At 38.8% G+C, this 243,793-nt stretch overlaps 1 protein-coding gene across 3 annotated transcripts; it reads right to left on the bottom strand.

The window, feature by feature from the left end:
* Window positions 1-528: 528 nt before the first annotated feature.
* On the bottom strand, window positions 529-181,771 carry OTOGL (otogelin like). 3 transcript variants are annotated; one of them, XM_088836670.1, is made up of 58 exons: window positions 181,684-181,771; window positions 180,407-180,446; window positions 179,421-179,469; window positions 174,825-174,891; window positions 173,074-173,172; window positions 169,358-169,512; window positions 163,549-163,670; window positions 159,395-159,600; window positions 152,814-152,941; window positions 152,346-152,452; window positions 144,583-144,689; window positions 143,718-143,843; window positions 142,129-142,237; window positions 141,002-141,048; window positions 140,387-140,532; window positions 139,169-139,292; window positions 135,307-135,484; window positions 131,332-131,456; window positions 127,893-128,102; window positions 122,697-122,862; window positions 121,841-121,915; window positions 117,300-117,352; window positions 114,862-115,024; window positions 103,373-103,480; window positions 102,490-102,628; window positions 86,614-86,748; window positions 81,261-81,410; window positions 80,212-80,331; window positions 72,584-72,700; window positions 71,578-71,734; window positions 70,899-70,925; window positions 64,604-64,771; window positions 62,597-62,875; window positions 60,490-60,607; window positions 54,445-54,524; window positions 54,087-54,128; window positions 49,814-49,887; window positions 46,174-46,351; window positions 45,805-45,947; window positions 45,530-45,553; window positions 45,346-45,438; window positions 39,343-39,532; window positions 36,568-36,782; window positions 29,982-30,123; window positions 27,393-27,578; window positions 25,777-25,989; window positions 25,198-25,302; window positions 24,484-24,591; window positions 23,013-23,114; window positions 21,788-21,892; window positions 21,662-21,702; window positions 15,556-15,619; window positions 14,168-14,346; window positions 13,497-13,601; window positions 11,127-11,246; window positions 9,710-9,755; window positions 1,604-1,683; window positions 529-729 (listed from the first exon to the last, which is right to left on the bottom strand). In XM_088836670.1, exons 1-58 carry the CDS (start codon window positions 181,760-181,762, stop codon window positions 529-531), a joined length of 7,035 nt encoding a protein of 2,344 aa, XP_088692796.1. In that variant the 5' UTR covers window positions 181,763-181,771. The 3 variants fall into 3 exon arrangements, with proteins under 3 accessions (XP_088692796.1, XP_055251130.2, XP_088692794.1); XM_055395155.2 differs by having other exon boundaries at window positions 54,060-54,128; window positions 181,684-181,762; XM_088836668.1 differs by lacking the exon at window positions 86,614-86,748 and having other exon boundaries at window positions 54,060-54,128; window positions 181,684-181,762.
* Between the last annotated feature and the right edge of the window lie 62,022 nt (window positions 181,772-243,793).

Below are 243,793 nucleotides of genomic sequence, written 5' to 3'. Positions count from 1 at the left end.
CAATTATATCCTTAATATCCACTCAGAATTTAAATAATCTAAAATCCTATTGTTCTATGATCTGCCTCTAAGCACACCGCTCTTTATGACTATCCAAATTAAAATTGTCCCTATTAGCTGATTACATTTGCCAGAATAAACACTAGCAATAAAAGAGTATCTTAATTTTAATATCTATGGCAGACTTTTAAAAAACAAATAAAATTTGAGTGAAACTGAAAGAGTCCTGCAAAACAACTTTCTAATAGAAGAGAATATAATTTCATGTTGCAGTTATATACATAACAAAATTTCAGCTGAACACCTTAAGTTCATTTGATTCTGTAAAATAGACTATATCAATAAACCTAATTTTTCTTGGAAATTGTATAAATTTTTCAGCAAGTGTTAAACTGCCATATCCAATAGTCTGAAAAATACATATTATTATTAAACAGTATAAATCTGCCAGGTGTCTTAAAAAGAGCTGATAAAAGTTAACTCCATTTGACCTTATGATGTTGCACAGAGTCCTTGGAATCCAAGAGTTTAATTCCACTGGCATGTGCAGTCTATAGGTTCCTGGAGAGTGTGCAGGACTTCAGTGCCATTGCCCGAGCAATAGAGTGGCACAGTCAGATTGCGCACCCCGTTTTCACGACAACACTTACAGAATCTTAGGTGGCTCTCAATATTGATGTTATATATGGTAGCTGACGGGCATTTTCCATCACAAGATGCAACATTTATCTGTAAGGAGAGACAATAGGAAAAATGTCTTAAAACTTTTAAAACAGTGATATTGATTCCACTACGGTAGAGTCCCTTGGACTGCAAGGAGATCCAACCAGTCCATCCTAAGGGAAATCAGTCCTGAATATTCATTGGAAGGACTGATGCTGAAGCTGAAACTCCACCTGATGCAAAGAGTTGACTCATTGGAAAAGACCCTGATGCTGGGAGGGATTGGGGGTGGGAGGAGAAGGGGACGACAGAGGATGAGATGGCTGGATGGCATCACCGATTCGATGGACATGTGTTTGAGTAAGCTCCAGGAGTTGGTGATGGACAGGGAGGCCTGGCGTACTGCGGGCCATGGGGTTGCAAAGAGTTGGACACAACTGAGTGACTGAACTGAACTGAAGTTAGCAGCATATTGCTTGTCCAAGATGGCAATCTGACATAACTCAAAGTATGAAATGTGCACCCATAACTAGACAGATCTATGGAATGTATTCATCACAATCTAATGATTCTATTTAAGTTGTATTATACCACAACTAAGTAGACTACAGAATCAGATAGGTCTTATAAAAGTGGGCAAACTTAGACATAAGACTATTTTTGCTAATTAAAATTGCATACTTAAGACAATATGTGGTCAAGTATATATTAGATTTCCATCTCTCTGGGTTGAAATTATCATTCAGAACAGTTGATTATTTATGCCAAGAATAAATTCACACTTCTTCACAAACAGAATATTTCAATATTAGAATGTAGGAATAATCTCAAAGTTAAATATTTTAAGTGTTGGCACTTTGTTTGCTTACCAGTGCTGACACACATATACTTCTGGAAAGACACAGACCCTTTACATAATAAATTATATTTATCCACTTACAGAGCTTTGACTTATACAGTCCTGTTTCCTTATAATTGACTTAATAATCACTTTCTGGCATATTCTTTCTTCTCGTTTGCCTGATAAAATATAGAACGTATTTATTCATCCAAAGGTTCATGTCAAATTGTTTCTTAATTTAATTAAACGTATGAATATATTTATAATTGAAAACATATATTTATATGAAATATATTTCTATAACGAGATAGTTGAAATTTTACTCTTATGTAGTTTATGTTCAATATTTATTTTCAATTTCTAAATAGATTTTCTCACATACTTTCTAGCTTTATATTTATCTCTTTACCTTATTGTTTTAGAATAATTATTACAATCATAAATCAAACATATTCCACACATGGAGTAATGCTAACATCAATCTGTGTGTGCAGTGTATATTTTAATATTATATATAAAAAACCAACTATGTTATATATAGGTAAATATACAGGTACATAATTAAGGCATACATACATATATAAATCTCTTTTAAAATATAAAGTGATAGATTTAAGATCACTTTATCTTAATGGATATTAATGTAAAATTATGCATAAGTATAACTCAATTGTTACCAACCATGTTGAAATGTATGGATGACTCATACTTGATTTTATGGCTCTGAAATGATGTCACAATTTCTAATGAAAATGCCTTGCATTAAGTAATAATATATTATTATGCCTCTGTGTGCGTGATGGATTATCACTTGATAATACCCCCAATAATATATATTTAAAGCTGTATGATAGTGATGTAATCCCTGAATCAAGATGCAAAACAACCAAGGTTCTCATCTCACCCTGTTACTATCAAGAATTTGCTTTGTCACTTTAGGAAAGCCTTTAATCCATTCGGCTGAGTTTCCTTATTTGCAAAAGACTGGAGTTAGAGCTCCAAGCTTCAAATGAGTTTAGTCACAAAATCTTTATTTAAAATAAATGCTTGTATGAAATCCCAAGATGTGACGTATACAAAAGTTAAGCTACTCTGGTTGAAGTATAAATGGGTAGCAAGATTGCCTGAAATTAAGCTGTTCTTGTCATCCACGACCTTCAGTTGCTGTATTCAAAGGTTATGTCTGTTCTCTTCCTACTTGACTTCTCAGCAACATTTGTGTCAATCTATTAGTCTTTCCTCCTGGATACACTTTCTGTACTTGGCTCCAAGAGCACACTCTGGTTTTCCCCCAATCTCGCTATGTCTCCTCCTGTCTCCTATTTTTCCTTTTCATGCTGTTCATGGGGTTCTCAAGGCAAGAAAGATGAAGTAGTTTGCCATTCTTTTCTCCAGTGGACCATGTTTTGTCAGAGCTCTCCACCATGACCTGTTCATCTTCGGTGGCCCTACATGGCATGGTTCATAGTTGCATTGAGTTAGACAAGGCTGTGGTACATGTGATCAGTTAGTTAGTTTTCTATGACTGTGATTTTCATTCTGTCTGCCCTCTGATGGATGAGGATAAGAGGCTTGCGGAAGCTTCCTGATGGGAGGGGCTGTGGGGAAAACTAGGTCTTGCTCTGGTGGGCAAAGGCTATGCTCAATAAATCTTTAATCCAATTTTCTGCTGATGGGGTAATGGCAGTAATGGTGATTTCCTTCAAAAGCACTTATGCCAGCATGCTGCTGCTCCTAAGACTGCTGTAGTCAGTACCCTTGACCCTGCGGCAGGCCACTGTCAACCCACACCTCTGCTGGAGACTCCCAGGCACTCACAGGCAGGTCTGGCTCAGCCTCTCGTGAGTACACTGGTCCTTTGTCTTGGGTCCTACTGTGCACCATGGTTTGTTTGTGCCTTCCAAGAGTCTGTTTCCCTGGAGGTTCTCAGTCCTTTTGCCAGATCCTCAGGTTGGGAAATCTGTTGTGGGCACTACAACTTTTGCAACAGCGTGAGAACTTTTTTGGTAGGATTGTTCTCCAGTTTATGGGTCGTCTGCTCAGCAGCTCTATCATGGCACTAATGGCAACTGTCTCCAAGAGGGCTTTTGCCACAGGCAGTGTCTCCCAGGTCTGTTGAAACCAGAGCCCCCGTCCCTACAGCAGGCCATTGCTGAGCTGTGTCTCTGCGGGAGACACTCAAAGGCAGGTCAGGCTCAGGCTCTTGTGGGGATCACTGCTTCTTTCCCTCGGTCCTGGTGCACACAAGGAACTTCCTAAATGACCAGTGCAAAGAAATAGAGGAAAACAATAGAATGGGAAAGACTGGAGATCTCTTCAAGATAATCAGGGGTAGCAAGGGAGCATTTCAGGAAAAGGTGGGCACAGTAAAGGACACAAGCAATATGGACCTAACAGAAGCAGGAGATATTAAGAGGTGGCAAGAGGAGCTATACAAAAAAAGATCTTCACGACCCAGATAACCACAATGGTGTGATCACTCACCTAGAGCCAGACATCCTGGAATGCAAAGTTAAGTGTGCTTTAGGAAGCATCACTATGAACTAAGCTAGTGGAGGTGATGGAATGCCAGTTGATCTATTTCAAATCCTAAAAGATGATGCTGTGAAAGTGCTGCACTCAATGTGCCAGCAAATTTGGAAAACTCAGCAGTGGTCACAGGACTGGAACAGGTCAGTTTTCATTTCAGTCCCAAAGAAGGGCAATGCCAAAAAATGTTCAAACTACTGCACAATTGCACCCATTTCACATGCTAGCAAAGTTCTCCATGCCAGGCTTCAAGAGTATTGAACCGAGAACTTCCAGATGTACAAGCTGGATTTACAACAGACAGAGGAACCAGAGATCAAGTTGCCAACATCTGTTGGATCATCGAAAAAACAAGAGAATTCCAGAAAAACACATACTTCTGCATCATTGACTATGCTAAAGCCTTTGACTCTGTGGATAACAAAATTGGAAAATTCTTCAAGAAGTAGGAATACCAGATAACCTTACCTACCTGCTGCGAAACCTGTATGCAGGTCAGGAAGCACCAGCTAGACGCTAATATGAAACAATGGATGGTTCCAAATTGGGAAAGGAGTACATCAAGGCTGTATATTGATTGCCACCCTGTTTATTTAACTTACATCTGAGTACATCATGTGAAATGCCAGACTGGATGAAGCACAGACTGAAATCCAGATTGCTGGGAGAAATATCAAAATAACCTCAGATATGCAGATGACACCACCCTTATGGGAGAAAGCAAAGAGGAAAGAAAGAGCCTCATGATGAAGGTGAAAGAGGAGAATGAAAAAGCTGGCCTAAAATTCAACATTCAGAAAACTACGATCATGCCATCTGGTTCCGTCACTTCATGGCAAACAGATGGGGAAATAAGGGAAACCGTGTCAGACTTTATATTCTTGTGCTCCAAAATTACTGCAGATGGTGACTGTAGCCATGAAATTAAAACATGCTTGCTTTTTGGAAGAAAAGCTATGACAAACCTATACAGCATATTAAAAAGCAGAGACACTGCTGACAAATGGTGGTCTAGTCAAGGCTATGGTTTTTCCAGTAGTCATGTATGGATGTGAGAGTTGGACCATAGAGAAGGGCAAGCACCAAAGAATTGATGCTTTTGAACTGTGGTGTTAGAGAAAACTCTTGAGAGTCCCTTGGACAGCAAGAAGAGCAAACCAGTCCATCCTAAAGGAAATCAGTCCTGAATATTCATTGGAAGGACTGATGCTGGAGCTGAAGCTCCAAAACTTTGGCCACCTGATGTGAAGAGCCACCTCATTAGAAAAGACCCTAATGCTAGGAAAGATTGCAGGCAGGAGGAGAAGGGGATGGAAGTGGATGAGATGTATGTGGGATGGCATCACTGACTCAATGGACAAGCGTTTGAGCAAGCTCCAGGGGATGGTGAAGGACAGGGAAATCCAGCGTTCTGCAGTCCATGGGATTTCAAAGGGTCCAATATGACTGAGCAACTGAACAATAACAGTCTCTTAACACTTGGTCGTTCTCATTCGTGGACCTCCCAACTACAGCATGGCCTGAGACTCAGTGTTGGTGACAGAGGGCAAGCTGTTTCGTGTCTTATGATGTTTTCAAGCATTGGTTACTTCATTAACACTTTTATTGTCATACAAGTTTTAAAAGAAAGACGAGTCAAGAAAGAAACATTTTTAACTGACTGTGGCTCAGATCATGAACTCCTTATTGCGAAGTTCAGACTTAAATTGAAGAAAGTAGGGAAAACCACTAGACCATTCAGATATGACCTCAATCAAATTCCTTATGATTATACAGTGGAAGTGAGAAATAGATTTAAGGGACTAGATCTGATTGATAGAGTGCCTGATGAACTCTGGATGGAGGTTCGTGACATTGTACAGGAGACAGGGACCAAGACCATCCCCATGGAAAAGAAATGCAAAAGAGCGAAATGGCTGTCTGAGGAGGCCTTACAAATAGCTGTGAAAAGAAGAGAGGCGAAAAGCAAAGGAGAAAAGGAAAGATATAAGCATCTGAATGCAGAGTTCCAAAGAATAGCAAGGAGAGATAAGAAAGCCTTCCTCAGTGATCAATGCAAAGAAATAGAGGAAAACAACAGAATAGGAAAAACAAGAGCGCTCTTCAAGAAAATTAGAGATTCCAAGGGAACATTTCATGCAAAGATGGGCTCGATAAAGGACAGAAATGGTATGGACCTAACAGAAGCAGAAGATATTAAAAAGAGGTGGCAGGAATACACAGAAGAACTGTACAAAAAAGATCTTCACGACCAAGATAGTCACGATAACGTGATCACTGACCTAGAGCCAGACATCTTGGAATGTGAAGTCAAGTGGGCCTTAGAAAGCATCACTACGAACAAAGCTAGTGGAGGTGATGGAATTCCAGTTGAGCTATTTCAAGTCTTGAAAGATGATGCTGTGAAAGTGCTGCACTCAATATGCCAGCAGATTTGGAAAACTCAGCAGTGGCCACAGACTGGAAGAGGTCAGTCTTCATTCCAATCCCAAAGAAAGGCAATGCCAAAGAATGCTCAAACTACCGCACAATTGCACTCATCTCACACGCTAGTAAAGTCATGCTCAAAATTCTACAAGCCAGGCTTCAGCAGTATATAAACCGTGAACTCCCAGATGTTCAAGCAGGTTTTAGAAAAGGCAGAGGCACCAGAGATCAAATTGCCAACATCCGCTGGATCATGGAGAAAGCAAGAGAGTTTCAGAAAAACATCTATTTCTGCTTTATTGACTATGCCAAAGCCTTTGACTGTGTGGATCACAATAAACTGTGGAACATTCTGAAAGAGATGGGAATCCCAGACCACCTGACCTGCCTCTTGAGAAACCTGTATGCAGGTCAGGAAGCAACTGTTAGAACTGGACATGGAACAACAGACTGGTTCCAAATAGGAAAAGGTGTACGTCAAGGTTGTATATTGTCACCTTGCTTATTTAACTTATATGCAGAGTACATCATGAGGAACGCTGGGCTGGAAGAAGCACAAGCTGGAATCAAGATTGCCGGGAGAAATATCAATAACCTCAGATATGCAGATGACACTACCCTTATGGCAGAAAGTGAAGAGGAACTCAAAAGCCTCTTGATGAAAGTGAAAGAGGAGAGTGAAAATGTTGGCTTGAAGCTCAACATTCAGAAAACAAAGATCATGGCATCTGGTCCCATCACTTCATGGGAAATAGATGGAAAAACAGTGGAAACAGTGTCAGACTTTATTTTTTTGGGCTCCAAAATCACTACAGATGCTGATTGCAGCCATGAAATTAAAAGACACTTGCTCCTTGGAAGGAAAGTTATGACCAACCTTGATAGTATATTAAAAAGCAGAGACATTACTTTGCCAACCAAGGTCCGTCTAGTCAAGGCAATGGTTTTTCCCGTGGTCATGTATGGATGTGAGAGTTGGACTGTGAAGAAGGCTGACCGCCGAAGAATCGATGCTTTTGAACTGTGGTGTTGGAGAAGACTCTTGAGAGTCCCTTATACTGCAAGGAGATCCAACCAGTCCATTCTGGAGGAGATCAATCCTGGATGTTCATTGGAGGGACTGATACTAAAGCTGAAACTGCAATACTTTGGCCACCTCATGCGACGAGTTGACTCACTGGAAAAGACTCTGATGCCGGGAAAAGTTGGGGGCGGGAGGAGAAGGGGACGACGGAGAATGAGATGGCTGGATGGCATCACGGACTCTGTGGACATGAGTTTGAGTGAACTCCGGGAGTTGGTGATGGACAGGGAGGCCTGGCGTGCTGTGATTCATGGGGTCGCGGAGAGTCGGACACGACTGAGCGACTGAACTGAACTGAACTGAACTGAACAAGTCCTTATCCTCTTCTATCACTTTAACCCCTGTGCTATGACTGCACTTGGCCACTTCCTCCACTTTGAACACTCTTCACTCTTCCCGGCTGGCTCCCAAGGATATTCAGTCTCTGCTCAAGTGACACCTCATCAGCGAGGCACTCTCTAATCACCCACTTAAATGAACTACCCAATTCCCTTCCCTCTCCATCCCCTGTATTCTGCACTGTTGTTCTTTATACCATTCGCCAGTACCTGACGTAATGGTGTATGTTTACTAGTTACCGTTTCCTCCCCGTCTTGATAACATGCACTATGCAGGCAGAGGTTGTTTCATCCTCTATCATCGTCCCAGTACCTAAAAGCATGTCTGCTACATGAGAGGCACTCAACAAACATTTGTTTATGTTCATTCATTCACTAAATGAAACTGAGACATCCTAGTTGACTGAATTTGTTTGTGCCAAGAGCCATTTTCTATTCATTCCTCAGTGTCTTTATAATTGTAACACATGTTGTTTAGCATAGTACCTGTGATAATAGCCAATGTCTGCAGTCTTTCTGATAAAGCCTGGTCACCCAAAAGCAAAGACTACAGACAGGGGTTCTCCAATGCCAAAGCAGAAACTGCTTCACAGGTTCTTACACATCAGATTAGAGAAAACGAGGCAGCTTGTTACTATTCTGCAACTTCAAGGAGCTGGGCCAAACTGAACAATCCTGTGGCCAGGCACTGGAGAGACTTAAGTCTGTCACTGATTACGACTGTAATCTACTCTTCTGAACCTTCATGTCCTCAACTGTAAGGGAAATCAGACCTATTTCCCACATACTCCCAGAACTGTGGTGAAGACCGGTTGCAGTGTTATCTGCAATGGGCTTAATAGAGTGTTGGCGTGTGGCTGACAATCAATAGTAGTAATATGGTCAGTCAAACAGATACTCCCTGTCTGCCCTCAGATAACATAAATGCACTCACTTCTCTAATAATAAACATGGGGTTATGGAATTCTTGTGACTAAGAATCTAATGCTACACAATGGCATTATTAACCTGAATCGTGTTGAAGTCTTTTTCCCAAAAGCTTCTCTAAACAATATTAAAATTACTGTTTATGCCAAATTTTCTAACACTTCTATTTTTATCTTGACACAAACTCATGAGTAATTGAAAAATAAATTCATCAGCATACAAATAAAAATTGCACAAATACTGCTCTATTCTATTTCATCTGTAACATGATCTTTAATGTCTTTATCATCTTTTATCACTTTCATCCCTGTGCTATGACTGCACTGTGCCATTTCCTCTACTCTGAACACTCTTCAAAGGGTGTTAGAGAGCACTGTGAAATAAACCCTATAATTCAAATAAATATGAATGTATGTATAAATATGTTTATGCATATTATTTAAATATAACTCACTAAATTGGTATTTCTCAAATGTATTAATTATACAGAACCATAGATTTGTTCAAATAGGTTTGGAAAATATCATACTCTCATACTTATTTGAGTCTCATAACAATTTTGTATAGTTTAGAGCACATTTGACCATAGAGTACTTTTTAAACTTAAACCCTACTGAAATTCTGTGCAATACCTTTTGAGAAATTCAGCAAGAAAGACATTTCTAATGTTTAAATTAAATTTAGATTAAAATTTACCTAAATTAAAAACTGTATTTATGCTCCAGAAGATAAAGACTAAATTACAAAATAATCAATCACTTGCTATAAAAACATTTAAATAATATACATTTAAAAATACATTTCCCTCATTGCAACGTAAGAAGTGAATCTTATGAGAAAAATCATAACCATAACAATTAAAACTAATCAAATTAATGTATATAATTTGTCTTCACTTACAGATCCTGCAACAGCCTTCATTATAAAGCTTCACAATCCCTTCATTCTAGGATGAGAGAAGGAATAGTGTTATAACTCAATGTTTGTTCATTTCCCCCTAGATTAGAAATAGAAAACTAACTTATCAATGTATTTACTAAATATCACAAAGACTGTTATAGAAAAAGGATTGAAACAACTATATCTAATAACAATTTTTATTTTTAAAATTAAGAGCAGATATTTTAAAATTGTTATTTCTTCATAAGTAATATGAAAAAGAGTGCAAAAAATTAAATTACTTAAAATAACACATTTAAAATGCAAAACAGATTTTCTTACCAAGTCGAGAGGTACTCTAAACAGAGATCATTGTGTTTTTTAGCGTTTTTGAAATAAAATACTTTTTGAGACTAGACTGAGTTCCTGAATCTAACTGAATGTTAAAATGATATCTCTTTTTCTCTAATATTTTATTATTTTAAACAAATCTATTTCTGACATTCTACATCTGAATGTCTCTTTCCAAAGGCTAAATTAAGAAAATTTCATTGATTATCTTTTGGAATTCTTACCATAATTGCCTGATTGCTTTTAGTAACTTGCTAATTATAATTCAAATAAAAGAATAATTTATTCTATAAAAATGGATTTGTGAAATAAGATGATGCCTAAGATTCTTTAAAGAGCTAAAATTCTATTACCTTGGTACATATCGTATTTTGTTATTCAGCCAGCTAATCATCATCACTAAAAGGGCACATGTTGGAAAAAAAATCAGTGAAATCATGCTATCTCTTTACAATGAAAGAAAAATATTGCTTCACACAACAGAATAAAGTTTACTCTTCTTTAGGGATTATTATTTCCTAAATCAGGGTACAAAGAATCTTTTTAAAAAGCTATATGACTTTCAAAAATCTACTGTCACAGCGGGCTCTTCTCTGGGAGAATAAGGAGTTGGAAGGGCAAAACTGAAGGATCAGCTATGCTCCAGCATAAACCGAGCTTCACAGTGGCCCGTGCTCAGAGAGACTAGAACAAAGTTCACTTGGGCCAGCATGCATTGAAAAGCAAATGACATCCAAAGTCTGCTCTGGGTTTAAGAAAGAGAAACTTGACCAAGTTCAGATCAATTAGTTTGTTAATCCATATTGAAAGAGAGGCTAAACCAGCTAATCAAAAGATTTTTCAATAATCCTTTGGTCTGCATATTAAAAACCCAGAGATAGTATCATGTCCATTCAGGGAGAGTCAAAATTATTTAGAGTGCCATATACAGCTCAGACTGCCAAACAGGAAATATAATCAAGCTTTTATGTATATATGAACATAAAACATTTACCAAAATAAAAAAAAAACCTTGGAAAACATATTAACATGCATTTTTAAAATTATATTTAATGCTAAATTTTCTTGGCTATAACAAAGTACAGACCATTTTGCATTCAGTCTCATTAAAAGGTGGACAGACCATACTGTAGTTAAGAATCATTGCCCCTTCGTCAGTCTTAACACATTCAAATGTTGTACAATTATAGTGCCAGGTGCTCCCCTCCTAAAAATAAAAGAGAAAGATTCTGTTTGCTTATTAAAATCTGCCATATTTCATACATAGAATGTTTCCTATCTTATTGAATCAAAAGTCAGGTCGAGATTTAGAGAGCTTCTTGTGACATAAAATGTCTGTCTGGAACTGTACCTAAACTTATCTAAAGTGATTAAAAATACATGTATGTGGCAAGTGGATGGTTGGGTTTGGTTTCATGCTAGAACTGAGACGTAAATGTGGTACAAAACAATAGAGAGGAAAGGAGCCACTCAGCATCTTTTTCTGCTACAAAATTAATTATCTAATTTGGCCAAGTGTCAAAGGTCTTGCTCTAATATTCCCTCACTAATTATAAAACAACAAATCATATTAGTTAGTATGACTCCTCACTTAAGGCTTGTTTGTTTTTTCTTCTACTCCCTTATCAACAAAAAATTTAAAAGTCTTTGTATGATAGTGATTATTCACCTATAGTTCTAGTTTTCTATACCTTCTGGTTATTTTAAAATGTATCCCTATTCTTTAACAAATTTTTAAGATAGTAACTCTTTATTTCACTCCTGATTTCAGAATTCCTATTTACAAATAAAATCAGCTGAAACTAATTATAATATAACTATTAGGCTGTAATTGTTAATCTATATATTTTTTATAACCCAAATTTTAAAATGTTAATCAAACTCTGACTTGAAGATTCCTTGTGGACAAGCAAAAATTCTGACAAGCTTCCTTTTCTGTAGATTCTATTTTAATTCATAAATGTCTTCAGGTCCTCTATGGACCTCAGCTGGAAAAGATCTACAAGTCCAGCTCTAAAAGACGATAAAACACTCTAAATCAAATATTAATTCTAATATTCAATTCAAATAGTATGTTCTAATTTATATGGAATCCAAAATTAGTTGTTCCATAGGAATTAGATTTCTAGATAGATAAACCTTATCTTTGAAAGAGCCAAGAGTTATTATAACAATCTTGATGAATAGTTGCCTATATTACTTGCATTCACTATAAATATTCTAAACATAATTTAATCTTTTATTTAAATATCAGGGTTATCACTGTGAATACTGATTATATACACCAATAGTTCCTGGATTATTGACACCTATAGAGTTTATGTTGCTCTTTACTAAAATTCCCACATAAATATATATTTTCAAGTAACCTCTGATTCATATTTTTTCACTGATACCTGTCTCCTCATCATTTTTATAAGCTTGCTTTTCCAAGATTCCCTCTTTAAAAAATATAATATGAAGCAGAAATATTGCTATGATTAAACAGATAAATATTGCTATGATTAAACAGATGAATAATATCAACATTATTTAAATCAATAACACTATTTTCACATAACTATAAAACAAATGGACAACATGCATATGTTATAAAATAAGATAATTGCTAACTTTTCTTACTTAGTAAAATGCACAGGATTGGAGAAATCTATTTTTCTTTTGGGTATATAGCTAATTCCATGTAATTAAGAATACCATAAATAAGACCTCCATATAAACTATTAATGGAAAAAACTTAAGAGTAGCAATAATAAATTGGAACTATCCTCAGGTAATGCAAATTATAATCAGAATTTGTGACCCTCCTAAATCTGATGACATCACTAATAACTGTACTAAAATTACATTGTGCCCTTCTTCTGTTCTAAAAATGAGAAAGAGTAGGTAAGTCTGCAAACCTCCACAGAGTTATTATGAGATAATGGAAGAATTCTGAATAATTATTATATTGTGGAAAGATGTGATACAGCATTCATTACTCTTGAAATCTTCTTTAAAAAATTTTCAAATATCTTAAATCTTTTCTTATATTTACCTACTGAAATCTTCAATACCTGAAATAATAAAGTACTAACATCTTGAGTTTCAGACTTTTGTTAAAATGCTTCATTTCAAATGAGTGAATAAAATACCACTCTTTTCCTTTGTTCTAATTACTAGAAATCAACATTTCTCAAAGCTCATTCCTAACATTTGGGGAAAAGTAAGGATCTCTGATCAAATAGGTTTGAGAAACCAGTTAAATATGCTCCTTCGCAAAAGGAATCATGGACTTTAAACGGTTAACTATGTCTTGTGTGTTGCAAGTGTGCTTTACCTGGGTGTGCTTATTGTATGTAGAGTACTGTGCGTGTGAGAGGGAGATTTTTCAAATTTATGTGAACAACTTATTCAGAAAATAGCACAGAGAGCCACCCTCCAGAGAAATACATTTTAGGGAAGAAGTAATTCATACCTCATATATAACTGTTGTTCCATTTGCCATTTGAAATTTGCAGGATACATTTTTGCAGGTACCACAACAATCATAATCACTTGGAGATGGCGTATATACCTGGTGCTGTGCATAGTAATAATAATTTGAATTAGCCAACAACAGTACTGATATTTTTAATGGATTAGCTCTGACAGTGCCTCCCAATATAACATATACTCTCAGGGGGAGGGTCAAGAGGAACAGGGCATATGCACACGGTGGCTGATTCACGTTGATGTGTGGCAGAAACCAACACATCATTGTAAAGTGATTATCCTCCAATGAAAAATAAACTTAAAAATTATGCTCTCTTAGAATATCTGTAAGCATTTCTAAGGTTGAATTTGAGGCAATCAAATAACTTTATATAGCTGTATTAGAGGTGAAGTAGTTGTTAACAGCCAGGATTCATCAAGCAGATGTAAACAGCTCAGGTCAAACAAGCTGTATAGAAAATAAGACTCCCGAAATCCAAGGTTATACACAGGAAAAGGATACTGTATTATATAGATACATTACAAATTAATAATTATTAAAGCACTATTCAAGTGTATATTTTAAAATTATAGAGTATTTACTTGTTCAAATTCTACAGCTGCCATTTTAAGATTAATTGACTTGTACCAGAATGACTTAGAAAAAATACTTACAATATCACATTCTTTTGAACAATTCACCATTGTAAAGTTCAAAGTGTGGAAGCCTGTATGGTTATCTTTTTCTTCAAGACACTCTACCATGTAACAAAAATCCCCTTCCAAATACTTTATCATAGATTGGCCAGGATTCAATACTGATATTTCTTGAAATACACACACATCATCCTTTTCTAAGAAAAGATTAAAAAGTCAACAAAAAGTACAATATTCAGGTTTTTTTATTAATCAACCAATAGAACTTTTATTTAAGACTATGTTTTTATTGTGATTTACAATTTTTTAAAAACCAAGAAAGATCTTTAACTTTATATATTGTTAATAGTTCGAGTTCCCTTAATAATGAATGTGACATTTATTCCTTAACATACAGTAAGAAATTATATATAAACTCAACTACTGTTTACTGTTTGAACTTTGTCTAAAACCTATAATATATAGCAGGTTCTAGAATTTTAACTTAAAGTAATCATCAAGCTACTTGCTGTCCCCTTTTCTGGAAACATAACATGACAATTTGAGGGAATGGATATAAATGAAGGCAAAATATAAATGATAACAGTAGGCCTCTTCATGAAGGTATTGTGTAACATTTCATATTTGTTATTTTGAGAGAAAAATTTTCAATTTTATTGTGCTGCAAAATATATAATTATATAAGTCATCTTTTACAATGAAGGTAGCTGATACACTGTGCTGTCACATCTTTGAAAGTAGCTTTAGGTAAGCTAGTATAGTAATGTAGAACTCAGCTCAGAAACTCTTTGTGCCTTGCCAATGCTGGATTTAACTCTTCTCTCATATAAAAATACCAGAGTTTCAAGATATTGAACAACTGTTTTATTTTTTATTAACCTACTTAATATGAAGATTTGTTATTTAATAGAAAATCAACCTTATGCCATACAATGTTAACATCAATAATAATAAAAGAGTGAACAAAAATCTCTCACTTTTAGATAATATCTATTTTTAAATTAAATTATATACACAAAAAAGAACCCTGGCGTCAACTTCAAACTCTGTGAAGCCTCTGAAAAAAGAATCATTTTTATGCCTTGTTATGAAGTTTCTGAGCGACTTCACTTATGAAGTTTCTCAGAACATTTAGGAATATTACACAAGAGGAAATTTAAAAATAAAAAGTACACTTTTTATACTCAAAAACTGGCAAATGGCTTAAAATGTGTAATATGTCTCAAAAATAATTTTTAATTTTTAAAGGTAAAAATTTAATTTTTATTTTTAAAATGGAAATTAATTTAATGTTTAAAATGAAAATTAATTTTAATTCTTAAACAGTAAATTAATTTAATTTTTAATAGTTAATAACATATACAAATAATATTATTATCATTTAAAAGTTTCAAAGATATAGTTACCACATAGATACTGTACACATCCACAATCACTCTGAAAGTTGTAGTCTATTGCAGTAAATTCTCCCTATTAGAAAAATATTATTATTATATGATTTACCAACCTAGTTTATTGTATTACCATTGAAAAAAATACGCAATATAACATCTAATAAGTATCTTACCCCACAACCACATAGCAACTCATAGTAAATATTTGATAGGGAACAAGCTTTGATTAACCCAGCAGTCATTTAATTAGTAGCCTAAGGAAAAAACTCACAATGAGCAACATGATCATAGACCACACAGTCTGTCTAAATTTTAATTTTCTTATCTATTAAATGAGTGAAGATGGATAAGATGATCTTTATGGATTGCCCTAACTTTATACCGTTTGACTCCGAGCTTCTAGTGGGCAATTCAAGATAAAGAGAATGCTTGCTAATCCTAGAAACTTCTCTTGAGGAAAATGTTCTTGATCTGCTCTATAGAGGTGGTCGAGAACTCTGATGAATGCACAGAGCAATGCTGCAATGGCATATAAAACAAGGGCAGAAGAGTGAACGATCAATAACACAGGCTCAGGAACAATACCGCCTTTCTGCCCATCTTGCTCCGCTACTTACTAGCTGTGTGATCTAGGGCAGGTTACTTAACCAGTCTGCTCCTCACCTTCCTCAGTTACAAAATGCCTCTTAGAACTGTTGAAAGAAACAAATGGGTCAATATATATAAGGGCTTCAAATAAGCTGATGTACAGAAAGTGCTATAATCTTTCTCTCTCTCTCGCTCTGCTCTGCTCTGCTCTCTGGTCAGCTGTGTGTGACTCTTTGCAACCCCATGGACTATAGCCCGCCAGGCTCCTCTGTCCATGACATTGTCCAGGCAAGATAGTAAGTAAGTTGCTGTAACAACCAATGCTTAAACTTTTCTTTACTAGGAAAATTGTATTGGTTCTTCTCAAGTAGGACTCAGGCCTAAAGTTTCAAGAATTGTATTTTAAACATCAACTTTTCCTGGGTATCTTTAATTTTCATATGACAGTAATAAACACTAATTTGATTACAAAATTATTACAAAATATAATTCAGATAAATTCATAGTAATATATAAAAGGCACTTCCTCCATAATTAGTAATATTCTACTTTTTATAATGCTTTATGGGTTGCAAAGTAATTTCATAAACATTAATACATTTGATGCTTTATGACATTTAGTCATTATACAATTCCAGTGGGACTGGACATAAAATATTAGAAATATAGAGTTAAAAATAGTAATAAATCAAACTCTCCCAGTGCATAAACTATTCCAAAAGATTAGATAAGGAAGTAGGCTCTCATTAACTCTTTTAAGTCACTTACCTGTTTTTCAATAGTTAGAGCCACGATGCCCACAGTGTCCTCTCAAGCTTAGGCTTAAATCTTCTCATCTTCCTTCCTAACTTGTTTCTTCTGAGATCTTACTAATGGATTTAGTTACACTTTTATTCTCATAAGTACCCAATGTCAATCCGAGGAAATAGCTCCTTGATTGTTCTACCCATACTTAATATTAATCAAATATGATGGTATTTTTTTTTATTCTTAAGCAAGCATCCCTCCCCTTTACAGTCAGTAGCAAAATCACCTCAAGATGTTTCTACTTTTTAGCTATTACGAATAGTGCTGCTATGAACATTCAGGCTTTGCGGGGACGTATGTTTTCATTACTCATGGATATATACCTAACCAGAGATCAAGTTGCCAACATCCGCTGGATCATGGAGAAAGCAAGAGAGTTTCAGAAAAACATCTATTTCTGCTTCATTGACTATGCCAAAGCCTTTGACTGTGTGGATCACAATAAACTGTGGAACATTCTGAAAGAGATGGGAATACCAGACCATCTGACCTGCCTCTTGAGAAACCTGTATGCAGGTCAGGAAGCAACAGTTAGAACTGGACATGGAACAACAGACTGGTTCCAAATAGGAAAAGGTGTACGTCAAGGTTGTATATTTTCACCCTGCTTGTTTAACTTATAGGCAGAGTACATCATGAGGAACGCTGGGCTAGAAGAAGCACAAGCTGGAATCAAGATTGCCGGGAGAAATATCAATAACCTCAGATATGCAGATGACACCACCCTCATGGCAGAAAGTGAAGAGGAACTCAAAAGCCTCTTGATGAAAGTGAAAGAGGAGAGTGAAAAGTTTGGCTTAAAGCTCAACATTCAGAAAACGAAGATCATGGCATCTGGTCCCATCACTTCATGGGAAATAGATGGAAAAACAGTGGAAACAGTGTCAGACTTTATTTTGGGGGGCTCCAAAATCACTGCAGATGCTGATTGCAGCCATGAAATTAAAAGACGCTTACTCCTTGGAAGGAAAGTTATGACCAACCTAGATAGCATATTAAAAAGCAGGGGCATCACTTTGCCAACCAAGGTCCGTCTAGTCAAGGCTATGGTTTTTCCCGTGGTCATGTATGGATGTGAGAGTTGGACTGTGAAGAAAGCTGAGCGCTGAAGAATTGATGCTTTTGAACTGTGGTGCTGGAGAAGACTCTTGGAGTCCCTTGGACTGCAAGGAGATCCAACCAGTCCATTCTACAGGAGATCAATCCTGGGTGTTCATTGGAAGGACTGATGCTAAAGCTGAAACTCCAATACTTTGGCCACCTCATGCGACGAGTTGACTCACTGGAAAAGACTCTGATGCTGGGAGGGATTGCGGGTGGGAGGAGAAGGGGACGACAGAGAATGAGATGGCTGGATGGCATCACCGACTAGATGGACATGAGTTTGAGTGAACTCCAGGAGTTGGTGATGGACAGGCAGGCCTGGCGTTCTGTGATTCATGGGGTCGCAAAGAGTCGGACACGACTGAGCGACTGAACTGAACTGAACTGAACTGATGTTGACTATATATTTAACCTTTTGAGTAATTACCAGGCTGTCTTCCATAGCAGCTAGTTTTGTATTCCCACAGCAGAGCATGAGGGTTCCAATTTCTCCACATCCTTGCGAACATGTATTAATACCTGTCATTTCAGTGAGTGTGAAGTGATCTCTCACTGTAGTTCGGATTTGCATTTTAAAAAGTGAAAGGGTTAGTGACTCAGTCAAGTCTGACTCTTTGCGACTCAATGGACTGAACTGCAAGCCTCCTCTGTCCAAGGAATTCTCCAGGCAAGAATACTGGAGTGGGTAGCCACCCCCTTCTCCAAGGGATCTTTCTGACTCAGGTATCAAATTCGGTCCACATTACAGGCAGATTCTTTACCATCTGAGTTACTAACTAATAGCTAATGATGTTAAGGAACTCTTCAAGTGCTATTGTCCACTGTATATTTTATTTGGACAAATGTCTGGTTACAGCCATAAAATGGAATATTATTTAAGAGTAAAAAAGAAAATGAAGTACTGATACATGCTACAACACAGATGTATCTTGACAACCTTATGCTAAGTGAAAGGAATCACAAAAGACCACATCTTATAAGATTTCATATACATGAAATATTAAGAATAAGAAAATCTATAGAGATAGTATACTGTGATTTCCTAGATTGAGGGAGTTTTGAGAGACACAAGTAACTCCTAAGAGGTACAGAGTTTCTTAGGGCAGAGGATCAATTTTCTAAAATTGATTATGCGGATGGTTGCACAATCTGTAAGCAAAATAAAAACCATTTAATTTCACACTCCAAATGGCTGAATTGTATGGTACGTGAATTACATTTCAATAAAGCTGTTACTAAAAAAATATATTATTAAATATTTGTTTCAGTGTCTAAGACAATGTACTTTTTGAAAAAACACTGTGGACTGTAGCCTGCCAGGCTCCTTTGTCCATGGGATTCTCTAGGCGAGAATACTGGAGTGGGTTGCCATTTCCTTCTCCAGGGGATCTTCCCGACCCAGGAGTTGAACAGGGGTCTCCTGAATTGAAGGCAGATTCTTTATTGGCTGAGCTATGAGGGAAGCCCAAACATGTCTTCTTTGATAAGGCCAAAAATATATTATCTTTCTCAAGTCTTAGAGGCATTTCATAGAGGTAAATATTTAAAGGGAAAAAAAAAGACTTGCAAAGTGTCATATCCAATGGTTATCCATATACTAAGTGTCCATCAAAAATAGTTAAAAAGTGATACCAGAGTTATCATTATTGTTAAGTTAAATTTTTGTAATTCCTAGAAGATTTGCATGTTCATAGATAACTCCTAAGAAGGTACAGACAGCTAGTTACCTATTTATACCTCCTCCTCCTCTGAAACAAATGCATTGTTAGTACACTTTCTTAAAGAATCACTGGGAACACTTTCAATACTGAGATAATATATGTTTAATATTGTGTTTCATTTTAGACCAGTGAACTTGTGTAGATATAAGACTGGTAGATTCAGACACCAATGGAAAAAATAACATTGTGTGATCACTTACCAAGAACCAGACATCCTGGAATGTGAAGTCAGATGGGCCTTAGGAAGCATCACTATGAACAAAGCTAGTGGAGGCGATGGAATTCCAGCTGAGCTATTTCAAATCCTGAAAGATGATTCTGGGAAAGTGCTGCACTCAATATGCCAGCAAATTTGGAAAACTCAGCAGTGGCCAAAGGATTGGAAAAGGTCAGTCTTCATTCCAATCCCAAAGAAAGGCAATGCCAAAGAATGCTCAAACTACCACACAACTGCATTCACCTCACATGCTAGCAAAGTAATGCTCAAAATTCACCACACTAGGCTTCAACAGTACAAGAACTGTGAACTTCCAGATATTCAAGCTGGATTTAGAAAAGGCAGAGGAACCAGAGATCAAATTGTCAACATCTGTTGGATCATCAAAAAAGCAAGGGAGTTCCAGAAAAACATCTGCTTTTGTTTTACTGACTACGCCAAAGCCTTTGATTGTGTGGTTCACAACAAACTGGAAAATTTTTAAAGAGATGGGAATACCAGACCACCTTACCTGCCTCCTGAGAAATCTGTATGCAGGTCAAGAAGCAACAGTTAGAATTAGACATGGAACAACAGATTGGTTCCAAATAGGAAAAGAGTACATCAAGGCTGTATATTGTCACCCTGCTTATTTAACTTATATGCAGAGTACATCATGAGAAACGCTGGGCTGGAAGAAGCACAAGCTGGAATCAAGATTGCTGGGAGAAATATCAATAACCTCAGATATGCCGATGACACCACATTTACGGCAGAAAGTGAAGAGGAACTTAAGAGCCTCTTGATGAAAGTGAAAGAGGAGAGTGAAAAAGTTGGCTTAAAGCTCAACATTCAGAAAACTAAGATCATGGCATCTGGTCTCATCACTTTGTGGCAAATAGATGGGGAATCAAGGAAAAGAGTAGCAGACTTTATTCTGGGGGGCTCCAAAGTCACTGCAGATGCTGACTGCAGCCATGAAATTAAAAGACGCTTGCACCTTAGAAGTGTAATGACCAAGCTAGACAGCATAGTAAGAAGCAGAGACATTACTTAGCCAACAAATGTCCATCTAGTCAGAGCTATGGTTTTTCCAGTAGTCATGTATGGATGTGAGAGTTGGACTATAAAGAAAGCTTAGTTCTGAAGAATTGATGCTCTTGAACTGTGGTGTTGGAGAAGACTCTTGAGAGTCCCTTGGACTGCAAGGAGATCCCACCAGTCCATTCTAAAGGAAGTCGATCCTGGGTGTTCATTGGAAAGACTGATGCTGAAGCTGAAACCCCAATACTTTGGCTACCTGATGCGAAGAGCTGACTCAGTGGAAAAGATCCTGATCCTGGGAAAGATTGAAGGTGGGAGAGAAGGGGAAGATGGATGATGAGACTGTTGGATGGCATCACTGACTCGGACATGAGTTTGAGTAAGCTCCGGGAGTTGGTAATGGACAGGGAAGCCTGGCATGCTGTAGTCCATGGGGTGGCAAAGAGTCGGACACAACTGAGCGACTAAACTGAACTGAACTTCCTATCTCTAGCAAAATATAAAATGTTGACTGCTCCGTATATCAAAGCAGATTTCTTTTAATTTACTTAAAGAGAATAATTCCATTTACTCTGAGAAGAAATCACAAATGAAAGAAATAAAGGAAAAAAAATTGATTTATATTATATTAAAATTTGGTCAAAATATGTGCTCTTACCACTTCACAAGTTGGCATAACAAGATTTTCACAGCTACATTCTAAAAGGCAAAAATCAACATATTTATATTGATCATAACATACTAATACAATGTAATAAGATTTTAAAATATAAGAATTAATTACCACAATGCCATGTTGGACAACATTGACCAGATACATTTTCTTTCACAAGATTCATATCTTCTGCACAGTTGAATAGAGGCAGAGGACAAAGATTTGGCTCACACACTAAATTAAAAAAAATAACATGGGTAAAGATTAACTTCATTTAAATGCCAGTTTTCACTAGCTATCATTCACTGCCATTACTGATGTACTGGAATCTCCCCAGAGCTGCCCGCCCACTACCCAATTGCAATGTGTCGGTAAGGACAGAACAAAGCACTCACAAGCAGGTACAATAACAGTAGTACAGTTAGGACATGCTCCTTTGGTCAAGAGCCCTGAGAAAGGCAGCAGGGCAGGAAGAGAACGGAAGTGAAAGGGTATGGAATCACTGGAAATCTAGAAAGCCTAGGATGAGGAGAAACGTCATAGCTAATCTGTTTTGGGGAGGTAACAGAACTGTCCAAGAAGCACTCTATATTTAATATGCTAGAAATCAACTAAGGCCTGATATAACCGTACGACTAACAATCCTGTGTGTTCATTGGAAGGACTGATGCTAAAGCTGAAACTGCAATACTTTGGCCACCTCATGCGACGAGTTGACTCACTGGAAAAGACTCTGATGCTGGGAAAGGTTGGGGGCGGGAGGAGAAGGGGACAACGGAGAATGAGATGGCTGGATGGCATCACAGACTCTGTGGACATGAGTCTGAGTGAACTCCGGGAGTTGGTAGAGGTCTGGCATGCTGTGATTCATGGGGTCGTGGAGAGTTGGACACGACTGAGCGACTGAACTGAACTGAACTGAACTGAACATGCACTGGCCTGAGCCTTCCCTGCTGATCCCGTGGTTAAAAGTCTGCCTGACAATGCAGGGGACATGGGTTTGATGCCTGGTCTGAGAAGACCCCATATGCCCTTGGGCAACGAAGCCTGAGCGTCACAACTACTGAGCCACACTCGAGAGCCCATGCGCCACAACTAATGCAGCCTGCATGCCTACAGTCCATGCTCTGTAACAGGAGAAGCCACCCCAGTGGGAAGCCTGAGCACGGCAGTGAGGAGCGGCCCTTGCTCGCCACAACCAGAGACAGCCCGCAGGCAGCAGTGAAGACCAAGTGCAGCCAAGACTAAATAAGTAAAACAAAAACTAGCTTTAAAACATTTAAAAAAAAGAGGCACTGGACTTCTTAAATGCCAAACATATCTACATATTTTTAATTAATTAAACTATATTTACCACAGTAATAGTGAGGACAACAGAAGTGTGTAGTATTAAGATCCACAGTGAGGAATTCTCCATCAGGACACAGTGGAATAGGTTCAGTGCAAGGTTTGCACACTAAAGATGAAACAAAAAGGCAAAGTCATGGTTGAGCTAAAAACAAACGTTATAAGTTCAAATCACTGTACACATATAAAATCAAAATAAAATACATTATATAAAACAAAACAGGAAACAAGGAAAATAAGGATTTAAAAAACGGATCTCCTTATTTGGTCATACAAACAATACTATCTGAATGTATTATTTTATACTTTCCCAAGCACGGTGATATAAAAGAACCATCTTACCAGAAGTATAGGACATTGAGATTTCAGGAGTAATTTGTTGTTACTAGGATCAAAATACCATTGATTTACTTATGCTTTCTTAATTCACTACTCTTGATTACTCCAATTTATGGATGAACAATATAGTAGGCACATGTTCTTCTGAACTCAGGATCCTTCTTCCAACTTTGATAATAACTCTCAATGAATTTGAGGAAATGCCCCACCCACACAGCCTTGGAGTGACTCTTAATAAAGGTGCCTCACTCTTATCAGTCTTTGTGTAGGAAAAACCCACTTTAGATGAGTCAGAATATCTTTCTATAGCATCTGAGTCATAGAGGCACATCAAGAACGGAAATAAATGGATGTGACTGACTCGATCATTAGTGACTGCCGCCTAGAGAAGCTGGTTTCTCTCCTTCCCAGGGTTTGGCTGTTCTGCTTCATCTCAATCCCACAAAATCTTGATCCCCCAATTCTCCCAATAATTGGTTGTGTGTAGGCTATGCAGAATCCATCAGTTGTTGCCATTGCAGTAAAAGGAACTTAAATTATACACAAAGAAGTGCTGTGATCTATATGGGTTCATCTGAAACCTACATTCATCACCAGTCTTTGATATGATAATGCCCCAACTGAATGGAAAAGAGAGAACTGTTTATTTTTTTAAGTCCAGTTCATCAGACAGAATATACAGCACCAAATATAGTCATTTTCTAGACACCTTTCATTTCTCTTTCGAGATCACTGTGCTTACACATCCCGTACATATCCTATACAGTAGATGAAGTTCTAGAGTTACTCTGCATAGTAGAGTCCTTTATTTACTTAGTTCTTCAAGAAAGTCAGAACTAAATTTTTTCTCTAAAAAGAACTATGTGCTAGCTTTAGTCTTTAATTGATTATATTATGTTTGATTAGGTTTTCACTTACATAGTCTCTGTCAATAGAGAAAAGTAGTACTAATTGTAATAATTGTCAATAATCATTTAAAATGCTATATCTTTTTTTTTCTACCACTGTAATTTAGTTGAATTTTATGAGTATGCTGGCAGAATATCGGTTACCATGAGTTTCATGAAATTCACACCAAATAAGAGATTTTCCTTTGACCTTTCCTCTTCTTCCAAGAAATGATCTCACAAAACACTTACCACAGAGAGGAGAAAAGCAGCAAGTTTCTTCCTCTTGAACCTGAATCATGAATTGATCTTCTCTGCATTCTGGTATTGAAATTTGGGGGCATTTGAATGGGTCACATTCTGCAAAAACACAAAGATATTTGGAAATTTATATAGAGTAAGATGAATAAATGAAATAGTGTGGTTCATTTCTCTTTGAATTTAGTAATAATTAGTTCATTTAAAAAATCTTAATCTTAGAAGAAATATATAGGCAATAGCAGGTTATTAATATAAAAAGTATTTTACATAAAAATATATGTAAGTAGACATTTAAAATATATATATACTTTATCTTAATCATATATACATGATTAATCATCTATATACATACATATATATATACTATTATAAAATATATATATTCAGAAATATATAGGAAATAGCAGATTTTTTATATTTAAAACATACAAATGTATACAGTTAAAATACATATTTCTACTAAAATTAAGATCTTTAAAATGAACTAATTATATATACATATAATCTATATAATAAATATAATTAAAGTTCATATATATACATATTTACAAAGAAGTCATAGGTTTAAAAAAAAACTACCTTTAGCAAAAAAACAGTTCTGCAAACAATCTGTTTGATAAATGTTTTTTGTAGACACAAAAATGAAAACCTAATCCACTCCTCTGAGTGAAAAATGAATCTCACTTTTCCTAGTTCATTACTCACCACATTGGTACTGTGGACAGCAAGAAATGGGGCTATGGCCAACAACCAGTTTTTGACTATGTGTACATGTTGGAATGGCAGTTTCACACAAAGCCATGTCACATCCTGGAAATAATCAGAAATATAAAAAAAATTGTGTACACAACTAAAATCTTGAGATTCTAACTTAGAGCAGGAAAAAGATTCTCATTTTGCATGTTTTTGCACTGCAATTAAACCCATTCAGCTAGCAGAATGGTCATATGTGAAAAGGCAGCAGATTTAAGGTTACTGATTATTGTCTTTGACCCTTGGTTATCGTAAGTCAAAGACTCCCAGACCCTTTATCTTGTCATGTATTTCAGAATGTTATTAACTTACAATAGCTAGAGTTTTGCATGTCTGTTTACAAAATCAACAAAACTATAATGAGGTAAAAGTTGCTTTGAGAAAGTGTAAGTGACATTTATGGCAATAGTTACTTTAACTCTGTACATTTTTTTTTAACACCAAGCATCATACATGTCCTGTTTTTTCTCAAAGAATATCAACATATTTTGTGACATTAATAGACTGTAAGGCTTCAGCCTGCATACATACTGCAAACTTCCTTTGAACAGCAGGTCCACCTATCAACGAAGTCCAGGATGACTTCAGCTTCTCGTTCACAAATTGGCGAGGGTTGTTCATCGCAGTCAGGTTCTATAGGAATAATGCTTCCATTCGCGAAACATTTGTACAGGGCACATTCGTCAATGCCCCCATTCCAAACTTCACCAGCAGTTCGAGGCTGGTCTTCACTATCAGTGCAAGCTTAAAAAGACAGTCAATGTTATATCACTTAGAACTTGGGCATGAAAATAAATCAAGCTGTGATGTTTTGATTTCAGACTGTGACTTGGTCCAGGGGCACAGATAACCTATCATGTTATCTACCTTTTCGCAGCTTCTTCTTTTTGTTTATCAACTACTAGCTTACATTTTTCTTTAATGAACTTTTTGTAGTCCATGGAAAATATTTTTCCCTTCTACAACTATCTGTAAATTTGCATGGCCTCTTCTATAAATAAGATGACCTGTTAATTATTTTGTATTCATTTTAAGTCTTGCTAGTACAATTTATTTAGCATAACAAACTCAGTAACATAAATTTAAATTAGTTTTAAAATATTAACTATAAAAACTGAGTAGAATTAGAAAACAAGGTAGTCTCTACCTCACATTAACATGTTTGTCATAGCAAAGTTCAAAAGATTCCAGCTTTAAAATCTAAATGTGAAAAGTAGGCAGTTAAGCAAATATTGTTTAATGACTCTGTTCGTTTTATTATGAACATTTTACTTAATGACAAATATAGCCCTCTAGTAGTTCTTTAAGGATAATAAAGATAAATGAAGTGACCACCATATTCCAAGCTTCCAATGGACTTTTCTTTATTTACTACCAAACCAATCTCTCAGGTCCCTAAAAACAAATATAAGCATGCCTGTGTATTCTCAAATTCTTCCACAAATATTTCCTCAATGGCAAATACAAACTTGTTTCTGAAACTATATATGCATTTTGCTTCTACTTGCCTTTCCCTTTAATTATTATCTTTACTTTTGACCATAACAACGATCCTTGTGATAGATAAAAAGTGCTGTATGGCAATTTTCTCAGTTTTGCACTTTTTCAAATCTACAACCACCATGGAGACTGTGTCTCAAAATGGGTTGAAAATGAAAGCAGAACTACTCGATGTTTTCTCCCACATACTAACGCTTTCTGAAACTTTCTGAGTGCTTATTTTTCTCTAGGCACTGTTGCAAAATTCTATTTTTTTGTGTGTATCCTCACACTAACCTTGTGGTATAAGTCCTATTACTTTCCACATGTTGCAGATGCACAATTTCAGGCTCATGTAAAGCAGAATCATTAATACATGAAATAACTGGAATTTCAATTCAGTCCACATACTATTCTCTTCATTCTTAATTTGTCATATTCTTTTCCAGTTAATATAGGCATAAGTAGAAATAAAACATATTACCACTGAAGCCCCCAATTTTGGCAACTTTGATTGAAATCATATTACAATCGAACAACATACTTGTTTCCTTTCCAACACTTACGTGAACTTTGATCAATCCTTCAGCACATTTCTCCAAGATTTAAAAAAGTCTTATTTGTTTATTTCCTGGGTCCCCAAGGTGTTGATTTACTTTTCTGCTTACCACATTCTTTCTCTGGAATACATTGAGTTGAATCTGGCCTGTGAAGAATGGTTCCATTTTTGCACACACAGTCTTCTCTTAAATTCAAACATGAAGAATGTCCATAGAACCATCTGTTCAGACATGTTCTTGCTTCACAAGGTCGCACACAGGGTTGATATTCCTTCCCTTCTGGACAAGTCAGAGCTGTGAATAATCGAGGACAGAATTTGCTAATGATAAAAGTGACCTACTTGAATTCTGGAAAGGGGAAGAAATGTCAGTTTTCTCTCTGAAAGTAAATTGTTGCACACTTACAGCCTCTTCCAAATCCATTTTCAGTATTATGTAACCATAATTAGAAACAAAACAATCAATGAGTATTTTTGAGCATCTTCCAGGTGTCCAGCTAGTATTATGGTACAGTAGGGAAAGTTCATCTGATTTATATCAAATAAATACTACTAATAGGCAGCCCAAGTTTGGTTGGCATAAATGTAGAGTCAACTATTATGAAGTTACTGCTCTGTGCAATGGGAGGAGATCCAACAGTCCACTCAGAATAAGCACAGAAATATGTTTTAACTATGCAACGCAACCAAGTCCTAAAAAAGAAAACTGCTGCATGTTTAGACTTAATCCTTCACTGTCAAAAGAAACTACTGTTGCTGAGCAGTTTCTAAATGATGTCTCAGAGAATTCATATTGCTTTCACATGATCTTAAAAAGTCATACTCATAGAAAAATAAACATGCAGATGGCGGGGGTGTAAACCGGTAAGATATTAACAGAGAAAAATTTCACAATCTAGTGATATTGAAATTGTTATATGTTCCCAATGAATCAAGCAACCCACTCTTGAATAGTGACTGCCTCTGGGGGAAAATACCCTGATCCTGGGGAAAATCGAAGGCAGGAGGAGAAGGGGAAAACAGAGGACAAGATGGATAGCATCGCCGACTGGATGGACATGAGTTTGAGCAAGCTCCTGGAGCTGGTGATGGGCAGGGAAGCCTGGCGTGCTGCAGGGCATGGGGTCACAAAGAGTCGGACACGACTGAGGGACTGAACAGGAACCGCTGGGCCTGTGGGGAGAGGAGAGGACTGGAGACAGCACACCAGGAGCTGCTTTCTTTCTGAAGTGGAATCGTGTAACTAGAGGCTCCAATATATCCTTTTTCTATGTATTTTATTGTATTTGGGTAGGGGAGAGATGAAACTGTTTCACTGTTGAGTATGATGCTGGCTGTAGTTTTGTCAAATATGGTTTTATTATGTTGAGCTATGTTCCCTCTGCACCCAGCTTGTTGAGAGAGTTTTATCATCAGTGGATGTTGAATTTTGTCAAAAACTTTTTCTAAAAAACTATTGAGGTGATTTTTACTCTTCAGTTGGGTAATGTGGCTTATCACAATGACTGATTGCAGATACTGAACTATCACTGCATCCCTAGGGTAAATCCCTTCATCAGAATGCATGATTGTTTCAATGTTTTGCTGAATTCAGTTTGCTACTGTTTTGTCGAGGACTTTTGTATCTATGTTCATCAGAGATAATGACCTGTAATTTTCTTTTCTTTGGTATCTTTTTCTGGCTTTTGTTATCACGGCACACTTCTCTCTGGTCTTTAGAGCTATATGCTCTAGGAGTGCCCCCTACATAGCCTATATGCATTCTTCAGCTGTGGCAGCGCCAACTATTGTGGGTGCCCTGGTAGGCCAGGCCTGGTTCTTGGCCAGGAGGCTGCAATGCCACAGTGTCTGGGGGACACTGGAGGCTGGGGCAGGCTTTCTGCATGGCTGTCCACAGATCCTGAAAGACTTGAGGCTGGGTCTGGCACACAGGAGGGCAGATAAGCTTCTGGAACTTACAGACGAGGGGAGGATTCCAAAACAGTCTTTTGCCAGTGCCAGAAGCAGCTCCCAAAATGGATGCTGTCAGCATCTCCACCCCCAGGGGAGTCCTACGTGCCTCCTGCCTCTCCTGGAGGCTCTCCAAGATCAGCACGTCGTTCCTCCCCAAGGTCCTTTCAAACTACTCCCTCTGCTCTGGGACTGGGAGCACAGGCAATTTTGTGCATTTCCTTTAAGGGCAGAGTCCCTGTTTCCTATAGCTCTCCAGCTTTCTCAAGCATCAGCCCTGCTGGTTTTCAGAGCCAGAAGTTCTGGGGCCTCGTCTTCCTGGTGCAGAGCTTCTGGGCTGGGGGGCCAGTGTGGGCCCTGACTGCGCTGCATCTCTGCCTCTCCCACCCATTCTGGTGTTGCTCCTTCCTTGTCTCTTTATCTGTGAAGTACCTTTTCTGCCAGTCTTCAGCTCAGTTTCACAGATAGTTCATCTGTAAGTAATTGTCATTTTGGTATGTCTGTTGGAGGAGGGGAATTCAGGGTCTTGCTACTCCACCTTCTTGACCCTCCCCCTTACTTTAAATTCACACCAGGATAAAAACAGAAGTTGCTTAAGCGGGAGCAATGACCTCTAACTATAGGTTACATTGACATTCATTTTATTCTTACAAAATTATTTTGTGATGAAAATAAAAAGAAAGATGTGAACGCAAAAAAACTGAAATGTTGGATTGTTGGAAAATACAGTTTGCAGTGTACTACTTACAGCAGTAATCAGGTGTTCTCCATGGAATACAGATGTCAAACTTGTTGCATACAGCCACATATGCAGAAAGGGCATCACATTCATAGTTCCAAAAATAGGTATAATTGATCCACATCTTTTCACAAAAGTCTTGTGGTGAAACCTAGAGACACATTGTGCCCTGGAATAAGTTATGTTATTTTATGTATCTGATGACCTAAATCAGACCCCTTATGATTATACAGTGGAAGTGACAAATAGATTCAAGGGATTATATCTGATAGACAGAGTGCCTGAAGAACTATGGACAGAGGTTCATGACACTGTACATGAGGTAGTGATCAAGACCATCCCCAAGAAAAAGAAATGCAAAAAGCAAAATGGTATACTGAGGAGGCCTACAAATAGCTCAGAAAAGAAAAGAAGCTAAAGGCAAAACAGAAAAGGAAAGATATACCCATTTGAATGCAGAATTCCAAAGAATAGCAAAGAGAGATAAGAACACCTTCTTCAGTGATCAATGCAAAGAAATAGAGGAAAAATGGGAAATAAAATAAAATGGGAAAGACTAGAGATCTCTTCAAGAAAATCAGAGATACCAAGGGAAAATTTCTTGCAAAGATGGGCTCGATAAAGGACAGAAATGGTATGGACCTAAAGAAGCAGAAGATATTAAAAAGAGGTGGCAAGAACATACAGAACTATACAAAAAAGACCTTCATGACCCAGGTAATCACAATAGTGTGATCACTCACTTAGATTCAGACATCCTGGAATGCAAAGTCAAATGGGCCTTAGGGAGCATCACTACGAACAAAGCTAGTGGAGGTGATGGAATTCCAGTTGAACTATTTCAGATCCTAAAAGATGATGCTGTGAAAGTGTTGCACTCAAAATGCCAACAAATTTGGAAAACTCAGCACTGGCCATAGGACTGGAAAAGGGCAGTCTTCATTCCAATCACAAAGAAAGGCAACACCAAAGAATGTTCAAACTACCACACAATTGCACTCATCTCACACACTAGCCAACGCTCAAAATTCTCCAAGCCAGGTTTCAACAGTACGAAAACCATGAACTTCCAGATGTTCAAGCTGGATTTAGAAAAGGCAGAAGAATCAGAGATCAAATTGCCAACATCTGTTGGATCATTGAAAAAGCAAGAAATTTCCAGAAAAGCATCTACTTCTGCTTTATGACTATGCCAAAACCTTTAACTGTGTTGATCAAAACAAACTGTGGAAAATTCTGAAAGAGATAGGGATACCAGACCACCTTACCTGTATCCTGAGAAATCTTTGTGGAGGTCAAGAAGCAACAGTTAGATCTACACATGCAACAGCAGACTTGTTCCAAATTGGGAAAGGAGTACGTCAAGGCTGTATACTGTCACCCTGCTTATTCAACTTATATGCAGGGTACATCATGAGAAATGCTGGGCTGGAAGAAGCACAAGCTGGAATCAAGATTTCTGGGAGAAATATCAATAGCCTCAGATATGCAGATGACACCACCCTTAGGGTAGAAAGTGAAGAAGAACTAAAGAGCCTCTTGATGAAAATGAAGGAGGAGAGTGAAAAAGTTGGCTTAAAACTCAACATTCAGAAAACTAAGATCATGGCATCTGGTCCCATCATCTCCTGGCAAATAGATGGGGAGACAATGGAAAAAGGAGAGAGTTTATTTTTGGGGGCTCCAAAATCACTGCAGATGGTGACTGCAGCCATGAAATTAAAAGACACCTGCTACTTGGAAGAAAAGCTATGACCAACCTAGAGAACATATTAAAAAGCAGAGACAGTACTTTACCAACAAAGGTCAGTCTAGTCAAAGCATTGGTTTTTCCAGTAGTCATGTATGGATATGAGAGTTGGACTATAAAGAAAGCTGAGTGCTGAATAATTGATGCTTTTTTAGGGTGGTGTTGGAGAAGACTCTTGAGAGTCCCTTGGACTGCAAGGAGATCCAACCAGTCCATCCTATAGGAAATCAGTCCTGAATATTCATTGGAAGGACTGATGTTGAAGCTGAAACTCTAAAACTTTCGCCACCTGATGAGAAGAACTGACTCATTGGAAAAGACCCTGATGCTGGGAAAGATTGAAGGAGGGAGGCAAAGGGGATAACAGAGTCTGAGACTGTTGCATGGCATCACTGACATGATGCACATGAGTTTGAGTAGGCTCTGGGAGTTGGTGATGGACAGGAAAGCCTTGCGTGCTGCCATCCATGGGGTTGCAAAGAGTCAGACATGACTGAGTGACTGAACTGAACTGAACTGAGGGCCCTAAACTAGATTGATTTTTGATTCTCCAAGACTAAAACTATTTGGAGAATCAAAAGGTAGTAGCAAGTCAATATTCATAACAGTTACTTTTTGACCTTAGTTCTTTAAAGTTTCATAATATTAGATGTCACCTCTGAATTGATAATTGTTTAAACACACAGTTTAGATAAGATAAATGTCTGTGCATGCTAAATTGCTTCGTCATGTCTGACTCTTTGAGACCCCCATGGACCTTAACCTGCCAGGCTCTTCTCTCCATGGGATTCTCCAGGAAAGGATACTGGACTGGGTTGCCATGCCCTTCTCCAGGGGATCTTCCTGACCCAGTGATCAAACCTGTGTCTCTTACATCTCCTGCACTGGCAAGTGGGTTCTTTACCATTAGTGCCACCTGGGAAACCCCAAATATTGTCTGTGCTAATCTACATAAACCTATTTTACAAAGATGGAAAAGAAATAGAATATGTGGTCCTAGCAAAAATCTATTTCTGATATTACATTTTGGATTATACTCCTCTTTTTTATATACTGAATAAGACTTTTATCCATTATAGATAAAATTAAAAGCTCCAACAGCTTTCTTCCCTGGTGGCTCACACAGTAGAGAATCGGCCTGCAATGCAAGAGACCCGAGTTCAATCCCTCTGTTGGGAAGATTCCCTGGAGAGAGGATTGGCTACCCACTCCTATATTCTTGCCTGGAGAAATCCATGGACAGAGGAGCAGGGCAGGCTGCAATTCATGGTGTCTCAAAAAGTTGGATGCAACTGAGTGACTGACACTCTAACATTTTTCACAGTTTTCTTAGATGGCATTGCTCATTAAATGAGATTATAAAAGCTTTTCCAAAAATTGTGGACTAATATTGAACATTGGTCAAATAATTTGCATAATTTATCACGCCTCAACTTAATTAGGAACTAATTTTTTTCTACAGATTATGTTTCATTTTGATCTAGAGATAGCTGAAATCTAAATAATTTAACTTGTAGCAATATTTACTCCATTATTTTCTACTCATTTATTCAGCAAGCTTACTGAGCATCTACATTCAGATGCTCTATTTGGACAGGGCAAAGTATCTGGTAAAAATATTTTATATTTTTCACATCCCACTATTTCTTCTCCAAAGTCCATATCTATAAAAACTAAGACATTACCTCCTTTTTAGTCTCAACTATTGAATCTTCTCAGTTTCCAGCCATTTCGTTTTGCATGCAATACTTGCTTTGATCATCAAGAGGATCAAAGCACTGCTTGCCAAAGCCAGGGAGCACTGCTACTGTAAACCCTCCTCCACCTCCCAGAGGCTGTTTCTTGACCCTCCTTCGGCTTTGACAGCACCACACTCTGGTGCCTTTCCGTCTGTTCATTGTTGTCTCCTCTTCCTGCCTTATTCTGAATGTGTCTAGACCCCTTCTTCCATGCAGTGTGGGGGATGCGAGTTCGATCCCTCGGTCAGGAAGATCCCCTGGAGGAAGGAATGGCAACCCACTCCAGTTCTTGCCTGGAGAATCCCATGGATAGAGGCTCCTGGCGGGCTACAGTCCATGGGGTCGCAAAGAGTCAGACACGCTGAGCGGCTTAGCACTTTCCTCCATAGCCCTGTCTTCTCACTACAAATGCTCTTCCTGGGCGCATCCATTTCCCCAGTTTCTACCACCAACTTGGGCATTTACATCTTCACCTCAGTTTCTTCATAAGTTAAATAGAATTAATTAAAAATGTACTACTACTTAAGACTGCTGTGAGCTAACATATGGGAAGGGTTCAGAGCAGACCCTGGCACATCATACATGAGTTATTTTTAGAAACTCCCTATACTAATAACTCCCCAGATCTGATCTCTGGATTCAACTAGTCTCTTCTGAGATCTAGAATAGCTTCCTTTTTTTTTTTTTTCTGGGTATTTTAGCCTAAAGTCCCACATGACTTAATTTGCCCAGTATGAAAAAGTTGGACTTCCCTGGTGGCTCAGATGGTAAAGCGTCTGTCTACAATGCAGGAGACCCAGGTTCGAGCCCTGGGTTGGAAGATCCCCTGGAGAAGGAAATGGCAATCCACTCCAGTACTATTGTCTGGAAAACCCCATGGGCAGAGGAGCTTGGTAGGCTACAGTCTATGGGGTCGCAAAGAGTCGGACACGACTGAGTGACTTCACTTCTCTACTAAACCCACAAAAACCGATTCTCCTGTATCCTCCATTCACCCATTCAGTTATGCATCCTTCCACAATTTACGGGCACCTAAACTATGCATATGGAGAAGGCAATGGCAAGCCACTCCAGTACTCTTGCCTAGAAAATCCCATGGGTGGAGGAGCCTGGTAGGCTGCAGTCCGTGGGGTCGCTAGGGGTCGGATGCGGCTGAGCGACTTCACTTTCACTTTTCACTTTCCACTTTTACACATTGGAGAAGGAAATGGCAACCCACTCCAGTGTTCTTGCCTGGAGAATCCCAGGGACGGGGGAGCCTGGTGGGCTTCCATCTATGGGGTCACACAGAGTCGGACACGACTGAAGTGACTTAGCAGCAGCAGCAGCAGCAAACTATGCATAAGTAATATAAAGGAGACCGAAACAGACCTGTTCTTGTGGTTCTCATAGTTAAAGCCTACATATAGAACCAAGAGCAGTCGCCATGCTTAAAGACATCAGAGGACGGCAGTGTTCCAGCTTAGGACACTGCAGACACAAAAGCCCATGTGCAGGAAATCTTGAAATAGTGCAACAATTGAAAGGAGACTGAAATGCCAGGACCTTAGACAGCAGAAAAGTGTAGCACAAGAGGAAGCTGGAAAAGAAGGCAAGCCAAAGCACAAAGGAAATTATAAGCCCTGACAAGAAGTTAAGAATGTATTCTAAGAGTACGTGAAAGACCCCGAAGGATTTTAGGCAGAGAAATAATCCAATCGTGTTTCCATTTTCAAAAGATCATCTGCTTACTATGTGGACATTTGCAAACAAGGATTAATATTAGAAGTAGGAAAACTAAATAAACAGTAGCCCTTCTTTTGCCGCCAAATTCACTGGGACGCTCTGAAGGGAAAGCTGGGACTATCACAGATTAAATGGTATCCTGTGTTGCTTCACTACGCCTTGAATAGTCAAGCTGAAAAGTCTCCTGATTTAATAATCAATCTTATAAGTTCCCAGTTAAAAAGGCAATTTTTGAAAGTTGTTAAGCTTCAAAAAGATAGGTTACAAAGGCAATGAAATGAGTTTAAAATTATTTGCATTTTTTCCATTTTTATACGCATGCACTTTAAAACATAAACATTTAAAATGCATTTGCCTGCAAATCTCTGAGTGAAACTGAAGCCCCAGAAAGATACACCATTTTATCCCATGACTTCACATCCTTTGTCTTTTCCCTCAGGAAACGCAGGACAGGCTGAGATCTACGGCGTCCCCGCTCAGTGGAGGAGCATGGAAGATCCTGCAGAGTGAAGTCCTTCTGCTTTGACAGTTCACTTGCGCTCCTTCCCAGGCTCCTCCCTGTAGTCTTGCATTAAGCTATTTCTGTGTTTTCCTAAGACAGTCATTTCTAGCAACCCAGCTCCTGTCATACTGTTTTCTTCGCCTCGGTCTCCCTTCCTTCCTCTTCTCTCCTGGCAAACATCCTTCCAAATAATTCAGATGTCTGAAACTCTGGGAAGTCTTCTAATGTGGGCTCCTATTCATCTCCACAGTGTATACTGTGACGAATCTGTTCACGGACTTGCCTTCCTTCTAGACTTTTTGAGAGCAAGGAGAGGGTGTTACTCATCTTTGTAACACAGGAGTTTAACACAGTGCCTAGCAGGTGCTTGATACTCACAAACTTTTCATTTAATGATTCATGAAATGCTGTATTTGCCTGTCCTTTGTCTCTAACAATGGATCATTTTTTTAAACAATACAGGTTGTTTAAATATCTACTAGTCACCTAAAGTCAGGAAGTTAGAGACTAATAAAGAACAATTAAATTGAATATGTGGCAGATTCTAAGTATACACCTGAGAGCAGACTAAAGCCTCACTGTCTTGGGTTTTATACTGGGTTATCTAGTGGCATCCATCTCTTTCCTCCATAGGAATTTATTCATAGGACAAAGTTTTATTTTTGTTGAAAGCTGGAGATACAGATCATTAAAATACATGGGGGAAAAGACAGTTATTCTTCCTGTTCTGTAAGTCAATAAACAGTAAATGATTTTGAATTCCCCTGGGGATAAACTATTCTTAGTGGAAGAGCATCATGGCAAGAACAAGAATTTATTGGCTTTTACTCTCAACATATCTAACACAACAGTTTTGATTTATGGTTGCTTTCAACTTACTGTATCATGGCATGGGATGAAAACTCTTCTATTTAATAACTCAATGCAGGGACTGCAGTCGTGTTCAGTACAGTTTCTAACAGGCCTTCTTGTTGTTACTTTAAATGATTTCTCAGTTTCCCAGCTCTCAATAAACAATTCTATGTCTTCCATATTTGTAATGATTGTGCCATTTTGCATCCTTAGATCATCATCTGGATCTTCATTGCAATTTCCTAAAAAGATGTGTGACATTTAGAAGAAAATTCTCTTCACTTTAACCTAACATAGCCAGCAGAAATAAATCAACTCAATAACTGCTTAAAAGTGAATAAATAATTTACTGAATCAAGTACCAAATTTATGTCCTTTGACTCTAATGTTGATGGATTTTTTAAAAAATTATACATGGGTTAAATAGTGTAGAGCTTTCTTCACCAGGTAAGAAAGAAACCATGATCCTAGAAGTCAAGATTTGTGAAAAGATCATAGGAGAAGAAGGAGAAGATTGATTCTGTCTCAGTGCTCTTTCACTATTACCACTATGTCCTGATTTAAGAAGTAGCTCTTAAATCTGACAAGGTATTCCCCAGACTAGCGGGCATAACTTACTTTTTATCTAGTCAAGTGCAAAGCCAAGGGAAGTAGAGAGAAATGAACCTAGATCCTGATCATACCTTACCTGAATTCCACTCTACTCTAAGATATAATTTTTTCTTAATTCCTAAGACTCCTAGCTATAAAAGATATGAGTTGAACATTTTTTTCAAGTATCAAAAAATCTTAATCCTCAAGCAGTTATATCAAGATCAATAAGGGTTTCTGCTGCCATAGTTGCCCCACACCTGTAAATATACAGGAGACTGAATATGGTGAAAAATAAATAAATAAATAACCAAGCCAAACAAACAAAAATAAAAATACCTCAAGTTAAGCCAACTATACTGTAAAATAGCTATTTTTAAAGTCTAAACTCTCCTAGGGAAAGGTAATTATTAGTAAAAATATGTTTTCATTGCACCTGCAACCACCACTCCTGCAGACTTCACATTTCTTTGTAGAACAAATTGTCAATAGAGACCTCCCATTCTGGTGTCCATGCTCAATTTGGGTCACTACAACTCTACCAGCCAGCACCCTGCTTCTCTTTAAACAAACCACCGCTCTCCCACTGTACAAATTTAGAAGGTGATCTCTGTTAGCAGAAAGGTGACCCAGCCCCTTCTCTCTAGTGATTGGTTAAGAATCCAGTTAGCATAGTGTCTCCATAAAAGCACGAGCTGACAGTAAAAGAAGAAAACAAACATGAAAATCAAACAGAAGTCATAGCACACAGAAGTGATAAATCAGAAAAAATATGAATTCCCAATGTCTCTGAGTTATTATTCAGTAATGTCTATTGAATTTTTTTGTACATATAATACAATGCATACCCAATAACTATTTCCACAGTGATAACTTAAGTCACCAGAGAAGGTTGTGCTATGCTTAGTATGCTCTAAGCAGGCAAGGAAATTATCAACCATTTTAGCCAAACTTTTCACTAAAGCCTTTACATTTTTTAAGAAGAAATTTGGGTATTTTATGCAGTTTGTTGACAGCAAGGACCTGGTCTATTTCTTTTGAGCTGTCAGCATGAAGCATAAGGTCAGATACTCAGAAACTCATCCATAAACTTTTACTCAATTAATATTTAGTGAGCTTAAAATAGGTATATTTGTGCTAAGCTAATATTCATTGACTGTATTAAACACTGTCTTCAGAGTTTTACATTAACTTTCACATTCAATTCTAACAACAATCTTAAAGGTAGATTTTACTATTCCCATCTGAAAGACAAGGAAACTGATGTTCACTTAAACATCTGTAAAAGGGATATAGCCTAGCAGACACCAGTCAGAATTTTTTTTTTTTATGTACCTAGAGATATTTCTGGAGAAAGCAATGGCGACCCACTCCAGTACTCTTGCCTGGAAAATCCCATGGATGGAGGAGCCTGGAAGGCTGCCGTCTATGGGGTAGCACAGAGTCGGAAGACTGACGTGACTTAGCAGCAGCAGCAGAGATATTTCTAATTTGTTTCCTTTGGCTTGTAACTATGTATCTATATAACATATTGTAATGTGAAACCTAAGTGTAAAGGTACATCTAGGCTTTACACTTTATAACAAAACTGGGACTAATATCCAGAACATTGTGTTCCCTGAATATACCTTTGCTGCTGCTGCTAAGTCACTTCAGTCGTGTCCGACTCTGTGTGTCCCCATAGACGGCAGCCCACCAGGCTCCCCCGTCCCTTGGATTCTCCAGGCAAGAACACTGGAGTGGGTTGCCATTTCCTTCTCCGGAATATACCTTTAAAGATGACTTAACTAAGCTTTCTTTGATTTCAAACTTTAAAAATAAGAAACAAAGTTAAGTTTTTAATCATTCTGCACCTCATTTTTATCACTTATAAATTAACACTGTTGCCTACTTATTCGGGCCACTGCTAGAATCCAATGAGTTATAGTTTGTAAAATAATGCCTGACACTTCCTCAATGCTTAATAAAGATGAGATAGTAGGAATGCAAACAGTATTGTAGCAATAGTCTAAAACCCCCAAGTTGAACTGTATTATCTTGCTTCTTTCTTTCCATTTATAGAAAGATATTGTTTCCTTTGATATTCACATGAGGTACTGAAAGTTAGTAACATCTCTTCAGTCCAAACAAAGCAGGGAAGGAGGGGCCAAAGCTGTGTAATGTGAACAGAAAAAAAAAAGAGGAAACAGATATTTGAAAAGCAGTGCTCACCACAAAGTCCTTCTGTGTAGGATGACAAGTTAAATTGAGAGCCAAAATGAATGTCCACGATCCCTGTAAGATGAGTCCACTTTATGATCAGTCCAGCTGGAGTGGTAATCACATACATTGAACCAGAATCCTCTATGGACAGATCTTGATTTGAAAAGGGCAAAGGCACAACAGCAGAATCCACTTCTACCTAAAATTACATAATGCATTTACAACTGTTAGAACAATGCTTATGTTTTAACACACACCCTGCTTCTGTCACAGTTTCTCAAAACTCCTAAATTCTCTTATTGTTATTTCGTGTCTTGTTATATTCAATATCTGGGGGCTTCCCAGGTGGCTCGGTGGTAAAGAATCTGCCTGCCAATGCAGGGGATGTGGCAGGATCCTCGGGTTCAATCCCTGGGTCAAGAAGATGCCATGGAGAAGGAAATGGTAACCCACTTCAGTATTCTTGGCTGGAAAACACCAGAAACAGAGGATCTCGGCAGGCGACAGTCCATGGGGTCACAAAAGAGTCAGATACTACTCAGTGACTAAACAAAAACATTGCCCTTTGCTTTCTACAAAACCAAACCTTCTTCTAAGTTATATTCTAATTTGTTTCCCTCAATATATGTTGATTACACTATTACTTCCTAATATAAATTTAAGATAAAGTTTTTTTATCAGGAGGTTTTCTTTAATCTGGGTTCTCTCTTTGATCTAAATCAGTGTTTGTTTACTTATAATGCTCATAATAACCATCTGTGAGGCTTGGTAAAGATTAGGATTTTCAGAAATTCTACTTTCAAGGTTTCAGCTATTCTAGATTTTATATTTTTAACATGCTTTCTTTGTAATACTAATATAAGCAATCTAAGGATTTTACTTTGAAAACAGTGCTTTATAAAACAGTGATGACAATGAACCATGAGCTATATAACTACCAGTAAAATTCTCAAAGTTATACCTGACTAACCATCCGATTTCTAATCTTTAAATCTTCCTCACACTGCCACCCTCAAGCTGAAACATCCTTTGCTTGCTCAATTTCTACTCACTCTTTAAGATTTATCTCAGGTATCACCTTCTCCAAAAATATCTATGTGACCCTCCTGTACACGACATTTAAATGAGGCTTATCTCTGTTTCCATGATATCTTGGTCATGACTCTATCATTTTAGCTCCTGCTGCCTTTAATTGGCAGAAAATCACATGTATGCACCCCACGCACAACTGCAAGTTACTTGAGATCAGGACCTGTTTCATTTTATTACATTAACTCACTAAATGATTTTTTAAGTTAGTAAGTTTTCAACTGAATAAATGACCAATCATCAGTTCAGCTGAAGCCAAAGATAAGCCCTTCCACCCAAATGCTCGCAACCACAGTACTGACCAGGTTTAAGCTTATTTTCTACCCACTATATACACCAACCTTATTAAAGTCAAAGATATATATAGATATTCTAGCATCCAAAAAAGCCATGCATTCAATTTTAAGGTTCAGTTCAGTCACTCAGTAATGTCTGACTCTTTGCAACCCCATAGACTGCAGCACACCAGGCTTCCCTGTCCATCACCAACTCCCAGAGCTTGCTCAAACTCATGGCCATCGAGTCAGTGATGCCGTCTAACCATCTCATCCTCTGTCGTCCCCAGCATCTTTCTTGATGTCTGTCTTTCCCAGCATCAGGGTTTTTCCAATGAGTCAGTTTTTCGCATCAGGTGGCCAAAGTATTGGAGTTTCAGCATCAGTCCTTCAATGAATATTCAGGAATGATTTCCTTTAGGATTGACTGGTTTGATCTTGCATTCCAAGAGACTCTCAAGAGTCCTCCAACACCACCATTCAAAAACATGAATTTTTGATGTTCAGCTTTCTTTATAGTCCAACTCTCGCATACATACATCTTGACTATTGGAAAAATCACAGTTTTGACTAGATGGACCTTTGTTGGCAAACTAATGTCTCTGCTTTTTAAAATGCCATCTAGGTTGGTCAGAGCTTTTCTTCCAAGAAACAAGCATCTTTTAATTTCAAGGCTGCAGCCACCAACTGCAGTGATTTTGGAGACCCAAAAAATAAAGTCTCTCATCGTTTCCATTGTCTCCCTATCTATTTGCCATGAGGTGATGGGACCAGATGCCATGATCTGCCATGAGGTGATGGGACCAGATGCTATGATCTTAATCTTCTGACTGTTGAGCTTTAAGCCAACTTTTTCACTCTCCTCCTTCACTTTCATCAAGAGGCTCTTTAGCTCTTCTTCGCTTTCTGCCATAAGGGTGGTGTCATCTGTGTATCTGAGGTTATTGATATTTCTCCCAGCAATCTTGATTCCAGCTTGTGCTTCATCCAGCCTGGCATTTCTCATGATGTATCCTTCATATAAGTTAAATAAGCAGGGTGACAATATACAACCTTGATGTACTCCCTTCCCAAATTGAAATAAGTCCGTTGTTCCATGTCCAGTTCTAACTGTTGCTTCCTGACCTGCACAAAGATTTCTCAGGAGACAGGTAAGGTGGTCTGGTATTCCCAACTCTAAGAATTTTCCACAATTTGTTGTGATCCACACAGTTGAAGGCTTTGGCATAGTCAATAAATCAGAAATAGATGTTTTTCTGGAACTCTCTTGCTTTCTTCATGATCCAGCGGATGTTGGCAATTTGATCTCTGGTTCCTCTGCCTTTTCTAAAATCAGCTTGAACATCTGGAAGTTCACGGTTCACATATTGCTGAATCCTGGCTTGGAGAATTTTGAGCATGACTTTACTAGCGTGTGAGATGAGTGCAATTGTCCGGTAGTTTGAGCATTCTTTGGCATTGCCTTTCTTTGGGATTGGAATGAAGACTGACCTTTTCCAGTCCTGTGGCCACTGCTGAGTTTTCCAAATTTCCTGGCATATTGAGTACAACACTTTTACAGCAATCTTTTAGGATCTGAAATAGTTCAACTGGAATTTCATCAGCTCCATTAGTTTTGTTCGTAGTGATGCTTCCTAAGGCCCACTTGACTTCTCATTCCAGGATGTCTGGCTCTAAGTGAGTGATCACACCATCTTGGTTATCTGGGTCATGAAAATCTTTTTTGCATAGTTCTTCTGTGTTCTTGCCACCTCTTCTTAATATCTCCTGCTTCTGTTAGGTCCATATTGTTTCTGTCCTTTATTGAGCCCATCTTTGCATGAAATCCCTTGGTATCTCTAATTTTCTTGAAGAGATCTCTAGTCTTTCCCATTCTATTGTTTTCCTCTATTTTTTTGCTTTGGTCCCTGAGGAAGGTTTTCTTATCTCTCCTTGCTATTCTTTGGAACTCTGCATTCAAATCTGTATATCTTTCATTTTCTCCTTTGCCTTTCGCTTCTCTTCTTTTCTCAGCTCTCTGTAAGGCCCCCTGAGATAACCATTTTGCCTTTTTGCATTTCTTTATCTTGGGGATGGTCTTGATCACTTCCTGCTGTACAATGTCAGGAACCTCCGTCCACAGTTCTTCAGACACTCTGTCTATTGGATCTAATCCCTTGAATCTATTTGTCACTTCCACTGTATAATCATAAGAGATTTATTTAGGTCATACCTGAATTGTGTCATGGTTTTCCGTACTTTCTTCAATTTTCGTCTGAATTTTGCAATAAAGCGTTCATGATCTGAGCCACAGTCAGCTCTCCGTCTTGTTTTTGCTGACTGTATAGAGTTTCTCCATTTTTGGTTGCAAAGAACAAAATCAATCTGATTTCAGTATTGACCATCTGGTGGTGTCCATGTGATGTCCAACACATGTCTCTTGTGTTGTTGCTAGAGGGTGTTTGCTATGACCAGCGCATTTTTTGACAAAACTCTGTTAGCCTTTGCCCTGCTTCATTTTGTACTCCAAGACGAGACTTGCTTGTTACTGCAGATACTTCTTGACTTCCTACTTTTGCATTCCAGTCCCCTATAGTGAAAAGGACATCTTTTTTGGGTGTTAGATCTAGAAGATCTTGTAGGTCTTCATAGAACTTTTCAACTTCATCTTTTTTAGCATTACTGATTGGGGCATAGACTTGGATTACTATGATATCAAATGGTTTGCCTTGGAAACGAACCAAGATAATTCTGTCATTTTTGAGATTGCACACATGTTCTGCATTTTGGACTCTTCATTGACCATGATGGTACTCCATTTCTTCTAAGGGATTCCTGCCCACAGTAGTAGGTATAATGGTCATCTGAGTTAAATTCACCCATTCCTGTCCATCTTAGTTCACTGATTCCTAGAATGTCGATGTTCACTGTTGCCATCTCCTGTTTGACCACTTCCAATTTACCTTGGTTCATGGACCTAACATTCCAGGTTCCTACGCAAGATTGTTCTTTACAGTATCGGACTTTACTTTCATCACTAGTCAAGTCTACAACTGGGGGTTGTTTTTGCTTTGGCTCCGCCTCTTCATTCTTTCCAGAGTATTTCTCTACTCCTCCAGTAGCATATTCAGCCCCTACTGACCTGGGGAGTTCATCTTTTAGTGTCCGATCTTTTTGCCTTTTCATGGGGTTCTCAAGGCAATAATACTGAAGTGGTTTGCCATTCCCTTCCCCAGTGGACCACATTTTGTCAGAACTCTGTCCATCTTGGGTGGCCCTACGCAGCATGACTCATAGTTTCATTGAGGTAGACAAGGCTGTGGTCCATGTGATCAGATTGGTTGGTTTTCTGTGACTGTGGTTTTCATACTGTCTGCCCTTTGATGGAGAGGGATAAGAGGTTTATGGACGCTTCTTGATGGGAGAGACTGACTGGAAACTGGGTCTTGTTCTGATGGGCGGGGCCATGCTCAGTAAATCTTTAATCCAATTTTCTGTGTTCCCTCCCTGTTGTTTGACCTGAGACCAAACTATGGTGGAGGTACTGATGATGATGACAACCTCCTTCCAAAGGTCCCATGCTCACACTGCTGACCTCGGTGCCCCTGACCCTGCCGCAGGCCACCGCCGACCCACGCCTCTGCCGGAGACTCCTGGACACTCATAGGCAAGTCTGGGTCAGTCTCCTCTGGGGTCACTGCTCCTAAACTTTCTGACATCTTACTGTATATAGACTTGCTTTAACACTGTTTCCAGTTCAGAATCTATGGCCTGTGCTAACAGAATTATTTCCAAAAAACACATAACATCGCAGCCATTTTGAGCTAAATCTTTATATATTACTTTCTTTTATTTTTGAGAGCACCGTGTGTTTCTGAGGGCTTCCCAGGTGGTGCCGGTGGTAAAGAATCCGCCTGCCAGTGCAGGAGATTGGAAAATGGTACCCTATTCCAATATTCTTTCCTGGAGAATCCCATGGGCAGAGTAGCCTGGTGGGCTACAGTCCAAGGGTTGCAGCCATGACTGAGCACTCACTGCACTATGTATCTGAGGGAATCATCCAGCTTTCAACACTCCTGTTGGGTAAGCAGAATTCCGTGGGATAAAGGTTTTCCCTGTAAAATCAAGAGGCTCCTTTCCAACTTTTTAATGATGCATTGCTCTTCTCCCATTTATTTCGATCAATTTAAATATTCCTTCATTGTTTTCTTGCTTTAGCTGTCAATTAACGGTATCGATATTTCAGAACGACTCTTTCCGTTTGTTCTCTCAGCGGCCTTCATTCTGGTGCTCTTGGCTGCCTGCTGCTCTTTGCAACCTTACGATCCCCTCTATCACCTCATTTCCACTTTGTCTAATTTGAAACAATAACATTAACTCTAACACTAGGAAGCTTGGCAACTCACATTACCGAGAGAGCTTTAGAATGTTTAACATGGCCATTTCAGTTAACCTCACAAAGGGAGAAACATTTGCAACAGTTGGCAGGTTATGGTAGGAGACATATAAGATTATGAAACACATTTTTATACTGTCCGTAAAAAGAATGATTAGACATTGTAGCAATGAAAATCCACTGACATGCTTAATTCTGCTCTTCTGGGAAATTACTTACATAATTTCTCAGTTTCATCTAAGGTGAAGATATATTTTAACTTTGTGTTCCTACCTTTCTTGCTACCCGATTGACAAGGACTTTATGTAGAGATGTGGTCAAATTTAACTTCTTAAAACAAAGTCCAGAGACTCTTCCAGAGGAAGCCTTCATTGAAAAAAAATTGAAACTTTATGGAGTTAAGCATAATTTTAGGAATAAAGAGAAGTAATTTACTAAACATTTTCCAAATACTTACTAGCTTTTTAAATGAGTTTCCATTCTGGAAAAATAAAAAGGTATAAAGAAAAAACACTTTAAAAAAATACACTACTTGAGTTTCAAAAACATTATTTGGATTAATATTCTATGCCTTTAAATATATTCACTTGAAATATATTCATGTTTTAAGTACCAGAAGATAAATCTCAGTGAACTCTTGAGTACCTTCTTATTGTGGGAATACCCAATGCTGCGACATACTTCACCTGCTAGATTTGTGAATAAATGACACAAGAATAAATTATGACTTACCTGATTCATGGAACATTTTTCAATATGAGCAACTATAACTTCCTCAGGAATTCTTACTAAGATATAAGAAGCCATACTATATAATGCTGCATTATTTCCATCAAAAGTAATAATGCTGAGTTCTGACAACATGGAACACCGACCTAAAAAGTGATAGAGAGTAGATTTAGTTTATTAACTAATTATTTGTATTACAGTAATAACTTCTCCTTTAAAAACATTTTCAAATTGGTTTTATTCTGTTTGACAAAAAGTAACTCTGAAAGTTATTGGAAACCAAAATCATAAGTCAAATGAACTTTGACTTGATGAAGTGATAGCTTCAAAAAAATAACAATCTCCTCCTGATTTAAAATTGATAAAACTCACACGGACATTCCCACTCAGGGCAGCAGATATCACTGTTCACTTGAACAGGTCTTCCCCGGAAACCACAGTCAGGCATTTCCAAGTCCTTTGGGCAATTAAGAGACCAGTTATACAACTTCCATTCCATGTTAAGGCATATATATTGGCTACAATTATAAACAGGATCAAATTGTTGAGGCTGTTAATAAAAAAGAAAATTAATGCATTTTTTCCATTTTCAACTCATGTTTTAATTTTTAAATTTCCCATTCACATTGACTATAGTATACACTTCCTAAATATAAAATATTTTGAAAGATGAACAATGAAAATTTCACAGTGGCTTTTGTTGAGGTATCCTCTCTATATCAATACTCAGCAGTATGATTCATTTAATTTTACCTTAATATTGATTTTATATCAGAACGGCCCACATACCCAACTTCTGAGAAAACTGAAGTCTTGCCCCAAATTTTCTAGATTAGTGTTCTGCAAGCAGACTTAAAACAGTGGCAGATGACCTTTCATATTATGTTTTATACAGCTAGTATGATTAAGACTTCTGTTAATGTCAGTTTAAAAAATTACAACTTAATATTATTCAAATATTTCATTAAAAATCAAATGTGATATCAGTTGGGCAGTATATGGACAGAATCATTAATTTTTTTTTTTTACTTATAGCTTATAGACTTCTAGATAAAGATGCAGATTTTTCAAAGTTTATAAATTATATTCTATATAAATTATAGTCATAAATGTAGCGATGATAAATATCATACCACTTATTATGCTCCAGACATTGTTCTAATTAGTCCATTTTATTTCCACAAAAACACCCTCTGAAGTAGGTATTAAAATTTTTCTCTATTTCATAGATAGAAAATCAGGTTTAAGGTCAAACTATATTCCCTGAGTTTCACAGCTAGTAGAGAGTGAATCAGAACTTAAATTCAGGCATTGTTTCTTTGAAAAATCCGTGCTGTTGACCACTACTTCACACTGTCTCTCCGGGGATGGAGGAAGAAAGATTAACACCTCCTTAGCACCCATTACATGTCATGCACTAATAGAGCAGTTCTTTTCATTTAAGCTCCCTGAATTTTGTAGATAGGTTTCTATCATTCCAATGCTATACGTGATAAAATAAAAAGGTAAATCATTTTCTAAATAGTAAAATTATTAAGTGAGGACTTCTCAATTTAAAAGCTAAAGGTAAGCAAATAGTCAAATTCAATCTTGCAAAGTTGTCTGTGTATGATTTGTATCAATTCCTAGATACTGATCTTCCTTTCCATTTAACCAAGAAAATGAAAGCAGTTAGAAGAAAACTAAAGCCCCTAAACAATGTCTAAACTACCCAAAGCATCCACACCTTCCACTCTAGTAAAGAATCTTTAAGCTCAGAGTTGATCTACTGGCATATTTAGTACAGCTTATCACTCCTCGTTTCTTACTATTTTCCTTTCCTTGGCTGCCACGTCACCTGCCCCTTCCTCCGTTTCTCATGCTTCAGTGGTTACTATCCTTCTTAGGTCTGTCACTGTTTCTCAATCTGTTGAAATTGTAGTGGTCCCTCTCTCTTCCACGACGACACTCAATCCCTTTGAGACCTCGTCTAATACCACAATATTAAATAACATTTATCCACTGAGAAATATGAAAATTTCAACTTAACTGGATCTCTGCACTAAACTTCACTCGTGTTCACCAAATCTGTATATACATATTAATAGCCTTTTGATGTCTTCTTAACCTTTACATGGAGAAACTGAACTCTTGGCTATATCCACCCTAGGCCTTCACTTTCCACAATTTCTCCATTCTGATTAATATCAACTTTATCCTTCAGTTGTTCAAGGCAAAACTCTTAGAAACCTGAATGCCTCTTTTTCATTTGAGTGTGTACATGCATGTTAAGTCACTTCAGTTTTGTCCGACTCTTTGTGACCCTGTGGACTATAACCTGCCAGGTTCCTCTGTCCTTGAGATTCTCCAGGCAAGAAAACTGGCGTGGGTTGCCATGCCCCCCTCCAGGGAATCTTCCCAACCCAGAGATCAAACCCGTGTCTCTTATGTCTCCTTCACTGGCACGTCGGTTCTTAACCACTGGTCCCCCCTGGAAAGCCCCTTTTCATTCACACCCTATATCTAATTCTTCAGCAATTTCCACAGCCTCTATCTTCAGAATAGATCCAGAATCCAGGCATTTCTCACCATTTTATTCACTGCTATCACCATCAATCTCTTGTCTAAATTCCTGCAATAGCCTTTTATAACGTTCTACTGTCTCTTTACATCCTATTCTCACCACAGAAGCTGAAATGATCCTGAAACAAATCAGATCATATAATTCCTCTGCTCAAAAATCTCCCTTTGCTCTTCCTAAGTCACTTAGAATGAAAGCCCCAGTCTTTACAATCATCCACAAGGCCTTACAGAATCTATTTCCTACTATTTTACTCTGTACTGACTGCATGACCTCCTTGCTATTCTTTCATTGTTTTAAGATGTTAGGTACATTCTCAGCTCAGGGCCTTTGCACTTGCTGACCCCTCTGCCTGGATTGCTTTGCGTGGTTCACTCTCTCAACTTCTTTAGACATTGTTTTTCTTTAAAGTAACAGTTACTCTATTAATGAGGATCAGTGAAAATCATTTCATTGAAAATAGGTTTATTTTTCTCCTGAGCACCAATCTCTAATGTTTTATATAACTTGGCAAATTAATTTTGCTTATTGGCTATTTCAGAATCCAATAAAATGTAAACTCTGTAAAAGCAGTAATTTACCTGAATAGCTCCTAGCCAGCAATAGTGCTGAATAAATATTAGTTGGATAAATAATTGGTTGACCAGAACAAGTGGCATATTTGGAATAAGGAGATAATTTCTCAAGTCTCAGCCAAGACAATTACTAGCTCTGGGATTCAATGACCTTATCTTCTTTTGCTTACTCGTGTATCTTCGTCATTTTGCACAGTACCCCAGTGGTTCAGCAGGTAAAGAATTTGCCTGCCATGCAGGAGACACAGGAGATGTGGGTCTGAGCTCTGGGTCAGGATGATCCCTTGGAGGAGAAAATGGTAACCCACTCCAGTATTCTTAAGGCCTGGATAATCCCATGGACAGAGGAGCCTGGTGGGCTACAGTTCAAAGGGTTGCACAGAGTCGGACACGACTGAACATGTGCACAGATCAACAGATGGCATATAAATATTTTTGAATGCCTAATTTACACAGAAACCCAAAATATACCCTTTATTATTATAAAAATTATCATCATTAAAGAATTATTAAGAATCACATTTAATTATTATCAAATTAATAATTATCTAATTAATAAATCAATAAATAAGAGTATTAAATTAACACATGTAATTATTATTACACCTATTTATCACAGAATTATTGTCATTAAGGAATCATCTTTAAGACTTCATTTGCATTTCATTTTATTTTTCTTAGTGTAACCAGAATCTAATTAAGAAATATCTGACATTTAAGGAAATACAATTGTTAAAATGTAAGGCATAGTTAATTTAACAAAGAAAGACTTGAGAGCACACCAAGAGAATTTTAATAGCATTTGGATAGTGATAGCGAAACATTAATAGACACTATCAGGAAATGACAGATAGCTGAGCATATTACTCAGCCATACCTCACATTCCAAACCTGCCGTCGTTGTTAGCATGCCAATTGCAGTGAAGTCTGATGGAGTGATCATTTCCGGACCTGAAGGAAATAAAGAGGTCCCAACATTAGTGATGGCAAGCCACTCCAGTACTATTGCCTAGAAAATCCCATGGATGGAGGAGCCTGGTAGGCTGCAGTCCGTGGGGTCGCTAAGCACGACTGAGCGACTTCACTTTCACTTTTCACTTTCACACATTGGAGAAGGAAATGGCAACCCACTCCAGTGTTCTTGCCTGGAGAATCCCAGGGACGGGGGAGCCTGGTGGGCTTCCGTCTATGGGGTCACACAGAGTCGGACACGACTGAAGTGACTTAGCAGCAGCAGCAACATTAGTGAAGTGATATTGATCATGTATAAAATTAATTTGTGACAGATACCATGATCAGAAATTTTATATAGATTATTTCACTTAATTCTAACAAGAAGCCTGTGAAGTAGATAATATGATTGTCATTTTACAGATAAGGAGACTAAGCTGTAGAGAAGTAAGCTGGTAAGTGTCAAAGGCAGAATTTGAACTTGGGAATTCTGATTCCAGAGTACTGGCTTTGAGGCACCATTCTATAAACACCTTCACTGCCTTGTTGGTGTCAACACATTTGTTTGAACTGGTAGAAATATCAACAGTATCATTAAAGACTGCTCAGGAGTTAAAAATATTGTTGAATTCTTAAAATACATAGCGAGGTTGATTCATTTCCCGGTGAATCTCTAGAATGTTTTCCTTGCAAGCAGAATAGATGATGCTATGGACTAATCAAGACCCCAGTTGAGGATGTGGTAAAGAAGGTATCCATGGAAAGAGAAAATATGATTGGTAAACATTCAGAAAATGAAGATCATGGCATCCGGTCCCAACACTTCTGGGCATCAATTCTTCCACACTCAGCCTTCTTAATAGCCCAACTCTCACATCCATACATGACTACTGGAAAAACAATAGCCTTGACTATTTGAATCTTTCTTGGCAAAGTAATGTCTCTGCTTTTTAATATGCTGTCTAGGTTGGTCATAGCTTTTCTTCCAAGGAGCAGTTCAGTTCAGTTGCTCAGTCGTGTCAGACTCTTCGACCCCATGGACTGCTGAATGCCAGGCTTCCCTGTCCATCACCAACTTCCAAAGCTATCTTTTAACTTCATGGCTGCAGTCACCATCCTGGAGAAGGAAATGGCAATCCACTCCAGAATTATTGCCTGGAAAATTCCATGGACAGAGGAGCCTGACGGGCTACAATCCATGGGATTGCAAAGAGTTGGACACGATTGAACACACACACAGTCACCATCTGCAGTGATTTTGGAGCCCAAGAAAATAAAGTCTGTCACTGCTTCCATTGTTTCTCCATCTATTTGCCTTGAAGTGATGGGACCAGATGCCATGATCCTTGTTCTTTCAATGGTGAGTTTTAAGCCATCTATTTCACTCTCCTCTTTCACCTTCATCAAGAGGCTCTTTAGCTCCTCTTTGCTTTCTGCCATAAGGGTGGTGTCATCCAAATATCTGAGGTTATTTATATTCTCACAGCAGTCTCGATTCCAGTTTGCGCTTCATCCAGTCAGGTATTTCTCATGATGTACTCTGCACATAAGTTAAATAAGCAGGGTGACAGTATACAGCTTTGATGAACTCCTTGTGCCAAAATGAATGGCTGAAATTTTGTCTAGCTGTAATTGCAGTATCCATTGTTGATACTATCTAAAATGACCATATTTGTTTCCTGTGGCTGCTGTAAACAAATTATTACAAGTTCAATGGTTTAAAACATTACCAAATTATTATTTTGTAGTTCTGGAAGTCAGAAGTCCTAAAATCAAGGTATCAACAATGGCTGTATCCCTTCTAGAGTCTCTATGGAAGAATTTGTTTCCTTGCTTTTCCAACTATGGATTGCATGAATATATTGATGCATCATGGCCCCTTCCTCCATCTTCAAAACCACAGAATAATATTTTCAAATCTAAGTCTCTCTCTCTTCTTCCCCCTCTCCCTTTGTCCTTCCCTGCTAATTTTAACTTCTCACATGCATTATCTCCTCTAACTCTGACCATCCTCCTTCTCTTTTATAAGGATCTTTGTGATTACACTGGGCTCACATGGATAATTCAGGAAAACTTCCCCATCTCAAAATTCTTAACTTCATCACATCTTCAGCATGCAAGGTCCCATTTTCACAAATTCTGGAGATGACGACATAGACATCTTTGGGGGGCCATTATTCAGCCTACCACAATGACATCAGAGAAAACTTTATTTTAAATAAATTTTATAAATAACTTATTTTATATATTCTAACAACTTATTATAATAAAGTAGAATAAAAACTTCTATTGCTTGATCCTAAGCTGGGCTCACGGTTTATTAGATGTTGCAGCTTCTAAAGAATATGACATTTTTACAGACTAAAATGGGATTGTAGTTCTTGCTTCTTCTGTCTGCCCTCTGATGGATAAAAATAAAAGAGGCTTATGCAAGCTTCCTGATGGGAGGAACTGGCTGTGGGAAAACTGGGTTTTCCTCTGGTGGGTAGGGCCATGCTCAGTAAATCTTTAATCCAATTTTCTACTGATGTGTGAGGCCCCTGAGTTGCTTGGCCCGAGACAGCGCAGTCCTGGAGTCCGCAGTCTCTATGGTAGGGCTAACAGCAGCCTCATCCAAGAGGATCTATGCCAACATCTACCTCCGTTTCACTGACTATGCTAAAGCTTTTGACTCTGTGGATCACAACAAACTGGAAAATTCTTAAAGACATGGGAATAAGAGACCACCCTACCTGCCTCCCGAGAAACCTGTATGCAGGTCAAGGAGCAATAGTTAGAAATGATGGGCTTCCCAGGTGGTGCTAGTGGTAAAGAACCCGCCCACCAGTGCAGGAGACATAAGAGATGAGGGTTTAGTCCCTGGGTCGGGAAGATCCCCTGGAGGAGAAAATGGCAACTCACTCCAGTGTTCTTCCCTGGATAATCCCATGGACAGGAGTCTAGTGGGCTGTAGCCCATAGGGTCATAAAGAGTCAAACACAACTGAAGCAATTTAGCATGCATGGAACAACCCACTGGTTCACAGCTGAGAAAGGAGTACATCAAGCCTGTATACTGTCACCCTGCTATTTTAACTTGTATGCAGAGCACATCATGAGGAACGCTGGGGTGAATGAATCATAAGCTGGAATCAAGATTGCCAGGAAAAAAATCAACAACCTTAGATGTGCAGATGATACTACTTTAATGGAGGAAAGTGAGGGGGAACAAAAGAACCTCCTGATGAAGGTGAAAAAGGAGAGTGAAAAAGCTGGCCTAAAACTCAACATTCAAAAAATGAAGATCATGGCATCTGGTCCCATCACTTCATGGCAAATAGATGGGGAAACAGTGGGAAATTGGCAGATTTTATTTTCCTGGGCTCCAAAATCACTGCAGATGGTGCCTGCAGCCATAAAATTAAAAGATACTTGCTCCTTGGAAGAAAAGCTATAACAAACCTAGAGAGCATACTCAAAAGCAGAGCTAACACTTTGCTGACAAGGTCCATTTAGTCAAAGCTATGGTTTTTCCAGTAGTCATGGATGGACCTGAGAGTTGGAACACGCAGAAGGCTAAGCACCAAAAAATTGATGCTTTTGAAATGCGGTATTGGCGAAGACCCTTGAGAGTCCCTTGGAGATCAAACCAGTCCATCCTAAAGGAAATCAACCCTGAATATTCATTGGAAGGATTGATGCTGAAGCTGAAGCTCCAATATTTTGGCCACCTGATGCCAAGAACTCACTCACTGAAAAAGACCCTGATGCTGGGCAAGACTAAAGGCAGGAGAAGGGTACAAGAGAGATCCAGATGGTCGGATGGCATCATCGACTCAAGAGGTGAGTTTGAGCAAACTCCGGGAGACAGTGAAGGACAGGGAAACCTGGTGTGCTGCAGTCCATGGGTCACAAAGAGCTGGACACTACTGAGAAGCTGAACAACAACAAATTCTAGGCAAAAATGCGAGGGGCATTCTCATTATCTATACTAACTGAAATGGGACAGAGACAGACCAGATGCAGAAACCATTCTGAAAATGTGGCTCGTTGATCCAGTAAACAGTTACTTAATGAAACAAAAGTGACTGCTGGGTTCTCCAGTGGGTTGGGTATAACTAACACCAGCAGCTGTTTAAGTGTCCCAAGATCTAAATTGCAGAATGCTAAGTTTAATGTCTAAAATTACAATACTTATAAACAGGGGTAGGGATGGCTTACCTGGTGAAATTAATGCTGGTTCTGTGGGAATCAGAGGTATGCCTACAAAGAAACAAAGATACTCTTCTTTAATCTGTTTTGCTTAAAGTGAGGTCCAGACAGTTCAAATAAGAATATTCATATAAGGAAAATGTTTTGGGAGAGAGGATACAAGAGCAATGTTAGAAGAAATATTTGCATGGCTTTAAAAGTAACTCAGAACCAAAAACAAAAAACCACTTTGAAAAAGATAATGAAGGGGAATCTTATGAAGATTTATGGTTTGTCTAAAATGTCTGTTTTTATAGTAACTTGCCACTGTATAAATATATTCAAGTATTTTACACTTCAGAATAAGTTAAGTAAGATTCATACTTACAGTCTTCTGGATAAACACATTTGAGAGTGACTTCATCAAGGATCATATGTTTAGGGCAGTAGGGCAAGCATCCTTCAATCCTTCAGGTGAAAAATATTAAAGACAAAAATTAATATAACAATATATAGCATTTAATACATGCAATTAAAATATAGTTTTCCTAAAACTCTTCCATTCTCCTGTCAAACACTAAGGACTGCCCTGTTTGCTATTATTCCATCATACCTCAGTGTAGAAACCACAAGTTAGTGGATGATAACAAAATAGTCATGATTCAGGCAGAGTTTGAACATAGAACATTCAAAACATCCACTTAAATGTGGCACACACCAAGGCCACATTCTATAAATTACTGGAAATGCAGAAGAATCCTTTACTGTGAGTTTACTCTATATTCATCATCCTGTTATTTTCCTACACTCCCTCACATATAAGAAGATGGAGACACTATTTGAATATTCACAAGGATGTTGGTAGAACAAAATCAGAATGTTCAGTGGCTGTCTCTGCCCATTATTAAGCCCCAAAGTCATTGGAAAGTAATTAGAAATCTCTGGGAGGCAGACATAGAGTTGGGACATCGTTGATCTTCTTGGAGGACAGGGAGGGGGAATGGCAGAGGCTACAGTTCTCTCAAGAGCCTCAGGGCCAGTGTCTGAAATAGCAGCAGTGCTCAGAGAGGGGATGGTTGTATATGAGCCTAAGGAGACTGAATTTCAAGCTCCAAAACATCTGGGCTTTTATGTGGCACATTGCGCTTTCAAGAATTCCAAATTTCAAGAAGAATGGATTTGGGAATCATGAGCCCAAAACAGATCAGACCATCCTGAATGTTTCTGCTCTAAGGGAATGAAGCCAAGATGATGACAGAGGCTACATCTTCCTTTTCGTTCAGTTGGATCTCAGATCCAATTTATTTTGATTCAAAAGAAATATACCCTTCAAGTACAGCCAGCTCTTAGACTCACACATACAAGAGAGAATTAACGTACATACGGTTTTTAAAAGTCTTGCTTGTCTGCCTCTCAAATACACCAGCAGGCTACAATACTATTTTTAATATTTTACTTAATTAAATAAATTTTTTTGGCTATGCAGCATATGGAATCTTAGCTACTTGACCAGAGATTGAACCAGCACACTCTGCATTGAAAGTGGAATTTTAACCACTGGACAGCCAGAAAAGTCTATCAGTACTGTAAAATATTTCCAACTGCCTTAACTGTAAAGTAAAAGTTTGGACCCAAAATATTCACAACCCCTTTCCAGCTCAGTGTGGATATGAACTAACTTGATACTATGGCCACTTGTTGCCACCAGAGGGCACTTGTTTGTGGAAGGAAATTGAACCCAAGAAAAGCTGCTGCTGCTGCTGCTAAGTCACTTCAGTCGTGTCCGACTCTGTGTGACCCCATAGACGGCAGCCCACCAGGCTCCCCTGTCCCTGGGATTCTCCAGGCAAGAACACTGGAGTGGGTTGCCATTTCCTTCTCCAATGTGTGAAAGTGAAAAGTGAAAGTGAAGTCACTCGGTCATGTCTGACTCGTAGCGAAGCTAGCTTCTCTTTTAACAGGAGACTGCGTGGTCGCCTCTTGGATACTTTCTTCACAAATTTTTTTAAGAAACGTTAACAGCTCAGCTTATAAGACCAATTATTTATTTCATAAAATGAACTTATATAAAAAACTTTAACCAGTATATAACATTCCTATCCTACTCTAAACTTTGTCAAGCGCATAAGAAAAAGTTACTAAATTACTGAAAATATCAGGAACAGTTGGCTATCCTCAAATTAAATAAACACCACTTTTTTATGCAACTCAATTATTTTGCAATTGCTTTATGCAAGTCAAAACCACAGCTATTCTTTTAAAAATATCTTCCAAAACCCAGTAACTTGTTCCTTTAAAATGACTTCATGGTTACACACAGCAGGGTTCCCTTTACTTTGTCATACAACTGGTAATTTAGTTGACTTTTGACTGATAAATATGCCTCAGATGCAGATCAGTTCTTATAATAGGTATATTATGTAATAGGAATAACTCTACTTACATATGGGCTCTATGGTATGTTAGCTGGCATCTTTTCTTATGAAAGTTCTCATTTCCACTAGATATTTTTATTTTCAACACTTGCTATGTGCCAGAAACGGAAATCCTCAAGAACCAGCGTGGTGGTTCTGTTCGGGACTTGGAGGAGGTGTGCAGGGCAATTTTGACATGCCAACCCAGTACCTGAGTTTCCTCTCAGGACTGCAAGGACCAGGAGAAGCCATAGTGAGATGCCTCAGCCAGGAAAAGGGGAGCAGTAGAAAGGAAACAGTGATGAAGATAGAGATGAGAATTGGCTTGGCAGGGGTGAAGTTTCATCCTGAGTCTCTTCTCCGCGCTCTAATCATACCAAAACAGAAACTCCGGGGGATCTATACACCAAACAGTGGAAGCACTGAAGATCTGGGTTCAACCACCCTGGAGACTGTGTATGCCACAAGAAACAAGCTAGCATAATGCCACTTCAAATATAGCTCCATTTCCTTCCCAGTTCCAGGGCAGCTCTTGTCCGCCTCTCTTTCTCCCCAGCATGCCCTCCTCCCTATGAAGGCCCTGTTATTTCCCCGCCTCCTGTCTCCAGAGGAGACAGGAAATAGGTTTGTGAATATGAAGGGTCCAAGTGAGTGGTGAAGGCTTCTTTACAAAAAGAACTGGTTGTTTTCATTTTTAAGAAAATAAAAGTAACCTAGACAGCATATTAAAAAGCAGAGACATTACTTTGTCAACAAAAGTCCGTCTAGTCAAGGCTATGGTTTTTCCAGTGGTCGTGTATGGGTGTGAGAGTTGGACAATAAAGAAAGCTGAGCGCCAAAGAATTGATGCTTTTGAACTGTGGTGTTGGAGAAGACTCTTGAGAGTCCCTTGGACTGTAAGGAGATCCAACCAGTCCATTCTAAAGGAGATCAATCCTGAGTGTTCATTGGAAGGACTGATGTTGAAGCTGAAACTCCAATACTTTGGCCACCTGATGGGAAGAGCTGACTCATTTGAAAAGACCCTGATGCTGGGAAAGATTGAAGGCAGGAGAAGAAGGGGATGACCGAGGATGAGATGGCTGGGTGGCATCACCGACTCAATGGACATGAGTTTGAGTGAACTCTGGGAGTTGGTGACGGACAGGGAGGCCTGGTGTGATGCAGTCCATGGCATCGCAAAGAGTCGGACACGACTGAGTGACTAAAATGAACTGAACTGAACTGAATGATCATTTCCTTCCCTCTGTTCCCATAGCACATGTCGCCCGACAGGATGTCATTGTTCAAACTCTGGCTCAGCTGCCTGAAAGCTGTGTGGTCTGAGGCAAGCTGCTTAACTTCCCTGTGCCTTTGTTTGTTTTCTCTTCTGACTATGGGAACAATGAGATTACCTATTTTATAGCACTTAGCACAGTGAGTGTCATGTTATATATCAGTACTTCAATGTGCTGGGCTTGTGGCATTTATTTCTCTAGGCCTCTTTCCCCTATACTGTCAGTTATCTGCTAGTGTTCCTGTCTTCTTCCTAAAGACTTTGAGCTCTTTGAAATAGGAACTGCATCTTACTTATTCATATGCTAGAACCTTCTGTAGTACCAGTATTTGTTGTAGAGCAGAAGCTCATAAATGACTAATGGAATATGATTCATTTAAAAATATTCCCTCCTACTACTGTTGCATTTCTCTGTTCTCCTTTACAACAAAAAACTGCTTTAAAAAAAAAAAAATGCTGATACACTGTCAATCTCTGTTTTGTCTCTTCCTATTCTCCAGATTCGGAGAAGGCAATGGCAAGCCACTCCAGTATTCTTGCCTAGAAAATTCCATGGATGGAGGAGCCTGGTAGGCTGCAGTCCGTGGGGTCGCTAAGAGTCGGACACGACTGAGCAACTTCACTTTCACTTTTCACTTTCATGCATTGGAGAAGGAAATGGCAACCCACTCCAGTGTTCTTGCCTGGAGAATCCCAGGGATGGGGGAGCCTGGTGGGCTGCCGTCTATGGGATCACACAGGGTCGGACACGACTGAAGTGACTTAGCAGCAGCAGCAGCATTCTCCAAATTACCAAATCCATACAATAATTTTCAGTCTCAAATTTAAAATCCTCGAAAACAAATTCCTGACTTTTCCTCTAAACTGCTCCTCCTAATATCTTCCTTATCTCAGTAACTGGCAACTCAGTCCTTCCATTAAATTGAATCATTTGAGTTTGTTGCTATTTGACGAGATTTGACCACAAAAATGGCAATTGCATATGATTCTGAAATCAATGAAATGCTGAGACCTGACCTGGAGTCCTTACCTCCTCTTTCTCTCATGGGCATGCATGCGTGCTCAGTCACTTCAGTTGTGTCCGACTCTTCACAACCCTATATACTGTAGCCCACCAGGCTGCTCTGTCCATGGGGATTCTCCACGCAAGAATACTGGAGTGCACTTCCATGCCCTCCTCCAGGGGATCTTCCCAACCCAGGGATTGAACCCACGTCTCCTGTACTGCAGTTGGATTCTTAACTACTGAGCAAGTGAGGAAGCCTCTTTCTCTCATATTTGATATTAAATCTATCAGCATCCCTATGGCCTTAGATTCAAAATGCAGGCAGAATCTGTTCATTTCCCCCATAACCTCCAGGGCTACCCACCTAGTGAAATTCCCTTCATGTCTTGTCTGTGTCACTGCCCAGTTCTGCCCTTGTTCTTCCCTCCCCAAAAGTCAGTGCAATAGCCAGTGTAAACTTGTGAAAGGACCAATTCCACTCCTCTGCCCCGAAATACACCAGGACATTACTCAGAGAAAAAGACAAAGTCCTCACGACAGGCTGCTGCTGCTGCTAACTAGCTTCAGTCGTGTCCGACTCTGTGTGATCCAATAGATGGCAGCCCACCAGGCTCCCCCATCCCTGGGATTCTCCAGGCAAGAACACTGGAGTGGGATGCCATTTCCTTCTCCAATGTGTGAAAGTGAAAAGTGAAAGTGAAGTCGCTCAGTCATGTCCAACTAGTAGCGACCCCATGGACTGCAGCCTACCAGGCTCCTCTGTCCATGCGATTTTCTAGGCAAGACTACTGGAGTGGCTTGCCATTGCCTTCTCCGCATGACAGGCTACAAGGCTCTATGTAATTGGTCAGTCACTTTTTCTGGTTTGTTCTCCTATGTCTCTCAGTTTTGTTCACTTTGCCCCAATTCACTAGCCTCCATGCTCATCCTCAAACACACCAGACATATTCCCACCCTGGACCTTTATAATTTTCTCGGGTTGAAAGGCTTTTTCCCCAGACATCCACATTGCTAGTTCCCTCACTTCTTCACATCTCTTACTAGATATTACCTTGTCAACCTGTTCTTCCCTGACCACCCTATATTAATAAGCAAACACGCATACCTCTCTTATGCTCCCACTTCCCTTCCTTTATTTTTGTCCATTATGCTGCTGCTAAGTCACTTCAGTCGTGTCCGACTCTGTGCAACCCCGTAGACGGCAGCCCACCAGGCTCCCCCATCCCTGGGATTCTCCAGACAAGAACACTGGAGTGGGTTACCATTTCCTTCTCCAATGCGTGAAAGTGAAAAGTGAAAGTGAGGTCGCTCAGTCGTGTCCCACTGAGTGACCCCATGGACTGCAGCCCACCAGGCTCCTCCATCCATGGGATTTTCTAGGCAAGAGTACTGGAGTGGCTTGCCATTGCCTTCTCCGTTTGTCCATTATAAATCCATCTAAACAACAGATCATATTATATATTTACATTTTAATTTTTATTCTTTGCCTCAGTGCAGCAAAATGTTTAAGCTAAAGAAAGGTAAATACTTTGTTCAATACCGTATCCCAGCAGCTACAAGAATTGCTGGCATAGAGCAGACTCTCAGTAACTACTGCTTGAATAAAACGAAACAAATTCATGAATGAGTAACTAGAATAAATTATTCTTGAGAATTTTTTTAATCTAAAAAAATAATCACTGGGAACAGAATCTGCTAAAGCTAGAATCTGTTCATTAATGGTTAAACATGACTTACGGTGGAAGAAATTTACACGCGAGAGCTTCAGGGTCACTGCACGTTTTAAAACAGGGAGTAGCACAAGGTTCGTATTTCCATTCACACATCCTCCTGTAGGGCACTGCTGCCTGGATTTCTTGGGAAAAAATGAAGTTTAGGTTGTGTATATTTTTAACGGGCAGCTTGGAGTGTAGTGATTTATAATAGTAAACCCTTTAGCTTTTGAACTTTTTTTATTATAATGCTGTGGAAAAGACAGGGTGGCAGAGGTGGGGCGGGAGGAGGAAACAGAGTAACTGCTTGGTGATCAAGGCATTTCATGCTCAAGTTGAACATCAAAATGTTAGTTCTTCTTCCAAATATTTAAAAAAGGAAGAGAAAGGAGACTAAGGACAATTCTAAATCATCTTCCTTTATTTATGTTTTGCTGGTGTTCACTTATCTATTATCATGATAATAGCACACACTTGTTTGGAATTTAAGTTTTTGCAAAATAGCTTTTGTCCATTCTATTTTATCCTTGCAACAACCCTGTTAAGTGAATATTATCTCCATTTTATAAATGAGGAAATTGAGGCTAACAGGAGCCAAGTGACATGCCAAATTCAATTAGGAAAATGGCAAGACCAAAGACATATTGCCTGACATGAAGCTGAGGGAGAACACTCCATCTTTGTTCTTCCCGCAGAATTTAACTCATTGCCTTGCATGTGGTAAGTATTATCTAATGACATAAATGAATGAATTGATTTTAATAATACATGCTCATAGTTACAAAAACTTTCCTTAATGGAAGCTTTTTCTCCTGCAAACTCAGCCAATACTTTCCCCTTCCCCTGTCACAGAGCAGCCCTTCTGCAGCAATCCAAGATTATCTCTGAAGAAGAGAGCTCTGTAAGGCAGAAAGTTCAGGAAACAGGTTATGTTACTTGGCTTAAGATATGGAATTAAATTCCAAGGTATGAGAAGGAAAATGAGGCTTTCTGGAAGGCACTTATGCATCTCAATATTAAAGTAATAGTTAAACCTGGGTTACTAGAATCATGGGTCATAAAAGAGGATTGGTTCCAAGACTAGAATAAACCCAGAGTGTCTCCTAAGTTCGGGAAGCCCACAAAGATGAGTTTCTGAAATTCGGATGATGCCATTGACTGCAGTTGTCCAAAGTTCAGGTAGGGCCACTGGGTCTGGTTATGAGGGAGTGGATTTGTGTAATGGAGGGGAAATAGAGGCTCGCAAAATTCAACTTTTAATTAAACTCAGGTAAAACTATTACACTTACCCTACAGAATATTGTATACACATGCCAGTGACTCTTTCTCATGAGACCAGGAACCCCATTCAATAAGAATAAATTTGAAGCTCAGTTTGAACTTTCTAACATCCAAAGAGATTTATAGAAATTTAACCACAACCAAAAAAAAGCAAACGATTAGCTTTCTTACAATGACTTAGAAAAGTTGGTTAGAATGAAAAAATTTGGGAGACCCAAGGCAAATATTGAGCTCTTAGGTTTTGAAAATAAAGCATGACTTTTAAAACTGGGTGAGGCAGTGAGGATTCCTCTCTGAAATTTAGAAAATTCAATAACTATAGAACTGCAAGGATCTCTAGAAATAAGACGGGGATTCTGCTGAACCAGAAAAATCTAGAGGTCAGTAGAACTGGACTCCGAAGTATTCAAAGAACACATTCAAAGTATTCATATATTCAAAGAAATAAACATACTGTCTTTGTCATTAAGAATCAGACTAAGTGAAAAGTTGCCTTCTATGAAAGAAAAAGAAGATGCAAAACTCTACAAGAAGAAGACATGGGTAAGCTCTATTTCCAAAGTCCAGATAGCACTGAAAGTAAAAATTGAGGCAATCATAAAAAATAATGTTATTTAAGGCTATTCTAACAATTTACTACATTAACTTATGTAGCAAAATAACCCTATAAACTAGGTATTATTTCTTCCGTTAGACAGATGTGTAAACTTAAGAATAAGGAGGTTAAGAAACTCACTAAGGTCATACAACTAATTATACACATTAAAATAATTTTTAAGTTAAAAATCTAATATATTTTCTGTCACTCCTTAAATTATCTACTTAATATATGGACATCTCAGGACACATACCTTCCACACTGAAGCTACTTAAATGTTTAAATTCTTCAGAATCATCATATTTTGATGCTTTGGCACTAGAATCTGTCAATATGATGAAAAAGCCTTTCTTGCTGTATAACTCAAAAGCGCTGTAACCAGGAATCCAGAGGTCCTGATGGTGAAAAAATGTAGCTCTCCGATGAAAGGCTGAATTCGCTTCCCACAGTTTCAAACTAAGAGTGTTGTCATCATGGACACAGAGAAAGTAGTTGGGCCTTTCGGCAGATTCCAAGGAAACAAGTGCCAATGCTGGAAAACAGAACAGTCTGGTTGACAACTCCCTGGGTTCTCTGGAGAAGGCAGATCATCAGCACTGGCATTGTAAAGTTCATGCATAAAGTTGACAAAAACAGAACTGTACAATTGTCATGAATAGTTAAAGATTTTAGGAATGAATTACAGATCTCTAAAGGAAAAAAATATTTTAATGCAATGCATAAGAGTGACAGCTCCAAAAATCAGTCTTTCATAAGTTCTGGTTTTTTTTAATAATTGATCATGTTCACGGAAGAATAAAAAAAAAAAAGAAATGTCAACCTGGGACCTCAGAATGTACAACTCCATACAAATAGTTGAATAATTAGTTGGACATACATTTGCACTTGCAAGCTTTAACATTTTCAAATATACAAAATCTACAAATGGCTAAATTGGATGATAGAAAAGAAAAAGAAATAGAGCAACAGGTCAATTTAGACATGTCACTTAATTTCAATATGATTAAATTCTTAATGAGTAAATGTTCTTTCAAGTCATTTTACTGCATTAAGAAATGACTATTTGTTCAACCTTATTGTCTATTTCCCTAGAGATGATCAAAAAGTTAATGAACAACCACAAAGCATTTGAGCAGTGTCATGCTTTTTTGTTATGTGATTTAAAAGTTTCCCTTATATTTGTAAAACCCATGGTATAAGTTTCTTAATTGAGCTCTTAGATTTAATTTCTTAGGCATTAATTTCTTTAGGTCTTACTTAATTTGACCTAAGGATTTTTCTATTAAAAACATTGATTATTTTAAATTATACAATAAAGAGCTCTCTCAAGTCCAATAAATGATTCAAAAAGCATTCATTGTGTCCTAAAATTTACAAACCCTTCTATTGAGCACTGGAATATGAAAAGAAGAATTTAAAAATTATAAAAGAAAAAATATATAACTAACACATAAATGAGAACTTAGACTGTGATAGATGTTTTCACAATTAAAAAAACTAAAGGGGCTCTTTTTATAAGAATAAAGCAATTTATTTTAACTGGAAAATCAGGAGAGTTCTCTTAATTAGTATAAGGTCAGATTCATTCATTCAGTAAATATTTTCTATGTTTATAGAACACACCATGCATGGTTCTAAGCAGGGTTAGAATAGTAACAATGTACCCGGAACATTATGCATCAGAAAGGGACACAAATCATCACTTAGAATAGATGCCAAGTGGATACAAGCAGTATAAATCTACAGGGGCAAGCCAGTAAATGTGTACCCACATACCAAGACAGACAAGGCCACATAAGGATAGCAGTCTGTCTCATTGACTGTCTAGACTTTGATTTATGCTCTTAATTTAACTTCCTTGATATTAAATTATGACTTTTTCTTTAATCTGGCATTAAAATCTTTCACATGTTAATTATCAGCATACTATTTTAAAAATAGTCAAAAGTTTCAAATTAAATTCTGTGACCAACAGAATGAAAATTGAAGCCGTGCTTTACCAAGGACCAAAAACCCAACCAAATAATTGCAATTCTAATTGCATCTATATATATGCCAATAGATACACAAAGAAATGATTTTATACATAAAAGAGAGAGCTGGTTCATGTGCCAGTGTCTTATTTTATTTCAATTTGTTTAGAGCACCTAGAAAGATGTCATAAATATATTAAATTCCCCAATTAATATTTACTGCATGAATAAATGAAAAGAGTCAATGGTAAACTACATCCTTATTTTCAGTTGCAAATTCTACTTACATGATGCCTTCTCTTTGAAAAGGCCTGGAGTGATCATAAAATTAAAAAATAAACTGCCATGAATACTACTTCTTGGCAGAGAGAAAATGTTTCCACTGGTCATATTGGCTCCCAGAATAAGGCCAGTCTGCCCATAACTTGCCAGCATATATGGTCCTTCTCCAAGCCCTAGTCAAATGCAAATGAGAGAATTATAAATTTGTGTAGGATTTTTACATTTCAAGCTGTCATTTCAATGGAATAAATTTTAATAACGAAAGTACTCTAAAATCATTGAGCATTTAAACATTTATCATTAACAAAATAACTGAACTCTTTTCAACAAGACCATATCGGGGCTTCCCTCGCTGCTCGGTGGTAAACTGTCTGCCAATGCAGAAGACTCGAGTTCAATCCCTAGTCCGGGAAGCTCCTACGTGACCCAGAGTGACCAAGTCCACGTGCCACAACTATCGAACCTGTGCTCTGGAGCCCTGAAACCACAATTACTGAGTTCACGTAGCACAGCTGCTGAAGCCCGTGACCCCTAGAGCCCGTGCCACCACGACGAGAAGCCCACACACTGCACTCAAGAGTCACCCCCACTCTCCACCAGAGAATAGCCAGCACAGCAACCAAGACCCAGCAGATCCGAAAATAAATGAGTGAATACAATTATTAAAAAGGAAACATTGTATTGATCTGGAATATATACATATGCATTTAGAGTGTATAATTTATTTCTTTTGATGTGGACCATTTTTTAAAGTTTTTATTGAATTTGTTACAATATTGCTTCTGTTGTTTTTATGTTTTGGTTTTTTGGCCATGAAGCATGTGGGGTCTTAGCTTCCTACCAGGGATTGAACCCACACCCCCTGCATTGAACAGCAAAATCTTAACCATTAGATCACCAGGGAAGTCCCTAGAATATGTAATTTAGAATATACATATATATATATACACACACATGAATGTGTGTGTATATGTATATATACACGAATACTTAGCAGTGATGAATAGGTTGACTTAAGATTTCTAGACCTCAAATTTTCTCACCTCTATGAAGATGTTTGTCTAGGTAACCTTTCGCTTTGATATTTTAAGATTCTACTGTCCATAAACTTTAGTTCTATCAAATGGAAAGTATTTTGTTAGTCTTCTAAAAATCATTTCTCCTTAGTAGGTTCATTGCATTAAAACAGAATCACAGATATGATATATAGTATTTTACTGTTTGGGGAATTATTAAATTTCATCAGTGAGGTATGTCTATAGAGAAGAAAATAAGATGATGCTGAACAGAGACGTCAGTGTCACTTTACTTATGTTATCATTTCTATGCACTTAAATCATTTCATATAATGTGGAAAATACTGTAGTAAAAAAAAAACTAGTTAGTATGGAACTAAACCTAAAACTCAAAGTAATATTTCTAAGAACTTCATCTTATAAAGAAAAGTATATAATTTATTTTAAAAGCTCACTGATATTCCAAATAAACTTATGCATTGTTTTATGACAATAAGGTCAGTTTACCTTCAACCCAATCTTTATGATGTTTAATGTTTTAAAATAAGTGAAGTACTATAAAACTCTGATGTTTCTTCTGAATTATTAAAATTAAATTACATAATTATTAGCAGTGTACTTTTTACAGTTATATTTAGATATTTATGTTGTAAGTTATATAAAATTCTAATATAGGTGTGGTAGGTGATTTCATAAAAGATCATCTGGTTGCCCTCAGCGAATTTCATTTTTCCTCTTTTCTCCACTTCTTATCTCAAGGACAGTTTTCCTTTCCCAGCCTATTCTTAAGATGGAGGGGTAAAAAATCAAAGAAATCAACCACCTGGGTTTTTCCCCTTTCAGGACCAAGACCAGACATAAGAGAAAGGGAGAATATAGTTGAATTAGAGGGTTTAAAAGTCTCCCAAACAGGAAGGAGAGCAAGACCCAAAATTTCCATCACAAGGGCCAGGAGAAGGGGTTATAGAACAAGTTATTCTCAAGCACTGTCCCATCCACTGACTCATCAACGAGACACTTCAACTTTGAGGAGCTGGAGACACTTCTAAGCCATGATGAAAAAGCTTTAGTAGGGACCCAGACATGGTTGGGCTTAGATGGTGAAAAATCCACCTACAGTGTGGGAGACCTGGGTTCAATCCCTGGGTTGTGACGATCCCCTGGAAAAAGAAACAGCTACCCACTACAGAATTCTTGCCTGGAGAATTCAATGGACAGAGGAGCCTGACAGGTTACAGTCCATGGGGTTGCAACAGGCAGACACTACTGAGTGACTTTCACTTTCAGACACCTTGAGTACACGTGGAGATTTGAAAATCTTTGTTCTCACACCAAGATGGAACTGATCACATACAGTGAAGACTTTATGAGCTGTTACAAATGTATACCCTGCACAGTTTCTCTGGGAGCTAATATCTATAACATCCAAAGAGAGCTACATCATCATCTCCACCACCTACAAGTTCATCTTCTAGGAAAGACAGAAGTAACCTAGATTTTTAAGAAGAATATATACATAAACTTATAAATACAAAGATTTGTGTAACTATGTAAATAATTTACAAATGGGGACATAAATGTGTAAATTATGAAATACAATTCAAAATGAAGAAGACATATACAAACACAGCTTGTGAGCTCCAAGCACTCTCAGGCACAGATGGCCAAGAGGAGAATAGGAGAAAGGAGACAGACCATTAAACAAAATATTCTCTCCCCTACAAGACAAGTGCCTTCCTACAGCAATGTGAAGAGACAATTGTGATCTGAGAAATCCATTTGTATAAAAATTGAAAGTTTCTGAATCGACTCCAAGTTGATGGATATCTTGCATGTGAATTGTTTTCCTGCATTTTCACTAGCAATTGAGAGCAAAAGTCATTGACTTTATCATTAATCTTCTGTAGGGAGAATTATAATTTCTGTATACTTAAAGCAATCATTTCCTGTATTGATTATTTAAACAGTATTGAGTATATCCGAACCCCCTCCAGTGTTCTTGCCTGGAGAATCCCAGGGACGGGGGAGCCTGGTGGGCTGCTGTCTCTGGGGTCGCACAGAGTCGGACACAACTGAAGCGACTTAGCAGCAGCAGCAGCAACAAGTATATCCGATCTAATAAAATCACTCTGAACTTAAAAACTTATGTAACAATTTTTAGCAAAATATAGCAACAGAACCTTTATATTTTTAGCAAATTCCATAAAAATGAACATTAAAATATTATAGAAAGTCATTGTATAAAGGGTTATAAACTCATCTCAGCAGCAACCTCTGAAGTTTCCTACTTTTAAAAACATTTCCTCCTACAGAATCACAGTCTTTTATCTCTGTATTTGCTTTGAATAATTTAAGTATTTTAATAACACAGTGTCCAGAGAAAACACTAGCTATGGCTGGGCAAAGACTAGGTAATTTTATAATAGTGGTGAAATTGAGATGAAACAAATTAAGGATAACCATTTTAAATGATTTACTTTTATTAGTATCAACAATTTCCACAACTCTTCATTCCCTTTCAATTATCTACCTTAGGCATCACAGTACTTTCATAATCTCTTAGTCTCCTTGGCAGGTTGACTCTATCCCCTATTACTTTGATCACAGGAAACAGAATCTCTGTCACTCATGAAAGCAAAATGTCCCTTGCTCACCCTCTGAATACTACCAATACAGCGTTAACAAATGAAACTAGAAGAACTGGTTTGAAGAATCTTGTAACACATTAGAAGAAAGAAATGCAGCAGATTTATTGACAAAAAGCAGTACATCCGAAGGAGCAAGAGGTAGAAATTCAATATTCATAGACAATTCTGCTTCTGTTTCCAAGAGACTGCAGAAGGAACACCAGAAAGTGCAAAGGCACAGATGGAGATTTTTTATGGCCGAACTGTATGAGGCAGGAATTCCTAAGTGAGGGAGTAACTGGCGCATTTTCTCATATTATGGTCTGCACGTTGTGTTAGAGCATATGATAATGATGTGCTGTGGTCATCCCTAGACTAGGACATGCTAACCACTACCAGACAGTGCAGCACAGAGATCAAGCTCAATGGTTGGGACTTAGATTGTTCATAAATCCATTCACCACATTTTGGCTGTATGACTTGGACCAAGTTATCTCATTCATCTGTGCTCAATTTCTCCCTTTGTAAAGTGTTAACAATGATAGTAATATAATGTTATGCTTTTCAGGCATATTTTGAAGCTTAAATTATATGACAAAGATGTCATTAATGCAACAAAAACTATTGTTATTATTAGGTATTTGTTGTTGTTGCTGTTCAGTCACTAAGTCGTGTCTGACTTTTTGTGACCCCATGGATTACAGCACAGCAGGCTCCTCTGACTAAAACATCCATTTTCTTTTTGATTTATCATCTCTGTTTTACTAAAATTTTCAGATTTTCTTTGTACTTTTATAGTTGACAGATTTCTCCCTGGCTCAGTCACCAAAAACACTTTGGATTGGTGGTCTGGGTTTTTTCTGTAATGGGTCAGCTCTCCTATAACTGCAAATCTAACCTAATCATCATGGGTTTTTGCCCAGTTACTAATAAAACGGACACCTCCCTGGATCATCATTTTTTTGTCTGAATTAGGTGTCAGTGACTAGGCCTTCCTCATCAAACAGGTTTGACAAAAAGCAGCATCGGCTCTGCTAATGTCTGGCATTTTCAAAGAGGATATAATTCTGTCTCTTACATCTATGCCTTGGCTTTAGGCAGCACCTCCTCTTAGACTCACTGACTCCATGGAAAAGACCCTGATGCTGGGAAAATTGAAGGCAGGAGGAGAAGGGGACGACAGAGGATGAGATGGTTGGATGACATCACCGACTCGATGGACATGAGTTTGAGTAAGCTCCAGGAGTTGGTGACGGGCAGGGAAGCCTGGTGTGCTGCAGTCCATGGGGTCGCAAAGAGTCAGACACGACTGAGCGACTAAACTGAACTGACTCCTCTTAGACTTCCGGTTGCAAATTTGAATGCTTGGGGGACTAGGATACTTTCATTATTACCAAATCAGTAAGTTCTCATTCTGATAATATATAAATAATTATTTTCTGTAAACTGATGGCTAAACAAATTTCTGTATTATTATTTCTTTTTTTAATTTCCACAGCATAATAGAGTTCAAACAATGTCCATTTTTATTCATAATGGTAAGAGGTATGTATATCCTTCATCCTTTTTACAAAAAAATTAGCTAACTTTACTCATTCCTTCATGTTATTCTGGGACTAAGAGCTTCCTAGGTGCTGAGAACTTAGTTACAACACTCTATTATTTTTCAAGGGAATAAATTTTAACACAAATACTTAGAAGTTTAGATACATTTTAGAAGGCAATGGCTTTCATTGAGTCATACAGTTGACACAAACAACATGATTTCAACGTGCAAGTCCACTTCTAAGCAGATTTGTTTCAATAGGAAATATATAGCACTGTGGGGCTCCCTGGTGGCTCAATGGTAAGAATCTGCCTGCCAATGTAGGAGACGTGGATTTGATTCCTGGGTTGGGAATACCCTCTAGAGAAGGAAATGGCAACCCACGCCAACATTCTTGCCTGAGAAATTCCATGGACAGAGGAGCCTGGTGGGCTACAGTCTACAGGGTCACAAAAGAGTCGAACACAATTTAAGTAATGAACAACAATACAATCCATGGTAGGTTGAATCTAAGAATATAGAACTGCAAATATGAAGGTGACCAATTGCTGAGGTGAAGAAAGCTGATCACCGAAGAATTGATGCTTTTGAACTGTGGTGCTGGAGAAGACTCTTGAGAGTCCCTTGGACTGCAAGGAGATCCAACCAGTCCATTCTAAAGGAGATCAGTCGTGGGTGTTCATTGGAAGGACTGATGCTAAAGCTGAAACTCCAATACTTTGGCCACCTCATGCGATGAGTTGACTCACTGGAAAAGAGTCTGATGCTAGGAGGGATTGGGGGCGGGAGGAGACGGGGACGACAGAGAATGAGATGGCTGGGTGGCATCACCGACTCAATGGACATGAGTTTGAGTGAACTCCGGGAGTTGGGGATGGACAGGGAGGCCTTGTGTGCTGTGATTCATGGGGTCGCAAAGAGTCGGACACGACTGAGCGACTGAACTGAACTGAACTGAACTGAACTGAAGTGCCCTCAACCTCCGCCTTGTTCAAGGATTAATTGTACACCAAATTATGAACTATTTATACTTTGTTCCCAGAAAAGTTGTTCAAAAACTGTGAATCCAAAGATACATTTAATAAAATAGTATCCTGATATTCTCACATACCTTCATTGTAGTATTCACAATCAAGTGCTAAAAGGATAAAAGAAGAAATGTTAAACTAAATAAGAATCTGACCACTTATCTTGAATATGTGCAAAATATGATTACCAATAACCAGGTAAAAGAACTCAGAATGACATCATTATTTGGGAATTTTCTCTGAGCTAAGAGGATTCTTTAAGAGTACTGTATAATAATTTATTAAATTTCCTAAGATTATAGGTAGGCAAATATATTAGCCAGTCTATAGTCCACTGAAAGTGTTAAAATCATAAGCTATTTATCAGATGATGTACTATCTATAGGAGTAAATGAAAAGTTTAAATTCAAATCTGAATACAAATTTAAAATGATGTTTTTAAAACAATGTTTCTTATCACTAGAACAGTGGAATTTCATAGCCATAAGAGAGTTATAAACAATTTCTCCAAGGATGGTACATAATTTATAGTTCAAATGTTACAGTGATAACTCAAACACAGAACAGAAAAACTTACTTCAAAATTTCTTTTATAAATCCTTTAGCTATACTACAATTTATATATCTCGTCAAAAGAATATAAAATTTACTCATCTTAAATTTGATTTCCCTGAGTTCCATGGCATCATTTTTAAGATAGGACAACATGAATCTCCTCATAAGCTTCCCACCTGATGATGAGGTTCCAATTAGGGTACTCACAACAAAGAGTAGATGATCTCCAGTGAACAGAAACCCCTTCCTGACAACACTTGTATGCATATGCTGCTACGCTTGTGCATAAACATTCACAATCCCCACCAAGATTACAGTTACACGTGTCTTCATGACAATTTTTAGCAAAAGAAGTGACATCAATCTGAAATGAAGTAAAAGATAAATTAATTTCAAAATGTACTAACTACAGTTGATTAAACTTCAGCCTTCTAAAAGAAAACTAACTGGTAGATTTTCAAAATCTGCTATAATCAGCTTAACACTGCCACCTAGAGAGTTCTAAATATCTCAAACCTCTATTTGCCCAAACGAAAAAAGAATTTATTAGGCAAATGTAAGATCAAAGAACTAGCAAAACAGGGAACAGGACTGACAAATACAATTTCAGTGTCTTCAATACAACAGATTCACATTTTGTAAAGCTCATTGTTTCATTATTGGCATATTCGCATGGCATTAAAAGAACGTTCTGCTTTCAAACATACTTTGTTTTTAATAATATCTAAAACTACTTTTCAAACTTCTACTGGGGCCTAAAATTGTTATGTTGAAAAGACATTTAGAAAGTTAATTTCTAAATAAATTACATTCTATCTTGGGATGTGCTTCTAAAACTATTTTAAATGTGCCACTAATAATCATTTTACTTTGGGTTAAGGAGAAGAATGCCATTTGGTGGTGTTCTCTGAAGAAAACTAAGCATTTATAGCTTTGATAATGGACATAAAAATGTTTCATAAACTGAAAAAGACCATTAACAAATATTATGTACAAATGTACTCTGTTAATAAGATGGCATGAGGAAGAATGTAAATCACCTAATGTGCCAGTTCTACAGAAAAACAAATTCCCGAATCAGTCTTCCTAATAAGGGTTAGGTAGAATACCTAAAAAACCAATGGGAAGCTAAAGTATTTGTCCAGTTAATCTCAACATTATAGACACTGCAGTACTTGTTTAAGTTGGAAAGTTTAATAAAGTACTCACGTACCACATTGCGACAAGAAGCAAAAACATCACTGTACAAAATGGAGCATTCTTTCTTGGCATAAGGAAATTTGTTTTGATGTGCCTCACAGGGTTTAAATGATTCAATCGGGGTTTCGCACTGTGGGAAAAGTTAAGCGAGAAAAGAAAGTTTTTAACGAGGAAATTTCTGAAGCTGAAACCAGAGTAACCTAATCTGACTTCAACCACTACAATCATATCTAATATATTCTCATTCTTTTAGACAGACTTTACCGAAAGCACCTGTGCTCAGCCAGCTCATGTTAATAGCATATGTTATTTTTGAAAGTAACTAAATTTACTATTAAAACCATGACAATATTAAAAAGTGAAGTTAAATGATTTTTAAACTGTCAACTGTAGTGTTATATGACTAAAAATTTTTCAAAATCAAATTATTCTTTTTCCTTTAATTTTCATGTCTTTCATTTCTATCACAAGCCATCCTCTGAGGGGTCACATATACTCAAGCAGCTACAGCTTGCCTCCCAGATACTCAGCGATTTGGTCTCCACCTCTTCTATTCCACCTCCCTCAAACTGGCAAAGGTGATCACTGATCTCCTCATTACCAAGTACAAAGGCAACTTCTCGGTCTTCGCCTCCTCTGATCTCTCCCCGTCTCTGCCTCTGCCTCTTACATGGCTCACGTGTTTCTGGTGGCAACATTTTCCGGTGGGTTTCCTCCCGATTCATTCGCTGCTATTCCCCATCCTCATTCCACTTCCCTTCTCTGCAAGGCTTGACCTTCAAGTCTCTATTTTTTCATTCAATACACTTCTCATGCCTTCAGCAGACTCTGCAACCCCATGGACTATACAGTCCATAGAATTCTCCAGACCAGAATACTGGAGTGGGTAGCCTTTCCCTTTTCCAGGGGATCTTCCCAACCCAGGGATTGAACCCAGGTCTCCTGCATTGTGGGTGGATTCTTTACCAGCTGAGCCACAAGGGAAGCCCCCTGTATATAATAGTAACTGCCAAATCCCAGATCTCTTTTCTGAAATCTCCAAACTTGGATATTTCCATATTTCCATTCCAGATCTCTTTTCTGAAATCTCATTTCCACATAAAATCTCTGTCACTTCTTTCTCAACATATCCTGACCTGTACTTTTCTTTACACCACTGTCTTGCCCCCACTGCTCCCTACCACCAACTTTCCTCTTTGCCCTGTCTTTTGGAAGAGCACCAGTGTCTAACCAGTAATCCAGGAAGACAGGAGACTTGAATTCTTCAAATCAATCCTTTATTTTGCAATTATTTCAACAGAGTCTGATGTTTCAGATGTCTCTCAAATTTGGACAGTTTTCTAAATCTTCAAAATGTAACATTTCTTAGTTGAATTATAAGTGCCTAGCTAGTTAAGAGCCTTTGAGTCTAGATCCTAGCACACGAATATTGCAGCCCTATATTTTGCATTCCAGCCATTCCCTACTTCAGACCATTTACCACAGCCATAATGAACTGCATAAAATTCCTGTAAGGTACCATACTCAGATTATGAACTCCCTATTGCCAAATTCAGACTTAAATTGAAGAAAGTAGGGAAAACCACTAGGCCATTCAGGTATGACCTAAATCAAACCCCTTACGAATATACACGGAAAGTGACAAATAGATTCAGGTGATTAGACCTGATAGACAGAATGCCTGAAAAACTATGGACATTGGTTTGTAACACTACATAGGAGGCAGTGATCAAAACCATCCCCAAGAAAAAGAAATTCAAAGGGGAAAATGTTTGTCTGAGAAAGCCTTACAACTAGCAGAGAAGAGAAGAGAAGCTAAAGGCAAAGGAGAAAAGGAAAGACATACCCATCTGACTGCAGAGTTCCAAAGAATAGCAAGGAGAGATAAGAAAGCCTTCCTAAGTGATCCATGCAAAGAAATAGAGTAAACAATAGAATGGGAAAGCCTAGAGATCTCTTCAAGAAAATTAGAGATACCAAGAGAACATTTCATGAAAAGATGGGCTCAATAAAGGACAGAAACATTATGAACCTAACAGAAGCAGAAGGTATTCAGAAGAGGTGGCAAGAATACACAAAAGAACTGTACAAAAAAAAGATCTTCATGACCCAGATAACCAATGATGTGACCACTCACCTAGAGTCAGACATCCTGGAATGTGAAGTCAAGTGGGTCTTAGAAAGCATCACTATGAACAAAGCTAGTGGAGGTGATGGAATTCCAGCTGAGCTATTTCAAATCCTGAAAGATGATGCTGGGAAAGTGCTGCACTCAATATGCCAGCAAATTTGGAAAACTCAGCAGTGGCCACAGGACTGGAAAAGGTCAGTTTTCATTCCAATCCCAATGAAGGACAATGCCAAAGAATGTTCAAACTACCACACAATTGCACTCATTATATATGCTAGCAAGTAATGTTCAAAATTCTCCAAGTTAGGCTTCAATAGTACATGAACCAAGAACTTCCAGATGTTCAAACTGGATTTAGAAAAGGCAGAGGAATGAGAGATCAAATTGCCAACATCCGTTGGATCATAGAGAAAGCAAGAGAGTTCCAGAAAAGCATCTACTTCTGCTTCATTGACTACCCTAAAGCCTTTGCCTGTGTGGATCACAACAAACTGGAAAACTCTTAAAGAGAAGGGGATACCAGACCACCTTCCATGCCTCCTGGGAAATCTGTATGCAGAACAAAAAGAAACAGAACCAGACAAGGAACAATGAACTGTTTCAAAATTGGGAAAGTAGTATGTCAAGACTATGTTGTTACCCTGTTTATTTAACTTTAATGCAGAGTTCAGCATATGAAATGCCAGGCTAGGTGACTCACAAGCTGGAATCAAGATTATGGGGAGAAATATCAATAACCTCAGATATGCAAATGATACCATCCTTATGGATGAAAGCAAAGAGGAACTAAACAGCCTCTTGATGAAGGTGAAAGAGAAGCATGAAAAAGCTAGCTTAAAACTCAACACTCAAAAAACGAAGATCATGGCATCCGGTCCCATCACTTCATGGCATATAGACAGGGAAACAATGGAAACAGTGACAGATTTTATTTTCTTCGGCTCCAAAATCACTGCAGATGGTGACTGCAGCCATGGAATTAAGGTGCTTGCTCCTTGGAAGAAAAGCTATGACAAACCTAGACAGCAAAGAACAGACATTACTTTGCCAACAAAAATGTCTGTCTAGTCAAAGCTATGGTTTTTCCAGTAGTCATGTATGGATGTGAGAATTGGACCATTAAGAAGGCTAAGTGCTGAAGAATTGATGCTTTTGAACTGTGGTATTGGGGAAGACTCTTGAAAGCCCCTTGGACTGCAAGAAGATCAAACCAGTGAATCCTAAAGGAAATCAGTCCTGAATAGTCATTGGAAGGACTGATGCTGAAGCTGAAGCTCCAATACTTTGGTCACCTGATATGAAGAACTGACTCTTCAGAAAAGACCCTGATGCTGTGAAAGACTGAAAGCAGAAGGAGAAGGGGATGACAGAGGACAAAATAGTTAGATGGCATCGCCGACTCAATGAACATGAGTTTGAGCAAGCTCCAGGAGATGGTGAAGGGCAGGGAAGCCTGGCATGCCACAGTCCACGGCGTCGCAAATAGTCAGACATGATTGAGTAACTGAACAGAAACAACCACTATGCTCAGGCTTCCCAGGTGGCGCTAGTGGTAGAGAACCTGCCTGCCAATGTAGGGAACGTAAGAGACATGGGTTCAATCCATGGCTTGGGAAAATCCATGCAGGAGGGTGTGAGAACTCACTCCTGTATTCTCCCCTGGAAAATCCCACGGAGAGAGGAGCCTCTAGGACCCATGGGCTCACAAAGAGTCGGGCACAACAGGAGCAATGTAGCACACAGGCACAGCACTCACGCCAGTCCTCCTGGCTCCTTCTGAAGGGCTGCGCCCTCCTCTGCTGCCGCCCTCTCCCCACTCCCGTCACCTTCAGTGGTATGGCTCCTGAGAGTCTTGTGATAGCCAACTCAGCGGCCTCTTCCTTTGACCATAGACTCCATGTTATATACACCTCTTTCAAAGCACCTGTCTCAGAGTGCCATTGTTAATTTTTCTACCTCAGCTGCTAAACTAAATTCCCAAGGGCAGTGGCTGTTTTAATCATATTATGTGTTCATATGTCTAGGAAAACATTAAGTGCTAAACAGAACTTACTGAATGAAAATGTTTTTTTTTCATTTTCAGCTTTGTCCACTAGGTATAAATGAGTTTAAAATTCTTTGATTGGTCTAAATATTTAAGTATGATTATAAATTAAGTATCCCTTAATTCGTCTTATATAAAAAAATAAAATCTTTATACTTTTTAATGTAGACCACAATGAAATATACTGCTTAAAATTTTACTAAATTGGGTGAATGTTTAATCCTAGTCCCCTTTTAATTTTTTAAAGAGGCTTAGATATATTAGTAAACTAGGCAAAATAGTAAAACAACTAATCAAATAGTAACCAACCAGGAAATTGTAGTTGCAGACTCTATTTTCAGTTAGAAAAAATAGGTTTAAAAAAGAAGAAGAAAAGAGTAGAACAAATTTCCATTTTGACTGTTTTCTTAGTTCAGCGTTTCTCAGATTGTATCCCATAGAAAACTATTTCTTTGAGAACTGATATACAAAAACATAAGCTCTGTGTCAGTAAATTTGGGAATTCCTTCAAACACATCCCCCGCTGAAGGCATATAATGCCTCAAGAAATCCTTCAAAAAATACATATGACTGACTTAATTCATCCTAACTGCTCCCTAAGGTAGTCGGCCAGGAATTCACTCTTTACCCCTCCCTACCCCACACACAGCCATGTCTGGAGAACAAATGTTAAGAAATTCTTTCTTCATTTATTCATTACCTTGAGCTGACAAAAGAAACATCATTTGAAATACAAATACATTAAAAGAGCGTTAGAAAGGAAAAGAACGATATTAGAAGATGGGAATTTGAACATCATCTCTGTGACTTTCTGGATACATTTTCAGTTCAGTTCAGTTCAGTCGCTCACTCGTGTCCGACTCTTTGCGACCCCATGAATCACAGCACGCCAGGCCTCCCTGTCCATCACCAACTCCCTGAGTTCACTCAAACTCATGTCCATCGAGTCGGTGATGCCATCCAGCCATCTCATTCTCTGTCGTCCCCTTCTCCTCCTGCCCCCAATCCCTCCTAGCATCAGAGTCTTTTCCAGGGAGTCAGTTCACCGCATGAGGTGGCCAAAGTATTGGAGTTTCAGCTTTAGTATCAGTCCTTCCAATGAACACCCAGGACTGATCTCCTTTAGAATAGACTGGTTGGATCTCCTTGCAGTCCAAAGAACTCTCAAGAGTCTTCTCCAGCACCACAGTTCAAAAGCATCAATTCTTCGGCAATCAGCTTTCTTCACAGTCCAATTGTCACATCCATACGTGACCACTGGAAAAACCATAGCCTTGACTAGACGGACCTTTTTTGGCAAAGTAATGTCTCTGCTTTTTAATATGCTGTCTAGTTTGGTCATAACTTTCCTTCCAAGGAGTAAACATCTTTAATTTCATGGCTACAATCAGCATCTGCAGTGATTCTGGAGCCCCAAAATATAAAGTCTGCCACTGTTTCCCCATCTATTTCCCATGAAGTGATGGGACCAAATGCCATGATCTTAGTTTTCTGAATGTTGAGCTTCAAGCCAACCTTTTCACTCTCCTCTTTCACTTTCATCAAGAGGCTTTGGAGTTCCTCTTCACTTTCTGTCATAAGGGTGGTGTCATCTGCATATCTGAGGTTATTGATATTTCTCCCGGCAATCTTGATTCCAGCCTGTGCTTCTTCCAGGCCAGCGTTCCTCATGATGTACTCTGCATATAAGTTAAATAAGCAGGGTGACAAGATACAACCTTGACACTCCTTTTCCTATTTGGAGCCAGTCCGTTGTTCCATGTCCAGTTCTGACTGTAGCTTCCTGACCTGCATACAGGTTTCTCAAGAGGAAGGTCAGGTGGTCTGCTATTCACATCTCTTTCAGAATTTTCCACAGTTTGTTGTGATCCACACAAAGGTTTTGGCATAGTCAATGAAGCAGAAATAGATATTTTTCTGGAACTCTCTTGCTTTTTCCATGATCCAGCGGATGTTGGCAATTTGATCTTTGGTTCCTCTGCCTTTTCTAAAACCAGCTTGAATATCTGGAAGTTCATGGTTCATATATTGCTGAAGCCTGGCTTGGAGAATTTTGAGCATGACTTTACTAGTATGTAGGATGAGTGCAATTGTGCAGTAGTTTGAGCATTCTTTGGCATTGCCTTTCTTTGGGATTGGGATGAAGACTGACCTTTTACTGTCCTGTGGCCACTGCTGAATTTAACCTTCTTAAGCCTCAATTGTTTCCACTGTTTTCCCATCTATTTCCCATGAAGTGATGGGACCAGATGCCATGATCTTTGCTTTCTTAATGTTGAGCTTTAAGCCAACCTTTTCACTCTCCTCTTTCACTTTCATCAAGAGACTTTTTAGTTCCTCTTCACTTTCTGCCATAAGGGTGGTATTATCTGCATATCTGAGGTTATTGATATTTCTTCCGGCAATCTTGATTCCAGCTTGTGCTTCTTCCAGGCCAGTGTTCCTCATGATGTGCTCTGCATATAAGTTAAACAAGCAGGGTGACAATATACTACCTTGACATACTCCTTTTCCTATTTGGAACCAGTCTGTTGTTCCATGTCTGGTTTTAACTGTTGCTTTCTGACCTGCATACAGGTTTCTCAAAAGGCAGGTCAGGTGGTCTGGTATTCCCATCTCTTTCAGAATGTTCCACAGTTTATTGTGATCCACACAGTCAAAGGCTTTGCTGATTGCAGCCATGAAATTAAAAGACGCTTACTCCTTGGAAGGAAAGTTATGACCAACCTAGATAGTATATTAAAAAGCAGAGACATTACTTTGCCAACAAAGGTCCGTCTAGTCAAGGCTATGGCTTTTCCAGTGGTCATGTATGGATGTGAGAGTTGGACTGTGAAGAAAGCTGATCACTGAAGAATTGATGTTTTTGAGCTGTGGTGCTGGAGAAGACTCTTGAGAGTCCCTTGGATTGCAAGGAGATCCAACCAGTCCATTCTAAAGGAGATCAGTCCTGGGTGTTCATTGGAAGGACTGATACTAAAGCTGAAACTCCAATACTTTGGCCACCTCATGCGAAGAGTTGTCTCACTGGAAAAGACTCTGATGCTGGGAAAGGTTGGGGGCAGGAGGAGAAGGGGACGACAGAAAATGAGATGGCTGGATGGCATTACCGACTCGATGGACATGAGTTTGAGTGAACTCTGAGAGCTGGTGATGGACAGCGAGGCCTGGCATGCTGTGATTCATGGGGTCGCAAAGAGTCGCACATGACTGAGCAACTGAACTGAAGCCTCAATTTCTTCATCTATAATATGGAGTCAATACCCTTTACATTAACAGATTGTCGCAAGGATTGCATGAGAAATTAAATGTAAAAGCAGTTTGACTTTGTCAACTATAATTTACCATAAAATATTGCATAAAATAGTATTACCTAAATAAATTTTCCTGTAAGAATAAAATGTTTTAGTGGTTAAGTACACCAGAAAATATTTGTTTTGTTCTAAAATATATATATTCCACTTACCTGTCCTAATGCCCAACTATCTCCAAATACCTGGGCATTTCTCACTTCTAAGTTATTGGATGTGGTCATATCATTTGAAGTACATTTGTCAAAGTTTCCACATAATCCAGATAATTTGTTCTAAAGTAAAAGAAAATTACCATGAAATATTCTCTATTCATTTCAACATTTAAGGACTAAAATTTTAAACATCTAAAATAATAAAATATCTAATAATATTTAGTACAATATTTAATAATAAGCAATCATTAAAACAATGTAAAATATAAATTGAAAAGAACTGTAAACAATCCAGACTGAGTAGTCAACCATTAATTGATAAAACAAACTAGTACATCCATACAACAAGAGTATCACCCAGGAGTAAACAGGGACAAGCAATTAATTCATTCAAAAATATGAATGAATCTTGAATGTGTTTCATCAAGTCAAAGAAGCCAGACCCAAAGGACTATATATTGCATGATTTCGTTTATACTGTATCCAGAAAAGGCAGAACTATACAATGGTTGCCCAGGGTGAAGGGTAAGAAGTAGCAATTGACAATAAAAGGGCAACACAGAAGAAATTTGGAAGCTGACAGATCTGTTCTTTCTAGAACTGTGGTGGTGGAGACACAACTCCATGCATTTGTTGAAATTCATAGAATTGCAGATCATAAAAATAAGTTATTTTACATTTTTAAAGAATTTTACTGTATGTAAGCTTAAAAATATCCGGAAAATGGAGGAAAAGATGGAACACAAATTGTAATAAATCCAACTGTATTAGAAACAACATCATTTAATCATGCCATAGGGAGTGGGAATAAAAGAAGCTGAACTAAGTAACTTTGGAAAACTGGATACTGTAAAGTTGAAGTTAAAAAGAATGGTATGCAACACATGGTAAAGGTATTCTTCCCTGGGATCTGAGTTAGTTATTCTAAAAATATAACATTTCTCAAAGGAAAACATCAATCATTTTATTTCCATAAAACATTAAAAAGTCAAATGTAATTTAATTTCTTGTATCTCATTTGGATTGACCTACCAAGTAGGTTGACTTACCTTCCACTGTGGTCCAACTTTGATATGGATGGTTGTCTTTTTATCCCAAAGAATAGTGATGTCTTTCTCTGGAAAGTATACTACCATGTAGTACCCTGCCTTCCACAGCTGATATGTTGGTTTATTTTCCAGAAAAAAACCTGATCGTTTCTTCAAAAAAAGGGAAAAAACATAATAAAGAAAAAAATGAATTTCTTATTTTCTCACCAAAATGCAAACATTAATTAAATTAATATCCATCAATAAATATCTATGTACTAGTATTTTTGCTTAGCCCTATCTTTCCTTAATTTTATAACGAAAGACAAAACAATTGAACAAAATAGGAAAAACATAAAATTGATAACAAGACGCAAAATGGTAGACAGGCTCAAGGTAGATAAATGGGCAAAGAGAAAAAGGTATCTCAGTTATACAGAAGAGCAGACAAGGCATGAGCATTAGGTGGATATGTTAGGGGAAGCACACTGATTGAAACCGCCCACCCTGGCCAGGCACCATGGTAACCATTTGCATGAGTTGTTTTACGACAGGAGGTCCTGGTAAGGAACACGGAACTAGTAAGCCTCCACCAACTGGAAGAGTTCCGGAAAGGTCAAAAGGAGACACCACCTGTTCGACCCAGAATCCTCACTGGCATCCAGCTTGACTGCACCACCAGGAAGGACTCTGAGTCAGAATGATTGGCTAAAGACAACCTGGAAACTAATCCCATCACCATAAAACCCAATGCGAGCCATGTGGCAGAGCTATTCTCCTGGGTTCCCTTACCCTACTGCTCTCCACCCAGGCGCCCTTTCCCAATAAAATCTCTTGCTTTGTCAGCACATGTGTCTCCTCAGACAATTCATTTCCGAGTGTTAGACAAGAGCCCAGTTTCGGGCCCTGGAAGGGGTCCCCCTTCCTGCAACAGATGTACCTGCTGACCCAGCAATTCTATATTGATGGTTAATAAAAATGATTGAGTACCAAAAATGTCAATGGACATGAATCTGAGCAAACTCCAGAAGATAGTGAAGGACAGCGAAGCCTAGTGTGCTGGAGTCCATGGGGCCACGAAGAGTCAGACAGGACTCAGAGACAGAAACAACCAAAAATATATGACTTTGCATAACTGAAAAACATAAGCACAAAATGTGTGTGTGTGTGTCTATAGAGAGAGAGAAAGAGTTGGTAAGGAGGATGAGGAGATGAATTTCCATCAAAAGAACTTAGGAAGGCTTCTTGCAAGAGGTAGGACATATATTATTGATCTGTAAGAGACCATAAATGGGAAAATAAAAAGGGATGGAAAATGGAATGAGGAAAGAAACCATTGCAAGCAAAGGGAATCAGCTAAATAAAGGCTTGGGGGGCAGGAAGTTCAAGATTTTTACAGAACTAGAGAAAGCACAAAGAAGCTACAGCATGGATTCCACGACAAGCATAGTCTGAGACCCTTTGCCATCAAGTTACCCATTACAGTCAATGGCTGTTATTTCATGTGCAAAATGCCTTCGACAGAGGATTCTGAATAGTAAAGTTACAGACGATGCTTGTGTACTAAAAGAAAATAATGTGTGTGCTAGAAAGGATACTAGTAGGGAGAAACTAGAGATGGAATCCATTAGGAAAATTTAGAGTACCTTCAACCTAAAGTGAGAATATGCAATGTTCTTTATGGGTAAGAGCTATATATTTATACCCTATAAAAGATTATGCTGACTCTAACACTGAAATTAACTCACATAATAATTTTTTAAATACGTGGTTAAGTCAAAGTAAATAAAGCGAATTTTTAACTAGAAGCAAAATTAAAATTGTGAAGGAGATATGAAATCCTTTGGTTATTTTTTTCTCCCAAGTAATAACAAAAGCATAGTTTGGAAAACACTGTACTAGAGTGTACATTTTTATTAATCTTTCATAGGGCAAATTAAATAAACTCATATTCACAAGAAGTTTTCAGTCTCCTAGACCAACATCACACTTGCAAGGGCTCAGTATATTGTATAGGACAGTATATATTTTGTTAGTGGACTCTGCTTAACCTCATTTCTTTCTGCTTCCAAGTACCAAGTTGGAGTTATGGGGCAATGCCCTCAGTACCTGTAAGGGTCTGCATTCAACCTGGAAGTGTACTTGTGTCCAAGTAAGCAAGGAATTAAGTAATAAAGAAAAAACTCTATGACAGGTCAAAAAAGACTACAAAACAAAGGGGGGGAAAATAATCCCTGTTTTAATCAAGGGGGTATACATTTTCATTTCACTAAGCCCACAAAATGTAGCATACCAGGCCGCCATATCACTCTCTGCCATAGAATCTCTTTTTATAATTTTGATTACACTTTTCAGGACCTTTTCCTCATCTGATTTGTCTTTGGCTTTATTGTCTTCCTCCCTTTGTGAATGCTAGCTCCTAGAAAGATGTACTTTGTGAAGTTTACCTTCTAGATCAAGGGTAACTCATATATTTTTAACACCTTCTTGCACTGGCCTACTTATGGTTCTCAGCTTCCAGCCTAAGCAGCAATAATCAAAGCAAGTGAAATGTTTGTGGCTTACAGCTCCTTTTCAATCCATGAAATACTTTGTCATGTATTTTCCTATTAAACTTCCCTCAGGCTGGTTGACATATCATTGGAACATAAAATAAATTTTTGGATAAGATTATTGGACTTCCTTCAGATTGGTTTTGTACTAGTTATCCTGATGTAAAAGCACATCCTCTATATTTGCCTGTAGAGCTAAATCCTTCATTTTTATTAGACAGGGCAGTTTGCTACAAGAGAACAATCCTCTTTGGGCAGAAGGAGAGATATTGTACTTCTTTCTTTTCAGATTAGGAAGCAAAGATGTTTCTTCTTATAAGAATGAAGTATTATGCATTGCCCAAAATAGAGACCTCCACTTCAGAGGACAATTACAGCACTGTAAATAAACTCTAGTGATGTTAGAAAAATAAGTTATAAAAGTGAAGAATTAAAAATTTTTAAATACAGCTTAAATAAACTCATGAGATATTTACACCTTACATACTTGATAAAATTAGAATTGTATATTTATTGAAAAAATAACAGGTTTTATTCCTTCCCCTAAATGAGCAATCCATCTGCCATAAAATAAATGGTACTTATTTTCACTTTTGATGTTCAAGAAAAAATATTAACCAAGGATTTGTTAGGGTCAAGCTATTTTTATGATTTTTCTTCATCTTCCTTTATACTTCACAACTGATATGAAGGAGATTCATCAACAGCTCCATTCAGGTGAAAACTGGAAGATGAAAGCTACACAGAGCTGCAATTACCACTTCAAAAATGCATCAAACAGTCTTTATGAGAGCATTTACTATTTTCAGTTTTTCTTTTCTTTAAAACACATCCTTTTTCTTATAGAAAACTTTCACCGATAAATGAATATCCAGCTGAAGGCTACCCCAAACTGCAGTAATTATTTCAAAAAGATGTCAACATGACTTATACAAACTCTGTTTCACTTAAATCTTGATCACTGCCTGGTTGGCCTCAACATTTCTGACTAGGACATGAGCTCTGATCTAGGGCATCAATTCTCAAATGTTAGTGTACAGAAGAATTTGGGGTACCATTAAAATATTGATTGTCATCAGCTTCATCCATTCTAATACCTGAGGTGGGGTTCATGAACCAGCTCTTATAATTAATATCCTAGATGATTTGAATGCAGAATTTTTGCACACCAGACTGAGAAATGCTAATCTAAAAATTCAGAAACAGGCCACTTTTAAAGGCCATATGTCAGATTATGTTGCTTAATTCCAAAATGTCTTCCTTGTAAAGTAAGTTCAAATATATTACACAGCTATCCTATCAACTGCCCTTGTCCCTGAGCTTCCTGCGTGAAAGTCAGTGTGGACACTCCTCCCCGAACCTCTTTGCCTTACTCTCCCTCCACCATCCCCATCTACCTCCACCAGACTAAACTGCTTGAGTTCTCCAAACATGCCATTTTATCTTTCAACTCTGTTCCTTTCAACATGACTGTTCTTCTGTACTATCTTTCTATACTGTCTCCTCACCTGGCTAATACCTGCTCAACCTTTAAAGACTCAGTTCCAATCATTTCCCCCAAAGCATGTCTTCTGAGCCTTCAAAAATAAGGAGGATGAAGGTGAGGAGAGGAATTTCCTGAAATATATCTTTCATTTAACTCTCATATGAACTTAAGAAGTGGGTTTCATAATCATCCCAAATTTACAAACATGAAAGCTGCAGCTTGGAGGGGTTGCCCAAAGTGACATAGTTAGCAGGTGATAGAACAGGGGTTCTAAGTGAGTGCTAACTGACTCCAAAGGCTATGCTCTTTACAACTACCCTCAACATCCCAAGTTGGCTTAGGTCTTCCTCTTAGGGATGGTCCTGCTTTCCTAAGCACACTCCTACCATCGTATACCACACCGCACAGCCTCATTTACTTGAATGGATCCCTCAACTGAGTACAAGTACCTTAAAGGCAAAGAAGAGTGCCTTTTCATTGTTGTGGCCCCAATAATTAACACATATTTTGGTATAAAGTAAACATTTTGAATAAATGAATGAGTGACTGAAATTTATTCATTATTTCAAATTGCACTGGCTCCAAGTATACAAGAATGAACAAAGAAAACAGTGGTCTCAATTCTCAGAACTCATAGACAAATAGAAAAGACAGACCACCACACAAGGAATTTCACCAAAGTGTGATGCACATCCTGACAGGGAGCTTGAGCACATGAGGAGGATCTCCTTGAAGGAGATAAGACTTGTCACATAAGAGTAAGTTAAATGGAAAGGTTGATCCAGGTAGGAGCAATGGCATTCATGAATAGTCAGAGGTAAGAGAAAAATATAGAGCATTTGAAGAACTGGTAAAAGCTCCAATTTCTAGAACATGGGCTCGAAGCAGAAAGTGATGAGACACACGGCAGGAGAGCTAGCCATGGCCAGGTTGGGGAGGCCTTGTAAGGGTAATGGGAGGTCATCTGAAAGTTTCAAAGCACAAGGGTGACAGGAGATGAGATATCCATCTTAGAAAAATCACCCTGGCCGCAGTCTGGCAAGGTGGATCAGAGGGGAAAACCTAAGGCTGGAGGCTAGCTTGGATAATGTCTAGCTTGGATAATGTTGAAATACTCCAGGTAACTGATGCCAAGGAAAGAATTGGCAAATGGAGATGTGGAGTGTAAATAAAAGAAACAAATTGAATATGATTTACTGAAGCCACATAAAATGACAAAGAAAAAAATTAAAATCTAGTAACCACTTATAAAGAAAAGTACCTCAAACTTCTTCTATTTTCTTTTCAGTACACTCAGGACAAGTTAAAATGATTTTACAAAGAATAATTCACTAACCTGTTTGTAAGGAGAATCATTCAGGTAGATCTCAGTGGCCCCAACTGAAATCAAAACACTTTTAGAACAAACAATATCGTTGTCAAAGCATTTCTTGTTCTGGGCAATGACAGATATATCTGAATCATCTGTACTCTGAAATGTCAAAAATATTATATTAATACAAATCTATACCATACATAATTTTTACTTGTTTTTCATTAAATCTTAAAGAATTCTGAGATTTATAATGAATTGTATTGAAAATGAAATACAACTTACTTCTAAAACAAAAATCATTTTTGATCTCATAATGTAACAAATTTAATAAAAATACAGCAAGTTAGCTCAATCTTGAAACTTTTATCTATATCTCCTCTTAAAATTTTGTTCCAAGGAAGCTTTCTTTCCATTTTATTATTTGTTGTGCTGGTTCAGCTGCTTAGTCACGTACAACTCTTTACACCCCCATGAACTGCAGCACGTCAGGCTTCCCAACCCTTCACCAACTCCCAGAGGTTGGTCAAACTCAACGTCCACTGAGTGGATGATGCCATCCAACCATCTCATCCTCTGCTGTCCCCTTCTCCTCTCTGCCTTCAATCTTTCCCAGCATCAGGGTCTTTTCTAATGAGTCAGCTCTTCACATCATGTGGCCAAAGTAATGGAGCTTCAGCTTTAACATCAATTTTCCAATGAATCTTCAGGATTGTATTCCTTTAGGATTGACAGATTTGATCTCCTTGCAGCCCAAGAGACTCTCAAGAGCTGTCTGCAGCACCACAGTTTGAAAGCATCAATTCTTCAGCACTCAGCCTTCTTTATGGTCCAACTCTCACATCCATAAATGGCTATTGGGAAAACCATAGATTTGACTATGTGGACCTTTGTTGACAAAGTAATGTCTTTGTTTTTTAAGATGCTATCTAGGTTTGACATACCTTTTCTTCCAAGGAGCAAGTGTCTTTTAATTTCATGGCTTCAGTCACCATCTGCAGTGATTTTGGAGTCCAAGAAAATCATGCCATTATCTGAACATTCTTTGGCATTGACTGTCTTTAGAATTGGAATGAAAACTGATTTTTCCAATCGTGTGGCCACTGCTGAGTTTTCCAAATTTGCTGACATAGTGGGTGCAGCACTTTCACAGAAACATCTTTTAGGATTTGAAATAGCTCAGCTGGAATTCCATCACCTCCATTAGCTTTGTTCATAGTGAAGCTTCCTAAGGCCCACTTGACTTCGCATTCCAGGATATCTGGCTCTAAGTGAGCGATCACATCATCGTGGTTATCTGGGTCATGAAGATCTTTTTTGTATAGTTCTTCTGTGTATTCTTGCCACCTTTTCTTAATATCTTCTGCTTCTGTTAGTTCCATACCATTTCTGTCCTTTACTGTGCCCATCTTTGCATGCAATGTTCCCTTGGTATCTGTCATTTTCTTGAAGAGACCTCTAGTCTTTCCCACTCTATTGCTTTCTTTGTATTGTTCACTAGGAAGGCTTTCTTATCTCTCCTTCCTATTCTTTGGAACTCTGCATTCAGATGGGTGTATCTTCCCTTTTCTCCTTTGCATTTCTTTTTTACTCTGCTATTTGTAAAGCCTCCTCAGACAACTATTTTGCCTTTTTGCATTTTTTTTAATTTTTATTTTTATTGGAGGCTAATTATTTTACAATATTATATTGGTTGGTTTTACCATACATTGACATGGATCCGCCCCGGGTGTACATGAGTTCCCCCTCCCGAATCCCCCTCCCACCTCCCTCCTCCCCTTATCCTCCCTCTGGGTCATCCCCCCATACCAGCCCCGAGCATCCTGTAACACGCATCGACCCTGAACTGGCAATTCGTTTCACATATGATAACATATATGTTTCAATGCCATTCTCCCAAACCATCCCACCCTCACCCTCTCCCACAGAGTCCCAAAGACTGTTTTATACATCTGTGTCTCTTTTGCTGTCTCGTATACAGAGTTATAATTTGCATCTTTCTAAATTCCATATATATGTGTTAGTATATTCTATTGGTGTTTTTCTTTCTGGCTTACTTCACTCTGTATAAAGGCTCTAGTTTCATCCACCTCATTAGAACTGGTTCAAATGCATTCTTTTTAATGGCTGAGTAATACTCCATTGTGTATATGTACCAAAGCTTTCTTATCCATTCGTCTGCAGATGGACATCTAGGTTGCTTCCATGTCCTGGCTATTATAAACAGTGCTGCAATGAACATTGGAGTACATGTGTCTCTTTCAATTCTGGTTTCTTCGGTGTGTATGCCCAGGAATGCGATTGCTGGATCATATGGCAGTTCTATTTCCAGTTTTTTGACGAATCTCCACACTGTTCTCCATAGTGGCTGTACTAGTTTGCATTCCCACCAACAGTGTAAGAGGGTTCCCTTCTCTCCACACCCTCTCCAGCATTTATTGCATGTACACTTTCGGACACGACTGAGCGACTTCACTTTCACACATTGGAGAAGGAAATGGCAACCCACTCCAGTGTTCTTGCCTGGAGAATCCCAGGGACGGGGGAGCCTGGTGGGCTTCCGTCTATGGGGTCGCACAGGGTCGGACACGACTGAAGTGACTTAGCAGCAGCAGACTTTTGGATAGCAGCCATTCTGACTGGTGTGAAATGGTATCTCATTGTGGTTTTGATTTGCATTTCTCTGATTATGAGGGATGTTGAACATTTTTCATGTTTGTTAGCCATCTTTATGTCTTCTTTGGAGAAATATCTGTTTAGTTCTTTGGCCCATTTTTTGATTGGGTCATTTATTTTTCTGGAATTGAGCTGCAGGAGCTGCTTGTATATTTTGGAGATTAATCCTTTATCAGTTGCTTCATTTGCTATTATTTTCTCCCATTCTGAAGGCTGTCTTTTCACCTAGCTTATAGTTTCCTTTGCTGTGCAGAAGCTTTTGATTTTAATTAGGTCCCATTTGTTAATTTTTGCTTTTATTTCCAATATGCTGGGAGGTGGGTCTTGGAGGATCCTGCTGTGATTTATGTCAGAGAGTGTTTTGCCTACGTTCTCCTCTAGGAGTTTTATAGTTTCTAGTCTTACATTTAGCTCTCTAATCCATTTTGAGTTTATTTTGGTGTATGGTGTTAGGAAGTGTTCTTGTTTCATTCTTTTACAAGTGGCTGACCAGTTTTCCCTGAATGGCCTGGTGGTTTTCCCTACTTTCTTCAATTTAAGTCTGAATTTGGCAATAAGGAGGTCATGATCTGAGGCACAGTGAGCTCCCCGTCTTGTTTTTGCTGACTGTATAAAGCTTCTGCATCTTTGGCTGCAAAGAATATAATCGAATTTGATTTTGGTATTGACCATCCGGTGATGTCCATGTATAGAGTCATCTCTTGTGTTGTTGGAATTGGTGTTTGCTATGACCAGTGTGCTCTTTGACAAAACTCTGTTAGACTTTGCCCTGCTTCATTTTGTACTCCAAGACCAAACTTGCTTGTTACTCCAGATACCTCCTGACTTCCTACTTTTGCATTCCATTGCCCTATAATGAAAAGGACATCTTTTTGGGTGTTAGATCTAGAAGATCCTGTAGGTCTTCATAGAACTTTTAAATTTCAGCTTTTTTAGCATTACTGGTTGGGGCATACACTTGGATTACTATGATATTGAATGGTTTGCCTTGGAAACGAACCGAGATCATTCTATCATTTTTGAGATTGCACACATGTAGTGCATTTCGGACTCTTTGCTGACTATGAGGGCTATTCCATTTCTTCTAAGGGATTATTGCCCACAGTAGTAGATGTAATGGTCATTTGAGTAAATTCGTCCATTTCCTTCCAGTTTAGTTCACTGATTCCTAGAATGTCAGTGTTCACTCTTGTCATCTCCTGTTCGACCACATCCAATTTACCATGATTCATGGACATATCTGTGTGTATTCTCATACTTTTCATTTATTATTACAGCTCAAATTTATCAACCAGTTTCTTCCCATCAAACATCCAATAAGATATGTCACTTAAGGAAATTTTAAAAGAAATATTTTCATTTAGATAATATCTTTTGTCGTATTTTAAGGAGTTCTCTGGCTAAATAATTATTTGCCTAAAGATAAAATAAAAAATAAATATAAAATTTTGATACTGTGTTAATAAATAAAATAATGCATATAAGGGCTTCTTATATGTAAAGCTATATGTAAAGTTCTTGAACTTTACATGCATGATCTCATTTAAGTCCTATCACAATTCTTGAATTATGTATTATATCCATTTTATAGAAAAAGAAACAGAGGTTAAGGATTAAATGAATGTCCAAAGTCACTTAACTAAATAAGAACAGAGTTCAAAACCCTGTTTTTTTCTTAATGCCACTTCTAGAGAAATTAGGCGGAGAAGGCAATGTCAAGCCACTCCAGTACTCTTGCCTAGAAAATCCCATGGATGGAGGAGCCTGGTGGGCTGCAGTCCGTGGGGTCGCTAAGGGTCGGACACAACTGAGCGACTTCACTTTCACTTTTCACTTTCATACATTGGAGAAGGAAATGGCAACCCACTCCAGTGTTCTTGCCTGGAGAATCCCAGGGACGGGGGAGCCTGGTGGGCTTCCATCTATGGGGTCACACAGAGTCGGACACGACTGAAGTGACTTAGCAGCAGCAGCAGCAGCAGAGAAATTAGGAAGAGTTTGGAAATGGTTGAGGAGAAAATTCAATTGTAGGTTATAGGGAATGTTTAGTTTCAGAGAATGTTATGTAATCTCTCACACTCCATCTCCTCTCCCTCACCTGCCTTCAGCCACTCTCCTCTCCAATCCACCAAGAACTCACTCTCTGAAACACGGTTTCTGATTTTGTATCCCATGTTCATGAATTGGTTTCAGTAGTTCTGTAGATCCTGGAAGCTCATTGTAAAAGATTGTTTTGAGTATGTGTAATTTTCTAGGAAGAGAGTCCATGGTTTTCATTACATCTTTGAAGTGGTCCTTATCACTATGAAAGTTAAAGCCCCATTGCTCTGAGTCCTTCCACTAACTTGTGGAAGGTGGGATATCATAGAAAGGACAGTGACAATTCTCTCAAAGATCTGGAAATCATATAGGTCTTGATATAAAGTATCCATACTTAGTTTTTTATATCATCAACAATATGAATCCTAGCACAACATCTTGCTCTGGTCAAATTCTGTCTTATTAGTAATTACTATAGCATGTTGCCTAGAAGACAGGTTTATAATGAATGCTGTTGACAGAGTAATTAATGTGTCCCTTTGTGACCCAGCTTTCCTTACTTCATAGGAACTGAGAACTTTTTCTTCTTCTTAACAATTCTTTTCTAAAGTATTGCCTAAATTTTGAAAAGGAGAATAATAAGGGTCATTAAGATGATTATGGCATTGTATTACTCAAAAAAAAAAAAACAACGCCATACTTTCCTGCCTTTATGAATGATTTTCAAAGAAGAAATACACGTATAATCCAGGGTTTGGTTGTGCTCTTCCTCTGGTCCTGTTATTCAGTCAGTCAGTCGTGTCTGACTCTTCGTGACCCCATGGGCTGCAGCACACCAGGCTTCCCTATCTTTCACTACCTTCCAGAGTTCACTCAAACTCATGTCCATTGAATCAGTGACTCCATCCAACCGTCTCATCCTCTGTTGTCCTCTTCTCCTCCTGCCTTCAATCTTTCCCAGCATCAGGGTCTTTTCAAATGAGTCAGTTCTTTGCATCAGGTGGCCAAAGTATTAGAGTTTCAGCTTCAGCATCAGTCCTTCCAATGAATATTCAGGACTGATCTCCTGTAGGATGGACTGGTTGGATCTCCTTGCAGTCCAAGGAACTCTCAAGAGTCTTCTCCATCACCACAGTTTGAAAGTAACAATTCTTTGGCACTCAGCCTTCTTTATGGTCTCACATCCATACATGACTGCTGGAAAAACCAAGCTTTGACTATGATGACCTTTGTCAGCAAGAGTTATCAGATTAAGGGATCTGAAAAGCTGGCTGCAAGGATTTCTATTACCATTACATTTCTATTACTATTAAAGTGCCTCGGTATTAGCTCTAGTCTGTATATTAACTCAGAAATGCCAAGAAGTAGTCTATATTGTATGGTCTGCCTGGTAATATCATGTTATGCTGACAGTAACTTGAAACAATATTGATTCCTATGAGCCATGCTTCTCCAATTTCCATTTCGAATATATTTCAAGCTAATATTAGGTTTGAAGATAATACTACAGAGTTGCTAAGCAACACAGTAAGAAATGATTACAAAACTAGAGTAAAAAGGTCAAGAGCCATGTGCCATATGGATTCCTCAAAATTTCTGTGCTTAGGTACTGAAAACATTGATAGAGAATATTCTCCCAAGTGATTCTGAACTATAAAACATCAGTACCTTTCAAGGTAATATATTATTTTACTTGACATGTCAGTTTAAGACTTGTCATAGTCCCAGACCCTTTGAAGGGTAACTATACCACAGAAAGTCATTGCTGATACAGCAGCCTCTGGCAGCCACAGTTTATGTTCCACAGCTGAATGGCCTCAAAGCAGCACTTTCTTTGATGGGCCAAGAGACTGTATTGCTCACACACACACACACACACACACAAAGACAACTCTAGCCAATTAGATTATCTCTCACATTTGAACCAAAAGGAAGAGACAGTAAGCAAAAGATCATATGCTTACTTTTTAAAAGAAATGCTTACATTTCAACTCTACAATGTGTTCTGGTCTTCAATTTGTTCTTTACTTTTATCATTTTCTTTTTCACTTACTTATAGGCCCTGAATATACATTTAAAATTTTACTAGTTAATTTCATCATCTCTTTCATAACCTCTGGAAGGCAGAAAATATTTTTATTTTATGGGGGATAAATTTTATTCACAGTGAAATTTTCATATACTGTTTACATGCTACTTCTTTCCCTCTCTCTCTCTTTTGAAGTGCCACACTGTTTTACAATTACTGTGCCATTAATTTTCATCTTACTCTTATTTGACAGAGAAAGCTCCATCTATATCTTTATATTTGCTTAAATAGAGTGTAATGATTTCCTTTGACTTCTTTTCCTCTCTGTTTTAATTTCCCTAGATAGATGGATGGATGATGAATAGATAAATACACACACATACACAAACACATACAGGTCTACCCTTCAAGATATTATCAGATTACAGACAACTAAGAATCTTATGATGGCTACTCCATTTCTTCTAAGGGATTCCTGCTCACAGTAGTAAATATAATGGTCATCTGAGTTAAATTCACCCATTCCAGTCCATTTTAGTTCACTGATTCCTAGAATGTCTATGTTCACTCTTGCCATCTCCTGTTTGACCACTTCCAATTTGCCTTGATTCATGGACCTAACATTCCAGGTTCTTATGCAATATTGCTCTTTACAGCACCAGACCTTGCTTCTATCACCAGTCACATCGACAACTGGGTATTGGTTTTGCTTTTGCTCCATCCCTTCATTCCTTCTAGAGTTATTTCTCCACTGATCTCCAGTAGCATACCGGGCACCTACCGACCTGGGGAATTCCTCATTCAGTAGCCTATCATTTTGCCCTTTGTTACTGTTCATGGGGTTCTCAAGGCAAGTATACTGAAGTGGTTTGCCATTCCCTTCTCCAGTGGACCACATTTGGCTGTGGTCCATGGTCAACAAAAAAGTCCGAAATGCAATAAGAAGTTAAGTCGCTCAGTCGTGTCCGACCCTTTGCGACCCCATGGAATGTAGCCTACCAGGCTTCTCTGTCCATGGGATTCTCCAGGCAAGAATACTGGAGTGGGTTACCATTTCCCTCTCCAGGGGATCTTCCCAGCCCAGGGATCAAACCCGGGTCTCCCACATTGAAGGCAGACGCTTTAACCTCTGAGCCACCAGGGAAGCAGTACTTGGATGCAATCTAAAAAATGACAGAATTATTTCTGTTCGTTTCCAAGGCAAACCATTCAATATTACAGTAATCCAGGCCTAAGCCCCAACCAGTAATGCTTAAGAAGCCGAAGTTAATCGGTTCTATGAAGACCTACAAGACCTTTTAGAACTAACACCCAAAAAAGATGCCCTTTTCATTATAGGGGACTGGAATGCAAAAGTAGGAAGTCAAGAAACAGGCAAATTTAGCCTTGGAGCACGGAATGAAGCAGGGCAAAGGCTAATAGAGTTTTGTCAAGAGAACGCACTGGTCATAGCAAACACCCTCTTCCAACAACACAAGAGAAGACTCTACACATGGACATCACCAGATGGTCAACACTGAAATCAGATTGATTATATTCTTTGCAGCCAAAGATGGAGAAGCTGTATACAGTTAGCAAAAACAAGACCAGGAGCTGACTGTGGCTCAGATCATGAACTCCTTATTGCCAAATTCAGACTGAAATTGAAGAAAGTAGGGAAAACTATTAGACCATTCAGATATAACCTAAATCAAATCCCTTATGATTATATAGTGGAAGTGAGAAATAGATTTAAGGGACTAGATCTGATTGATAGAGTGCCTGATGAACTCTGGACGGAAGTTCTTGACATTGTATAAGAGACAGGGACCAAGACCATCCCCATGGAAAAGAAATGCAAAAGAGCAAAATGGCTGTCTGAGGAGGCCTTACAAATAGCTGTGAAAAGAAGAGAAGCGAAAAGCAAAGGAGAAAAGGAAAGATATAAGCATCTGAATGCAGAGTTCCAAAGAATAGCAAGGAGAGATAAGAAAGACTTCCTCAGTGATCAATGCAAGGAAATAGAAAAAAACAACAGAATAGGAAAAACAAGAGATCTCTTCAAGAAAATTAGAGATTCCAAGGGAACATTTCATGCAAAGATGGGCTCGATAAAGGACAGAAATGGTATGGACCTAACAGAAGCAGAAGATATTAAGAAGAGGTGGCAAGAATACACAGAAGAACTGTACAAAAAAGATCTTCACGACCAAGATAGTCACGATAACGTGATCACTGACCTAGAGCCAGACATCTTGGAATATGAAGTCAAGTGGGCCTTAGAAAGCATCACTACGAACAAAGCTAATGGAGGTGATGGAATTCCAGTTGAGCTATTTCAAATCTTGAAAGATGATGCTGTCAAAGTGCTGCACTCAATATCCCAGCAAATTTGGAAAACTCAGCAGTGGCCACAGGACTGGAAAAGGTCAGTCTGCATTCCAATCCCAAAGAAAGGCAATGCCAAAGAATGCTCAAACTACCGCACAATTGCACTCATCTCACACGCTAGTAAAGTCATACTCAAAATTCTCCAAGCCAGGCTTCAGCAATATGTGAACCGTGAACTCCCAGATGTTCAAGCAGGTTTTAGAAAAGGCAGAGGCACCAGAGATCAAATTGCCAACATCCGCTGGATCATGGAGAAAGCAAGAGAGTTCCAGAAAAATATCTATTTCTGCTTCATTGACTATGCCAAAGCCTTTGACTGTGTGGATCACAATAAACTGTGGAAAATTCTGAAACAGATGGAAATACCAGACCACCTGACCTGCCTCTTGAGAAACCTGTATGCAGGTCAGGAAGCAACAGTCAGAACTGGACATGGAACAACAGACTGGTTCCAAATAGGAAAAGGAGTACATCAAGGCTGTATATTGTCACCTTGCTTATTTAACTTATATGCAGAGTACAAAATGAGGAACACTGGGCTGGAAGAAGCACAAGCTGTAATCAAGATTGCTGGAAGAAATATCAATAACCTCAGATATGCAGATGACACCACCCTTATGGCAGAAAGTGAAGAGGAACTCAAAAGCCTCTTGATGAAAGTGAAAGAGGAGAGTGAAAAGGTTGGCTTGAAGCTCAACATTCAGAAAACAAAGATCATGGCATCTGGTCCCATCACTTCATGAGAAATAGATGAAAAAACAGTGGAAACAGTGTCAGACTTTATTTTTGAGGGCTCCAAAATCACTGCAGATGCTGATTGCAGCCATGAAATTAAAAGACGGTTACTCCTTGGAAGGAAAGTTATGACCAACCTTGATAGTATATTAAAAAGCAGAGACATTACTTTGCCAACAAAGGTCCGTCTAGTCAAGGCTATGGTGTTTCCCGTGGTCATGTATGGATGTGAGAGTTGGACTGTGAAGAAAGCTGATCGCCGAAGAATTGATGCTTTTGAAATGTGGTGTTGGAGAAGACTCTTGAGAGTCCCTTGGACTGCAAGGAGATCCAACCAGTCCATTCTAAAGGAGATCGATCCTGGGTGTTCATTGGAAGGACTGATGCTAAAGCTGAAACTCCAATACTTTGGCCACCTCATGTGACGAGTTGACTCACTGGAAAAGACTCTGATGCTGGGAAAGGTTGGGGGTGGGAGGAGAAGGGGACGACGGAGAATGAGATGGCTGGATGGCATCACCGACTCAATGGACATGAGTCTGAGTGACCTCCGGGAGTTGGTGATGGACAGGAGGCCTGGCGTGCTGTGATTCATGGGATCGCGGAGAGTCGGACACGACTGAGCGACTGAACTGAACTGAACTGAAGAATCTTATAGAGGAGACAGACATGAAAATAGGGAACTTGTGAGACCTAGTGTTTTAAGAAAGAGCCCACCAGAAGAGACCGGGGAAGGGTCAGAGACGAAGACCAGCAGAGGCAGGAGAAATACCTTAGAGAATGCAAAGGAAGGACTACTTCCAAAAAGGAACATAAACATTAAAAAGTTTCTGCTGGATTTTGCAGATGTCATCATTAACTTTTACAGTTGCAATTTTATATTAATCTTGTGATTCGGTGATTTAGGTTCTCTCACTCCAGTCTAAATTTTGAAGGAGGCAAGACTCATATCTATGCTGCACATCCTTTACCTTCATTTTTCAGCATAGGTCCTGACACATAGAAATCACACAGAAAAATACTGATATGAAAAATGATGCAAGGTGTAAACATTTGAGAGCAACATTAGAAGGGTTTTCAGAGACTTAAGGAGAGCACCAAACGTTTGAGGTATGAACTGAACAGAATGTTGAAAAATCAAATCTAGAACAAGTTACAGGAAGAAAACTAGCAGGGACTGGGGCTTGTCATAGATAATGGAAGCAAAACTTGACTCTGAAATCTGGGAGTTGGAATATTAAATTTCTCACTTTTGCTGAGAACATCCAATGTTCTCTTTTCTGAGCTTATAGCACAGGCCAAGTTGCTGTTTGCTTTCTCAACTCTTCTTACTCTTAAAAAAGTCTTACCTCAGGAAATACAATGATGACTTTTTCATAGGTTTGCTTCAATACACATAAAAAATAATGGGCTATATTCCAAGAGCTATTTACAGTATAGTACAATATAACATAAACAGCTTCAAAATGAATAAAATATCAGAGAACTTGAATTTCTAAAGTTTGATAAACATAAACAAAGATGGGCTAAGTATTTGCTTGGAACTAAGTTTCCTAAAACTCCACAATCCAGAGATTAAAAGACAGGTTTACTATTCCTTTGAATGTTAGAGTCAAGTAACACTATACTTTAAGATAAAGTTGAGTAAGTATTAATTTTTAAAAGTCCAATTGGCAAATAAAAACAAAATTTTTGTGAATTAGATTACTATATCCTTCACAGGGCCCAAAAAAGTAAATAATAAGTTTTACTAAATAAAAATGCTTTACAAATGACAAAGATAAAGCCTAGAATTTGTAATCAAGACAGGGAGGAAAGAGAACTGCTTGAGAAAGAAGGAGGAAATAAATATGCTATCCACAGAATTGAATCCTGCCTCTGAAAAAGCAGCAAGTCAAGGAACGGTGCTGGCAGTCATTCTATCCTTTTCAAAGAAAATGCTGATTCTCAAAAAAAAAAAAAAAAAAAGGACATTGCCATGAAAAAGAGAAGCAGATGGAATAAGAAAGAAAAAAAAATATATATATATATTGCAGTGGAAAATATCCAAGCATTGAAAAATTTACTATCTGACATGATAATACTTCAAAGCCCTTGACTATTAGGTTGCATTTGTTAATCACTAATTGGTCTTTGGTATGAAATAATTATCTACTCCATGGTCAAATAAAATATTTCTTGCCTTGTCAAGTATATGTTGGTCAAACTACCCCATCCATTCTGGGGTCCTGGTTCTGGTTTATTTATTTCAATAAATATGCTCATTACAATACAATCAATAATTCACTAATATAATTCTAATTAATTACTAACATAAGTTTTCTTTATTTTCAAAGATTATTTTTTGAAGCACGTTTTCTTTTTTTAAAGAACATTATTAAATAAAAAAGAATAATTATGCTTTGGAAAAGAAAAAACATATACAATTCTAAAACTTAAGACTTTAGATTTTTCATAGTCTTTATACTTACTTCTTGCCACATGAACCCTAATGATAGATCTTAACCCAGATATTTAACATTTTATCCAAATGTTGGATTAATACTTCCTGCAACATGTCTTCTCATTTAGAGGTAGGCATATCTCATTAAAATCGAGACTGTATATGATGTATGTATTTTTACAGAATAATATAGCAGCAAATTAAAGTGATGAGAGGAAATGAGGTTTACAAAGCCTGAAAACCAAACTTTAATGGCTCTCGCCTGCCAAATAAAGCAGCATATATTCAGTATCAATAAAAATGACTGTTATCATCATTCAGCATCAGACATAAGAAGATAATTTCATTTTGTCAGGAATCAGAGTTGAGACAAATATTCTACTTTCTGCACAATCACTTTTCTGTGTACTTGAAACTAACATAATATTGCAAATTAATTATACTTCAACTAAGAAAAATCATTATTTGAAAATACAATTGAAAATACAATGATTTCTCTACTGCAAAGACAGATGAGGAATTAAGGAAGAGTCAGGCAGGTCAAATAAGTAGTATTTAAGAGTTTGCTAAATGCCCAGCATTTTGCAAAACGACAGAGGGGAAGGAAAAAAAAATAGAGTATGATCCCTGTTTTCAAAACTTCAGAATTTTCTTGGAAAAATCTATTCTAATATATAGAGAAGGAACTTCTTTGCTAACACAGTTTACATTTAATAGGCCCTGCAAATTCTGTATTAAATGAATGAAATGATAATGTATGAGCAAAGACCACACATTGGAAAATGTTTACAAAGACGGTAATACATGGACAAGTTTAAAATGCTTTTAGTAAATACTTCCAAATAATTTTTCCATACACAAAGTGAAAACAAAGTTTGGCAGAATTTTTGCTTTGCTACTTAAAATGAAACCACAAAAAGCATCATTAATTAACCTTAATGATATATTCAGTGTTTGATACAGTATTGTCAATGATTGATAGTCATATTTGATACAGTATTGTCAATGATACTTTGTTTTTTCTAGATATGACAAAGTTTACTATTCAGAAGAAGAGGAGAATTTCAAAAATAGTTAAAATTGGTGTTTTAAAGAAGGAAATGCTTTACATTCTTCCTATTCAAAGAGTGGACAATGGACATGAAACATCAGAGTAGTTTATTTAAAATTGCAGACTCTAAGATACTGCTCCAAACACACAAAATCAGAACCTAGATTTTAACAAGCTTTCCAAGTTGTATGCATACATATTAAAGTTTAAGAACACTGCTCTATATACTTCATGTTGAAGGCATGTGTATGCATTTATAACAAATATAAGATTACTAATTAAGTGTAACTTTTTTAATTCTACCCTCTAAAAAGTGGTTAAAAACAGAGCAAGTAATTTTTTAGCTCTTATAATACAACCATAATTGTGCTAGCCCTAGTGAGGAACCCAAAAGAAATATAACACAGAACTCTGACATAAAATGATACATGATCTAACTGAGCACATATAAAATAGTCAGAATGTAATGGGTTGCTTACTTTTGACATGAGGACTATCAAATATTATAGGATGTGTAAGAACAGAACAGAAAATATGAATTAGAAAAGTCACTTTGAGGGAGTAGAGGCAATCAGGTAAAGAAAAGTACCCTGAGAAAAACCCTTGAAGGATTATCCTGAGAAGTTCGATTTTATGGAAGCTGGTAAATGGGAGTCAGTTGCTATTCTTAAAAAGCAATGACATGATAGCAATGTGAGTCTTAGAAAGGTTAACAGAACAAAAATATGTATTATTATAGGGATGAACTTGAGTCAGAAGACAGCCTAGAAGTTGCAGGTCAGAGCTGTCCATGTCAATTTCGAACTCATCAGCTTGTAGGTGAGGTTAAGATTACAGAGGTGGATGAGCTTAAGCGTTAGGAGAAAAGGAGAGAGGCCCAAGCACAGACATCCGGTTCAGTAAACGCTCAGTGGACAAGTGTTCCCAGCACGGTGCTCAGCACTGCTAAAACAATGCTGACTAGGGTTTGGTCCTTGCCCTGAAGGGGCCAACCAGTCGTCTATGGTCTGGGACTTATGCAAAAAGAAAAAGTAACAAAGAGACAAAGGAGAAACCAGAAAAACAGTGAAGGACTACAACAGCATAACAGCCAGAAGTGCAAAGGAGGAGGGTTCTTAAGAAATATCAGAGACACCTAAATATCAAGGGAAGCAAGGATTAGGTATAAAATCAGTCTGAAACATTTTGAGAAAAAAAAAAGTATCAGTTTATGCATTCAAATCTCTAAATTGCTTTTTACTTTTCCAGGCTTCTCAATTTACAACCTAAACTTCAAGAGGTAAGAAAATCCTCATGTAAAATTATTTGCTAAATAATACTTGTATGAAGAAGACAAATACTCATAGAATGGATATGTATCACTGTGCCTTTCCTGTGCTCCAAGATGTATCAAAACTACACACACACACACACACACACACACCCCCTACAGGCAACTTGTCATCTTCTATAATTATCTAACTGCCAAATCCATTCCCACGGATTTATTCTTTAAGAAACTTAAAATTGTTTATAAAAGAGGCTAAAAATAGCACTGAAAGGGAAACTCAATGGTTTCCCTTGAAACATAGCAGGAGCTTTGCTTAAGTTTGGAAGGCTATAGATTTACTGTTTGCTTTTTATTCAAAATAACTAATACAAAATGGGAATGTGCCTACTTTCTTGACATATGCTAATAACATAAAAGCCTTACCCAGAAGAAAACCCACATTCAAGAAAATCACAGGTTACCTTGCTGGATGAAAAAATGTTATTTTGCTTATTCTTGGGCAACTTCTTCCTAAAACTTTTATTTTTCATTTAGAAACATAAATCTGGGACTCAACAATCTCTAAATAAAATTTAGGGATACAGAAATTCCAAATGCATTAAAGATATGAGAAATTTTAAGGATTCTATCAGATATACAAAGCCCAGGGTTTACCAAAGCATATCAACAAAATAACATGTCTAGAAATGAGAATAATGTCATTTTAATTGCTACAACTATAAACAATACACGGTCCAATACGTGATTTAATGCCCTATATTTACATTCACCAAATTAAAGCAATAAAATTAAAAATGCGATATTTACTGAGCAGTTACTAAATAGTAAGTACTATATGCAAGTTTTACATATATTTATTTCATTCAATCCTGAGAACTGCCCCTGGGAGATAGGGACAATTATTATCCTCGTTTTACAAATGAGAAGTCAGAGGCACAGAAAGGTTATGAAATTGGGTCATCACTTACAAATAATCAAACTTTGCAATTAGTTAAGGAAATTAATTTAAAATTGCCTACTCGCTTTTCACATTGTCTCTACACAACTGTAACGAAAGCAAGTGATGGTGACACCGGCTTCCCAGGCGGTTCAGCGGTGAAAGAAACTGCCTGCAATGCGGGAGACCCGGGTTCAATCCCTGGGTCGGGGAGATCCCCTGGAGAAGGAAACGGCAACCTACTCCAGTATTCTTGCCTGGAAAATCCCATGGACAGAGGAGCCTGGCAGGCTATAGGCCAGGGAGTCGGACATGACTTAGCAACAAAACAATAACAACTGTGACATACCTTCATCAGAAATACCTGGCAATCACTGATATAATCATATTCCAGTCCATCAAAAGAATGATAATGCCGGTCCCCATATATTGTGCATACTGCTGGGCATGGATAATATGTGCAATTGAACATTCCTCGTCGACAAACACTATTAGAAAATAATATCAACATTGTTACCTTCCTAAAAAATGTGGCTCTAATTAGTATTTTTCAGGGAGCATAAGCATTGGAAGGGTTGTATTCAAGGGTATTCACTGAGTCAATAGCTCTTATAAGTACGGCCAATTCTTTCTGATAACATTTTATTACAGTGATAGATAAGGCATATATTTACCACTCTGTCTTAAGACATCACAAGCAAGCCTAGAAATAGTGCCTGGGTCACTTTGAAAACAGGTGATGGAATGAAAAACTAAACACACACCTGCCGGTCGCCAAAAGACTACAATGCCATCTCCTCTACTTGAGTCCATTGCAATATATTTTGTTGTTGTTCAGTCACAGACAGGACTCATTCACAAGCTTGAATTTTTATCCACATTTTAAGGAAACTGTATTTTAATGTTATTTTATGGTATTCTTTTGGATTATTTCCAAACAGAACATTTTCCATCAAAGATGACCTTCTCTTTGGAACATTTATTATTTATAAATTTGAGATATGTTTTTCCTATTATATTTTCAAATTGTCATAGTTCATTTTTTACTTCTTGGTCGAACAAATAGTTGTAAAAATAATGATCCCCCTGTAGGTAGTAACTTCCCATCAACTCCTGAAGGCCTTTAAAATCTTATTTACTCAAATTTGGTCTGCTTTCTAATGAAATTCGTCACATGAAGTAAATACAACACGACTGAAACTAGAAGTTGTGAAATAAACAGATCTCATTACCAGGTATAGCATGGTGTAGCAATCACTTCTCCTGAGAGGTACTCCCAATCTTTCCAAATACAGGGACAGCTTTCAGGAATGTAACACTTTCCTTTGTGCTCTGCCATCCTTTCAAGTGAAGAAGCAAATGCTATTTAATATCAACTACTAATTTCAATTTTTAAAAAAATCAGCAATCTTGTCATATTCAAAATCATCTATATTGTTTAAAACAGTTGTAAGCATGTTCTATCTAACCTATGGAAGAGTCAAATCCAGTCTTTCTCCCCTATTTTACCACACAATATCTTTCACATCACAGAAATAAAGGCCAGGCAAAGGCCTGGATGCAATATTTTAAACTTTTCGCCATCACTTAGTACAATAAGACAGAGACAGGAGCCTGAATTTCTGCGTAACATGAGATATTCTGAAAAGACAATTAAAGAGTGAAGAAAGCTGATCACCGAAGAATTGATGCTTTTGAACTGTGGTGCTGGAGAAGACTCTTGGAGTCCCTTGGACTGCAAGGAGATCCAACCAGTCCATTCTAGAGGAAATCAGTCCTGGGTGTTCACTGGAAGGACTGATGCTAAAACTGAAACTCCAATACTTTGGCCACCTCATGTGACGAGTTGACTCAGTGGAGAAGACTCTGATGCTGGGAGGGATTGGGGGCGGGAGGAAACGGGGACGACAGAGAATGAGATGGCTGGATGGCATCACCAACTCGATGGACATGAGTCTGAGTGAACTCCGGGAGTTGGTGATGGACAGGGAGGCCTGGCGTGCTGTGATTCATGGGGTCGCGAAGAGTCAGACACGACTGAGCGACTGAACTGAACTGAACTGAAGGCTACCTTTCTTCAACATTTGCTTCAAATATTAACACAGAAGTCAGGAATCCTGACTTCTTGCCTCTGCTCTCAAATATAAATAATCACATATGTTCCCCTAGTTCTCTGCTTCCTCACTCATAGTTCATCTAACACAGTGAGTCTTTATTCAATGTGTATGTTGTCCACTTGACTTTAAGTTTCACTCCAAATGACCATGACTATCCTGTTATTGGTTGTGTTCCAATGTCTAATGCAAAGCAGACACTCAATTGTTGAGTAAAGGTGAAAAAGTGAAACTATCTATATGAATGATGCATCATCTCATTCAGTTTGCTTTCTTTCAGACCACAGTGCCCTAGAGCTCATAATTTCTCCCCTTAACCTTCCCAAACTTTCAGTCACTTTCCCTGAGCACAGCATCTTCTGCCTAGAAAACTAAAAGGTTTTTCCTCATCACTAAAGATCCAATTTAGTGCAATCTTTGTAGTGCATTCTTTTCTGTACCACACTCCCTATATGTAGCCATCTATACAAACCTCTATTGCAGGGTTCATCCAACAAACTGCAATTCACTAAATGTCTTACAGAGAAAACAAGAACAACAACTAGTATTTTGGAGTGTTAACCATGGCCCAGCCACTGTTCCACTCACTTTGCATGTATCATTGACTCATCTAACCCTCGTGATTCCATAAGGTAGATTCTATTGTTTTCTTACACATGTGTGTTCTAGTACTGTCTTCCCTATGTCTTAACAAAATGTCCCACACATTAGGTGGTTTGTGAACACTGGATGTTGAACTGTTTAGATAAGGGATGCCTCACTGAACTGCACCACAATTTTTTTTTAATTCTCATTTCTTTTATTTCTTAAAGTATCATTCACTTCAGTTGTTAACTGAAGTATAGCTGATTTAATGGCCATCTGGTGATGTCCATGTGTAGAGTCACCGCTTGTGTTGTTGGACGAGGGTGTTTGCTATGGCCAGTGTGTTCTCCTGGCAAATCTCTGTTAGCCTTTGATTTGTAATATTATATTAGCTTCTGGTGTACAGCATGGTGATTCAGTATTTTTATAGATTATACTACATTAAATGTGATAAGTAAAATTTTCATACAACCAACCAAAGTAGTGGTTTTAAATGGTTATGCTGATGACTGATGAGTTTTTCATAACTAATCAAAACTGGAAGAAGGAAGAAGACAGCTGCAAATCACTATGAACCGTCCGCTTTAAGCAGGTCTGGGAAGCAGGGTTAGTCATAAAATAAACATTTGCTGAGCACCTACCATGTGACTGGTGTGCTGCATATACTCAACCATCTATGAAGTAGATAGTACATTTGTTTTAAAAAAACAAAGTTGAGACTCCACATGGTTAAGATGTACCCTGAGGTACTTCAACTAATAAGAAAGAGGGTCAGCATTTTAACCCAGTTCTGTACGTCTCTTTCTACCATATTACTTTACATTTATTTAATCCACAGTGATTTCTAAACTAAGGTATGATTTCTAAACGAAGGTTCATTTGTACTTGAAAAACTGCTGGGACTATAAGAAGCCCCACAAAAACAAGTGATACCAGGCTTATGGTCCTAAAATAAGCCCCCCAAGTCACATGGAAGTCAATCCAAATCATAGTACCATAAGCAACTTTATAATAGAAAGTTCTATGTTACAAAATTATTTCTAAACAGTCAGAAGACTCTTAGTCAATTCAAACTTTATTTCAATAAAACAAGAGAAAGTGGAAAAAAATTACTTTAAGTTTTTATAATAAAATTTGATCAGTAAATTAATTAATCATTGTTGAAATAAAAGTCAAAGAGGACAGAAAATAGATATTTTCTAAAATAATAGCATCAACCACAAGCATATGAAACAAAATTAGGATGTAGTTTAATCAGCCATGCATCCCTGAGTCATGATCAAGTCAAATAAATCAAGTAATGTAAGGTTCAATTAGTTTACTATAACAAAGGTTTTATTTCCTTTGTCCTTTTTACTAAAATGCCTTCCTTGCTCATCAGTTCTACGGTCTGATTTCTACCTGCCTTTATTTTCCCATGCAAGGCTTTGTGCTTTCACACTCCTTCTGTGTCCTTTCTTTAATAAAGAGATTGATACAGTCCCAAGTTACCTGTCTCTTCAACCTATTTGAGATGGGGGCCATTTAGACAAATGTGACTCTCCTGGGAAACAGACCACAAAACCTCTCTCTTCTCTGCTCCTGGCTGATATGAATTGAGCTCAGAAATCACTCTGTGTGAATATGTTCATCGAGGAAGAATGGGTGACCTGTTTGCCTTAGGTGGCTCTCCCTCTGTGCACTGCTCCTATTCATCATCAGAAGGGGGAAGGCCAGAGAGGCCAGATTCCATGAGTGCCTGCAAGGAAGTGAACAGCACCAGACTCTGTATTTACCTTCCATGAGTACTAGGGGTTTCTGCCACAAAGGAAATTTACAAAGGTAAATTATGCTGCCATGAAAGAAAAGTGAAAGAAAGTGAGTTGCTCAGTCGTGTCCGACTCTTTGAGATCCCATGGACTATACAGTATAGCCTTTTCCTTCTCCAGGGGATCTTCCCAACCCAGGGATTGAACCCAAGTCTCCTGTATTACAGGCGGATTCTTTACCAGCTGAGCCACAAGAGAAGCCAGCCATAAAAGAGTCACCCATATTTATTGAGTATACACATATGTGCACAAATACACACACGCACGCCACATTTCACAATGCTTAATTGGGTCTTTAAAGGAACTTGCAGAAAAAGCATTCAGCTAATATCGACAGGACTGGGATCTGAAATAGGTGTGTCTGAAGCCAGAGCTCCCACTGTTACCCACTGCCCTAAATAACCTCAACACACCACTTTATGTAACATCCATTGATAAGGAAACTGGTATTGATAACATAGCTTAACATCAACAACAGTAATAGCCAACAGAATATACAAAAGAGGGGCAGTCCCAAGATGGCAGAGGAATAGGATGGGGGGACCACTTTCTCCCCCACAAATTCACCAAAAGATCATTTGAATGCTAAGCAACTTCCACAAAACAACTTCTGAACGCTGGTGGAGGACACCAGGCACCCAGAAAGGCAGCCTATTCTCTTCAAAAGGAGGTAGGACAAAATATAAAAGACAAAAAGAGAGACGAAAGAGAGGGATGGAGACCCATTCTGGGGAGGGAGTCGTGAAGGAGGACAAGTGTACAAATAGCAGGAAAACCCTCTCACCACAGGTCTGTGGGGAGTTTTGGAATCTCAGAGGGCAACATAGCTGGGAGGGTGGCAGGGGGAGAGAGGGGGTGTGGAAAAAACACAAAACCCAGAGAATACACGCCTACCCAGAGAACTCCCAGCAGAGAAGTAGCCCAGACGCTCTCATCCACCACCCATGAGCGGGGACTGGACAGGGAGGCGCGGGCTGCATCATCGATGCTTAAGGTAAGGACCCGGCCTGAATGCCCTGAGGACAATCTGAAGGAGCTAACGTGAGACAGCAACACAAACTGTGGGACAGCCAGAGAAAGAAAAGAAAAGAGAACTTTCCAGTGAAAGGCTCTACACTAACACATAGCCTGGCTGGCTCACAGAACAAAGGATTCAGCGAATACCAAAGGAGAGTTAGCAGGCCTCTCTCCCCAACACCCTCTGCCAGAGGTGGAGAGGCAGGCATGCAACAGCCAGAGCCAGAAGGCAAGGGACAATCTCGGCCTCAGAGATGGCACCCTCACCAAACTGTGACCATGCTCCCAGTTGCTAACCAAGTCTTCCTGGGATCCTGGACAGTTGACATCTGCCAGGAGGGTTGAAGCCTGAGATCAGCTCCCCAAAGGAGACACACGATATACCTGAGACAGTGCTCTCACAGCGCACCCGGGAAACCGAGTGGCCAGGACTGGCGAGGTGATTAAGACGCACAGATCACCTTGGACAGTGTGCTCGCAAAGCATCTGGTGAGCTGCTCAAACCTGGGAAAGGCACAAAACGCACACCCAGCCAAGTCTGTGCCCTTGTGGAGTACCTGAGAACCTGAACCTGAGCAGCTTAGACCTGGAAAGTGCAGGAAATGCTGGGTCTGCTTTGGACAGCACCCCTGCAGAGCAACCTGGAGCCTGAGCAGTGTAGAGTCAGAAAGCACATGCTGCTGTGAGCTGGAGCAAACCCAGTGTGGTCCATAAACTGCAAGCACTCCCCACACACGCAAGTGATATTTGTTTGCAGTGTTCCTCCCTCCCCACAACACAACTGAACAAGTGAGCCTAAATAAGTGACAACCTTCACCCCTTGTGTCAGGGTGGAAATTAGACACTGAAGAGACCAGCAAACAGAGGAAGCCAAAATAAACAAAGAAGAGGGAACCACTCTGGAAGTGACAGGTGTAACAGATTACAACCCTGCAGTTAACATTGACTAAGCTTTGGAGGGGGCTTATAGACCTTGAGAAGTACAAGCTGGAAAAAGGAACTATCTGAAACTGAACTGACCCCACACTGACCACGACAGCTCCAGAGAAATTCCTAGACATATTTTTACTATTATCATTTTTTTATTTGTAAATTTAAAAAAAATTTTAAGTTCTTTATTACTCATTTAATTTTCATTTTTATAACCTATTATTACCTTGCCAAAAGAGGCCCTATTTTTAAAGCAAATTTTATATATATATATATTTATAATTTTTGTGATTGATTTTGTTTTGTATTTTTAATATTATATTTTTGAGAGTCTAACCTCTAGATTTTTAATCTTTGCCTTGTGTTATTTGGTATTAATTTGGTACCTTTAAGAATCTAATCTTCAGTATCCATTTTCACTTAGGGGTGTGATTACTGGCTTGATTGCTCTCTCCCCTTTTGACTTTCCCCCAGGTCACCTCTATCTCCTCCCTCCCACTTCTCTTCTCTACTTAACTCTAAATCTCTCTGGATGTTCCCAGCTGTGGAGAACACTTAGGGAACTGACTTCTGGCTAGACTGGTCTCTCTCCTTTTGATGCCCCCTCTTCTCCTCCTTACTACCTTTGTCTCCCGCCTCCCTGTTCTCTTCTCCATGTAACTCTGAGAACTTCTCTGGGTGTCCCTCACTGTGGAGAATTTTTCACCATTAACCTACATGTTTTATCATCAGTCCTGTATACATGGAGAAGTCTTGAAGCTACTGTAAGAATAAGACTGAAAGCCAGAGGCAGGAGGCTTAAGTCCAAAACCTGAGAACACCAGAAAACTCCTGACTCCAAAGAAACATTAACTGACAAAAGCTCATCCAAAAGCCTCCATACGTACACTGAAACCAAGCTCCACCCAAGAACCAACAAGTTCCAGAGCAAGATATAACACACTAATCTTTAGCAATGCAGCAACACAGCCCTAAACATTAAAGTATAGGCTGCCCAAAGTCATGCCAAACCCACAGACACCCCAAAACTCTCTACTAGACATTTCATTGCACTCCAGAGAGAAGAGATCCAACTCTACCCACCAGAACACTGACGCAAGCCTCCCTAACTAGGAAACCTTGACAAGCCACTCATCCAACCCCACCCACAGGAAGCAACCTCAACAATAAACAGGGACCCCAAACTTCCAGCCTACAGAAAGACCACGCCAAACACAGCAATCTAAACAAGATGAAATGGCAGAGAAACATTCAGCAGGTAAAGGAACATGATAAGTGCCCATCCAAATCAAACAAAAGGAGGAGATAGGGAGTCTACCTGAAAAAGAATTCAGAGTATGATAGTAAAAAATGATCCAAAATCTTGAAAACAAAATGGAGTTACAGATAAATAGACTGGAGACAATGATTGAGAAGATGCAAGAAATGTTTAACAAGGACCTAGAAGAAATAAAAAGTCAATAAATAATGAATAATGCAATAACTGAGATCAAAAGCACTCTGGAGGGAACCAACAGTAGAATAACTGAGGCAGAAAATAGGATAAGTGAGGTGGAAGATAGAATGGTGGAAATAAATAAAGCAGAGAGGAAAAAAGAATTAGAAGAAATGAGGACAACTTCAGAGACCTCTGGGACAATGTTAGACATCCCAACATTCAAATTATAGGAGTCCCAAAAGAAGATGAAAAGAAAGGCCATGAGAAAATACTTGAGGAGATAATATTTGAAAACTTCCCTAAAATGGGGAAGGAAATAGCCACACAAGTCCAAGAAACCCAGAGAGTCCCAAACAGGATAAACCCAAGGTGAAACACCCCAAGACACATATTAATCAAATTAATGAAAATCAAACACAAAGAGAAAATATTAAAAGCAGCAAGGGAAAAGCAACAAATAACACACAAGGGGATCCCCATAACGATAACAGCTGATCTTTCAAAAGAAACTCTTCAGGCCAGAGGGAATGCCAGAACATACTTAAAGTGATGAAAGAGAAAAACTTACAGCCCAGATTACTGTACCCAGCAAGGATCTCATTCAAATATAGGAGTACCACAATAAGTAAGGCAAATGCTAACAAGTATGAAAGAGGAAATTAACAGTAACACAGTATAGTGGGAGTCTTTAATACCCCACTCACACCTATGGATAGATCAACTAAACAGAAAATTAGCAAGGAAACACAAACTTTAAATGATACAATGGACCAGTTAGACCTAATTGGTATGTATAGGACATTTCACCCCAAAACAACGAATTTCACCTTTTTCTCAAGCGCACACGGAACCTTCTCCAGGACAGATCACATCCTGGGCCATAAATATAGCCTTGGTAAATTCAAAAAATTTGAAATCATTCCAAGCATCTTTTCTGATCACAATGCAGTAAGTTTATATGTCAACTACAGGGAAAAAAAAAAAACTATTAAAAACACGAACATATGGAGGCTAAACAACATGCTTCTGAATGACCAACAAATCACAGAAGAAATCAAAAAGGAAATAAAAACATGTAGAAACAAATGAAAATGAAAATACAACAACCCAAAACCTATGGGATTCAGTAAAAGCAGTGCTAAGGGGAAGGTCATAGCAATACAAGCTTACCTCAAGAAACAAGAGAAAAATCAAATAAATAACCTAATTTTACACCTAAAGCAACTATGAAAAGAAGAAATGAAGAACCCCAGGGTTAGTAGAAGGAAAGAAATAATAAAAATTAGGGCAGAAACAAATGAAAAGAAACAAAGGAAACTATAGCAAAAATCAACAAAACTAAAAGATGGTTCTTTGAGAAAATAAATAAAATAGACAAACCATTAGCCAGACTCATAAAAAAAAAATGGGGGAGAAGAATCAAATCAACAAAATTGGAAATGAAAATGGAGAAATCACAACAGACAACACAGAAATACAAAAGATCATAAGAGACTGCTATCAACAACTATATGACAATAAAATGTACAACCTGGAAGAAATGGATGAATTCTTAGAAAAGTACAACTTTCCAAAACTGAAACAGGAAGAAACAGAAAATCTTAATAGACCCATCAAAATCACAGAAATCAAAACTGTAATAAAAAATCTTCCAACAAACAAAAGCCCAGGACCAGATGGCTTCACAGCTGAATTCTACAAAAATTTAGAGAAGAGCTAACACATATCCTACTCAAACTCTCCAGAAAATTGCGGAGGAAGGTAAACTCCCAACTCATTCTATGAGGCCACAATCACCCTAATACCAAAACCAAACAAAGATGCCACAAAAAAAGAAAACTACAGGCCAATATTACTGATGAACATAGATGCAAAAATCCTTAACAAAATTCTAGCAAACAGAATCCAACAACATATTAAAAAGATCATGCATCATGACCAAGTGGGTTTTATCCCAGGGATGCAAGGATTCTTCAATATTCACAAATCAATCAATGTGATACACCATATTAACAAATTGAAAGATTAAAAACCATGTGATTATCTCAATAGATGCAGAGAAAGCCTTTTACAAAATTCAACATCCATTTGTGATAAAAAACCCTCCAGAAAGTAGGCATAGAAGGAACAGACCTCAACAGAATAAAAGTCATATATGACAAACAGACAGCAAACATTATCCTCAATGGTGAAAAATTGAAAGCATTTCCCCTAAAGTCAGGAACACGACAAGGGTGCCCACTCTCACCACTACTATTCAACATAGTTTTAGAAGTTTTAGCCACACAAATCAGAGAAGAAAAAGAAATAAAAGGAATCCAGATGGGAAAAGAAGAAGTAAAACTCTGTTTGCAGATGACATTATCCTCTACATAGAAAACCCTAAAGACACCACCAGAAAATTATTAGAGCTAATCAATTAATAGAGTAAAGTTGCAGGATATAAAATCAACACACAGAAATCCCTTGCATTCCTATACACTAACAATGAGAAAACAGGAAGAGAAATTAAGGAAACAATTCCATTCACCATTGCGACAAAAAAAATAAAATACTTAGGAATAAATCTACCTAAAGAAACAGAAGACCTATGTATAGAAAACCATAAAACACTGATGAAAGAAATAAAAGATGACACAAATAGATGGAGAAATATACCATGTTCACGGATAGAAGAAGCAATATAGTGAAAATGAGTATACCACCCAAAGCAATCTATAGATTCAATGCAATCCCTATCAAGCTTCCAATGGTATTTTTCAGAGAACTAGAACAAATAATTTCACAATTTGTGTGGACATACAAAAAAAAAAACCTTGAATAGCCAAAGCAATCTTGAGAAAAAAGAATGGAACTGGAGGAATCAACCTGCCTGACTTCAGACTATATTACAAAGCTACACTCATCAAGACAGTATGGTATTGGCACAAAGACATAAATATAGATCAATGGAACAACATAGAAAGCCCAGAGATAAATCCATGAATCTATGGACACCTTATCTTTGACAAAGGAGGCAAGAGTATACAATGGAGAGAAAACAATCTCTTTAAGAAGTGGGCTGGGAAAACTGGTCAACCACATGTAAAAGAATGAACTAGAACACTTTTTAACACCTTACACAAAAATAAACTCAAAATGGATTAAAGATCTAAACGTAAGACCTTCTCAGAAACTATAAAACTCCTAGAGGAAAGCATAGGCAAAACACTCTCTGACATAAATCACAGCAGGATCTTCTATGACCCACCTCCCACATTAATGGAAATAGAAGCAAAAATAAACAAATAGGACCTGATTAAACTTAAAAGCTTTTGCACAACGAAGGAAACTATAAATGAGGTGAAAAGGATAGCTTTCAGAATGGGAGAAAATAATAGCAAATGAAGCAACTGAAAAAGAATTAATCTCAAAAATATACAAGCAACTCCTGCAGCTCAATTCCAGAAAAATAAAAGACTCAATCAAAAAATGGGCCAAAGAACTAAACAGACATTTCTCCAAAGAAGACATACAGATGGCTAACAAACCCATGAAAAGATGCTCGACATCACTCATTATCACAGAAATGCAAATCAAAACCACAATGAGGTACCATCTCATGCCAGTCAAAATGGCTGCTATCAAAAAATCTACAAACAATAAATGCTGGAGACGGTGTGGAGAAAAGGGAACCCTCTTACACTCTTGGTGGGAAAACAAACTAGGACAGCCACTATGGAAAACAGTGTGGAGATTCCTTAAAAAAAACTGGAAATAGAACTGCCATACAAACCAGCCATCCCACTGCTGGGCAGTTTTCCGAGAAAACCAGAATTGAAAGAGACGCATGTACCCCAGTGTTCATCGCAGCACTGTTTACAATAGCCAGGACATGGAAGCAAACTGGATGTCCATCAGCAGACGAATGGATAAGAAAGCTGTGGTACATATACACAATGGAGTATTACTCAGCTATTAAAAAGAACACATTTGAATCAGTTCTTTCAAGAAACTAGAGGCTATTATACAGAGTGAAGGAACCCAGAAAGAAAAACACCAATACAGTATATTAATGCACATATATGGAATTTAGAAAGATGATAATGATGACCCTATATGTGAGTCAGCAAAAGAGACACGGATGTAAAGAACAGACTTTTGGACTCCATGGGAAAAGGCAAGGGTGGGATGATTTGGGAGAATGGCATTGAAACATGTATATTACCATATCTGAAATAGATCACCAGTCCAAGTTCGATGCATGAAACAGGGCACTCAAAGCCAGTGCACTGGGATGACCCTGAGGGATGGGGTGGAGAGGGAGGTGGGAGGAGGGGTTCAGGATGGGGACACATGTACACCCATGTCTGATTCATGTCAATGTATGGCAAAAACCACTACAATACTGTAAAGTAATTAGCCTCCAATTAAAATAAATAAATTAATTAAAAAAAAGAATATACAAAAGAAATGCACTTCGAGTATTTTGAATGCAAGGTGGCTCACTATCATTTTCCCAAAATCACAGTTGGATCGGGGATAAATGCTAAGTCCATCCTGAAGTGAGTGCTCCCCTCAATTCACTGCATTACTTTAATTATGTCATGTACACAACATATTATGACATTATTTAGTCATGTGTTCTATGTGGCATGCATCTCACACAGATGTGATATGTCCAATAAGCACAGACACATAACTACGGCAGTAATCTAGTTGCCAGTTCAGAACTAACCACCAATCAGAACACAATTTAAGCTATTTCTATAAATAATGTTTTTAAGTGCTCTTGTGTTTTCTATCAAATCCTAAACATTCTGTATTATCAAGAAAAATAATGTGCTTACCCTGGAGCACAAACACAGCCACTTATGCAGGGTGATGATGGGGCGCAAGTGAAGTTCATAGCCAAATTTGCACATGTAGTTTCACAGTTTATACCACCAGCTGGTAATTCAGGGTCAGGAAACCTACAGTCGAAATACTGTTTTCCTTCAGGGCAGACGTAAACTTCAGGAACAAGGCACAGACAAAATAGGTTTAACTTTGTATTTGCTCCATATACACAATCATATTTACATGCATTTGTCATTAAAACACAATTAACTATAGAACACAGTATATTTTACCAGTAATAACTGATGACCCCAGTAATAACTGATTTTACTCTGTGATGTTTGGTTCATGAGCTTGAACCATTCTCTAGCCAGATTTCCTTTAATCACCTAAATTTCCAAAATCTATTTTGAGTTTGAAAACTTTAGCTGCCTTCCATAAGAAAACAACTAAACAACTAGGATCCACCTTCCTGAGATCAAGAAACGGTATTTTGGTTAATCTAAACATATATTATCATTTTCTAAGACTGACAGTACCGTATGTTTAAACTTTTACAAAGCTATGTGTTTACAACAAACATGTGATACTTTTAGATCTTGCTTCACCCCTGAGTCACTATTTAGTCACTCCTTCCTGGTGGCTCAGAAGGTGAAGGGTCTGCCTGCAGTGCAAGAGACCTAGGGAGCCTGGGATCGAACCTTGGGTCCCTGGGTCTCAAGATTCCCTGGAGGGTGCAGGGCTAACCCCCTGTATGCTACCCAGTATTCTTGCCTGGAGAATTCCATGCACAGAGGAGCCTGGCAGGCTACAGTCCATGGGGCCACAAAGAGTCAGACATGACTGAGCAACTAATACCTTTTACTATAAAGTGGAAGTGCAGAAAATGGACATAATTACAGGGGTTACATATTGCTCCAGAAAGCTTTTGAGTTCAGAGGGATTACCACCTCTTATGTGGGGCCAAAAGGAAACTTGAAGATTCCTCTGCGAGAAGCCTGGCCACCTGGGCTTCCTTTTCCTCAATACTGAGCCACCTGATACAAATGAGCTAAGGCGGGGAGGGCCCAGCAGCTTCCAGATATGTGTGCAGTTCATGAACATACCCTGTAAATAAGCCCTATACAGCCTGAATCCTGATACACTGAATCAAGAGCATATAATTAATTCAAAGATAATTTAGAAAATATATAACTGTGCAAATAAATAACAAAACAATAGCTCACAGTTGGTTTTATCAGCCTACACTCTTGCTATCCATTAAAATCAACAGAAGGTAGCTTTGTTTAGTATTTGCCTAGAATTTCTCCATAGTGACCATAAATTTGAGGCTTTCTGTGTGGTGCAAAATAAATAATATGAAGGGTCTCCTAATATATACGATCTTCAGGTATGATATGCAATCATAATATGATATTTTCAAAAGAGATGGCAGTCGATGTCACTTTACATACCTTTGTTAGTTGATGGCTAGTCTTAAAGCTTTGCTACTAAAATGTAGTCTGGAACCCAGTTTCATTAGCATCACTTTGGCCATCAACAGAAATGTTGCAGACATCACCCTAACCTACTAAATCAGAATCAATATTTTAACTAGATCCCTAGGTTTTTGTGTGTACATTCGGAATCTAAGAATTGCTGGTCTGGAGTAGGGTTTCCCAACTGCTGTTGCACAAGTGACTTCCAACAGGTGCCTGGATACATATCCCTAAAGCGTTTGGCGGACCTGAGGTGGTGCGGGGATAGGGAGCATCAGGCAGCCTCCCTGGGCTGATCAGCTCTGCCCTAAGCAGCCTTACATGTTCACCCCACACTGTCCAACAAACATTATAATTCCGGAGGTGAAAAAATGAGGACGCACCAGAGCACCATGTAAAAAGCATTCCCTGGCTGGATGGCATCACCGACTCTGTGGACATGAGTTTGAGTGAACTCCGGGAGTTGGTGATGGACAGGGAGGCCTGGCGTGCTGTGATTCATGGGGTCGCGGAGAGTCGGACACGACTGAGCGACTGAACTGAACTGAACTGAACTGAACTGAAGGCTATTCCTGGAGAAGGCAATGGCAAGCCACTCCAGTACTCTTGCCTAGAAAATCCCGTGGATGGAGCAGCCTGGTAGGCTGCAGTCCGTGGGGTCGCTAAGGGTCGGACATGACTGAGCGACTTCACTTTCACTTTTCACTTTCACACATTGGAGAAGGAAATGGCAACCCACTCCAGTGTTCTTGCCAGGAGAATCCCAGGGATGGTGGAGCCTGGTGGGCTTCCGTCTATGGGATCACACAGAGTCGGACACGACTGAAGTGACTTAGCAGCAGCAGCAGCAAGGCTATTCCTCCATGTGCATTGGCAAGGAGGGCTGTGATGAATTCATAACTTCTGCCCTAAGAGTAGGGACAGTACTAGAGCCTCCTTCTCTCCAAGCAAAACATCTATCTAGATCTTACCAGTAGAGGGCGTTGCTAATTCATCACATTTCACGGTCCCATTTGAACACTGGCTAGTAGAAGTAAACAGATAGTTAATTCATGAAACAAACCTCAAGATTTTTCTGTTTAAAAAACAATATAACATGCAAGAATTGACAAATAAGATTTTTTCCCAGAAGTTTTTGTAAATAAGTTATTGGTTTAGAACTGATTTGAAGAGAGCTATTTCAGTTCAACACGTTTTTATCAAACACTGATATATGTGTGAGGCTCTGTGATTAGCATGGAGAATTCAAAGACCAAAATCCTTAGTCGTTACCCAAGTGCCTACTATGTTCCAGTAGGCAAGAAAGACATACCAATAAATAATTGAGCCAGTGTGACATGAAACATACAACTGTCTAAGATATATTAACACAAGTAACACTGGGCTGGAAGAAGCACAAGCTGGAATCAAGATTGCCGGGAGAAACATCAATAACCTCAGATCTGCAGATGACACCACCCTGATGGCAGAAAGTGAAGAGGAACTCAAAGACCTCTTGATGAAAGTGAAACAGGAGAGTGAAAAGTTTGGCTTGAAGCTCAACATTCAGAAAACGAAGATCATGGCATCTGGTCCCATCACTTCATGGGAAATAGATGGGGAAACAGTGGAAAGAGTGTCAGACTTTATTTGTGGGGGCTCCAAAATCACTGCAGATGCTGATTGCAGCCAGGAAATTAAAAGATGCTTACTCCTTGGAAGGAAAGTTATGACCAACCTAGATAGCATATTAAAAAGCAGAGACATTACTTTGCCAACCAAGGTCCATCTAGTCAAGGCTATGGTTTTTCCTGTGGTCATGTATGGATGTGAGAGTTGGACTGTGAAGAAAGCTGATCGCCGAAGAATTGATGCTTTTGAACTGTGGTGCTGGAGAAGACTCTTGAGAGTCCCTTGGACTGCAAGAAGATCCAACCAGTCCATTCTAAAGGAGATCAGTCCTGGGTGTTCATTGGAAGGACTGATGCTAAAGCTGAAACTCCAATACTGTGGCCACCTCATGAGACCAGTTGACTCACTGGAAAAGAGTCTGATGCTAGGAGGGATTGGGGGTGGGAGGAGAAGGGGACAACAGAGAATGAGATGGCTGGATGACATCACTGACTCGATTGACATGAGTTTGAGTGAACTCCGGGAGTTGGTGATGGACAGGGAGGCCTGGCGTGCTGTGATTCATGGGGTCGCAAAGAGTCAGACACGACTGAGCGACTGAACTGAACTGAACTGAACTGAACACAAGTAAAGCACGTAACAATGTTTTGAAATCTATTAGCAATTGACTTAGGGCAGTCAAAGAAGATAAAGTCTGCAAAATTTTGAAGACAGGATGGAGATTACAATATAGATAAAGTAGGAATGTTGTCACACTGAGTGAAGATGTAGTAAAAAGTCACATGGGGTGGAACAGCTTTCTATGCAACAGAGTGCCATGAGGGACGTAACCGGAGAGGCTTACAGCAAAGTGTCAAAGGCCAGCTTCTATTAGGACACTAAGACTTTATCCCTGAAGTGAGTTGAATTCTAGAAAAGTTGGTTTGAATTCTAGAAGAGTCATTCTGGCAGCAGCGTGGAAGAGACAGTGGAGTCACATATTACAACCTGAGTTCTAAAGTCAGGGCATAAGGCAAAAACCAAATTCAGGCAATATGAATTGTGAAAATCCCTTAAGGAGTTATCATGATAAGGAAAGATTTTTTTACACCAATTCTCAATAAGCCCAACATAAACAGTTTTGCCTCCAGCTCTGGACTAGATAATGTTTTCTGTATTTGAACCCAGATGAAGAAGCTGACTAACAGAGAAGTGCCATGTCATACAAAAAATATGCTTCTTCCTCATCTAACACTAGGATGACCCTCAGAAATATGACTCATACTGCAAGTGTCAGAAAGGAACTGAGACACAGGGATCTCAGGTCACAGAACCGGGCCTTTCATATCATACTGATTCCGGGACACAGGCTTTTTAAGAGGAATGGCAAATGAGACCATGAGACAAATGGAATTTTTTTCTCACTGAGGTGGGAAGGTTCCTTTGTTTTTGCCAAGTTTACTTAAATTCAATTATGTTAAGTTTAAGAGCAATATAACATCTTGGTAGAATGGAAGGAAACAAAACTAAAGACAAGAAGACCAAGTAAAAACATCCAGAGAAGAGATGCTGAGAGACATTGCTAAGACAGTGGTGATAGAAAGGAGGAAATGGATTTCAACTGTATGGAAAAAATAAAATCTAAAGTCATTGGGAGTATACTGGGTAGGGATGTTGAAGAGGAGGAAAGAGTCAAAGATGGCTCCCAGATTTATGGCTTGGGAAACTATGGCTAATAGTACAACCTACTGTAGATATCTATTTCTGCTTCATTGACTATGCCAAAGCCTTTGACTGTGTCGATCACAATAAACTGTGGAGCATTCTGAAAGAGATGGGAATCCCAGACCACCTGACCTGCCTCTTGAGAAACCTGTATGCAGGTCAGGAAGCAACAGTCAGAACTGTACATGGAACAACAGACTGGTTCCAAATAGGAAAAGGTGTACGTCAAGGCTGTATATTGTCACCTTGCTTATTTAACTTATATGCAGAGTACCAAATGAGGAACGCTGGGCTGGAAGAAGCACCAGCTGAAATCAAGATTGCTAGGAGAAATATCAGTAACCTCAGATATGCAGATGACACTACCCTTATGCAGAAAGTGAAGAGGAACTCAAAAGCCTCTTGATGAAAGTGAAAGAGGAGAGTGAAAAGGTTGGCTTGAAGCTCAACATTCAGAAAACAAAGATCATGGCATCTGGTCCCATCACTTCATGGGAAATAGATGGAAAAACAGTGGAAACAGTGTCAGACTTTATTTTTTGGGCTCCAAAATCACTGCAGATGCTGATTGCAGCCATGAAATTAAAAGATGCTTGCTCCTTGGAAGGAAAGTTATGACCAACCTTGATAGTATATTAAAAAGCAGAGACATTACTTTGCCAACCAAGGTCCGTCTAGTCAAGGCAATGGTTTTTCCCGTGGTCATGTATGGATGTGAGAGTTGGACTGTGAAGAAAGCTGATCGCCGAAGAATCGATGCTTTTGAACTGTGGTGTTGGAGAAGACTCTTGAGAGTCCCTTATACTGCAAGGAGATCCAACCAGTCCATTCTGAAGGAGATCAGTCCTGGGTGTTCATTGGAAGGACTGATGCTAAAGCTGAAACTCCAATACTTTGGCCACCTCATGCGACTCACTGGAAAAGACTCTGATGCTGGGAAAGGTTGGGGGCGGGAGGAGAAGGGGACGACAGAGAATGAGATGGCTGGATGGCATCACCGACTTTGTGGACATGAGTTTGAGTGTACTCTGGGAGCTGGTGATGGACAGGGAGGCCTGGCGTGCTGTGATTCATGGGGTTGCGGGGAGTCGGACACGACTGAGCGACTGAACTGAACTGAACTGAACTGTAGATACAGCCAAGAGCTAGTTGCCTTTGCATCTCGATTGAGGGAAAGAAAGGGAGATGAACATAACAGTAAACACAAATTGTGCATAAACAATATTCTGCCATGGATACAAAATAAGCTGCAAAGCAAAACAGACAACAGAGCAAGCACTGCAGAGCCAGGCTGTCCAGGAATGAATCCTGAATTTGTTACCACGGTGCTTAACTGTCTGTGCCTCATCTCCTCACCTGTGCATGGGGGCTGTAGCAACTGTACCTGTCTCTTAGGGTTAGAGTGATGGGTGTTTTAATAGATATAAAATTCCTAGAATGATACCAGGACTACAGAAAGTGCACAGGAAAGGGCAGATACGATTATTGCAATGGTTATTATTACTATCCTCTTATTCTGCTCTTATCTGTGGGCTCCGATGGTGCAACTAAAAGGAGGTTAGAAGTTGGATATAGATCTGTGAGGACTGCTGCATGGACATGTCTGCATTTTTAACAGGTTACAACTCGAAGGAGTGTTTTCTTATGAATAAGCATTTTCTCCCTAGAATGGCTGTCCTTTGGGAGGCAGCACTCTGACTCCAGAGGGTGACATGGTGAATTCCAATTTGAAACTGCATTTTCTGAGCCAATGGATAAGCCACAAAACTGAAATGCCTCAGTAACTTACAGCATTTGACCATTCATCTCACCCTTAACTATTATTTGAGAACTAAGGTGAGAGCCATCTCACCCGTAACTACTGAGAACTGATCAGAGGCATTCCATTTCACTGTTTGACACTTTAACTCATAGCTCTTTTCTGAAGTTATGAGCACAAGACTTAGGCATTCCATTTGAAATGAAATATATATGTGTGTGTGTGTGGTTTAATGTATATATGTATATATATGTATATATTTGGGTTAAATATATATAAATGTCACACATATGGTTTATATATTATATAAAAGTTTATATATTAAGGTTATCTGTATTTTTCAAATTACGGATGTCATATTTCAATTTATGGATTTGGTTAAGAATTTACATCACTCCATGTTATTCGTCAAGAACAATCACTATTACTGAAATCTACCATAAGCCTGAGGGTGTTGGGATGAGCTCTCCGGGTTGGTAAATACTGCCTCTGTAATGACACCGGCAATGAAATCTGTAAGGGGGGAAAAAAAAGGTTAAATTAACAAAATAGGATATATTTAAGAAAAAAAAAACAAAAACACTGAAATTCAAGCAGACTACATGCTATATTGGTACTTTTAAGGCACAGTCTAGCAATGACATTACTGCACAAAATTCCATGCAATTCTGCTAAACAAGTGTGAAATCTTATGCAGCTTTAGATTTTTGTTTCCCAAAACTCATACTCTGTGTTGTTTTAGTCACAGTACAGACTATGCTGTCTCTGTCACAAAAATGTCCCTGGTGGCACTTCAGAGAAATACAACCAATACATCATGTAAGCCTATGTAGACGACAAAGTCTTTATGTCATGTGAGATTTGAGAAATTTCTGAATGCTAAGAGCCATTACAATCCTGCTACTACAATTTGCCACATGACAGAGAAACATAAACCTTGCTGTTATTATTGATACGGCAAAAACACATGGGAATGAACTTCGGGATTACTCATCAGATTCCTTAGCTCTTTCTGTAGCGATTTGTGAGCTCATACAGGCTTACCAAATAAAAAAATATGAGTAAGGATATTAAGAAATATTAAAGAACTCACAAGCAGATCCTTGCCTATATGCACACTTATTATATGGAAGAAGTGACATTTAATAGTGGAAAAAATTTATGGTTCTGAGTGGATTCGATTTAAAAAAAATAAAAGACAGGAAGAAAAGAAACAGGCATGACAGCCCATTTATCCTGTAAGGAAGATAAGAGATTAAAAACTGGATGCTGTCAACCCACTTCTGGGACGTACATGGGCACACAAAAGCTAAGTGTGTCTTCATAGTATTTGCCTTCAGGACAGTTGCAGCCTTCAGCACAGTCATCGTTGCACTGCTCTGGGGAAGAGAGGGAGACGCAGGAGCGGCGACAGAAGGACGAGCAGTGATGGTACATCATGCCTTTCTGACACACCACCCCTGAGGACGGAGAAGCATCAACTGAGAAAAACCTCCACAGGGCCCAGAGCACTGTGTGCTGGGTTATGAGTCTATGACAGACACAAATCATGAAAAAAGAAGATCTTCCACGTCAATAAACCGAGAACATTACTGAGTGCCATAACATAAAAAACAATTCTTCGTCTCAATAGAAGTTTAACCAAAGAAGAAAAAAATGTCTATGTGAAGCATATTTAAGTGTGACATTTCATAACATTCTTTAACAGCCTGAGCTATGATTTTCTTAATATATTTAAGGTATTTTATCTGACTAGATAAACCTACTGTCCTCACATTTTAAACTTGTTTACCGTTATGTTGGTGCCATCTTCTTTATGACATTATTTAATCCTAAGTAAACTTTGTCATCTACAAGTAACACAAAACTTGATTTTATTGATCTATGCTCACAGATCCTGTTCTTTGCCTTTTAAATCATGTTTATATCCTTTGATAAATCCTTCCAATTTCTTTTTAGAAAAAGCTGAATTGATTACAGTAGGCAAACTAAAATATTCTAAAAACACACTTGCACAGACACCTCAGAAATGCTGGGTAGAACAGCAGAAATAATGTTAATCATACAATTGATCTTCTGAGAAAAAAAAAGAGGGGGTGGAGGGTAACTTCTTAGGATGCCAGAGGTTAAAAAAAAATCCAGAACTTTAAGTAGAGAAAGCGAAAGTGGGTCACAGTGATTTTCGACCTTATGTTTAACTCTTAGGGAAACGATGGTGAAAGTTGGTCCTTTTCAAGGCAAGGAACTGGTAGGCTCTTAGTTGATACGTCCAAAAAAATCACCTAACTCAGTTGAAAAGATGGCCTACAGCAGAGGTCAGCAAACTTTTTTTGGAATGAGCTAAATGGTTCCAAAGAATGGCAAGGAAAGATACGAAGGCCTTCCTCAATGATCAAAGCAAAGAAATAGTGGAACAATAGAATGGGAAAGACTAGAGATCTCAAGAAAATTAGAGACACCAAGGGAACATTTCATACAAAGAAGGGCACAATAAAGGACAGAAATGGCATGGACCTAACAGAAGCCGAAGATATTAAGAAGAGGTGGTAAGAATACACAGAAGAACTATACAAAAAAGATCTTCATGACCCAGATAACCATGATGGTGTGATCATTCACCTAGAGCCAGACATCCTGGAATGCAAAGCCAAGTGGGCCTTAGGAAGCATCACTATGAACAAAGCTAGTGGAGGTGAAGGAATTCCAGTTGAGCTATTTCAAATCCTGAAAGATGATGCTGTGAAAGTGCTGTACTCAATATGCCAGCAAATTTGGAAAACTCAGCAGTGGCCACAGGACTGGAAAAGGTCAGTTTTCATTCCAATCACAAAGAAAGGCAAAGCCAAAGAATGTTCAAACTACTGCACAATTGCATTCATCTCACATGCTAGCAAAGTAATGCTCAAAATCCTCCAAGCCAGGCTTCAACAATATGTGAACCATGAACTTCCAGATGTTCAAGCTGGGTTTAGAAAAGGCAGAGAAACCAGAGAGCAAATTGCCAACATTTGTTGGATCATGGAGAAAGCAAGAGATTTATGGAAAAACATCTACTTCTGCTTTATTGAGTACACCAAAGCCTTTGACTGCATTGATCGAAGCAAACTAGAAAATTCCTCAAGAGATGAGAATACCAGATTACCTTACCTGCCTCCTGAAAAATCTGTATTCAGGTCAAGAAGCAACAGTTAGAACCAGACGTGGAACAACAGACTGGTTTCAAATAGGGAAAGGAGAACGTCAAGGCTGTATATTGTCACCCTACTTATTTAACTTCTATGCAGAGTACATCATGAGAAATGCTGGGCTGGATGAAGCACAAGCTGGAATCAAGATTGCTGGGAGAAATATCAATAACCTCAGATATGCAGATGACACCACCCTATGGAAGAAAGTGTAAAAGAACAAAAGAACCTCTTGATGAAAGTGAAAGAGGAGAGTGAAAAAGTTGGCTTAAAACTCAACATTCAAAAAATGAAGATAATGGCATCCAGTTCCATCACTTCATGGGAAATAGATGGGGAAACAGTGACAGACTTTATTTTGGGGGGCTCCAAAATCACTGCAGATGGTGACTGTAGCCATGAACTTAAAAGACGCTTGCTCTTTGGAAGGAAATTTATGATAAACCTAGATAGCACATTAAAAAGCAGAGACATTACTTTGTCAGCAAAGGTCCATCTAGTCAAAGCCTTGGTTTTTCCAGTAGTCATGTATGGATGTGAGAGATGGACTATAAAGAAAGCTGAGTGCCAAAGTATTGATGTTTTTGAATTGTGATGTTGGAGAAGACTCTTGAGAGTCCCTTGGACTGCAAGGAGATCAAATTAGTCAATCGGAAAGGAAATAGTCCTGAATATTCATTGGAAGGACTGAGGATAAGCTGAAGCTTCAATACTTTGGCCACCTGATACCAAGAACTGACTCATTTGAAAAGACCCTGATGCTGGGAAAGATTGAAGACAGGAGGAAAAGGGGACAACAGAGGATGAGTTGGTGGATGGCCATCACCAACTCGAAAGACATGAGTTTGAGCAAGCTCTGGGAGTTGGTGACGGATAGGAAAACCTGGTATTCTACAGTCCATGGGGTCACAAACAGTTGGACACAACTGAGCGACTGAACTGAACTGAAACGGTGAATAGTTTCACTTTTCAGGCTATACAGTCTCTGTTACAACTACCCAGCTCTGCCCTGTAGCTGCTAAATATGCAAACATGGACAGTAAAATTTATTTACAAAATACAGGAAGACCAAGGGTTTAATTTGCCAACTTTTAAATGAGAAGAAATCTGCTCATAATACAGGGGATGCCAGGATAGCTACACTCTAATTTTGCTTATGGTAAAAATAGTCAAAAGCTATTGTTATATCTAACAGAGCTCCAATTTTAAGAAATAAAGTAATCCCCCATTTTTTTCAGGTTGACACATTATATTAGTATTTCAAATAACTTAAGCAATGGAAAAGAAATGCAAAAAAGCAAAATGGCTGTCTGAACAGGCCTTACAAATAGCTGTGAAAAGAAGAGAAGCGAAAAGCAAAGGAGAAAAGGAAAGATATAAGCATCTGAATGCAGAGTTCCAAAGAATAGCAAGGAGAGATAAGAAAGCCTTCCTCAGTGATCAATGCAAAGAAATAGAGGAAAACAACAGAATAGGAAAAACAAGAGATCTCTTCAAGAAAATTAGAGATTCCAAGGGAACATTTCATGCAAAGATGGGCTCGATAAAGGACAGAAATGGTATGGACCTAACAGAAGCAGAAGATATTAAGAAGAGGTGGCAAGAATACACAGAAGAACTGTACAAAAAAGATCTTCACGACCAAGATAGTCACGATAACGTGATCACTGACCTAGAGCCAGACATCTTGGAATGTGAAGTCAAGTGGGCCTTAGAAAGCATCACTACGAACAAAGCTAGTGGTGGTGATGGAATTCCAGTTGAGCTATTTCAAATCTTGAAAGATGATGCTGTCAAAGTGCTGCACTCAATATGCCAGCAAATTTGGAAAACTCAGCAGTGGCCAAATGACTGGAAAAGGTCAGTCTTCATTCCAATCCCAAAGAAAGGCAATGCCAAAGAATGCTCAAACTACCGCACAATTGCACTCATCTCACATGCTAGTAAAGTGATGCTCAAAATTCTCCAAGCCAGGCTTCAGCAATATGTGAACCGTGAACTCCCAGATGTTCAAGCAGGTTTTAGAAAAGGCAGAGGCACCAGAGATCAAATTGCCAACATCCGCTGGATCATGGAGAAAGCAAGAGAGTTCCAAAAAAACATCTATTTCTGCTTCATTGACTATGCCAAAGCCTTTGACTGTGTCGATCACAATAAACTGTGGAAAATTCTTAAAGAGATGGGAATACCAGACCACCTGACCTGCCTCTTGAGAAACCTGTATGCAGGTCAGGAAGCAACAGTCAGAACTGTACATGGAACAACTGACTGGTTCCAAACAGGAAAAGGAGTGCGTCAAGGCTGTATATTGTCACCTTGCTTATTTAACTTATATGCAGAGTACATCATGAGGAACGCTGGGCTGGAAGAAGCACAAGCTGGAATCAAGATTGCCAGGAGAAATATCAATAACCTCAGATATGCAGATGACACTACCCTTATGGCCGAAAGTGAATAGGAACTCAAAAGCCTCTTGATGAAAGTGAAAGAGGAGAGTGAAAAGGTTGGCTTGAAGCTCAACATTCAGAAAACAAAGATCATGGCATCTGGTCCCATCACTTCATGGGAAATGGAAAAACAGTGGAAACAGTGTCAGACTTTATTTTTGGGGGCTCCAAAATCACTGCAGATGCTGATTGCAGCCATGAAATTAAAAGACGCTTACTCCTTGGAAGGAAAGTTATGACCAACCTTGATAGTATATTAAAAAGCAGAGACATTACTTTACCAACAAAGGTCCGTCTAGTCAAGGCTATGGTGTTTCCCGTGGTCATGTATGGATGTGAGAGTTGGACTGTGAAGAAAGCTGATCGCTGAAGAATTGATGCTTTTGAACTGTGGTGTTGGAGAAGACTCTTGAGAGTCCCTTGTACCGCAAGGAGATCCAACCAGTCCATTCTAAGGGAGGTCGATCCTGGGTGTTCATTGGAAGGACTGATGCTAAAGCTGAAACTGCAATACTTTGGCCACCTCATGCGACGAGTTGACTCACTGGAAAAGACTCTGATGCTGGGAGTGATTGGGGGCGGGAGGAGAAGGGGACGACGGAGAATGAGATGGCTGGATGGTATCACCGACTCTGTGGACATGAGTTTGAGTGAACTCAGGGAGTTGGTGATGGATAGGGAGGCCTGGCGTGCTCCGATTCATGGGGTCGCGGAGAGTCGGACACGACTGAGTGACTGAACTGAACTGAACTGAAGCAAATGTTGACTTTTTATTTAAAAAATAGCAGTAATTACAAATGTAAAAATCTTTAAGTGCTGTTTGATCATCTTCGTCAGTGCCACTGCCATCATACTTACCACAGAATGAAATCTGAGCTCTGAAATCGACAGGAATGCCACGCTGGCCACAGAGGTAGGCATAGTGGGCAAGAGCATTGCACAGGCAGGTGCTTCCACACTTGCATGCATCGTGGCGGCACAGCTGATAGTACAGCCCAGGGCTAATGTAGATGTGGCAAGGAGAAAAGAGCTCCCGGTGGATAACATCACAGTGGGCTGCATATCCAACTAACAGACAAAGAACCCCATTAGCACTTCATTTACTAGTCTAGCTAGTATCAAATACCCCTAAGTATCAAATTCCAGCACTAGCCAAGGCATCTTGCTTTCCTAGAAATACACTGTACTGCACATTCAATAAAAGTATCTTCAGCTTATACTTTTTTTGGGGGGGAGAGGTTTACTTTCAGTAATATTGGTAACAGCACTTACTCCATAGTTAATATTCTTTTAGCAAAAAAATGGTATTGCATCATACCTGAATAACTTGAGTAACAGAAGGGTTAACTGATAGAAGTGGCCTCAATTACCCCATTGCCTGCAGATCATCTTGGGAAATCACCCCAATTTTGCTATAAATAATTGATGAGCAGCAGAAGGTTTATCTCCAGACAACCATACACAATAAAAGTAGTGCCAGGTTATGGATGTTACAGCAACTCCCCAGGATACATTATCCAGGAAGGACTGGGAATCATCTCACCCCAATGGAGTCTCTGAGTTAAATGGTAATGAGGTAGATGCCACATAATCATTGAATGCAATATCCACACAAGGCACAGTACACAATGCCTGGTAAATATTAGGAGCTCAATATTGTTTGATAAATGAATCTGTGAATAAATGAATAATTAATAGAAATTGATAATGGAGCATATGCTAAAGGCTCTGAGGTATCACTGCAAAGTCATTTGAGCAGATCTATGTAATCTGATTTTGAATTTGTTGACTTTTTCCCTTGAGAAAGTCTGATCAGATATAATTCTCAGTGGGAGTAACCAAGTTTGACAAAACAATCTAGATTTCACCTTTCTGAAAAAAGCCTAGTGTGATTTCTTGGTGTAATGGACCTCGATCGCATTGATTTCCTCATGGAAGAAAAGTTAATCAGTCTTGGAGTTGTCATTGTCTTTGAGAGACAAGATGAGCTGCTAGAGTTGTAGAATTTTTTCACTATTAAGGACTTATGCTGAACTTATTTTGTGAAGTACGTTAAATATATTATTGGAAACACATGCTAATTATGAGTAATACCTGAGTATTATATTTTTGTATTGTTAAGCACATAATATGTGGAAACAAATGATTTAGACTATGTAACAGTGTACTATTGGCATGCACACTTCCAATTACCAGGATCTCCAAGCAAAGACTTGTATCATATGCTCTAAGGATTTGTAGATTAAAAAAATATTCCTGCTGACATTAAGGGAAAGGGTGAGTCAGAAAATCCTTGTTTAAAAATATCCTTCAGAATCCACATTAGAATTGACTTTTGTCTATTTACTTTACTTTCTTTGGGGATGTTTTTGAATTTACCTATTCGAAATAAAAAAAGAACAGTTCAAGGCAAACATGAAGACAAAGAATATCTAAGTCATAGAAGACATGTGATATGGGGACAAAAGTGATAAATATATATATATATGTAACAAAATAGCAGGTAATAAGGGAAGTCATTAAAGAAACCACCAGAGAAAAACTGAATTTATCAATTGGACTCTACTCCAACTTTTACATGATGGTTTTTTTATTTCAAGAGATCAAAAATAATTTAATGAAGAAAACTTGAAGTCTAAATAGCTTCATTGGTAAATTCAATCAAACATTCAGTCAAAGTCTAGATTGCTTCATCAGTAATTCAATCAAAATTTCAATCAAACATGCTGGCCACTTAATTTTAGACTAGCATAACCCTGACACCACAAATCTCACAGACACTGAAAGAAAAATATAAACAAATATCCTTCATAATATAAGTAAAATATCTTCAACAAAATAACAGCAATATAGTAATACATAAAAATGCTAATGATGATGCTAATCCATCATCACCAAATAAGGCTTATCCTCTGAATGAAAGTTTAGTATTTGAAAACAATCAATGCAATGCAACATAGTAACGGAATAAAAGATAAGATTAATAAATAAATAAATAAAAGATACATACTAATAAGAACATTAAAAATAAATTTATTGTAATATCAAGGAAGGAACTGAAAAATTTAGAAACAAAGTGAGCAAGAAAAATGAAATGAGAAGGACTAGATCTATTAGCAAAAAGTTGAGGACAGAATGGGAAGGAAAGTGTCGTTAAATGGAAATGAGGTTAAAAGCATTAACTCATAGAAAGCAAAAGACTCTAGTCTATTCCTCTTACTATAGATAGGAAAAATGATCCAAGATATTAACTAACTTCTTTAAGTTTAGAAGTTGACCTAGATAAAAAGACAGTACTAAAAGAAGACTCCTGGAGTAGGAAATGGCAAACCACTCCAGTATTCTTGCCTGGAAAAATTCCATGGACTGAGGAGCTTTGCAGGCTAGAGTCCATGGGATCGCCAGGAGTCGGACATGACTGAGCACCCACACCCACACACACACACACGCGCACACACAATCAAGATTATCTTGTGTTCTTTCCATGACACTAAAACCACAAGTTAATAATAAGGAACACAGAACAATAAACAAAATCCCTCCATACAGTCACCACAAAATAACAGTAAGCTAGCCAAAATAATTAAAGGAAGAATATTAAATTATAAAAATGTCTATTTAAGCATGGACATCAACTTTTTTCACAAAGTGATTGTACCAAATAAAAGTGCTTTATTTTATTGAATAGTAAACTAGCCTTTCCCATGGTCTGCTGTTGCTTTAGTAAAAAAAAAGTACAGCCCCAAATTATTGGCGTGTGAGTTGCACTATCACTGTAAACTGAAACTCTGGAGTGTGAGCATCTCAAATCATTGCACACTTGACAGCACAAAGCTTTTCTGGATCACTAGCTTCCTGCTTAAGAAGCAATAATATGTTCTGTGAGTAGGAACACATCACGTGACAGTAATAGAATTCACATGCACTGTTATGCTATGGAACCAAAACTGAACATCCCAAGATTATACGAGCATTATAATACTCCAGAGATTTTTCTTTAGCATTTAAAGAATCTGAAATATACAAAATCCTAGCTCACATTTGAGAACGACTGAGAGATTTCTGAGCACCTAAAACAAGGAAATATATGAATGCAGAGTAATAAATGAAATAGTCATTTTCTGGGGTTCTTTTTTAAAGTAACCTAAATTACACAAAGAAGCATGTGCATTAAACAAAAACAAATAAGGAATGGCATTGATTTATCATCATGAAGAAAATGAGAATTTAAAATCACTAATTTTACAAAATTACAATAATAAGAATTTTTCCTAGGTTTACATGCAGAAAGACTTACTGTTTTGTTGATTAATGTTGCAGGGATCCACCACAGGAACATGAACAGGTGCGAAACAAGTAGAAGAAACTCTCCATGCATTTGCATGAAGTTGTGGGGTACCTTCTATCATGCCTGATGGAGAACTAGAAAGCAAATATTCTCTTAGTCTCTCCCATTTATTTCCTTCCTTCAGAGTCTTCAAATATTGAAAAAAGAATACTACTTTTTTAACCTACAAGAATATCTGAGAGTTTGAAATGTTTTATTACATTTTTAAATATACATGGTATTAGCTTCCTGTTATTAAGACTTTACAACATGTCAAATCTTGGATACATATGATTGTATTTAATAATCACTTCAATGAGCCTTGTGAAGAAAACACCTTTATCCCCACTCTAGAGAGAAGGAAAAGCAGAAGCTTAGAGAAATATTAACGTTCACTCAGCTGGTGACACTCAGTGTCAAAGAGTGGAGATACAAATGTAATTCACACCAATTTAATGAAAATGCAAACAACCAAAACATCAATGTGTTTAGGGAGGTAGAGGTAGGGACCTCACATGATTCTTTTCAAGGTTAAGACGAATATCCTAAACAATACATAGTCTAAACTGCTGCTGCTGCTGCTGCTGCTGCTGCTAAGTCGCTTCAGTCATGTCCGACTGTGTGCGACCCCATACACGGCAGCCCACCAGGCTCCCCCGTCCCTGGGATTCTCCAGGCAAGAACACTGGAGTGGGTTGCCATTTCCTTCTCCAATGCATGAAAGTGAAAAGTGAAAGTGAAGCTGCTCAGTGTTGTCCGACCCTTAGCGACCCCATGGACTGCAGCCTACCAAGCTCCCCTATCCATGGGATTTTCCAGGCAAGAGTACTGCAGTGGGGTGCCATTGCCTTCTCTGCTAAACTTCTGGGATACTTCAATTTTCATTATAAGGCCTGAAACACTGAGGTTCCATTGTGAAGTTGGGCAAACAAACCAAATGAAAATTGAGGAGAAATGGTATAAGAGGCACTCTTCATCCAAGTTTACTCAACAAACCAAAATGGAATAGAAATATCTACCCTTCAGGCTTATAAACCACAACAATGTTTAGGAGTCTGACACTAAAACGCCCCCTGCAGCGGCTCTTCAGATGATAGAGACAGAGACAATCCCTGCTGGAACTGTGTCAAATACTGTCAGAAGCACTTACAGAATCAGGTTGGACTAGGTTTCCTGTAGGAAGATCCGACCAAGCAAAACTTCACTAATGCAAGCCATAACTGCATTAATTGCTACAGTATGGCCAAGCAGTAGACCAGCGTTTATCTTGGCCCTTTTAGTGTCTTGGGAAGCATAACTACTTTGCTTACCATTTATTTCAATCACCATTACAAAGCTATAGGAGCTTCTCACCACAACGGCTGAGACAGGAGAAGAAAAGGGAGCCACACAAGCCACTCCACAATCCTCATTCTTTATATCCATCCTTCCCTTCTCTTTAGCTTCCCTCATGGCTCAGACGGTAAAAGCATCTGCTTGCAATGCAGGAGACCTGGGTTCGATCCCTGGGTGGGGAAGATCCTCTGGAGAACGAAGTGGTGACCCACTCCAGTACTCTTGCCTGGAAAATTCCATGGATGGAGGAGCCTCGTAGGCTACAGTCCATGGGGTCGCAAAGAGTCAGACACGACTGAACGACTTCACTTGCCTTCTTTTTCCAGTCCCTCAAAATGAAATTATTCTAAACTATATAGAATTATAACAAACACCCAATCCAAAATCTCATTTTGCTCCAAGGAGAACACAAAGACTGCAGAATTTGCATAACCTGAACTAGCTCTTCTCCTTCTTTGCCTTTCCACCCCTCTCCATCCTAAAAAGCACAATAAAACAACTGGTCAAGGTGACGGGCTCCCAGGAGCAACTGACTCAGAGCTTGGCTCCCTTATGTCACTTAATTCACTTAAAATAATAAATCCAAAAAAATAGGAGCTAAAATGTAGACCTATTTATTTATGGCATTTCATTTTACAAATTAGCCTTTCGGTTCACTGTGGTTAAGTTACTAAAATAAGACATACAAAATAAACTTTCAAGCAATTAATATTTTACATTCCATTATGTTTGCAGATTCACATTAACTTTTGTGATGCAAGGAATTTTAACTGCGTTTGCTGGAAAGCTAAACAATGTTTGAAAATTATCTCTGAAATATTATCTATCACTGTTATCAGGCCTGAATGTTTATATATGGTGCCTTAGAAAGAGGCAGACAGATCTACCATCTGTTAAACATTGACTACTAACCCATTATGACAAATAGGAAGAGAAAGAAAGTTTAATGCCACCTCTGCACATCTTAACCAAGTCACTTAATATATTTCTGTTTCACAAATGTGATAAAGATATCAATATTTTGACCTACCTATAAATGAAACAAAAACCTGAAAGACCTAAAAGCAAATAAATTACATATGAGAAAAGACAAAAGAAGGTCTCTTTTGAAATTAAAAAAATTTTAAAGCCCTTTCTCTTTGCTGATGCAATTTTTCTTCTTGGTACTATATCAAAGGTCCTATCTCTATTCAGCTCAACTGTCTAGGGCATATAAGGTTCTACCAGTTAAGAATAAAAGGATTTATTAAGGATGTGGTCTTTATTCTCAAAGCTCTTGCCGTTTTAAGTGGAAATCAGATAAATCAATGACAGATGTTCATAGATAACAGAGTCAAAATTAACTTTGGTGGGATATAAACTCACTTTTTGAAGCAAATAATGACTGTGTTGGTTTGAAAAATAAATAGGAGTTAAGGAGGAAGGTTAGGAAGGGACAAGAACCCAAAGCAGGAAGAATATGCAGGAGAGCTTTTTTTAAAATGGCACTTGGAAAATGGCTCCTTCAGGAAATGTTCCCTGCCTACCCAATCCACACTCGCCTACTTAAAATTCTGCTCTGTTACGAGCCACGCCCACGCAGGTCAACACAACTTTGTGAAATTATCTCAGGATTTATGTGTTTGTGTTTGTGTGTGTGTGCGTGCATGATTAATACCTTGCCTAGAACAAATTGTTTCTGTTTTAAATATTTTTTTTACCTGGACCTTTTTAAAGTCTTTGTTGAATCTGTTATGATAATGCTTCTGGTTTATGTTTTGGTGTTTTTGGCTATGAGGATGTGGCATATTAGCTCCCAGTTTGAGGATCAAACCCACACCCCCTGCACTGGGAGGCGAAGTCTTAGCCACTGGACCACCAGGGAAGTTCTGAATAAATTATTTCTTAAAGATAGCTGTCCCCTTCCAGTCTGCAACATCAGCTCCTTGAGAATGGGGGCCCCGTGTTACTACCTTAATTTTCCCACAGTGCTTAGCACAACAACAGGTGTGCAAAACATTTATGTTAAGCTATACTCTGGGTTTTTCTACACGTAGGTGAAAGTGCTTTGTCAATACAAGGGATATAAACGTATTTTATTGCTTTTTTCCCCTAATAAAACACCAACTTTGACAAAATCCAATTAACTTAGATGCCACAGTGTTGCTTTAGAGATATCACTTCTACTAAGTGATATCAATATTATTAAAGTATAATTTACTGTCATTCATACCAAATGATATTAAGTTTTTTTTTAAGGCAGAAGTTTTTAAAAAATAAAATACTGTTAAGCTTGACAGGTGGCAGGGAGAGAACAATGGGAAGTTACTCCTTGGGTAGCCCTCAGGCTCTGAGTCTTGTTAACTAAATTCAGAGTCAGCTCCACCTTATTTGAGCTAAGTGATTTCGAGCTATTTTTTATTTGTCACTTTGTTGTTTCAGTTAGCTTCTTTATCTATAAAACAGAGTTACTAGTCAGGGGATTGCTATAATATTTAAATATGATGATCCATGTCAAGCTCTTGGAACAGCGGTGACTAAGCTATTATTAGTTAAGCAAATATTTTTAATGTAAGAATTTATATCCTCTAAGTTACTAGTCATCATATCATGTTCAGAGATCATACTTACAGAAAATCATCCCTTATGTTCCCGTTAAATGTGCCACACAGACCTAATGTTCTTCTTTTCCACATACTAGTTAGCTGAATATAAATTCTTTCCCCATCTATAGCGAACAGAATCTTTAAACCAAATGTGGTTTTTAGAAGAATAAATAAGGATGACAGAGTCTGAATTTCAACAATTCCTGCAGGAAAAGAACATACATAAATCAGCTCTGAGATTCACAGGCAATGCTCTGACATGCTAATGTACAACATCAGGGATCTGCTTCCAAAAGACTTCTTCCCAGTTCTCTATGCCCCAGGGCCAATTTTTGCCACCCTGTGCCTTTCTTTTCTTCCATTTCCCTTCTGTCCTTCTTTCTGGAGGAGCAGATATTTTTAACAGAATGTCAGGTTTACATGTAATTTCAGTTGGCAAGCATCTCATATGGGGTGAGGGTAGACAGTTAGACATTTTTTTTAATTGATTTATTTTAATTGGAAGTTAATTACTTTACAACATTGTAGTGGTTTTGCCATACATTGACATGAGTCAGCCATGGGTGTACATGTGTCACCATCTTGAATCCCCCTCCCACTTCCCTCCCCATCCCATCCCTCCAGGTCATCCCAGTGCACCGGCCCTGAGCACCCTGTCTCACGCATCAAACCTGGACTGGTGATCTGTTTCACATATAGTAATATACAAGTTTCAATGCTATTCTCTCAAATCATCCCACCCTCGCCTTCTCCCACAGTGTCCAAGAGTCTGTTCTTTACATCTGTGTCTCTTTTGCTATTTCGCATATCGGGTCATCATTACCAGCTTTCTAAATCCATATATATGTGTTAGTATACTGTACTGGTATTTTCCCTTCTGACTTACTTCACTCTGTATAATAGGCTCCAGTTTCATCCACCTCATTAGAACTAATTCAAATGTATTCTTTTTAATGGCTGAGTAATATTACATTGTGTATGTACCACAACTCAATAGTCAGACATTTAAAATCGGATCTATGTTCCTTTACTTGTGTGTGTGTGTTATGTCCCCCAAATTGGTCATGATTCAATAAAGATGTGGCACTTTTTCAAAAATTCCCCATTCCCTCAAGACATTCAGCAAAAAAGAGAGCACAGCATTAGAGAAGCATCATTTTATGAGGTATCTTTACAGAAGAGAAACTTGTGTTCAAGATTCATGTTGATGAATGGCAAAAACCATCACAATATTGTGGAGTAATTATCTTCCAATTAAAATAAATTCAGTTCAGTTCAGTTCAGTAGCTCAGTCGTGCCTGACTCTTTGCGACCCCATGAATCACAGCACATCAGGCCTCCCTGTCCATCACCAACTCCCGGAGCCCACCCAAACCCATGTCCATCGAGCCCATGATGCCATCCAACCATCTCATCCTCTGTCATCCCCTTCTCCTCCTGCCTTTAATCTTTCCCAGCATCAGGGTCTTTTCCAATGAGTCAGCTCTTCACATGAGGTGGCCAAAGTATTGAAATTTCAGCTTCAACATCAGTCCTTCCAATAAACAGTTTAAAAAAAAAATCGAACTTGACTTTTGCCCCCATAAAAGTTCCTCCTGCAATCCCTATCACAATTTGTCTTCAGTCTGTCATCAAACCCAGAAATCTGAGAATTATTCTTTGAACACATCGTTTTTCCTATTGCCCTTCCATCGCCAAGCAGATAACACTTTTTTTCCTAACTCAAAGTTCAACATGTTTTCTTCTTTCCCTCTCTACTGCCACTGCTTCATATCCATTTCTCCTCAAACCCTCATATGTTCTACTGTAATAACATCCTAACTGTCCTCCGTGTCTCTTTTCTAGCATTTCTCAAATCCATGTCCATAGTGTTGTTACAGTAGTCTACCAAGAAAAAAAGGACTGTCAGTCTCCTCATTAAAACTCACTTGCTTATTTGGCTGAAGGATATTAGACTTTCATCTTTGTACACGAACAAGTGCAAATAATAACAATTGCATATCAATTTCATATCAACTTCAATCAATACCCTTGGATGACACTGTGATTGTGTAGTTTATAATACAAATCAAGCACTTCTGAAAGCAAAAGTGACTGTTATAAGTAACTACACTAGAACACGGGCATGAACACAGCCTCCCAGGAAAATTACAAAGTATGAATGCCCTATATATAAGGCTTTCCCCTTGAGATTAAGAGATACAAACTACTATATAGGGCACCTTACAAATGCTCACAACAAGATGGCGCCTGACAGATGTCAGGAGGGCGTGGCCCCAGATAACCACAAAAAATTCTGATTGGCTCCCGAACACCTCTCCTTGCATGCTTTAATGTGATTGGAAAGCCTTTTTCAAAAACCCTGCACTTGCCCCGCGCTTGCGTATATGTACAAGGAGCTTACACCAATAAAACAGAACTGCCTTGACAGAACCCCCACTGCCTCTGAGTGCCTCTCTCCGGCGAGGGAGGCTTTGGGGCGGGCGGTCCGCTCACCTCTTCTTTGGGGCTTGCTCCTTCAGACCTTGACCCCCGGAGGGGCTAATCCCGGGCGGCTCTCTTGCGGAGACTGAGGTTCCCCTCAATCTCTGGCTTCCCTCTTGGAGCGCTACGGGGTGGGAGAAGGGAAAGGGAGAGAGGGGATCCCACGCCCGGCGCTGGAAGGACCCACACTGCTATGTATAAAATAGAGAAGCAAGAAGGATGTATTGTACAGCAAAAGGAAAGGCAGCCATTGCTTTGTAATGGCTTTGATCTCTTAAAATATTGAATCACTATGTTGTACACCTGAAACTTATATTGTAAGTCAGCTATACTTCAGTCAAAAAGATAAGACCGTCCTCATTCTCATGCCCATCTCTTTCCCTGTTCTGATCTCTGGACATTCTATACTTAGCTTCTTCATACTGTAGCAATGCCACGCTAGTTAAAGTTCCCCCTAACATACTCTGTAGTCCTCTTTCCTATGCCTAGAACACTTTCCCCATCTCCTTCATCCTGACAAGCCCTCAGCTGTAAATGCTCAACTGGATATTCTTTCTTTAAGAAGAGCTTCCTGACCACATCAGTACACCCAGTGCTGGGTGAGATAGACTTCCAAAGTCTCTATGCATATCTGTGAGTTTTTTCACATCTTTAAATGGTCATTTACTTGCATCTTTCCTCTTCCAAACTCTAGGCCACTTGAAGTGAAGTGAAAATTGCTCAGTCATGTCCGATTCTTTGTGACCCCATGGAGTATACAGTCCATGGAATTCTCCAGGCCAGAATACTGGAGTGGGTAGCCTTTCCCTTCTCCAGGAGATCTTCCCAACCCAGGCATTGAACCCAGGTCTCCCGCATTGCAGGCAGATTCTTTACCAGCTAAACCACCAGAGAAGCCCAAGAATACTGGAGTGGGTAGCTTATTCCTTCTCCAGCAGATCTTCCCAGCCCAGGAATTGAACAAGGATCTCTTGTATTGCAGGAGGATTCTTTACTAACTGACCTATCAGGGAAGCCAATCTTCAAAACCTCAAGTTATCTCCATTTTCGCTTGAGATCCCTAGCCTCTTTCAGTGTTTTTCAGATGGCTACCACAGTTTCAGCATAAAATCCAAACTGAAAATATCCAGGCGCAGCACTACCCAATAGAACTTTATGCAACAATGGAAATACTCTGTGTCTGCACTGTCCCATACGACACTTGAGATAAACACTAATGCCACTTGAGATAAACACTAAGCCCCATAAAAGTGGTGGTCTCCCCTAAGTTTGGCTGAGGACCTGGAAACACAGAGGCACTCAATAAATGTTAGGTTAGTCAGTTAATGGGAGAAGACTCCATTTAGGTTATGTTGTTGTTATTGTTAATGTAAGAAAAGTATACCATTGGCATTGCTTCTTACCATTCAGATTGAAGCCTTGGTTAGGACTGGGGAGGATCTGTCCTCCCCTACTAAGGGTCACTTGTTTGTTAAAATCATCCTCCAGAATCAGAGTTACAGACTGAAGGCAGGCCAAGCCGAGGTTCTGCATAGAAATCAAATTATCAATTAAAGGACTGAGAGAGAGAAAAAGAGACTTATTCAGGGACAAGGACAACGGAAGAAAGAAATGGGAGAAGATGAAGCAGAGAAGAAAGGAGAGAGCGCACACAGATAAAAATTTCTGGTATACAAGAAGACTTGAGAATAAGCAAAAGCATAGTTACACATTTTATTGTGAAGCTCATGCAGCCCCATTACTAATAAAATATATCTTTACATTAAATACACCATATGCATATATATGCCTTTCACAGATTATTAAACAGAAATGTTTTCAATAAAGTGCCAATAATCAGGTTTTCCATAGAAAATAAAGTACGTTTCCAAATTCATCTGTAGTATTTAGATGTAAAAAATCCAATATAGAAAAGAACCAAGAGAATTACAATTCCATGTAGAAAGCTAATTAAGACTCTGACATATTGCACAGGAAAAAAAAATCAAACTAAAAAAAACTCATAAACTAGATTGGAATTTTGTTGGAAACAACCAGTTTACGTTGGAATAAAAATAGAATAAAAGATTTTGGCAAAATTTTGACTACTTGATTTAGAAAGAAATGAAAGACCTGTGTTTCTTTGTTTACAAATTATAGATGTGTTTATTTCAAGAAAAGGTCTAAAATAAATATTCCCATATGCTTAAAAAAAAAGCCATCATATCTTTCTAGAATGATATGAAACTTGTTAAATTCTGTCAAAAATCATCTTTAAGATAGCAGTTTTGAGGCAACAAAAAACTTCTTATTGTGCAGTCATTCATGAAATGTTTCAAAACTCTATACATACAAACATTATTTTTAAGAAAGCAAATGAAATAAATATGTAGTATTTAAGACTTTTTTATATTTTGATATCTGAAATCAGGATACATGATATAGTTAATAGCATACATAGATCAATCATCAACATGTTTTTTTCATTGTGGTATACAGAATAATGATGCATCTTAACAATCAATGGTGTCTGATTTTTGAAGAAAATAACTATACCCATTCATGTTATTATTTTTAACCTAGATAAGAAGTTTGAACCAAAAAAAATGAACACTCCTCTGGTCATTTTGAAATGTTCTTACCTGTTCACAGTGAGCTTTCTGTAAAGTAATTGTGAATTTATCTTTTCCAGTTCCTTTTACAAGGATGTATTGGCACATTCCAATGAAAGAATAATGTCGACCATCGAAAGTAGTAAAATGAGAATCACCTACAACGGAGCACTGAACTAGAAGAAGGAGAAGCAAGGGTGGGGGGAGGAAAAGAAGAGGAAGAAAAAGGAGAAAAGGAGGAAGAAGAAGTTATGTTTATTCTTAAAAAGCAGTAGGTCAAAAAAAAGCAGTAGGCCAACTTAGAGTAACTATTCAGGTATCAAAAATAATAGTTAAAGTGTTTAAAATTAACTAGTTTGACAAACTCACTAAATTATATTATTTGATTAAATTTTTTATTTAATGATAGCTGTTCCACATTTTTTAGAGTGTATAATATTTGTACAATTTTCATAAATTTTTACCAAAGTTGTCTGCTCAGAGCTATCATTTATTCAATTTTCCACTTATCCTCTGAATATCTGGATTTAAAGATCATTACATCTCTTGTTATATAAGAGAAGACCTTATAAAAATCAGTGCTAGTTTCCTCCTCAATTTCAAGAAAATCAAGATATTTTCTTTAAAAACATTTTAAAAGATTACCTGGGCAGTCATGCTCAGTGCAGTTCCAAACTCCACCAACACATACACTAAATAAAATGATAAAAATATTAATCTAATTGCACAGAGAAATCGTATGAATGTTTGCAATAATGTATTGGTTAACGTATCGAATGTATCCGGTTTCTTAGGTTCAGAGTAATCTTACCTGAAAAATATCTCTCCGAAATTTCAATTAACTGATCAACATGGACTGGCCAGCACCTCAATTATTATTTATTGCATGCCATATTTAAAAATCAATAAAGATGATACAATGGTAGTACAGATTAATCAAGAACAAAAGTACTAAGCAGAGAACTTTGTTTCTGTCCTTCCCTCATTGCTTAAAACAAACAAAAAAAGCCACACACAATAAACCATTTACCCATATCATTAGAGAAATACATACAACGAGTTAAGATTAATAAGTCACTTCATCTACTAAAAACTTTTAAAGTTGGCTTTGAAGATCATCAGACATTAAAGAGAGAGAAAAGATGTCTCCTTTGTAAGATAAATTCTACCATCAAACAGATAATGAATTTTGGAGGGAAGATTAATCTCTGAAAAGGCAGGAATTCAAATCAGTATCTAAGAATAGGATTAGTTTTCAATTGTATTTCAGTTACATACACAGACAGCAAAGGGAAAATTGGCTAATGACATTTATACCTCTATTTCTTTTTAGACTGCCCTGGAGGGATTTAATCTTTGGCTATAGTAGCTAACTAGTTAGCTAATTTAAGAAAGTTGAAAAGTCTCTAATCATGGCCCAAAATTGGTGATATGAAGAGTCACTTTTTAAAGTACTCAATACAAAAGGACAGAGAACTGTCAAATCCTATGAGTAAAGCATGTGCAAATTAGTGATTACTCAACAGATCATCACATGGATATAAAAATTTATAGAATTACCAGTGGAAGTGAAAAGAGTTACATCATAAAAGAAAATATAGATGGTCCCTTCTACCCCCCTGTTGCTGTAAAGGCTTTAAATACAATGAAACTGAGTCTGGGAATTTTTGGAAGAAAAATCAGTAAAAAGTATATCTCTTTAAATATATGTCAAGGTAACATTGTCACCTAGTCAGGTACCCAGAAATAATTAGCTGTAATTGATCACATACCATTCAGTACATTCTTGTTCAATTTTTGAGCCAACTGAATAAGCTAATCCATGAAAATTGCACGGGCAGTTTTCCAAGGAGATGCAAGTCCCATTTTCCATTATGAGGCCTATTTAAGAAAAATATATATCAAATGCACAAAAGAAATAATAAGAATGATATTCTTTGAATATAATAATTCAACCAACTTTTATCAAACACTTGCTTTCACTAGGTGCTGCTGCTGCTAAGTCGCTTCAGTCGTGTCCGACTCTGTGTGACCCCATAGACGGAAGCCCACTAGGCTCCCCCGTCCCTGGGATTCTCCAGGCAAGAACACTGGAGTGGGGTGCCATTTCCTTCTCCAATGTGTGAAAGTGAAAAGTGAAAGTGAAGTCGCTCAGTCGTGTCCGACCCTTAGCGACCCCGTGGACTGCAGCCTACCAGGCTCCTCCGTCCATGGGATTTTCCAGGCAAGAGTACTGGAGTGGGGTGCCATTGCCTTCTCCGTATTATCCCATTACCTGCTATCAAAATGTTAAGATTCACAGCACAGAAATAGGGCAACTAATGTCTCTTTGCTTTTGAGAGAAGAGGGGAGGAGAGGAGGGAGAAGGTATTGAATTTATTCTGTTTAGTTTCTGTTTATGTGAAAATGAGAGATACACACTGTCATCACACAGACAATAAAGAGCCAGGAAGTGCTTCTCAAAGAGCTAGTACAGTAGAACTGCATCTGTTACTTTTTTCTAACGAGTAAAGGTGGTTGAACCAATGTTACCAAGCACATTCTTTGATGCAGCTGAAAATTTTTCAGAGTAAGACTTTCTAGGCAAAGGAATTATATTCTGGTCCACGGATTTCTGTTCTGATGCAAAGGCCTTATCACATCATTGGTGGGAGCAAGCAGTCAGGCCTGGCACTGGTCCAGCCGACTTTGAGAAGCATTGACAGAACAATGGACCGAGGTCAACAGATATGATTTTAAGTGGTCCTCACTCATATGAAGTACAAGGCAATGGGAAAATCACTTAACATCTCTGGGATTCTATTTTTTAATCTGCATAAATAAAAGGGTTTGAGTAAATCCTCAATGTTCTTATAAATATCTATTAATTTGTATTGCAGATTTAAATCCCATGTCTATCATTTGCTATGTCACTTCTAATGACAAATGTTAAAACTCCATCAGGACTAAAATCTTGTACTACCAAGATATGAAGACTTTTTTTTCTGAATTTTGTCTCTAAGAAATGAAAATATATAAATTATTGTTGCTGTTGTTTAGTTGCTGTCATGTCCAACTCTTTTGTGACCCCCGTGGACTGCAGCCCACCAGGTTCCTCTGTCCATGGGATTGCCCAGGCAAGAATAATGGAGTGGGTTGCTATTTCCTTCTCCAGGGGATCTTCCTGATCCAGGGATCAAAGCCTTTTATTAAAGAAAAGCATCCATTCCTTAGAGTCACTTCAAAGATCAAATCCTACAAGGGGAGAAAATTTGCAATAGACCTAACATCCCAAGAGAGGGCACTAAGACATGATTGTTGGATCACAGGGTACTAGTCACTATGAGTGCAGCAGACACGGTTTCTTTCATGAAGCACTTACCATCTGGGCAATAACACCCATCAAGACAATGGAGATTGCTCCCAAGACACTGTTTCTCAAATGTGCAGGTTGGTGGGCAACAACTGATGCAGTCCCGATGGACAAAGCTGTCGTCACACTTATCGACTAAAATGGGCAAACAGGTGAGCAGTGAGTCCACGCCACTCAACTCTCTTTGAAAAAGATTACAGTGTATTTTTTTTTGTTTTTAAATTTTTTTTTACTGAAGTATAGTTGATTTACAATATCGTGTAGGTTTCAGGTGTATAGCATAGTGATTCAGTTATATATAAATAAAATATATATCATACATATTTTATATGTATAAATTCTTTTTCAGATTATTTTCTCTTATATGTTATCACATAATATTGAGTATGGTTCCCTGTACTATACTGTAGGTCCTTATTGGCTATCTATTTTATACATAGCAGTGTGTATATCTGAATCTCAGCCTCCTAATTTATTCTTCCCCCACCTCTCTTTTCCCCTTGGTTTGTTTTCTGCGTCTGTGAGTCTCTTTCTATTTCAGAAATAAGTTCATTTGTTTCTTTTTATCTTTTAGATTCCACATGTATGCATTATCATGCGGTATTTATCTTAGAATATTACTCAGTCATAAAAAGAATGAAATAATGCTATTTGCAGCAACATATGTGAGGGATTATCATAATAAGTGAAGTAAGCCAGATAAAGACAAAGATTAGAGTGTTTTAAAAGTATTCAAAAGTTTACCAATATTACTGCATCAATAACAAGTCTTTGCAGTTCACTAGTCTTGACAGATAGGGTAAGTGTTGAGTACTAGGGTAAGCCTAAAATTAACAGAAGTACACAGATATGGCTGGAAAATAAGGAAACATACCGCATGCTGGAAAGTCATCTCTCCAATCTTGAATAGGGTAGCCCGCATGGGAACAGGCTCTAGCATACTCGGTGGCCGCTCGACAATAGGTCTCATCATCATGAGTTCTGGAAAGTGAAAAGACAGATCAAAAGTCATAAAGGAAATCCTGACAGGAACTGTGCCCTTTAGCTCTTGTTCAGGAGAAAAGCTGACTATGTGGTGAATATACTAATATTAGTTGATGTCAGCTTATAGATATGTATATAATGTATAATAATGCAAAAAACATAAAAACATGGGATCCCATGTTTAAAAGACTAAGTAAATTGTTTCATTTAAGTCTTTCAATAATTTGGCCATTTTTCTTTCGATTCAAAGGAGTACCATACTGAAAAAGATTTCTATTTTAATTATGACATTTGTTTTAGAATTCTTGTATTTTTTTGCTCCCACACAAAGCATCCCAGACCTTTCAAAATTTAATAAATCTTATCAATATTATTATTAATTAATCCTATTTAATAATTCTATCACAACAAAAACATCAAATATGAAAATGATTTCTAAGACACCAGGCTCTTGATGGTTTACATGCTGGAATAAAATCAATACTAATAATAAGCACTTGTGAAGGATTAAATAAACAGCATTTCATTTGAGATTTAAAAGATTTTTAATTCTTTCAGTTTTAAATTACTAAAGCCAGTTACTTTGCTAATGTTGCCAAGAGTGAATAATCTCTAAGTATTTTTTTATAGTCACCTTAGAAACTCCCCCAAACAAATATAAGAGGTAAGCCAATTCCCAAAGCAGATTAACAAGGCATCTATAAAATCAACAGTGTTTATAAGATAGTGGGCTTGTTTTCCAACCCAACTGAAAGTCTAAATAGTTAAATACCTTTCCACCCTTAAGAATATTGTATTTTGTGAACCTTAGCATTTTCAGTGTTTCTATTGTAAAAACCACTGATCTCAAATTGCCCTTATCCTGTGTTACTGTAACTGGAGTCATGCAGATTATCTAGTCCAATTAACTAAGCTTTAGAAGAAAAAAACAGGACTGAAGACTTCAGAAGCACAGAAAATATTCTAAATCTCCAAACAAGTCTCTGAAAAACAGGGTAAGTTAAATGTTGAATTCTTAGAAAGACGTTAAATTTATGATTTACTTTAAACATATGCATTTTTTCCTACAATTAATAGAGGATTTGAAAGCTAATTAAGTAACTGAATATTGGTTTTCCAACCTAATGCAACTATTATCCTAATCGTTTATTGTGTCTGTTACACTAGGAACTGTGCTAGGCACATTGCGTATGGCATTGCATAAAACAACAGCCGGGCAACAAATTATTTACTGAGGGGGAAATTAGATTATTTTTCCATTTTGGATGTTAATTTTAATAAGGAAGATAAGCATTAAGTAACAGTTGTTTTTAAATCAATTGACTTGGGTGCAGCAAGATTAGAAGCATTTCCTTGCTGCTAAGTTCAGCATTATTAGAAGCAGCCTGAGGAGGACCTGAGTTCAAGGACTGGTATTGTATCATCCTATAAATTCCAACCCAGCTATCACTTTCTCTAGGCACTCCCTGAGAAGGTTAGTAGTTCTCTCCTCCACATTCACTGTACTTTGCATTTAAAGCATGTACAATTGCTGAGAACCTGTTTTTCTGCCCCATGAGAATCTGAGCTCCTAGGACAGGGACTATTTCTAAAGTGTGTCTGTTTCCATGGCCAACAGACACATGAAAGGATGCTCAACGTCACGAATCATCAGGGAAATACAAATCAAAACCACAATGAGATATCACTTCACACCTGTCAGAATGGCTGCTGTCAAAAACAACAACAACAACAACAAATAACAAATTGCTGGTGAAGAGGTGGAGAAAAAGGAACTCCAGTGAACTGCTGGTGGGAATGTAAAACAGTGTAGCCACTATCGGAAAGAGAATGAAAATTCCTCAAAAAACTAAAACTAGAATTACCCTATGATTAAGCAGTTCCGCTCTTGGGTATATATCTGAAGAAAGCAAAGGCACTAATTTGAAAAGATACATGCTTATCAATGTTCACAGCAGCATTATTTTTTCATCAGGAGAAGGCATTCATTTTTTCAAGCAAAATTTATCAAGATCAGAACCAGCTTCATGGGAATGTGACCTGTGCAAACAGTCACACAGGCCCTGCTCTTAAAAAGGCTGTCACTTAGTTGGATCCTGTACTCGTTTAATGCTCTGCTGTCACTATCTTGAATGCTTAGCAATTTTTTTTAACAAGGGGCCTTGCGTTTTCATTTTGTGCTACCTCCTCCCCCCTTGATTTATTACATTCTAAACAAATTAACTGACATTCTGACATAATCCAGCCTAAAACATAGTCAACCTACCTGGAATAAGCAGAAGTTAAGAAACTAGGCAAAAGGCAAATTCAGATCTCCTGAGAATAGTCAGGTTATATGAAATAAGATCAAGCAAAAACTCATAGTCCTTACTATGAGCCCTAAGACTCTAGGTGATCTAGACCCTGCCTACTTCTCTAACTTCATCTTCCCTCTCTCTCTTCCATTCACCATGCTCCAGCCACACTTTTTGTGTTCTGGAAACACCCCGAATTTGTTTTGCCATACCTCCCAGGAGGCACTAAAAGTGAAAGTGTTAGTTGCTCAGTCGTGTCTGACTTTGTGACCTCAGGGACTAGAGCCTGCCAGGCTCCTCTGTCCATGGGATTTTCCTGGCAAGGATACTGTAGTGAGTGGCCATTTCCTTCTCCAGGGGATCTTCCTGACTCAGGGATTGAACACAGGTCTTCTGTATTGCAGGCAGGTTTTTTACAGTCTGAGCCATCAGGGAAGTTAGTAGTAAAGAACTTGCCTGACAATAAAGGAGACATAATAGATGCAAGATCCCTGGGTTGGGAAGACTCCCTGGAGGAGGGCACGGCAACCCACTCCAGTATTCTTGCCTGGAGAACCCCATGGTCAGAGGAGCTGGGAGGCTTCAGTCCACAGAGTCGCAAAGAGTCAGACATGACTGAAGCAACTTAGCACATAGCATTACTTACAACAGCCAAGATATGGAAGTAACCTAAGTGTCCATCAACAGGTGAGTGGATAAAGACAATACTATATATGGAATATTATAAATGGAATATTACACAGCCAAAACAGGGAACACAGTTTTGCCATCTGCAGAAACATGGATGGACCTGAAGGGTATTATGCTTAGTAAGGAAGCAAATACTGTGTTTTCACTTATAGGTCAAATTTTTTAAAACTAAAATGAATTAATATAACAAAAGAAAAACAGACTCACAGAGAACAAAACTAGTGGTTATCAAACTAGTAGGGAGAGGGAGTGGGGTGGAACAAAATAGGAGAAAATAGGGGTTAAGAGGTACAAACTACTAGGTATAAAATAAATAAGATACAAGCATGTAATGTACAGCATAGAGAATATAGTCAACATTTGATAATAACACTAAATAGAAAATAATCCATAAACATATGGAATCACTGTTATATACCTGAAACTAATGTAATATTGTAAGTCAATTACACTTCACAAAAAAAATTTTTAAGTAAAATAAAATAAATTAAAAATCAACGTAATAAATTGTTTCTATTGCACCAAGATGTGACATAATGCTCAGCTCAGAATAGACACTCAGGAAATACGTATTAAATTGAATGCAATATACTATCCTAATCCAAGCAGGAAATTTGTATTCAACAGATTCATAATTATATAATTGTGGTATAGAATCCCTGTGAGGCAGTCCTTTAATATAAGAAATGAACAGAATCTCCTTTAGGGGAAAAAAGATGTAGGCGGGTGTAGTCCTGCATGGACTATCGAGGAGAGTAAAAGGCCAACTCTGGTACCTTCCCTCTTCCATTTTATCAATGCACACTTATTCACTTGCATAGTCTTTTCTTTGGTTTACATGCCTGCTTTGCCTGGCTTCTTCAGCTCAAATACATATCTTAAGGTATCAGTTGATTTCAACCAGTAAAGGTGTTTCACAATTCTGCTGTTTTTATTTGCTCTAAAGAAAGCAACTAGGTTTCAAAATTCAAAGCATAAACACAACAAAATTTAAAGAGACAAAAATGTTAACTTCTTACTGATGAAATTTCAGATGAAGCAGGTACAGCAGGCTACATTTTGTGCCCAGTTCCCTCTTCTTTTTAAAATTAGAACCTGCAAGATTTTGCTGGGCATATGGCTGCCCAGCCAAAGACAACATTTCCCAGCTGTCCTTACTTCTAGGGGTGGCCATGTTTCTAAGTTCTGGCCAAAGAGTTAAAGGTGGAAATGTGCATGAAACTTCTAGATCTCTTCCTTAAAAATGTTGGTGGTGGTGGTTTAGTCGCTAAGTCATGTCTGACTTTTGCGACCCCCATCGACTGTAGCTCACCAGGCTCCTCCATCCATGGGATTCTCCAGGCAAGAATACTGGGATGGGTTTGCCATTTCCTTCTCCAGGGGATCTTCCTGACCCAGGGATCGAACCCAGGTCTCCTGCACCACAGGCAGATTCTTTACTGACTGAGCTATGACAGTTCTTTATTCCCTTTTCTCCCTTGCTAAGGGCTAAAAGATGGACATGGCAGAGGTGAGACAGTGTTTGACAATGAAATGGAGAATAATACCCTAGGCCCTGGGAGATGACATAGCCAATAGTATCACTGAGTCAATGGAAAACTCGTGGAACAGACACACTATGAACCCAAGACCACTTGCCAGCCTGGACTTCACATGAGAGAAATACAAGCATTCAATTTAATTGAAGTCCCTGATATTCTGCCAGTTGAAGCAGCCTAACAATATTCCATTCTAAAGGAGAACAGTCCTGGGTGTTCATTGGAAGGACTGATGCTAAAGCTGAAACTCCAATACTTTGGCCACCTAATGCGAAGAGTTGACTCACTGGAAAAGACTCTGATGCTGGGAAAGGTTGGGGGCGGGAGGAGAAGGGGATGACAGAGAGTGAGATGGCTGGATGGCATCACCGACTCGATGGACATGAGTTTGAGTGAACTCCGAGAGTTGGTGATGGACAGGGAGGCCTGGCGTGCTGTTATTCACGGTGTCGCAAAGAGTTGGACATGACTGAGCGACTGAACTGAACTGAACAATATCTCAACTAATAAATGGAGAATGACTTTTCTGGATCTACCAGAAATAAGGGCAATGGACTACCTACGAATCCCTCCAAAAGAGACCGATAGAACAGAGATATAACAATACAGCACTTAAATGAAAAGTAAAACCAAATAGAGAACAGAATGTTGTTAAATATAAAGAAAGGTCAGTACTCAATATTTTGGGCAGAGGGAGTATTCTTTCAAAGCTCCTGCACTAGTTAAAAAAAAATCCCTGAAATTTAGACTATACATACAAATAAAGGTATAACTGTACTTAACTCAAAATTAACAAGTATCCCAAACAATCTCATTTTAATATCTGGAAAATATCATTGCATTCATTATTTTTGTAATTATCTTAATCTAATTAAAGGCAGAGTGATTATAAGTAACATAATTTCACACTACCTCAAACTTTCCTGTTTGTTTTTACCTTTGGTAAACTTAAATCTCCTATCAAGCTATCAGGATTTAATTTCAGAGGTTCATAGCAATGTTTCCATGTACCATTTATACTTCTTGGAATATTTAAAAAATAAAAGCATATTAAAAATTTCTTGAGATACTCTCTAACATTCAAGATAGCTAATCACATACATTTGGAAATTTTTTTTTAATTGTATAATTGATTTACAATGTTGTGTTAGTTTCTGGTGTATAGCAAAGTGATTCAGTTATACATATATACACATTCTTTTTCATTTTCTTTTCCATTATGTTTTATTACAAGATATTGAATATAGTTCCCTGCTCTATTCAGTAGGACTTTGTTCTTTATCTATTTTATATACAGTAGTTTGTATCTGCTAATCCCAAACTCCTAATTTATCCCTCCCACAGTTTTTCCCCTTTGGTAACGTAAGCTTGTCTTCTATGATTGTCTGTTTCTATTTCATAAATAAGTTAATTTGCATAATATTTTAGATTTCACATGTAAGTGATAGCATATGGTATTTGTCTTTCTCTTTCTGACTTAGCCTGATATTCCCTAGGTTAATCCATGTTGCTGCAAATGGCATTATTTCATTCTTTTTATGACTGAGTAGTATTCCATGGCAGAGAAGGCAATGGCAAGCCACTCCAGTACTCTTGCCTAGAAAATCCCATGGATGGAGGAGCCTGGTAGGCTGCAGTCCATGGGGTCGGAAGAGTCAGACATGACTGAGCGACTTCACTTTCACTTTTCACTTTCACACATTGGAGAAGGAAATGGCAACCCACTCCAGTGTTCTTGCCTGGAGAATCCCAGGGATGGGGGAGCCTGGTGGGCTTCCGTCTATGAGGTCACACAGAGTCGGACACGACTGAAGTGACTTAGCAGCAGCAGCAGCAGTATTCCATGGAATATATAGATGTGTCACACCTTGTTTCTTAATTTAGTTGGAATCCAAGGATATTTGCTTTACAATATTGTGTTGGTTTTTGCCATACATCAACATGAACCTGCCATACGTATACATATGTCCCCTTATGCCACATCCTCTTTATCCATTTATCTGTTCATGGACACTTACATTGCTTCCATATCTTGGCTATTGTTAATAATGCTGCTATGAATATTGGTGTGCATGTATCTTTTACTTGTTAAATTTTTGAAAAAATAAAAAGACTTCAATAATGGTAATCTATATTGATGAACATATTATGATGAGTCTCACTGAATTTACTCCCAGACAACTACCTTTGTCTGGTGTTCTTAACCCAGGAGTGAATGCAGGAGCCTGTAACCTTGGTGTGAAAAATATTACATGTTTATTTTCCCTAATTTTCTGCTTATATTTAGGATTTCTTTCAATTACACACATAGGCAATACATAAGGCAATGTTCTTAGCAGAATCTGTAACTTTATCATCAATATAGCTCATATCTCGTTTTTTCGTATTTTCATTTTTGTTTATACTCTTTTTTAGTTGGAGTTTCAATATCAAACTCTCAAAAGTTAATAGAATGAATATACAGGAAAGTAGAAGGATATGGTAGACCTGGAAAGCACCATGAACCAATGGAAAATAATTAAGACTTACACAATTTTCATACAACAGTTGGATACAAATTCTATTCAAGTTCCCATAGACTATAAACTAGAAGACACTGGAACGTATCCAGGGACATAAAACAAGCTGCAAAAAGCTTCATGGCCTAAAGGTATTGAAATCATATAAGTCTGTTCTCTTATCACTGTGGAATTATGTTAGAAATCAATGTCAAAAGATATTTCAAAATAACCCACATATTTTTGGGCTTCCCTCGTGGCTCAGCTGGTAAAGAATTCACCTGCAATGAAGGAGACCTGGATTTGATCCCTGGGTTGGGAAGAGCCCCTGGAGAAGGGAAAGGCTACCCACTCCAGTATTCTGGCCTGAAGAATTCCATATAGAGTCCATAGGGTAGCAAAGAGTCAGATAGGACTGAGCAACTTTCATCACCATCATCATCATTTTCATCACATATTTTCAAATGCAATGTGACTATTCCACAGTAAGTTTTTAATAGCTGTTAATACAGCTTATGTTTTACAGTTCCCACTACATTCTGTCAACTGTTGAGATAGGAACGTTATAGAATGGCTTTTGCTCTTCTTTTTGGATAAAAGAATTTCATTATAAATACTAATTATTTCACTTACTTGCAAAGATCATTAACACAGCTGGCAATATATAAATATGGATCAATATATTCATGGCAGCTCAAAAAGGGAAATTGCAACAGGATCTGACACTTGAAGAAGATTGCCTATGCAGAAAAAGATGGTAGTCACTAGAACATACTAAATGATACGCATGTACTCTCATTTTTTTTCCATTGATCTATTTGCAAGATTCTCTGTTCTTATTAGGAAAGAGAAGGTATGTAGGCTTATTAATTTAAACAACATTTTCTAACTATTTTCATAATGAGCACCACTTTTATGAAGCTCATTGCATTCATCATTTTGGAAGTAAACACAAATTTATTCTTCTTGCATTACATTTCTGGAATTTAATAGTGTTTAATCATGTTGTGTTTACACTAAAAAATGCTTAGTGTGAAATATACAAATACAATTATACGTATGCTGTATCCAACATGCCAAAGTTTTTCACATCATATTTACCTCAAATGCTGGCATTCCACTGGAGCAAGGATTTGGAAAATCTGAGGGTGTGGGTACACATTTGGTGTCATCTGGAGTTTGCACTGACCAACTATTTGCAAACACAGCGATGTCTTCTGTATAGTCCTCTATTTCACACAAACACACACACACACAAATATGTGTGATAGGATCACTTTCCACAAACACACAGTTCACCAACATAAAATTTCTGGTCAAAAAGCTAAACTCAGTAACTTTATCATTACCAATGATATTAGACTAGAGAATTACTTTAGCATAATATCCATAAAAATAAATTGAACAAAGTTTAAGTACCAAATACCAATAATACCATTGGAGTAGAAAAGGCAAACTCCATTGAAGGAACATGGGGGAGGGTTGAAAGTGAGTGGCACCACATGCACACCAGTAAAGTACTGATCAGCCTGTAGTGTGTGCTGCAAAAAAGAGGAAATATGCATAAAGCTAAAAACATAAGCAAAAGTGTGGTATAAAATTTTTCAGACAGCCCTTTCATTCTAGCTGATGTTAGTCAGAACCTTACTAAAATTGTAGCTCCATTTAGGGGGTACCTAGAGCCCTCGTGGAGATTTCAGAGGATGGTCATACAAACAATGAAAAAATGGAAAAGACAGCTGGAGAAGAGGGGACTAAGAAGTGAATTAATTTCACGTGAATATGATGACTAGTTGTTTCTAAAGATGCTCAGGACAGATTAAGAATCCAGATACCTTCCCAGCATTATTCTGAAGCAAGATTCAGGAGCTAATGTACAGCAGCCACAAGCAGACAGTTGCTGGAGAGCACTCTGGGCCATCTACCCTTCCGAGGACAAGTTCAGGGCCTGACATGAAAATGAATTCTGCCCCACATTCAGACAAGGGCAGAATCTGAAACCATGATTCTGAAACCATGATTCCTTAGCAGATGCAAACAAGATGACATCTTGAAGTTCCATCTAACAGTTAGCCTTCATGTCTGAGTGTTATCTTCTCCACCACTGAGATATACACAGCCACAGGTTTACCATTCAATACAAGTTACTGCACCACTAGAATCAAAAATAGCAAGTCACATGGTTCACTACCCTCAGTTTCTTCCAGATAGGAAGATGTCTACCTACTGCTACCAAGTGTTGAAAAGATTGTGGAAGTTTGCCCGTAAGAAAGCTTTGTTCTGTTAGTATAAATCCCAAACTTTACTGGGGCCTGAAAGACTTTCTGATCCGGCCTCTGCACTCCCCGACTGCCCAGCTCCTCACCGACTCTACCCCACCCCACCTTGCTCACATCTTCCACGCCTGTTCTTGGTCAACCAACTCCAAGCATTCGGGCTTTATACCATTCTTCACTCATGCTCGTTCCTACCCTGCTTCTGCTTTGGCTCTCCTTCAAAATCACTCTTCCCCCCAACTTTCCCTCTGCTCTCTCCCTGACTTCATGTGGAATTCTATTCAGTATGACCTCCTCAGAGAAGCTTTCTCTGGCACGTGATCTAGACCCTCTAAACAAAAACTGTTCTATCAGTCTCCTTTCCCCCTTTTTTTCACAGCTGCTATTGCTCACAAAAACTGTTTTAATTTGACTCTTTATTTATTTTGCCTTCTACCAAATGAAGGGGGAGAGCTTGTCTAAGCTATCCTATTGCTGGATCCCTAGTTTACTATCTTGTATAGAGTGGGTACTCAAAATATATTTGCTAAATAAGGGAACTAATAAATACAGGGAAGTTTGCCATGTTTATTAAATAGATTATTAGAATCTTAGATATTTGGTCCAACTCATTCTCTGATATTGGAAATGTGTCACACTCAACAAAGCATAGGTTGGATCTAACATACTTAATTTTTAAAAGGGAAAATTAATGTTCCTTTTAAATAAATTTATAGTTACATTTCATTTCAAAGCATCATCATAAGTTTTTCCTTCAAAGATCTTTTTGAAAATATGTATTTATTTATTTGGCTGCATTGGCTTTTTGTGCTGCACTCAGGGGCTTCCCTGGTGGCTCAGACGGTAAAGCGTCTGCCTGCAGTGCGGGAGACCCGGGTTCGATCCCTGGGTTGGGAAGATCCCCTGAGAAGGAAATGACAACACACTTCAGTACTCTTGTCTGGAAAATTCCATGGACTGAAGAGCCTGGTAGGCTACAGTCCATGGGGTCGCAGAGAGTCGGACACGACTGAGCAACTTCACATTCACCTTCACGTTCAGGACCTTTGTTGTGTCATGTTGATCGTTGCAGCGCATGGACACTCTGGCTGTGATGCACCAGCTTAGTTGCTCCACATGGAGGATCTTAGTTCACCTACTCGGGATCGAATCTGCATCCCTTGCACTACACGGTGGATTCTTTTATTATTTTTTTTGCAAAGTGGATTCTTAATAGTCGGACAACCAGGGAAGTCTCCAGCATATTTTAAAGGTCTGAAGAATCAAAAATATTTCCTAGGGCCAACTTTTTTCCATGTTTATACACAAATTTTAATGTAACTAAACAACCTGGGCAATCCTGTAGAGGTCATTTTAATTCCAACTTTTAACCACATATTTATCTATTTTTATTACACTGCATTGCATTACTATGAGACTTTAAATCCAAACCAACTGGTGGTCTTGGAGCCTGCAAAACTAAAATTAAAATGCTTCATATAAAATGTGCTACAAATGAAGTAATTTATTGTCCATATTGGGACACTTCTGAGAGTGAAAGAGAGACACTATTAATTATTATGCTGGAAAAACAAGATAAAATCAGGGGTTCTATGATGATGTGTAGCTAGCTATAGACATGAATTATGGAATAAGAATCTCAACTAGACAACAAACTTAAATATTTCTATATCTACAGAAATTCTGAAAAGGCTCATTTCTTTGTGAAATCATGCCTGAAGAATGCATAGGAATGCACAGTGAAATACAATTTTAATCACTGTTAAGAAACAATGAATTCAATGGCATTCAGTCAAACTACCACTCTGCCTCTAAAGATTTATCTAATCAGCAAAGTACAGACAGTTTCAAGAAAATACTAGGCATCTTATTTTTTTAATTTATTTTTTATTGAAGGATAATTGCTTTACAGAATTTTCTTGTTTTCTGTCAAACCTCAACATGAATCAGCCATAGATATACATATGGGAGATGGGAGGAAGGTTCAAAAGGGAGGCGATATATGAATACTAGGCATCTTTAAGCTAAAGGTAATACAGCTCAACAATGGACATCTTCTTGCATTATTACAGTATGGAAGAAAATCAAAAGGCAGGTTCTAGTCACATCCTTATAAATTATTGTAAAACGGGAGCCTGGTGGGCTGCTGTCTATGGGGTCGCACAGAGTCGGACACGACTGAAGTGACTTAGCAGCAGCAGCAGTTTTTTACATCATTCTGCTTTACACTATGTACAGGCGTGCCAAGTCACTTCAGTCATATTCAACTCTTTGTGACCCTGTGGACTGTAGCCCACCAGGCTCCTCTGTCCATGAGATTCTCTAGGCAAGGGTACTGGAGTGGGTTGCCATGTCCTCCTCCAGGGAATCTCCCTGACCCAGGGATCAAACCCTCATCTCCTGTATCTCCTGCATTGACAGGCGGGTTCTTCACCACTAGCGCCACCTGGGAAGCTTGCTTTACACTATACACTAAATAAAATTGTGAAAAAGCTGAAATCTCTCTTCAGGTTTCTTCCACATACTTTCCAGGATCCTTCTTGCCTACCGCCAGCTCAGCCATAATTCAGTCAAATTTCCTCCTTCTGGTCTTCTCCCACAAATAACCCGCTAACAGTGCTCTACATGCAGCCCAATTATGTCACTGCGAGCAGCCATTCCTTGTTCCAGTTTAAAAGTCTGTCTGACTTTTAACTCAAATCCTAATCTGAATCTCTCTGCCTCTAATAAGAGCAGATGCTATTTTCTATTCCAGTTTCTGTACCATGCTCCCTAAATGTCCCCGGGGAAGTTACCCATAGCAGTCTTCTTTAACTCTTTTCTAGCTCTCAATAATACTCATAAAGCTTTGATACAGAAGAAAAAGAAACCAATAATTAACTTCTAATTGGTTCTGCTGCTGCTGCTGCTGCTAAGTCACTTCAGTCGTGTCCGACTCTGTGTGACCCCATAGACGGAAGCCCACCAGGCTCCCCCATCCCTGGGATTCTCCAGGCAAGAACACTGGAGTGGGTTGCCATTTCCTTCTCCAATGTGTGAAAGTGAAAAGTGAAAGTGAAGTCGCTCAGTCATGTCTGACTCTTCCGACTCCATGGACTGCAGCCTACCAGGCTCCTCCATCCATGGGATTTTCTAGGCAAGAGTACTGGAGTGGCTTGCCATTGCCTTCTCCGCTAACTGGTTCTGCCTGGGTCCAAAACCCTACTTCCTAATATAGTCTCAACATGCCAACTTTGTGAACTCTCTCATTTCTAAATACCCGACTGGATGCAAAACACCGTTTCAGGATGATCTCTATGCTGCATATTTGTGTTGTGCTCACTTTTAAACACATTCACTTACATTTTCTCATTAGATCCTCACAATCTGGGAAGGCCTCAGGGTTATTATTGTTATCTCCATTTTTTATGTAAGAAAATTGACTCCTTGAAGCCCTGCTCTTTAGCTACCAGTAAACTAACACTGATGAAGCAGTATCCATACAGGGAAAATGTTAGCATATTAACAAGGGCCTCTTAAAGCAATGTCTTTAATCAAACATTTTCCTATTAGATCCATTATAGGCTTATTGAGAGCACTTGGAGATGACTATAAATTAGCCAGTAATTAATAGCAATTAATAATAACAGTAAATAATTAACATAATAATAGTAATTAACAATAAATAACAGTAAATAATTCAGTAATTAACAATTTGCCAAGCCAGGCACTGTACCAAGTATTTTACACAGATTATCACATTTAAACCTTGCAACTCTATGAAGTATACACTACTAGTATACCATTAAACTTAGAAAGTTTATTAAGTAGCAAAGTAGAATTTGATTCCAGAACTCAGTCTAAGTAGGACTTTCATTCCCTTAAAACACAACATATGGGCAACTCTTCTCATTAATTTTATAATGCAAAACAAAAAGTATTATATAGCACTTTACAGATTAAAGTCAATATCTCTCATATTTATCTAGGCATAGCATTGGGAGCGAGTTGGAGCTATAACTCAATTCTGATAGCACCATTTACAACCTATGTTACATCGGGCACATCACCTTGTGTCTTCATTGTAAAATTAAGGAAATACCACCCACATTACATAGCTCTGCTGGTAAAGAATCTGCCTGCAATGCAGGAGACCTGGGTTCAATCCCTGGGTTGGGAAGAGCCCCTAGAGAGGAAAGGCTACCCACTCCAGTATTCTGGCGTAGAGAATTCCATGGACTGTATAGTCCAAGGAGTCACAGAGTCATACCCAACTGAGTGACTTTCACTTACATGAATGATGTTGTAAGAGTTGGGAATAACATAGCTATGTGGTCATATTGTTGTTTAGTCGCTAAGTCATATCCAATTTCTTCTGACTGTAGCCTGCCAGGCTCCTATGTCCAAGGGATTTCCCAGGCAGGAATACTGGCATGGGTTACCATGTCCTTCTCCAGGGGATCTTCCTGATCCCGGGATCAAACTCACATCTTCTGCTTAGAGGTAGCTTCTTTACCACTGAGCCATCTGGGAAGCCCATGGACTCATAATATAAATAGTATGAATCTATGTTATTATTATTAATAATACTGTGAGTTCCAAATTATTTTAATCCCTATTTTACAGCTGAAGAAACCGAGTATCAGAGAGATTACTTGAGATGCCTCAAGTTATAAAACTTGAAAGACATAGAACAAGATTCAAAGCCAGGTCTGCTGGCACTAAGCACAGTATTCTTTTTTATTACACATGTATACATGGCTGCAAATCATGAGTGAGTCCTGTAATTCCCTTATTTTGTTGCCACTGCACACTAGTACCCATACTAAAACAGAACCTATTTTTAATAGCTCACTGAGATTAGTTTCATGACTTAGAATGAAGTTGAGTGAATGATGTGTACACCATCATACATGATTAAAAAAATATTTCCAAGTTATTTTTCTACTTATAAATTCCGCTTATATTCACAAAACTATTGTGTGGCAGTCATTTAATTTATTCCTATCCAGACTAGAAGCAAAATATGTCTTGCCCAAAAGTAGACAAGTTTGCCCCAAATGGGTTTGAATCACTAAAATATAAGCTCCAAGAAGGGAGGAGTTTTTGCTTTGTTCCCTTACATATCCCAAGCTCCTACAATAGTGCCAGACATGAAGCAAATGCTCAGCTAGTATTTGTTACATGACTCAGACCTGACTTGTATTAATTTAACAAATGTAAATTAGCTCATGGATTTCAAGAATGACACAAAACATTTTCCTGTTCAAACGTCACTTAAAATCATGTAAGCAGGCAAGTAATAGCTACCATTTTTTGCCCAACCTAGAACAAGTTTTGTACCCTTCTGGGTATATAAACAGAGTGATCAGTGCCAAAAGCAGACCTTAGAGGTACCCACCCATTTCTTCTCCTCCACCTGCTCACCTTGCTGAATGATGAAATCATCAGATTGAATGCCGTTGTAGTTTGCACATAGGCCACATGATTTCCCTTTATGCTCCTCAGACAGCTTCAAGTAAATTCCAGATATTCCATCCCAAGCCAACGAAAAACCAAAGGTTGTTTTCACGAGAATATAGTCAGCTAGTTTCTCAATGAAAACCTGTCCAATTGTCTGAGGCAATGTTAAACTTGAAAAACAGAACACAGGCAATCTAAGAATTATGATGAAACATCAATTACAGATGATCTATTTCTTTCTTGAAGTGACTGAGAAATAAATGATAATTATTATTCAAAATTGTTGAATAAACCATGCAATTAGATTTCCCAAGGAACCGCCCTATAGAAAATCTCAACATTTTTGAAATTTTAATATTGAAATAAATGCAGGAAAAATTATACCTATTTCTACATACTTATTTAGATTTTATACTTACAGAGTTTAAGATAATCTAAAAATGCTGCTCAACAATTTTGAAATAAGAACAAACAATGCTCAAAGTATGTAAACACATTGCTAGAGTGCTGATTTTGTTTAATTTTGTTTTGAAATTGGCTATAAGGAATTAAGAGCTGCAATGGCAAGCCACTCCAATACTCTTGCCTAGAAAACCCCATGGATGGAGGAGCCTGGTAGGCTGCAGTCCGTGGGGTCGCTAAGGGTCGGACACGACTGAGCGACTTCACTTTTCACTTTCACACATTGGAGAAGGAAATGGCAACCCACTCCAGTGTTCTTGCCTGGAGAATCCCAGGGACAGCGGAGCCTGGTCGGCTACCATCTATGGGGTCACACAGAGTCGGACACGACTGAAGTGACTTAGCAGCAGCAGCAGCATCCCCAAAATATCACCTTGATACAAATCATCATTTTCCCATGAAAAAAGTCTAGGCATGATTAATTATGATTTACACCTTTAATACTGCAAAGTATATCTTTAAGAATAAAGATACTTTCCATGCAGTACTGCATAGGGATTATATTCATAATTTTTAAGTTGCATACAATTTGATCTATTTAAGCAAGGGTCACACTGAATAAACTCCTGATCCAATGTCTAGTCTTTCCATTTACACAAGCATGTACACATAAAAGAGACTTGAGAGGCATAAGAGAACTGAAGCGAACGAAACAGTTAAGCATTTTAAAAGCACAATAAGTCACCTAGAATGCTTTTGAAAGAACACTGTCCCCTTTCCATCAGAAAGTATCACAGGAAAGAGCAGATGTTAGTAACTAAAGAAATGAGAGGAAAAAAACATTTTTACTAAAATAGTCATGCTAACCGAAAATTATAACCAATAATGTGAGTAAGATGAGAGGTTAGTAGCTATGTTCATATATTTCTCCCAAAAATTTTAGATTATTGCGTTCCTCTCCAGGAAGTGAACATGGCTACATGAAATAAAAACTATAAAATTAAGAATACTCTTTAACAAAGAGTTAGTCCCCAAAGAAATGATTCAAATGTCTGTAATCATTTGCACAAGTATGTTTGCAGATAATTATCTAGTCATAGGATTTCATTTTAAGAATAAGAAAATAACTAAAATTTACATTGTCGAATAAATAAGAATTTCCTGTCATAATCTATATTTATTAAAAGTAAAAACACAGGAAATTCATTTTAAATTGAAGGTAAAAGTTAGGATGAATAATATTTTTTAAGTTTGCAAGTTTACAAAAGCTATACTTGAGAAAAGTGAGTCATGTTTTATAAAGATACTCCCTTGCAATGGGATGTTCACTGCAGGGAGGTATAGTTGTTCTGCTGTGGGTATTCCTTGGTTTAGTCATTTGTCACATAATCTCTTTCACAGTAAATTTGATTAAGTACACAATTTTTTGAAACCAAAATAAAAGATGCTAGTAGAGATGAGTGGTGATTCTAAAAATTTGATAATCTCCCACAAATTTAAGATAAACCCCATGCAACCCAGGCAGGAGACAATAACAACGCAAACTAAAATGAATGCACAGATTCATTCTGAAAATTATTCACTGGTTCATATGTACCAAAACCCTTCATTTTACAGGGGAGGCAACTGAAATCAAGAAAGGTAAAATATGAGGTGCAGAATCTCACACATGTGATTTCCTTTTGGTAAACATTTCTCTAGCACCTGCTGAGAGACAGGCCATAGGCCAAGAAGATCATTATTATAAGCAATTTAGCTGAATAATAAGGAAACCATCTTCTTTTTATTATACAAATGGAAGTCTTCAAAGAAATATTTTCTCTGAGTTAAAATTTAAATGTGATCTCCTAGATTTAACAAAGGGTTAGTATTCTTGAAAATCTAATTCAATGACACTTTTGTTTAAGTGCCCACTCACTGGAAAAGACTCTGATGCTGGGAAAGGTTGGGGGCGGGAGAAGGGGACGACCGAGAATGAGATGGCTGGATGGCACCACCGACTCTGTGGACATGAGTTTGAGTGAACTCCGGGAGTTGGTGATGGACAGGGAGGCCTGGCGTGCTGTGATTCATGGGGTCGCAGAGAGTCGGACACGACTGAGCGACTGAACTGAACTGAACTGAGCTGAACTGATGCTACCACAAATTCCATATAAAAATCCTAAAACACTATTTAAATACAACTCCAAGAAATACATACATAAATATATTATCTTCCCATTCAAATGATTAAACTTTGTTTTATAAGAAATTGAAAAGTACAGAACCCAATTGATTAAGAAAATAAGCCTAAGGAGGGGCTGCTTGGGGTTGCTTGATTATGACAAAGCCTGGGGCAGAGCCTGCCTCCCCTGGTGCTTCATCTAAAGCCTTTCCGCTATCACCCGCTGCCTCTTGAGGAATCTAAATTGAGAAAGCAAGCACATAGGTTGGTACAGCTATTGTACCAGAAAGAATTCCCATGGTTCAAATGCTTGCTGGTGAATTCTGAATGATGGATAGAATTGTTCTATCACATAATTTACTTTTCTCGACAAAGTAATGTCAGCCAAAACAGAAAAAAAAAAAAAAACCCTGCCCTCAGAAAATATGCCCTATTAGAGGAAAACAGTTAATAAAATTTATGACAAAATGTAACTAAAATATATACTATGCTTGATGACATGAAGGAGAAATATTAAGCAGAGAAAAGAGAGTGTGTCAAAGGTTGAAAGGCAACTTAAAATTCAGTATTTCTATACTCATTAAGCTTGGAAGATAGATTATGACACTGTACTTCTAGTTTAAAATGTACAAAATCTTCTATTAAATAAATTAACATCCATGTCCCCAAAAGTTTCAATTCAAGACCAGTTATATCTCTAACAGAAAATCCTGTGACACCTAAACTTCATTTACACAAATTTGGAAAGGATTTTCAGAAGCTGAGTTTTATTTTGATTGTCTAAAAAAGAAGAAAGGATTTATGAAAGACAAAATATAATTTAAAAGTTGAACTATGAGGATTTCTCCTTAATCTCTCTTACAAGTAGATGTAACAATCTTATTTCTACCAACGTAAGTGTATGTGTATCCTGCACAAACATTAGGGAGGCTAAACTGTTCAGATTTCTTGTTATCTGGCTAGCTTTGGAGCTACTGAAATTTTGATGCCTGCATGCTCTAACTTAGGGCTTCCCTGGTGGCTCAGTGGTAATCCACTGGCTACTGCAGGTGACATGGGTTCGACTCCTGGTCAGGAAAATCCCTGGAGAAGTAAATGGCAATCTACTCCAGTATTCTTGCCTGGGAAATTCCATGGATGGAGCAGCCTGGTAAGCTATAGTCCATGGGGTCGCAAAAGACATGACTTAGCAACTAAAGGCAAAGGAAACGCTATAACTTAAAGGCTGTTGTTGTGTCCAACTCTCTGCAACTCCATGGACCAGAGCCCACCAGGCTCCTCTGTCCACGGAATTCTCCAGGCAAGAATATTGGAGTGGGTTACATTTCCTTCTCCAGGAGATCTTCCTAATCCAGGGATGGAATCTGTGTCTCATATGTCTCCTGCATTGCCGGGAGAGTTCTTTACCACTAGCACCACCTGGGAAGCCCAACTCAAAGGTTACTGTTGAAGAAATCCTCTCTTCCTACTCTCCACGTTCAGATCCAGAGTGAGATATTTAGAAATTCTGTTAATCTGTGATGTTTTCATTATATCATTTATCATATCTTACCTGATTCCATTCTTTTTTATTTCATGCCCATAAATTCGAATTTCTTCTTGGTCTGAAAAGAACAAGCTGATGGAGCGATAACAATAATACACTGAACCAAGGCACTTAGGGCTATTATGAACCTTAAAGGGAGAAAAACAAAAGAAAGCACAAAAACCAACAACAACACATATAGATGCTTTCATTTGAGTTACTAAGTCCACAGTGCATGTCTACAGTTTTATAGCATTAGTTCCATGACCCTTTACAAAATTATAACTACATTTAGGATTTCCAAGAGAAAAAAGATACTGACCTCAGAAACTGGACAATAGAATTAGCTTCATAAAACACAAGTTATTCTAGCTTATTTATTTCAATGAGCTGAGTCTTTACACGCAGGATGTAATATTCTAAAACTATGTGGTATGCATCAGAAAAAAATAAATAGTTCTGATAGGAAGACAGTAGAGCACTACAAAGAAACGCATTTGTAATTTTCGTGTCCATGATTTTTACCTGTTCATGAAACAGAAAATCATGAAATAGAGTTTCAAATGGAGTTCTACACAGAGTAATGTTTAAAGGTTGCAAAAGTAACTAAAACTCTCTAAAAATAAAATTGTGTAGGCACTTTAGGAAAGAGTGATTATCAAAAATTTGATGAGAAAATTAGTTTACTAGAAAAAAAATTTCTTTAAGAAAAGAGAAGAGGAGAGGAAGAAAGAAGAGGAATATTACATTCTCTTACTCCACCACCAACATAAATCTCAAAAGGTCCAAATAATGACACCAGAAAATAACTGAAAAAAATATAGATAACTACATAGATAGAAAAGAACTTTCAAAGCATAAAAGTGATAAGGAAAATCACCAATGATAATATAAAATTTTAATATTGCAAGAATGCAATATATATCAATTTAGTGATTAACAGGCAAATTTTACTGATCATTTATGTACTGAGGACTGTTCTAGATTCTGGAGATGTATTAGTCAAACAAAATAGACAAAAATACCTGCCCTCATGAAACATATTTCATTAGAGGAAAACAGTTAATAAAAAATAAAATTACATGTAACTGAAATATATACTAGTCTAAATGATGTAGAGAAATATTAAATGAGAAAAAGAGACAGAGAGTGTGTATCATGGGTTGTTGGCAGTGCGGGTAGCGGGGGTTTAGATTGAATGGCCAAGGAAAGCCTCACTGAGAAGAGGAAATTCTAGTAGTAAAGATGAAGGAGATACAAGAGCAAGCCATATGGATATTTAGACCATTCTAGGTGGAGAAAGCAATGGCAAGCCACTCCAGTACTCTTGCCTGGAGAATCCCATGGCTGGAGGAGCCTGGTAGGCTGCAGTCCGTGGGGTCGCTAGGGGTCGGACACAACTTAGCAACTTCACTTTCACTTTTCACTTTCACACATTGGAGAAGGAAATGGCAACCCACTCCAGTGTTCTTGCCTGGAGAATCCCAGGGACGGGGGAGCCTGGTGGGCTTCCGTCTATGGGGTCACACAGAGTCGGACACGACTGAAGTGACTGAGCAGCAGCAGCAGCAGCAGGCAAAAGGAATAGCAAATGCAAAAGTCTAAAGCAGAAGTATAACTAAAATGTTCTCAATATCCAGGAATCCAGACATAGGACCTCAGGCAGGATAGTGGAAGATTTTCCTTGAAGAAACAAAATGGAAAAAGATATACAGATACTAATGAAGTGAAAGTAAAAGTTGCTCAGTCGTGTCTGACTCTTTGCGACCCCATGGACTGTACAGGCTCCTCTGTCCATGGAATTTTCCAGGTAAGAATCCTGGAGTGGGTAGCCATTTCCTTCTCCAGGGGATCTTCCCAACCCAAGGATTGAATCTGGGTTTCCCGATTGCAGGCAGATTCTTTACCGTCGAAGCCACCAGGGAAGCCCCACAGATACCAATATCTGGGGCTTATTTAATGAAACTAGAGGCCCTGCTTAATCTCCCACTAGGCAAGAAAGTCTCCATCCACATATTCAGAGCTTCTAGCCAGCTTTTAGAACCTAATACTCTAATGTGAAGAAACATTCATGGATCATTTGATGAAAGCCTGCAACATGAAAGGCAGATGCCAAATAAACCAAAAAAAGGAGATTAAAGGAATTCAAAACAATTCAGAGAAATAAAGTCCCAAAACTCCATAACTGGTATCTTCAGGGAGAAAAGTGAAAAAATGCCATTCATGAAACAAGAAAAAAAAAAAATGATGCTAAAAGTGAAATTGAAGGAATAAAAATAAGCGATTGGATACTGATAATATGATAGGAAAAACTTACAACTGAAATAGAACTCTGGAAAATAAATAATAATTGGAGAGAAATATCAAAACAAAAAAGGAAAATGATGGAAAAGAGAAATGAATCAATGAGAAAATTAAGGAATCAGTCACTCAGGACAGGAGCTCCAATATCGGAGTTACAAAATTACTGAAAGAGAGGAAATTAAGAAATAAATATTATTCCAAAACTGAATTGTTTGAAATGCTAGAAAGGGCTCATCAAATACCCAGCACAATATATGGGAAAAAAAAAAAAAAAAAGCAACTCACATGACATCTCAGAATACTGGGGATAAAGAGAAGAACTAAAATTTCTGTAAAGAGAGGGTAAATTTTAAAAGATCATATGCAAAATGATCAGAAATCAGAATGAATTGAATTTTAAAATTCTGAAAGTGTTTCCAAACTATAACCAAGACTTCAAAACTTTACCTACTGTGCACTCTTGAGATGTGAGTAAACACTAGTCAAATCCATTTCACTTGCCTTCACTAATCAAGGTCATCTTAATTGTTGCTGCAAAAGATAGGCACATACTCCAAGGAGCAGGTAGTCTAAACAATAAGATGTCTGCCCAAGTTGTTTTCTAGGTACTTGAAGTCAGGGGTTCTAGTTTGAGTTAAACTGGTTAAGACTGGAAAGGATTCCTGCCCCTTCAACTGGCCACACATAAGTGTCCCTCTCCAGAAAGCACTACAAACAAGCATTGTCCACATGAGCAGAGCACCCAATAAGCTTTTCAGAGCTTATGCTTCAATTATAAACAAATATTCAAGAATTGCTAGACATTTCACAGGACCTAAGAAACAAGGGTAGCTCTAGGGGTAAAGAATCTTCCTGCCAATGCAGGAGATTTAACAGATGTGGGTTCGATCCCTGGGTCAGGAAGATCCCCTGGGGTAGGAAATGGCAACCTACTCCAGTATTCTTGCCTGGAAAATTCCATGGACAGAGGAGCCTGGTAGGCTACAGTCCATAAAGCTGCAGAGAGTCAAACATGCCTGAGTGACTAAGCACAAGAAACAAGGAATCCAATACAGGAGAGAGAAGAATGAAACTCACCAGGAAAATGAAAAGAAATTCCAAATGCTAGGTGTGCAGTAGGCTCAAAAGCAACCAGTCCCAACTGGAACAGGAGAATGAAAGATTAAGAAAGGGATAACTCGTGGGAAGGAAAGAGAAACCAAAACTGCCTGATTTATCTGACCATATTAAGAAGAGTTGAAGGAAAAAAAATTATTATAGAAAATGCAGCAAACAAAAAAAATGAGATAACTTAATTCTATAAAACTGTGCAAAAGAAATGAAACCACAATAACATTAGGCTCGGCTCTCAACAATACTAATATAGCTGTTGTTCATATATGTAAAATATGTAAATGACAATAATATAAAAACCACATATGATGTAACCAATAACAGTGATACAATTCCATTAACAAGAGGGAAGGAAAGTGTGAGTGTGTGTGTGAGTGTGTGTGTGTGTGTGTGCGTCCATGTAGTAGAGGCAGGAAGGATGATGTGACATATGGCTTCCCATTTTCCATACTAAAAAATTAAGAAATAAGTCCTAACTTTGGACTTAAAGAAACAATAGCATAAAGAAATAATAGCACATTTTATTATTGGAACATAAAGAAATAATAGCACATTTTAATGTCTTAGGTAAACACAAGAAGAAATAGCTAAAAAAATGAAGCAATTGCCTTTGGAGAGTCAGATTTTAGCTGGGGTCAAGGAGTGAAGGAAATAGGGGCTATTTTTACCTTCATGAAATCTTTTAAACTAAATACATGTATTATTTTCATAAAAATAAAATTGAATTTAAAGAAAAAGAATCAAAAATATAAAAGTATATATGCATAAAGATATTCATAAATACATGTCTTTTAAAATACTGAAATATTTTAAAATCTAAATATCTAAAACAGAATATAATTAGATAATTTCAGTACTCCATAGTTGGAACAAGTACAGCTAACAAAATTTGTTTGTCAAAAACATTTGACGTGGAAAATAGTTCTTAGTTCTTAGGTGAAATTGTGGGGAAGAAAATTATACATAGTAAAGTTTCAACTTTATAAGGGTGCATAAAGTCCAGAGGAAAAAATTAGAGGGAAATATATGACGCCATTAGCACTAGTAAGTCTTGACTGATCATTCTAATAGTATTTTTAGACTTCTTTGAATTTTTTCAATTTTCTACAAAAGAGGTGAACAACTTTGCAATCAGAGAAAAGATGATATTTAAAATAAATGGATTTGTTGATGTGAAAACAAATTCCACCAACCAAACAGAGCCAAGTAGAAACAGTATCTATTAACTCTGAAAGCACAGCTGAGCTTTGTGTGTTATTATCTCTCAATTATCTAGTTGATACCTTAGTCCTCTAAAGGGCCAGACACTGGACAAGAACATTTCAATGAGTCAGAAGGTGTCTGAGTGATAAACTCAGTAACTCCTTCCCAGAGTGGAGGAGTAAAGGACAACAGCGAACTGAGAACAGGAGCCCTGTATGAACTAAAAATGCACATCACTAACTCCCCTATCTAAAGAGACCTCCAATTTTTTATCCTTATGTCCCATAAGTTAACTTTCAACAGACTTCATTTTCTTTTGAGGTCACAGGGATTTGTTGCTGTTAAAAAGCATCAGGACTGAACTTTTAATATTTCCCTTATCTAAGAGAGGAGGAGATTCAGGCAACTCCAACATGTCAGAGAGATTCAAAAAGAGATTCAAACACATGATGGTTATGGAGGGTTTTAGCTTTAGAACAGGACAGCACTGCGGTTTTCTTCTTTTGCTTTGAGATATCAGAAAATTCAGAGGAAGATGCAGGCAGGGGAAAAGGTCCCTTCCTGACTTCCTTACAACAGCCAGAGGCATTCTGAAGCTTAAATTTTGAGATGTTTCTCCTATGAATTCTTCTGAAGCAAGAACGCTGCAACTAAGAACTAACTCTGAGTTCAATCATATAGTATAAATCTACCTAGAAATTAGCTACCTATCCCATATCCTCTAGCTGTGTTTATGTAATTCATACTCCATTTCATAAACTCCAGTCCCCAGTTCACACTGAGATATGTCTGTTAAGAAAATCCAGATGACCATCACACTGGAAATGTCAGAAAGGAAACATATACAAGTAACATGATTGATGCCTGAATCTACCTTCTCTTTTTGAATTGATCAAATAAAAATTGAAAAATGAGTATATCAACTGGAGTTGATATTATGATATCCATGATACAGACATTCCTGTATTGCCTACATGTCCCTACCTATGGCTCCAAACCAGTCTTCTCCCAGTCCTAGGCCCCATCTTCATAGAAACATGCTCAAAATAGTTACAAATTTGGCCCATCCCATTCAAAATCAGCCCCCTCCTTCCTTAATAAGAGCTCTAAGTATTCATGCTATGATCACTATATATTTTTCATCATTTGTCTAGTACTTTAAAAATACACACTTGGCCATAAATAATTAAGTTAATTATGTCATAGGATCACCTACCCACACAGTATACTGAGGCTCCAAATTACCACAGTCCTTTGCAAAAATGTAAGAACAGTTTCCTGGGAAATAATAGTAGATACCATCAAAAGTTTCAAAGTGGTATTGTCCCCAGGTTTTGCAAATCCCATCTCTGCCATTGCCCATGTTTGGCACTGAAAAGAAAGAGGATAATATTTAGTAGAATAAAACAAATGATACCTGTTTCTTACAAAGTTCAGTCATGGTAGGTGATTCTAATTTTCATTAAAATAAATGTTTACTTCTTTGGTGGACAATATCACAGGGAAAAATACCTAACATAAAACCACCAACAGCTCTCAAAACTATCAAATCCCCCTGAAGAAAAACATGGTCTGCAAGTTGAAGAAAGAATTTATGTTAGAAACTTTCTTAATTTTTGCTTTCAAAGACTTTGGAAGAGAGAGAGAGAGGAAAGAATGATACAGTAAAAGAAGGCGATAGTGATAAAGCAAATATAATGGCTCTAAAAAGAGAAACGCCACCACAAAGTGTTCTAAAAATTAACACTGGCAGCATTAGAATGTTCTGGTCTCTGCAATTCTTTGAAAATAACTTAGGATCCACAGAGAAAACTAATCAATGGCCAAAAAGTCATGTTTATAAGTCTGGGACCTGGGAATGGGGAGCATTAGTCATCCAAAGTATACTGGAAATCATGACCTCAAACTGGTCACACTGTAAGCAGGGTGTGTCTTAAAGCACGCAACTTCAATTGCTGTTGCCTTCATGTCTATCTCCCTTTACACCTTTGTGGATGGCCCATTTTTATTTTCTCTACCCTTCTTTCTATATTAATACAGGAATCAGCAACATTTACTGAGCATTCATTGATTAAGACATTAGAGTATGTTAATACAGTCTATAGGTAGCATAGAGAGAAGGCACAATCGTATCTTCTCTTTTTGTAATTTATGTAAATGTATTAGCTTTGGCCAACTTAAACCTTTTCAGGAAAAAATACAGAGTTAGCTATTCATTATTCATGTAGTCTTTTCTGGTAGTAATCCTTACGTCTGTTGCATATTTTCATAAAATCTTGCACTTTATAGCACATCATAAATGTAATTATTGTTATCATATATCCTGGTCCTCTCCTCTAGACTGTAATCTCCATCAGGGCAGAAACATGTCTGTATTATTCACTTTTCCCAGTGTCCAGCCTGGGATTTAGTAGATGCTCAGTAAATACTCATTAAACAAATGGATTTTATTATTTATTATTGATATAGGGTCTTATATTAGATACTGTGGATTAAAAAAATGTTTAGAAACCCTCTGCTTTAAGAGTTCTCAATACTATTTCTCTCTTTAAAAAAGTGTAAGTGTTAGTTGCTCAGTCATATCCAACTCTTTGTGACCCTATGGACTGCAGCCCATCAGGCTCCTCTGTCCATGGGATTCTCCAGGCAAGAATATTGGAGTGAGTAGCCATTCCTTTCTCCAGGGGATCTTCCTTACCCAGGAATCGAACTTGGGTCTCTAGAATTGCAGGCAGATTCTTTATTGTCTGAGCCGCCAGAGAAGCCTATGTACATAATATTCCATTAATTCAAAGTCAAAAAAGAATGAGTGGCTCCAAATAACAAATCTAATTTATAAAGCAAAAGAAAGATGAATGGAAACCTGGTTTTAATGGGGCAATACAATTTAAAATAGAAAAAAACACTTGAACCACATTTTTAAAAAGTACTTTAGTAATAAAGCTGACCAAGGAAGTTTAAGACTCATACCCTGAGAACTATAAGATATTGATATAGGAAATTGAAGACGATTTAAAGAAATGGAAAAATATCCCATGCTCTGGGGTTGGAAGAATTAATATTGTTAAAATGGCCATACTACCCAAAGTGAAATACCAATTTAATGCAATCCCTATCAAATTACCCATGATATTTTTCACAGAACTAGAACAAATAATCCTAAAATTTATATGAACCATAAAAGTCCAAGATTGACAAACCAATCCTGAGGAAAAATAACAAAGCAGGAAGCCTAACCCTCCCAGACTTCAAACAATACTACAAAGCTACAGTAATCAAATCAGTGTGGTGCTGGAATAAAAACAGACATATGGATCAATGTAACGGAATAGATAGCCCAGAAATAAACCCACACACCTATGGTCAATTAATCTTTGGCAAAGGAGGCAAGAATATACAATGGGGAAAAGACAGTCTTTTTAGCAAGTGGTGCTGGGAAAGCTGGACAGCCACATGTAAATCAATGAAGTTAGAACACTCATACCACATGCAAAAATAAGCTCAAAATGGCTTAAAGACTTACATATAAGATATGACATCATGAAACTCCTAGAAGAACACAGGCAAAGCTTTATTTTATATAAATCATACAAATATTTCCTTAGATTGGTCTCCCAAGGCAACAGAAATTAAAGCAAAAAATAAACAGATGGAACCTAACTAAACATAAACTTTTGCACAGCAAAGGAAAGCTTAGAAAGAAAAGACAACCTATGGACTGAGAGAAAATATTTGCAAGTGATGTGAGAAACAAAAGCTTAATTCCAAAAATGTACAACCAGCTCACACAACACAATAACAAAAAACAAACCAAAACAAACAACATGATTCAAAAAATGAGCAGAAGACCCAAATAAACATTTTTCTAAAGAAGACATACAGATGGCCAAAATCACTAATTATTAGAGAAATGCAAATCAAAGCTACAATGAGGTACCATCTCACACTGGTCAGAATGGCCATCATGTAAAAGTATACAAGCAACAAATAGCTGGGGAGGATGTGGAGAAAAGAGAACCCTCCTACTCCACTGGTGGGAAAGTAAATAGGTACAGCCATCATGGAAAACAGTATGGAGGTTCCTCAAAAAACTAAAAATAGAGTTGCCATATGATCCAGCAAGCCCACTCCTGGGCATATATCTGGACAAAACTATAATTCAAAAAGATGCATGCACCACTATGTTCATAGCAGTACTATTCACAATAGCCAAGACATGCAAGCAACCTAAACATCCATTGACAGATGAATGGATAAAGCTGTGATACATATATACAATGGAATACTCCTCAGCCATAAAAATAAAGAATAAAGTAATCCTATTTACAGCTACATGGATGGACCTAGAGATTATCACACTCAGCAAAGTAAGTCAGAAAGAGAAAGACAAATATCACATGATATCACTCATATGTAGAATCTAAAATATGACACAAATGACCCTATCTTCAAAGTAGAAATAGATTGATAGACATACAGAACAGACTTGTAGCTGCCAAGGTGGATGGGAATGGGGAAGGGTTGGATTGGGAGTTTGGGACTAGCAGATGCAAACTATTATATATAGAATGGATAAACTAAAAGGTCCTATTGTATAACACAGGGAACTATATTCAATATCCTTGAACCATGATAGAAAAAATATGAAAAAAACAATATAATACTGTAAATCAACTATACTTTAAAAATTAAACAAAAAATCTAAAAACAGAAAAGATACTTGAACTAGTAGAGTTCAATGAGAAGTGAAAGAGGGCATACCCATTTTCTTTCACATTGTTTCAAAATTACTGGAAATAAATCGCGGATACTCTAGTTAATACACAATATGATTGTCCCAAATCCCAAAGGATGAACACTAATACAGCAAATTATGCCTTCATGCTCTCTGTAGCACCTCATAATTCTCTCATAAGTATCCCTGAAACTTACCAATCTGGCACCGTGTCCCAAGAGCCTGAAATATTTGACAGTCACATGTACCAGCCTTAGAACAGAAAGCTCCGTTAAGGCATTCATGAGGACAAGAACCTGAAGGGCAAAAATAATTAGTTATCTTCTGGCATGCATCAGTTTTTATAAACACAATCTGTCAAGATTTAGCTTGGACTAACTGTAACCTCTGTTAACTCAAACAGAACCCTGGGCCTGTTGCCTTGATAAGCTAAAGAATTAAGCTCCTCAAGTCTCTATCTAGTTCATTTCATTATGTGTGCTGTGAAACAAGAAAGACAGGCTTTCACATCTCAAACTACCCTGAGAGCAAAGGTTAGCCTCCTTCAAGCAACTGAAAGGTCAAGTTCCCATGTAAGGAATCCCTGTCCCAGATGATGAGAACCAGAAACACACAAGCTGCAGATGATTCCCTTGACAGAGTTTGGCACCAGCTGCACAACTGATCAGCTACTTCTCCAGGAGCAAGTGTGGTATTAAAGGAAAACGTCCATCATTAGCTCAAGGGATCAGGCACAATATAGAACTCAAAAAGAAATTCTTATTTTTTAAGAGAACGATTAAACATTCTGTTTGAAGTTGTTCATTAATCGTCAGGCTTAATTGCAAATGACGCATTCTTTTTGACCCATAGCTAATTTTAATGGGGCAGAAGCCAAAGCTGCTGCTGGTTGTCACCAAAAATATTTTTTCTTTTATGGAAAGAAAAATTACCCCGAAGGATTATGTTGGAAAGAGAAAGAAAGAAACTATGAGCTCCTGAGTGAGTTTGAAAGCTGCAAATGAATCACAGTGGAAATCCCTCCTCTAATAAGGAGAGGACAAGAGACACTGGCAAACTTCAACAGAAAGGATTTAAGCAACACATCAAGAGAACTAGAGAACATTTTGAGTGACCATAAAGTGTTTACTAAAGACTGGCTCTCTTTGGAATATGTTCAGGTCATGAAAGGCACTAGTCTAATTGTGGTGTTTTAACCACAGTTCTGCAGAAGGCAAGAATTTAAAACTCTATTATCCTTGCACCTTAAGATCCATTGATCTAAAATGTCTCCACTTCTAAAGACATACAACTCTCTAATTATATCTTAACTGAGGAGAAATGAGCTGTTTTAATTTTGATCATAAATATAGATAAAAATGACATTTGTCATAAATTTAAATGCAGTTCTCTTTTTCTGGTTGGGGTACATATACACACATATCTTCGAATTTTATCTTGGGTCACAATATTGTATTTTTCCAATCAATAAATGTCAAAGTAATTACATAAGTATACATAATTATCACCTTCAAAATTTTATTTACAACCCTGTTATTCTCCTGAAAACAGATACCAAAACAAAACTGGTCAGAAACCCCTGTTCTTTTAAATACAAGGAAAAAAATCAAATTGAATTTCAAACTACCATTAGCATAGTGCTAAATGGAAATGAGAAATTGGTAAGCGAAAAGAGCAATGTCAAAGAATCAATTGATTCAGAAAAAAAAAAAGTTCTGTTATCCAGTGATATCTTTCCTGGTCATACAGTTATGAGCTTTGTCTGTTTAACCTTGCTTGTTTCCAAATATAATTCATATTTCTATGTGAAGTAAACTTAAACTAATACTGTTACCACCCTGGGTCAGTTTCCTTCATGCATTATATGGAAATTATAGAGTTCATTCACTATACTCCCCAAAGGGGTTTTTTGAGACAACAAATACAAAACCATAGATTTAGCACTGACCTTTTATTTTGCTCTCACCCCAATTAATAGCTTCATGGAAGAAGTATCTTGGAGAAGTTGCTTCAAACTTTAAAAGAAAGAAATCAGAATTCAAGAGAATTAAATTATTTAATTCAAGGCGAACATGCAAATTGGAAAACCTGGAAAGCAGCTGCAAATCATAAAGAGCTGACTCCATATTTCCTTGGACTATTAAGGCAAAATCTTGGAGCGTTAGAAAGGGCTCCTCTTGGGTTGTAGTTAGATTTGACTTCAAGGTTTGGTTTTGTTTCCTGAATCTGACAAGTCCTTCATCCTCTCTGACCTCAGTTCTGCCTCCCTGCCCTCTTTGGAAAAGAGCCTGGTCGGAATCTAATCTTTGCATTAGCTGACTGCCTTGCCTGCAGAAGTAGCAGTTTTTAAATATTTCCAAGTGCAGATGAGTTTGGAGAAAATGCATGGGACTGAAGGACCAACAGACAGGGATGTACCCATTGTCTGCAGCCCATCTGGGCAAGATACCATCCACAGAAGCCTCAGCCGCTGAAGTGTGAGTGTGCCATCCTGAGTCTCCAAAGAGCTGCCACTTTAAAGTTCATAGAGCAGTTATCTTTTTATACAGCTCAAAGGACATCAGGGTATTCATTAAGAGCATGAATTATAGAATCAAAAGGTTCTGGATTAGAGCCTGATTCTGCCACTATTTATTCTAAGGCAAATTTTTAACTGCTTAGCGCCTTCTTTTACTTGTCTGTAAAATGGGAACAATGATACATACTTCACTGTGTAGCTGTAACAATGAATTTTTTAAAATGTATATAAAGATTCCAGCATAATACCTCACACATAGAAGATTGGCAAGAAAGAGATTTATATTAATCTAAGGAACCCAGATAAAATTATAAGATTTAGAGAGGTTAATATGGAGTAGTAGTAAATAATTGTGGATTATTAAAACTAATCAATTATGGCTTTTTATTCCAATTTAATGCCAATTTAGTGTTTGATCTGGGGCAATGTCCTTTCCAATAGGATTTTTACATTCACCAGAAGAATACATATTCCCCAAATTTGCCACATAATAGTTAAATTGACTACCAGAGGATGTTAGAAAAACTGGAAAGAGTGAAGGATAAGAAGAAAGGAGGATAAAGAATGTGATTTCAGGTACAAAGCCCTTTTTCAGCAGATCCTGGTCTCCTTTCTACATGGTGACATTTTCTTTTAACAGGCAACGCTGCCCCAAGGCAGACAAAAGGACACCTGCACTCACCACCTCAAGGCTGTTTTCTAAAGTCTTTGGCCCAGATCATGGCTCCAAGTTCACTGCTGTCTGCTTTCATTCCTCCAGGATTGTGTCCTCACTGTTCAGCCTCCTCTTTTTGCTCTTTCCTCTCTCTTCAAACTAAGTCAGACTCACAACACTCTATGACCTGGATTCCCCCAAGACAAGGCTTACTCCTTAGCTATATTGTCTGGGACTGCCTAAACCGAGCACAGCCACCAGTATTACCGGGAACCAGACTCTTCTCGTGTTGGTGCTGATGAATCATTGCTGGTGCTCACTGACTTCAGCTCTGGCTCATACAGGCTCACAAATGAGAACAAATTATTTAACCTGCTCAGCCTCAGTTTCCCAATCTGTAAAATGGAATAACAATAACTGTCTCACAGAATTGTGAGAATTAAATGAAATGAGATAAATAAAGCACCAAGAATGGTGCTAGGCACATAATAAGTTTTTGTAAATATGTTGCCTACTTATATTATTAAGCAAAAACTGATTAAAGTTCACTAATTATACTGGATAACACTAGACCAAGACAAAAACACAATTTGTTTTTCACTCAACTTGGGCTACATCTCCTCCATGGAAATAACAGTGATTACCTAGGACACCAACCTCCTGGTCACCACAAGATCCTATTCACTGAGACATTCCATGCATCATATTAAAATGTTTCACTAGTGCTAAGACATGACACACAGATTTTATTTTTATAACAGATCTGAACTCAGAATGGCATACCTTATGTTTATAATTGGAGGCATTTTTCATGTTATACAAGCAATAGCAAATAATCGGTGGTGTCTTAGATTCAATGAACAAGTTACACAGAAAGGACTTCTTTACAGGTCTGCCTCCACTAGACACTGAGTTTCTAGAAAACAAGTGCTGCTGTTCATGGTTATATCTCTAACACGGCCCCTTTTATGTTGTGAACAAATACCAACTGAACCAAAAATAGACCTTACGCAAATGGGAGTGATCTGCCTCCCAAAGCTGTTTAGAACCATGACCACAAAATGTTCTGTTGATGCCCCTCCTCACATCCTCTTAGCCCATCTTGAACTTTGCCTGCGTCTGGGGTTTTGAGCACACTGAAATTCTCAAGCACTTTTTGTCTCTGCTTTAGGGCAGAGTCCAAGCAGAACAGACAAGAGAAATGCCTTTCAGGAGATTTAAGTGCCCCCAGAAGCTGCCCTCCACCAATGAGAGGCAGGTGTGGGTGGATAAGTATCCCAGCTATCCGATTCCTTGGAGAAACAATTCTAAAACCCTCTATACAGTGCCTCAGAGGGATGCCCGCAAGACTGAGCCCCAGATGTTTAAAGCAGGAAGACCCCTCATTAGCAGAGATGTGCTGGATTTTCTCCCTTCCTTGGCTCCCTTTCCTCCCCCAACCCCACTCCTGCACATACCAATTGTCCGTGCCCTCTAACAAACAATTTGCCTCTGCTTTCGGGAGAAGAATTTTGAAATGCGACACAAATGCAATGAAAAGTTGCAAGCTGTGGGTGCACACAGTCACATAACTGACGAAAGAGGGCAGCCCATTCCTGCTCAGTGCCGATTACAAATCCACAGGAGGGCGAGAAGCACAGAGAGGTTGCTGTGTGCGCAGCTGACAGGTGGAGTTGCACAGGGACACAGGGACAGGGCACAATTACAGGGACACTGACAGAAGTGTGTGTCTACCCTTCTCTGCTCACTGTTAACTCATGGTCATCGTATTCCTGAGTCCCTAAGTGCACAGATCAGTCCGTTTTCCTAGAGTGGGAAGTGAATCTGTGGACGAGAATGGCCTTTGTCACAGATGAAATTTCAGTCCTAAACTGTGCAAGGCATCATTGCAACCTCATTGCCCTTCTTTAACATTTGTTCAGATGTTAAATAATGTTGGTGCATGTTCTCCAGCTACAGGAAATAGAAGTGTCCAGCTCTTCAGTCTCTCTAAAAGAAATAAGACAAGTGCATTTCCCACTTATTAACAAAAAGCAGCCATTAACATAACTCTGGTGGGTAAATTAAACAAATTCAAAAAACATCCAAATGGTCAATAGAATAAGCCCATCCATAGGCTGCTTAACGTGACAACTGTGGGGTATATTTCACAGGTTCTCCAATCTAGTAGGTTCTACCAGAATGAAGTTTTTCTCAAAATTAAATGTTTTAATGAGTCGTGTGGATGTCTTTTTGTGACTAACATGGTCTACTGGCAAACATGTACTTAACATTTCTCAGAGAAAAACCATTTAACCACTTCGCGTGATACATTAAGTACTTATGTACACAAAATACTTTTTAAGAAAAAAGAAGTGTTTCCCTTTCAAAGAGAATTCTTTGCCTATTCTAGTACAAAGAAAGATCTTCATTTTTGTTGAGGATAAATTAGTTCTGTCTTCTGAATTGTCACAACAGCATATCAGATCTCTTTTTTTTTCAATTATTTTAAGTTAAATTATATATTAAATATATTCAATATAAAATATATAATTTTATATTAAAGATATACTTATATCTTTAATATAAAATAATCAGGCATCCATCAGAAAATGCTAACAGAAGTTGATTACAATTCAGCATTTGACAAAGACCTTGAATATATAATCTGTCTGCTACATAAATACTCAAATCATATTACTTTCCAAATAAATGCCTTTATTGAGTTAGGATTCTCTATCTTACCATCCATCTTTAACAGAAATATTTTTAAAAATCCACCCATTTAAACATTCCAACCATAATTTGAAGATACTATGATTATGTCATGCAATAAAAGGACCCAAGCAAAAAGGGGTCCCCAAATTCAGTGCCACTCAATCCCTCTAAAGAAAGAAAAGTCACTTCTTCATCAGTGCCTGTAATTTAGATTTGTCAGATAATATAAAACCTGTTTGTCAGGACACTAGGACACTTCTGGTGCCCTTTTGTGGTACTTAACTCAGATCGTGTACACCTTTTTCTGCTCCTGTTTGCTCGAATCTGTCCTATTTTCATTGTCCTCTGATATTGTACTTAATTTCTAAACCAATTAAAATGTTCTGGCAAGTAATGAGATTAAATCTCTCACAAATTGTGGTAACCTATCAGTAGGGAACTGAGGTGAATAGCAAAAAAGCATTTGACCACAAACAAGTAATTGTGAACTAAGCCTGAACTGGAGGGTCGCAGAACAGCGCTAGAGAAGTTACTTTGCCTCTTCCTCCTCCTTCTTGTCTTGTTTTTAGCATTTTATTTGCCTCCACAAAGGTCTTATTGTTGAAGTGACAGAAGAGGCCCAAAGCAGAATGGATTATTTCTCAGTTTCTCTCTCCATCTGAGGCATAACCTACCTGGGCTGCTAAAAGAGCTCTTTTTTGTCGATTTTCATTAAACCCGTTTCTGGAAGAAAACAAGAAGAACTTGTATAGTCAAAGGCCCCTAGGCAACCTGAACAAACCTTTCCCAAGAGAGAGCTGATGTTTTCCTCCCGATTTCCATCATTTTATCAAAGAGGTCTTTCTTGGTTTAACATTGAAAAGGTCCCCCTCCTCCTTCTGGAGGGGTTAGATTTGTGTGGTGGCGCTGTCTCATTTTACAAAATTTGGGAGTGTCCCCAGATCTCTTCAGTCGCTGATGTAAACTGCATTTTAGGAAGGAACTTTGAGATAGAGAAATAAACAAAATAGTGTAGCATTGTAGCACCAACATGCACGACAGTTGTTCCACATGCCTTCATAAAATACTTCATAAGTATCCGACAAGTGCAGGTTCACTTTTTTCAAATGGAATACTCAATTCTCTCTTTTCCATGTCTTCAGATTAACATTACTGTGAGTAAGCGCATCAAACCAAATTATCAAAACCAATGGGTAGAAATTTTGCTTTTCATTAAACAGATCAGTCTAATCCAAGAAATAATTTTCATTACTGACTGCTAGAACCATTTTATTCTTTTTATCATCAAAAACTGCTTTAATCTATTGCTTAACATTTCTAATCAATCGATGCATACTAATAATAACAATAGGAAATTACTGAATATATTAATAACTTCTTTTGAAATTAAAATAATGTCTCCTTAGTATCCACAGTCATTGGATACCACCAAAAATTCCTCTTATAATTAAAATAAAAGGAAATAATTTTGTTCCATTGATAAGGAACTAAATGATTAATAATTTTTAATTTGTGGAACTGTTTAAAGAATTGCATCTCATGTGCTTGTTTTGTAAAATATTTCATTAATTTTTTTGAAAGCAGATACACAATCTGCTGAGTTTTGCTCTTTCCCATTATCTTTATGTTTCAGAGGACATAAAGAATGAGAAATACTCACTTTGATGTTCTCGTCAAGATGGATGATGTACAAATATAGCCTGCCAGAGATAAATATATGTGATAAGAATGAAAAAATTTATCCAAATGTCTTGGCCATGTGTTCTGATTATAAAACAAGTTTAAATGTAATTCTAAAATACAGACTGAGTTTTTGACCAGCAAATTCCGTATGAGCCATCATGGTGACCAGTTACCCAGAAAGAATGGGCAGTGTACATACAGGGACATGACAGTGGAATAAGCACTAGTCCTGAAGACAGAGATCCAAGCTCTAGTCCCATCCTGCTGCTGCTGCTGCTAAGTCACTTCAGTCGTGTCTGACTCTGTGTGACCCCATAGACGGCAGCCCACCAGGCTCCCCCGTCCCTGGGATTCTCCAGGCAAGAACACTGGAGTGGGTTGCCATTTCCTTCTCCAATGCATGAAAGTGAAAAGTGAAAGTGAAGTCGCTCAGTCATGTCTGACTCTTCGCGGCCCCATGGACTGCAGCCTACCAGGCTCCTCCATCCATGGGATTTTCCAGGCAAGAGTACTGGAGTGGGGTGCTAGCCTACCACTTAGCAAATACCAAAGTTCAGCAAGCACATCACAAAATGATGGTGGGGGCCAATCTGATCTTCAAAGTCCCCTCCAACTCTCAACAATCTAAGACTATTTCTCCTTGGAGTTTCAGTCACTACTAGGACTGGAAGATAGTGTCTGTAACCATGCTAGCTTTGTACACTTCAGTAATTTTTCCCACTTCCTCTACAAGTCCCAAAATATACAGCCTTTTTCAGTGATTAAATGTAAATAAATGCCTTCTGCCATAAAAATACTTTATAAAAATTAATTTATAAATATCTTGCTATAATTGAAAATCAATTCTTAGTCTTAAATCCTTCTTAAGACATTCTTTTGCCATTCTTTGACTTGATGACATCAGGAAAGTTTAAGTACTCAATGTCTCCTTGTCTACTATAAAATTTCAAATGTTTAATTTATTAAACTATTTTAAACCATTATTTAGAAGAGAAAAGGAATCAGAGCTTCTTCTAGTACAGTTTTATATCATAATAAAATCATGATTTTAACACTTAAAAAAGAGACTCATAAATTTAAAATTAAAGTTCCAAATTATCTACTTTATTAAAAATTTTCCCAAAAAATGATCTGAGTGATGCCCATTCTAATGACTTCAAAGTGCTTTACAGTATAAGAGGAAACAGTTTCCACCATTCACAAGAAAGACTAAAAAACAATAAAATAAGGTAAAAGTTTAATATGAGTTCTTACCTGATAATGAAAACAGCAGTATAGGAAGCAAGAATATACTCCAAGGTATCATTAAATTGAGTTTTCTCACAATGTTCATTTCAGTATAGCCTTTTCCCCTGAAATGTAACTAAATTGTTGGTCTTTACTATGATGGCATCTTAGAAGTATGAGTATTTGTAAAGTGCTCTAATTCTTATAAATATAGCTTCGTAATAAAGGAATTTAGAAAGGAATTCCAGCCTTTCTAACCACATACAGCATCTGAAGCTTTGGAACTTGCAGGCAACCCTTTGGCTGAGTCTCTCATTAGCAATGCATGGCAGCTTCTTACCTGAGCTGGTATTAGTTACACCCTACCCTACGCCTGCACATCATACCCTTTGCAGCCTATATTATTAGCCTTTTAGGACTTCTAAACACAGTAGCATCAAACAAACAAATATACTATTATCTCCTGATGTCATAAGAGATAACCATTATTCCTAACGGTTGATCTCATCCATGTTTTATTCATGAAATAATTGTCCTTTGAAGGAAGATAAAATAAAATCCTATCAGTCATTCCCAGAATGTCTAGATTCTCTCATCAACTTTTCTTTAAGATTTATAAGGAAACTAAAATTCTGTGCATATATTTTCAACTCTAGTCCCATTACAGTGTAGTTTAAGTTGACCTGTTCATTGCCCACAGATCTTTCTGTTAAACATTCTTCAATTGAAGCAGAAAATAATACAAAAAGATGATAGTCTAATATTTGATTTTAAAAAGAAAATAAAGTAACTCACCTAATCCTGAAAACCTTCCTTTACACCCTGTTTTTCCATCCTCTATAACATGTACCCAATTAGACAACAAGGAAGGACTTCATTCAGCAGAAAGTGCACTTTTCTCTAGAAGCGACCTGGATTAGTATCAGAGAACAGCTCTAATATTTCACAACGAACTTCAAAGAAATGAGCTAAGCCGTATAAATGAGTGAAGGCCATGATTGTACAATGGGTGCGCATTTCCATAACAGAACCCCTCAGTTACCTGCACAAGGATCAGACTCACTTAGCAGATGGGGACACAGTAGTAAAGAATCTCTAACCACACAAGAACTACCCTGAGACAAAAACACACAGCAGTTCTTAATATCTCGCTGTACGCAGACACTGTTTATGCAGTGACTTCCTGGTCTTTTCTGTGAAAATATCCTTGATATCCTGATACACTGCATGCCCAACACCTATTATATAATAGTTTCTTGTCTATACCTCAAACTTAATAATCTTTTACTCTTGTTTTACATGATCTTAATGCCTTTCCACTGCCTATATAATTGCTAATTCTATGAGCCAAGAGAAGATGTTTCCCTATAAATTCGCATTTTAAGCATGAAGAAACACATAAACTCCCTCAAAATATAAGTAGCTCTATGCCTACACACACACACATATATATGTACCACTCATTTTAAAATTTTGATGAATTAGTTTAAATAATTTAAATGTTCAGTTCAGTTCAGTCGCTCAGTCGTGTCCGACTCTCCGCGACCCCTTGAATCACAGCACGCCAGGCCTCCCTGTCCATCACCAACTCCCGGAGTACACTCAAACTCATGTCCACAGAGTCGGCGATGCCATCCAGCCATCTCATTCTCTGTCATCCCCTTCTCCTCCCGTCCCCAACCTTTCCCAGCATCAGAGTCTTTTCCAGTGAGTCAACTCGTCACATGAGGTGGCCAAAGTATTGGAGTTTCAGCTTTAGCATCAGTCCCTCCAATGAACATCCAGGATTGATCTCCTTTAGAATGGACTGGTTGGATCTCCTTGCAGTCCAAGGGACTCTCAAGAATCTTCTCCAACACCACAGTTCAAAAGCATCAATTCTTCGGCAACCAGCTTTCTTCACAGTCCAACTCTCACATCCATCCATACCTGACCACGGGAAAACCATAGCCTTGACTAGATGGACCTTTGTTGGCAAAGTAATGTCTCTGCTTTTTAATATACTATCTAGGTTGATCATAACTTTCCTTCCAAGGAGCAAGCGTCTTTTAATTTCATGGCTGCAATCAGCATCTGCAGTGATTTTGGAGCCCCAAAAAATAAAGTCTGACACTGTTTCCAGTGTTTTTCCATCTATTTCCCATGAAGTGATGGGACCAGATGTCATGATCTTTGTTTTCTGAATGTTGAGCTTCAAGCCAACCTTTTCACTCTCCTCTTTCACTTTCGTCAAGAGGCTTTTGAGTTCCTCTTCACTTTCTGCCATAAGGGTAGTGTCATCTGCATATCTGAGGTTATTGATATTTCTCCCAGCAATCTTGATTCCAGCTTGTGGTTCTTCCAGCCCAGCGTTCCTCATAATGTACTCTGCATATAAGTTAAATAAGCAAGGTGACAATATACAACCTTGACGTGTAGCATGTGTTTAATAAATATTTATTAAAAGTCTTTTGGTCATTACTCAAAACTAATTAGACAATTAATTAATATAATTCTAAACAGATAGACCTAGTTATTTATAGTTACACTCTAATTATTGGTCTAAAAATATGTACCTACTCAACCACAATTAAAATTAATATTCTACACACTTAAGGTGTGAACACAGAATAAATTCTAAAGCTTGAAATTTGTTTCAGTCAGTTAGTCAGTCAGTTCAGTCGCTCAGTCGTGTCCGACTCTTTGCAACCGCATGAATCACAGCACGCCAGGACTCCCTATCCATCACCAACTCCTGGAGTTCACTCAAACTCATGTCCATGGAGTCGGTGATGCCATCAGCCATCTCATTCTCTGTCGTCCCCTTCTCCTCCTGCCCCCAATCCCTCCCAGCATCAGAGTCCTTTCCAGTGAGTCAACTCGTCGCATGAGATGGCCAAAGTATTGGAGTTTCAGCTTTAGCATCAGTCCTTCCAATGAACACCCAGGATTGATCCCCTTTAGAATGGACTGGCTGGATCTCTTTGCAGTCCAAGGGACTCTCAAGAGTCTTCTCCAAATGTGAAGATTCTACAAATCATATTTTAGGATTATTTTTTCCTCACTCTGGTAACTGCTTGATTTAAAACTTTTCACAAGTGACATACTTAACAGAAAAATAAAAAATGGCAGCCAAAGTTAAAATTTCATGGTTCAAAAAAGAAACATTTTGATAATGTTTACAGTTATTTCTAAATACTACCAGAACTTGGTGAGGAAGGATAAGTAAACAGCAATATAAAGCCTGAGAAAAGTAATTTTTTCTAATATAATACTTAGATACTTTACATACTTAATTCAAATGTAAGAACTCTCAACTTTTCATCTCAAATTTCATACAGTATCTTTAAACATTCAATTCAAAAGCATCGCAACTATTTTCATGAGTTAAAGTTGAAAATTCCAAGGCTATATCATCTGGCATTTTTATGTTATTCTATTTTGAACTCTATGTATTTAAAACCTATAAATTAAATTGTCTGGTAAAGAAAACAGTAGAAATTATAGTGGGACTTCTTAGGGTGACCATTCTTTTATAGCTAGAGGTTTAGTGTATGCTGAATTTCTATTCCTCCTGCATCCAGGTTTAGAGTAGGTGGGAGGTTAGTAGAATGAACAATGGCAGAGAAAACAATACCAGAAGTTGCGAGTTCTTTTTTGACTGACTGTTTTATGAAGTCATTACATTAAATGGTAGGCTGCATGAAATAAGCAAAATAGACTTCCAGGAATAGCTACAATAGGGAGCTTAGATGAAAGATTAAACCCAGAACCACACAAAAAGAGAATTTATGACTGCTGCCACATGAAGTTATTACTGTCAAAATTTAGTTGACAGCTTTTATATTTCATTCTACCCTGACAAAGGAACTCTGGCAAAGAGTGAGTCAGTCGCCTGCTTGTAAAGAGATATTAAGTTCATGAGAAGTCTGAGGCGACTACATAATGCATGGGATAAGCAGTTCCCTTTCTGCTACAAGAACACTGCATTTTCCCACATGGAATATGATCTTTAGAAAGTTGACACCTGACAAACTATTGCCTTCAACACATCACATTAAAAGCAACTGACAGGTATGGGAAATTGTTGAGCTTACAGCTATACATCAATAATAGAGGAATATTTTTAATTAAATTTATCATCTTTAAGAAAAATTAACTTCTTTGGTGATTCGTATAGCACTAATTTTTCATTCATTGAAATCAAATCTAAAATAGATAACATTTGATTCCCATCATATCACATTCTACTAGTGAAATTCAATTATTCCTCACTTGCTTTACTAAACCTAACACATTTCAGGTTAGTGATTTTATCCAGAATTATGTTATCATGGAGCAGCAAAAAGAATCCTATATCTTCGATGTGATTTTAACCACTCTGAATTTAACTGCCTTATTATAAAGTAGTTTTTCAGTGTTCCATTTATGCTTTCACAAGGTGTGTTGCTTGGCACTTTCTGGTATTTCATGTAATTTAATTGCAGATGACATCTATCTTAGCTTTTCTAAATACAGACTGTGTGTCATAAGTAGATCTATGTTGGCCATAATTTCAATTTAAAGCTCACCCACAGAAGTTAATGTATTATTTTATAGGGACATTCTCTTTTCAAGTTGCTATGGTGCCACTATCTTTCATCTTGAAAGAAGTTCCTACAACTAAAGTTTCATCTTGCCAACATTTTAGCATCAAGTTCAAGATATAAAACCAGTATTTCCTCTAGTTCTCTTTTTTCTAAAGTACTTACATACTATAGAACATTGCATGTGCATTTATAATACATCGTGTAATACACAATACACTATATGTATATATAACAATATAAATTAAGTTGGTTTCTCATGTTTTCAATTCCATTTTAATCTTCGATCATTTTGGATTCACTTATTTTAGAGCTGCTGAGGGATAAAGTTAGCTGAATTTCTCAAGGGGACGAGGCATCTAACCTAGTTGCTGGTTGTGTTTCCTTCTCAAGTTTAGGGTAAATTACCTCATAGATTTTGTAATTTTGAATTTGGGGTCCATGTGTGGTACAACATTTTCTATGATGGTTCTTTACTGCCAAGGGTGAAAATGTGCTCCTCCAAAAAAGAGTTTCTATCTGCTTCTGCCAATTTCTGTAAGGAATTTCATGCAAATTTCTCACCTTGAGAGTTCCCAGTGTACTGAGTATAAATTCAGGTCCCATACTCAAAGTGAGGGAATGCCAAATCTAGTTTCTGCTTTGTTTTTGGCCTCTGGTGATATTTCCTACTTCCATCCAATCACTTAAATAGATGACTACTTTTTTATTCAGCATGCCCAAGTATTTAATAGCTGACAAATTTTTAGGTCGTTTAATCATCTGTACTGCCAAAAACAGAACCACCAACAATCAAAAATTATATGCTCTTATTTTCTAGGTACCTACTCTGTATATTTGCAACATACATTCTCAACTGAATTAGATTTTAATATAGAGTCATCTATGACTTTATTTTTCTGGGCTCCAAAATCACTGCAGATGGTCATTGCAGCCATGAAATTAAAAGACGCTTACTTCTTGGAAGGAACGTTATGACCAACCTAGACAGCATATTGAAAAGCAGAGACTCTACTTTGTCAACAAAGGTCCGTCTAGTCAAGGCTATGGTTTTTCCAGTGGTCATGTATGGATAAGAGTGTTCTATAAAGAAACCTGAGCACCAAAGAATTGATGTTTTTGAACTGTGGTGTTGGAGAAGAATCTTGAGAGCCCCTTGGACTGCAAGGAGATCCAACCAGTCCATCCTAAAGGAAATCAGTTCAGTTCAGTTCAGTCGCTCAGTCGTATCCAACTCTTTGTGACCCCATGAATCACAGCACGCCAGGTCTCCCTGTTCATCGCCAACTCCAAGAGTTCACTCAAACTCATGACCATTGAGTCGGTGATGCCATCCAGCCATCTCATTCTCTGTAGTCCCCTTCTCCTCCCACCCCCAATCCTTCCCAGCATCAGAGTCTTTTCCAGTGAGTCAACTCGTCACATGAGGTGGCCAAAGTATTGGAGTTTCAGCTTTAGCATCAGTCCTTCCAATGAACACCCAGGATTGATCTCCTTTAGAATGGACTGGTTGGATCTCCTTGCAATCCAAGGGACGCTCAAGAATCTTCTCCAGCACCACAGTTCAAAGCATCAATTCTTCGGCGATCAGCTTTCTTCACAGTCCAACTCTCACATCCATACATGACCACGGGAAAAACCATAGCCTTGACTAGACGGACCTTTGTTGGCAAAGTAATGTCTCTGCTTTTTAATATGCTATCTAGGTTGGTCATAACTTTCCTTCCAAGGAGTAAGCGTCTTTTAATTTCATGGCTGCAATTAGCATACGCAGTGATTTTGGAACCCCCAAAATTAAAGTCTGACACTGTTTCCACTGTTTTCCTGTCTATTTCCCATGAAGTGATGGGACCAGATGCCATAATCTTTGTTTTCTGGATGTTGAGCTTCAAGCCAAACTTTTCACTTCCTCTTTCATGGTCATCAAGAGGCTTTTTAGTTCCTCTTCACTTTCTGCCATAAGGGTGGTGTCATCTGCATATCTGAGGTTATTGATATTTCTCCCGGCAATCTTGATTCCAGCTTGTGCTTCTTCCAGCCCAGCGTTCCTCATGATGTACTCTGCATAGAAGTTAAATAAGCAGGGTGACAATATGCAGCCTTGATGTACTCCTTTTCAGTCCTGAATATTCATTGGAAGGACTGATGCTGAAGCTGAAACTCCAATACTTTGGCCACCTGCTGCAAAGAGCTGACTCATCTGAAAAGACCCTGATGCTGGGAAAGATTGAGGGCAGGAGGAGAATGGGACGATAGAGGATAAGATTGTTGGAAGGCATCACCAACTCAGTGGACGTGGGTGTGGGTGAACTCTGGGAGTTGGTGATGGACAGGGAGGCCTGGTGTGCTGCAGTTCACGGGGTCACAAAGAGTTGGACACAACTGAGCGACTGAACTGAACTGAACTGATGATTCACAGGTAAATATTTACCTCATTAATTCTTGTATTAATTATATCCAAGTTATTCAAAACAACTACAAACTTATAAAGAAAGCACATCAAAACATCTCATACTTGGATCAGTTTATTTAAAATATATCAAAACCTGTCAGATCCCTAAATGTCATGGTTGGGATGGCTTCATATAACACCAAGATTCCAACTCAGACACCTGATGAAAATTTATGACAATAGCCACTGCAACCTGCAGCCTGGAGAGTCAAACATCAGCTTATCACCTGCTACATTTACTAGGTTGGCAAGGTTAATACAGAAAAACTGCCTTTAGAGACATGGCATCATTGTGGTTTTCTGCTGAGCACAAATCAACATGAAAACATAACTCAAAAAAAAACTAAGCCCTTCATTGTCATTTGAGAGTCACATGAAGGTCAGATCAGCCCCAAAAAGTGTTTCCCCCTTATCTTAATATGACCTCTTCTCTGGTTCCCAGCCTGAATTAGTCTTACTGAGTTACATGCAAAATTGTTATCAGTTTCTCCCAAAAGCTGCAGTGAAAACATACTAGTTCCCTTGGAAGGTTTTTTCAGTCTTCTCTTCTAACAATATAAGTTTATCAACTTTACTGTAGAATACAGAGGTGGTTCTCAAACTTTGGTGTACACAACAATCAGCTAGGGAGTATATTATAAGCACAGATTTTCAAACCCAGCTCCATCCCATCCAGTGTTTTCGGATCCATGAGTTTAAGGAGGTTAGGCATCTGTGTTGTAAAAGGGAATCTAGCTTTGGGGAGATTAGTACCAAACTAGTCCATTCTATTCCAAAAAAAGAAATGCAAGTGAATTACAAATATGGAGACACTGACAGATCCCCTGAGGAAAACAAAACAGAGGCTGGAAAAATTAAGTGGAGGTGGAGGGCCAGCCTCATCACCTACTGGTAAACAGTCCTTTGTTTGGGAAGATGAAATGGGTCTGTTATTTAATTTGCTAATTTGCTTCCTCCTCTTTCCACACTTCTTATGCAGAGGAATTCCTCCCAGAGGCTACATAGCTTCCGCTCCATTGGGATCACATCTTTGCAACTCTTACTACAATAGGTGGAATAATGGCTCCCCAGAAACATCCACGTCCTAATTTCCAGAGCTAGTGAATTTTGCCTTACACTGCAAAAGAGATTTATGGATGAAATTAAGTTAGCTAATTTAATTCCCTGTGGGCCCAATGTAACCACTGAGTCCTTATCAGTGAAAGCAGAAGTCAAAAGAATTGGAGTCCAAGAGAGATTCAAAGATGGATGAAGCAGCCATAAGCCATGGATTTCAAGGAGCTTCTAGAAGCAGGCAATGGAAAAGATTCTCTCCTGGAGCTTCCAGAAGGAATACAGTTCTGCCAACATCTTGAGTCTAGCCCAGTGAGACTCATTTCAGATTTCTGACCTCCAGAACCAAAAGATAACAAACTTTTGTTGTTTTTAGCCATTAGTTCAGTTCAGTCACTCAGTCGTGTCCAACTCTTTGCGACCCCATGAATCACAGCACACCAGGCCTCCCTGTCCATCACCAATGCCTGGAGTTCACTGAAACTCATGTCCATCAAGTCAGTGATGCCATCCAGCCATCTCATTCTCTGTCGTCCCCATCTCCTCCCACCTCCAATCCCTCCTAGCATCAGACTCTTTTCCAGTGAGTCAACTCTTGGCATGAGGTGGCCAAAATATTGGAGTTTCAGCTTTAGCATCAGTCCTTCCAATGAACACCCAGGACTGATCTCCTCTAGAATGGACTGGTTGGATCTCCTTGCAGTCCAAGGGACTCTCAGGAGTCTTCTCCAGCACCACAGTTCAAAAGCATCAATTCTTCAGCGCTCAGCTTTCTTCACAGTCCAACTCTCACATCCATACATGAGCACAGGAAAAACCATAGCCTTGACTAGACAGACCTTGGTTGGCAAAGTAACGTCTCTGCTTTTTTAATATGCTCTCTAGGTTGGTCATTGGAGAAGGCAATGGCAAGCCACTCCAGTACTCCTGCCTGGAAAATCCCATGGACGGAGGAGCCTGGTAGGCTGCAGTCTGTGGGGTCACTAAGGGTTGGACACAACTGAGCAACTTCACTGTCACTTTTCGCTTTCGTACATTGGAGAAGGAAATGGCAACCCACTCCAGTTTTCTTGCCTGGAGAATCCCAGGGACGGGGCAGCCTGGTGGGCTGCTGTCTTTGGGGTCACACAGAGTCGGACATGACTGAAGTGACTCACCAGCAGCAGGTTGGTCATAACTTTCCTTCCAAGGAGTAAGCGTCTTTTAATTTCATGGCTGCAATCAGCATCTGCAGTGATTTTGGAGCCCCCAAAAATAAAGTCTAACACTGTTTCCACTGTTTCCCCATCTATTTCCCATGAAGTGATGGGACCAGATGCCATGATCTTCATTTTCTGAATGTTGAGCTTCAAGCCAACCTTTTCACTCTCCTCTTTCACTTTCATCAAGAGGCTTTTTAGTTCCTCTTCACTTTCTGCCATAAGGGTGGTGTCATCTGCATATCTGAGGTTATTGATATTTCTCCCAGCAATCTTGATTCCAGCTTGTGCTTCTTCCAGCCCAGCGTTCCTCATGATGTACTCTGCATATAAGTTAAATAAGCAAGGTGACAATATACAGCCTTGACGTACTCCTTTTCCTATTTGGAACCAGTCTGTTGTTCCATGTCCAGTTCTAACTGTTGCCTCCTGACCTGCATACAGGTTTCTCAAGAGGCATTTTAGCCATTAAGTCTGTGGCAATTTGTTACAGCAGCAATAAGAACGAGCATGCACTTACATTCTCTGGCCACTAGGGACAGGCACTGGATGCTAAACAAAATAACACATGGTGGTCCTACAATGGATCCGGGGCTCTTTCTCAGGTATTGAAACACGAATGATAGAGACGAAAGTCACATGTTGTCATAAGGCTGTGGGCCCTGAAATATTTTGGTCACTCAGAATTAGAGATGGCAGCTATTTTCCAGTCATGTACATGTTGTTACATAAGCAAAGAAAACTATTCTGCAAAAAGAAATAGGGGAATGGAATACTTTGGCCACCTCATGCGACGAGTTGACTCACTGGAAAAGACTCTGATGCTGGGAAGGGTTGGGGGTGGGAGGAGAAGGGAACGACCGAGAATGAGATGGCTGGATGGCATCACCGACTCTGTGGACATGAGTTTGAGTGAACTCTTGGAGTTGGTGATGGACAGGGAGGCCTGGCGTGCTCTGATTCATGGGGTCGCAGAGAGTCGGACACAACTGAGTGACTGAACTGAACTGAACTGACTGAAAGAAGGATTCATTGTCTGCCTGACTGTTTGGAATTGGGACGTGTGTCCTCTTCTGCCTTCGGATTCAAAATAGGACAAGAACATTGGCTCTCCCAGGTCTCTAGCTTGCCAACTACATATCTTGGGAATGACCTCCTATTAACTCTTCGGTTCAGTTCAGTTCAATCTCTCAGTCATGTTGAATCTTTGCAACCCCATGGACTGCAGCACGCCAGGCCTCCCTGTCCATCACCAACTCCTGAAGTTACTCAAATTCATGTCCATTGAGTCAATGATGCCATCCAACCATCTCATCCTCTGTTATCTCCTTCTCCTCCTACCTTCAATCTTTCCCAGCATCAGGGTCTTTTCAAATGAGTCCGTTCTTTGCATCAGGTGGCCCAACTGTTGGAGTTTCAGCTTCAGCATCAGTCCTTCCAATGAACACCCAGGACTGATCTTTAGAATGGACAGCTTGGATCTCCTTGCAGCACAAGGGACTCTCAAGAATCTTCTCCAACACCACAGTTCAAAAGCATCAATTCTTCAGCGCTCAGCTTTCTTTATAGTCCAAATGTCACATCCATACATGACCACTGGAAAAATCATAGCCTTTACTAGATGGATCTTTGTTGGCAAACTAATGTCTCTGCTTTTTAATATGTGCTCTAGGTTGGTCATAACTTTTCTTCCAAGGAGTTAGGGTCTTTTTATTTCATGGCTGCAGTCACCATCTGCAGTGATTTTGGAGCCCAAAAAAATAAAGTCTGCCTGTTTCCACTGTTTCTCCATCTATTTTCCATGAAGTGACAGGACCGCATGCCATGATCTTAGTTTTCTGAATGTTGAGCTTTAAGCCAACTTTTTCACTCTCCTCTTTCACTTTCATCAAGAGACTCTTTAGCTCTTCTTCACTTTCTGCCAAAACTGTAAGAGATATTAAAATTAGGTGTTGTTTACTATTCCAAGGTTCCCAAACTGTCTGTTTAGATAGGAAAAAACTGGAGAGGTAGGATGTATATATACCCAAAATTGTTACATTTTCAAAGCCTTTTTGAAAACATTACATAAGAGAGAGTGATGAGAGTTCTGAGTGATAACCCCAAGAGAAACAGAAGTAAGGCAACATGAAATAGTTTTCATCAAGCAGTGTGCTGAATACAGCTATTCTCCTGCTATCTGAGGGTCAGATCCAGGAGAACCTCTAGGTTATACTTCTTTTACAGTACTCCACTGGTAGGAGCCGTGGCAACTTCAATGACACAGGGAAGTTGTGACAAGACTGGAGATTCGAGAGACATTTTTCAGCTTCAGACATTTACAACTTCCCTGTGGCTTGGAGATGAAGGTTTTCACCTAAAATTATGTGGTGTATGCAGGCAACAGGTAGGAACACCCTTGGGTAGATTGTTTCCAGTTCTTCATTCATATTCTCCGAGTTACAGAATCATATGTCTTCTCTTTTCTGTGTATTTTTGCAGGACCTCTCACTGGAGTAGTAGAAGTGTATTTCCGCTTAACATTGATGTTTGAATTGGTCACATGACTCTCTGGCCAATATAATGTTAGCAGACATAACTCCACCTGAGATGTTACATGTACTTCAGAGTTTTGGATTGTTCCCTTGCATTTGCACCATCCCTCAGACAGAGAATCTGTCCTGGGTTGCCACTAGTCCAAGGAGAATGAGGTAATGTATAGAGTAGATTCCAGCATAAAATGGCCTCAAAGAGCTGATTCACATGGTCCAATAAAATAAATACGTACTGTGCCATTAAGATTTGGGGTTGTTAGTTATATACAACAATATTAGGGCATCATTTAGAAGAATTAGTAAAAGCTCAGTGCATCAGTAGAGCAGTTAGAGGTGGTGATATGGTCTGTCCTTGGCTGGCACTTGGGAGGGCTTCCTCTTCAGGGTGGTCTTTCACCAAGCCTGGAAGAAAGCATCCAGTTTCACTTTTCTTCACATGTTATGCCTAAGAACTACTACTTCTGGGAAAACAGATGGGAAAATACACAGAATTAGACATAGGGGACCTAATATTCACTCTTTTCTGGTAGAACAAAGCTAATTCTTGAATTGTTTTTTTTTTCTCCCCATACCACACAGCTTATGGGATCTTAGTTCCCCAACCAGAGATTGAATCTGGGCCCTTGGCAATTAAATTATAGAGTCCTCACCACTGGACCACCAGGGAATTCCCAAAGCTAATTTTCACTCATCTTCTAGATTAAGTTTAAACATCACCTCTACGGTGTAGCCTTTCTCCAGTAATAAGGTGCTCAGTCCTATCATCCATACCACTGTCATTGCTCTCAGAACAATATATTATTATATATTTACTGGTCTGTCTCACCTACTGTGGGGTTTGAGGGCATGGAACACAGTTTAATCACTTCCTTTCCTCCTTGTCTCAAAACTATTTGTTAATTAATATATGCCTCTGCAATATGACCCTTAGGGAAGTAGAGTTTTCAAAGGCTCTTTTCTTTTGTATTTTAATGCATGGCATTATCCAAGGGATCTTGTTAACTCCACCCTGTGAATGAATCCAAGCATTGCTCTGCACATCTAAGTGGAGTTTGTAAAGTTATTGAGTGGAGGGCTCAAGGAGTCTTGGATGAGGCCTCATGGGTCACTGACAAATATCCTTTGTATCCTGAACTCAGATTATTATTACAATAATTTTGAAGATAAGGAAGAAAGAAGATTACCCAAAGCAGTGGATAAATCACACGACTTATCTTCGAAGAGATGGGCAGAATGTTAAGTATCTCCTCCCAGAGTCACATTTGTTTGAGGAAAGATAAAACCAAAGCAGAGCACTCGCTAGCATCTCAGAAAATTGCACTCCTGCTCTCAACCACTATTTGGCACTTGCTATTAAACTAATTTATATTGCAATTTATCTTTCATATTTGTCACTTCTGTTAGATTAATAGGTGATGGAGAGCTGTGATTCTGATTTACATCTTTGTATGTCCCCACAAGCCCTCACACAGTGTTTGATATAAACTAATTCCTAATAAATATTGTTAGTGGGGATGGTAATAATGATGTTGATGATCATCTCCCTTTCCTGATGCGTGGGTCTGGTAGGCAGGATTGGTGGGCAGGATGAAGTGTGATGAAAATGAGGCTAGGAAGGGAGGCAAAGTCCAGATCATGGAAAGCCTTATGTTCCATGCTAAATATAAGGGACTTGCTCCTGGAGGCAACTGAGATCCATTAGAAGATCCAAAGGACATTTTCTTAAAAAGTCTCTGACAGCAAACTGCTACCTGAAGTTAAATTCAATATTTCAGAATCTAACACCTGCTTACTTGGTTTGAGTTTGATTGCTTTGATCTTCACAGAAATATCTCACAAAGAACTCTCCTTTTCCTATGGATGAGAAGATAGCAAGATGCAGAGGGGAAAATAGAGAGACAATAATTATTTATTGGTATAAGTTTTAGGATATTTACTGGTGGTAAAACACTATGTTAGCTATTATGAAGATAAAACATATAAAAATAAAACACTCAAAGCATCTCTTCATTGATGGGCACTATAATTAAAAGGGCACAATAATTCTAGGGGGAAAAAAACAGAAAAATGAACAAGATAGTCTCTTCAGTAAGATAAAAAACATTAAAATAATTATGAAATTATTCAATTGCAATTGCAATATGTGCTATTAAAGAAAGTGCAAGATGTCTTGAAAGAGACTTGCAGGAAAGGGGAGGGTCAGAAGGGACTTCTAAGAGAAGGTTACTTTTAAACTGAGAACTGGAGTTAACCAGAGAGAACCAAGGCTTTACCAAGCAGAAAAAAACAGCTTATGTAGATGCCTTAAGGAGGAGAGAGAACAGGAAATGTGAAGAAATAAAAGGTTTAGTGCCTCTGGGTAGAGTGAGCCAGGGAAAGAAGAAAGCAAGGTTGAGATCTGGAAGCAGCAAAGAAAGGTCATTCAAGTGCTTTGGGAAAAAGAAGTAAGAATTTTTATGCTTTTGAACTGTGGTGCTGGAGAAAATTCTTGAGAGTCCTTTGGACAGCAAGGAGATCAAACCAGTCAATCCAAAGGAAATCAACCTTACATATTCATTGGAAGGACTGATGCTGAAGCTGAGGCTCCAATACTTCGGCCACCTGATGCGAAGAGCCAGGTCACTGGAAAAGTCCCTGGTACTGGGAAAGATTGAGGGCAGGAGAAGGGGACAGCAGAGCATGAGATGGTTGGATGGCATTACCGACTCAGTGGACATGAGTTTGAGCAAGCTCTGGGAGATTGTGAAGGACAGGGAAGATTGGCGTGCTGCAGTCCATGGGGTCGCAGATTTGGACACGACTGAGCGACTGAACAACAATAAAGAATTTTGGACTTTATCTTCAGAAGAATAGAAAGTAGTGGAGAGTTTGAAGCAAGGGAGTAATATAAACAGGATTTTATATATATATATGTGTATGTGTATGTATGTGGACTTCCCTCATAGCTTACTTGGTAAAGAATCTGCCTGCAATGCAGGAGACCCGGGTTCGATTCCTAGGTTGGGAAGATCCCCTGGAGAAGGAAATGGAAACCCACTCCAGTATTCTTGCCTGGAGAATCCCATGGACAGGGGAGCCTGGTGGGTTACAGTCCAAGAAAATCTCCCCTTTTTCAAATCAGTATATTCCGTGATGTGCTGGTAAATGTTTATCAACCAGTTCAGTGGCGAAAGGATGGCCCAGATTTAGAGTATTTGCAGATTTCCATCATGTAAATACTCCCAGTTCAGTTCAGTGCAGTTCAGTCGTCAGTTGTGTCCGACTCTCTGCGACCCCATGAATCACAGCACGCCAGGCCTCCCTGTCCATCACCAATGCCCGGAGTTCACTCAAACTCATGTCCATCGAGTCGGTGATGCTATCCAGCCATCTCATTCTCTGTCAGCCCCGTCTCCTCCCACCCCCAATCCTTCCCAGCATCAGACTCTTTTCCAGTGAGTCAACTCGTCGCATGAGGTGGCCAAAGTATTGGAGTTTCAGCTTTAGCATCAGTCCTTCCAATGAACACTCAGGACTGATCTCCTCTAGAATGGACTGGTTGGATCTCCTTGCAGTCCAAGGGACTCTCAAGAGTCTTCTCCAGCACCACAGTTCAACAAAAGCATCAATTCTTTGGCGATCAGCTTTCTTCACAGTCCAACTCTCACATCCATACATGACCACGGGAAAAACCATTGCCTTGACTAGACGGACCTTGGTTGGCAAAGTAATGTCTCTACTTTTTACTATACTATCTAGGTTGGTCATAACTTTCCTTCCAAGGAGTAAGCATCTTTTAATTTCCTGGCTGCAATCACCATCTGCAGCGATTTTGGAGCCCAAATTGCCAATTTTGAGCTACAAATGTGAAACCAACTGACTGATTTTTGTTGTTACGTCACTACATCATGTCAGATTCTTTGCAACCCCATGGACTGCAATAGACCAGGCTTCCCTCTCCTTCACTGTCTCCCTGAGTTTGCTCAAACACATTGCTATTGAGTCAATGATGCCATCCAACTATCTCATCCTCTGTCACCCCCTTTTCCTCCTGCCTTCAATCTTTCCCAGCATCAGGATCTTTTCCAATGAGTTGGCTATTCTCATCAGATGGCCAAAGTGTTGGAATTTCAGCTTCAGCATCAGTCCTTCCCAGCAAATAATCACTCACTTCCACCCCTAGTATCACAGAATACAATTTTTTAAAGGAGTTTGATGTTTATAAAAGTTTTTTAGGCTATTATAACTAATCTTTGGAATAATGCAGTATGATATGATTTATAAACAGACAAGTCACGGTTTAACAATGAAATCTACTGGAAACAGGCCATTCTTATCTTAATGACGTTTTAAGACAAAATTTTGTTTGGCTCAGGTTGTGAAACAGGGGAAAAGCATGCTCCAAAGCCTGAGAGCAGGCACATTGGCTTTCAAAAATAAGCCAGCAGAGGATGAATATTCAGGTTTGATTTCTTTTAGGATTGACTGGTTTGATCTCCTTGCAGTCCAAGCAACTCTCAAGAGTCTTCTCCAGCATCACACTTCAGAAGCTTCAATACTTCGGTGCTCAGCCTTCTTTACAGCCCAACTCTCAAATCCATACATAACTATTGGAAAAACCATAGCTCTGACCATATGGACCTTTGTCAGCAAAGTGATGTCTCTACTTTTTAATATGCTGTCGAGATTTGCCATAGCTTTTCTTCCAAGGAGCGAGCATCTTTTAATTGCATGTCTGACTCATTAAATTCCTGCAAATTTAATAATAGTCTTTCATGAGTCAGAAGGACCTGGCTCCAGTGCCACTACAGTGCAACCCAATTAAAGTCACAGCAAGACGCTACCTGTATCAAAACCTAATAGAAGTGGAGCCCACAATGTGCACTTCTACCTGATTAACACACACTGTGACCTTCAAAAGAATGGTACATTAAAAAGTCAAATATTAGGTTGAAATAAATCATATAAATTTCAATCTACAACCAGCCTTTCTATCTAATTAGGTAGCTTATATCTAGGAAATTGATTTCCCTTTAATCTGAGTTTATATTTTATAAGGTAATTTTTCTTCAATTGCACTATAAATTTGCCATTCACAAGGCACATGCAGCAAGCCCAGAAAGCCCTCTGCTGGCGCACTTTTGAAAGCCAGTGTGCCTGCTCTCAGGCTTTGGAGCTTTCTTTTCCCCTGTTTAACAATCTGAGCCAAATTGCAAATTTTGTCTTAAAATGTCATTAAGATAAGAATGGCCTGTTTCCAGCAAATTTCATTGTTAAAACATGACACTTGTCAGGTTATAACTCACATCATACTGTATCATTTCAAAGATTAGTTATAATAGGCTAAGAAACTTTTATAAACATCAAACTCCTTTTAAAAAATTATATTTAGAGATACTAGCCAATGGGGGTGGGGTGGAAGTGAGTGATTATTTCCTGGGTATATTAAAAGAAATTAAATTAGAAAGAAAAATGAGGTTTTTAATACACATTTTTGACATAGCAGGGTTAAGCCAAATGCTTTTCAGAAGGAATCTGAACGAGGAAAATGTCTCAACAGCCATAATATTTCACTGTTATTTTGGTCTGATTTCACATACTTCTATAGCTTACTAATGGTACAAGTTTACCAGTTTGGAGAATATTTTTCTCTGGTTCCAAATAGGAAAAGAGTACGTCAAGGTTGTATATTGTCACTCTGCTTATTTAACTTCTATGCAGAGTACATCATGAGGAACGCTGGGCTGGAAGAAGCACAAGCTGGAATCAAGATTGCTGGCAGAAATATCAATAACCTCAGATATGCAGATGACACCACCCTTATGGCAGAAAGTGAAGAGGAACTCAAAAGCCTCTTGATAAAAGTGAAAGAGGAGAGTGAAAAGGTTGGCTTGAAGCTCAACATTCAGAAAACAAAGACCATGGCATCCGGTCCCATCACTTCATGGGAGATAGATGGGGAAACAGTGGAAACAGTGTCAGATTTTATTTTGGGGGACTCCAAAATCACTGCGTATGCTGATTGCAGTCATGAAATTAAAAGACGCTTACTCCTTGGAAGGAAAGTTATGACCAACCTAGATAGCATATTAAAAAGCAGAGACATTACTTTGCCAACAAAGGTCCGTCTAGTCAAGGCTATGGTTTTTCCAGTGGTCATGTATGGATGTGAGAGTTGGACTGTGAAGAAAGCTGATTGCTGAAGTATTGATGCTTTTGAACTGTGGTGTTGGAGGAGACTCTTGAGAGTCCCTTGTACTGCAAGGAGATCCAACCAGTCCATTCTAAAGGAGATCGATCCTGGGTGTTCTTTGGAAGGACTGATGCGAAAGCTTAAGCTCCAATACTTTGGCCACCTCATGTGAAGAGTTGACTCACTGGAAAAGATTCTGATGCTGGGAGGGATTGGGGGCAGGAGGAGAAGGGAACCACAGAGGATGAGAGGGCTGGATGGCATCACCAACTTGATGGAGGTGGGTTTGAGTGAACTCTGGGAGTTGGTGATGGACAGGGAGGCCTGGCATGCTGTGATTCATGGGGTCACAAAGATTCGGACACGACTAAGTGACTGAACTGAACGAACAGGAAAAGAGGCAATATTCATTTTACATGATTTTCAGGTTTAGGAAAAAACCTGAGTAAAATAAATCTGTATTACTTTTATCATCAGAAAAGAATGTAAATGCTATCCTAAATATAATTTTAGAGCATTCCCTAGTATAACAGTATATAAGGGAAAACTTTTCTTGCTGAGGAAAGAAGTATTTACTACAACAGTGTTGTCAGGTTAATGACTAGAATTCAACTTTTGCCATTGTTCAAAAGATCTAGAACATAATATTCTGATTATGTTTCTGGTCAAGGCAATTAGATAAGAGTGCTTTTATGTTTCCTATACACATCAGTCTTAAATACTCTTATTCAGTTAAGGCAACTCTGCTGGGTGATTTACATTTAAAAGGTCTTGCTTCATTATTGAGTAGATGGTAATTGCTGGAATCACAAGGTTCTTTAGTTGCAAGTATCAGAAACGAACTCTGGCCAACCTAAGCAAAAGGATTATTGGACCTCTCACAGAACTAATAGGAAGGTTGAAGAATCACACTTAGGTTTCACAATGTATATGGATTTCAAATCCTTATGCTGTGCACCTTAAGCTTACACAATAAGTCAATAATATCTCAGTAAAGCTAGGGGAAAAAAGAATCATGCTTAGTAAAATGGATATTAGATTATAAAGTTACCTAAGAAATGAACTCACACTGTTTCCTATCTTCTTAAAAAAAAACAAAAAACTCTACTCAAGATTTCAGTTCCTCAAAAACTAGGTCACATGACTAAACCTTGGCTATACAGAAGGAATTTCATGGTACACGTCAGTTTCCATCGTGAGAGTCCATACACTTCTGGGAACGTAATTCCCAAAGGAAAATTGTTTTATAAGAAAATGTGTTTTTAGATGTCTAAAACCACAAAGCTTCATTCAATTTTATTTGTGATATCACTAATTCAGTTCAGTTCAGTCACTCAGTCATGTCTTTGCGACCCCATGGACTGCAGTACGCCAGGCTTCCCTATCCATCACCAACTCCCGGAGCTTGCTCAAACTCATGTCCATAGAGTCAGTGATGCCATCCAACCATCTCATCCTCTGTCGTCCCCTTCTCCTCCTGCCTTCAATCTTTCCCAGAATCAGGGTCTTTTCAAATGAGTCAGTTCTTTGTATCAGGTGGCCAAAGTATTGGAGTTTCAGCTTTAGCATCAGTCCTTCCAGTGGATATTCAGGACTGATTTCCTTTAGGATGGACTGGTTGGATCTCCTTGCAGCACAAGGGACTCTCAAGACTTATCTCCAACACCACAGTTCAAAAGCATCAATACTTCAGTGCTCAGCTTTCTTTATAGTCCAGCTCTCACATCCATACATGACTACTGGAAAAAACATAGCTTTGACTAGACGGACCTTTGTTGGCAACGTAATGTCTCTGCTTTTTAATATGCTGTCTAGGTATACCATCGGAGAAGGCAATGGCAAGCCACTCCAGTACTCTTGCCTAGAAAATCCCATGGATGGAGGAGCCTGGTAGGCTGCAGTCCGTGGGGTTGCTAAGGGTCGGACACGACTGAGCGACTTCACTTTCACTTTTCACTTTCACACATTGGAGAAGGAAATGGCAACCCACTCCAGTGTTCTTGCCTGGAGAATCCCAGGGACGGGGGAGCCTGGTGGGCTTCCGTCTATGGGGTCACACAGAGTCGGACACGACTGGAGTGACTTAGCAGCAGCAGCAACAGGTATACCATAGCTTTTCTTCCAAGGAGCAAGTGTCTTTTAATTTCATGGTTGCAGTCACCATCTGCAATCATTTTGGAGCCCAAGAAAATAAAGTCTGTTACTGTTTTCATTGTTTCCCCACCTATTTGCATCAGGCTAAAAGAAAGACATCTACTTCTCTAGGTCTCAGTTTCTTCTTTGGCAAAATGAGAAGCTAGGTGACTTCTAGCTTCCTTTCTATATTTCATATTCATGCTTACTTCTTCATTAGAGTTTGCAGCCACCTTTGGAGATGCTTCTGTCTAGTAAAGGGCTGTTTCCTGACCCTTGTGGCTCTAAGCCTTCACCATCCCTCCTCATATTCACACTCAAGTCTTTAGAGAACATGTGTAGCTTTTCTGGCTCATGCATATGCCAGAACTCAGTGGATCTCACTTAGAGAATTAAAAATCAAACCCATTTTACATGTAAGGATAAATGACCTGAAATACAACATTTCCTTCATCGAATAGCAGGTTTTCCGGGTAATACATGCCAAAGTTAAGAAAAAGTTCCTTATTTTCTGTTTAAAATGAAGTCCTGGGATTCCTTTTACAAAAATAAGGCTTCCTTATCTTAACAAAGGAAAGTCTTGGTGCTCCATCTAGAGGACATTTTATATTTTCCAGATTAAGGGGATTAGAGGGTCCATTCAGTTCAGTTCAGTCGCTCAGTCCTGTCCGACTCTCCGCGACCCCATGAATCACAGCACGCCAGGCCTCCCTGTCCATCACCAACTCCCGGAGTTCATGACAGATATCCAATTCTCTAAATCTTGCTGCTATAACTCTACAAATAATTTTCTAAAACCCAACAGATATGTTTTTAAAATCATATTGAATAAATCCATACTGTGTAACAGTAAAGAGGACATTTTCTCCAATTTCAACTGATTATCAAAGTAATAACTTTTTTTATTCATGAAATATTAAGATATATACTATATATTCACTGTGCTTACTTTTAGGAGTTTAACAGTTAAAAATTTTTAAACATAATTTCTAACAACCACTTACTAGGTTTTAATTATTTTCATCAGTTATCAGAGCTTTTGATTTGACAGCTATTTCCCTCATTTAAAATGTAATAATACATTTGGGCAAAAATATACATATCCTTTTTCACGTAGGATTACACAGCATTTTCCTTCAAAAAGACCTGTCTATTAAGAGAACAGGCTATTTTTATTTTAAGCGTTGAGAGTTTCAGTTGGGTAATGCTTCACAGAATCTTGGAGAAACTTCCCTTTTTATGTTAAATCCAGGAACTTATTTTAGACAAAGCAACATTTCCTGCATGGAAATTCACTTTTAACCAGGCACACACGTAGCCTCCATTTTCCCATAGAGTTCTGTGAGAAAGTAAGGTCATATGGTTCAGCAAAGAAGGAGGGACTAAGAATAAGGCTCTGAGAGAGAATTCTGGGGGGAGGGGGGTGGAGGGTGCGGGGGTGACCGGCTGATCTTGGACCGGGGCCATCCCGGTCAGAGCAGTGCAGCGACAGGACAGGACACGCAGGCCAGGCCCTCGCGTTACTGCGCTGGTTTTGCTGGAGGTAGAAAACCAGCTGCACAGCAAGGTCTGTGAGAACGGAAACAATCGCCAAGCAGAAAGTCTGGCTCTGGAGTCTGACTTGTCACACTAGTTCCATCAAAAAGTTTACCATATGTCCTGAGAGTATCCAAGAGAGACAAAATCATGTATCAGAACTTCCAAGAGACACAGGCCAGGAAAGTTGATTTTTCCCAAAGAAGGAAAGAGCGACAGATGGGCAGGAGGGTCGGTGGGGGTCCATCTTGCTACCTCTTTCACAATTTGGTACATATTCTTGAGTATAAATTGTGGTTCTTCTGAGTGATGACTAATGTAGTAATTTATACAGAGACGAATTTTTTGACAGCAAAGCTGTATGAAATTTCATTTTAGAATTTCCTCAATGAAATGCAAACAGTGTGTAAGTGCACCACAGTATTTAAAGCCAGTGTCACAGTTCCAGTGCATTCTATAGCTCTAGGAACAGAGATCAAGATGATTCGCGGATAACGTCACAGACCTAGTGAGCAGAGCTGCGCACAGAGCTCACTCACACTAGCTAACCCTGAGCATCACTCTTCTATATTATGTGTTACAACAAGTCTTTATCGCACTCCTGGACGTACACACCGAGGAAACCAGAACTGAAAGAAACACATGTACTCCAATGTTCATCTCAGCACTGTTTATAATAGCGAGGTCATGGAAGCAACCTAGATGTCCATCTGCAGACGAATGGATAAGAAAGCTTTGGTACATATACACAATGGAGTATTTTTCAGCCATCAAAAAGAATGCATTTGAATCAGTTCTAATGAGATGGATGAAACTGGAGCCTATTATACAGAGTGAAGTAAGCCAGAAAGAAAAACATCAGTACAGTATCAGTTCAGTTCAGTTTGGTCACTCAGTCATGTCCGACTCTCCGCGACCCCATGAATCACAGCACGCCAGGCCTCCCTGTCCATCACCAACTCCAGGAGTTCATTCAAACTCACCTCCATCGAGTCGGTGATGCCATCCAGCCATCTCATTCTCTGTCGTCCCCTTCTCCTCCTGCACCCAATCCTTCCCAGCATCAGACTCTTTTCCAGTGAGTCAACTCGTCGCATGAGGTGGCCAGAGTACTGGAGTTTCAGCTTTAAAATCAGTCCTTCCAATGAACACCCAGGACGGATCTCCTCTAGAATGGACTGGTAGAATCTCCTTGCAGTCCAAGGGACTCTCAAGAGTCTTCTCCAGCACCACAGTTCAAAGGCATCAATTCTTCGGCAACCAGCTTTCTTCACAGTCCAACTCTCACATCCATATATGACCATGGAAAAAACCACAGCCTTGACTAGACGGACCTTGGTTGGCAAAGTAATGTCTCTGCTTTTTAATATGCTATCTAGGTTGGTCATAACTTTCCTTCCAAGGAGTAAGCGTCTTTTAATTTCATGGCTGCAATCAGCATCTGCAGTGATTTTGGAGCCCAAAAAAATAAAGTCTGACACTGTTTCCACTGTTTCCCCATCTATTTCCCATGAAGTGATGGGACCAGATGCCATGATCTTCGTTTTCTGAATGTTGAGCTTCGAGCCAACCTTTTCACTCTCCTCTTTCACTTTCAGCAAGAGGCCTTTGAGTTCCTCTTCACTTTCTGCCATAAGGGTGGTGTCATCTGCATATCTGAGGTTATTGATATTTCTTCCAGCAATCTTGGTTCCAGCTTGTGCTTCTTCCAGCCCAGCGTTCCTCATGATGTAATCTGCATATAAGTTAAATAAGCAAGGTGACAATACACAGCCTTGACGTACTCCTTTTCCTATTTGGAACCAGTCTGTTTTTCCATGTACAGTTCTGACTGTTGCTTCCTGACCTGCATACAGGTTTCTCAAGAGGCAGGTCAGGTGGTCTTGGATTCCCATCTCTTTCAGAATGTTCCACAGTTTATTGTGATCCACACAGTCAAAGGCTTTGGCATAGTCAATGAAGCAGAAATAGATGTTTTTCTGCAACTCTCTTGCTTTCTCCATGATCCAGCGGATGTTGGCACTTTGATCTCTGGTGCCTCTGCCTTTTCTAAAACCTGCTTAAACATCTGGAAGTTCACGGTTCACATATTGCTGAAGCCTGGCTTGGAGACTTTTGAGCATGACTTTACTAGCGTGTGAGATGAGTGCACTTGTGTGCTAGTTTGAGCATTCTTTGGCATTGCCTTTCTTTGGGATTGGAATGAAGACTGACCTTTTCCAGTCCTGTGGCCACTGCTGAGTTTCCCAAATTTGCTGGCATATTGAGTGCAGCACTTTCCCAGCATCATCTTTCAGGATTTGAAATAGCTCAATTGGAATTCCATCACCTCCACTAGCTTTGTTCGTAGTGATGCTTTCTAAGGCCCACTTGACTTCACATTCCAAGATGTCTGGTTCCAGGTGAGTGATCACGCCATCGTGATTATCTTCGTTGTGAAGATCTTTTTTGTACAGTTCTTCTGTGTATTCTTGCCACCTCTTCTTAATATCTTCTGCTTCTGTTAGGTCCATACCATTTCTGTCCTTTATCGAGCCCATCTTTGCATGAAATGTTCCCTTGATAGCTCTAATTTTCTTGAAAAGATCTCTTTTGTTTCCTATTCTGTTGTTTTCCTCTATTTCTTTGCATTGATCACTGAGGAAACCTTTCTTATCTCCCCTAGCTATTCTTTGGAACTCTGCATTCAGATGCTTATATCTTTCCTTTTCTTCTTTGCTTTTCGCTTCTCTTCTTTTCACAGCTATTTGTAAGGCCTCCTCAGACAGCCATTTTGCTTTTTTGCATTTCTTTTCCATGGGGATGGTCTTGGTCCCTGTCTCCTGTACAATGTCACGAACCTCCATCCAGAGTTCATCAGGCACTCTATCTATCAGATCTAGTCCCTTAAATCTATTTCTTACTTCCACTGTATAATCATAAGGGATTTGATTTAGGTCATATCTGAATGGTCCAGTAGTTTTCCCTACTTTCTTCAATTTAAGTCTGAATTTGGCAATAAGGAGTTCATGATCTGAGCCACAGTCAGCTCCTGGTCTTGTTTTTGCTAACTGTATACAGCTTCTCCATCTTTGGCTTCAAAGAATATCAATACAGTATACTAACGCATATATATAGAATTTAGAAAGATGGTAACCTTAACCCTGTGTACGAGACAGCAAAAGAGACATAGGTGTATAGAACAGTCTTTGGGACTCTGTGGGAGAGGGTGAAGGTGGGATGATTTGGGAGAATGGCATTGTAGCATGTATATTATCATATGTGAAATGAATCACCAGTCCAGGTTCGACACATGATACAGGATGCTCAGGGTTGGTGCACGGGGATGACCTGGAGGGAGGATATGGGGAAGAGGGAGGTGGGAAGGGAGTTCAAGAAGGGGAACACATGTACACCCGGGGTGGATTCATGTCAATGTATGACAAAACCAACCAATATATTAATGTAAAGTAATTTGCCTCCAATAAAAAATAAATAAAAAGAAACTAGTTTAACAGCAAAGCCTTTAAAGAACCAATTGTCAAAAAGTTTCTTAATACACCATCTCAATAACAAGTTAACTGTTTGGATGTGTCATTCTTCTTTTGAAGGAGAAATAACAAACAGAACAAAACTTTAGGAATTAAATTTGAGTAAATTTAAATGTGGGCTTCCCTGGTGGTTCAGACGGTATTAAGCAATACATCGAGTGGTTTTCTAAAAAAATAAAAAATCACTTAGCATTTCCCTTCCTTGTTCTAAAATAACAGGTATCTGGCAATATCCAATATTTATAAGGCCATAATATAAATATAAACTTAAAGTGTGTCTTATGGCCAGAACGGAGCTGTCCTAAGAAGTAAAGGGGTAGTGGTCTCACGCCTATGGATGAAACTGCCCCCAGCACACTCTCCCTAGTGCACTCCCTCACGCTAACAGAGTCTCTGAGCAGAGAACTGGCTGCCTTAGGGAGAGAGCTGTCCTTTCCCTCTCGGCTGTAGCCTCACCAGACCCCTTCGCACCAGCTTGGGAAAGTAAAGGAATAACTATTCTTAAAGAAGAACCACTAAGCATACTAACACTAAGCAAAACTTGAATTAATTCTCATACCGAGCTACAAGGGTTCACTCTGCCCATGGTTTTGTCATTAGATAAACTCCTGAATAGCTTCGTACCAAACTGCAAACATTGACCTGGTGCCAGTATATCTTCTTGTCCAGGAGAAAAAGTACACATCAGCTTTAACTATTTTTCATACTCCTTTGAATGTCTTTGTATTATTTCTAAGCATTAAGGTATTTAAAAATTGTACTCATTGAAATATATGTTTTACTGGACCCAGGAGGCTCTTTTTTGGGTCACTTAAGATGCAGGGCACATTCTGTTCCCAAACAAATAGCTCAGCAGATATCAGTGTGTGCATAAGTTACATCCAAATATAATTTCAGTGAAGATACTTGCTATTAAAGTCATTGTGTGCCAAAATAAACCATAAAAACAACAGCATTATTACACTGTTGTTTAATCGCTCAGTCATGTCCGACTCGTTGAAACACCACAGACTGTAGTCCACCAGGCTCCTCTGTCCATGGGATTCTCCAGGCAAGAACACTGCAGGGGATCTTCCCGACCCAGGGATCCAACACTCATATCCTGTATTGGCAGGTGGACCTTCTGCCACTGAGCCACCACCTGGAAAGCCCCCAGCATTGTTATACATCCAAATTTAAAAGGCAGAGTCCATAGTATTTCAACTTGCTATGAAAATGGTGCCGGAGGAGCTGGGGCCAGTGGTCAGAAGGCCCTGTCAGTCTATGTTCCTTCCATACTTCCAACCACCCAAGCTTTACTGGAGGTCTAGGCAAACCTAAGGGAAAAAGTGGAAACAGGTTTTGAGTCTTTTCACTGCATTCAGCTGTTTTCTATCCCTCCTGAGCCTCATTCCATACTGCTATCTGATTTCTTAGCTTCACTTAAAATTATTCCTTAGAAGACCACCTTAGCAGAAGGACTGGAATCCACAAGCTCACTGTCCCTATGGAATAAGGTGCATCAAATAGTAGTTCTCAAACCTGGCCTGCATGTTTAGAACTATTTTAGAGAGCCCCACCCTGACCAAAGAAATGCTGCTTTTGGGGTATGAGGCCCAGGCAGCAGTGCTCGTGTTTAAGACTCTAACGCAGCTTTGTGGATCGAGCCATTCTCCGGCCAGCATTCAGTGAATAAGGCTTTTGTGATCAATCCCTTTTGGTCTTCTAGACAAACATATTCCAGTTTCCGAAGCCTCCCAGAAAATCATTTCTTCCATGAAATGAAACAATACTAAACAATTTCTACAAAGAGGGCAGGAGAGATTAAAGAAAAAAGAAAAGCAGAATAAAGCTAATTTCACTTTTATGAGACAACCAGTTTTCCCAGCTGGTGGGTCTTATTTGGTCAATTGGTCAAAGATTGGATTTTCTTTGTTTTACTAAGAGACATGCTTGATATTCATCCCTCAAAGAAAATAAACATCAAGTTGAAGACAGTGTTAAGTAAAAAGATTATTCAACTGGGATTCACAAAATCTGGATCACGTTTAGTATTTAATAGTTGTGGTACGTGGGACCTTGAACTTACCCCTTCTATGTCTCATTTTCCCATCAGAAAAATGGAATAATACACTTCCGTCTTCCAAACTCTCTTAATCTGAGTATCTATTTGTGATCCATTCAGCAAAATACCTGAAAGGATGCATTTTTCTCTACATTACCAAAAGTGGTGGGGTAGACCTATTCCTCATATACCCACAATAAAACATTAGATTAGGGAGACCAAATTATCAAGCCCTTAGAAGACTAAAACCAGATAAAATAATTAAAGTAGTGCTGTGGGAAAGCACCACTCAAACTTACATACTGAAATTTCTGGGAGGATCAATTGTTTATGATCCTGTTCTCTAGAGACTGAAATTCTTTGGCTACACCAGATGGCTTTATTTATATAGCAAAAGTTCAACTCTAGTGAGGTGCTGCTTGCAAATTCACACAGAAATAAAAGAAACTGTATTTATGGCTGTGTACATATCCTTGTTCACAAGAAGGATTTTCCATTGTTTCATACAGACCTTTGAACAAATTTTAAATTTACAATGTTAAAGAGAAGGTCCACCGCATTGGAAAGAAACAGCAGCCTCCCAAGAGAGCACAGTAATCCACAAACTAAAATTTAACAAGGAAAAGGGGCAACTTTTGTGGATCTCCTCTACCCAAATGCAAGACAAATCTCATTTATCAACAATTTACTCTTTGATGTTCTTATACAATCCTATCTCCTCAAATAGCATTCTTGAAAATGAAAAAGAACCCGACCCACTTTCCATCTGAATATTTCAAGATGCATCCTGTGTCTGCTCCTGGCACTGAGTCAGCCTTGTCAGCCCAATTTAGAACACGTGGCAGTGATCCAACTCATTGTGGCTGTTTGTGGTCCCCAGATCAGGTTTCAAAAAAGAAGGGGCAGCAATCCGGTGACCTTCTCAAGATAGTAAGGAATAACTCTGGTCATGACTGACACCTGATCTTTCTGCTAACATTAGCTCCTCATCAAAGATGGTGCCAAGATTGCATTAGGCACCAGCCCACAACCTTTCCGTCCTCCTCCGAGAGGTGTGGAGCATCCTGTCACCCGCTGAGTTTCAGTTTTAGAAGGCCTTTCCCTTTCAGATCCAAGGAAGTTTGTTTTACTGACATCTCAGATAAAGCAGAAGGCCTGCCTTAATTGAGATTTCCTGTTCTTCACAGTGCATGCTTATCTACTATTCTATTCTTTATACCTAGTGAGGTTCAATGTGATTCATAACAAAGGCATGGTTGCTGCTGCTGCTGCTAAGTCATTTCAGTCAGTCCGACTCTGTGTGACCCCATAGACGGAAGCCCACCAGGCTCCCCCGTCCCTGGGATTCTCCAGGCAAGAACACTGGAGTGGGTTGCCATTTCCTTCTCCAATGTGTGAAAGTGAAAAGTGAAAGTGAAGTCGCTCAGTCGTGTCCGACCCTTAGCGACCCCACGGACTGCAGCCTACCAGGCCTCCATCCATGGGATTTTCTAGGCAAGAGTACTAGAGTGGCTTGCCATTGCCTTCTCTGAAAGACATGGTTATAAAGCTCTAAAATTAATAGCCCTAGACATTCTTATCATAATCAAGAGACCTTGTTCGCTTGGGATCTTTTTCCTGTGCATCTATTATCGTGTCATCCCTTGTTTAAAATATGACCATCTTTTTTATTAGACTTGGAGTCATTCTCCCTCTCTACTTCTTCTGGGTCTTCAAGACTGGCTCAGGTGAGGTCACAAACTGGGAACCCAGCAAGGGCCGGCAGAGGTACTCTTTATCAACAAGGACCTACTGGATAGCTCAGGGAACTCTACTCAATACTCTGTAATGACCTATATGGGAACAGAATCTAAAAAAGAGTAGATATATGTATGTGTACAATGGACTCACTGTACAGAAGAAACTATCACATTGCAAATCAGCTATACTCCAATAAAAAATGAATTTAAAGAAATAAAGAAGACATACTGTTTATCTTCTAGGGCAGGTCACATTATTTCTTACCTGACCAAACACCAAGTATGAGTGTGAAAAACTCATCTTGCTACTTGCCTCAGTATCCTTTTAATCTGGAGCCTGTCCTTAACCTTACAAAGCCTTTAGGGAATATATGTTCTTCGATCATCCCCTAATCTTTACGTAAAAGTGTATGTTAAAATCTGAATATTCTTGGAGTTCTGGAAATGTTCAAAGTACTACTGGCTTTACTCCAGCTCTGAGTTTACATATAATACATGATTTTGAATCAGTAGAGGTCCAAGTTTTCGATACAGAATTTTATCTTCTTTCTATCTTCCTAAACAAACAATCTGTGAAGCTAGATAAAAGGAGAAAAGAGGATGGAATTATTTCACCCCGCCTTGTTTGTTTCCATGAGGGTTCTAACCAAAAGGAAAAGATGAGTCACGCAGCATCATGCCCTATTTGGTGGTTTGGACTCTGGGCTACTGTAACCAAAAGAGGGCAGCACTCCATGGGTTTTGAATTCACAAAAACCAGAACTCCAGTTTCCAGTTGAACGCTCTACCTTAAGCAAGGCATTCTACTCTGCGTTTCACAGAACACAGAGACAATTAAGATATTGCTCTAAACATGCAGGAACAGGAAAGAAGAAAGCACTGGGGTAGTAATTAGAACACAGCGATGTGTTGGAACACGGTAAAAGATCAATCTGGAAATAAAAAGTGGGATTAGACTGTGAGCATCCCTTCAACATCAGGTGTTTATCTTTTACTTGGAGTGCAATAGGGAGCCACTCAAAGCTTTTGAGCAAGTGAATAACAGCATTAGAACTGTTCAGGGAAGCTACATCTGGTAGGGATGCTTTTATCAGAGAGACTGACATAGGGTGAGATCAAATGGGAGAGGGGAAAAAAAACAGGGAAATAATATAAGGGGCATCCAGGAAATGATGAAGATCTAAACCAGAGGGATGATGGTGAGAATGGGAAGGTGAGATCTGGTGGGAGAGGCATGGCAAAGGAGGGAGACACGGAGGAGATACAGGAGAAAGGAACCAAGACATGCCCAGAGTTTTGCCTCTGTGTTGGGCACACGGTAGAACACATAATCAAGACTGGGAAGACCAGAGGAAGGAACTTTCTGAGAACATTTGCTCTTCAAGAAGAGTGAAACATTGCTGTCGAGATGCAAGGAGTGCAGAGTGAAAATACACAAATGGCATAACCCCAGGAACTATCTTGGAAAGAAGGAACAGCCCAAAACATATACTCCACTCTTTTCACTTTGATAAGTTGAATTATGGCCACTTGGAGATATAGTCGTGGACTTTATGGCATGTGCTTCTGTGTCTCCATGGCTTTATATGACTCAAATTATTTGTCCTTTTATGCTGATCTCTTTATATTTGTATCTAACGATAATGCCACATCAAATCCTTTTATGAATAAATTAGAAAAAGTATCAATTAAATATAGTTACATTTTCCTTACAGACTGTAAAGACATAGCCACCAACAGCAAGCACCTAATTCCTTATATAAAATGCACATCACTAGCATTTGCTAAAGACAAATGTGGTAGGCACTAAATTAAAAGTTTTATTCACATCACTTCATTGAATCCTATGATCAATAAAACACCTCTATGAGGTCATTACAGTATTGTCCCATCTTACAGATGAGGAAATTGACTCAGTGAGATGAATTAACATGTTAATATAGCAAGTAACAGGTAGAGCTTGCATTGTAACCCAGGCAATCTGATCTCAGAGTCAAGATCCCCAACTACTTCACCCACGGCTTCTCTGTCCAGATTTCCCTTATCATTGCATTATCCCCATTTTGCTGGTTCTTCTCTGTATATGCCATGCTCCACTTTAGGATGCCACATTCTCATGCTGAAGGAACACTGGCCTCCAGAGCCAGTGTCTTCAACCAGGAAGTTTTGTTGCCTCTACATGGAGAGTATAAATTAGTAGATTCAAGAAAAGGCACAGTGCTTCATTTCTCTAAAGCTGAATTAAATTTGTCTCCAAGTTCCCACAGATCAGAGTAGAAGAATGACGATCCAATACCAGTTGTTTGGGAGACTCAATTTCTCCCTGGATGAAATCATACAAGAACCATGAGACAGTATCAGAAAAAATGGGAGAAAGAGAAGAGGAACCATGCTTACTTTTGATTCTTTCAGCATGCAGTTTCCTGTAATTAAGCATGACATATTATTATGTCTTTTATGACTACCAATATGTTGGTGACTATTAAGTCTGTGATTTAAATCTACTTTTTTGTCTTGAGTTCCAAATCAACACATCTAACTGCCTCTCCATGCACGCTAAGTCGTTTTAGTTGTCTCCGACTCTGCAACTCTATGAACTGTAGCCCGCCAGGCTCCCCTGTCCATGGGATTCTCCAAGCAAGCATACTATGCCCTCCTCCAGGGAATCTTCCTGAACCAGGGATCAAACCTGACCCTCTTATGTCTCCTTCACTGGCAGGCAGGTTCTTTACCCCTAGCATCACCTGGGAAGCCCCTAACTGCTTATAGGAAATTCAAAAACACTACACATTTCCTATGTCTGAAACTAAGCCAAACAATCATTGCCTAAAATATCTCCTCCAACTACCACCCTGTTTCCTTTTTTATTACCCATTTTAATAGATGACACAATTATCCACCCATTTCCCAAGGGACAGGAGCCTTCTTAAAGGTCCTACTCCTGCTTCAAATTTTACCTCTAGAATTTCAAGTCTGAGTAACCATAGGCCGTCAAGCCCTTGGGTTATATCATTTTATAGCGTGGCGACTGGCTTTGACAGATGATAGCTATGCGTGCTTGCACACTCACCACACTTGAGATTGTTGATGAAGGCGCCATTTACTTTATGAGCATTATATACATATGCTTTTTCACAAAAGTTTCTCACTCCACAATAAAACACCCACTGTAATCAGCAACGTGAACTTTCCAATAAATAAGATACCTTGGGAAAGGATTGTTGCTGTTGTTCAGTCGCTAAGTCGTGTCCGACTCTGCGACCCCATGGACTGCAACACGCCAGGCTTCCCTGTCCTTCGCTCTCTCCCCGAGTTTGCTCAAACTCAGGTCTGTGCTGTATATGATGCCATCCAATCATCTCATCCTCTGTCACCCCTTTCTCCTCTTGCCCTCAATCTTTCCCAGCATCACGGTCTTTTCCAACAAGCCGGCTCTTCACATTCATTTCACTTAAGTTCAGTGGCTCAGTCGTGTCCAACTCTTTGCGACCCCATGAATCACAGCACGCCTCCCTGTCCATCACCAACTCCCGGAGTTCACTCAAATTCATATCCATCCAGTCGGTGATGTCATCCAGCCATCTCATTCTCTGTCATCCCCTTCTCCTCCTGCCCCCAATCCCTCCCAGCATCAGACTCTTTTCCAGTGGGTCAATTCGTCACATGAGGTGGCCAAAGTATTGGAGTTTCAGCTTCAGCACCAGTCCTTTCAATGAACACCCAGGATTGATCTCCCTTAGAATGGACTGGTTTGATCTCCTTGCAGTACAAGGGACTCTCAAGAGTCTTCTCCAGCACCACAGTTCAAAAGCATCAATTCTTCTGTGATCAGCTTTCTTCACAGTCCAACTCTCACATCCATACATGACCGTGGGAAAAACCATTGCCTTGACTAGACGGACCTTTGTTGACAAAGTAATGTCTCTGCTTTTCAATATGCTGTCTAGGTTGGTCATAACTTTCCTTCCAAGGAGTAAGCATCTTTTAATTTCCTGGCTGCAATAACCATCTGCAGTGATTTTGGAGCCCAAAAAAATAATGTCTGACACTGTTTCCACTGTTTCCCCATTTATTTCCCATGAAGTGATGGGACCAGATGCCATGATCTTAGTTTTCTGAATGTTGAGCTTCAAGCCAAACTTTTCACTCTCCTCTTTCACTTTCATCAAGAGGCATTTGAGTTCCTCTTCACTTTCTGCCATAAGGGTGGTGTCATCTGCACATCTGAGGTTATTGATATTTCTCCCGGCAATCTTGATTCCAGCTTGTGCTTCTTCCAGCCCAGCGTTCCTCATGATGTACTCTGCATATAAGTTAAATAAGCAGAGTGACAATATACAACCCAGACGTACTCCTTTTCCTATTTGGAACCAGTCTGTTGTTCCATGTCCAGTTCGAACTGTTGCTTCCTGACCTGCATACCGGTTTCTCAAGAGGCAGGTCAGGTGGTCTGGGATTCCCATCTCTTTCAGGATTTTCCAGTTTATTGTGATCCACACAGTCAAAGGCTTTGGCATAGTCAATGAAGCAGAAATAGATGTTTTTCTGGAACTCTCTTGCTTTTTCCATGATCCAGTGCATGTTGGCACTTTGTTTTTTTGGGCTCCAAAATCACTGCAGATGCTGATTGCAGCCATGAAATTAAAAGACGCTTGCTCCTTGGAAGGAAAGTTATGACCAACCTTGATAGTATATTAAAAAGCAGAGACATTACTTTGCCGACCAAGGTCCGTCTAGTCAAGGCAATGGTTTTTCCCGTGGTCATGTATGGATGTGAGAGTTGGACTGTGAAGAAAGCTGATCGCCGAAGAATCGATGCTTTTGAACTGTGGTGTTGGAGAAGACTCTTGAGAGTCCCTTATACTGCAAGGAGATCCAACCAGTCCATTCTAAAGGAGATCAGTCCTGGATGTTCATTGGAGGGACTGATGCTAAAGCTGAAACTCCAATACTTTGGCCACCTCATGAGACGAGTTGACTCACTGGAAAAGACTCTGATGCTGGGAAAGGTTGGGGGCGGGAGGAGAAGGGGACGACGGAGAATGAGATGGCTGGATGGCATCACCGACTCTGTGGACATGAGTTTGAGTGAACTCCGGGAGTTGGTGATGGACAGGGAGGCCTGGCGTGCTGTGATTCATGGGGTCGCGGAGAGTCGGACACGACTGAGCGACTGAACTGAACTGATCTCTGGTTCCTCTGCCTTTTCTAAAGCCAGCTTGAACATCTGGAAGTTCACGGTTCACGTATTGCTGAAGCCTGGCTTGGAGAATTTTGAGCATGACTTTACTAGCGTGTGAGATGAGTGCAATTGTGTACTAGTTTGAGCATTCTTTGGCATTGCCATTCTTTGGGATTGGAATGAAGACTGACCTTTTCCAGTTCTGTGGCCACTGCTGAGTTTTCCAAATTTGCTGGCATATTGAGTGCAGCACTTTCACAGCATCATCTTTCAGGATTTGAAATAGCTCAATTGGAATTCCATCACCTCCACTAGCTTTGTTCGTAGTGATGCTTTCTAAGGCCCACTTGACTTCCCATTCCAGGATGTCTGGCTCTAGGTCAGTGATCATGCCATAGTGATTATCTTGGTCATGAAGATCTTTTTTGTACAGTTCTTCTGTGTATTCTTGCCACCTCTTTTTAATCTCTTCTGCTTCTGTTAGGTCCATACCATTTCTGTCCTTTATCAAGCCCATCTTTTTATGAAATGTTCCCTTGGTATCTCTACTTTTCTTGAAGAGATCTCTTGTCTTTCCTATTCTGTTGTTTTCCTCTATTTCTTTGTTTTTTTAATTTTTAAATTTTTTTTTATATTTTTATTGGAGATTAATTATTTTACAATATTATGTTGGTTGGTTTTGCCATACATTGACATGAAGCTGCCCCAAGTGTACATGAGTTCCCCTTCCTGAACCCCCCTCCCACCTCCCTCCTCCCCTTATCCTCCCTCTGGGTCATCTCCGCACACCAGCCCTGAGCATCCTGTAACATGCATTGATCGCTGAGGAAGGCTTTCTTATCTTTCCTTGCTATTCTTTGGAACTCTCCATTCAGATGCTTATATCTTTCCTTTTCTCCTTTGCTTTTTGCTTCTCTTCTTTTCCCAGCTATTTGTAAGGCCTCCTCAGACAGCCATTTTGCTTTTTTGCATTTCTTTTCCATGAGGATGGTCTTGGTCCCTGACTCCTGTACAGTGTCACGAACCTCCATCCACAGTTCATTAGGCATTCTATCAGATCTAGTCCCTTAAATCTATTTCTCACTTCCACTGTATAATCATAAGGGATTTGATTTAGGTCATACCTGAATGGTCTAGTAGTTTTCCCTACTTTCTTTAGTTTAAGTCTGAATTTGGCAATAAGGAGTTCATGATCTGAGCCACAGTCAGCTCCTGGTCTTGTTTTTGCTAACTGTATACAGCTTCTCCATCTTTGGCTGCAAAGAATATAATCAATCTGATTTTGGTATGGACCATCTGGTGATGTCCATGTGTAGAGTCTTCTGTTGTGTTGTTGAAAGAGCGTGTTTGCTATGACCAGTGTGTTCTCTTGGCAAAATTCTATTAGCCTTTGCCCTGCTTCATTTCACGCTCAAGGCCAAATTTGCCTGTTACTCCAGGTGTTTCTTGACTTCCTACTTTTGCATTCCAGTCCCCTATAATGAAAACGACATCTTTTTTGGGTGTTAGTTCTAAAAGGTCTTGTAGGTCTTCATAGAACTGTTCAACTTTGGCTTCTTTACTGGTTGGGGCATAGGCTTGGATCACTGTATTATTGAATGGTTTGCCTTGGAAACGAACAGAGATCATTCTGTCATTTTCTCCTCTTGCCCTCAATCTTTCCCAGCATCAGGGTCTTTTCCAACAAGCCAGCTCTTCGCATTAGGTGGCCAAAGTATTGGAGCTTCAGCTTCAGCATCTGTCCTTCCAATGAATATTCAGGATTGATTTCCTTTAGGATTGACTGGTTTGATATCCTTGCAGTCCAAGGGACTCTCAAGTCTTCCCCAGCACCACAGTTCGAAAGCATGAATTCTTTAGCACTCAGCCTTCTTTATGGTCCAACTTTCACATTCATACACGAATACTGGCAAAACCATAGCTTTGACCAGATGGATCTTTGTCAACAAAGTGACATCTCTGCTTTTTAATATGCTGTCCAGGTTTGTCACAGCTTTTCTTCCAAGGAGTAGGTGTTTTTTTTAATTTTATGCCTGCAGTCATTGTCTGCAGTGATTTTGAAGCCCAAGTAAATAAAATCTGCCACTTTTTCCATTTTTTCCCCATCTTTTTGCCATGAAGTGATGGGAGTGGATGCCATGATCTTAGTTTTTTGAATGTTGAGTTTTAAGCCAACTTTTTCACACTCATCTTTCGCCTTCATCAAGGGGTTCCTTAGTTCCTCTTCACTTTCTGCCATTAAAGTAATGTCAACTCTATACTTGAGTTTGTGGATACTTCTCTGGGCAATCTTGATTCCAGCTTGTGAGTCATCCAGCCTATCATTTCCCATGATGTACTCTGCATAGATGTTAAATAAGAAATAATCAGGGTGACAATATACAGCCTTGATGTACTGCTTTCCCAATTTTGAACCAGTCCACTGTTCCATGTCTGGTTCTAACTGTTGCTTCTTGACCTGCATACAGGTTTCTCAGGAGATAGGTAAAGTGATCTGGTATTCCCATCTCTTTAAGAATTGTCCAGTTTGCCGTGATCCAGGATACTATTATCTAATTTGTATAAAAGTTTCACATGAGCTAACAATAGTCTCGGGCCTCCCTGCTTCTAGACATATCACCTAAGCCATTCATATACTGCGGCAGTACAGATCTTCCAAACGCAACCTTTAACATGATTTTCCTTCAGTGGAACAGAAAGGTCTCCGTTTTCTGCTTTAGCCTAACTGCTGTTGTGAATGGTCTGCTTCAACCACCCTGAGCTTGTAATTATTTAAAGGTACTATTGCGCATCTTTGCAGGTACAGTTCTTTCAGCTTATAATACCAATCCACCCCATCCCTACTCCATCAGTTTTCCATCTAGCAAACTCCTAATCTTCCTTCCAGACCAACTCAAGTATCCCCTTCTCTTTAAATCCTTCTCTACCCTAGAAAAGATGATTACACTCCGTTTTGTGCCTTCATCCTACTTCTATGTGTACCAGCCACACTGTAATATAGCTAGTTTTAACTGATATACTAATTCAAGAGCTCTTTGTTTTAGTATAACCATGTACTATTTACTTCTCTTTTCCAATGCTGATGCAAACTGGTATAAAGGAAATGTACTGGATCAAGCAACTGGCTCTGCTTCCTGCTATCTAGTATGTCTTTGAGCTTTGCAGCCGCGTGTTGGCAAGCTTGCACTCTGAGCTCTGCTGCTCTGGGCTGCATCTGCTGTGTCCTGCTGAGCCTCTCTGGTTGAACTGACCTAAGCAGAAAGTTTTCAAAACTAACATTTAGAGACAGGAGAATAAGTTTGGGGTCCTCCTTAAAGAGACCCTGGTTCATGTGTCCTGGACCAAATCTATCTGTGTATCTCAGACTGAATCATGAGTTTGATTCCAGTATAAGTTGTGACTGACTCTAAACTCAGGAGAATGACTCTTACCCTGTGAGCACCAGATGTATGTCTCAACCAGGCATGGGCCCTAATTTCAGAGAGCACTCAGGAGAAATGTTGATACATTGTGGACTATACAGGCCCACTCCTGTTGTATACAGACTACCTATGGTCAGTCACTTATGTGAGGAAGAGTCGTCACTGTGGTACACACTGCTGTCACATTCCTAAAAGCCACTCCATCCCAGCACTGTCAAGAAACAGCTGTCAACCCTCTAGGTACCCACAGTGCTAAAACAAGCTCAACATCTTTTAAGCCTAGTTAGGTTCAAATGGCAATGCATTCCTCACTTAAATCTTTCTTAATCTCATTTATGTTGTTTTTCCCAAATTGACCCACCTTGAATGAGAGTCCTCACAATAAAGGCTCTAGAATCTGTCCAAATAACAACATCAGATCACTCTCCTTAGTGTTCCCCCAGAGACTCCCCCATATTGAGGCTTTAGCAACTCTTTCTATTGCCTGTTGAAGTCTATGGACCATCCATGATGGCCATAAGTTGCCCACAGACTTCTGGGGTAAAATATTGCCCTCCTCAGTCATAGCAGATTGCCGCATTAAAGGGACAATCACTGACCGTATTCTGGGTCATCCTGGAAACTAAAGCTCTCACAGGCCTTGACCATGATCCTCTACACCCAGCTGCCCATTATGCTTTGCGTTATGAATACAGTGCTCTGCAAGCTCGGCAAGGCCCCCAAGGCCTCTCTGCTAAAATAGAAACAGTCTCCACAGGATAGAGACAAACTTGGCCTTTCTGGCATGTCTTACCTACAGGAGGGGCTGTCTTACCTACAGCTCTTACCCTTCAGTACCTGGCCATATGCCTTATTTCCAGAGAAAGTCAGCCCTGTCAAAGATCTCTTTGCTATCTGAGGAGCCCCTTGGGAACTCAGTTCAGTTCAGTTCAGTCGCTCAGTCGTGTCCAACTCTTTGTGACCCTATGGACTGCAGCATGCCAGACCTCCCTGTCCATCACCAACTCCCAGAGCTTACTCAAACTCATGTCCATTGAATCGGTAATGCCATCCAACCATCTCATCCCATGTCATCCCCTTCTCCTCCTGCCTTCAATCTTTCCCAGCATCAGGGTCTTTTCCAATGAGTCAGTTCATATCAGGTGGCCACAGTATTGGAGTTTCTGCCTCAATCTTTCCAATGAATATTCAGGACTGACTTCCTTTAGAATTGACTAAAGGTTGGATCTCTTTGCAGTCCAAGAGACTCTCAAGAGTTTTCTGCAACACCACAATTCAAAAGCATCAATTCTTCGGCGCTCAGCTTGCTTTATAATCCAACTCTCACATTCATACATGACTACTGAAAAAACCATAGCTTTGACTAGACAAACCTCTGTTGGCAAAGTAATGTCTCTGCTTTTTAATTTACTGTCTAGATTGGTAACAGCTTTTCTTCCAAGGAGCAAGTGTCTTTTACTTTCATGGCTGCAGTCACCATCTGCAGTGATTTTGAAGTCCGAGAAAACAAAGTATCTCACTGTTTCCATTGTTTCCCCATCTGTTTGCCATGAAATGATGGGACCAGATGCCATGATCTTTGTTTTCTGAATGGTGAGTTTTAGGCCAACTTTTTCACTCTCTTCTTTCACCTTCATCAAGAGGCTCTTTAGTTCTTCTTTGTTTCTGCCATAGGGTGGTGTCATCTGCATATCTGAGGTTATTGATATTTCTCCCAGCAATCTTGATTCCAGCTTGTGCTTCATCCAGCCTGGCACTTCGGATGATGTACTCTGTGTATAAGTTTAAATAAACAGTGTGACAATATATTGCATTGACATACTCCTTTCCCGATTTGGAATCAGTCTATTGTTCCATGTACAGTTCTAACAGCTGAGGAAATAGCAAAGGAGGTGGGTATTTTTGTATTTTATGAACAGTGCTTTATGAACACCAACACGTGATGGATGTTCACTGAAGGGCTGTTGCTTTAACTAGGATATCTAAAAGCACGGATGGAAACCAAAAGCCAACACAATGGAAAACTTCATGTACTAGATGCCCTGGCAAAATTTTGGCACCATTTCTAAAAACTGTCTAGTCAATGTCATTAGTCTGTTCATCTAGTCCAGCAAGAACAATTTCTTACTCAAGGTTACTTTATTCAGAGTAAAGAGCTTTGGAAATATCTTGCCTTGTATACACCCAATATATAAACTAAGATTTCACATGTTTCTGCACATACTTAAAGTCACAATACAAGGCCTCACTCCCTAGCCCCAACAGAGTTCCAAACATTACTGAAAGTGATCAAGATGCTCATTTCCCTTCTCAAAATCACAATGCTGGGCTCTTGCTGGGCATTTAATAAAGCTTTTACCTCCCTTACTGACCTCAGGCTACAAGACTTATATAGAGCCATAATGACTTACTTTAAAAAGGTCAAGTTCAATTAAATGAAACATGACTCTTTTCAGTCACCAGCCAAATATGAGAGTGAGTTGTAAATTAAGAGAATGACTCCATTTTTGATGTTTGAGTGTTGACAGCTTTCAAGCCTCGCCACTCCCACTTCTTCTTCTGTACCACATGTGGGCAAGCTGATAAGAGAGCTCTCCCCTGGCTCCAGCACAAGTTCAAACCATGTAAGCCTGCCCCAGGGTGAGTAGTCCCGCCCCAAATCAAAGTAAAAGCCAAGCCCATCACCTTTCCCTGCTGGCTCAGGACATTTTCAGACCTACTTGGCGCCTGCTTTACTCTTCTTAGAAAGCCACATTTTGTGATTAATAAGCCTTCAAATGCACAACTGTTTCTATATCTCAGTTCTCTACCGGGATTCAAGTTTTACCTGAAACCTCCACCTCAAAAGCCACAGTTAAAATTTAAAAGTCATAATTTACATACTAGGCAGAGAGATATAACTTTCAAAACAAAGATGTACAAATGCCTCTTTGTAGGGCAGGAACAGAGTCACAGACGTAGAGAATGGACTTGTGGGCTAGCAGGGGAAGGACAGGGTAGAACGAATTGAGAGAGTATTATTGACTTAAATATACAACCACGTGTAAACTAGATACTGAGTAGGAAGTGATTGTATAGTACGGGAACTCAGCTTGGGGCTCTGTGATGACTTAGAGGGGTGGGATGGGGGTGGGTTGCAGGGAGGCTTAAGAGGAAGGGGTTATATGTACACTCATAGCTGATTCTCATTGTTGTACAGCAGAAACCAACACAACACTGTAAAGCAATTATCCGCCAATTAAAATAATAAAAATTTCTTAAATGTACAAATGCTAAAATATCACGGGTAGAAGGAATATTTTAAAAGTAATATTACTTCTGTTTCTGGAAAAACTGGAGTAACAGGGACCAGATTTAACTTCCCAACTGAAACAACCAAAAACCTGTACAAAATGTATGAAACAATGGTTTTCAGATACTGGATGTCAGGTAACACTGGACAGTGATCACTGAGAGAAACAGAATCGAGCATTTCAATTGCCCCAGTCTGGTGTCTGAGTAGAGATGGGAATCCCAGAAAGAGACTGGTGATCTCTTTGAGTTGAGAAGACAAGCTGAGAGATGCAGCAGGCTGAGACAGGCAGAGTTTGCAAGACAGAGTACTGAAGACTGGAGAGCATTCCTGAGACCTGCAGAAAGCCCCCCTTAAAAATGCAGTTGAGTATTGGTTAGTATACGCATGTAAGTATCAACCATCTGATGCCAGCAAAAACAACAACAACAAATCAAACCCACCTAGGGCTAGGAATAGTTCAAGTTCCCATAAGACACAGTGAAAAACTTTGTAATTCACAGGGTACTGGGTAAAGTATTCAGAAGAGTATTACTTTGGTAGTGAAGCAAATTAACCTGAAGCTAAAGGTTGCTCTAATTTATTCTAACAAAACTTAAGAACACCCTCAAAGAACAAACATAATATGCATAAGCCCCGTACTTTAAAGACTTCAAAATATTCTGCAAAAATTAAAAGTACTCCACTTACTTAAGTACTCCATTAAGTAAATGGAGACATGCACCATATTCATGGATTGCAAGACTTAATATTGTTCGGATGTCATTTTTCCCCAAACTGACCTATAGATTAAACGGAATCCCAAAGTCTCAATAGACATTTTTGCAAAACTTCAAAGGACAGAGAACCACCAAAACAATTTTAATAAAGAATGTTTATAAAAAAATAATGTAGTTGAGGGATCTATCTTTTCAATTTCAAGGCCTATTATAAAGTTACAATAAATAACTACATAGTATTATTGAAAACACAGACAATGAGCTCAGAAAAATGAAACAGAGAATACAGAAATAGGTCAGTACATATATGATCAATTTGTTTTCTACAGCTGTGCTAATGCAATGCAATTCAATAGGAAAATGAGAATCTTCTTAACAAATGGTGCTGGGACAACTGGATAGCTACATGGTTAGGGAACTTATACAAAATTAACTTGAAATGGATCATGAACCTTAAACTAAGAGGAAAAATTTCTAGCAGAAAATTCAAGAAATCTTCATCAGCTCATTTTTGCAAAGATTTTTTAATATAATACAAAAGACACAAACTATAAAAACATCACATTTTATTTCATCAAATTTAGAAACTTTTATTCTTCAAAAACTATTGGGAGAAAACATTTAAAAAAGCATTTTTCCAATAAAGGGTTGATCTAGAATGAAAACATATATGTGTGTGCATATATACATATATGTGTTTCTTATAACTCAATAAAACAAACAACCCAGTTTTTAAAGATGGAGTAAAATACTGAACAGACTTCACCAAGAAAGATAAAGGAAGATAACTGGATGGCAAATAAGCACAACAAAAGATGCTCAGCATCATTTGTCACCAGGGAAAGATGGATTAACATTAAAAATTCCAGAACAACTGGAATTCTCACACACTGGTACTAGAAATGTAAAGTGGTACAATTACTTTGAAAAACAGTTTAACACGTTCTTTAAAAGGTATTTTGTATTTACTATATGATGGAAAAATTCTATTTACAGGTTTTACCAAAGAGATATGAAAGTATGAATCCACACATAAACTTATACATGGATGTCTATGGAAGGTATGACTTATTTTTAATAGCCAAAAACTAAAAACAATCCAATGTTTTTCTCTTCTCTAATAAAAAGTGATTATTAAGTACACATATTGCAATTGGGAAAGGAATACATCAAGGCTGTATATTGTCACCCTGCTTATTTAACTTATATGCACAGTACATCATGAGAAACGCTGGACTGGATGAAACACAAGCTGGAATCAAGATTTCCAGGAGAAATATCAACAACCTCAGATATGCAGATGACACTACTTTAATGGCTGAGAGAGAAGAGGACCTAAAGAGTCTCTTGATGAAGGTAAAGAGGAGAGTGAAAAAGCTGGCTTAAAACTCAGCATTCAGAAAATGAAGATCATGGCATCCAGTCCCATCACTTCATGGCAAAAGATGGGGAAATAATGGAAACAATGACAGACTTATTTTCTTGGGTTCCCAAAATCACTGCAGATGGTGGCTGCAACCATGAAATTAAAAGATGTTTGCTCCTTGGAGGAAAGCCTGTGAGCAACCTAGATAGCATATTAAAAAGCAGAGACATTACTTTGCCAACAAAAGTTCATATAGTCAAAGGTATAGTTTTCCCAGTTCAGTTCAGTTCATTTCAGTCGCTCAGTCGTGTCCAACTCTTTGTGACCCCATGAACCACAGCACGCCAGGCCTCCCTGTCCATCACCAACTCCCGGAGTTCACTCAAACTCATGTCCATAGAGTCGGTGATGCCATCCAGCCATCTCATTCTCTGTCGTCCCCGTCTCCTCCTACCCCCAATCACTCCCAGCATCAGAGTCTTTTCCAGTGAGTCAACTCGTCACATGAGGTGGCCAAAGTATTGGAGCTTAAGCTCCAGAATGGACTGGTTGGATCTCCTTGCAGTCCAAGGGACTCTCAAGAGTCTTCTCCAACACCACAGTTCAAAAGCATTAATTCTTCGGCGATCAGCTTTCTTCACAGTCCAACACTCACATCCATACATGACCACGGGAAAAACCACAGCCTTGACTAGATGGACCTTGGTTGGCAAAGTAATGTCTCTGCTTTTTAATATGCTATCTAGGCTGGTCATAACTTTCCTTCCAAGGAGTAAGCGTCTTTTAATTTCATGGCTGCTATCAGCATCTGCAGTGATTTTGGAGACCAAAAAAACAAAGTCTGACACTGTTTCCACTGTTTTTCCATCTATTTCCCAAGAAGTGATGGGACCAGATGCCATGATCTTCGTTTTCTGAATGTTGAGCTTCAAGCCAACTTTTTCACTCTCCTCTTTCACTTTCATCAAGAGGCCTTTGAGTTCCTCTTCACTTTCTGCCATAAGGGTGGTGTCATCTGCATATCTGAGGTTATTGATATTTCTCCCAGCAATCTTGATTCCAGCTTGTGCTTCTTCCAGCCCAGCGTTCCTCATGATATACTCTGTATATAAGTTAAATAAGCAGAGTGACAATATACAGCCTTGACGTACTCCTTTTCCTATTTGGAACCAGTCTGTTGTTCCATGTCCAGTTCTAACTGTTGCCTCCTGACCTGCATACAGGTTTCTCAAGAGGCAGGTCAGGTGGTCTGGTATTCCCATCTCTTTCAGAATTTTCCACAGTTTATTATGATCCACACAGTCAAAGGCCTTGGCATAGTCAATGAAGCAGAAATAGATGTTTTTCTGGAGCTCTCTTGCTTTTCCATAATCCAGCGGATGTTGGCAATTTGATCTCTGGTGCCTCTGCCTTTTCTAAAACCTGTTTGAATATCTGGAAGTTCATGATTCACATATTGCTGAAGCCTAGCTTGGAGAACTTTGAGCATGACTTTACTAGCGTGTGAGATGAGTGCAATTGTGTGGTAGTTTGAGCATTCTTTGGCATTCCCTTTCTTTGGGATTGGAATGAAGACTGACTTTTTCCAGTCCTGTGGCCATTGCTGAGTTTTCCAAATTTGCTGGCATATTGAGTGCAGCACTTTCACAGCATTATCTTTCAGGATTTGAAATAGCTCAATTGGAATTCCATCACCTCCACTAGCTTTGTTCGTAGTGATGTTCTCTAAGGCCCAGTTGGCTTCACATTCCAAGATATCTGGTTCCAGGTGAGTGATCATGCCATCGTGATTATCTTCGTCGTGAAGATCTTTTTGTACAGTTCTTCTGTGTATTCTTGCCACCTCTTCTTAATATCTTCTACCTCTGTTAGGTCCATACCATTTCTGTCCTTTATCGAGCCCATCTTTGCATGAAATGTTCCCTTGATATCTCTAATTTTCTTGCAAAGATCTCTTGTTTTTCCTATTCTGTTGTTTTCCTCTATTTCTTTGCATTGATCGCTGAGGAAGGCTTTCTTATCTCTCCTTGCTATTCTTTGGAACTCCGCATTCAGATGCTTATATCTTTCCTTTCCTCCTTTACTTTTCGCTTCTCTTCTTTTCACAGCTATTTGTAAGGCCTCCTCAGACAGCCATTTTGCTTTTTTGCATTTTTTTTTTCCATGAGGATGGTCTTGGTCCCTGTCTCCTGTACAATGTCACGAACCTCTGTCCAGAGTTCATCAGGCATTCTATCTATCAGATCTAGTCCCTTAAATCTATTTCTTACTTCCACTGTATAATCATAACGGATTTGTTTTAGGTCATATCTGAATGGTCTAATGGTTTTCCCTACTTTCTTCAATTTAAGTCTGATTTGGAAATAAGGAGTGAGAGTTGGACTATAAAGAAAGCTGAGAGTTGAAGAAGTGATGTTTTTGAACTGTGGTGTTAGAGAAGACTCTTAAGAGTCCCTTGGGTGCAAGGAGATCAAACCAGTCTATCCTATAGGAAATTAGTCTTGAATATTCATTGGAAAGACTGATGCTGAAGCTGAAACTCCAATACTTTGGCCACTGTTGTGAAGAACTAACTCCTTAGAAAAGACCCTGATGCTGGGAAAGATAGAAGGAAGGAGGAGAAGGTGACAACAGAGAATGAGATGGCTGGATGGCATCACTGACTCAATGAACATGAGCTTGAGTAAGCTCTGGGAGTTGGTGATGGACAGGAAAGCCTGGCATGCTGCAGTCCATGAGGTTACAAAGAGTCAGACACGACTGAGTGACTGAACTGAACTGATTGTAATTTGTCACTTCAGTTCAATTCAGTTCAGTCTCTCAGTCGTGTCCGACTCTTTGCGACCCCATAAATCACAGCACGCCAGGCCTCCCTGTCCATCACCAACTCCTGGAGTTCACTCAAACCCATGTCCATCGAGTCGGTGATGCCATCCAGCCATCTCATTCTCTGTCGTCCCCTTGTCCTCCCACCCCCAATCCCTCCCAGCATCAGAGTCTTTTATAATGAGTCAACTCTTCACATGAGGTGGCCAAAGCATTGGAATTACAGCTTTAGCATCAGTCCTTCCAATGAACACCCAGGACCGATCTCCTTTAGAATGGACTGGTTGGATCTCCTTGCAGTCCAAGGGACTCTCAAGAGTCTTCTCCAGCACCACAGTTCAAAAGCATCCATCTTCAGCGCTCAGCTTTCTTCACAGTCCAACACTCACATCCATACATGACCACTGGAAAAACCATAGCCTTGACTAGACGAAGTAATGGCAAAGTAATGTCTCTGCTTTTTAATATGCTGTCTAGGTTAGTCATAACTTTCCTTCCAAGGAGTAAGCGTCTTTTAATTTCATGGCTGCAATCAGCATATGCAGTGATGTTGGAGCCAAAAAAATAAAGGCTGACACAGTTTCCACTGTTTCCCCATCTATTTCCCATGAAGTGATGGGACCAGATACCATGATCTTTGTTTTCTGAATGTTGAACTTCAAGCCAACTTTTTCACTCTCCTCTTTCACTTTCATCAAGAAGCTTTTTACTGTGCAGAAGCTTTTGATTTTAATTAGGTCCCATTTGTGTATTTTTGCTTTTATTTCCAGTATTCTGGGAGGTGGGTCTTGGAGGATCCTGCTGAGTGTTTTGCCTACGTTCTCCTCTAGGAGTTTTATAGTATCTGGTCTTACATTTAGCTCTCTAATCCATTTTGAGTTCATTTTAGTGTATGGTGTTAAGAAGTGTTCTAATTTCATTCTTTTACAAGTGGCTGACCAGTTTTCCCAGCACCACTTGTTAAAGAGACTGTCTTTTCTCCATTTTATATTCTTGCTTCCTTTGTCGAAGATAAGGTGTCCATAGGTGCGTGGGTTTATCTCTGGGCTTTCTATTTTGTTCCATTGATCTATATTTCTGTCTTTATGCCAGTACCATACTGTCTTGATGACTGTGGCTTTGTAGTAGAGCCTGAAGTCTGGCAGGTTAATTCCTCCAGTTCCATTTTTCTTCTTCAAGATTGCTTTGGCTATTTGAGGTTTTTTGTATTTCCATACAAATTGTGAGATTATTTGTTCTAGTTCTGTGAAAAATATTGTTGGTAGCTTGATAGGGATTGCATTGAATGTATAAATTACTTTGGGTAGTATATTCATTTTTACAATATTTATTCTTCCAATCCATGAACACGGTATAGGAGAAAATAATAGCAAATGAGGCAACTGATAAAGGATTAATCTCCAAAATATACAAGCAGCTCCTGCAGCTCAATTCCAGAAAAATAAGTGACCCAATCAAAAAATGGGCCAAAGAACTAAACAGACATTTCTGCAAAGAAGACATAAAGATGGCTAACAAACACATGAAAAAATGCTCAACATCCCTCATAATCAGAGAAATGCAAATCAAAACCACAATGAGACACCATTTCACACAGTCAGAATGGCTGCTATCCAAAAGTCTACATGCAATAAATGCTGGAGAGGGTGTGGAGAAAAGGGAACCCTCTTACACTGTTGGTGGGAATGCAAACTAGTACAGCCACTATGGAGAACAGTGTGGAGATTCCTCAAAAAACTGGAAATAGAACTGCCATATGATCCAGCAATCGCACTCCTGGGCATACACACCGAGGAAACCAGAATTGAAAGAGACACATGTACTCCGGTGTTCATCGCAGCACTGTTTATAATAGCCAGGACATGGAAGCAACCTAGATGTCCATCTGCAGACGAATGGATAAGAAAGCTTTGGTATATATACACAATGGAGTATATTTCAGCCATCAAAAAGAATGCATTTGAATCAGTTTTAATGAGGTGGATGAAATTGGAGCCAATTATCCAGAGTGAAGTAAGCCAGAAAGAAAAACATCAATACAGTATACTAACGCATATATATGGAATGTAGAAAGATGGAAACCTGAACCCTGTATACGAGACTGCAAAAGAGACATAGGCATATAGAACAGTCTTTGGGACTCTGTGGGAGAGGGTGAAGGTGGGATGATTGGGGAGAACAGCATTGTAGCATGTATATTATCATAAGTGACCAGTCCAGGTTCGACGCATGATACAGGATGCCTGGGGCTGGTGCACGGGAATGACATGGAGGGAGGATATGGGGAGGAGGGAGGTGGGAGGGGGGTTCAGGAGGGAGAGCACATGTACACCCGGGGCGGATTCATGTCAATGTATGGCAAAACCAACCAATATATTAATGTAAGGTAATTTGCCTCCAATAAAATAAATTTAAAAAAAAAGAGGCTTTTTAGTTTCTCTTCACTTTCTGCCATAAGAGTGGTATCATCTGCATATCTGAGGTTATTGATATTTCTCCCAGCAATCTTGATTCCAGTTTGTGCTTCTTTCAGCCCAACGTTCCTCATGATATACTCTGCATAAAAGTTAAATAACCAGGGTGACAATATACAACCTTGACGTATTCCTTTTCCTATTTGGAACCAGTCTGTTGTTCCATGTCCAGTTCTGACTGTTGCTTCCTGACCTGCATACAGGTTTCTCAAGAGGCAGGTCAGGTGGTCCGGGATTCCCATCACTTTGAGAATGTTCCACAGTTTATTGTGATCCACACAGTCAAAGGATTTGGCATAGTCAATGAAGCAGAAATAGATGCTTTTCTGGAACTCTCTTGCTTTTTCCATGATCCAGCAGATGTTGGCAATTTGATCTCTGGTTCCTCTGCCTTTTCTAAAACTGCTTGAACATCTGGAAGTTCATGGTTCACATATTGCTGAAGCCTGGCTTGGAGGATTTTGAGCATGACTTTTACTAGAGTGTGAGATGAGTGCAATTGTGTGCTAGTTTGAGCATTCTTTGGCATTGCCTTTCTTTGGGATTGGAATGAAAACTGACATTTTCCAGTCCTGTGGCCACTGCTGAGTTTTCCAAATTTGCTGGCATATTGAGTGCAGCACTTTCATAGCATCATCTTTCAGGATTTGAAATAGCTCAACTGGAATTCCATCAGCTCCACTAGCTTGTTCATAGTGATGCTTTCTAAGGCCCACTTGACTTCACATTCCAAGATGTCTGGCTCTAGGTGAGTGATCACACCATCGTGATTATCTTGGTCACTTATACGCTTATATTTACTATTTTAAAACTTATCTTTAAATTATGATAGCTTTATATTGTGTCTTCAGAATTGACCTCAATTATTCCAAGTCTTATTCATTTGGCCATTGTTTAAATAGATATATATGTCTGGGTTGTTGAAATGAAACTTCAATCTTCTCGGTATGAACAAAAGCTAAAAGAGCAAGCCAGGATAACAGTCACCTTGGTATCGGTTCCATCATTACCCCCAGACAAGGACCACACCTGAAATGGAGTTGCCAATCTACCCAGTCTGACACATTATAGGAAATAAGTGTTCAATGTGATAAAAAAAACTTACAGGCAGAACCTAAGGATGCATGCAAAGAAGAATTTGCCTTACTAGCTGAAAGAACACAAGTTCCCCTGAGTAAAAATGTGAATCACGCTTATTCCTTTCAGCTCTCTAATCTCACTAAAGAGTCTTAATCTGAGAGGCTTCTAACAGAGTAATGCAATTCTCAAAGTAACTTTAGTTAAGTCTTCTTGGACCAACACTGATTTGCTTTTTAAAACATAGTTCAGCACATTTTCCTGAATACAAAGATTTTGTTTCAAATAATTTTCTGAGTCATTTTGACATGCCAAATTGTTTTCAACTTGACTCATTGTATAAGAGACAGGGATCAAGATCATCCCCAAGAAAAAGAAATTCAAAAAGGCAAAATGGCTGTCTGAGGAGGCCTTACAAATAGCTGTGAAAAGAAGAGAAGCGAAAAGCAAAGGAGAAAAGGAAAGATATAAGAATCTGAATGCACAGTTTCAAAGAATAGCAAGGAGAGACACAAAAGCCTTCCTCAGTTGTCAGTGCAAAGAAATAGAGTAAAACAATACAATGGGAAAGACTGGAGATCTCTTCAAGAAAATTAGAGATACCAAGGAAACATTTCATGCAAAGATGGGCTTGATAAAGGACAGAAATGGCAGGGATCTAACAGAAGCAGAAGATATTAAGAAGAGGTGGCAAGAATACACAGAAGAACTGTACAAAAAAGATCTTCATGACCCAGATAATCACGATGGTGTGATCACTCACCTAGAGCCAGACATCCTGGAGTGGGAAGTCAAGTGGGCCTTAGGAAGCATTACTACGAACAAAGCTAGTGGAGGTGATAGAATTCCAGTTGAGCTATTTCAAATCTTAAAAGATGATGCTGTGAAAGTGCTGCATTCAATATGCCAGCAAATTTGGAAAACTAAGGAGTGGCCACGGGACTGGAAAAGGTCAGTTTTCATTCCAATCCCAAAGAAAGGCAATGCCACAGAATGCTCAAACTACCACACAGTTGCACTCATCTCACACACTAGTAAAGTCATGCTCAAAATTCTCCAAGCCAGGCTTCAGCAATACATGAACCATGAACTTCCAGATGTTGGTTTTACAAAAGGCAGAGGAGCCAGAGATCAAATTGCCAACATCTGCTGCTGCTGCTAAGTCACTTCAGTTGTGTCCGACTCTGTGTGACCCCATAGACGGAAGCCCACCAGGATCACCGAAAAAGCAAGAGAGTTCCAGAAAAACATCTATTTCTGCTTCATTGACTATGCCAAAGCCTTTGACTGTGTGGATCACAATAAACTGCGGAAAATACTTCAAGAGATGGGAATACCAGACCACCAGACCTGCCTCTTGAGAAACCTGTATGCAGGTCAGGAAGCAACAGTTAGAACCAGACATGGAACAACAGACTGGTTCTAAAAAGGAAAAGGAGTACGTAAAGGCTGTATATTGTCACCTTGCTTATTTAACTTATATGCAGAGTAAATCATGAGAAACACTGGGCTGGTGAAAAACAAGCTGGAATCAAGATTGCTGGGAGAAATATCAATAACCTCAAATAAGCAGATGACACCACCCTTATGGCAGAAAGTGAAGAACTAAAGAGTCTCTTGCTGAAAGTGAAGGAGAAGAGTGAAAAAGTTGGCTTGAAGCTCAACATTCAGAAAACTAAGATCATGACATCTGGTCCCATCACTTCATAGGAAATAGATGTGAAAACAGTGTCAGACTTTATTTTGGGGGGTTCCAAAATCACTGCAGATGGTGATTGCAGCCTTTAAATTAAAAGACAGTTACTCCTTGGAAGGAAAGTTATGACCAACCTAGATAGCATATTAACAAGTAGAGATATTACTTTGTCAACAAAGGTCCATCTAGTTAAGGCTATGGTTTTGCCAGTGGTCATGTATGGATGTGAGAGTTGGACTATAAAGAAAGCTGAGCACAGACGATTGATGCTTTTGAACTGTGGTGCTGGAGAAGACTCTTGAGAGTCCCTTGGACTGCAAGGAGATCCAACCAGTCCATTCTAAAGGAGATCAGTCCTGGGTGTTCATTGGAAAGACTGATGTTGAAGCTGCAACTCCAATACTTTAGCCACCTGATGCGAAGAGCTGACTCATTTGAAAAGACCCTGATGCTGGGAAAGATTGAGGGCAGAAGGAGAAGGGGACAACAGAGGATGAGATGGTTGGATGGCATCACCGACTCAATGGACATGAGTTTAGGTTAACTCTGGGTGTTGGTGATGGACAGGGAGGCTACGTGCTGTGGTTCATGGGTTTGAAGAGTCGGACACGACTGAGAGTGAACTGAACTGAACTGATTCACCTGAGAGCTTCACACCCAAAATTGAGAAATTTTATCTAACCCTTTGATGACAGGTGTGTTTTGAAAACCTTAATTCTCATAAATAGATATTAAATTAAGCACTTCATATCACTTAATTCTACCATATATATCTATATGTGTGACTTAGATACTTCCTTATTTTATTTCCACTGAATATATTTGGTGAATAAAAAATAGACTCACAACATTTTGGATAAATATTGTATTTTTTTCATGTATTCTATGTATTTGGAGCCAAATTTGTATTTTTAATAAGGCATCCTTTTGCATTTTTTTGCCTCAACAGGTTGGCAAATTGGATTAGATTTTCTTCAGTTTGAAACTTTCCCAGGTATTTTACTTGTTTTTTATTAAACTGTGTCTTATCTGTAGTCACTCATTTTCAATATTATTAATTAAAATGTCCAGCACCATGGTAAGTAATGATAAGTGGGCAACACATGAATAAAAATTTGTATGTGTGTATACAAACAATATCATATGTGATGAAGAGCCTTTCCTTCTGCTCACTATAGTCAATGGGTAGGAGAAAAGATACACAGAAATTTAGAAAAAGTAATTCAATAACGTATCTTCCAAGATTAAGCTCATAGAGTTGGGAGATACATAAAAGAGAGTATATAAATCTTAAAAGATAGCTATTGATGAGAACTCCACATGAATGATGTTAGATCACGTCCTTTTAAAAATATCCAGGGAAGGCAGAAAAAAATAAACCAGGGAGAACAAATGCAAGTCAATGTAAAAGTCAAGTCTGGCTCAGCCTCTGTGGAGTCCCTGGGTCCTGATGCGCAGGAGGTTTTCTTTGAGCTCCCCAGACATCTCTGGCGGGTATGGGGTTTTGATTCTAAATGCTATTTCGCCTCTCCAACCATCTTGTTGGGGCTTCTCCTTTACCCTTGGACGTGGGGTATCTTTTTTTGCTGGGACCCAATATTCTCCTGTTGATGATTGTTCAGCAGTGAGTTGCAATTTTGGAGCTCTTGCAGGAGAAGATGAGTGCACATCCTTCTACTCCACCATCTTACTGATATATCTTACTGATAGAGTTGCATATGATCTAGCAATCCCATTCCTGAGAATCATGGTTTGGATCTGGGACAGAGTTTCATGCACAGAGCTAAGAGGGAGAGCCAATTCTTATCCAAGAACTTTCATGGTGGACTGAACCCAAAAGTGTCTTGAAGCCAGGGCAGATGGCCCGCTTGGGCAGTCCCCTGGTGAGAGCGGGCAGCACATGCCAACTGGGCAGCCTGGCTGAGGAATGTGCCATGATGCATGGGGCATCCTCTGGAGCCTCAGCCTGGAGGAGCAGGTGCCCCAGGGCTTCTCAAAGACCCAGGGGGCAGCATTGCTGGAGGCAGCAAGCAGCGCCACGGCAAGGGCCCTGGAGCACAGGGGCTGCAGGTGCAGATCCAACCAGCTGCCCACTCACTGAGGGCACAGATAAACTAAAAATCTAAGACTCTGTTAGAAGGCTAACAACACAAGAGAGGACTCTACACAAGGACATCACCAGATGGTAAATACTGAAATCATATTGATTATATTCTTTGCAGCTGAAGATGGAGAAGCTCTATACAGTCAGTAAAAACAAGACCGGGAACTGAATGTGACTCAGATCATGAAGTCCTTATTGCCAAATTCAGACTGAAATTGAAGAAAGGAGGGAAAACCATTAGGCCATTCAGGTATGAACTAATTCAAATTCCTTATGATAATACAGTGGAAGTGATAAATAGATTCAGGGGATTAGACTGATAGAGTACCTGAAGAACTATGGATGGAGGTTCGTGACATTGTACAAGAGGCAGTGATCAAAACCATCCCCCCAAAAAAGAAAGGCAAAATGGTTGTCTGAGGAGGCCATACAAATAGCAGAGGAAAGAAGAGACATGAAAGGCAAAAGAGAAAAGGAAAGATGTATCCATTTGAATGCAGAGTTCCAAAGAATAGCAAGGAGAAATAAGAAATCCTTCCTAAATGATCCATGCAAAGAAATAGAGGAAAACAATAGAATGGGAAAGACTAGAGATCTCTTCAAGAAAATTAGAGATACCTTCTTTGGAGAAATGTCTGTTTAGTTCTTTGGCCCATTTTTTGATTGGGTCATTTATTTTTCTGGAATTGAGCTGCAGGAGCTGCTTGTATATTTTGGAGATTAATCCTTTATCAGTTGCTTCATTTGCTATTATTTTCTCCCATTCTGAAGACTGTCTTTTCACCTTACTTATAGTTTCCTTTGCTGTGCAGAAGCTTTTGATTTTAATTAGGTCCCATTTGTGTATTTTTGCTTTTATTTCCAATATTCTGGGAGGTGGGTCATGGAGGATCCTGCTGTGATTTATGTCGGAGAGTGTTTTGCCTACGTTCTCCTCTAGGAGTTTTATAGTTTCTGGTCTTACATTTAGCTCTTTAATCCATTTTGAGTTTATTTTTGTGTATGGTGTTAGGAAGTGTTCTAGTTTCATTCTTTTACAAGTGGCTGACCAGTTTTCCCAGCACCACTTGTTAAAGAGACTGTCTTCTCTCCATTTTATATTCTTGCCTCCTTTGTCAAAGATAAGGTGTCCATAGGTGCGTGGATTTATCTCTGGGCTTTCTATTTTGTTCCATTGATCTATATTTCTGTCTTTATGCCAGTACCATACTGTCTTGATGACTGTGGCTTTGTAGTAGAGCCTGAAGTCCGGCAGGTTAATTCCCCCAGTTCCATTCTTCTTCCTCAAGATTGCTTTGGCTATTCGAGGTTTTTTGTATTTCCATACAAATTGTGAGATTATTTGTTCTAGTTCTGTGAAAAATATTGTTGGTAGCTTGATAGGGATTGCATTGAATGTATAAATTACTTTGGGTAGTATACTCATTTTTACAATATTTATTCTTCCAATCCATGAACATGGTATATTTCTCCATCTATTAGTGTCCTCTTTGATTACTTTCACTAGTGTTTTATAGTTTTCTATGTACAAGTCTTTTGTTTCCTTAGGTAGATATATTCCTAAGTATTTAATTCTTTTCGTTGCAACAGTGAATGGAATAGTTTCCTTAATTTCTCTTTCTATTTTCTCATTATTAGTGTATAGGAATGCAAGGGATTTCTGTGTGTTGATTTTATATCTTGCAACGTTACTGTAATCATTGATTAGCTCTAGTAGTTTTCTGGTAGAGTCTCTAGGGTTTTCTGTGTAGAGGATCATGTCATCAGCGAATAGTGAAAGTTTTACTTCTTCTTTTCCAATTTGTATTCCTTTCATGTCTTTTTCTTCTCTGATTGCTATGGCCAAAACTTCCAGAACTATGTTGAATAGTAGTGGGGAGAGTGGACACCCTTGTCTTGTTCCTGACTTTAGGGGAAATGCTTTCAGTTTTTCACCATTGAGGATAATGTTTGCCTTGGTTTTGTCATATATAGCTTTTATTATGTTGAGGTATGTCCCTTCTATTCCCATAAACATGGCTAACAAACACATGAAAAAATGCTCAACATCCCTCATAATCAGAGAGATGCAAATCAAAACCACAATGAGACACCATTTCACACCAGTCAGAATGGCTGCTATCCAAAAGTCCACATGCAATAAATGCTGGAGAGGACGTGGAGAGAAAGGAACCCTCTTACACTGTTGGTGAGAATGCAAACTAGTACAGCCACTATGGAGAACAGTGTGGAGATTCCTCAAAAAACTGGAAATAGAACTGCCATATGATCCAGCAATTGCACTCCTGGGCATACACACCGAGGAAACCAGAATTGAAAGAGACACATGTACTCCAATGTTCATTGCAGCACTGTTTATAATAGCCAGGACATGGAAGCAACCTAGATGTCCATCTGCAGATGAATGGATAAGAAAGCTTTGGTACATATACACAATGGAGTATATTTCAGCCATCAAAAAGAATGCATTTGAATCAGTTTTAATGAGGTGGATGAAATTGGAGCCAATTATCCAGAGTGAAGTAAGCCAGAAAGAAAAACACCAATACAGTATACTAACGCATATATATGGAATTTAGAAAGATGGAAATGATAACCCTGTATACGAGACAGCAAAAGAGACACAGATGTATAGAACAGTCTTTGGGACTCTGTGGGAGAGGGTGAGGGTGGGATGATTTGGGAGAATGGCATTGAAACACGTATGCTGTCATATGTGAAACGAATCACTAGTTCAGGGCTGATGCATGTTATAGGATGCTTGGGGCTGGTGTGCGGGGATGACCCAGAGGGAGGATAAAGGGAGGAAGGAGGTGGGAGGGGGATTCAGGAGGGGGAACTTATATAAACCCGGGGTGAATTCATGTCAATGTATGGCAAAACCAACCAATATAATATTGTAAAATAATTTGCCTCCAATAAAAAATAAATTAATTACTTAAAAAAAAAAGAAAGAAAATTAGAGATACCAAGGGAACATTTCATACAACGATGGGCACAATAAAGGACAGAAATGGTATGGACCCAACAGAAGCAGAAGATATTAAGAAGAGGTGGCAAGAATACACAGAAGAATTATACAAGAAAGATCTTAATGACCCAGATAACCATGATGGAGTGATCACTCACCTAGAGCCAGACATCCTGGAATGTGAAGTCAAGTGGGCCTTAGGAAGCATCACTATGAACAAAGCTAGTGGAGGTGATGGAATTCCAGTAGCTATTTCAAATCCTAAAAGATGATGCTGTGAAAGTGCTGCATCCAATATGTCAGGAAATTTGGAAAACTAAACAGTGGCCACAGGACTAGAAAAGGGCAGTTTTCATTCCACTCCCATAGAAAGGCAATGCCAAAGAATTTTCAAACTACAGCAGAATTGCACTCATCTCATGTAGCAAAGTAATAATCAAAATTTTTAAAGCTAGGCTTAACAGTACATGAACCGAGAACTTCCAGATGTTCTAGATGGATTTAGAAAAGGCAGAGGAAATCAAATTGCCAACATCCATTGGATAATCAAAAAAGCAAGAGCCAAAAAAACATCTACTTCTGCTTTATTTACTATGTCAAAGCCTTTGACTGTGTGGATCACAACAAATTGTGAAAAATTCTTCAAAAGACAGGAATACCAGACCACCTTACCTGCCTCCGGAGAAACCTGTATGTAGGTCAAGAAGCAACAGTTAGAAACGGACATGGAACAACGGACTGGTTCCAAACTGGGAAAGGTGTATGTCAAGGCTGTATATTGTCACTCTGCTTATTTAACTTCTATGCAGAGTACATCATGTGAAATGCCGGGCTAGATGAAGCACAAGTTGGAATCAAGATTGCTGGGAAAATATGAATAACCTCAGATATGCAGACACAACCCTTATGACAGAAAGTGAAGAGGAACAGAAGAGCCTCTTGATAAAAAGTGAAAGAAGAGCGTGAAAAAGCTGGCTTAAAACTCAACACTCAAAAAATGATGATCATGGTGTCTGGTCCCACCACTTCATGGCAAATAGATGGGGAAACATTGAAAACAGTGGCTGACTTTATTTTCTTGGGCTCCAAAATCACTGCAGATGGTGACTGCAGCCATGAAATTAAAAGATGCTTGCTCCTTGGAAGAAAAGCTATGACAAACCTAGACAGCATATTAAAAAGCAGAGACATTACTTTGCCAACAAAGGTCCATCCAGTCAAAGCTATGGTTTTTCCAGTAGTCATGTTCAGATGTGAGATTTGGACTATAAAGAAAGCTGAGTGCCGAAGAATTGATGCTTTTGACTGTGGTATTGGAGAAGACTCTTCAGTCTCTGGAACAGCAAGGAGATCAAATCACTCAATTCTAAAGGAAATCAACCCTGAATATTCATTCGAAGGACTGATGCTGAAGCTGAACCTGCAATACTTTGGCCACCTGTTGCAAAGAATTGACTCCTTAGAAAAGACATTGATACAGGGAAATATTGAACACAGGAGAAGAAGGGGAAGACAGAGGATGAGATGGTTGGATGGCATCACTGACTTGATGGTCATGAGATTGAGCAAGCTCCAGGAGTTGGTGGTAGACAGGGAAGCCTTGCATCCTGCAGTCCATGGGGTTGTAAAGAGTTGGACATGACTGAATGACTGAACTGAACTTAATGTACGAGGCAATCCACCACCCTTCCCCACCTCTTGAGCCAACATCTACTTCTCCAGATCCAGTCATAAGAAGAACAATGATTCACATTGCCAAATCTTCATCCATATGATTTGCGGGTTTTTCCCCAGCTTTATTTTTTTTTTATTAAAGTATAGTTGATTTACAGTGTTGTGTTAATTTCAGGTAGAAAGCAAAGTGATTAAGTTTTACATACATGCATACTTTTTTTTCAGATTCTTTTCTCTTACAGTTTATTATGAAATATTGAGCATAGTTCCTTGTACTGTACATTACTTCCTTGTTGGTTATCTATTTCATATACAGAAGTGTATGATTTGAAACAAATAAGACAAGGGCTTTGTCAACTCCTGGGAGAAGGGCTGTGACTTGAACAGGCAAGAAGTAGAGACTTGGAGCTAGAGAAAAGAAGGAATGAAAAGGACAAAAGCAGAGTGTGTTGGAGGGAAAGGCAGTGGTAGAGGAAGAAAGAGAAGCCTTGAAGAAAGAAAATGGATTCTTATTTGGTACATGGGGATGAGTTAGACTACAGGTGCAACACATAATTTTTCACAAACATGCCAAATGTGTACACTCTAGATTTTTTATCACTGGAAAACCTGAGCAAAGAACAGGGTAAATATTCTTCAGCATTCTGGGTGTAAGTTTAGCTGGCAAAGAAGAGTCAGCAGATGCTGCCTCTGTCATCACCACATAATTCGGTATATTGGCACCTGTAGGCGTCATCAAGTACACGAAGAAACCATTTAGGGAAATTCTGCAATCAAAAAACCTGGAAAACTGTTTTCTCTGGCCACTGTTTGCCTTACTCAGAGTAAAGCTACCAATGTCCTCTCGTGGAAGGGTTCCCGACCTCCGGGCCAGGAACCAGTGCCTCCTGTTAGATCAATGGCGGCATTACATTAGAAATACAGAGCACGACAAATTTAATGAGCCTGAATCATCCAGAAACCATTCCCATCCCACCCCCAGTCCACGGAATAATTGTCTTCCACGAATCCAGTCCCGAGTGCCCAAAAGTTTGCAGACCACTGCTCTGAAGCCAAAGAAAACGGGTAACTCTAAGGAAATAATTATTAAATGACATAAGCAAGGCATAATATACTTCGGGAGCTCAAAAGAGATATCCCTTCACCAGGAAGTGATCAGAGAAAACATATAACATTTAGGAGGATAAGACTGACAGATTGAACTGATAAAAAGGATATTCACAGTAACAGAAACATCAAAAGCAAAGGAACAAAAGCATAAAATCAAACAAGTATATAAAGTGCCTGCTTCATGAGCTGACAAAAACAGTGTTTTAGAAAAAGTTCTAAAAAATTTTAAAGTTCTAAAAGTATTTTCTTTACTAAAATACTTGAAACACAAGGTATTTAATACATGAGGGGTGTGTTAGAAGATGAGGCTGCAAACGGAGGTTGGATTAGAAAATATTTTTAACAAAATAAAAATGAAAATAAATAAAATATATCAAAATTTGTGCAATTCAACCAAAGCATTCCTTGGAGAAAAACTTACAGCATTAGATGCCTATTTGGGAAAAGAAGAAAGGTCTAGTGTCTATCTTAAAAGACTTGAAGAGCAAACTAAGTCCAAAACAAGTAGAGGAAAGGAAATGATAAGAGCAGAAAACAATGAAATTGAAAAGCAAAAAACAATGCAGGACATTTATAGAACAAAAAAATGATCTTTGAAAAAAATCAAAGAAATTGATAAACCACTAGCCAAACTGATGAAGAAAAAAAAGAGAAACACAAACCATTAATATACATAATGAAAGAGGGATTGTCAATACAGCCCCATTGACCTTAAAAGAATATTAATAGTAAAGGAATATTATGAACAAATTTATGTCCTAAAATTTAAAAATTTAGGTAAAATGGGCCAATTTCTTGAAAATGGTTTCTTGAAATAAGACATATACTAAAACTCAGTCAAAAAGAAATAGCTAATGTGGATAGTCATACAACTATTAAATAAAATTCAAAAACTTTCCAACAAAGCAGAATCTAGGCTCAACTGGTTTCACTGACAAATTCTACCAAATCTTTGAGGAACAATTAATACCATTCCTCAACAGTCTTTTCCAGAAAATAAAGTAGAGAATATACTTTCAAGCTAATTTAAGTGGGCCACATTATTCTTACACCAAAGTGCAAAACATAAAATTACAGAACTATATACTCATGAATGTAGATACAAATATCTTAGGAAATTGAATCCAGGAATATTTTAAAAAGATAATACATCATGACTGTATATGATTTATCCAGGGAATTCAACGCTGGATCAAAATTCAAAAATCAATGTAATGTATCTTATTAAATCAGATTGATTATATTCTTTACAGCCAAAGATGGAGAAGCTCTATACAGTAAGCAAAAACAAGACCAGGAGCTGACTGTGGCTCAGATCATGAACTCCTTATTGCCAAATTCAGACTTAAACTGAAGAAAGTAGGGAAAACTACTAGACCATTCAGATATGACCTAAATCATATCCCTTATGATTATACAGTGGAAGTGAGAAATATTTTTAAGGGACTAGGTCTGATAGATAGAGTGCCTGATGAACTCTGGACAGAGGTTCTTGACATTGTACAGGAGACAGGGACCAAGACCATCCCCATGGAAAAGAAATGCAAAAGAGCGAAATGGCTGTCTGAGGAGGCCTTACAAATAGCTGGGAAAAAAAGAGAAGCGAAAAGCAAAGGAGAAAAGGAAAGATATAAGCAACTGAATGCAGAGTTCCAAAGAATAGCAAGAAGAGATAAGAAAGCCTTCCTCAGTGATCAATGCAAAGAAATAGAGGAAAACAACAGAATAGGAAAAACAAGAGATCTCTTCAAGAAAATTAGAGATACCAAGGCAACATTTCATACAAAGATGGGCTCGATAAAGGAAGAACTGTACAAGACAGATCTTCACGACCAAGATAATCACGATGGCGTGATCACTGACCTAGAGCCAGACATCCTGGAATGTGAAGTCAAGTGGGCCTTAGAAAGCATCACTACAAACAAAGCAAGTGGAGGTAATGGAATTCCAGTTGAGCTATTTCAAATCCTGAAAGATGATGCTGTGAAAGTGCTGCTCTCAATATGCCAGCAAATTTGGAAAACTCAGCAGTGGCCACAGGACTGGAAAACGTCAGTCTTCATTCCAATCCCAAAAAAGGCAATGCCAAAGAATGCTCAAACTAGCACACAATTGCACTCATCTCACACTCTAGTAAAGTCATGCTCAAAATTCTCCAAACCAGGCTTCAGCAATACGTGAACCATGAAATTCCAGATGGTCAAGCAGGTTTTAGAAAAGGCAGAGGAACCAGAGATCAAATTGCCAACATCCGCTGGATCATGGAGAAAGCAAGAGAGTTCCAGAAAAACATCTATTTCTGCTTCATTGACTATGCCAAAGCCTTTGACTGTGTGGATCACAACAAACTGTGGAACATTCTGAAAGCGATGGGAATACCAGACCACCGGACCTGCCTCTTGAGAAACCTGTATGCAGGTCAGGAAGCAACAGTTAGAACTGGACATGGAACAACAGACTGGTTCCAAATAGGAAAAGGAGTACGTCAAGGTTGTATATTGTCACCCTGCTCATTTAACTTATATGCAGATTACATCATGAGGAACGCTGGGCTGGAGGAAGCACAAGCTGGAATCAAGATTGCTGGGAGAAATATCAATAACCTCAGATATGCAGATGACACCACCCTTATGGCAGAAAGTGAAGAGGAACTCAAAAGCCTCTTGAGGAAAGTGAAAGAGGAGAGTGAAAAAGTTGGCTTGAAGCTCAACATTCAGAAAACAAAGATCATGGCATCTGGTCCCATCACTTCATGGGAAATAGATGGGGAAACAGTGAAAACAGTGCCACACTTTATTTTTTGGGGCTTAACATCACTGCAGATGCTGATTGCAGCCAGGAAATTAAAAGACACTTACTCCTTGGAATGAAAGTTATGACCAACCTTGATAGTATATTAAAAAGCAGAGACATTACTTTGCCAACCAAGGTCGTCTAGTCAAGGCTATGGTTTTTACAGTGGTCATGTATGGATGTGAGAGTTGGACTGTGAAGAAAGCTGATCGCTGAAGAATTGATGCTTTTGAACTGTGGTGTTGGAGAAGACTCTTGAGAGTCCCTTGGACTGCAAGGAGATCCAACCAGTCAATTCTAGAGGAGATCAATCCTGGGTGTTCATTGGAAGGACTGATGCTAAAGCTGAAACTGCAATACTTTGGCACCTCATGCAATGAGTTGAATCACTGGAAAAGAGTCTGATGCTGGGAGGGATTGGGGGCGGGAGGAGAAGGGGACGACAGAGAATGAGATGGCTGGATGGCATCACCG

The sequence above is a fragment of the Moschus berezovskii genome, chromosome 6, assembly GCF_049115385.1.
Source record: "Moschus berezovskii isolate FMDL1 chromosome 6, NW_MosBer_1.0, whole genome shotgun sequence".
Classification (NCBI taxonomy): Eukaryota; Metazoa; Chordata; class Mammalia; order Artiodactyla; family Moschidae; genus Moschus; species Moschus berezovskii.
This window is presented reverse-complemented; position numbering and strand designations above follow the sequence as displayed.

Bases quoted from the DNA above. Each gene is read 5' to 3' on its own strand.
- OTOGL (XM_055395155.2), bottom strand. From the start codon at position 181,762: ATGAACATTGTGAGAAAACTCAATTTAATGATACCTTGGAGTATATTC. The intron at 128,103-131,331 runs GTAAGTCTTTCT...TTTGTCTGTTAG, and splicing joins CAACATTAATCAACAAAACA to TTGGATATGCAGCCCACTGT. The intron at 103,481-114,861 runs GTAAGCACATTA...TTCACTTGAAAG, and splicing joins GGCTGTGTTTGTGCTCCAGG to GATGGCAGAGCACAAAGGAA.